General features: G+C 57.9%; 20 protein-coding genes across 44 annotated transcripts; 11 read left to right on the forward strand and 9 right to left on the reverse strand.

The window, feature by feature from the left end:
- Positions 1–3,946: 3,946 nt before the first annotated feature.
- TMEM59L (transmembrane protein 59 like) lies at positions 3,947–10,337 on the reverse strand. 2 transcript variants are annotated; one of them, XM_077788872.2, is made up of 8 exons: positions 10,112–10,337; positions 8,843–8,948; positions 8,575–8,672; positions 6,735–6,881; positions 6,538–6,643; positions 6,113–6,224; positions 5,875–5,992; positions 3,947–5,681 (listed from the first exon to the last, which is right to left on the reverse strand). In XM_077788872.2, the coding sequence occupies exons 1-8, from the start codon at positions 10,265–10,267 to the stop codon at positions 5,520–5,522; spliced, it is 1,005 nt and encodes a 334-aa protein (XP_077644998.1). In that variant the 5' UTR covers positions 10,268–10,337; the 3' UTR covers positions 3,947–5,519. The 2 variants fall into 2 exon arrangements, with proteins under 2 accessions (XP_077644998.1, XP_085418320.1); XM_085562194.1 differs by having other exon boundaries at positions 5,875–6,015; positions 6,112–6,224; positions 10,112–10,326.
- A 3,988-nt stretch (positions 10,338–14,325) lies between these two features.
- On the forward strand, positions 14,326–24,255 carry CRLF1 (cytokine receptor like factor 1). 2 transcript variants are annotated; one of them, XM_085562211.1, is made up of 8 exons: positions 14,326–14,505; positions 19,495–19,773; positions 21,908–22,037; positions 22,349–22,518; positions 22,736–22,893; positions 22,963–23,131; positions 23,363–23,541; positions 23,688–24,255. In XM_085562211.1, the coding sequence occupies exons 1-8, from the start codon at positions 14,424–14,426 to the stop codon at positions 23,709–23,711; spliced, it is 1,191 nt and encodes a 396-aa protein (XP_085418337.1). In that variant the 5' UTR covers positions 14,326–14,423; the 3' UTR covers positions 23,712–24,255. The 2 variants fall into 2 exon arrangements, with proteins under 2 accessions (XP_085418337.1, XP_085418338.1); XM_085562212.1 differs by having other exon boundaries at positions 23,363–23,545; positions 23,688–23,773.
- A 185-nt stretch (positions 24,256–24,440) lies between these two features.
- Positions 24,441–27,343, reverse strand: REX1BD (required for excision 1-B domain containing). Its single transcript, XM_077788852.2, has 5 exons — positions 27,173–27,343; positions 26,269–26,351; positions 25,551–25,755; positions 25,377–25,465; positions 24,441–24,974 (listed from the first exon to the last, which is right to left on the reverse strand). The coding sequence occupies exons 1-5, from the start codon at positions 27,341–27,343 to the stop codon at positions 24,902–24,904; spliced, it is 621 nt and encodes a 206-aa protein (XP_077644978.2). The 3' UTR covers positions 24,441–24,901.
- Positions 27,344–27,870: 527 nt separating this feature from the next.
- Positions 27,871–29,544, reverse strand: UBA52 (ubiquitin A-52 residue ribosomal protein fusion product 1). Of its 2 annotated transcripts, none has more exons than XM_021545121.4 (5): positions 29,517–29,544; positions 28,476–28,594; positions 28,310–28,396; positions 28,114–28,216; positions 27,871–28,012 (listed from the first exon to the last, which is right to left on the reverse strand). In XM_021545121.4, exons 2-5 carry the CDS (start codon positions 28,576–28,578, stop codon positions 27,919–27,921), a joined length of 387 nt encoding a protein of 128 aa, XP_021400796.1. In that variant the 5' UTR covers positions 28,579–28,594; positions 29,517–29,544; the 3' UTR covers positions 27,871–27,918. The 2 variants fall into 2 exon arrangements, with proteins under 2 accessions (XP_021400796.1, XP_021400797.1); XM_021545122.4 differs by having other exon boundaries at positions 29,508–29,544.
- Positions 29,545–30,851: 1,307 nt separating this feature from the next.
- Positions 30,852–33,660, reverse strand: KXD1 (KxDL motif containing 1). The gene is made up of 5 exons (XM_021545120.4): positions 33,578–33,660; positions 33,170–33,270; positions 32,933–33,085; positions 31,864–31,910; positions 30,852–31,331 (listed from the first exon to the last, which is right to left on the reverse strand). Exons 2-5 carry the CDS (start codon positions 33,262–33,264, stop codon positions 31,096–31,098), a joined length of 531 nt encoding a protein of 176 aa, XP_021400795.1. The 5' UTR covers positions 33,265–33,270; positions 33,578–33,660; the 3' UTR covers positions 30,852–31,095.
- On the forward strand, positions 33,645–39,334 carry FKBP8 (FKBP prolyl isomerase 8). 2 transcript variants are annotated; one of them, XM_021545123.4, is made up of 9 exons: positions 33,645–33,763; positions 34,266–34,553; positions 34,690–34,859; positions 35,101–35,189; positions 35,430–35,647; positions 35,721–35,893; positions 35,978–36,055; positions 37,973–38,110; positions 38,513–39,334. In XM_021545123.4, exons 2-9 carry the CDS (start codon positions 34,280–34,282, stop codon positions 38,597–38,599), a joined length of 1,227 nt encoding a protein of 408 aa, XP_021400798.1. In that variant the 5' UTR covers positions 33,645–33,763; positions 34,266–34,279; the 3' UTR covers positions 38,600–39,334. The 2 variants fall into 2 exon arrangements, with proteins under 2 accessions (XP_021400798.1, XP_085418328.1); XM_085562202.1 differs by lacking the exon at positions 33,645–33,763 and adding an exon at positions 33,826–33,961.
- Positions 39,335–40,573: 1,239 nt separating this feature from the next.
- Positions 40,574–93,639, forward strand: ELL (elongation factor for RNA polymerase II). 2 transcript variants are annotated; one of them, XR_014950251.1, is made up of 13 exons: positions 40,574–40,735; positions 65,028–65,075; positions 70,104–70,225; positions 70,549–70,712; positions 73,562–73,815; positions 76,858–76,982; positions 79,937–80,033; positions 83,290–83,782; positions 86,260–86,326; positions 88,621–88,792; positions 89,641–89,685; positions 90,681–91,207; positions 92,089–93,639. XR_014950251.1 is itself a non-coding variant. In XM_021545124.4 (12 exons), the coding sequence occupies exons 1-12, from the start codon at positions 40,601–40,603 to the stop codon at positions 90,783–90,785; spliced, it is 1,827 nt and encodes a 608-aa protein (XP_021400799.1). In that variant the 5' UTR covers positions 40,574–40,600; the 3' UTR covers positions 90,786–91,291. The 2 variants fall into 2 exon arrangements, 1 of the variants encoding a protein (XP_021400799.1); XM_021545124.4 differs by lacking the exon at positions 92,089–93,639 and having other exon boundaries at positions 90,681–91,291.
- Positions 93,640–97,677: 4,038 nt separating this feature from the next.
- Positions 97,678–104,123, forward strand: ISYNA1 (inositol-3-phosphate synthase 1). Of its 2 annotated transcripts, XM_085562192.1 has the most exons (12): positions 97,678–98,004; positions 98,917–99,041; positions 99,133–99,294; positions 100,203–100,332; positions 100,406–100,599; positions 101,214–101,363; positions 101,442–101,657; positions 101,728–101,892; positions 101,966–102,079; positions 102,349–102,566; positions 103,782–103,929; positions 104,009–104,123. In XM_085562192.1, exons 2-12 carry the CDS (start codon positions 98,928–98,930, stop codon positions 104,054–104,056), a joined length of 1,659 nt encoding a protein of 552 aa, XP_085418318.1. In that variant the 5' UTR covers positions 97,678–98,004; positions 98,917–98,927; the 3' UTR covers positions 104,057–104,123. The 2 variants fall into 2 exon arrangements, with proteins under 2 accessions (XP_085418318.1, XP_077644979.1); XM_077788853.2 differs by having other exon boundaries at positions 97,679–98,004; positions 103,782–104,123.
- A 732-nt stretch (positions 104,124–104,855) lies between these two features.
- SSBP4 (single stranded DNA binding protein 4) lies at positions 104,856–121,369 on the reverse strand. 4 transcript variants are annotated; one of them, XM_077788851.2, is made up of 17 exons: positions 121,281–121,369; positions 119,708–119,780; positions 119,528–119,589; positions 118,766–118,850; positions 115,297–115,386; positions 113,723–113,782; positions 113,577–113,646; positions 113,410–113,480; positions 111,855–111,922; positions 111,714–111,759; positions 111,585–111,620; positions 111,434–111,488; positions 110,902–110,972; positions 110,225–110,303; positions 109,261–109,289; positions 107,194–107,295; positions 104,856–106,702 (listed from the first exon to the last, which is right to left on the reverse strand). In XM_077788851.2, the coding sequence occupies exons 1-17, from the start codon at positions 121,334–121,336 to the stop codon at positions 106,673–106,675; spliced, it is 1,083 nt and encodes a 360-aa protein (XP_077644977.1). In that variant the 5' UTR covers positions 121,337–121,369; the 3' UTR covers positions 104,856–106,672. The 4 variants fall into 4 exon arrangements, with proteins under 4 accessions (XP_077644977.1, XP_085418340.1, XP_077644976.2 ...); XM_085562214.1 differs by lacking the exon at positions 115,297–115,386; XM_077788850.2 differs by having other exon boundaries at positions 111,434–111,620.
- A 245-nt stretch (positions 121,370–121,614) lies between these two features.
- LOC116184539 (uncharacterized) lies at positions 121,615–125,143 on the forward strand. The gene is made up of 3 exons (XM_031507178.3): positions 121,615–122,876; positions 123,061–123,922; positions 124,521–125,143. The coding sequence occupies exons 2-3, from the start codon at positions 123,084–123,086 to the stop codon at positions 124,642–124,644; spliced, it is 963 nt and encodes a 320-aa protein (XP_031363038.2). The 5' UTR covers positions 121,615–122,876; positions 123,061–123,083; the 3' UTR covers positions 124,645–125,143.
- Positions 125,144–126,492: 1,349 nt separating this feature from the next.
- Positions 126,493–129,687, reverse strand: GDF15 (growth differentiation factor 15). Its single transcript, XM_021545100.3, has 2 exons — positions 128,976–129,687; positions 126,493–128,258 (listed from the first exon to the last, which is right to left on the reverse strand). The coding sequence occupies exons 1-2, from the start codon at positions 129,331–129,333 to the stop codon at positions 127,471–127,473; spliced, it is 1,146 nt and encodes a 381-aa protein (XP_021400775.3). The 5' UTR covers positions 129,334–129,687; the 3' UTR covers positions 126,493–127,470.
- A 4,679-nt stretch (positions 129,688–134,366) lies between these two features.
- Positions 134,367–154,709, reverse strand: PGPEP1 (pyroglutamyl-peptidase I). Of its 5 annotated transcripts, none has more exons than XM_085562216.1 (8): positions 154,608–154,709; positions 151,833–151,885; positions 145,174–145,290; positions 143,688–143,920; positions 139,796–142,672; positions 139,514–139,655; positions 139,228–139,471; positions 134,367–139,025 (listed from the first exon to the last, which is right to left on the reverse strand). In XM_085562216.1, exons 1-5 carry the CDS (start codon positions 154,639–154,641, stop codon positions 142,480–142,482), a joined length of 630 nt encoding a protein of 209 aa, XP_085418342.1. In that variant the 5' UTR covers positions 154,642–154,709; the 3' UTR covers positions 134,367–139,025; positions 139,228–139,471; positions 139,514–139,655; positions 139,796–142,479. The 5 variants fall into 5 exon arrangements, with proteins under 5 accessions (XP_085418342.1, XP_085418343.1, XP_021400777.2 ...); XM_085562217.1 differs by having other exon boundaries at positions 134,367–138,799; positions 139,005–139,025; positions 139,368–139,655; XM_021545102.3 differs by having other exon boundaries at positions 139,228–139,655.
- Positions 154,710–154,742: 33 nt separating this feature from the next.
- LSM4 (LSM4 homolog, U6 small nuclear RNA and mRNA degradation associated) lies at positions 154,743–162,254 on the forward strand (the record flags this gene model as incomplete). The annotated part of the gene is made up of 5 exons (XM_085562165.1): positions 154,743–154,988; positions 155,432–155,473; positions 155,592–155,690; positions 158,620–158,803; positions 160,852–162,254. Coding segments are annotated over 5 exons (660 nt in total), but the record flags the coding sequence as incomplete, so codon positions are not given.
- A 4,124-nt stretch (positions 162,255–166,378) lies between these two features.
- On the forward strand, positions 166,379–167,996 carry JUND (JunD proto-oncogene, AP-1 transcription factor subunit). Its single transcript, XM_021545129.4, has one exon. It carries the CDS (start codon positions 166,534–166,536, stop codon positions 167,476–167,478), a length of 945 nt encoding a protein of 314 aa, XP_021400804.1. The 5' UTR covers positions 166,379–166,533; the 3' UTR covers positions 167,479–167,996.
- Positions 167,997–168,366: 370 nt separating this feature from the next.
- Positions 168,367–172,492, forward strand: LOC110478460 (uncharacterized). The gene is made up of 5 exons (XM_085562166.1): positions 168,367–169,655; positions 169,748–169,795; positions 170,757–171,266; positions 172,152–172,297; positions 172,397–172,492. The coding sequence occupies exons 1-4, from the start codon at positions 168,367–168,369 to the stop codon at positions 172,285–172,287; spliced, it is 1,983 nt and encodes a 660-aa protein (XP_085418292.1). The 3' UTR covers positions 172,288–172,297; positions 172,397–172,492.
- Positions 172,493–176,123: 3,631 nt separating this feature from the next.
- Positions 176,124–182,767, forward strand: PDE4C (phosphodiesterase 4C). Of its 3 annotated transcripts, none has more exons than XM_085562176.1 (15): positions 176,124–176,387; positions 177,991–178,179; positions 178,263–178,299; positions 178,403–178,467; positions 178,591–178,640; positions 179,165–179,277; positions 179,386–179,479; positions 179,905–180,083; positions 180,170–180,268; positions 180,343–180,507; positions 180,591–180,690; positions 180,773–180,927; positions 181,010–181,132; positions 181,307–181,480; positions 181,555–182,767. In XM_085562176.1, exons 1-15 carry the CDS (start codon positions 176,251–176,253, stop codon positions 182,074–182,076), a joined length of 2,202 nt encoding a protein of 733 aa, XP_085418302.1. In that variant the 5' UTR covers positions 176,124–176,250; the 3' UTR covers positions 182,077–182,767. The 3 variants fall into 3 exon arrangements, with proteins under 3 accessions (XP_085418302.1, XP_021400801.2, XP_085418303.1); XM_021545126.3 differs by having other exon boundaries at positions 176,126–176,387; positions 181,298–181,480; XM_085562177.1 differs by lacking the exon at positions 176,124–176,387 and adding an exon at positions 176,475–177,174 and having other exon boundaries at positions 181,298–181,480.
- A 1,573-nt stretch (positions 182,768–184,340) lies between these two features.
- On the forward strand, positions 184,341–189,043 carry RAB3A (RAB3A, member RAS oncogene family). Its single transcript, XM_077788844.2, has 5 exons — positions 184,341–184,496; positions 185,936–186,163; positions 187,074–187,192; positions 187,271–187,395; positions 187,715–189,043. The coding sequence occupies exons 1-5, from the start codon at positions 184,383–184,385 to the stop codon at positions 187,903–187,905; spliced, it is 777 nt and encodes a 258-aa protein (XP_077644970.1). The 5' UTR covers positions 184,341–184,382; the 3' UTR covers positions 187,906–189,043.
- Positions 189,044–189,488: 445 nt separating this feature from the next.
- MPV17L2 (MPV17 mitochondrial inner membrane protein like 2) lies at positions 189,489–198,050 on the reverse strand. Of its 3 annotated transcripts, XM_077788843.2 has the most exons (6): positions 197,295–197,344; positions 196,237–196,461; positions 193,781–193,942; positions 192,798–192,874; positions 192,217–192,345; positions 189,489–190,770 (listed from the first exon to the last, which is right to left on the reverse strand). In XM_077788843.2, exons 2-6 carry the CDS (start codon positions 196,391–196,393, stop codon positions 190,750–190,752), a joined length of 546 nt encoding a protein of 181 aa, XP_077644969.1. In that variant the 5' UTR covers positions 196,394–196,461; positions 197,295–197,344; the 3' UTR covers positions 189,489–190,749. The 3 variants fall into 3 exon arrangements, with proteins under 3 accessions (XP_077644969.1, XP_085418349.1, XP_085418350.1); XM_085562223.1 differs by lacking the exon at positions 189,489–190,770 and having other exon boundaries at positions 191,224–192,345; XM_085562224.1 differs by lacking the exons at positions 189,489–190,770; positions 192,217–192,345 and having other exon boundaries at positions 192,737–192,874; positions 193,792–193,942; positions 197,295–198,050.
- Positions 198,051–198,182: 132 nt separating this feature from the next.
- Positions 198,183–205,938, reverse strand: DUS3L (dihydrouridine synthase 3 like). 7 transcript variants are annotated; one of them, XR_014950248.1, is made up of 13 exons: positions 205,874–205,938; positions 204,935–205,217; positions 203,374–204,504; positions 202,970–203,011; positions 202,701–202,853; positions 202,503–202,619; positions 202,147–202,212; positions 201,965–202,075; positions 199,810–199,906; positions 199,289–199,364; positions 198,812–198,968; positions 198,598–198,726; positions 198,183–198,355 (listed from the first exon to the last, which is right to left on the reverse strand). XR_014950248.1 is itself a non-coding variant. In XM_077788829.2 (13 exons), the coding sequence occupies exons 1-13, from the start codon at positions 205,915–205,917 to the stop codon at positions 198,283–198,285; spliced, it is 2,511 nt and encodes an 836-aa protein (XP_077644955.1). In that variant the 5' UTR covers positions 205,918–205,938; the 3' UTR covers positions 198,183–198,282. The 7 variants fall into 7 exon arrangements, 4 of the variants coding, with proteins under 4 accessions (XP_077644955.1, XP_085418305.1, XP_085418306.1 ...); XR_014950247.1 differs by having other exon boundaries at positions 199,810–200,833; XM_077788829.2 differs by having other exon boundaries at positions 198,812–199,000.
- Positions 205,939–244,605: 38,667 nt separating this feature from the next.
- Positions 244,606–262,588, forward strand: NRTN (neurturin). 2 transcript variants are annotated; one of them, XM_085562226.1, is made up of 3 exons: positions 244,606–244,839; positions 260,332–260,611; positions 262,021–262,588. In XM_085562226.1, exons 2-3 carry the CDS (start codon positions 260,359–260,361, stop codon positions 262,467–262,469), a joined length of 702 nt encoding a protein of 233 aa, XP_085418352.1. In that variant the 5' UTR covers positions 244,606–244,839; positions 260,332–260,358; the 3' UTR covers positions 262,470–262,588. The 2 variants fall into 2 exon arrangements, with proteins under 2 accessions (XP_085418352.1, XP_021400794.2); XM_021545119.4 differs by lacking the exon at positions 244,606–244,839 and having other exon boundaries at positions 260,202–260,611.
- Positions 262,589–269,864: the final 7,276 nt, after the last annotated feature.

Consider the following 269,864-nt stretch of genomic DNA (forward strand, 5'->3'; position numbering starts at 1 on the left):
CCCCGGCCAGCCTGGCTGCGCTCCTCACCTGCCACGAGAGCAGAGGAAGGAGCAGGAGCGAAGCCGGCGTTCCAGGCACGGATGAAGGCCAGGGAATGGAAAATGCCTGTCCCTGGCTGGGCTCCGAGGGTGCTCCCCTTCCCCACGGCAGCGCCAGGGCCCAGCAGCTGCGCCAGGCCCGGCACCGCGCTCCACTCTGACATTTGAAGACGAGGAATAATTTGGCTTCATTATCCCCCCCGCCCCCCGAGGGGTCCCTCGAGCCGGGCTGGAATGTGCGTGGTAGGGACAGAACCAATCCCATTAGCACGAGGAGATTGTTTTTCCTTTGGTTTTGTTGTTGTTGAATCACCCGTGGCTCCAGCTCGGGGAGAGGAAACCCATGGATGTGTTTTCCCAGCCCTGGCATGGTCCTGCCCTGCTCAGTTCCAGCAGCTCCGTGGGGTTTCCATCCTTGAAGGCCTGATGGGCTTCGTGGTGGCTCCAGGCACGATTCAAAGGAGAATTTGTAAGGGAAAGGGCTCAGCTCCACATGAGGGCTCAGGAAGGTGCTTTGAGCCCTCGTCCAGCTCCCCATCTCACCTCCTCATCCTCGCTCCATCCCTGGATGGGGATTTATCTCCATTGGGGTTAAAAGTGAATTTACAGCTCTGAGTGTTGGTCAGGAATTCGGGATCGCAGTTTTGTGCTGACAGGAGCTAGGCCAGCAGGGAGAGGCAGCTGGAGCTGCTGGAAAATATCCTTTCCCATGTCAGAGAGGAGCCCGGGCTCTGCTTCCGTCACCTCCAGGAGCCCTGCAGCTCCAAACCTGCTGTTTCACCCGGGCTGGGGACTCTCATGGAAGAATGGGAATCATCACCTCCTTCCTCCTACAAGACAGGAATAAGAAACCTCCCCAGACCTCTTGGTGTCCTGCAGAATCTCCCTGGGATGAGAGTGGGATCCTTGGTCCCAAATCAGCAAAAGGGGGATTGGCACATGGACTTCTCCTCCCTGCTGACCCAGTCCTGGGATTTCTGCCCTCGAGGCATCCCAAGGACCCCAGCAGAGGAATCCTGGAGGAGCAGACCCAGAGCTCCGGGACAAGGAGATCCTGAGGGGAGCGGGGTGAGAACCAGGGACAAAGGCACGCTTGGAGCAGATGGGGAAGGAGGGGAGGGAAATCCGTGCCTGGCCCAGCTCCTCCAGGCATTGTGTGAGCCTGGTGGAGCCAGGCCAGCTCCCAGCAGCTGAGATTTTCTGGAGGGGACAACAGCAGCTCCATGCAGCCACCAAGAGCAGCCAGGGGGGCTGCTGACACTGATTGCAGCTGGTGAGACCCCCACAACCCTTGGCACCCGCTGCTGGCACGGAGACCGAGCCACAGCCACCGGGGGAGATGCCACAGGGGGCTGTGGTGGAAGTGGAGGGGGAAACTTGCTGGATTTTCCCACCTTCTGAGGGCAGTTCTTGCTGCAGACACAGCTGGGATTAATTGTGGAGCTGCGGCTGGACATGTGGACACACGGAGATGAGTGTGGACATGAGGGTGTGAGAGTGGACATGTGGACATAAAGGTGGGTGTGGGCACAAGGGCACCAGGGTGAGCATGAGGATGGGAGGATGGACACGAGGACATGGTGGTGGACATGAGGACATGGTGGTGGACACAAGGGCATGAGGATGGACACAAGGATATGGTGGTGGACATGAGGATATAGTGGTGAACATGAGGACATGGTGGTGGACACGAGGGCATGAGGATGGACACAAGGACGTGGTGGGCACGAGGGCATGAGGATGGACATGAGGACATGGTGGTGGACACAAGGACGTGAGAATGGACATGAGGACATGGTGGTGGACACGAGGGCATGAGGATGGACACGAGGACACGGTGATGGACACATGGATGTGAATGTGGGCACACAAATGCTCACCCCAAGGACGTGACCCACCCTGGGCTCAGGGTGTCCCCATGCCCTCACCACCACCATGGGCTGGAGGATGATTCCACCACAGCCTGGCTTGCCTACGGCCGATGGGGCCACACAGCACGAATTTCCCTTCCCCTGTGAAAAAATAAAAGTGGGAGTGAGAAGGAGAAGGCGTCGGGTGGAAAAGCCCCGGCTGCCTGCTGGGGGGAGTGGAACCAGCGAATTTCATGCGTCTCCTTCTTGTTAGAGTGGGGTCCCTCCTCACCTGCTCCTGGGCATGGTTTCCTGCACCCCGCGCCAGCAGTGAGGAATCTGACTCCAGTTTAAAGACGAGGAGCTTGTCCACGGTCTGCAGCCCGGCTCCCATCCCAGGAGGGGACGCGCCGGAGCCGCTGCCCGCGCTGGGCAGGGTTTGCCAGCTGTCTGCACCCATCTGGGGCCTTCCCACCTCCCCCGGCACAGCCCCGGTGAAAATTCGGCACAAAGGCACCTCCTGAGGTGTGCCCCTGCCCTCTGAGGGGCACTCGGTGGCCTGGGCCTGGCCTGGGGCTTCTTGTCCCCAAATTATCAGATTGTGCCCACCTCAAAAGCTGCTCCGTGCTGGGCTGCATCTCCCAGCCCTTCCCTCTTTTCCTGCCCTCTGCCCGCCCCGAGGCACTGCTGAGGACACCGTGCAAGCCCCCAGATCCCATCGTGGGCTGGGAAACGTGGCCATGGCTCCCACTCTGCCTCCCACGGCAGCCCCACAGGGCCAAGGCTGTGCGGAGCATCCTCCCGCACAGGCGGCGAGCTGGGAGCGCCATCCCCCTGCGCTCCATTTAGGGAAAACGCCCTCCTGTCCCCATCGTGCGAGCACTGAGCCCCGCTCCCTTCCCCTCCACGCCGGGGAGGGGGTGACATCGCACCCCCCGTGGAGGGACAGGCTGAGGACGTGCTCCGGCAGCGGGGGCTGCTGGCAGGTGTCACAGTGAGCTCATGGCACTCTGTTCCCCCTCCCCGGGACCCTGGGGCTCTGATCAGATAACCCTGGACCCTCCTTCCTCCCCTGACAGGGTTGGCACAGAGCCAGGGAAGCCCACCCTGCCCAAAGTCTGTACAGACCCCTGACATTTCCTGTTCGTGCTTTTACCCCGCTCTCCACATGGACACCACAGAATAAAGAGCTGAACCAACGTATTTTGGGGTAAGAGCCTCTTTTGGGAATCTTCGCCATCTCCTGATATTCCTCCCCTCACAGCCTCGGACCTCTGGGCTAGCCCGATATTCAGGGGGCTGTGCGAGGGGGGGAACGCCAGGCAGGGAGCAGCCCAGGCCTTTGGAGCTCCTTCTTTGGCTGTGCCTGCTGCCAAGCGCGCCGGCATCCACCGCCAGCACCTCCGCGTCCCTGGCTCCGCGTCCCGGCCCGGGGCGAGCGGGCAGCGCCGGGCGCGGCTGCTCGGGGGCCCCGCGCTGGCTCCGAGCACGGGGCCCCGCTGAGCTACCGAGGCCGCAGGCGAGGCTCCGGCCCCTCGCGTGAGCCGCCCCGCCGTGCCTGGCACGGGCACGGGCACGGGCACGGCGCCAGGACAAACGCGCCGGGGGAAAGGTGGGACACGGCAGCCCCCGGTGCTGCGTGCGACACCGGGGCGGGACAGCGCCGTGGCCCTGTTGGCACTTTTCCTCCTCGAAATGTGCGCACGGGAGGTTTTCGGTGGGAAAAGCTCTGGTTTCCCAGCCCTTCCCTGTGCGTGGAGCCCTCCCTGAACTGCATGCCGGCTTTCCCCTCGCAGGAGATGGCTTGGGGTGCTCGCCCCGCAGCATCTCCTCCCACACTTGATGCTGAATCTCTCAACCCGGCCAGCAGAGAGGAGCTTTGTTCCGTGTCCATGCCAAACAGCCCAGCAGGGATTTCTCCCTGCTTTGCCAGAGGTTTCATCCCGGCTGTTTCCAGAACGGGACCAGCCCCGTGCCCTCCTGCCGGCCCCATGTGGGGGATGAAACCCGCACCCACCCTGGGACCAGCGCCCCACGAAGCCACCGACGCCCCCAGCTCTGGTACAAACCTTTTATTCTATTCCCCTCCCATCTCAGGGCTGGGTTTGCCCTTCGGAGGCGAGGCCGGGAGGGCTCCGGGGCGGGAGGGCTCCGGGGCCGGGAGGGCTCCACGGCCGTGCTGTCCCCGGAGCTCCTGGCCGGGGCTGCGGGAGCTGCCGTGGCCAGAACATCACAGACTCCACCGAGCTTCACACGCGGCCGGAAAGCAACAACGAAAAGTGGACCCCAAAACAGACACGAGACCCCCCCCACGCCTCCCCCCAACCCGCTTCCCCAAACCCAGATATGTTGGATGGGTGACAGTGACACGGAGCAGCACAAAACCGGTGGGGACGGGGACGAGAGCTCCCGTCCCAACACACCACGGCCCCCGGGAGCCACCGGCACACGCTGAGAGCCCAAAAAGCCACGGGAGGGGGTCGGGGGTAATAAGTTAATCTGTACAGACATGTTAGGTGACACGGGGCTGGCGGGACCGACACCCTCCGGGCACAGGGGTGTCCCCGCGGGGCGCCGGGGGCCGAGGAGCCGCATGCCGCTGCAAATCAAACCACGGAACGATGCATGAAATCGAGTGGTGGAGAATGGGGGGAGATGGGGAGCGGGGAGACACCTCCATGCCCAGGGGCTGTGCCAGGGTGAGCCAAGGGGAGCCGTGCTTGGTCCCACTGCCCAATTTGAGGGCAGCAGCGTGAGCCCAGGGACACAGAGACCGCGTCCTGCCGTCAGCTACAGCCTCGCAGGCTGCTCCCAGCATGGGGCAGGGATGCCGAGCCCAGGATGGAGCCGTCCCTGCAGGATGCCGAGCCCAGGATGGAGCCGTCCCAGCAGCTCCCACCTCCTGTCCGAGCTTGAAGTCAGGGAAACGCCGACTCATCCCCTGCTTGGTCCCACCAGCGACTTGTTGGCACCGGGGCCAGCTCCCCAAGGGCATCACGGAGCTGGGAGGGGAAGGAGCCACCCCAGGGCCCCTCTACAGCTCCGGGAAGAGGCTGGCTGGGTGCTCGCGTGGGCACGGAGGCGGCGGCATCCGCTCCTGTCTCCGGCTGCCAACGCCAAATCCATTCGCCACGTTTCGGCTCCCCGAGGCAATCGGCTCCGGCCGGCGGAAGGGAGTTCCCAGGGCCGGCGCCGGCGCCTCGGAGGCTCAGGCCAAGGTGGGAGGCCGGGGATGTGCCGAGCCAAAGCTCAGAAGGCTGCAGACACTCTCCATCCCCCACCGCAGCCGGCTCCCTCCTGCCCAGCGCTGGACCCATGCCCGGAGGGCTGCGGGGCCCCGGCGGCTCCGGGCGGGAGGAGGCAGAGTCCCGCTCCGGGGACGGGCTCCCTGCGGCCTCCCCGCTCTGGCAGCTCCCCTCTCGGCTCTGCAGGCCGGGATCCCAGCTCACAGCACAGCCCCGGCGGAGGCAGAGCCGCTGCCCGGCTCCGGGAGCCTCCGCACGGCCGCCGTGCCCGGGGAGGAGAGCGGCACCCGGGCGGAGCCGGAGATGCCCCTCGGGGAGCTGGGGACGCGGGGTCGGGGGCGATGCCATGGGGACGGTGAGAGGGAGGTGGGAAGGGCCGGGAGAGCTACAGGATGGTCTTGTCCAGGTCGACTTTGAGGGGCAGCGGCCCCGCGTCCTCCCCGCCGGGCGCAGGGCACAGGGTGACGGCGATGACGGGCGGCAGCGGGAAGGTGCCGGGGCCGTCCAGGTCCTCCAGGTACTCCTTGTCCCCGTTGATGCTCAGAGGCTGCAAGAGAGGCAGAGGCACCCGTGCAGCCCCAGAGCGGGGTGCAGCTCACCCCCAGTTTGGGGGCACCGCGGGGCTGGCAGCGGATGCACCTCACACCCCGCACAGCGGCTGGGGCCGCAACCGGGGCACGGCGGTGCCCACCCAGCCGTGCCGGCTGTCCCTGGCACCCCGGGGCTGTGCCCAGCCCTACCTGGGTCTTGACGTGCTGCTCGGGGGCGGTCACCAGGCTGGCACAGCTGAGCCACAGCATCACCATGATGGAGAGGAAGAGGCAGGCGGCCAGGATCCAGCGAGGAAGGCCCGAGCGCCTGTAGCACCCCGCCACCCCCCGCCAAAGAGAAGGGACGAGTTTATGGCAGGGCACGGGCTGGGAATTGGGGCTGGGCAGGATCTGCTGTGCCACGTCCAGCAGGTCCCAGACCACCTACTTGGACATGCAGCCGAGGAAGTCGTGCTCCTGCTGCGGGGGGTCCGGGGGGTGCGCCTTGGCTTTGCCCCGCGGCTCCTTCACGGGGGGCTTGTCCCCCTTCGCCCGGGGGCCTGGGAGGGGAGAGGAGATGCGGATGGGCACCCAGGGCGATGCTGATGGGTGCCCATGTGGGCACACCCTCCCCTCTCCCATCCCTTTGCCAGCATGGGGGGTCCCCCTCTCCCCCGGGGACCCTCTGCCCACTAAGGGGGCACAGAGGATCCCAGCAGCTTCGTGGAGCAGGGCCCCTCTGGAGCCCCCTCAGCGTGGCTGTGGGAAGCTGATCAGACCCGAGAAGTGGGAAATTCTGTGGAGAGCACAGAAGGGAGCCAGGAGGGCTCGGGGGCTCCCAGCCCCCTCCCATCATCCCAGAGCCCCCCGCACCTGCGTGGGGCTGGGGGACAGCGGGGCTGGATCCCAGTCCCGACCCCGGCTGTGCTGGCTGGACCTCCAGGGCCTCGGGTGCTGGATCCTCCATCTCAGGCTGGGACTGGGCCGGCAGGGAGGGAGGGAGAAGGCGGTGAGGAAGGGGTCCCCACCCCTCTGGGCACCCCCAGAGAGGGTCCTGGGGACACCCCCACCTGGAACACCACGACTTTGCCATCGTCCGCCTGCAGGTAGAAGGTCCAGGTGGAGGAGATGAAGCTCTGGGCAGAGCTGACGATGTCGTTGCAGAAGGTGGAGACCAAATCCAACATGGAAAACGACGGCGCTTTCACCTCCAGGCTCTGCAAAGGAGCGGGGACATCACCTCACCTCCCCTCACCACCCACCCCGAGGCCGTGGTGCTCAACTCTGGGCTCCGCCTGCTTCTCCCAGCACAGAAAGGGATGTGCTCCAGTCCCAGGAGGGTCCCCAAGCCAGGGCTGGTCTCCTTGGGGTGACCACCCAGCTTTGGGGCCGTCACCCAGCGCCAGGAGAGTCCCCGTGGGGTGGGAGCAGCCTCCTCTGCCGGAGACAATGGGAGCGGAGCAGCCGCGGTGCCGAGGGCGTTCCTCTCCTGGCAGCCTCTCGGTGCCCTGGATTCTTGGCCGTCGCGGCAGTTTGTTATTTTTAAAGCATCCCTGCTGGAATCCGCTTGGCTGCTCCCTGCCACTGGCTCCGAACATTTTCCGACAGCCCCTTGCACGGTCAAAGCAGCAAACAGGAAATAAATAGGTCAGATTCTGTATCTAATTATTATGCTAAATCTGCTTTGCCTGCTCGTCTGGGAACCCGAGGAAAAATGCTTTGGGTGGGTGGAGGGGGTGAGGGACCTCCCTGTCACCCCCCAGTCACCCCCAGATCTCATCCCTGGCCTTGGAGAGGGGTTGGGAAACGGGATCAGGCACCGGGAAGGTCTGAAAACCGGGCTGCAAAGGAGGGGCGTTCAAAGGAGCTTTTCACTCTTTTTACGGTGTGGATTCATCTTTGCCTGCACGTGCACGAAGCCAAAAGCCTCTTCCTTGGGCCAAAGTCTAATTTAATTAATTGGGCAAAAGCTGAATTAATTAATTGTAGGAGGGGAAAGCGTTGCTGATTGCTGGGAAGGATAACGAACCAAAACTGGGGGAATCTGCCACGATCCCCAGTCAGATCCTCCTAGCCTGGGAATTCCCTGTGGCGTCCCTGCCTGGCCCGGGCTAAGCCCAGCCCAGGTAATTTGCTTTTTATACTGGTGACAAAGCAACCAGTGGTGCCTTGGATCCATGGATTGAGGGATGGATGGATGGATGGATGGATGGATGATGGATGGATGGATGGATGGATGGATGGATGGATGGATGATGGATGGATGGATGGATGGATGGATGGATGGATGGATGGATGATGGATGGATGGATGGATGGATGGATGGATGGATGATGGATGGATGATGGATGGATGGATGGATGGATGGATGGATGGATGGATGATGGATGGATGGATGATGGATGGATTCATGGATGGATGGATGATGGATGGATGGATGGATGGATGGATGGATGGATGATGGATGGATGGATGGATGGATGGATGGATGGATGATGGATGGATGGATGGATGATGGATGGATGGATGGATGATGGATGGATGGATGATGGATGGATGGATGGATGATGGATGGATTCATGGATGGATGGATGATGGATGATGGATGGAAGGAAGGATTGAAGGATGGATGGATCCATGGATGGATGGATGGATGGATGATGGATGGATGATGGATGATGGATGGATCCATGGATGGATGGATGGATGGATGATGGATGGATGATGGATGATGGATGGATCCATGGATGGATGGATGGATGGATGATGGACGGATGATGGATGATGGATGGATCCATGGATGGATGGATGGATGGATGGGTTGCACACGTGGGGTGTCCCCCATCCCGAGGGAGCGGAGGGCCGGTGCTGAGCTCCTGTTCAAGGAAGGATTTCCCCATCTCCCTTCACCTTCTCCTTCCTGCTCTCCTCCACCTCGGGCAGCTGCTTGCGGCACCCGGTCACGCACCCAAACTGCTCCTCGGCGTTGCCGTAGGCCTCGGCGCAGGCTGGGGGAGAGGAGGGCTCAGGGTTTGGGGGTGCTGAGTCCCGGGGACCCCCGCGCCCCTCCCCACGGCCGCAGGGTGCCGGTGTGGGTGCCACGCTGCTCCCGCCGGGGTGGGGACCCCCGGGACGGCTCCTGGGGCGCGGGGGCCGCTCGGCCACCGGCTCCTCTCACCTGCCTCGCACTCGGCCCTGGTGGTGTTGAGCTCGGCGCTCGCATCCACGAAGTGACAGATGGAGAACAGCCGGCAGCCCCGGTAACAGGCGTTGAGAACAGCATCCTGCGGCGGGGAGGAGGAGGAGGAGAGCGTGGAGCTGGCACCGGGCTCAGCCCGCTGGCTCAGCCGGGCACCCCCCACGCGGCCTCCCGCGCCCAGCTGGGGGGCACCGGGCAGTGCCGCCCCCGCCCAGGACCGCGCTGGGGGCTGGCACCCCAAACCTGGCGTTGCCAGGGCAGGGAGAGCCGCCCCCAGCCCCCGGGTGCACCCCACGCTCCTCGTGGAGGGCGTGGAGGGTCCCCCCGTCTCTTGATGCCAGCCAGGCCCTGGCATGGGCTGGCAGGAGGTGGGGGTGCACAGCTCTGGGGGAGGGGTACAGATCTGGGGGGCTGGGGGCACACTGGGGGGGTGTGGGGGGCACCCAGAGCCTACACGGGGGGCACCGGGAATGGGCAGGCTCAGGGTAAGAGGGTGACACTGCGGGCACCCCAATCCCGAGGGGATGCCCTCGCTGGGAGCACCCCAAAGCTGCTGAAGGAGACCATTGGGGGTGCCCCGGTGCCCCCCATGTTGGTCCCAGGGGGGGCCCCAGTGTGGGGCTGCGTTGGCAGAGATGCCTGTCAGGGGTGGCCCCAGTCCCCTCCAGTGCTCCCAGTGCCCCTGGTGTCCCCGCTGGTGCCCCTGCTGCTCCTGGCACTCCCAGTGTGCCAGGTGCTCCGGGTGGTCCCCATGCTCCTGGTGCTCCCCATGCCCCCCAGTGCCCCCAGTATTCCCAGTGCTCCCAGTCCTCCCAGTGCTCCCAGTGCCCCATGCCCCTGGTGCCCCCCAGTACCCCCAGTGCTCCCAGTGCCCCGATGCTCCTGGTGCTCCCCATGCCCCTGGTGCCCCCCAGTACCCCCAGTTCTCCCAGTCCTCCCAGTTCCCCGATGCTCCCCATTCCCCTGGTGCCCCCCCGCACTCCCAGTGCTCCCAGTGCTCCCAGTGCCCCCAGTGCTCCCAGTGCCCCCAGTGCCCCCAGTGCCCCGATGCTCCCAGTGCCCCCAGTGCCCCCAGTGCCCCATGCCCCTGGTGCCCCCCAGTACCCCCAGTGCTCCCAGTGCTCCCAGTACCCCCAGCACTCCCAGTGCTCCCAGTGCCCCGATGCTCCCGGTACCCCCAATGCTGTTGATGCTCCCCACGCCCCCGTTGCCCCCCCGGCCCCCGGTGTCCCGGTGCCCCGGACTCACGGCGGCGGCCCGGCGCTGCAGGCTGCGGCCGCACTGCCCGCGGCACCCGCCGGTGTCTCCCAGCTGCGGCGAGAAGGGGTCGGCGGCGGCGGCGGCGGCGAGAAGGGCCAGGCCGAGGGCGAGCAGGGCCCGGGGCCGGCGGGCCGGGGCCGCCATGGCGGGCGCGGAGCGGAGCGGAACGGAGCGGAGCCGAGCGCACCCACCGCCGCCGCCGCCGCCGCCGCCGGCCCCGCCGTGACGCGCTGTGCGCCGGGCGGGGGGAGCCGGGGGCGGGGGGAGCCGCCGCAGCCTGCCGCAGATCCACCGGCACCGGCACCGGCACCGGCACCGGCACCGGCACCGGCACCGGCACCGGCACGGGCGGGGATGGGTGATGAGAGAAGGGTGCGGGGTGCCCAGGCGGCGGGGGGAACCCCGGGGTGCAGGAGAAGGGGCCCAAGGAGCAGGGATGCGCGGGGATTGGGGGATGCCCGGACACCGGGGGGTGCAGGGGGACGAAGGGGGCGCGGGAAGCAGGAGATTTATGGGGAGCAGAGCGTGTAGGGGGAGCATGGGCTAAGGGAGGCTCTGGGGGATGCAGGAGGGTTCAGGGGGACCGGGGGATGTGCAGGGACACAAGAGGGACACAACGGCGCTTGGGGCCACAGAGGGACGGAAGAGAGCAGCGGGACTGAGGGGATGACCGGGAGCTGTGTCACACTGGCTCTGGTGTCACACAGAGGGACAGGGATGTGTCAATGCCACCCACAAGGACCACCAACCCCTCAGGAGGGTCTCCCGCCAGTGTGAGACCCCACTGTGCCACCCTCTGTGTCCCTCGAGGACTCCCCAGGTCACCTCCATGTCCTCAGAGCCCCTCGGCCGGTGCTGGGCTCCCGCTGACACCCCGAATTTACAGCTGTGATTTAAAGGACATCAAAGGCACCCCCCACGACCCCCCCCTCACCCCTGCCCTGCCCATTCCCTAATTTATGGCAGCACCCCAAAGTGGGCCCGGGGGGAGGAGGAGGGGGAGGGCTGGGGGCTCCGCTAACCTCCGGCCCTAATGGGGAACACATGGCAAGACCCCGGCGCGGGGAAGGGGGGGGGTCTCCCTGTCCCGCTCAGGACTGAGGGGTGCTCCGTGCCCTGGGGCTTGGACAGAGGGCTTGGGGGGCTGGGGGGCGCAGCCCGTGCCCCCCCACGGGAGCAGGGAGCGGGGCCTCTCCTCGCCCCGCCAGTTTATCCATCTCCTCCATCAAAGCAGGGCCGGCAGGGAAGGAGCGCGGCCGGGCCGGGACGCCGCGCTCCCCTTCCCCCTCCTGGAGCCCCGCCAGCCCCGGCCCCGGCCCGGCACCGCTGGCGGACGGCCGAGTCAACGGGGCAGGTTGGGGCTGCCACCGTAAATCACGGCAGCGCAGGTGGGGCTCCCAGCGGCGGCCGGGGCACAGCCCGGACCCCCGGGGGCACCGGGAGCCTCCGGGCGAGCAGCCGGCGGGCATCGCCCCGCCACACCTGCCCGCGCCGCATCGCTCACCTTTCCACGGGAAAAGAAAAGCCTTTCCCAGGCAAAAAACTCCAAGCTGGCAGGACTTGCTGCCCTCCCTCCTCCCCTCTCCAGAAACACTCGGTGCCTTTCCATTTATCACTACTGACCTACATTTTTTTCCCCGGAGCCTTTCGGGAAGCATCAGGCTCCCCCCGCGTTGCCTGGGGTGTCCCCACTGTCCCTTCCACGGGCAGGGCACCCTTCACTCCGCGTCCCAACCCTGCAGAGCCCATCCCTGGTGCTCAAGCACCCTCTTGACATTTTTTCCTCTGCTCTAGAGCTCCTCAGACTCCGTCACGGGACTGTTTGTGCTTCCCAAAGCAAACAGAGGCGGGAAGGTGCGGCCACCCTGAGGATGCTCCGGAGGGAAAGGGTGGGGGGGGGTCGGCAGGGAAGGGGTTAAGCGGGTTATAAATTACCCTTGGATGTGGAAATGTGACTGAGAGGAATAGAAAGCAAACTCTGCCTGCTGGATTCTTTGCATTTCTTGCCTCTTTATTTTTCCCCCAGGTCACTTTAAAAGGATGCAGGCAGTCGAGGCAGCTCGGCTGCGCCTCTCCTCCCGCTTTTCCCGGGGTTTGGGTTTTTTTCCTTGTTTGTTTTTTACACCCTGGCCCTTGAGCCAGATGCTGTCTGCGTCCAAGGATTTTATGGAGTGAGCTCTGGCTGGGAAATCAAGTAATTAGATTAATTCGGGGCCCTGGTGACACATGATGGAGGGAGGCGGGAAGGTGGCGGCCGATGGGAAGCTGGACCGAGGATGCTCAGAGCGGGTTTGGGGATGTCCCCAGGGTCACCCGCGTCCGTGAGGGGGGAGACACGTCCCGCCTGGCGGAGCAGAGAGTCCGTGGCAGGCAGCCGGGCCCCACGGGCAGATCCTGCACCCGGCGGGGCAGAGAGGCCCCGGGAACGGAGCCACGCCGGGGGGGCAGCCGAGACCCCCGAGAGCCCGGGCCGGGCTCCGGGCTGGGTCCGCCCCGGGCCGGTGCTGTGAGCCGGCGGCTCGTGGGCCGAGCGAGCAGCTCTAAAGGTCAGCGGCAAAGGGCAGCGCCGAGCGCAGCCGCCGCTGACTCAGAGCGCGGCCCCGCGGCTCGGTCACCTCCGGCTGCCCCCGGGCGGGTCCCGGCGCCACCCTGGCACTGCCCGGGGCTGGGGACACCGTCCCCTCACCCTGTCCCCGTGCCACAGGTGCCGCTGTGAGCTCCCTGTGGTGGCAGCCCGCGTGTCCCGGGTGACACCAGTGGGGACCGACGCTCCCCTCCTGGCGCCGCTGTCCCCCCGTCTTCCCCCTGCACAGCTTCCTGACGGTGCCTCTGCCACCCAGAGCCACCCACGTCCCCTGTGCCAGCGCTGGGGGGGGGTCACCCCCTCCCCGGGTCCCCACCCACGCCTGGCTCCCCCGAACCCCACGAATCGCGCGGGGGGAAGCGGAGGGGGAAGGTCCGGGCAGTGCAGGTGGGCAGCCGGGGTGGCCGCTGCTCCCGGCTCCGGCCCCGGCTCCAGAGGGGGAATTTCTCCTTTCCGCAGCACCCAGGGCTGGCTGCGGTCCCCGGGGGGCTTCCCGGGGGGCGCGGGCGGTGGGTCGGGATCGCGGGCGGCCGCCGGCCCCCGGGGCAGCCGTGATTCACTCGGCCAGACTGCGGCCGCTGGGGCTGAAGTTTCTCAGGCTGGGTGGCTCCCGGAGCCTGACATTTTTGGGAAATTTCAACAAAAACAGTTCAGAAGCTTCCAAAAAACAGGACGATGGGAAAAGGCATTGTTTGGGCTCCCTCCCCCTCTCGTTTTTTATTGTGTTTTCCAATCTCTGCAATCCCTGCCGGTGCCCAACACCTCGGAGCCCCACGCAGCGTCACCCCCCGACTCCCCCCGCCCCGGGCCACCCGGGTGTCCCCTGCCACCCTCCACCTCCCTTCCCGGCAGGGAGAGGTGTCCCCTCTCCTCACAGCCGGGCACACGCCACACGTGGGGACAGTGGCTTGGCCAGGACCTGCTGTCCCGGGGTCTCTGACCTGCCTGGGGGTCTGCAAAGCTCTCGGTGCCACCGAGACCCCGGGCGGGGGCACCAGGGGGACACTGGGGGATGCCCAAGGGGGGGTGGCTTTGTCCCGGTGCTGGTGGCACAACCGGACACGCCACCAGCCCTGGGGACAAAGGCAGCCCTGGTCTGGGGGGGACTTGAAGCCATTTGGGGTGGTTTGTCCACTTCTCCGGGGCTTTGAGGAGGAAAGCCCAGAGATGCTGGATTCGATAGAAAACATCGGGATTTATGGGATGATATTCCTGCTTTCGACCCAAAAATAAGTAATAACAGGGCTTTGGATCTTAAAGGCGCTTGGAGCGTGGGGAAGCCGCGGCGGGGGGGGGGCCCGTTCAGCGGCGAGAGCGGCCCCGGGGGCGCGGGAGGGTCCGCGCGTGAGTCACCCGTGGGCCGGCGGCCCCGGAGCGGCTCTTACTCACCTACCGGGGGGGTCGGGGGGAGCGGGACACCGGCCCCGGGGACGGCTGAGGGGGGGTCCAGCATCCCGCGGTGGCAGCGGGCACCGGGCGGGGGCCGGTCCCGGGGCCAGTCCTGGGGTCTGTCCCGGGGCCGGTACCGGAGCGGGACGGGGAGGGGGGGGGTAGCGGGGCCGGTGGCTTTCTGCCCCCCCGGGGGCGGTCCCGGGGCGGGGCCAGGGCGGCAGTTGGGGCTTTGGTAACCGGGGGTTGCTCAGACTTGCTCGGGACTTCCCCGGACGTGCCGGTGCGCTCCGCCGCCCCGGGCACCGACGGGCACCGGAGCAGGCCATGCCGCCGCCGCCGCTGCTCCCGATGCTCCCGCTGCTGCTCGCGCTCTGCCCGCGCCTGCCCCGCGCCGACCCGCTCTCCTGTGAGTACCGGCAGCACCGGGCGGCTCCCGCAAGGTGGGCGCGGGGCGGGCGGGGGTCCCGTCGGGGCCACGCGGGCGCTGCGCGGAGCCCCCCGGGGCTCTCCCGGCCGGCTCCGGCCCCGGCGTGCGGAGCCCCCCGAGGTTCCCCCGCTCTTTTCCGCGTGCCCCGTCCCCCCCGCGCCGGTGCCGGGATGCGGAGCCCCCCGGGGCTGTCCCGTTCCTCTCCGTGTGCCGCGTCCCCCCCGGCCCCGGGATGCGGAGCGGTCCCGGGCGCGGCGGGGGCACCGCCGGGCGCACCTCGGGGCTGCGCTTCTCCTGCTGCGGAGGAGGACGGGGACCCCCCTCGCGGAGGGTAGCCGGGACCCCCCATCGCCTCCGGACAGCCAGCCGGGACCCCCCATCCCCGTCCCCGCAGCCCAGCCGGGACCCCCCCGCCCCTTCCCCGCAGAGAACAATAGAGGAACCTTTTTTGTGCTGCCCCCCATCCCCGAGAGTAGCGAGGCGAGCCCCCCTCCCCCGGAGCAGCGAGTGCTCCCTCTCCCCACGGAGAACGGGGACCCCGAGAGGGGCCGGCCCCCCTTGTCCCCCCTCCCCGCCGTCCAGCCCCCCCTCCCGCGGAACAATGCGGCTCCATTCCCCACCCAGGACAATGGAAACCCCCGGCCTCCGCCCGGAGAACAATAGCGAACCCCTTCCCCACGCGACCCCCTCACACCTCCGGGAGCCACCGCCTCCCTCTGCGCCCCCCAAAGCCCCTGAGACCCCCCCTCCCCCTGCCGAGAGCAACGGGGTCCCCCCTTCCCCCCGGAGAGCCGCCCCCATCCCAGAGAACAATGAATCCCTTTTTCCCACCCAGAACAAAAAGCATCTCCCTCCCCGCCCCACGGAAAGAACGACCCCCCCCCAAAAAAAAAAAATCCCCCAGGGGGCCCCGCAGTGATGCCCAATTTGGGGGCCCCACCCGGCGGCGGCAGGTCCGGGAGGTGCCACCTGTGGAGCGGCCTCAGCCTCGCGGGGATGGGGGTCCCCGCGGCGATGGGGGGACGCACGGGGCAGGGGTCTCCCCTTCCCCACAGCGCCCGAAACCCGACGGACCCCCCGTGCCGGCCGCCGCCCCGCTGCCCCCGCCGCGGGCCGGGCCCGGCGAGGGCGAGATGCCGCTCCCCGCTCCCCCAGCAGGAAGTTCGGCTTCCTCCCTATGATGGGAATTTCTCAGCGCGATGGATGTTCTCCGCTCCGACGCGCGAACGGGACCCGCCAGGAACGGCTCCGCCGGCCCGGCGGCTCCCGCGCCCCCTCCCCGGCCCCGCCGCGGACCCCCGGCCCAAGCACGGCCTGAACGGGGGAGTCCCGAGCGCCTCCATCGGGGCAGGGATTCCCGGAGCAGCGGGCTGGGGAGGAGGAAAAACGCTCCAAAAATCCCTTTAGGGGCCGGCAGCGGGAGCGGCCGGGGCTCCCGGTGCCCACCCCGGTGCCCACCCCGGTGCCCACCCAGCGCCGGGAGGGGCTGATCCCACCGGGGACGAGGCCGGACCCGCGGGGGGCTGAGCCCGCACCGCTCTCCTCCCAGCGAGCCGGCTCCCCCCGGACCCCCATTTCCCCCTCCCCACGGGGGTCCGGGGCAGCGCTGCCCCCGCGGCCCTCGACGTGTGGCGCTGGCGAAGGCGAAGCCAAATCTCCTTTTAGAGAGCGAAAGTTTCCCCTCGGTGCAGCTCGGCCGCGCTGGAATGCCTGGGCTTTTTATAAATCCCTCCTCGAGCCCAGGGATGGGCACGAGAAATGCCACTCGGGGATGGGAAAGCGGGGAAAAAAAGACTGGAGAGCACGGTAGAAAAGAGGGATAAAGCGTTTTTGGGTACCGTGTCTGCCCGCAAACCCCGCTGCTCGAGTTTTAGAAGAGCTCAAACTACACATATATATTTAATTTTATTTTTCCTGCGGAATTCAGAGCTTCCCAAATTCCCCTTTTGTTCTTCAGGGCAATTATTTCTATTTTCCTTTAACCCCCTGCACAGCTCAATAAATCTTTTTTAACCGCGTGATCTCTGACACTTATCGAAGCTTTTTTTTTTTTTTTCCCTCCCCCCTTTTCTTTCCCAACCCCTTAAAACTCCGATCTAAAACTAAAATGAAATCCGGCCCTTCGGAAGAAAAGCATAAACGTTCCCGACACCTTGGAAATGTGGTTTTACTTTATAGCATTACTTAGCACCTGATCAGCATTTTTTTTTTTTTTTTTTTTTTGCGATAGAGAAGCCATAAAACCCCCGAGCAGGTATTTGCGTTGCAACTTGCACATTCCACAGCCTGCCTGCCTCTCTCCGGCCCTTTCCTCTCCGATCGGAAAACTTCACACTTTTCCCTTTTAAAACACATGTTCGGCGCTGCGGCCGTGCTGAAGGGGGAAAATAATTCCAGGGGGAAAAAAATAGAATATATATATGTATATAATTGGTCCCTCCAGAGGCTCCTGCTTGGAGGAGGGGGGAAAAAAACCCAAAATCCAGGGGAAAAAAATACAGAGAGAGAGAAATTTAGCCCTTCCAGAGGGTCGTGCTCGGAGGATGGGAAACGTGTCTGTTTTACGGTGCTCGTGTGAGTTTCCGGGGCTGTTTCCATGAAGATTTAGGAGAATCGGGCTCGGAGCAGCTCCGGGCTCGCCTGGTGGCGGGCTCGGAGCGGGGTGGGCTCGGTGGCCGAGAGGCGGATGAGATTTCCTGAGGCCTTGCTGGCCTCGGCAAGGGTTTGTTCAGGGGGCTGGGATGGATCCAGCACCAGCCGCGGATGCTCGGGGTGTCCCGGAGTACCCAGCCCCGTCCCGCCCATGTTCGGCGTGCCCGGCACCGGCCCACGGCCGCTCGGGGCACCGCGGGGTGCCCGGCACCGACCCCTGGGTATTTGGGGTGCCCCAGGCTGCTTTTCCCCGCTGGATTGTTCCTCCCCCTCGGCAGCATCCCCCAGGCACGGCCGCGGCTCCTAATTAAGGCTCCCCGGCGGAAGGAGGATTCGGAGCGCTAATTGCGGGTGGGGGGGTGGGGGGCGCGGAGCGGGCGGGGGGACCCCTCGGTAGGATTTTGGGAGCGGCGGGGACCCCTCGTTCGGATCTTGGGAGTGATGGGGACCCCGCTTTAGGATTTTGGGAGCGATGGGGACCCCGCTTTAGGATTTTGGGAGCGATGGGGACCCCTCGTTAGGATTTTGGGAGCGAAGAGGACCCCGCGTTAGGATTTTGGGAGCGATGGGGACCCCTCGGTAGGATTTGGGAGCGGCGGGGACCCCGCGTTCGGATTTTGGGAGCGATAGGGACCCCTCGGTAGGATTTTGGGAGCGGCGGGGACCCCTCGTTAGGATTCTGAGAGCGATGGGGACCCCTCGATAGGATTTTGGGAGCGAAGAGGACCCCGCGTTCGGATTTTGGGAGCGGCGGGGACCCCTCGGTAGGAATCTGGGAGCGAAGAGGACCCCTCGTTCGGATTTTGGGAGCAGCGGGGACCCCTCGTTAGGATTTTGGAGCGATGGGGACCCCTCGTTAGGATTTTGGGAGCAGCGGGGACCCCTCGTTAGGATTTTGGGAGCGGCGGGGACCCCTCGTTAGGATTCTGAGAGCGATGGGGACCCCTCGATAGGATTTTGGGAGCGAAGAGGACCCCGCGTTCGGATTTTGGGAGCGGCGGGGACCCCGCTTTAGGATTTTGGAGCGATGGGGACCCCTCGTTAGGAATCTGAGAGCGATGGGGACCCCTCGTTCGGATTTTGGGAGCGATGGGGACCCCTCGTTAGGATTTTGGGAGCGAAGAGGACCCCTCGTTCGGATTTTGGAGCGGCGGGAGGGAGCGCGGCGGGCGGCGGGCGCTGAAAGCCGATCGGGGCCGGGAGGTCGGAGGGGCGGGGAGGTCGCGGCACTTTCCGGGAGGTAATTTGGGATATTAGCCCGGCGCGTGCGGATGGAGCCGATAAGGGCTGACGGACACGGAACACCCCGGAGCGGGGAAGCCCGGCATGAACCGGGCCGGGAATCTCCCCTCGCCGAGAGGCGCTCCCAGCCCGCGGCACCCTCGGGATGTCGAGGGGCGAGCGAGGGGATTTGGGAGCACATGGAGGATGCGGCGGGAGCTCCTGGGCAGCGCTTCCCACCCTGGGGGAATTGCTGGACCCTGGCAGTGATGGGGAAGGGGGAAATCCCCTCGAATTGTCTTTTTTTTTTAAATCTTTTTTATCGCGGAAAAACTTCCGAAGCTGCAACACAGCCCCGCCCCAGCTCTCGGGGGGGGGGGGGGGGAAATAAGAAAAAAAAGTGGATATGAAAAGTACTTTAAGAGTTCTGCAATAGATGTAGATATAAAAATAGATATTAAATGTGTTTAGATGTAAAATATATGTAGATGTAAAAGTAGGTATAAAGCGTATTTAAATAGATAAAAATAGGTGTCTCTTGAGATATAGAATAGATACAAAATTATTTAAAGAGATATAAAAGACATAAAATGTCTTTATGAATAAAATGGACATAAAATGTGCAGAAGTAAAGAATAGATACGAAACGCATTTAACCCAATGTAAAATAGAGACCAGTGTTTTTAAATTGATGCAAAATAGAACCAGTGTGTCAAATTGATATAAAATAGATGCGTGATGATTTAAATCGATATAAAATTGATATGTGATTTAAATCAGTATAGGCTCGTGATGACTTAAATCGATGTAAAATAGCTAAACAGCGTATTTAAATTAACATAAAGCATATATGACGATTTAAAGTGACAGAGACGCGATGATTTAAATTGACATAAAAGAGCGAAACAATGCACTTAGATACAAAACGCATTAAAACGACTACAGAAGAGACACGGGAAGCTTAAATGAATGCAAAACAGATAGAAAACGGACTTAAACAGACACGAGGCATAACCCGAGCAGCTCTAAGCCGACCCTCCATCGCTGATTCACCGCTCCCCTGACTCCCCCCGCTCTGTGTCTCTCCGGCTGCAGACCCCGCCGTGATTTCCCCGCAGGACCCCACGCTGCTGATCGGCTCCTCGCTGCTGGCGACGTGCACGGTGAGCCCGGGCGTGCCGCTGCGGGCGCAGGACCTGTACTGGACGCTGAACGGGCGGCGCCTCCCGCCCGCATCCTACACCGCGCTCGGCCCCGCCACGCTCAGCGTGGCCCTGGCCCGCCTCAACGGCTCCCGCCAGCAGTCCGGGGACAACCTGGTGTGCCACAGCCGCGATGGAGGCATCCTGGCCGGCTCCTGCCTCTACGTTGGATGTACGTGCGGGCCGCGCCGGGGTCTGGTCATTGTGCGTTGGGGTGTGGTCACTGAGTTGGGGTCTGGTCATTGTGCATTGGGGTGTGGTCACTGAGTTGGGGTGTGGTCACTGTGCATTGGGTCTGGTCACTGTGCATTGGGTCTGGTCACTGTGCTGGGGTCTGGTCACTGAGCACTGGGATGTGGTCACTGAGTTGGGGTCTGGTCACTGTGCATTGGGGTGTGGTCACTGAGTTGGGGTCTGGTCACTGTGCATTGGGGTGTGGTCACTGAGTTGGGGTCTGGTCACTGTGCATTGGGGTGTGGTAACCGTGCATTGGGGTCTGGTCACTGTGCATAGGGTGTGGTCACTACATTGGGGTGTGGTCATTGTGCATTGGGTCTGGTCACTGTGCATTGGGTCTGGTCACTGTGCATTGAGATGTGGTCACTACATTGGGATGTGGTCACTGTGCTGGGGTCTGGTCACTGAGTTGGGGTCTGGTCACTGAGTTGGGGTCTGGTCACTGTGCATTGGGATGTGGTCACTACATTGGGGTGTGGTCACTGAGTTGGGGTCTAGTCACTGAGCTGGGGTCTGGTCACTGTGCATTGGGTCTGGTCACTGAGTTGGGGTCTGGTCACTGTGCATTGGGATGTGGTCACTACATTGGGGTGTGGTCACTGAGTTGGGGTCTAGTCACTGAGCTGGGGTCTGGTCACTGAGTTGGGGTCTGGTCACTGTGCATTGGGTCTGGTCACTGAGCTGGGGTCTGGTCACTGTGCATTGGGTCTGGTCACTGTGCTGGGGTCTGGTCACTGAGCACTGGGATGTGGTCACTGTGCTGGGGTCTGGTCACTGAGCACTGGGATGTGGTCACTGAGCTGGGGTCTGGTCACTGTGCATTGGGTCTGGTCACTGAGTTGGGGTTTGGTCACTGTGCATTGGGATGTGGTCACTGTGCATTGGGGTGTGGTCACTGTGCATTGGGTCTGGGCACTGTGCATTGGGATGTGGTCACTACATTGGGGTGTGGTCACTGAGTTGGGGTCTGGTCACTGTGCATTGGGGTGTGGTCACCGTGCATTGGGGTCTGGTCATTGTGCATTGGGATGTGGTCACCGTGCTGGGGTCTGGTCACTGAGTTGGGGTTTGGTCACTGAGTTGGGGTCTGGTCACTGTGCATTGGGGTGTGGTCACTGTGCATTGGGTCTGGTCACTGTGCATTGGGATGTGGTCACTACATTGGGGTGTGGTCACTGAGTTGGGGTCTGGTCATTCTGCATTGGGGTCTGGCCATTCTGCATTGGGGTCTGGTCACTGTGCATTGGGATGTGGTCACTCTGTATTGGGGTCTGGTCACTGTGTTGGGGTCTGGTCACTCTGCTGGGCTGTGGTCACTCTGCATTGGGGTGTGGTCACTGTGTTGGGGTCTGGTCACTCTGCTGGGTCTGGTCACTCTGTGCTGGGGTCTGGTCACTCTGCATTGGGGTCTGGTCACTGTGCTGGGCTGTGGTCACTGTGCTGGGGTCTGGTCACTGTGCTGGGGTGTGGTCACTCTGTGCCAGGGTCTGGTCACTGTGTTCGGGTCTGGTCACTGTGTGCTGGGCTGTGGTCACTGTGCTGGGGTGTGGTCATTCTGTATTGGGGTCTGGTCACTCTCCTGGGGTCTGGTCACTCTGCACTGGGGTCTGGCTGCTCCAGGCCAGGGTCCAGCTGGTGCTGGGGTCCAGCCACTCTGCACCGGGGTCTGGCCAGCCCCGGGATGCGCCTCCCCCGTGGGAGGGAAGCCAGGGATCCCCACGGAGGATTCAGCATCGTGGCTCTCACCAAAACGTGCCAGGAGCTGCTGTGGTGCAGCCCTGACCCGCGTGCAGCTGAGAGGCTGTTTCGGCAAAGCCTCGGTTAAAACGCGCTTGTCCGAACCAATAATCGTAAGATTTTATCTCGGGCTATTTTAAGGACGATGCCACGTCCCAGGAATACAGAATCGGAACGGGGAATGCAGCCTGGGTTTGTTTTTTGGGTCGCTACGCATTCCCGGGAATACAGAGGCTCAGCTGGGAATGCAGCTTGGATTTGGGGGTTGTGTCTCCGTGGCTGGAATAAAACAGCTCTGGAACCTCTTGTTCTTTGGCTTTTGTCTCTCCCAGTGCCCCCAGAAAAACCAGTCAACATCACTTGCTGGTCCAAAAACATGAAGGACCTGACCTGCAAGTGGGCACCAGGGACAGAAGGGGAGACCTTCCTGCACACCAACTACACCCTCAAGTACAAGCGCAGGTGGGTGCTCACCTTCATCCCCGTCACTGTTAAAAATGTTGGAGTGGGATTTAATGGGAAACAGGGAACAGACAGCTCGATGCCTCCTGGCTGGCCCCTGCTCGGGGGAGGTGCTGCTGGGATGAGTTTCCTCGTGGAGCTGGGGAGGGTCAGGAGAAGCTGCTGCGGGCCTGGTTGAGTTGGGAATCCCTGAGTGAAGCACGGGGCCGGTTCCCCAATTCTGGCGGTGTGGAACAGCCAAAAAAGCAACCCACGGGAGCACCCCGGGGGTGGGGGAGCGGTGCCGGTACCTCATCCATCACTGCCCGCAGGTGGTACGGCCAGGACAACACCTGCCAGGAGTACCACACGGCCGGAACCTACTCCTGCCACATCCCCAAGGACCTGGCCCTCTTCACGCCCTACGAGATCTGGGTGGAGGCGTCCAACCGCCTGGGGGTGGCCGTGTCCGACGTGGTCATGCTGGACATCCTGGACGTGGGTGAGCCACGCGGTGTCACCGCGCTGTCACCGTGCCAGCGCCGCGCCGGTGACCTGGCGGGGAGAGCCCGCGCCGGGCTGGGGCGGGGGGCAGCAGGAAATGGGCGATCTGTGAGCAGAATTGCTCCTAATCGAATTAGGCTGCTTGCTCCGAGCCGCTTTTCCATCCGCGGCTCCTTAACCCTCGCGGCCCCGCGGCGCTGCCGCTGTCCCCGCAGTCACCACGGACCCGCCGTCGGACGTGCACGTCAGCAGGGTGGGCGACCTGGAGGACCAGCTGAGCGTCCGCTGGAGCTCCCCGCCGGCCCTCAAGGATTTCCTCTTCCAAGCCAAGTACCAGATCCAATACCGGGTGGAGGACAGCTCCGAGTGGAAGGTGGGTGGGCACCGGGGCGCAGCGCGGGGTGCCCGAGGGTGCGGGCGCTGCCATCTCCTCCCTCCGCAGGTGGTGGATGATGTGGGCAACCAGACCTCCTGCCGCCTGGCCGGCCTGCGCCCCGGCACCGTCTACTTCGTCCAGGTGCGCTGCAACCCCTTCAGCATCTACGGCTCCAAGAAAGCCGGAATCTGGAGCGACTGGAGCAACCCCACGGCCGCCTCCACCCCGCGCAGCGGTGAGTGCGGCCGGCAGCGCCCGCCGGGGCCGCGCTCCCCTCCCCGCGCACCGGGGGATGCGCGGGACCCTTCCCCGCTCCCAGCACCCGGATTTCTCGCAAAGGGGCCAATTTGGAGCTCGGCTTTCCCCTTTCTCTCCTTTTGGGAGCCAAAACCTGCTCGTGTTGCCTCCTCGCTCACGGCACAGCAGCCACGGGGGGGTTGTGCCACTGACTCCCTTGTCCCCGCAGAGCGAGTGGCGGGGGGCTGCGACCCCAAGGGGGGCGAGCAGAACACGACGCTGCGGCGGGAGCTGAAGCAGTTTTTCGGGTGGGTGAAGAAACACGCCTACGGCTGCTCCAACCTCGGCATCAAACTCTACGACCAGTGGCGCGTGTGGCTGCAGAAATCGCACAAAACACGCAACCAGGTAGGTAAGGAGCCTTTCGCACTTCTTCTCCCCCGGCTGGGTGGGGACGGGGAGGGGGGGAGGGACGCGGGGTGACCCCCCACCCCAGGGATGCTGGGGGGTGACGCCGACCCCGGGGCGACGCGGGGCTCTGCTCCTCTCCGCAGGTTCTTCCCGGCGATAAGTTGTAGCCCGCGGGGGACCGAGCGCCGGCAGGATGGGACGGGGCGCCCGGCGCCCACCCGGGACCGCCCGCGCCCGCCCCGGCCCCGCCGCGGGGGCGCCGGGAGGCGGCCGGGGCGCAGCGCGGCCCCGCAGCCCTGGGGCACGGGGTGGGGAGAGGTTGGGGGGCCGGGCTGGCCCAGCCCCGGGGGCTCTGTGAGACCGCGGCCCTGCGGCAGCGAGGGGACCCCCCAGCCTTGCCCGGCCGGGGGAGGCACGGAGGCTTTGCTCCGCCAGCCCCTGGGATGAAAGGGGCGGCGGGGGCTTCCCGGGTGACCCCCACCCCTCGCCGCAGTTCTCCCCGGGAAGCGATTTTGGCCTTTTTCTCGCCAGGGTCCCACGTGCGAGTGCACGGAGGGGTCCGTCCCCAGGGAGCCACGCGGGCTGATTGGAGGCTGCTGGGGTTTGCCCAGTGCCTGCTCCAGTTTTGATTCAAACCAGCCTTATTTTGGTTCCATTTCAGTCAATTAGGAACAGATTTAAGCTTAATGCCAATAAACCTCTGAAACCCCACCGGGGTCTGCGTCAGCGGAGCGGCAGCGCTGCGCGGGGACGGGGATGCAGCGGGCAGCCAAATGGGGCCCGTGGCCCTTGTCACCCCATCCCGGGGCTCCCAGGGGACCCAGCCAAGCTGGAGGGGGTGGCACTGGAGCAACGGGGGCCACGCAAACCCTTGGGATCACACCACTCAGGCCAGCTCCGTGGGGACAGGTTTATTTGGGGTGACCCTAGAAAAAGCGTTTGTGGAGCACCGGAGCTGCAGTGGGGCTGGGGGCACAGCCAGTCTCCAAGATGTGGTTTTGGGGGGCTGCTGCCCATGGGACTCCAGCTGGCAGCAGGGATGGTGCCCAGCTCGATGGGGGCCAAGCACGGCAGCCCCGTGGCACTGCAGGGTGTGGTTTGCCTTTGGCACAGCCCTGGCACTGCCGGGGAGGGGAACCAGCCCCACGCCGGACCCCTCTGCTGAGGGATACTCAGGATTTAGGGGGAGCCCACTTGTCCCAGAGGGGGCTTCCCCACCCCTTCCAGCCTGTGCCCCAGAAAAGGGGCGCAGAGGACAATGCCCACCTTGCCAAGGTGCACCGGGAGTGGGTGGGGGATGAGCGGGGCCCCTGTTCCACCAGCCCGGCCCCTCCAGCCGTTCCCACGGGGACACCCATCACTCAACTTCTTCTGAATCGTACTTCAGGTCCTGGAGAATTTCGCTGATTGCCTCAATGGTTTTAATTAGCCTACGAGAGCGGATGGAAACTATAAATAAAGCCCATATGGAGCGTATTATGTGGGCCGCCTCGCCTTCCCCGCGCTGTTTATGAAACACTCAGCCTGGGGAGGCCGAGGGGACGCGGCCACGCAGCGCCGCCAGACCCCGAAGGCACCATCTGGGCCCCCCTGGGCCGCAGGGAGGGCGGGGAAAGGCAGGGAAAGGCAGGGAAAGGCAGGGAAGGGGCTCCTGGCCTGGGCTCCACGATCCGTGCGCGTCCCTTCCAACTCGGGACACTCCAGCATTGAGCGGGCTGGGGAGGAGGTGCCACCCCAAAACGAGGGGAGAAGGGGATGGCAATGGAGGTTCTAGCCTAGGGGGGTGCTGCCTTCCCAAAATGAGGGGGGACAGCAGCAAAGCCACCACCTACTTGTGCTTGAGCTCCTGCACCTCCTGCCGATGGGCGTCCACCTCGGGCTGGTCCTGTGCCTGCTGCTGGGCCAGCTGCAGCTGCGCCGTCTGCGGGGGGGACACCACGGGAGCTGAGACCCCCCGAAACCAGCCCCAGCACTGGCCCGGGGAGCCCCCCCAGCCCAGCACCCACCAGCTGCAGCTTCTCCTGCTCCCGCTCCTGGAGCCGGGCCAGGTGCTGGGCCAGCTCGGGGCGGCCGAGCTCGTCCCGCAGGCGCCCGGCGATGGCCAGCACCTCCCGGGAGATGCCGCTGAAGGCCACGGTGACCTCGTGCACCAGCTGCCGGTACCGCGGGAAGTCATAGCGGGGGCCACTGCTCAGGTATGCCCGGTGGCCCCTGCGGACGGGTCGGGGGGAGAAGCCACTGTCACTGTCACCACACACCTGGGAGCTCCCGGAGCTCAGCCCCCTTTGCCACCCGCCACGGGCAGCACCGGGAGGGTTCTCCTGCCTGCTCCTGCCTGGATTGGGCAGCATGAGCAGGCAGCCTCATCCCTCACACGGGACAGGGTTGGAAACTGATTTTTTTTGGGGGGGGGAAAGTTGGGGGTTTGGGTTTTTTTCATCCTTTACACTCTCAGCCCTGCATCCCAACAAGTCCATCATCTGCTGGATGCTAAAATAGGATTCAGGTGTCCAGCGCAGAGTCCCGCTGCCAGCTGGAGCTCATCAGCCCTCCCCGTGGCCCCGTCCCAACAGGATGCAAAATAATCGCGATGGGGAATCCGGTTCCCTGCTGGGGGTGCCCCGCTCCGGGAGGTGCCGCGTGTCCCGCCCGTCCCGGTGGGTGCCGCCCCCCGGGAGCCCGTCCCCGCCCGGTGCCGGTGCCGGTGCCGGTGCCGGTACTCACTCCTCGAAGAGCCGGTACGTCTCGACCCGCTCGCTCTGCAGCGCCCGCAGCCGCTGCAGCAGCTCCCGCACGGCCTCGCCCGTCTGCGGGACAGAAGGGGACGGGGCGGCACCGGTGAGCCGGTAACGGCCACCGGTGAGCCGGTAACGGGCACCGTGAGCCGGTAACGGGCTCCGGGCAGTGCCGGTGCCGCCCAGAGGGATCACCCCAGTGCCGGGGCAACGCGAACTCGCCCAGCACCTGGTCCTGGGGGTCCCGGTGGGTTCCGGCCGCGGTGCTTGAGCTGAGCCCAGCACCGGCACCGGGACCCGCCCGTCACGCACCGGGACCCCTCGTATCCCCGTGCCCACCCACCGGGCCCCCAGGCCGCTCATATAGGAACCGAACTAACACCGGGATCCCCCAGACACGTGTCCGCGATACCGACGGGCACCGGAACCCCCGTCCCGTCCATGTGCGCATCGGGACCCCCCTCTACCGGACCGGTACCGGCATCCCCGGCCATGCTCACACAACCCGCACGGGCACCGGGACCTCCCCGGCGCCGGGATGTCCCCAGCCCGCTGCAAACGCACCGGGAGCCCCCCGGCCACGTGTCCACGGAGCGGCACCGGGATCCCCGGTTCACACCGGACCCCGCACCGGGACCCCGCACCCACGAGCCTGCCGTGCCCACGCGCGCACCGACCCGCTCGGTCCCGGTGCCGCCCCTCCCGTTCCCGTCCCGTTCCCGGTGTCGCCCCTCCCGTTCCCGTCGCGCTCCCGGTGCCGCCCCTCCCGTTCCCGTCCCGTTCCCGGTGCCGCCCCTCCCGTTCCCGTCCCGTTCCCGGTGCCGCCCCTCCCGTTCCCGTCGCGCTCCCGGTGCCGCCCCTCCCGTTCCCGTCGCGCTCCCGGTGCCGCTCACCATGGCCCGGCCCGGCCCGGCCGCACGGCGCAGGCCCGGGGCCCGCGGGGCGGAGCGCGGTTCCGCCGCCACCTGCAGGCACCGACCGGCAGCGCCGCCAGCCCCGTCCCCGGTACCGGGGCCGCCCGTGCCGGGAGCGCGCGGCCGGGTCCCGGTGACGCCTAGCGGCATGCAGCGGGGGCTCCGCGAACAGGGGGTCCCGGTACCCGTCCCGGTACCCGTCCCGGTGCCCGTCCCTGGACACGCGGCCGGGGGCTCCCGGTGCGTTTGCAGCGTAACGGGGAGAGCCCAGGACCGAGCCGGTCCCATGCACGCCTGGCCGGGGGTCCCAGGGGTGGTTAGGGGGGTCCCAGGGGTGGTTAGGGGGGTCCCGGTGCCCGTGCAGACCCAGCTGTGGTGACCAGAGGCTCCCAGTGCACGGCAGGGGCGTGCAGGGGTGCTGGGGACAGTCACCCCCGTGGCTGGGGCTGCACGAACAGGGTCCAGTCCCCGGCCACGTCCCAGTGTCCATCTGCTGTGTGCACAGTGCCGGGGTCCCCACGGGTGGGCACGGGGGGTCCCAGTGCCGGCCCAGTCCGTGCACACACTGCCACCAGCACCACCACCTCCGTCCCTCCCCACCCTCTGTGCTGCTCCAGTACAGCCCCCGCTGTACTGAAAACCACGATTTGGGTAAAAAAACCACCAGAAAACGGGGCTGAGGATTGCAATTCTTTATTAGCCAGCGCAGGCAAGGGCTGGAGGCTCTACTTGACCTTCTTCTTGGGGCGCAGGTTGTTGGTGTGCCCGCACTTCTTCTTGCGGCAGTTGACGGCGCGGGGGTGCAGGCGGGCGTAGCACCTGGGGGGGACAGGTCAGCAGAGCCCTGGGGAGGGGCTCTGGGACCGCGGGGGGCTGCAGGAAGGGGCTGAGGGGACAGGGGAGGGGACACGGGGACGTACTTGCGGCAGATCATCTTGTCGCAGTTGTACTTCTGGGCCAGCTGGCGCAGGGAGGGTTCGATGATTCCCCCTCGCAGGCGCAGCACCAGGTGCAGGGTGGACTCTGCCAGGAGACATCGGCGTCACACCGGGGCAAAAGGAGAGGCTGGCACCTCAAAAACGCCCCCCCGAAAAAGCCCCGGGGTGCGGGGAGCACCTTTCTGGATGTTGTAGTCTGCGAGGGTGCGGCCGTCCTCCAGCTGCTTCCCCGCGAAGATCAGGCGCTGCTGGTCGGGGGGGATCCCTGCGGGACACGAGCACCGTGCTGGGGACACCGGGGGACCCCCGCGGGGCCACCCCGCTGCCGCCGGCCCCGCCACTACCTTCCTTGTCCTGGATCTTGGCTTTCACGTTCTCGATGGTGTCATTGGGCTCCACCTCGAGGGTGATGGTTTTGCCCGTCAGGGTCTTCACGAAGATCTGCATCTCGGCACCTTCTCACCTGCGGCAGCGGCGGCCGCGTCACCCCGGGCCGGCCCCGCCGCTCCCCGGCCGCTCCAACCCTCCCAAAGCCCCGTTCCCGAGCGCCCCATCCCGGGATCCAGCCCCGATCCCGGGATCCAGCCCCCATCCCGGGATTCAGCCCCCATCCCGGGATCTAACCCCCATCCCGGGATCTAACCCCCATCCCGGGATTCAGCCCCGCTATGCCCGGATCCGCCCCGCTGTGCCGGGATCCAGCCCCCATCCCGGGATCCAGCCCCCATCCCGGGATCGGCCCCGCTCTCCCGGGATCCGGCCCCCATCCCGGGATCCAGCCCCCCATCCCGGGATCGGCCCCGCTCTCCCGGGATCCGGCCCCCATCCCGGGATCCAGCCCCCATCCCGGGATCGGCCCCGCTCTCCCGGGATCGGCCCCGCTCTCCCGGGATCCGCCCCGCTCTCCCGGGATCCAGCCCCCATCCCGGGATCCAGCCCCCATCCCGGGATCCAGCCCCGCTCTCCCGGGATCGGCCCCGCTCTCCCGGGATCCAGCCCCCATCCCGGGATCCAGCCCCCATCCCCGGATCCAGCCCCGCTGTGCCCGGATCCGCCCCGCTCTCCCGGGATCCAGCCCCCCATCCCGGGATCCAGCCCCCCATCCCCGGATCCAGCCCCGCTGTGCCCGGATCCGCCCCGCTCTCCCGGGATCCAGCCCCCCATCCCGGGATCCAGCCCCCATCCCGGGATCCAGCCCCCATCCGGGGATCCAGCCCCCATCCCGGGTTTCGGGGCCCTCCCGCAGGATCCAGTCCCGTCCCCGGGGACCCAGGGCCCCTGCCGGGATCCAGCCCCCGCTCCCCGCTCCCGGATCCCGGTCCCCCTGCCGGGATCCCGGGCCCCAGCCGTGCCCCGGGCCCGCTCCGGTCCCGCACCGCGCGCACCCGCGGCCGCGCTGCTCAGGGAAAGGGAGGCGGGACCGGAACGGCGGCGGCGTCACCTCCGGCGGGGACACCGGTACCGCCCCGGGACCGCCCTGGTACCACCCCGGTACCGCCCCGGCACCTCCGGCGGGGACACCGGTACCGCCCCGGGACCGCCCCGGGACCGCCCCGGCACCTCCGGCGGGGACACCGGCACCGCCCCGGGACCGCCCTGGTACCACCCCGGTACCGCCCCGTCACCTCCGGCGGGGACACCGGCACCGCCCCGGGACCGCCCCGGGACACCTCTGTCACTGCCGGGGTGACACCGGCACCGCCCAGCCCCGGTACCGCCCCGGCACCTCCGGCGGGGACACCGGCACCGCCCCGGGACCGCCCCGGTACCGCCCCGGTACCACCCCGGTACCGCCCCGTCACCTCCGGCGGGGACACCGGCACCGCCCCGGGACCGCCCCGGCACCTCCGGCGGGGACACCGGCACCGCCCCGGGACCGCCCGGGACCGCCCTGGTACCACCCCGGTACCGCCCCGGCACCTCCGGCGGGGACACCGGCACCGCCCCGGGACAGCCCCGGTACCGTCCCGGGACGCCTCTGTCACTGCCGGGGTGACACCGGCACCGCGGGACGGGGCACCGGAGGTTCTGCACGGATCTGGGACCAGATCAACCCTGACCACATGGACCCAGGACTGACCCCCCTGGGACTGACCCCCAAATTTAACAGTGCCCACAGCCCCGGGGACTGACCCCCAAATTTAACACTGCCCACAGCCCTGGGGACTGACCCCCAAATTTAACAGTGCCCACAGCCCCGGGGACTGGCCCACACTGACCCCACGGATCCCAGACCGGCCCCACAGCCCCAGAACCATCCCATGCTGGCTCCACAACCCCATGGTGGCTCCCACAGCTGCAGCTCCAGGATCAGCTGCAAAACCCACTCCTGCAGCCCCCAACTCTTCCCTCATCCCCACCCAGGCCTTCAGGACCCCCAACCCCAGCAGTTCCTGCATCACACCGCAGTGCTGGTGGAAAAGAAAGATCTGGACAGCTCCTGTTCCTGGGAGGTGCCTGTGGAGCAACCAGCAGCACTGTGAGTTTGAGAAGCAAACGCGGCTCTGGCTCATCCCAGCAGTGGAGAACTCAGCCAGCACAAGTCCATCAGCAGCAGGGACAGGCCCCTGGCACAGCTGCTGGGCACACAGAGCCTCAGAGGCAGCATTTCCTACAAAACCTAAACACCTGTGCCCCAAAAACGGCTTTTCTGCACCAAAAAATCTATGCAGATGAAAGCGTAGCCGCTCTCCTGAGCGCAGGAACGAGGGAGGACAAGAGGCATTTCCAACCAGGATTTACTGATTCCCCTGAAGCCAGCGCTGGCTTTCCACCCCAGCCGCAGTTTCCAGGCAGAAGGGCAGCGCCTTCCTCCCTCAGCTTCTCCCAGTTTCGCTTCCCTCTTCCCGAGGAAAACCAAAAAAAAAAAAAAAAAAAATAACCAAAAGCAAAAAAGCAAACCCAAAAGAGCGACACACAGCTATAAATAGAGGATAGAAAGTTCTCCGGGGTGGGACGTGGCTCCTAGCCCAGGCCGCTGGCCGTGTCCTCGTCTGTCAGACTCTGTCCGTTCACGGCCGGGCCGTCGTAGTGGCCTTGGGATAAATCCTCAAAATCCTGGCTGGTGGCAGGGGAGATGACGTCGGGGCTGGTGTCACAGGACTCCGTGCTCTGCTCCGAGGTAGCGATGGTGGTCGTGGTGCTCTTGGGGACGGGGTCGAAGTCGTCGTCGTCCTCCAGGATGGGGGACTCGTGGATGTCTGAGAGGGGAGAGGGAGGTAAAGGTTGGTGGTGGGGAGAGCAGTTCTCCCATCGTGCTGGGAGCAGGGATTAAAAAATACCCGGAGAATCACCAGCACGTAAATTAGGGGTTGTTTGTGATTTCTTGCAGCTGGATTTAATGGAATTAAGGAGGGTTTTTTTGATTTTTAGGGAAGCAGCTACATGCCAGCACATGGACTTGTGACTCCTGAGAGATGTTCTTGGGAACAGAAACTGCTCCCACAGGAATAAAACAGAGAGTGGAGTTCCAGGACAAAGGGAATGGCTTCCCACTGCCAGAGGCAGGGATGGATGGGATTTTGGGATGGAATTCCTCCCTGGGAGGGTGGGCAGGCCCTGGCACAGCTGTGGCTGCCCCTGGATCCCTGAAGTGCCCAAGGCCAGGTTGGATGGGGCTTGGAGCAGCCTGGGGCAGGGGAAGGTGTCCCTGCCACGGCAGGGGTGGCACCAGACGGGCTTTGAGGTCCCTCCCAGCCCAACCCATGAATCTGCACGTCAGGAATCACTCACTGCTGAAAGCCTCTGGGTACTGCTTTGCCAACTTCCCTTTGAGCGCCCTGGGGAGGAGAGAACAATCCGAGTCCGTGGGGAGCGGAGGGAGCCGGAGCCGAGCTGCCCCACAGCTCCCAGCGCTGTGGGCAGTGCACACGAACCCCGAGGCTGAGGGATTCCCACCCCAAACCCCCAGAAGAGCCCATCCCACCCTTCCCAGCACACGGGCTGTTTCTGAATCCCACGTTCTGTGACCATCCCAAGCAGAGCCCATCCCATCCCATCCCAGCCCATCCCAGCCCATCCCACCCATGGCAGGGACACCTTCCAGTGTCCCAGGGTGCTCCAAACCCCCTTGGGCACTGCCAGGGATGGTCACAGCTTCTCTGGGAATTCCATCCCACCGTCAATCTTAAAGGTCCCAGAGGGAGGGACACCTTCCAGTGTCCCAGGGTGCTCCAGACCCCCTTGGGCACTTCCAGGAATGGTCACAGATTCTCTGGGAATTCCATCCCAGCCTGGAGGTGGGATATTCCTTCCCAATATCCCACCCAGATTCCCCTTCCCACTTTGAAGCCATTCCCTGTGCTGGGATTCCAGTCCTTGTCCCAAATCCCTCTCCAGCTCTCCTGGAGCCCCTTCAGGCTCTGGAAGTGGCTTCAAGGTGTCCCTGGAGCTTCCCTCCTCCAGCCCGACCTCCAGTTCCCACAGGGAACGATCCCTTCCCCATATCCCCCCATCCCCGTGTCCTGTTCCTCCATCCCTCATCCCCAGTCCCTCTCCAGCTCTCCTGGATCCCTCAGGGACCTCCTGGTGACATCTTCACACCATGGTGTCACCTCGTTCATGGAACCAGGGACTCCCAGAGTGCTTGGAAGGACCTTAAAGCCCATCCCACCCCAATCCCATCCCGAGCAGGATCATGGAAACCCAAAGCTCCAACCTCCACGTGTCACTCCATCGTGTATTTTCCCTTCCGCAGCAGATTTTTCTTCTCACAGCCCCCCAGACTCTGACCTGTGCCCCGCTGTAACGCCCCGCCAGCCCCCCCAGGCCACCTCCCGGGCCGGTATCCCCGGTTTCGCACCGGATCCTCCGGAAGATGCTGTCCAGGTCCTTCTTCATCTCCACCAGGGTCCGGGTGTGGTGCAGGAAGCGCTCGCTCATCTGCTGCATGCGCACGCTGGAAAGGTTGTTGAAGTTGAGCAGCATCTCGTTGGTCTTCTCAAACCGATCCAACCTGCGCGGGGGAGGCACCGGGAGCTCGGCAAAGCTCCCGGTGCCGGTACCGGCACTCCCACCGCCCGCTCCCCCCGGGACTCACATGTTTTTCTGGGCTAGGATGATGGCGTTGACGTCCTCGGCGTTCACCATGCCCAGCACCCTCCCGCAGAACACCTGCGAGGCCGTGGGCTCCATCGTGGCCTGCGGGACCGCGGGACCGGCTCAACCGGGGGCACCGGAGCCCCCCGCGCTCCCCGCACCGGTAACGGAGACCCCCCCCCTCCCCTTCCCCTCCGTGACAGCGGGACCCCCTCCGCCCTGCCGTGCACCCAGCAGCGGGCACCCCGCCGCCGTGCCGCCTCCCGGGGCGGCCCCGCTCGCCGGTAACGGGATCCGCTGGCCGCCCGCCGGTGCCGGTAGCGCCGCCAGCCCCGGGCTCCCTCGGGAACACGGGTGCCTGAGCTCCCACTGGTGTCCCCGGGGCCTCCTCCCGGCAGTGCCCGCGCACCTGCGGGAGCCCGTCCCGCCGCTTCACATGACGGGAGCGGTCCCGGTACCGGGGGCGGCAGCGCCGCTTCCGGGTGTGCAGTCACGTGGGGCGCGACCCCGCGCCGTCACCGCGCCGAGCCGGAAGTGCCGGAGAGCGGCCGGGCGGGAGGGACGCGACCCCCGCGGGCATCACGGAGCCTCTCCGGTACCGGTGCCGGTGCCGCGCCCTCGGCCCCGCCGCGCCGGGGCGGCCGCGCTGGTGGCGGCCCCTTTAAGGCGTCGGGGGGCGCCGCGGGCGCGTGGCTGACGGGCGTGCTCCCCGCCCAATGGCGTGGCGCGGTGGGCGGAGCCGGGCCAATAGGAGCGGGGGGGCGGGGCCTGCGCCCGCGCGTCCGCGGGCCAGGTGGGAGCGGCGGGGGGCGCGCGGCGGTCACGTGGGGCGGGCGGGGGGCGCGGGGCCGCCCCCCCCCACGGCACCGGGACCGCGACCCCCGGTCCCACCGGGACAGACCCCCCCACCACCGGGACAGACCCCATCCCACCGGGACAGCCCCCCGCCAGGCCCCATCCTTCCCCGCGCTCCGGAGTCTCCGCTGTCCCGTTGCGCATCCCCCGGCCCCGGAGGGTCCCGGTGCTGTCCGGAGCGGCGGAGCGGCTCTGCCGGTAAGAGCAGGCTCCATCCCTGTGCTCTCTCTCCCCCGCTCCAGGTCGCTCCGCCGCCATGGCGTCCAGCGGGGAAGAAGCGAGGAGCGGCTCCCCGGGCCGGGCGGGCACCGGCACCGAGCCGGCGGCGGACGCGGCTCAGCTGGACACGGCGGAGGATTTCGAGGTGCTGGAAGAGGAGGAGGAGGAGGAGGAGGAGGATGACCTGAGCGAGCTGCCGCCGCTGGAGGCCGTGGGGCGGCCGGCGGCCCCGCCGCGGGAGGACGCGCAGCCCCCGGAGCGGGGCGCGGGGGGCGCGGCCGGGGACCCCGAGGAGTGGCTCGATGTTCTGGGTGAGAGCGGACGCTGCTCGGTGCCGGGGCTCCCCCGGGGCTGCCGCCGCCGCCAGGGCCGGGCGGGAGGCGCAGGAGGGTGGGGGCCGCCGGGCTTTGCCCTCCCCGCGATGTGCTTCGCTCTCTCTGTGCGCAGGGAATGGTTTGCTCAAGAAGAAGACGCTGGTGCCGGGCCAGGGCGCGGACAGCCGTCCCCAAAAGGGCCAGGACGTGACAATCCGCCTGAAGGCCACGCTGGAGGATGGCACCGTGGTGGAAGAGGACCCTGCCCTCACCTTCACGCTGGGGGACTGCGACGTCCTGCAGGTGAGCACCTCACCTGGGAGCAGGACCTCACCTCGGGGGCCACAGGGAGGGTTGGGGTCGGTGACATCCCTTTGGTGGACATAAGCGGCCCTTCTGCCCTTTCTCATGCTCCTTCCCTGCGATGTTGGCTGAGTTAGAGGGGGTTTGGAGCCACCTGGTCTTGTGGAAGATGTAAAGGTCCAACCGTGACGGGAGGTTGGAACTGGAGAACCTTCACAGTCCCTTCTGTTGTCCCCTGCAGGCTCTGGACCTGTGCGTGCAGCTCCTGGAGATGGGCGAGACGGCTTTGATTGTGTCAGAAGCCAAGTACTGCTACGGAGCTCAGGGCAGGTGAGAGCTGGCAGGGCGCTCCCAAACCAGGGCTGGAGAAGCTGTCCCCTGCTCCCCTGGTGACAGCCCAGCTGTCCAACCTCTGCTTCCTCACGAGCAGCGTGTCCTCCCTGGAGCCGAACGATCCCCATCATTCCCTGCCCCAGGAACCTTCCCTGGCTCGGATTGCTGAGCCACGGTGCCGAATCCACCCAGCCCGGCACCTGAGAGAGGTGACAATGGCCCCGTGGCTTTGTGCAGGAGCCCTGACATCCCCCCCAACGCGTCGCTGAGGCTGGAGGTGGAGCTGCTGGCGGCTCGGGACGCGCCGGACCTGGAGCTGCTCAGCGGCAAGGAGAAGATCCAGCTGGCCAACCGCAAGCGGGAGCGTGGCAACTTCTTCTACCAGCAGGCAGACTATGTGCTGGCCATCAACTCCTACGACATCGCCCTCAGGATCGCGGGCTCCAGCTCCAAAGGTAGCTTGTCCCCACCAGGAGAGGGTCGCTGGGCTCCTGGCTCTGCTCTAACCCGGCCTCGGGGTGTGTGCAGTGGATTTCAGCCCGGACGAGGAGGCCGAGCTGCTGGACGTGAAGGTGAAGTGTCTCAACAACCTGGCGGCCTCGCAGCTGAAGTTGGACCATTTCAAGGCAGCTCTCAAGTCCTGTAACCTGGTGCTGGAGCACCAGCCGGGCAACATCAAGGCTCTGTTCCGGAAGGGGAAGGTGAGGAGGGGACCCTTGTGCGCGGCGTGGCGGGGGCTGAGGGGCGGCTCAGCCCTGCTCCTCCACCCGCGTGTCACCCTGCAGGTGCTGGCTCAGCAGGGGGAGTACAGAGAGGCCATTCCCATCCTGAAGGCAGCCTTGAAGCTGGAGCCTTCAAACAAGGTAGGCTGGAGGTGTGTGCTGCCCGTGATCCCCCTGAGCTGGGCATCTCCTGCATGCTGCTTCTCCATTGTCTGCGTCCCTACAAAATCAGCGTTGCCCCTGGGAGGCTGAGACTCCCTGGAGCTGTCCCCAGCTCCGTGGAGGGAGGCTGGGAATAGCCCCCAGAGCCTGGGGAGTGATGGAAGCATCACGTGGAGTGTGGCTGGGCTGGTCTCTAGCCTTATCTCCACGGTGAGAGGTTCCCCGTTGACCTTTGGTCCTGCTGGTGACAGGAATCCCTGCCAGCCCATCCGTGCTCCAGCCATGCCCCAGGGAGGGTCCAGGCTGCCCCAGGTGGCTCGGGCACTTTGTGCTGTGGCTGGGGGAAGTGGAGCAGAGCTGAGTCCCCACAAACTCGCTGAGCAGCCCCAAGAGTGAATCACTGGCTGCTGGGAGCAGCCAGAGCTCAGTCCAGCACCCGGGCAGGGCGAGCTCTGGGTCAGGAATTTCCTGTCAGTTAATGATCAGCTGCAGGACTGGAGCCTCGGGAGAAATCAAACACCAGTGCCAGGAAATGACCCCAGCAGGAGCGAGACTGGGAGGAGGCAGGGAGGTATTGCCTGCACAGGGTCATCCTGGGGGTCTTGGCTCTCCAGATGGGCTTTAATCCTCGCCTGGATCTCTTGTGTCCATTTCTTTCTTGGGAGGTCCACCAGACCATCAGGATACATGTCACAATCCAGTCCCTGAAGGTCACGGCTGAGATGTGGCACAAGCAGGTGCCTGGTGGCCCCACAGCACCTTCAGGGGCGGTCTGAGCACCCTTGGAAGGGCGAGCAGGACCCCAAACCCTTCCTTTGCCATCAAGGTCAGGGTGGAGAGGGAGCAGCACTGGGAACCATTCCCCTGGCACGTCCCTGGGCAGGGCGGCTGCTCCCCAGTTCCGATGGAGCTTCTAATTGGAGAGGGCTGGAAAATCCGAATGCCCGGCAGTGACGTGTCCAGCGAAACCACAAGGACAGCAAATTACTGCCCTCCCCGGCTGCTGCCCGGGCTCCAGGCAGGCGTGGGTGACTCAGGGGCCGCAGCTACCGGTGCTGAAAACACTCCAGCAACGCTGGGCTCCACCTGCCCTGCTGCGAGGCGCTCACAGACATCCCTTCTCCTGAGCCCTTGGAAGTGTTCTGGGGGTGCTGGTGGTTGTGTGAGGCTGATGTGACAGCCCCGGGGAGCTCTGAGCAGGAGCGTTCTGTCCTCCTGACACCCAGGTTTTCGTGTTGGAGGCAGCTTTTCCCGGCGTGGCACGGGCTGGCAGAGCCGGCGTGCTGGGGATGTGTCCCCCAGCAGAGGGCACAGCGTGGCTGTGCCACCAGGGCCACCACCACCACGTCCTTCTGCCACCCTGCCCTGCTCAGCTCCGAGGTGCTTCCTGCTGCTTTTGGGGAGCCTGTGGGCCCCACGCAGGACTGGGAGCCTTGTCCTGCCCCAGCAGGGCAGATGTGGACACGCTGCAGGTCCTGCTGCAATCCCACTTCACACCAGGCTGAGTTTTAAGCCCGCTTTCCCAGCCTGCTTCCAGACAGAAAGTGGGAGAGCTGGTGCATGTCTGTCCTCGAGGCAGACACTTTCCTGTCTCGATGAAAGGATAAAATCCCTTTCCTGATGTCTGGCATCAGCCCTGGGCTCTGCTCCCGGCTGCCAGGCAGGGAGTGGCTTGAGCAGCCAGAAAGGACAGAGGGTCACTGGACCCACAGGGTGTCCCCTGGTGCAGCCCCACGGCGTTGGGCATGGGGCAGGATGAGGCCCCGTCACCCCCTCAGCCCTTTCGGAGCTTTTCCTGCATATCCCAGGGGTGGTGGAACGTGCTGTTGGGGACAGGTCCCCTTCCTGGCAGGCAGGGATGCTGCAGGGCTGATAACAGCACGCTGTCCTCCCCAGACCATCCACGCCGAGCTCTCCAAGCTGGTGAAGAAGCACGCGGACCAGAGGAACGTGGAGACAGAGATGTACAGGAAGATGCTGGGGAACCCCAGCACCGCCGGCACCCCCGGGAAGTGCAAAGACAAACTGCCCTGGGTAAGGCTCTCGGGGGTGGGGGTCCACAGCGGGTGTGTGAGTGTCCCCCAGGCCCCGCAGGAGGGACACAGCCCTGCTGCTGAGCAGGATGTGGCCGGGCTGCCAGGACAGCGATCCCGCTGGGAGCAGGGGGCCGAGCTCCGGGAGCCGTGCCCGGAAAACATCCCTGATAACAGCCTGTGCTGCTGGCCGTGCCCGCCGGATCCCGGCCGTGCCAGCTGCGGGCTCTGGACTTCGCTCCCAGCTGCCCGTCCGTCGTCGGGAAGCGCCGTCAGCTGGCGGCACACGCCGTCCCCAGCGCTGCCTTTTTGGGACGTCCCGTCCAGCGGGCCGGCCGGGCGGGGTGGCACGTGTGCCCTGCCACGGGCACGGCCCCTCACGTCCCCGTGCTCTGCTCCGCAGTCCATCCCCTGGAAGTGGCTCTTCGGCGCGACGGCCATCGCGCTGGGCGGCGTGGCTTTGTCCGTGGTCATCGCGGCCAGGAACTGAGGGTGGCACCGGGGCGGCCCCTCGGCACAGGGCCGGTGCCAGCTCCTGCCTCTCCGTGCCCAGGGGCTGCCCCGAGGTTCTGCCACCCCTCGCCGCCCCAGGAGCTTTCTCTGCCGGCGGTGCCGGATCTCTCCCCGGCGTTCCCCACATCCCTCCTGGCACGGGCGGGTGCAGCTGTGGGCAGGGAGCTGCCAGCAGAGCGGGGACCCCCGGGCAGCTCCCTGCCATCAGGGGCTCAGCCCCCAGCCCCGAGGGTGTCGGGGGCACCGGTACGTCCTGCCCGTGCCCATCCCGTGCCCATCCCGGGTGTTGGTTGTGGTCCTGCTGCCAGGACGGGATGGGCAGGGGGAGGAGGCGCACGGAGAAGGAAGCTGTGGGAAGTGATGTGGATGTGCCCAGGGGAGACACAGCGACATTCCCGATCCCTGGGGGGCTGCCAGGGACCCAGCCCGCCTGGAGGCACCCGCTGCCCTCCTCTGCACATCCCCGGAGCGTGCAATGTCCAAAGGAAGCCAAAGAATCGCGTGGTGGGAGGGATGGAGAGGGGAGCGCTGCAGACCCCCTGTCCTGGCTGTCTTCCTGTGGGTCCAAGCCTGCCGGGGGTCCCTGCCTGCCCTGCAGCCCCCCCAGCGCCTGCCGCTGCCCAGCCTCAGCTCTGCTCACAGGGGGTTGTAGCACTGCCCTTGCACCCCAAACTGACTGTGAACTCCCCAAATAAAGGACAATTCCTTCACATTCAGGTCTGTTTATTGCCACGCATAGAGTGTGCGGTGGGGGGCAATGCTCAGGGGGGAGCCTGGGACACCAAAATCGGCCCTGGAGGAAGCCTGGGACCTTCAGGCTCTGCCTGGGGATCAGGGGATCCATGCCGGGGTGCTCATGACTGGGGAGGTCTGCAGGGCTGGGGGGTTCATACCTGGGGGATTCACACCTGGGGGAGTACAGGGGGTGCCCACCATGGAGAGTGATGCCCGGGGGGCTCATGGCTGGGGGGTCCAGAGGGTTCATGACTGGGGGGCTCATACTCGGGGTGTCCAGAGGGTTCATGGCTGGGGGGTCCAGAGGGTTCATGGCTGGGGGATTCACACCTGGGGGAGTACAGGGGGTGCCCACCACAGAGAGTCGTGCCTGGGGGGCTCACACCCTGAGATTTCATACCCGGGGGTCCAGAGGGTTCATGGCTGGGGGGCTCATACCTGGGGGGTCCAGAGGGTTCATGGCTGGGGGGCTCATACCCGGGGGTTCATGGCTGGGGGGCTCATACCTGGGGGTTCAGGGGGTTCATGGCTGGGGGGCTCACACCCGGGGGTCCAGAGGGTTCAATGCCTGGGGGGTTCACACCCGGGGGTTCATGGCTGGGGGGCTCATACCCGGGGGTTCATGGCTGGGGGGCTCATACCTGGGGGTTCAGGGGGTTCATGGCTGGGGGGCTCACACCCGGGGGTCCAGAGGGTTCAATGCCTGGGGGGTTCACACCCGGGGGTTCATGGCTGGGGGGCTCATACCCGGGGGTTCATGGCTGGGGGGCTCATACCTGGGGGTTCAGGGGGTTCATGGCTGGGGGGCTCACACCCGGGGGTCCAGAGGGTTCAATGCCTGGGGGGTTCACACCCGGAGATTTGATGCCAAGGGGCTGCAGGCAGTTCGCAGCCCGGGGTGGGTCAGGGGGTTAATTCCGGGGTTCATTCCGGGGTTCCCCCACCCGCCGCCCCCTCCCCACACTCCCGCAGCGCTCCCGGCTGCACCAGACCACCCTCCCCAGCATGCCCCGCGCCTATATTTACATATCCCCGCCTCCCCCTCCCTAACGACCAATCCGACGCGGCGCCTGGCATCACCCAGCCAATGGGCGCTCCCGCTGCCCACCTCCGTGCCCCAGCAACAGGCGCGCCGTGTGGGCGTGGCCGGCGGAGCGGCGCATCATGAATAATTCATAAGGAGGGGCGTGGCGGCAGCGGGCGGCCCCGGCGGCCCAGGCGCGGAGGGGGAGACGGTCCCAAGATGGCGGCGCTGCAGGCGGAGCGCGGGTACGGGCTGTCCTGCGGCCGCCTCGGCCGCGGCACCCGCGTCTCCGTCTTCCACGTCAAGCTCACGGAGAGCGCCCTGCGCGCCTTCGAGAGCTACCAGGCCTGTAAGGTACGGGGCTGGCGGGCGCGGGGCGGCGGGCACGGCCCCGCCGAGGGCCAGCGGGCGGCCGCCACGAGGCCCCCGGACGGAGCCCCGAGGGCGGCACCGGCGGGGATGTGAGGGGAGGTGAGAGGGGGGCAGCTCCTCGAGAAGTGGGTGTGCGGCCTGGGGCGGGGGGACACCCTGGTGGGGGGCTGAGAGGGTGCGGGGGCTCCCGGCCGCCCCCCCCGTCCGTGAGTGACCGGGGAACCGGGGATGGGGGGGGCGATCCTGGTGCCAGGCCCCCGAGGGACACCGGGGGGGACTCGCGGTGCCCCTCCCGGTAACGCCCCGGGGCAGCCCGGTGTGTCCCTGGTCCCCGGCAGCGTCTGCGTGGTCCCCCCGGGCCCCCCGGTGGGTGACCGGGGAGGGGTCGTGATCCTCCGCCAAGAGCCCGAGGGGCACCGGGCGGTGTCGGTGCTTCCCCTACCCGCCCCGGGGATTGCCGGGGGGACCCCCGGTGTGCCCACCGGGGTGGGTGAGCGGGGACCCCCGGTGTGCCCACCCCGGTGGGTGAGCCGGGGGACCCCCGGTGTGCCCACCCCGGTGTGCCCACCCCGGTGATTGCCGGGGGGACCCCCGGTGTGCCCACCCCGGTGGGTGAGCGGGGACCCCCGGTGTGCCCACCCCGGTGGGTGAACGGGGACCCCGGTGTGCCCACCCCGGTGTGCCCACCCCGGTGGGTGAGCGGGGACCCCCGGTGTGCCCACCCCGGTGGGTGAACGGGGACCCCGGTGTGCCCACCCCGGTGATTGCCGGGGGCACCCCCGGTGTGCCCACCCCGGTGGGTGAGCGGGGACCCCGGTGTGCCCACCCCGTTGTGCCGCCACCCCGGTGGGTGAGCCGGGGGGACCCCCGGTGTGCCCACCCCGGTGTGCCCACCCCGGTGGGTGCCAGGGGCCCCGCGGTCTCGGTGCGGGGGTGAGCGCTCGGTGCCCCCCCGGGAGGTGACGAGAAGCTGCCGTCAGTCCCCGTAAGTGTCTGGGGAGGGGGGCGAAGGGGCGTCGGTGCTCCTCCCGTTTCCCCGGTGAACGTGACGTGGGTTTCCAAAGCCGGGGCGGAGGGGGGGGCGGCGGGTCCAGCCCCGGTGCTGCCATCCCGGACCGGGGGGTTCCTCCGTCGCTGTCCCCTCCCCGGGACACCGGGTTGTTCATCCCCCGCTGGCTCGGTGCTCCCCTCCCGGGAGTCGGGGTGGGGGGGGGGGAGGCACGTTCAGACTGTATTTTGAAATTTCCAGATTGTCTTTTCCGTGCCGTTTCCTTGAAATGCATCCAGAGAGCTTATTAGTCATGTAAATAGAGAATAATGGCAAAGCTCGGCAGCTGGTGTTGGGATGGACCGGAGGGGGGTTCAAAACTGTCATTTTTTAGTGTAATTTTATTTTTATTTTATTTTTTTCTTTCCGCCTCTGATCCTGCGACGAGCATTTCTGTCTCCTCACCTTGCTGGGGGAAGCTGGGAGCCTAAACCCGTTTGTCATTAGGAGTGTCCTGCTGCCAGCTTCTGTAGGATAAACCATATGTTGTCACAACACTATTTTTAATTTAGGGTGTTGGTTACATCACATCACTGAATTGGGCAATCTCTGTGTGAGGACGAAGGTAATGACTGTACCAGGGTTTATCAACTTATATTTTAATGAGTGTTTATCAGCATTATGAGAAGTCAGGAGGAATAAGTGACTTGGGTAGTCTGAATTCTTAGCTTTTTTTCTCTCTGAAAAATGAAACAAATAATCCAAGTAATTCTTTCCTATATATTGGGAAAGCCTTTTATTTTGGGGGAGGGAGAGTGGGAAGACTACAGGCAGCTGCGTTAAATATTTTGGGAAGCTATTCCGAGTCCATGTCACACATGAATAGTGGTGTTTATTTTCTAAATGAAGTCTGGGCTCAGGATTGTTTGGTGGCCAACGGCCACTAATGAACTTTGCTTCCTTCACCGCCACCCAAAAGAGAAATAGTCAGAGGCTCCTGGTGATTAACTGGGCAGGAAGGGATAAGGGCAGAAGAGCTGCTTGTTTGTGTAGTGAATAACGCAACAATTAGTGGGCTATTAAACACATATGCTCGTTCTGCATGGGTTCTATAAACAGTTTCCCCAGCTTGTTGAATGTCTCTGCTTCCTCGGAAGCGCTGGGCCAGGAGCCACCTCCAACACACCTTTGCAGCTTCTGTTTGCCCAGTCCGGCTCCGCTTTCATTTTGGGCCGCAGTGGTGAAATGGAAAAAATTTGCTCAGGCTCCTTCTGCTGGGTTTGCTTTGAAACGTGGTGGAACTGACGGCAGCGTTGTGTAATATGGATAATGGCCTGGAATCCAATCCTGCTCTTTGTGTTACCTGGAGTCCAGCGTGTGCAGTCTGACCTGTTTGGGGCACCGGGGTAGCACGTCCGTGCCGTGCCTGCGACAAGGCTCTGTCCCTCTGCCAGAGCGGGCAGGGAAATGTCTTCAGTTCCTTGCTTGAGTTTGTTCTTGGTCTAATAATAATGTATTGGGATTACATAATCCAAAAATGATCACCCAGCCGGGCGAGCTGCCATTTGTTTGGAGTGTCCCTGGTGCCAGAGCAGTTGCAGGCTTGGTGTGGAGCTGTACCATGTGTGGATCAGGCAGCAGGGCTGTGGAGAAACAGATATTTGTCTTGTTGGGCCTCTGCTGAGCTGTGCTCTTGCGTTTCTGCTGAATTGTCTGCGTCCTAAGGAAGAAAACGGTCAGGGAGCAGCCTGGTCCAGTGGAAGGTGTCTCTACTCATGAAAGAGGTTGAAATAGGTTGAGCTTTAAGGTTCCTCCCAGCCCAAACCATTCTGTGATTCTGAGCTACTGCTCCCCAACTTTATGTTCCAGCAAGCTGTTCCTGTATTACCTACGAGGACATGGAGCTGCTGCTGAGGAGCTCCAGCTCACAGGGCTGCTGGCTTCTGATCCTGGGAAAGGTTTTGTCTGTAGCTCACCTGAAAGAAATAGGAGCCTTAAAAAGAGACTTAGCACTGGCTTCACAGGGGACACAGTGAGATGTCACCCAACTGCTCCTTGTGAAACTTGCTGCCCCTGAAACTGTTTCCCCACAGTTGTGAAACTGAGAGCTCTGACTGCTGAGCTTGGAGGGCTGAGCAGTGGGAAGTGTGTCCTGAGTTGGTTTGTCCACTGGTGAAATGGAGGCAGTCTGGTGTGCTCACCTAAAACAACTCTGGGTTCTCCAGGGGCTGTAATTCTAGAGCAGCTGCAGTTTGCTGCCTTCCTTTTGGGGGTGTGGATGTGGTTAGGCATTCCCACTCCCCCCAAAAAGGCAGGGCATGGCCGAGGCCAGGTTGGATGGGGCTTGGAGCAACCTGATCTGGTGGAAAGTGTGCCCTGCCCATGGCAAGGGGGTGGAGCCTGATGGTCCTCAAGGTCTTTCAACCCAAACCATTCTGAGATTAGATGATTCTATGACTTTTTCCCATCACTTTTTGTGTGCTCCCAACTTTGTTCCTTCCCCTGTCAAGGTACAAGGGAACTCCTCATGCCTGTGCCTTGCTTTCCTCCTTCATTCCTGTCCTTGGTGAGGAGGTATTTTACCATCCTCACCTAATACCCTTAGTTATCGTTCATCCTTTATTTTTCACATCTGGTTTTTTAGCAGCATCCTGGGTAAGTCCCCATCTTCCTGGCTGATTCAGATGCCACATGACAGACTGGATTGTCCCTTGGCAGTAGCTCTGTCTCCCTTGCAGTGAAGGTGCTGATGTTCACCTAAACAGTGTTAGGGCTGTTCCTGGAACCCTCACCTGGAAATTTCCCAACTTCCACGTATTTCTATAAACCTCTCTCTGTGGTTGAGGGCTGGTTGTTTGATTACAGCCAACGTGATGCAGTTGCACGCCTTTCCCTGTCACTTTGTGTTGACCTAACCATGGGTGAGCTCTGCTCCTGGTCCTGCCTTGCCTGGTGGTTTTAGGAGGGTTTAAAGACGGTTGTAGCATCCCTTGGTGATGGAGCTGAGCAGCACGTCCTGCTCCCGTTGTCCCTCTGTGCCCCTGCTACCCCAGAGTGTTTTGAACTGCAGCCACCGGTTGATTCACTGGTGAACTTTGGCAGATGCACAAATATTTATTGGGGACTAAGCTGAGATAACCAAAGCACGTTGTTCCCGTGCTCACCCAGCTGAATTTTGGAACTGTGGTCTGATAGATGTGGCTTCCCAAATCATCTTCCCTGTGCTGCTCTAAAACCAACCAGGAGAGAAACAATCCCTTGGAAATGAGGGTTAACCCGACCCCTTGGAGTTGCTATTTATTGAAATAACTTTCCAGCCTTGGCTTTTGGAGCAGGTTGTGGAGATTCCTTCATCTTGCTATGTTCAAAGCAGGAAACACAAAATGAAGGCTGTGCTGTCATTACAGGGTCTTTAGGGTAATGCGTATTCATGCTGACTTGAGAATTGAAAGCTGCTTGCAGGTGTCAGGAGGAGAAGAACAATCCGGCTTCCCAATCAAAATTCATTGAATTATCTCAAAGCTTTTTGCATCATTCCTCCTTCCCTGTAACCTGTTTTTTCCTGTCCTATTAATTCACTGATGCTGTAGTCCGTCAAAATTGAGGCTCTTACGACATCGGGAACATGAGTCGGTGACATGACTGAATGAATCAGAGGAGGCTGGAGAGGAAGCTCATCGCACACGTACGGCTCATCAGCAGAAATGGGACAGGATCTGCAGAACACCCTGAACTGCTCAGCTCCTGCTCAGTGTTCCTCACGTTGACCTGAATGTGGCACCTCCCTTTGGAAGGAAGGGGACAAAGAGACACTGAACATTGTGCACGGGGAATGTTTTGGCCCGTGGCAGTTTCCTTTCAATTATTTAGGGAAGCTTTTTCTCTCAACCATATAGCATTTGGATCTGCTCAAATTATAGATTCATCTCTATAGTTTTCGAAGGCATTGGAAGGAATTGTCTGTAATTTACATCTAAAGTGACATACAGTTGCTATGGGATTTGGTGGCACATTATAAACCAATTATGCTTTTTTTTTGTATTGGTGGTAGCAGACTAAAGAACTAGGTCTAATTGGTGATGTGCCAAGAGAAAATAGAAAGTTTGTGACAGAATCCTTGTGACTGATGGGCTGGGCTTTCTTTTTTTTTTTTTTTTTTTAATTTTAAAATCAAATATTGTCTGTTTTTTATCAGCAAAACATACTGTACCGTTAATTGGAGAGGTTGAATTTAAATTAATACTTTTTGATCTCTGGCAATACAGGGGAAGCAAGCTAGAAGATTAACCCTTTATGTTATTTATATGGGGCTAGGTTGTTCTTTTTATTAATTCAAGTAGGATATTTCATCAGTTGTATCAATGGCAGCTGCATGTGTTGATTGTGTGAATTACCCAGAAAAATGAAACCCTTTCTCTTTCTCAGCATATCCTGATTTCTTACTCCACTTCAACAGCAGAAAGGAAAGCTATTATAATATCTTTTTAACTTCTGTCTGAAGCATAGCCGTCTCTTCGGAACAATGCGTCTCCCAAGGACCCTGGAGTGGCTGCTGCTGGTCAGCTCAGAGTGCTCCTCCAGCATCAGGGCTTTTCTGAGCCCGTGTGAAGTGCTCTGTCCTGCTCAGTTGGTTTTTGTCCTGGTGCAGCTTGGCACAGGGCTGGTGGTGTTGAATCAGTTCCCCTGCGCCGTGCTGGGACAGCAGCAGCGCCTTTATCGCTGCCCAGGGAGGGGAGGTTGTGTTGGAAGGAGCATTTGAGGTCTCCTTGGTAAATGGAGGTGTTATCTCCCAAACTATTTGCACGTTTCAGACCATTTAAACTCTGCCTGTAACTTGTAAGCAGAAACTTGTGAAGCGTCTCCAAATCCCTGGTGTTTGTGCACGTTGAAAAATGGGAAGGGACAGACTGCATGCGTCACTCCCGTACTAATTTGTGCCAGCTAATCCATGGGAGAAGAATACATTTTGGCTGACTTAGTGGTTTTGCTGCTAATGCACAGGAGAATGCGTTTGAATGGATGGAGTGGCTGCGTGGCTTTAGGTAGACTTTGAGGGGATACCCCGTGTCTGGGATCCTGTGCTGGATACCCTCATTTGGGATCGCAGTTGTGTCATATCCTGGATTTGTTTGGATTTTGGGGAAGGAGAAGCTGGGAGGGAGGGGAATGGAGTTGTCATTCATTCAGCGTCATAACATCAGGAAGGTTGGGATCGAGTTACCTCTGAATAATTAAGGTTAATGCTGTTTCTGGAGGAGCCATTATCTGCAGTGAACTTAATGCTCATGAAAAGACATGCTGATAACCTGAACTATGCTAATATTTCCAGGGTGGGTACAAAGGAGCCATCACCAAAACTGGGCTTTGGTGTTCAATGTGCCTTAGGTTGACCTAGATGAATTATCCAGGAAAAGAGCTTGGATTTGGTGATAAGAGTTTTCGTAGTAGCTCATGTGTTACTTAGAAACATCCCATGTACATAAGGCAACTTTCGCACACCCTGGTAATCTGGTGTTGCCTTCTGACTGGGGATTTTTGTGGGTTTTGGGTTTTTTTCCAAGCACTTACCTATTAAAGAGAGTGCTAAACCCCTCAGCAGTCTGTTTGCTGAGTGGTGTGTGTATCCCTGCTGCACTGGGAGAGCAGACTTCCCAAAATCCAATCCTTTTTGCATTACAGTCTAGAAAAAACACAGCTCCGTGCACTTGGTCTCTCCTTTCTTTACATTGGACTAGTGCCTTTTGCTAATTTAAAGAAACCAGCATTTGTTTAACTCAAAAAGAGGTCAGCACTGGTGAGCAGTGCTTGACTGAGCTGCCCACCTCTACCCTCCTGGAGTCTTCCCTGGTCTGGTGCAGTCTGATCGTGGTTAACCCTCTGTGCAGGCTTTTATGCAGGAGAGAACACTTAAGTGCAAATTTTTGTGGAAAGCTGAGGCATTTTTCCTTTTGGGCTCCATTCTTTGCCATTGGGTTTAGAGATGCAGACTTTGTCCTTGAGGTTTGTGTCCACACGTGATGCAGTTCAGCAGGTACCACAAAACTTCCCGAGAACAGCCAATTGCCTCAGTCTTTGTAGTATTTAGATTTCATCAGCACAAACATCCTCCTGGCTGCTTGGCTCAGTATTTTGAGCATGTATTGGTTCAGCCATGCTTTGATAAAGGTAGCCATGTGGCAGCTGGGGCAGGTTCCTATGGGATCAGTGATGGGGAGACAGGAACAGCCCTGGAAATGTCCAAGGCCAACCTGGAGCAACCTGGCCTAGTGGAAGGTGTTCCTGCTTGTAGCATGGAATAAACTGGTTTTAGTGGTTTTTTTTCCTAATCCAAACCATTCTGTGATTCTGTGTGATGGTTTAAGCTGATTGTTGTTATTTAGCAAGAGCAGTTATGTGTTACTTAAAATCCTAACAAAAATCCCAGCAGGACGGAAGAAACTCCGTCTCAATCCATATCACTGTGCCCACAGGATCCATATTTTCTACAACTGAAGTGGAAGAACTAATTTAATCTTCCTTCTATATTCCTCCCCACTGAGGCCCGTTCTGCGATGGGCTGCAATCAGTGTGTTGTGTGCCAGTTGTGGTTATTTGAATCATATTTCCACATTTCAGTGTCTAGACTTTATGTTTGTGTGAGTTTTGTTGTACCTTTCCAGCTCCGGCGCTGATTTCAGTTGGTTTTGGCTCCTGGTTTCTATGAGAAAATCAAACGGGCTGTGTTTCTGCCTTTCCCAGTCCCCAAAAAAGAAGGCAACAAGGGAATGGGCAGAACTTGGTTTTATAAGCTCCTTTGCCACTGTTTTTCTGTCTTTTTTGAGAAAATCTGTGTGTGGATGAGCAGGGTTCTGCCATTTGGTGACCAGCAGGTGAGAGCAAGGACAAACCCCTGGTGGCTGCAGATAAATCTCTGCCTGCTTCTTGCACAGAGAGAAATCTGCTGTGAAAAAAGGGATGATCTTGATACAGGCCAGCAAGGCTGGGAAAAAAGTAACTGTGCAGACATTTTTCGTAAAAAACAACTTTATAATCTACAGAAGGAGAGCATTTATTGACAATTAAGCAGCTTTTTAATTGCCTGCGTGCATGGGGCTTTGTTTTTTGCCAGCACGTGTGGATATTGAGGATGATGGATGTGGCTGTGTTTGTTCAGTGAATAGGAGGGTTGTCTGTGATGCTCAGAGAAATTGATAATGGCACCAAACCTGGATAACATGGACCTCACTGTGACCAGGAGGTAGAGCTGGCTTCAGAATTGTTCATAGTAATACTGACTTGTGCAGGAAACAGTGTGGAACCCTGAGCCAAGGCTGTTTTCTGTGCTCCTGGTATATAATAAAGTGTGTTATGGCTAAATCAGTGAAAGGAAATAATGTTCCCAACTCCTTGTTAACCTGTGAAGCTTGCTGCCATCAAACGTGAAAGGCTTAAGTGCAGCTGAATAGCAGGAAAAATCAGAATTTTTCAGAGGGCATGCAGAGAACAAAAGCTGTGTCTCCAGCTTCTCTCTGCACCCCTCCTGCATGTCGGGCTCCCTCTGCTCCCCCGGTGTTTGAGGTGACCAGGGTGCTGCCAAAGCCGTGGCTTCCCCTCTTCCAGGGAGCTGAGCAGTGTAAATTCTTCCATTCCTTCCCCATCCAGGTTCAGTGGATGCTTTTGGGAGCCCGGCATGGGCGGAGTAGCGAGGAAGCAAATTTTTCCAGCCTGCCTGAGCTTGGGCAAGCAGGAATTGTGCCTTGGAAGCCATATAAGGCCAGCGAGGCGGCTCAGGCTGGGCTCACCTTGCCATGGGATGCTGGAGAAGGGAGCAGCCCTCGCTCCCAGGGAGAGTTCCAGGGCCTTTGAAGTGCTCCCTGTGCGTCTGCCACTTGCCAGAGGGACAGGGATGGTGTGGCCGCCCTGATTAGGTGACAGCAGCTCATTAACTCCCTGACTTTTGTGGGGCTCCAGCAGCCGGCCCCAAACGGAGGCGGAAATTCGTGATTCAGAGTGAAACTTCTGTAAAATGACGGAGCTGGGAAGGTCGGAGCCTCTGTCACAGGGTGTCTTCATTTCCTTCAGCAGCGTCTGAAGCAGATCCTGCTGACTGCAGACAGTGCTGAGCAGGACTTTGCTCTGAAACGAGAGTTCCTGCGGCATTAAAATAGATTTTTGAAAAGCCTGGCAGCACCTGTTCCCCCTTCCAGGGGTGTTCAGCCCTCAGAGCTGCTGGAGCCCCAATCGTGACCTCTGCTTCTGCTTCTCGCAGAATTAAGAACAACTTCTGCTCCCATAAATAGTCCCTTAAGAAGTGCGTAGGAGCTCTGTGACCAATTTCTTTTTGAAAAGTGCTTTCAGTGACACCTGTGGCTGTGACCTTGCTCGCTGTTCCCACCCCGTGTCCTTGCAGGGCAGCTGTGTTTTGATGGGAGCCTGGTGGTCCTGGCCACAAGCTCTGCTTCCTTCTCTCATTTAATCAGCACTAAAAAGAACCTTTGGTTATCTGTGTGTTCTGTGGGAAGCTGCTGCTGCTTTTCCTGCTGCAAATCCCAAATGCTTCCTGCCTCCTTGAGGTCTTCGTTCCCTAATGCCACTGAGGTGGCTAAGCATCTGAAAGCTCCCGTGTTCCTGACACATGTCACAGCTCCCAATCCTTGTTTTTATTCCAGAAATGAAGTGTGATTTTCCAGAGGAGAACGATGCAGCTGAGCGAGTGCATTGTCACAAACCAGTTCTCCCAGCCTGGAGTCGTGGAGAGTCCCAAAACACCCAGCTCTGCTCAGGAAGCGGCTCGGTGTTTAATCTTTGTCAATGTGGAAATGGGAAGAGGGAGCAGTAATGGATAAAGTAAAACATATTTAACCTTTAGGGACGTAAATGGGATATCTTGGATCTGTTTGGAGCAGGCGCTGGGGTTGATGTGGAACGTGGTGGTGATTAAAACCAACAGCAAACATTTTTCTGCTCATGAATTACGGACTTTGTTCTTAATGCATTAAAATCCAGAGCACTTTGGGGTTTCTTAACGTGAAGGGGGAGAAGAAATAGATTTATTACCTGGAAGGTTTGATGTTACAGTTCCAGGCATGTTTCCACAACCTTCCTGCAACCATTTGGAGCTGTACCTAATGTGGGTGCTGCTTGCATTGGGCTGTAAGTTTGAGCTCTCTCATACAATTAAAGCCATTTAACTGCATCTAAAGACCTTTTACTTGTCATTAAGCCTAAATTTACTGAGCTGACAGCAGGAAGAAACACATTTACCCTAACTCAGATGGGCTAAGAGAGCAAAACGTTCCAGCTAACTATGACTTGCCTGGTTTGTTAAATTTAGACCAAAAATTCTGGTCAGACAATTAAGTGCCGGCTCAGTGACCACACCACTTCTTTTGCATGTGTGAATTGGCTGAGCTGCCTCTGTCAGGCAAGAGAGATTCTCTGTCTGAATGTCTGAATTCTCTTGAGGGTTTTTGGGCTCAGACCTGGGGAGTCTTTTCGTGGCACTGTGGTTGCTCCCTGTTTGGTCAGCAGCCCTGGTATGTTTTTCCTCTTCTTATCTGAAAATTTTTCATGTTTATTTTTGGAATTCGTTGTAACCTGAACTTTCTCAGGTGTCCTTGCGGAGAGGGAAGAAACATCTGACTTATTTTTTAGGTAGATTTTTGCCAGTTGAGAAGAGTGTGTTCTTTCTTTTACTGTTTGTCGCTTTATTTTTGGAGCAGGTTTGTTACTGACCAGCCTGGCAGTGCAAATACAGAGGTAGCTGAAACAGTGCAGGTTCTGTGCTTCTTGCTGAAGTAAAGGCAGCACTTAATTTAACTTCTTCAGGCAGCTGCCTTCACTTTTCTCCTGGAGAAAGTATCCCTGGAAGCTGGAGGAGGCCGTTAGCAGAGGGTATGTAATACAAGGTTCTATCATGGCAGGAAATCTAGAGAGGTTCTCTTGCTCAGTATGTGCAGCTGGATTTTTCTTGGGCAGCTTCCCTCAGTGATAGGAAAAAACCTGGAATATCTGAGTGCTTTATTGCTTTCTCCCCTGTGGAGATGGTGGGAAGTTTGGGTGACACCCCTGCTGAATTCCGAGTGTCTGTCAGGTTGTGTTCCCACTGTCCTGGCTGGCACTGGAGCCCCTCTGTTTGCCTGGAGGCCAAAATAATCTGAGTCTGAGCATCTTGCTGTAGCTTTTGAGGTCGCTCTGGCTCGTGGGGTTTCTCTGGGGTTTCTCTGGGATTCCTTCAGGATCCAGGCTCTGACTTTGGTTTATCGCAGCCTCTTCCAGCAGTGAGGAACATCTGAAGATCATCAGCAGAACTTTCTCGGACTAGTAATTACTCTTCCCTCTGAGTGTCAATAGGGTATAGCTGGGCACAAGGAAAACAGAACTGGTCCAGGCTTGTTTTCCTGGGCTCAGCAGCGTGAGGCGAGATTTGTTCCGGGATGGTTGAACGGGTTCGTCAATCTGATCTCTCAATTGTCTTTCTATATTTTCTCTTGCAAGAAAAGGAGTAAAGCCCTGTGGAAGATAAGGATCGTTCTGATGTTTCAGCAGCTCGTTTAAGCCACCTTATGAGCACATAGTCAAGTGAATCAGCCCTGGTGTCTTAATATGTCCTAAAATAAATTACACTTTCGTAAGCAAATTTGGTGGGTTTGAACTGCTGTATTTTCATTAAAAGATTGCAGTGGAGAAAATGCTCTTTAAAATTCAGCCTCGGGGTTGTGTTGTTCATTAACTGATAGTCACTCCTGTTTACCTTGTGTGATAAGTCCCACGTTAAGAATGGCCAGCAGTGCTGATGCCGTCACAGTTGCCCTTCAGAGAGAATTGCTCTTTTTTTTTTATGGCTCGCTTTACTAACAGGTGGGAGTTTTTTTGGAACTCAAATAAATGCAAACAGCCAGGACGTACCTCTCCTAATCATGGAAAACCACTTGTTTGGTTTTTTTTTTTTTTGTCCCTCTGTTCTTAGCAGCTTGGTAACGCTGTTGTTGGTACAAAGGTCATTTAAAAATCTGACATGTCAGCCCAGCAACGTACTGCTCCTTAATGAGGCTTAAAACCAGCATGGAGCTGCCTGGTGGAAATAAATTTGGAGCTGCAGAATAGAGGGAGACATGTGAACAGCTTACTGGGATGGGATCACCTGGCTTTCCTTGCACCAGCCCCCCCTCCCTGATCTCTCCTGGGTACTTGCAGTTCTCTTGCATAAAGGGGTTTAATTTTTCCTCTTGTTATTCAAATGAGCCCAGGTGTTTGACAGCACATTTGTGTTCTCAGAAGAAAAGCAACGAAAATACCTCCTGAAATCCAGGCACGATGTTTTTTAAAATGATTCTTTCCTGTGGTTGAGGTTTTCTCTCCTCCTGCTGCCCCATTGAGGACGTCCTGCAGCACCTCTGACTTCATCCCCACCTGGCTGAAGCCCTCCTGTCCCTCCTGCTCCCCAGGATGTCACTTGCCACTGAACCCAAACTCTTGAACCTCCCTGTTCCTGACGCTCCCTCAGCCCTTTGAATGTCTGAAGGCTTTTCCTCTAATCCTGTTCCCCAGCACTACTGGAATTTCTGCACCTTCAGCCTCGCCTCAGTCTTTTCGGCTCTTTGACTGTTCTCCAGTGAAAACTAGGTCAGAAACAACCGTCAGCTTCTGATATTTCACTGCTCCTGTTTTATAAGTTGTAACCCAGTGTTGCTGTGTTTAATCGCTTGCTTTAATTTTCACGTATTAAGTGTCTCAGCTCGCTGTGCATGAGCAGCCTGACACAGTAAAACTGCTCCAAATAACATCTTGGCTGTAAAAGCCATGTTACCTCGATTGGGGCTGAAAAGGTGAATTACCTTTTTTTGCTACATATAATGCTGGAGATGCCAAACTGACAGATTTTTCCACCAGCTCTCTCTTAAGTGTACATTTGGTGGCAATTTTGGAACTTTGCTTAGCCAGCTTCTCTTTATGCATGTGTGGCTTTTTAACCTGATGGGTGAAAGAAAAACAGCTTATAAACAATAATAATAATTGGAAACTCACAGGTTGATGAAGATCACAGTAATGCAGGTATATTGGAAGGCATTTAAGAGATTTATTTTTAACTGAGTTGCAGCTGACTGGACCCATTCAGCGTTTTTATAAAACTATTCTTGGAATGGTGCTTGAATTCTGAGCTGAGGTGCCTCAGTGTTCAGTGAAACCCACCTGGTGTAATTCAGGAGTATCCTTCTTCCTTTCTCTTAGGCAGACTTGGAGCCAGCCAGTGTTAGAATACCTGGGCATTCCAGCATAAATGGGATTTAAATGAATCCTTACTTTTCAGTCTAACTTAAAGGTTGTGGTTTTAAAATTGTGCCTGAGCTGTTGTCTCTGAAAAGTTTTTTCCAAGTCGTTTATTAAGCTGTTCTTAATACACTTTAATTTTCTTCTTTCATGTGTCTCCTGCTGCTCTGTGGTTGTTTTCAAGGATCCCCATCCAGGCATGGGGGGAATTGTTGGGGTGTCTGTGCATGGCCAGGAGCTGGAGACTTTGATATTCCCTGTGAGGAATCCCCTCCAACTCAGGGTGTTCAGTGATTCCATGATTTTCCTGGGATTTGAGGTTCCCTGGTTTGCAGGTACCGGTTTGACCCAGCTTTTGCTTTTTACCTGTGTTTGACAGGTGGGGGAGTTTGAACTAGGGCTGAAATGTTTTATTTAAGGAAAACTTCTGGAGGGCCCAGTGGAACAAATCCCAGCCCTAAATGTGGCTCTGTAGTCACTTCCCATCACTTGTGTGGCCCTCAGCCTCAGATGGAGGAGCTTGGGTGTCTTAATCAGTTCTGGAAGCTTTATTTATCCATGATGGGGATGAGGGGGAGTTAAGATGTGTTATCGTGACACACTTTTCTGTATTAATTTGGGAAACATTTTCTTCTGGCAGTTGGGCGTTTTGTACAGTGCAGAAAGCAAAATACTTGTAGTAGATCCATTTGATAAAGCTGGTCCTGGAGAAGCTTTTAATTATTTTACCCTCTGAGCCCCAGAACTGTATTGCTGCACTGCTTCAGAAAGGCTAAAATCAGGGAAAAGTGCCATCTCCAAGAGGAGTGCAGCGAGCCAAGTGATTTCCATGATGGAAATCTGTTTTTCTTGTAACTTCCACGAGGTTTTTTGGGGTTGTTGCAGAGGTGGCTGCATCTCCAGCACCTCAAAATCAGCAAACCTCCCTCTTCTGCCAGAGGAAGCACAGAAGGCTTCACTCAAGGTATCTTGTTCGACAGGAATGACTCTTAAAATATTAATCTGAAAACATCTAACCCCCAGAATTCTTGGCTCGTAACGAGTGACTCCTCCAGGGAAAACCAGCACTGCTGGTCACCTTTAGCAGAGTTGGGAATTTTGGATGATTCAGTTTCCTTCTGCCAGTTCTGTTGTTGTGCTGTTGTTTTTTCTCCCCTCGGTCCTTTCCCAATTTAACAGGATCATCTGATAACTCCAATAAAATGCTGCTGCAAAAACAAGCAGTGTTGCATGCAAGAGATGATTACCCAGGGAATTTTGGGCATGGATGTCTTAATGGGATTTTTGCCAGACTGAGGTCTCTGAATGGTCTTGCAATGCAGATGCTGCAGATACTTGGACTTCTCTTAGAGGAATATTTAATATCATATTCAATATTATCAGTATTTCCAATACAGGGAGGCAGAACAGGAAGCTTCATTCTGCAATACTGTTTTTTGTTGCAAACAGTGCTTCAAAGCAAATCCATGTGTTTGAAAAACAAATCTAAGGGTTTGCTTTCCTTTGCCTGCACTTTAGAAATACCAATATTTACCTTCCTTTTTTCTACCCTGTCTTTAATTTACTGTAACTGCTCGAAGCCAGGCAGTGCTGCTCTGCAAGAGAGTGACAGACCTGGGCCATATGAGAAGACCTAAATTCAAAATTAATTTTACTTCAACCACTTCTTTCTTCCTGTATAAGCAACCTCCTGTAGATTTGCTACTTTTAATAAGGGATGAGCAGTGGGATTTGTTCATTTAACTCTTCCTCAAATTAGTTGCAAGTCATGAAACAATAGGACTTATTTCTAGGTTGGTACTTGATTTTTTTTTTTTTTTTTGCAATGAATTTGCCAGCACAGCATTATCTTTGGAGGAGAGCTTTGGGAAACGTTGTTGCAACTTGTTTTATGCTTTCCCACTTTTACCTTTTATTGCTTTTAGTCAAGAGTTAGAGGAGAAAAATCCCTTCAGGAAAAAGGGTGATAAAAAGAAGAGTTAGTGCAGAATTTTGCTGATTTCTGGTGTGCTCGTGGAAAAGGGAAAGGGATCCTTGAACCTCTGTCTCAAAGAGAACAGGACGAGACTGAAATAAAGGTAAAGGTGTTTGAATGGACAGTTTTGACTCAAGAATGCAACGCTGAGTAATGAAATTAAAAAGCTTTCAGGGCTGCTGGTTCTCAGTGTCAGGGAGGGTCTGGAACATCCTTCTGGAGTGAGTAACGGATGCAAAAATCCACTCACACAAAATGAAACTTCCTTTTCAGGGAGATGCAGTAATTGTATCAAAACTGGGAGGTTTTTTTACTTGCAGGAAGGAAACTCCTGGGTTATTACACTAAAAAATGGGCACCGTGTTCTGTGACTTAGTAATTCTTTCATTATAGACATTTTTAATTGATTTTGACTGCTTTGATCCGTTCTAAACGCTGGAAGCTGCACAGGGATGCTAGGGAGCTTTTTTCCTTCCAAAAGCCTTTCCTGCCTAAGCCTTTGGAAGTTGTGGGAGTTGGCTCCTGGTCTTCTGACAAAGCCTCCCTGAGCAGCCCCATCTTGTTAATAGTGGGATTGGTGGGAGTTTGTCATGATTAAACTGCAGATAATCATCATTACAGCCCTTGTGGCAGCCTGGTGATGAGACTTCATGATTATTGCTCTCCTTAATGAGCAGGTCTGCCTTAGCTCAGTGCAGAAGCAAAGAGGGAAAACATGAAGTTAAAAAAAGGAGAACTGTCCCGTTGGGAAATGTGCCCGGAGTCTCCCAAGCTGGATTCCCACAGGAGCCAACTCCTGCCTCTGCTGCTGAGATCTGGAGCTGTGGCTGAGTTAATTGGGAGCCCGTGGTGCCACAAACCCTCTTTGATCTTTTCCTCTTCCCTGCCATCCACCTTCCCCCTGACCTTGGACCACTCTGGTTTTGGGGTGGCTTTGAAGGCCTCTCGTTTTTGGGGCTGGATTTGGAGTTTCTTCTGCTTTTGGGGTGGTTTTCTTCTGCTTTCCATCTTCAGCCAGACAGAGCCCCCAGATGCCACCCAGCAGTGAAGCTGGGTGTCCAGCAAGCAGCAATGAATCTGACTGGTCATTCCAAAGGGAACTATGTTTGGAATTAAAATGTTGTAGCTCTTGAAATGAACCTGTGTCTTCCTGTCCTCTTGCAGTGTCTCTCCCCATGCTCTGGCAGGGGAGCCTTTCCCTGCAGACAGGTTAATTTAACTCTTCAGTGTTCTCTGCAAGTGCCAGCTGGGCATAAACGAGCTGGAATTTTCTTTGGAGACAGAGCATTTCCTCCTTGCAGCCATTTCAGCCCATCTGCATGTTGATATTTATTGCAGAGCAAATCCCTCTCCATGTCTGTGCTCATAAAAGAGTTGCTCAGTTCTTGTATCTGCACTGCCACAGAAATTTGGGAGCAGGGAGTGCAGGAAGGCATTTGGTGGTTCCTGCCCTGGGGAAGGGCTCAGCCCAGTGGATGGGGCTGCTCTGTTTGCCAGAGCTCTGCTCCAGCCAAACAAAGTCTCCTGCTCCACAGTGGGCTGAGTAAACTCCACACCAATTCACAATACTTTAATTATTTCTCCAAGGATTTGAGCCTCCTTTTAATTTTCTTCCTGAAAGGCATTGCCTAAATTGCCTCTGTGCCCAGCTTTCCTTCCTGGTGGAAAACTACTGCACCTTGTGCTGGCCAAACATCCTGGCTTGATGGTTGGGAGCAACGTGCTCCAGGGTTTTTTGGGATGTGTGGGCAGCTGGAGCTCCCATCCCAAACCCACCTTTCCCAAGGTTTGTGCTCTGGTGCTGAAGATGACCAGGATCAGACTGTGTCTGTTTTTTGGGCGTTTAAAGCTCTTCACTTAATGATGTGCCAAGAAGAAAAAGATTCCTTTGAAGCGCTGGAAAGTTTTACTTGGAGTTACCAAATTAAAACCAAAAAGTTTTGCTGGGCTTGTGCAACCTGGGATAGTGGCAGGAGATGGATTTGGGATGGGGTTTAAAGTCCCTGCCAACCCAAACCATTCCATTATTCCATGAAAAAACCAGTGGGAATCTGGCAAAAATCCCCATGTGCTACAGCCTATCACCAAGGCTGAAGAGGCTCCACCTCTATCCCTTGCCCTGAGTTTTTGGGATGGGTATCTGGGGAGCCATGGGGTTCGTGCATCCTAATTCCATCATCCCTCCCCAAATTCCTGGCTGAAGGAGCTCTGGCACTGCCAAGCAGGGAGCTGCAGGGATGGGGGTGCCTCACCCATGCCCAGCTTGGTTCAGTTTGAGTCCCCAACTAAATTCTGCAGCAGGGACCCAGCAAACACCCTGCCTTTTATTCAGGAGGAGCTCTTTAACCTGGATTAGCTGAGATCAGAAGCTCCAGGCATGCGAGAGAGAACAGGCTGCACGGCTGGCTCAGCTCTCCTCTCGTGCCTGTGGGGTGACATCTTGATGACAGTGGGGTTTAATTGCTCTCTGCTTTGCTGATACAGGCTATTGTCCATTTAGGGCCTGCCTTTCTGCTGTGCAGGGCAGGACAAAGCATTTCCATTAGGCTACAGTTTGGTTTTTAACTTAATCATGTGTCTTCCTCTCTAAACGTTACACAAAGGTTGAGTTTTTCTGCATTTCAAGTGGGACGAGAGCTGGGATGCTCAGTGTGTAGTGATGTCAAAGCCTGCTCGTGAAGCTTCCTGGTAAAATTGGTAATTCTGTTAGAATGGTGAAATTCTGTAACTCTGAGGAGCTGGGAGTGGTGAAACTCTGTAATTTTGGAGCTGGGAATGGTGAAATTCTGTAACTTTGGAGCTGGGAACGGTGAAATCCTGTAACTTTGGAGCTGGGAATGGTGAATGAAATTCTGTAAGTTTAAGGAGCTGGGAATGGTAAAATTCTTTAACATAATCATAAATTTCAGCAAATCAAATTGAGGATTTTTTTGAGCTGACACTTTAAACTCCTTTATTTTCTATCTTATAGAAAAACACTTGTTTTTTAACCCTGGAAAATTAAACTACTGAGGAAGCAACATTTGTGCTGTAACAGCCCACTTTAAATGATGCAATTATAACCAAAGGAGCCAGTGTGCCTTTTGCAGTTTAGCAATTAAAAACTTTCAAACATACAGCATAACATTTTGGCTGACATAAAAGCTTTTGAGCATTTTATTGCTGCTTGTACTTCTGGGCAGGATTTGTAGATGCTTTAATATTATGGTGATAATGTGTCCATTAATGCGTATTAGGCAAATGATAAATAATAAATACAAACTGCAGTTTAGAGTAATTGAGAGTCCAGCCCTTAAAACTTCATCAAAAGCACCTTTTTAATAATTATTTGTGTTAAAAGCTCGAGTGTTCGCTTCTGCCCAAAATAAATTCTTATAAATGTTGGGGAGAGGAAAATGGTGGGGGGGATGGATTGTGAGAGCACCAGGGTGATAAATGGGATTACCTTGGAGAGGAGGAGTGAGCAGAGGTGTCCGTGGGGTAATTTGGGGATTGCTGCCTGAGGAGCTCCTGTCACACCCTGCTCTGATCCCTGGGATTTGCAGGATCCCATCAGCATCCCTGGAAGGACGTGGGTGAATCCTGGCTCCTCCAGCAGCATGGCTCACCTGGGCAGCTGGCACCTCTCTTGAGTGGAAAGCCTCAAACAGTGGTGGATTTACATGGAATTTCCAAGGCTCTTTCCATGAGAATGTTGCATTTGAATAGCAAAACTGTAATTTTCGAGTCCTGGCAGACTCCATCCCATCTGTGCTCAACTTCAAACGGGATCCTTGAGAGGCCCCAAATTGCAGATGGAAATTGTGTTACAGGGAGACTGTGTTTTAATTCCATAAGTAATAGACGGGAGATGAAAAAAGGAATATTCAGGAGACTTTTCTGGCTGCTGAGTTTCTGGGAGGAGGTAAATACAAGCCTTGGAATAGTGGAGTGTCCTGGGAGCAGCCTCAGTGGCTCTCTCGTGGGCCAGCAAACCTCACACAGCCTCCCTTGGACTCTGGGTCCATTCCAGGGTGTTCCTTTCCCTTGGGATTTGTGGTGCTTGCTGCTAATGAACTCAGGACTCGGAGGTGTCTCCAGGGATGGGCTGGATCTGCTTTGCCTTTGGACTCTGGTTTGCTTTGCAAGCTCTCGAGGGGGGGGTTTTAAAACCAAAATATCAATGGAAAGTGAAATCCGGGTAGCTCTGCAGGAGCTTTTCCCAGCTCTCCAGGTGTTCTTAAACTGAGGATCCTCCTGGATTTGGGGCTTTTTATCCCACCCTTGGCCCACTTGTGCTGGGAAGGCAGAGGAGGGAGCCTTGCCTATATTTGGACCTTGCTGTGTGGGCTAAAGAAACATAAACCAGTTGTAACCAAAGAATTAAAGAGGAACTTGGAGTTTGGAGCATTGCAGAGTCTGAAATTTGTGCTTTTCAAGCAATTTCTTGTTGTTCCCATTTTTTTTAACTGCTTCCTGAGGTGCAGCAGCTTTACCTGGGCAACTGGTTTTAGCTGGAATTGCACATGATGGCTGGAAACATCCCACTAATGCCAGCCTTGGTTAGCAGGATTTTGTAGTTTCTCTGTGTATTTCTTGGAATTCTTGCTACTAATTTTAAGTGTTTGTAAGGAGCTTTAAATTCTGAAAATAATCCCCTTGTTCCAACACAAAAAGGGGTAAATTTTCAGTTGCATCTGAGCACTGGTGACTCTGAACATCCAACAAAACAGACAAACACCTCAATACTAAGTTTAGGCAAATATTTTCCATAGAACACAGCCTGCAGTATAAATTCCAGTAAATATATGACAGAACTTCCCAAAATCATGTCTTCTTTAATTATCTGTATTTCCCTGAAGAAACAGAGAGGTTTCCAGCTGGCTCCTTGACCTGAGTGTTTCCAGTGTCCTCTCTGATCCTGGGTAGGAACATCCCATCCAGCTTTTCCTCTACAGGTGTTGAAAACATTTTGCCAGCTTCAATCAGCCCTGATAAAATAATTAGTTTTCCTTTCAATTCTTCCATATTTTATGGACATTTTCTTGTTCTTCCTACTTTTTCCTCAGCTTCCATATGCCAGACCTGGAACATTTAAGTGCAAGGAGCTGTTTGTGTGTGGCCACCACCTCTGGGAGCTTTCAGAGCCTCTCCTTAGGGTTTCTTGCTCTCCTTTAGCCTGGGGAAACTGAGGGATGAGCATAATACTGTAATAATAAAAGCCAAAGATCCTGTGGGAGCTTTGGGGATGAGTTTTGGGGTTTTTCTGGTTTAATCTCATGACTTTTGAAATAATCTTACAGTGTGTGGAGGACTGACAAAAACCACTCGGGTCTGTGGGGTTTTATTCACGTTGGCATCCCAGGGCAGAGCTTTAAGGGCTTTATTTCTCCATCATTCCCAGGGAATGCAGCAGGAGCTGTGGGAAGCAGGGAACTGGGCATGGAGATGTGGAAGTTCTCTTTCCAGGTGGCAAATAAATGAAATTTTATGGAGTAGGTGCCAGGGTGTACCCGGGCTCTTTCTGAGGGTCTGTTCTCCAGACGGATGGAGAGGCTGAAGCTGGTAATTCCAGTTTGGGTAGATCTCAGAGGTGCAGCTGTGGTTTGGATGTTCCTTTGGGAGTTATTCCTGCACAGCTTTGGGGCTGCAGGATGGGCTCTGCTCTGGTGGCCCAGCAGCTCCTTTGCTGCTCCAGAGGAAGTTTGACACAGCTCCTTGTGGGACATGGCAACCTCTGGAGCTTTGGGAATGCTTTGCCAACCTTCCAGCTGGTCAGGAAGCGTTCAGCTGGAAAAATGGCATGGGCAAGAATGGAATTCCTGCATATGAGGTGTGTTTAAAGGGGTTTGCTGCCTCTGGAAAGTGCAGGTTCCCTGTGGTGTTCCCCACTGATCCCAGGAATTGTGCTCCTTCCTGTGTGATCCCACAGATCCCAGGAATTGTGCTCCTTGATCCCACAGATCCCAGGAATTGTGCTCCTTCCTGTGTGATCCCACAGATCCCAGGAATTGTGCTCCTTGATCCCACAAATCCCAGGAATTGTGCTTCTTCCTGTGTGCTCCTTGATCCCACAGATCCCAGGAATTGTGCTCCTTCCTGTGTGATCCCACAGATCCCAGGAATTGTGCTCCTTGATTCCACAGATCCCAGGAATTGTGCTCCTTGATCCCACAGATCCCAGGAACTGTGCTCCTTGATTCCACATTCTGCTCCTTCCTGTGTGATCCCTGATCCCACAGATCCCAGGAATTGTGTTCCCTGGCCCCACAGATCCCAGGAAGATCCCAGGAATTGTGCTCCTTCCACCCACCCTGGCGGATGAGCTGCAGGGATGAGTGTCTGGTACCTGGCAGCAGCAGAAAACCTGCTCACCTGACAGGTGGCTGCTGCAAAGTACCTGAACTGTGCTTTTCTTCCTTATTTTTATCTCTCATCACCTGCCAGCAGCTGCTTTGAATTCCAGCTGTATCCTGGAGGGATACAGCTGGAATTCTTTGCAAGGGGATGAGGCTGTGCCCCTTTGCTTGGACAAATCTGCCTTGTTTTCCTCTTGTTTGAGCACAAAGATGAGGTTTCATCAGCATCTTTGATTTGCCAAGGATTTACTGCATCCAGGGCTGAGGAGGTGACTTGGTTCAATTGGAAGGGCAGAGGCAAAGACCTTGTTCCCACTCAAAAGGGTGGAATGACATTTCTAGGAACTGTAACTTGGGAAAAGTTCACTCATGGCATCACTAGGGAAGAGGAATTAAGTGACTCTGAGGTGACTCTACAGAAAATGACAGAGGGGTTTTGGAAAGGGCAGCAGGAACTTTTGATAATCGAGGTTGTCCATCCGAAAACATCCAAGGAAGTTAATCCAGATGAAGATGTAAATGGAAATGTGGTTTTAATTTGGTTTCACGTCATTCATCTGTTCTGTTTTCTTCTGAATGAAGGTGTCCATGCATGAATTTAATTTCATCTAATAAAGGTATTAGAGTCACATCCTTAATTAGTTTAGGGTGTGCAGTGTGCTCTCCTCTTCCATGAGCATCCTGAAGGAGCTGTAGCCAAGGAATTGCACATCAGGGGAGGTTCAGGGATGGTGCTGCTGAGATGCCAAAAGTCCTTCCCTGCCTCAAAAGGAAACTGGGATTTGCAGTGTCCATCCAAATCCATCTGGTCCCTGTGATCCCCCTGGAGCCTGGGAGTTCCAGCCCTGATATTCTTCCCCTGGGATCCCAGACAGGCACAGACAGAAACACTGAATTTTGGGAAATGCATCTCAGCTTTCCCATTCAACTTACATAAAGCTGATATTACTCACTTAACTTCAGACCGGTTTATTTGTAGATTGTGGGATTTAGAAGTTCTGTAATTAAACCATGTCTGATTTGTGCATCAGGACTTTTGCTCCTGCCTCCTTATTCCACTTCCATCCTCCTTACATCCTTTTTATTCCCCTTAAACAACTTTCCAGACCAAAGAGCAGAACTTCCCAGATCTGTAATTTGCTGTACAAGAACCACATGGGTTTGATTTTTTTTTTTTTTTTTTTTGCCTTAAATCCAGATTTTTATCATGTTTCAAATGCTTGTTTGCTCAAGTATGTTCCTATGAATTTCTGGACACGGGGAACAAAAAGCTGGCCAGGCTGTCCATGAACAGTGTGCTGTGGAATGCAGTGTCGTGGCACTCGAGGAATTCAGTGATCTCTGTACCAAGAGCAAGATGTTGTTTATTGGTGCTTTTCTAAAGGCTGTTCTGGGTCTATAAAATTCTTTATCCAGCACTCGGGGAGTGCTGTCAGCCCTGAGCATGTTCCTGCTTTCCTCAGCATCATAAATGTCCTGTAATGATCCCGGGTGTGATGCAGATCTGGGAAATCCTACTGGAGGGGATCTTCAAAGACTCAGACTCTGTCTTGGGCTGGCTTGATCCATCCAGGTTTTGTTAGGTTTAGCTGGGCTAAAAGGATTTTTATTTTTCTGGTGAATTTATCCATTTTTTTGTTGATGTCGTGCCTGAAATTCTTCACTGCTGGGCTGGAAAAGTTTTACGAGGGGTGGTTAACTTCATGAATTTCAAGCTGTTTAACTCTCTTGCTGCTAAAATTTAAATATCCATTTTTCTAGTCCAATGGAAATTGGGTGACACAAACAGCACAATCCAACTCATATTTTGGGCTTGTTTTCCCAAATTCCTGGTGGTTTCCCATGGAAATGTGTCTCCCATACACATGACAGCATTTTCACTTATAAATGATACCTTAAACTTCTTTATAAATTCTTCTGTCCCTTTGGAAAGCTTCACAATGGGGTCCCAGGAGCCCCATGGAGCACAATTCCTGTCTTGGATGCTTTGTGTGATTTAGGAAAGAAAACTCCAGAGCCCCAGTTCTGCTGGAATTGGAGAGATCCAAACCCAGCGTGGCTTGGGTTGGGTCTGGTACTTTTTTCTTCAGTTGAAACCTCAGGTGAAACTTGGAATTGAAGTGTCTTTGTGATCTCTAAAGTGACAGCGAGGCAAAAAGGCTGAAATGGAGGAGTTTTAGAGTCACAGGAATACAAATTTTTAAATGTAAGCAGCTGAGCCTGGAGATTGTTGAAACAGGCAAAGTAAAAACAGGATTTTGCAACGGAGCTGCAGTTTGCTTTTCCAAAGGATTGCCAGCTTTCTCTTGGAAAAAATTCGCTTTGCGTCCTCTCAGGCCGAGAACTGGAATAAATTTTCCCCTCAAGTGTCCATTTTTTAATTCAAAACTTACATAAGCACCAAAGCTGGGCTGTTCTGTGCCCAAAATGTGGTGGAGGGGTCGGGAGGAACCAAGTGTCACCTCTGAGCTGCTCCTCTCCTGAGCTCAGGGTGACCTTAGCTTATCCTTTTTCTGGGTACAAATCACTGTTTCAGGATTTTTTGGTTTTGTTTTCTTACTTGAAATACACACTTTCCTGACCTTTCCCCTTGGAAAAAGAAAAAAAAAAAAGAGGGTAGTAAAAAATCCAGGTGAAAAATCAAGCTTGAGCGTGGCTTGGCGGCGAACGTTGGAGGTTAGAATTTCTCTGAGGTAATTTTTGTTTTTCCACTTGTTTTTGTAGGATGCTGTGACGTCAAAACCAGTCATCCAGTTTCAAGGAAGCCAAGGGGTAAGTTTGTCCCTGGAAAGTTCTTTTACATTTAATGGGATTGAGGAATTTGGGCGGTTCCAGCTCAAGGAATGATGCTGTGATTGCCGAGAGTGAGGTGGAGCTTCAGGGGTGCTCCAGGGAGGTGTTTGCTCATGGAGTCTCTCTCTCTAAAACCTTTATTTCCTAACTTTGCTAAATCCATGGGAAATTCAGATTTATGAGGCTGTGCTGTTGGGTAGAACAGGGAAAAGGAAAGGAAGCAGAAATCCATGGAATCCTCACCTGTATCCCAAGAAAACACCGTGCTAAACTCACTGCAAGAATTTTTGGGTCCCAATTCCTTCCAGCAGCAGAGTTTGGAGGCTGCTCTGAGAGTCCTGGAGGTTTATTTAATGTAACTGCAGTTCTGTGAGTACCAGAAGTTATTTTAGATTTAGGAGTTTTACTTCCCCAACTTCTGTTCCAATGACAGAACTCTGGGATATTTTTAGCCCCTTGAACCAGTCTGTCATGCCAGTTGCTGACAACGTTGAGATTTACGTGGTGGTGTTTCTGGTAAAGCAATGCAGCCCTTCAGTGAACTTGAAAAATGTCATTTAGATACGTTTTATTTCTATAAAAGCCTGTGTTTAACTTTAGTCCCTGCATAAAGAAGGGGAATTGAATTTTTAATTTTTTTTTTTTTCAAGAATCTGAATTCAGCTGCAACTTCTGATTGTTTTTTATGCACTGGCACATTAAGGCTTTCAAAAAGGCTTGGATTGAGTATACATTAAACCCAGCACATTGTCCTTGCCCACATCCTACTTTGTGATATTATTCTCACTAACAGCCCATAGAAAATGTAGCAGGAAAGACATGATTGTTATTGTAGGTTAAGAAGAAAAATACAAACCTTCTTGTTCTGGGAAATAAAGAAAGGAGCAATTTCCAGGTTTTTTACTTTGTTTAGAGTTAAACTTCCCCGAAACCTCAGCATGAAAGTTGAGATCAAAATCTGCCACTGAGGTTGGGCACAGTCAGAAGTGAGGAGGAAAACTGAAGGGTAGGTGATGTGTCTTTATATGATGAGCTTTGCTCATGGAATAAAGAAGCTAAAAGCACTGGGAATGCTTTCCTTTCCCTTTGGAAGCAGGATCTACACCTAAATTTTTCCTGTAAAGCTGTTTAAGTTTTGGAAATGCCTCCTCTGAATGTTTTTTCTTGAAGGAAACGTAGCAAAAGGGATCAAAAGAGCTTAAAATGCTCCTCTGCCCTGAGCCTTTGCTGGTGGTGGGTTCCACATGGATCTGATATGGACAGAGGCCAACAACAAATATTCATTTCTGGGGATAATTCAAACTATTTTCAAATATTTTGCTTCTAGGAATGAAAAATGTGAAAAGAGTTGATTCTGTCAGAGCCCTGAAGCCCCGGGGATGAGTGGTTGGTGGAAGAGCTGCCTGGCACCTGCGGTGTCACTGCTTGGAGAGGGGCAGGAGCCAGGAGGGCTGGGCTGGAGGGAGGATGTGGCAGCCAGGGCTGACCTCTGCCTGCTCCTCCTCGGTGCTAATTAATGGCACTGACGAGAGGGGCCAAAGGTAGAGCTTTGAAGAGAGCTGCAGCTCCATGGGAGCACACAGAAAGAGCTCTTTGTCCCTTTATTATTATTTTTCCTGGGTACGACAAGGAGCTGGCAGCTGGGGAACCATCTGCTTTTAAGGGTAGGACTCTGCACGTCAGGATTCTGCTGCTTTTTGAGGAGCTGAGCCTTGAAATGCTTTCGAGGGATCCTCCATCAGTTGGGCTGAAGAGATAATTCCAGGAATTTACCAGGCTCTCACATCCAGAGGATGGCATTAAAACATATCTGTTGAGCTGTTTTACTTTTAAAATAATTTCTTCCACTCTTCCTCAGTTCTCCAATTTGCTGCCTTCCTATTTTGCTTCCCAAAAAACCAAAGCAGTTATGGAGAATCCCGTTGACTTTTTGGGGTGGGAAGGTTGTGCTATGCACAACTGTCAGTGTGATTTAAAGCAGTGAGGTTTTATTAGTGGCAATTTTCAGTGCTAGTATTCCTCTCTCAAGAGGGAAAAGCTTCACTTGATGATTTAGGGAGGCAGGACATAAAATAAGAATTTAAACAAACTTCTGCTTCTTGAATTTAATTCTCTAGAAGCCTTTAAATTACTGTGTCCATGTGTTTTCAGCTATTCCAGTGTGACTCTAAAAGCTGTCAGGAATACTTTCAGTTTCTAATACACAGAAAAAGAAACTTCCATGTTTGAGACACTAATTAACCAGGGAAGGGAATTGTTGGGACTGAAACCCGGGGTCAGCAAGGTGGCAGCAGAAAGGAGGAAGTCAGTGGTTGCAGCCCAGAATAAAACAGCTGTTCCAGTGACAAGAGACAAAATCTCTCCTGCCTGGATCCTGGTGTGGATCAAATCTTACAGGAGCTGATAAAAGCTCCTGGGATTCTGCCTTGAGGCGTGTTTCTCTCTTGTGGTGCTGCTCTTGTTGATGGCTTTTATTCTGTGCAATAATCAGAATTGCAGTTGTAATAACCAGGTTGTTTTTACCAGTGTTCCTCTAAAGTGGGACCGTGGATGTTGTTTAAGAGCAGCACCTGGCTGTCAGTTTTTCCTCGTGGATTTTCTTGGAGAGATTCATAAGTTTTTATGGAGTTCAGAGTATTTTGCTCGTTTCAGTGTACAGGTAAATTAGAATTTAAGAGCTGGAGTACCACAGCATCACAATTTGTGTGCAGAACTGTGCCAGAATTACTGAAATTGTTTCTATTTTGGTGAAAAGACGTGCAGAATCGGAGTTTAGGCTGGCTGAAATTTGCAGGTGCTTGTGGGGTGCTGAGAGCAGGGGCAGAATTGAACTGAGTGGGGAAAAAAATACCCTTCAGGTGCCAAACCCACGTGTGTTGTGCAGCGTTTTTAGAATGACTGCTGGGAGCAAAACATCTTTGCTTTGTGATTGGAAAATACAGCATTTCCCCTGCTTCTTGGGATGAAGTTTGGGTATTAACAGAGGGAGGTGAAATCTCTCTTCAGAGCGAGTGTCCACAGATGAATGTTACTTGAAAGAAGAAAACAGAACTTACATCTGCACCGAGCTATTTTTAAGTGTCTCTGGTTACTGGTGCAGTACCCAGCACCAAAATTAGGGCTCCCTCAAAGCAGTCACCATGCTGATTTGGTGGCTTGAGAAACCTTCTGTTTTCAGCTAAAAATAATTCCTAGATAACGGCCGGCTTGCACATGAGACTTTTCAGTACTAAAGTGACTCTGCCTCTGAAAACGCTGCAAAAACCCTACAAAAATCCCAAACAGGGGCTTTTGGAGCAGCTGTTATTTTTTCCAGTGGGTAAAGCAGGAGCGAGGAGAAAGTTCTTTGACGTGTGGAGATGTGATTTGGTGACATCCTGCAGGTTTTATTTTTCCAGGCTCAGGTGCAGCACAGCTCAATCCCCTTGTTGGGTTTTCCTCTTCTTCCCATTCCCACCAGATTTCCAGCTGCAAAATCCCCCCCCAGAGCATGCTGCTTACATAACTCTGCCTTTCTGCCTCTTCTGGTAAAGCAGAAGGGAATTTTCTCTCCCTGCCTGGGTGGGGGCAGAGGATGCCAGGAAAGATTAAAAGGGCTCAAGGGCTGCGGCGCACGTTTGGCAGGGCAGATAATGGGGCTGCCCTGGGAGGGTCCAGCAGCACCCAAAAAATCTGCTCCCGGTATTTTCAGAGCTGGATCCTGGGGATATCTTGTCCTCCTGCATAAAGCAAGGCTCAAGTTTGGGTTTCTGGGCTCGTTTTTGGAAGAAGGGAGCTCTGTTTGAGGGCAGGGGAACGCCGTGCACGGGCTCGGCTCGAGAGCTTCTTGCTGCCTCTGAGAACATCCTGTGGTTTAGCAGAGGGACACAGATCTCTGGGTTTTCCAGGCTGCTGGAGACGTCTGAGGCCTGAAGGAAACCACCCAAAACCCCTCCTGTCCCAGCTCAGTCATGTGTGGATGCCACGGGCTGCCTGGCTGGGAGTGTGTATTTTCTGCGTAGATGTGGCAAGCTGGGTAAATATAAATCCATGTGGTAAAGCCTGGCCTAAAATAAGCTGGGGCTGGTGCTCCTTTCTGTCTCAGCTTCTGGGAGCCATCTTAATTATCAAATATTGATGTGATAGTAGAGCTCAGATGCTGACATTTACGTTGGAACCTGAATGCAGAGGGGAGAGTTTTCCCTTTTGAAAAATGAATGGCTGGTGGGGTGGACTGAAAAAAACAATGCAGGATGGCTGTGGAGTTGTCTGTGGAGCACACTTAATGCTTGATTAAATATTTAATTTAGCAGCAGCGTCACACTCTACTGTGAGCCATGAAATCTCGTTATGGAATTATAATTTCTTAAAAAAGAATAAGCATGCTACCTAGTGACCTGGCTTGTGCTATGTTTAGTGCTGGATCAGTAATTCTAAAGAAACGAGCCTCGAGTGTTTTACATTGAATATAAACAGTGGGAGCGAGTCTGTTTGGAGCCTGAATCAATAGAATTGGGTCAGATTCCTAGAACAGGGTGGTTGAGGTCTGTTTGAGGCAGCTGTGTTCTCTCACAGCCACATCCATCTTCAGCTGCTCTTTCCCTCAGTTACCTTTTCCTCCATGCACACGGTGGGGATTGTTTGAGTTCTTCTGGCAGCCTCTCTGTGCAGGAACCCAGGTGCTTTCCTTGTTGCTAAACACCTCGGGGAGCATGGTGGCTGCAGGAGAAGCGAGCTCTCCTGAGGCTGGGCTGACCCCAGTGACCATTGCTCTCTCTCCTTTCTCCCTTTTCCTCCCTTCTCCCTTCTCCCTTCTCCCTTCTCCCTTCTCCCTTCTCCCTTCTCCCTTCTCCCTTCTCCCTTCTCCCTTCTCCCTTCTCCCTTCTCCCTTCTCCCTTCTCCCTTCTCCCTTCTCCCTTCTCCCTTCTCCCTTCTCCCTTCTCCCTTCTCCCTTCTCCCTTCTCCCTTCTCCCTTCTCCCCTCTCCCTTCTCCCCTCTCCCTTCTCCCTTCTCCCTTCTCCCTCTCAGCACATCGCCATCCCGAGGCCCGATCGACCGGCAGAGGTTCGGACCTTCACCTTTTATCTCTCCAACATTGGCAAGGACAGCCCCCAGGGGAGCTTTGACTGCATCCAGCAGTATGTGTCCAGGTGAGTGGGACACCCAAGGAAAACCCAGCCTGTTTCTTTTTTTTTTTTGTTTGTTTTTTTTTTTACCCTTTCTTCTGGAGCATCTTTTCCCTAACAAAGCTTAATGCACGTTGTTCATTTTTAGAGTCATTCTGAGCTGTTTTGCTGTGGGTTTGTTTTTTTTTGTTTTTTTTTTTTTTTGGAAGCATCTGATTCCCTCTCAGATCCTCTGTGTGTCCTCCACTATTATTCAGATAACACCCCCCTCTCAGCTGTCCCCCAGTGCCAGCCTGATGTCCCTTTGCAGTGTCAGGAGTACCTTTTGCATTGCATTTCTCTTGCAGCAATGGCAATATCCATTTGGATTGCCTGGGAAGCATACAGGATAAAATCACCGTGTGTGCTACTGATGATTCCTACCAGAAGGCGAGGCAGAGCATGGCACAGGCAGAGGAGGAGACTCGCAGCCGGAGCGCCATAGTCATTAAACCTGGGGGGAGATATGTAGGTAAGCAGCCGCTCATTTTGGGGCTCTGCACCCCATCTGGGACTCAGCAGGCTCTGGAGGCAAATCCTGATGTTGTTGGTTTGATCGTGGCAGTCTGAAAAGCTCCTGCTAGTTCCTCGTGGCTGATTTAGGGGGCAGCCCCTCCTTGTGTTGTGTTGTCTTCACTTCATCATCACCCCAAAGGAGCTGTGGCTGCCCTGGAGGTGTCCAGGGTCAGGTTGGAGCAACCCAAAGGTGGCACTGGGTGATGTGGAGGTCCCAGCCAGCACTGAGGGTTGTCCACGTGCAGTGACATGGCTCTGGCCACGTTAGGTCACCTCTGTCACGTGGATCCCTGCTGAGCCCTCCCAGTGTCCCTGCTCCTGGCCAGCTCGGCTAAAAGTGCCACCAGCGTGTCACAGCTGTGCCCCACGGGGCCGCAGCGGGGAGGGCACAGGCAGCAGTGCCCTCTGCTAATCAACACGGGCACTAAAGCAGCCTGGCACAGCCCTTCTCACTGTGACAGCAGCAGCAAAGCCTTAGCAGAGGAAATAAAACCAGGCAAACAGCACAGGGAGCCTGCAGGGACCCAGGGCTCAGGGCCCTGCTTGACCTCAGCTCACAAATTTCGGGCACAAACAGTAACCAGAACGCAGTTTCAATATTTTTTTTTTTTTTTCCCTGAGGCAGCTGCTTTTCCTGCAGCCCATGTGATCTGCAGCCAGTCTCTTCTCAGAGGATCTGTGATGAGAAGGGTTGAGTTGCAAAATGTAGAGCTGACCCAGACTCATTGTCACAGCAGCCAAGTGCTCAGAGCTGAGACAGGAGATAGTAATCAGGAAGGAAATGCATTGATTTCCCGTAGGCCAGAAGATTATTTTGTTTAGCTCCTCTTTGAGAACATTACAGTAAGTGCCTGAAGTTAAAGCTTCTGAGGGAGAAGATTCTCAAAGCAATTTGCTTCCTGGAAAGATGGAGCAAAACTTTTTAAAATGAAAAATACTCCTGGCTAAAACCTTTTACTGCCCTGAAATGGAGACAGAGCCGTGTGAAAGCAGCAGGGGCAGAGCGTGTGCTCACGGTGCTCCTAGATAAGATGTCAGTGTTTGAGGAGGTCCAAGGAGGAAGGGCTTGGAAGGACAGACCTCATGTGGGATCTGCAGGTCCTGGTGTGCCAGCAGCATCAGCTGATTCCTGCAGGCTGGGCTGGAGGGACAGGGCTGGCTCTCACATTTCCAGGAGAACACGCAGCTCAGCACTTGAGTGCCAGTGGAGTCGTTCCAGGCAGCTCAGATGTGGAAAAATTTATAGGAAATGTTGAAACTGGAGAGCAGCAGAACTTACAGATGTGAGCTGACACTTGAATAAATAGATATGTAAATAGATAGCTGCAGGTAAAGCTGGAGGGGGTGTGTGCTTGTAGCCACACTAAATATGTGTGCATGCATCTACAGACGTGCACGTGTATAAATATTTGAAAATCCTTTGTGTCCTGGCTTAACTTGGGTTTTTCTTTTCCTATCACTGCACATTTTGGCTCCAGCCTTTAAATGGAAACCTCCCAACGTGATGTTTTTACTGTTCATGACCTGGCAAGAGTTAAGGCAGTTCTAGAAAGCTGACGAATCTTCTCTTGTCCCATTTCTGGAAACAAAATCCAGTTGACCTCTGGATTGTGGGATGTTTAACGTGCGAATTGGTGTTGTTCCCCCTCTCACCTCCCCTCAGCCCTGCTGAGGATGGGTCGTGCTTCCTCTGCCAGCACTGTGGTGTATAAGAAAAAGCCGGGAAATGGGGCCTGGGTTACGCAACGTGCAGCTCAGTAAAACAAACAGTGCAGACAATCCCCAGTATCTTCAGATGACTCAGTTGAAAACGTTGCTTCCTAGCAATGGAGCAGTGCCCTGCTGGAATAAACCTCCCAAACACTTGCAAATAAATGCTGGATGTTGTTTGTCCTAGCGAAGGTCACTTTCTCCAGCCCAAGCGATTATTGATTGGATCTCCAGGTTTCCAGACCTTGGAACCCACACATTTTGTTTTCAGCTTTGCTTGGTTTTGCCTTCGGTAGCAGGAACCAGCTCCTGTATTTGAAGCAGTCGTGATCCTTTGATTTGGGCTCTGCTAGGATGGTGCGAAGGTTTTTCTGTAGGAATGGGAAAAATGAATTGTTGGGTCGTGCTGTCAGCAGCCAAGCACGCAGTGGGGATGGAGCCGAGGTGCACTTCTGAGCCAGCTTGGTGGTGTCACTTCTCTGCAGTGGAGAAGGGGTTATTCCATCAGCACAGGCAGCACCCTCATGAATAGGCTGATGGCCCAGAGTCAGCCCCATTCATGGGGTGTTTGGAGGGGGAAGGGAGGTGACCCAGCCCCATAAAGTTCCTATTGTTCTAAAAGCAGAAACATCTGCTGGAGGAGCATTTTTGCTGAGCTCAGCAGCGGGGAGCTGCTCGTTGACCAGTTCTGGTCTTTCCACTCCGTATTTCCCACTCTTCTACATAATAATGCAGAATTTTCTTCTGGTAGGGAGGGCAGAAATGGTTTGGTTAACCGTGGGGATACGTGCACTTGGGATAAATGAAAAGCTGGCAAACAAAGGGAGCTTTATGTAAGCTGGTGGCCAATAATACTCAGGTTTCCAGAGCTTGGTGTTGCTGTTTACTCGTTCCAAGCTTGTCATGAACCATGAACCTCACGGGATGCTCGTTCCGGCGGCGCGTCGGGACGGAGGGGGTGCGCTGGCGGTGTTTGTCCTTCCTGGTCACCTCGTGGCACTTCCCAGGGCTGTGATGAACTCCAGATCGGTGTTGACAGCCCACTGGCCTTTGCGAGGTGAACTGCTGCACTTCACTATTCTCGTCTCATTTTAGGCAAAAAGGTTCAGGTGCGTAAACCTGCACCAGGAGCTTCCGATGCTGTTCCCTCCAGGAAGCGCCCAACGCCAGTCAACCTTGCCAGTGCAATAAAGAGAGGCAATAGTGCGATTTCCCAGAGACCCTTCAAAGATAGGGTTGTGCACTTACTGGCACTAAAGCCTTATAAGAAACCTGAACTTATTCTCAGATTGCAGAAGGATGGACTTTCTCAGCAGGACAAGGATTTGCTGGATAACCTTCTGCAACAGGTTTGTACTCTGATGAAGGCAACGATTTAGGTAAAGGGAAAAAAAAAAAAAATGTCTTCTCAGCCCCCCCGTCCTGTGGCAGTGGAACCTGTTATCTGCAGGCTGCAGCTGAATGTGACTCTAAAGGCTGTGGGGGACACAGCTCTGAGCTCCCAGTGCTGCTGCAGAGATAGCAGGAGCTTCCCGTGGCTACGCCTCAGCTCAGGGGCGTGCAACCAAGCTGGATGGTTTTGGCTCACCAGATCAGTCCCTTTTAGAGGGACACTTCTGCTTGGTCATGGGGAGGATTCTCTTAACGGAGGATCTACAAATTACTTGATTGTAACCTCTAAATCTATATTTTATTCTCATGGACATAAAGGAGAAATGCTCTGAATTGGTGCAAGTTTTGTGTATGAAGGAAAAGATGTCCCCAGGTTTTTTTGTGCTCCTCAGAGCCTTTCCTGCTTGGAAGTGCCAGTGGTCAGGTGTGAAGATCATGCAGCTCCTTGCCAAGCACATTATTTGTGTGTCAGGTGTGAAAGCTGTCTCCAAGCTGAATCAGTTCCTAGCACTTTGAGTCACGTTAAAGGTGCCATTTTAGGCCTCGCAGTAAAAACCTTCATTGCTTTATTAAACACATCATGGCTATTTATTTAAATGCTGCAGCTGCCTTCTTCTGTTTGGAATAGATTCTGGAAAAAAACTCTTTATTTTTTTTTCTTTTTTACTCCTTTCCATAAGGAGTGAGGCAGGAGTTCCCTTTGCCCAAGGGCACAGGGCAGGTCGTATTAAAAACAGACTCCCAGCTGGCACAACTCGTTCCTTCCTTAGACTTTAATCCCAGAGCCTTTAATTTCCCAGCAGCTTTTTGCAGCACTTTTTCAATTCTCTCCCCGGGTTTCAGAGCAGAAAATTCTCTTTCTGGTGATGCCTCTTGGAGGGATGCTGTGCCCCAGCCCGGGCAGGCGAGCGGCGCGTGCGGCGCCGGCCACGGGGCCGCCCTGGTCGGGCTGAAGGCTGATCTGGCTGTGAACGTGATGCTCGTAAAGTTAATCCCTCTCAACCCTCCCAGGGCTCCCGTCCACAGGCAGACACAGATAAGCTAAAAATTACAGGCTGTGTTAAAGCTACACGGCTAAATCTGTCTAGGTGTGGGTTTCATTGTGCTCTTGCATCTCTCGCAGGACTCCGTGTTCCTGGCGGCCTTTTTGCCTCATTTTGCAAGGTTTCTATTTTTGGGAGGGCTGGGGTGGAGCTTGCAGAGTCCCACACGAGCAAAACAAGGAGGTAGCAGCTCTCAGCCTCTGTGCACAGAAAAATCCAAGTTGTTCTTCTGGGCTCCAGGAACAGGCAGGAAACAGAGAAATTCTGGGAGAGTCGGTTTTGGGTTTGTTTTTTTTTCTTTTTTTTTTTTTTAAAGGAGAACCTGGATTGGCTTTTGTCTCCTGGGTGTGTTTACAGGGATACCTCGATGTAAAACACAGCTCAAATTCTTGTTGTATTTTGGCTCAGGATTTTTGGAAAGCTGACAGGACTGAAAGGAAAAACAAAGTGTTTGTCATGTAAACTGATAACTGGGCTTTCTATTTTTTGCTTATCAGGAGAGTTTGCCATGTTGGTTGTGCAGCCTTCTGCTCTGAAATACCTAGATTTTTAATATTTTTATATTAGGTTGCAGCCTCCCTAAAGCAAAAGCAGTGGAATCAGCAGCATCTTCAGTTCATTCAAGACTTCCCAGTCCTCTGCTTGTTTTTGAGGCATTTTCCTGCTGTGTGGATAATGGAAATCCCTGAGCACAGCCACGTCCTGAATGGAGAACAGTAATCCCTAAACAGATGCACAAGATCCCCATGCACTGAATAAAAGCATTTTCCACTTTGAAGGGTAGCAGTCCCCGAGCTGAGGGGCTCCAGCAGGGAATTTGGGCTGCAGCTGCTGGCTTTGCCTGGCTCTGGGCAGAGCATTTGGCACCTGGGCCTCCTTCTCCCCCTTCACAAACACATTGAAGGCTTTCTTTTCATTGGGAACTTGCAGAGCTCCGCAAGCTGAGGTTGCCCAGAGAAGCTGCCCCATCCCTGGGATTGTCCAAGGCCAGGTTGGAGCAGTCTGGGATAGTGGGAGGTGTCCCTGCCCCTGGAATTTGATGGAGCCAAACCATTGCATGACACTCTGGATCACCCAAGAGAGATTCACTTTCTGTGAGAGCCTCGCTGGGGCTCTTTGCTTTGTTCCAACTCTGAATTTTCAGGCGCGTACCAAAGCAAGAAGTTAAATTTTCAGTCAGGCTGTGGAAAGGCTGATCCAAGTGGGAGAACTCTTTTCCCAAGTTCTTTCCATTCTAATCCAGCTCTGCCCATTCCAGCAGCTTCACCCTCCACGCAGGGTTTTGTGGGGAAGCTCCACGGGGCAGGGTTGGATTAAATGTCAGGCAGCTGCTGGTGCGAGTGTGCTGAGCTCCCTGCAGTGCTCTGCTGGCTTGGAGCTGGAAATCCCAGCTTCTGTTCCTGCCCAGGAGAAGTTCTCCATAAAATCCAGGTGGTCCCAGGGCATTCTTCTCACAGCTCCCTGAGGAAGCAGCTCTCTGTGGCCTGGTTTGTTGGCTCCTCAGTGAGAAATTATCTCCTGGCAATTGTTAACCAAGTTATCGCCCCGAGAGTTCCACTTTGGCCACAAACTGCCCCATTTTGGCTGTGGGACAGGTGTGATAAGTGAACTGCCTGTTCCCATTAAGGCTTTATTTCCAGGTGTTTCCATCAAGTGCTGGTCCAGGCTCCCCAGGCTGAATAATCTCTTTTAGATATGACTTATTTCCCACTCAACTGGATGTGCTTTAGAAACTCATTATGAATTATTGCAGTGACGAGGCGAAAGGAAAGGCACAGTTTGATTAAATAATCTTAATAATAAGGAAATGAAATATTAAAGTCTCTCCTTGTTCTCTGACACTACTAACAGCTGCTAAGTCTGCTCAGATTTTTGCCTTCATCTTAGCTCTTGTTTGGTCGAGGAAGTGAGAAAATGAAGCCCTAATGATGGTTTTCCAAACTCCTTCTGTTCCAGGTGGCAAATCTGAGTGCCAAGGACAGCACTTTCACTCTGAAAGATTGTGTATACAAAGAAGTGCAGAAGGACTGGCCTGGCTACTCAGAAGGAGATCAGCAGTTGTTGAAAAGGATCCTCGTTAGGTAATTAATCCATTTTCTTCTCTGTGGTATCATCCAGGCAAGGTTCTGTAAATAAGGGTGACCAAGGTGTGTAAGTCGAGTGGGTGACTTATTTTGACATAATTTTAAGCTGTCCATCACCCAGGGACCTGTAAGAGTGGACTGAACTTGAATATCCAAGTGAATTCACTCTTCACACCATCCTGGGCTGTCTTTAAATCATTCAAGGCAAAGCCTGGGGGAGCTGCCAGGGAGCAGAGCTGGCAGAGTTAACAGAGCTGGTCTGAAATCCTGGGGGATGAGGTGATTAAATGTCTGCAGCTCAGCTCTCCTTTGAAACTCTCCTTCCTTTTTTCCACATCTTCCTGTGCAGGCTGAAGTGTTTCACCCCTAAATCAGAGATTTGGTTGGAAAAGCACGAGGTTGTTCTGTAGGGATAAATCCCTTCAAACTCTTGCTGCTTGTCCTGCTTGGAGTGTGATCTCTGTTCCCATCTTCCCTCCTGGAACAGCCCTTAACTGACTCAGTTCATCCTTTTGCTGAAATTTTTTTTCCCTCAAAAGATATTTTCCTTAGGTGAAGCCTCCAAGCTTGGAAGCTTCTGGCTGGCAGGGAAAGAAATCTCCCAGTTTTACACAGAATTCTGCTCTTGCTGTTGATATTTTTCAGTGCCTTGGTACAGATTTTGTCATGCAGGCAGAGCTTTTACTTGTGCTTTATTTTATTAAAGCACTTTTGGTTAAGCTGAAGCACAGCATGCTCTGTTTGAGCACTTCCCATGATGTAAAAGCACAATTGACTTGGGGATGAGACTTTTTAAACCAACAGAAAACTTGCACTCCGGATACTTTGACATGCTCAAGGAAAATTAAAACTCATTTAAATGGCCTTGATATGAAATTATAATTAAAAGGAAAAATACAACTGCCATGTAATCTTTATGGCTTAAAAAAAAAAAAAAACAAAACCCAAAGTGAATTTCTCCCTGTAGAAAAGCCATGTTTACTGCTTTTTGTTGAATTGTGGCATTCACTTGGGCGAGGGTCTAAAAATAGACCTTGGAAAGGATGTATTCAACTGTACAAACAAAGCCCTGCTCAGGCAGTGCAGGTAATGAGGCTCCAAAATGGGCAAAAAAACCATCTCGGGTGGAAGGCAGGAGAAAAACAGAAAAGGGCACAGGAGGCAGCAGGGTTTGCATCACCAACCCCTTGTTCCAGCTCCTCCTGGATTTCAGGGCCACTCAGTGCCTTAATTTACACATCTGCAGGTACCAAAGCTGGGTCTAACTGGGCTTGGCTTAAACCAGCTCAGTTTTTTCCTCCTTTTTCGTGTTTTCCATCCCTCTGTCACCCTGGAGGAGCCTGGTCTGTGGGAGGTGTCCCAGCCTGTGCCTGGATGAGCTTTCAGGTCCTTCCCACCCAAACCATTCCAGGATTCTCTGAAATCTTTCCCCCGCTGAACTCGCTGCTCCTTCAATCATTAAATCCTTAAATTCATGGCTCTTTAAATCCATAATTAACAATTAGAAGGTGTGACAGGCTTGCTCAACCAGCCCCCCAAAAGCCACTTTCACTGGGTGTTTGGGCAATATCAGTGTCCTCGTGATCACAATGCCCAGCTCCTTTCCCTGAGTGTATCTGTGGCTGTTGGGGTTGTTTTAAATAAAATTAAACAAAAGCAGGACAGTGGTGACGCTGCAGATGTCAAAATATTGCTGCAACACAGCCCAAGGTTCAAGCTGAGGTTAAAGCCAAATCTTGTCAAGTCCTGGGCGTTATCTCTGAGATAAATCTTCCCAATGTTTAAAGGATATGAGGGAGTTTTAATGCTGATTCCAGTTTCTTGTGGGAGAATTTAAAATTGGGTTATTCAGGCTCCACAGCTCCTGACAAAACTGACTGCAGAGCTGCTTTATTAAAACCTTTAACCCTGAATTCTATTTTTTTTTTCAGTTTGTCAGCTGCAACTTGATGCAAGAGTAGGGCTCTTTTTTTTTTTTTTCTTTTTGGATGATTAATTGAGGGGCTGCCTGGTGTCAGAATTGTTGGGCAAATTTGGTGGGCTGGGAAAATACTCTGAGATCTGCAGAGGAGCCGAGACCCAGCCTGGAGGGGAACTCAAGTGATTCTAATTGTACTTTTTGTTGCTACAAAAGGTTTTTTTTTTTATTTCTATTTGCCCAATACCACAAATACAGCCCAGAGCAGCTCTGTTTTGCATGGTGCAACTTTAAAGTATTATTGGGAAGCCCAAAATGTAAATCCTGGTGGACCAATAATACCTCAGCAGTTCCTGTTATAATGCTGCTTTTCCTGGACCCAGAGGAGCTCGCTGCTGAAAGGGCTCCTGTTGCCATAAAATGTTGTTTTAATGATGCTAATGAGTGGGAGAACTTATTCCTCAATATCTGAGCTTCAGTTTCAGCCCCTCTTCAGTGAGCTTTGCTTTCTGAGTTGTCTCAGAAAGCAAACACTCAGCAGAAATTCGTTTAATTAATGTCTCCCTGAGCTGTATTTCAATCAGCAGGAATAATATCTGATGTCCTTTGCACCTTACAATTCCATGCCACTTTCGCTGATGTCCATGTGAATTATGTTTCTGAGGCTGGAATTAATTTGTTTTAATTCTTACATCACCAGTTCAAGAGAAAAAAGGTAAAATCGTTGAAAAAGGAGTTCCATCCTCAACAGGGAATCCTGTGTCCAGGAGCTCAGCCTGTTGGTCCAAGGTGTTCCTTGCATTGCCAAAGAGCCACAAAAATGATGGGAAAGCAAGAAGGAGATGAGGAATCCCAGTTGATCACTGATATTTTCCCGCAGTAGTTTCTCCTTCCAGGCTTCTGTCAAGAGACCAGAACCTGGAGCTCCTTTGTGGCACCTCAAGCAGAGTTTTGAGCCCAGGACGAGCTCGAGGGGTGCAGTGCCAGCTGCCCCCTGGCACGGCTGTGAGCAGCCCCCGGTTGTGTTTTGCAGGAAGCTGTGCCAGCCCCAGAACAGCGGCGCTTTCCAGGGAGAAGCTCCTTCCCTGAGCCCTCCGAAGGACACCCTCAACTCCAGCTCTCCCCCCCAGGTGGGTGATCCCCTCCCAGCCCCTCCATCCCTGTGCTCCTGATGGATTTGGCTGCTGGGTCCAGGCTGAGCTGTGCCTGTCTGCACCCTGTAATCACCTGCTGCCGGGTCAGGAGGTCCTTGGGGTTTTATTTCTGTTTTATTGAGTTGCAGTCTCATTCTGGCTTTGCTCAGCATCTGTTTCTCCTCTGGACGTGGCTCAGAGAGAGCCTGTGGGGAGGATCTCTAACAGTGAGGCTCAGGTTTAGTTTTAAGGGCTAAATTCCTTTTGCAGTGCCTCCATCCCTCCTGGAGTTCCTGGGAGAACGAGCTTGTGTTTTCCTCATTACTAATAATTGAGTGGAACGAAGCTGTAATAAGCAGCTCCCAAACATGGCTGAGTTATGAAAACCCTTGACCTTTTGCAGCCTAATTGCCGTGGCAGATCAGGGGCAGGTTGGGCTGCTCCTGCCTGGGAGATGCCAGAGCAGGGAGCTGTGAAAAGAACATTTTGCCTGTTTTTTCCATGGCCATAAACCACACAGGAGCCACGTTTGACGCGTGTCAGGCAGAGCCTTGTCCCCACTTCTCCCAGTATCTCCCAGCACAGGCGTTGCTGGCGTTGTGAAATGCTCTGCCTTCCCTTCTCCCAGTGTGGGTCAGCCCAGACAAGTTGGGTATTTATTCTTCTCCTGCCAATGGAATGTGTAATGCCTGCTTGTCTGGACAGACGCACCGAGGATTAGTGGCAAAGAATATTAACAGGTAAAGAAATTATGTGCTCTCTGGCACTGAGAGAGAGGCAATTCTCTGCTTGAGAACAAGGACTGTGTAACTTGTTTGCCAGGTAGCTGATTCCAAATCCTCTCCTGCTCTGCTGTGGGCATGCTCCTGGTGAATGAAGAATGATCACCTTCAAGTTAGCTCGGAAAGATCCTGGTCTTGTGTCATTTTTTAAGGTTGAAAACTCATCTTGTTCCTCTGGCTGTCCGTATTTTAAAGATTCAAAGTGTTTAGGGTGAGGTTTTGATCTCTCAGAATGACCCAGCTGAAACTTTGGGTGGTTGGGTGGGTTGGATTTAGAGAAGCCTGGTGAAACAGGGACAGTCCAACGTGGAATATAAATGTTTCCAGCATGATTCTGTCGTGTCAGACAGCAAACCACAGCGTTGTGAGCTGTCACTCTTTTAATGCTCTCTGGCTGTAGTTTCTGTTTAGAGAAATGGTTTGTAATGGCTGCAGTGCCAGCAGAGGATTGGGATTTGGTAGGCTGGAATGCAGAATATTTTGGGAAGGTTCAGCTGTGCAATGAAGGTGAAGAAGATGGGTCTGGTAATTCTAGAAAACAGATGTATATAACCCTCCTAACCAGAGAGATGAGTTTGGAGCAGCTGGTATTTGTTGGTTTTAGGGACAAGGTTGTAAAATCTGGCAGATTTTTGAGCTGTGTCACCTGTTCAGAGCCCTGTGGACGGGGATGGCCCCTCCTGGGGGAGATGGACACCGGGAGCTCCGGGAGGTGATGTTGCCAAGCCGGTCGGACGTGCTGTCCTTGCCCCTTGAGCTCAGTGGCAGAACCAGCAGCTCTTCCTTAATTACCCTGACAGGTGGAAAGAATTCCTGGCATTGAGCAGTGGCCTCAAAGACCCCTGAGTTAGCAAAAAGAGAGAAAATCCCAGGGGAAAAAGAGGGAATTAGGGGCTGCTCCAGCCACCATCCAGCTGCATTTCAGCCACGGAACGACATTTCCATTCGCAAACACTTCGTGATCCTGCCTGAGACAGAAAGAAAATAATGGATTATCCAAAAGAAATACACAGAGCTATCACTTGTTTTCCTCTGGGCACGAAATAATCTTTGGCTCAGAGCTGTTGCAGCCCCAGAGCTGCCAGGTGGGCACACACTGAGGGCTCCTGAGGTGCTTTTGGCTGGGCTGAGCCTGATGGATGGGTTCTTCCACGGAGCAGCTTTTCCAGGCTGGAGGCAGCTGCCTCCGAGGTATGGGCACAGCTGGGAACCACTTCCTTCTCTCCCCTTGCTGAAAAAAGGGTTGCTCAGGTCGTGTTGCCCTGTGACGTGGCTTTCTAGATGTCCCCTTTCGCCTGAAATTCTGAGAAATGAGCACTTGGCACTTCCTCCCCTCTTCCGGGCAAGGCCTCGCTCTTGAGAAGAGGAAGGAGCGGGGAAGGGGCGAAGCTCTCGGCCACAGAGCTGGGAATAAAACGCAAAACTGGTGAATCCCTCCCTGCTCCAGAGGGCTGAGCACGTTTCTCCTTCACAGGGACTTTGGGGTGCTCAGGACAGATGTTTTTATCACGGAATTGTTTGGGTTGGAAGGGAGATTTAAGGATCATCCAGTGCCACCCCTGCCATGGGCAGGGACACCAGCATCCCACCTGCTCCAAGCCCTGTCCAGCCTGGCCTTGGGCACTGCCAGGGATATTTCCACTCTCTGAGGGGGAGAGGGGCTGCAGGGTTTGATTTCCAAAGGGCTGGGTTCGACAGAAGCTGCAGGGAGAGCGGGCTGGGGGCTGTGTGTGGATAATCATGGGGGAGGTCAGGAATTGCTGATGGGATTCTTCAAGCTGTCCCACCGAGGTGCGGGAAGCGGCTTGGGATGGATAAACTGCTTTTCCCGGGGATATTCCCTTCTCCCCTGTTCTTGCACCACCACCTAGTGGTAATGAAATGAACAGGGTCTATGCCTTTATTGGTGTTCAGCTCTTTATTAAAAGTCAGCAAGGTGTCCAGTCTGTATCTGAAGTCCTCTCTCCTTTCCTCCTGGCACACTGGTAGCCAAAGGCTAGGGGGATGTGCAGAGCCTGCTGCCGAGGTCCAGCAGCAGTTATCCCTCTCCTTTCCTCCTGCTAACAGCAGGAAGAGTGTCTGTTTTCCTTGTGCCTGCTTGCCACAGCCCAGTCCAATCTGGTCCTCTGCAGGTCATGGTGACAGGTCAAACACAGATAGGGATGGGTTCCCTTTTCCCCAACCAGCAACACCCATCTAGCCCCCTCCACTGTGCCCCTCTTTTTCATTTTGGGGTGTTTTTCATCCCCAAAACCCCCTCCCATGATTCCACTGGATTATTTTGCATCCCAGTCCTAGTTTGGGTGAGGGTGTAGGTGATTCCCAGGAGCAATTGTCTAATTAACATTTCAATGTCCGTACTTAGTTCAAGCCAAGTGTCCCAGCCAGGCTCTTTACAGTGACACCCAGCTCCACTTAGGCACCTTCGAGGCGATTTATTTCTCCTTTTTCTCCCCTCTCCTCCCTAACAGAAGCGACCCTTACCTGCGGAGTTCATCGACCCCCTGGCCAACAAAAAGCCCAGGATCTCGCATTTGGCTCACAGAACGCAGCCCACCCTGAACGGGAAGCTGAACTCCTCCAACGGGAAGGACAGCCTGGCCCCCCCTGCCCTGCCCCCGGCTCTGCCCGAGCCCTCCAGCTCCTCCCTGCCCGCCCTGGAGCTGCCCCGGCCGCACGATCCCCTCGCCGATGTCAGCAACGACCTGACCCACAACGGCAGAGACTGTGAGAGCACGGAGCCTCCCGAGAGACTGGGGCACCCCCTGCCCACAGACTGTGCCCAGAGCAGCAAACACAACTGCGGCTCCTACGTCAAATCCAAGAAAAAATCCAAAAAGCACAAAGACAAGGAGAAGGAGAGGAAGGAGAAGAAGAGCGAGGAGAAGTGCAAAGAGGAGAAGCAGAACTGTGAAGTAATAAAAAATGCTGACTTAGTTAGTGTTCCCCAGGAGCAGGTGCCAGGTGAGTGGGGGCCCGGAGGTGCTTTGGTGTTGGCTGGGTGTGGTGCCAGGATTGCCTGCAGGAATGGGCACATCCTGGGCCGTCCCAAATGCCAGCAGGGACCCAAATGCCAGCGCTGTCCTGCCCCCAAATCACCAGAGGTGCTTCCTCTCCACACAGGCTGTCAGGTTTTTCCTGTTTAACCTTTCGTGCTGTTTGGAACTGCTTCAGAGCGTGTCATGTTTCTCCTGGTTAAATTAAAAGCTGGGATAATCTGTGGGGATGAAAGGCTGGGAGCAGTGGGAAGAGCAGTGCAGCGCTTGTGTTGGCTGTTGTGATGACTGCTGTTTGGGTTTTTAATGAAAAGTTACTCACAAAAGCTTTTAAAATTGGCTACAAAAGAAATGATAGATAAACCTGGTGATAAATGCTGCTAAAGCAGTGGGGAACCAGCTCTTCCAGGCTGGAAAAGCTTCCTTACATCCCACTAGGGCTGGGGATTTATTTCTCCAAGGGCTGACACAGCAGTGAACCTCCACTGAGGTGGGGTGAAAACATTTTCCATCAAGCCACTATTTCAAAGTCAGGTCCGTGCACCCTTAGAAGCCAGAGCAGAGAATATTTCTTGGCTGATCCCATCCATTCCTTTTCCTGCTGTTTCCATGTTTTCTGCTGTTTGTTACAGCTCCCCAGGGCACTGGGACTTTCCCTGCAGCCTCTGGGAATATCTGTTATAAATATTCCTTTGTGCATTTGCCTTCACCCTGTTACTATTTTCTACATTCCCCTTCCTGCTTGGTGCATGAAAATGCTCCAGTTGTGCCTCCAAAAGGACAATATTTTGAAATGGAGACTGGTTTGCTGGATTCCTGGGAAGGGGGAGCTCCTCAGGGTGTTGGGATTGAGCTGGTCCCAGCCCTCCCCTGCCCCACAGGCTTTGCTGCAGTGACAAAATGCATTGTGATGGCTCAGCAGTGATTGCTGAGCACAGTCTGTGGGGCTGATGGCTGTGTGGCACTGCAGAGCTGAGAATTTTGTGTCAATCCCAGGTTTTTTTGGGTGAATGTTGTGTTTCTTCCACGTTGTTTCTCTTCCCCGTGAGCCCCTGGAGTGGTTCTGGAGAGACACTCACACATTCTCTCTTCTTGTCTTCAAAATACCCAAATTCCTGGGAAATTGCTGAGCCTTCTCCACCACCTTTTCTGCCTTTCTTTGCTGTTAAATTCCCGGATTTTTGTTCATTACTGGGAGTTGGGGTTTGTTCCTGCTGCTGTTTTGAGGTAACAAATGTGAGCTGGACTGGGAGCAATCATAAACAGGATGTGGTCAGTCCTGCTTGGATCCTGCACAGCCAGAACTGGGATGTTTTCCTTCTGTGGGTAGCACCAGCCTCATCCTGCTCCTTCCTCAAATTCCCCCTGGAGCTGTAGGGAAGCAGAGAATCACAAAAAGTTTGGCTTGGAAGGACCTTAAAGCTCATCTGGTTCCACCACCTGCCGTGGGCAGGGAACACCTCCTGCCAGAAGTGGGAGTTTCTCCCAGGAATTTTGTTCCAGAGGCTCTGGAGGGACCTTTGGGGTCTTTTCAGTCAGTAGATGGCACTCACAGGCAAAAGAAACCTCCCGTGTCCCCTCCCTGCCACCATCCTTGAGCCCTGTTCTGATCTTCCACGCTGTGGTGGGGAAAGGAGGGGAAGCAGGAGGAGCTGCGGCAGGAATTTGGGGTTGGGATGGCTTCAGCAGCACTGGGTTTGTGCCATCCTCCCATCCTGCTCAGGAAAGCTTTTCCCTGGAAATTCAGAGGAAATTCCATCTTTTTAAGGATGCACTCAGGGTACTGCTGACTTAGGTTGTGCAGCTGGATCTGGTGAGGGTTTGGAACGCAACACAAAATTTGTGGAAAATATCCCTTTCCAAGCGTGGATCCAGCTGCTTTCCTCCTCCACGTTTATCCTGCAGGATGAGTCTGCTTTAGGTTTATTCTGTTCTTCCTTCAATTTCTGAACGTTCTTTAATGCCTGGGTTTGTGTTTGGAGCTGCATTCCCCAAAATCCTCTCCGTGGTGCCCTGCAGGACTCTGGAGCATCAATTCAGGAATCTCAGCCTGGGTATTCCCAGGGGAATCTCTCAAGTGTAGAGGCAGGAGAACAGAAGGTTCCCCTTGCCCAGCTCAGCCCTCTGGGCCCAGGGCTGTGTTTTCCTCACTCCCAGTGCTGCTCTCGCTGTTATCCCACTGTTTATCCACCAACTAAATTCAGATTTTTTTCTCTGCTCGGTGCAAAACGCTGGTGGTGTTTTGCTGACAGACAAATACTGGAGGAGCCTTGAACTTTGAGCCACCTTGTTGTGGCTCCTCTGCCTCTGTCAGTTCCAAGCAAAACAGAAATCCTTTAGAATTCCATAAACTGTATATTGCAGGCAAGTTTTACGAGTTTGAAGCTGAATCGCAGAGAGCTTTGAAGTTTAGGAACATCTATAAACAAATCTTTATTTTTTCAGGTTTAAATGGAACATGCAATAATTCTAGTGTACCAACATCAACTTCAGAAATGCCAGATTATTTATTGTAAGTATGTTTATTAGTTGCTTCATCATTTTGGGATCATGTTTCAAGCTAAGAAATCACAACGTGCTGGGGATTTCTGTTGGACTTTTTGTGTTATTTGATAGAACTTGGTTAGGTGGGTGTAAGAAAAAGAGTAAACCCAGCTCTGCAGATTAATAGTTGAGACTAAACTTGATATCAAAGCTGGTTTTTACCTCCTTCAGGAGTTCAAGGTTACCTCCTATAAATTAAGTCCTTCAAGAAACATTTCATACCTTAGAGGGGTTTGTAAGGATTAAACATCTCCACGTTCCAGCTGGAAACTTTGAGAGGGAATAATCTGCTTTTGTGCTGGGGAGGGCAGGGCAGGGAAGGATTTGGGGTGGTTTGCTAATTCTTGCCCTCTTCAGAGCCAAGATCATCTCCATAGAGCAGTGAAATATTCTTTCCTGGGAGGCTCTAACCCCTGGGTTAGGATCTGAGTTGTTTCTTGTCTCTTTAATCAGATCCCCTCGAGGTTAATTAAACAACCAAAGCCCAAAAATCCCTGTGAAGGAAGCCCAGAATCTGCATAAACCCAAACCTGTTCTAAACAAAGCTTTGGGGTGGGGAAAAAGTTGTAGCTGGCGGGGGGAAAATTCCCTGTGCACGTCCCAGCCTTGGGGGTTGTTTCCATCAGAGGGAAGGGATGGAGGAGGAGGAGGAGGAAGCTCTAGGGCAGATAAAGGTTTCTGCTTTGGTTTCTGCTTTGCTGGGCTGGATCAGCCATACAAACAACCCCTTCAAGGTGACATTTTTAGAGTTATTCCAAAGAATTCGGGTGGCTGGGGTGTGGGTTTTTTTTCCCTTCACCCACGTGCTGATCCCCCCCCAAAGTAGAATATTGCAGCTCCAAAAAAAAACTGGGAGAGGTTTCTGAGCTCTGGGAGCTCTGTGGTCTCACCCAGTGTGATCTGAGTGGGTTGTGCCCAGCTCCTCAAATTCTAAGAGCTGTCACTGCTGTTTGATGCTTCTTTATCCTGGGTGGATGGTTCTTCATCCCAGCCCCCGGCAAGAAGTCAGTTCTAGAAGTTTAGAGCACTTAAAAAGTTAAAGCACTGGAAGTTCCCCCTTAATTTTAGGCCTAAATCAGCTTTTCCATGTTCAGGCACCACACTGGCCCTGCTGCAGCCAGAGCAGGGAGGCAAATTAGAGCCATCACCTACCCAAAAAATGAGTTTTACCTTCAGAGAGGGCTGTAAATATCAGCTTTAATGGCTTTTTGTTGAGCAGAATAACTTCTGAAAGGCCCCCAAAGGCACATCAGTTCAACCTGAGCCCAGGACACGCCGAGTGTCTCTAGAAGGTGCTGGAAATAGAGTTGCTGGTGGGAAAAAAAAAACAGAATAAAGCTCCTCACCGTGGTTTCTTGTGGTGCTCTTGCCACATAATCACCCTGCGAGCGTTTTGCAACGATGGCTCAATGCTTTTTGTGTTCCTTTAAAGACTCTTAACACTGGAAGCATCATATTCCTGCTGTTCCAATGCCTGGCACAGATGCAGAACTGCATGTTCTGCGGGCCAGCAGGAGTCAGAGGAGCTGTGGCAGCACTATCTGAGTGTCCTCCTCCACCCCCAGCTGCTCCAGGCTTGGCTGTACCTGCCCATCCCACCCTATCTGCCAGAGATAGGAAGTTTTGGGAGCAAACATTGTTTGTTTTACAGGAGGTCAAGGCAACAATCCCCGGTGGTTGCCTCCATAATTTGCTACTTTAATGCAAGTCAGGGTGAGAGGGAACGGCCTCAAGCTGCACCAGGGGAGATTTGGATGGGATTTCAAGGAGAAATTCTTCACTGGGACAGGGAATCGCCATCCCTGGAGGGATTTAATCCATGTGGATGTGACACTTGGGGATGTGGTTTAGTGGTGGCCTTGGCAGTGCTGGGATTTGATCTTGGAGGGCTTTTCCAGCTTGAATCCCAGGATGGTTTGGGTTGGAATGAGCTGAAGCCCATCCAGTCCCACCCCTGCCTCAGGCAGAGACACCTTCCACCATCCAGGGATGCTCCAAACGCCTCCAGCGATGAGGCAACCACAGCTTCTCTGGGAATTCCATCCAAGTGAAGAATTCCTTCCCCAAAATCCCATTTAGATGATCCTGTGATCCTAAGTTATCCACGATCCCATTTCCAGGCTCATTCCCCTGCGCTCGGCACCGCCGCAACCCGGAGAGAATCCCCCAAAACCGATTCCCCCCTGTCTAAAACCAATCCCCAATAAAACCAATCCCCCCAAAACCCAAACCCCACTGACCAAAACCTTTTTTCCCCTGCAGAAAATACGCAGCCATTTCCTCCTCGGAGCAGCGTCAGAGCTACAAGAACGACTTCAACGCGGAGTACAGCGAGTACCGGGACCTGCACGCCCGGATAGAGCGGATAACCCGACGGTTCACCCAGCTGGACGCCAAGCTGAAGCAGCTTCTGCAGGGCTCTGAGGAGTACAAGGTAAAAAAAAAAAACAAAATAGAGCTGGGAAAAGCTCCCCGTGCACGTGGCAGAGCTGCAGGTCTTTGATGTGTCCGAATTCCAGCCTCAGAACTGCTGGGGAACGTGCACACAGCTGACAGCTCCGGGGGATGCTCCTCACCCAGCTCTGTGCTGCTCCTTTTTCAGGCTGGAGCCACATCATGGGACTTGTTGACAAGGAAAGGCCTCAGTGAGACAATTGGTGTCCTTAGCCAAAAGCTGCTGGAAGCTATTAGTGTATCCCAGCCAGAAATCTCATATTTGCACATATGGGAGCGTATCAGGGCTGGAAGGGGAGTTAGCACGGGGTCATCTGTTCCTCTGCAATCTTTGATCTTAATAATGCAGCATTATTGGGCTTGTCAGAGTGATTTTTAAAGAGTTTTAGCTATTCATTAGCTTGAAAAAGTGAGTCTCGCCGAGGATAATAAACAGATTTTTACAGAGCACCTATTGTGCTAAGCACAGCTTCGTCCCTCAAACCTCCTGCCCCTTCTCCTTGCAAAATTCCTCACTGGATTGTTTTTAGATCTTGGTGTGGCAGGGGAAAAATATCAGCTGGGGCTTTGGAAATGTGAATTATCCTGGAATCCAGGTGCTTGTCACACAGGTGGGGAGTGGGGCTTTATCCTTCTGTGTCAGCTCCAGGATATCCATGGAATTCTTTGGATCTGCCCAGGGAAACCATGGAGGGAGCAGATTTTGGCTGGAATGTGGAGGAATTGTGTACATTGACCCATCAGTAGATACCTACAGCAGAACTGAAAATAATAAAATAATACCCTTTTTTTTTCCTCTCTCTCCTTTTTTTTTTTTTTTTTTTTTAGACCATCCACGATCAAATTTTACAGGAATATCGGAAAATTAAAAAGGTAAGGGAATGTCCTTGGCCACAGAAGGCTTTTGGGTGGTGCCCCTGGTGTGACTGAAAGAGATGGGCCCTTGCCAAGAGCAGAGCCAGGCTCTGAGGCAATTCCAGCAGATCTTTGTTCAGCTCCAGCCCGTCCCTCCAGCAGATCAGAGAGGTTTGGGGGGAGCTGGGAGTGCCCCGTGGATCCTGGGGATCGCTGAGCCGTGGCCGTGGCACCACGCCTGCGTTCACCCAGGCCTTTATCTCCCCGGGGAAGGAACAGTTTGTGTCTCAGATGCACAGGCTGAGGGATAACAGGATCCTCTGGGGGCTGCTGGGCCACAGATCCCAGCTGGGATCAGGCTCTGCAGCTCTGGCCCCAGATTTTTGGCGTTTGGGGCACGTAAAATGTCAGTATTTTTATGCAAAGCATCCCCACGCCGGTGGGGATTTGGGGTTTTTTCCTTTAAATAAGTGAACGTGGCCCTGAGCCTGTGGTCCTGGGGGATTTAGGAGCTCTTTGAAGAAATGCCCTGCATGTTGGAAGTTTATCTTTGTTCCAGAGCCTCTGAGGTGGGGCAGAGGGTGGGTGGTGATTGTTGGAAGCCCAGTTAGGCCAAGCCTAACTCAGATGTGCTCCTTCCCTGTGAGGAGGCTCCTGGAGCTGGAGAATGCTGCAAAGGGATTTCATCAGGACTATTTCAAAGAGGGATCTGAAGAAGCTTCTTTCCATGGTTTTAAGCTGAAAGAGGGGAGGTTTAGGTGGGATATTAGGAAATTCTTCCCTGGGAGGGAGTGAGATGGAATTCCCAGAGAAGTGAGGCTGCCCCTGGATCCCTGAAATTGTTGGATGGGGCTTGGGACAGTGGAAGGTGGGATGGGATGAGATGATCTTTGCATTCTCTCCAACCCAAACCATCCCATGATTGATTCCATGATCTGTTCTCAGCTTTGATTTGTCCAGAACCTTTCCCACCTCTGCACTTCCTTTTTTTTTTTGTTTGTTCTGTTTTACAGACAAACCCCAATTACAGCCAAGAGAAGAACCGCTGCGAATACCTCCACAACAAACTGGCCCACATCAAAAAACTGATAGCAGAGTATGACCAGCAGCAGTTTTAGCTGCCACTCACCCCTGGACTGGGTAGGGCAAACCAAAATCCAGTCACCCTGGACGTCACGTTCCCTTTTATACACCCAAAATCCCTTTCAGAGACGAGCATTAATTCCTCGTGGTTGAAGAACTTGGGGATGACTTTAAGATGCCAGATCTGTCATGTCCACGTCCAGCACGCTCCTCCCGAGTTTTTAAGCCTCTCTGAATGTTGGAATGTAACAAATGGATAACAAAAACAAACAAACAAAAAAAACAAACAAAAAAAAATTCTGCTTATTTGAAGCCAGCGTTTGACACTTAAGGGAAAACTTGCCTAAAGTGACCGAAGCTCCCAAAGGTTAAGAATCTGTAGTTTTCATGGATTAAAAGTTTGGCATGAAGTTGTAATTCCCCAGCTCCACGTGGGTTACAAATTGTCCTACGAATGGTGAGGAACTGGAATTGCTGCTAGGACTGTTTGGAATGAGAGCTGTCTGCTCCCGGCTCCGCGGAAATACACCACGTTCCCTGAGCTCTCCTTGTCTGGCCCTGCTTTGTCATTGTCCTCCTGGGGCTCGGGGGGTGGTGGTGGCAGCACAGGGGTCCCCCGGGGCTCAGCACCTTGGTCAGGGCACAGGTGGATCCCAAAAAAAAAACAAAAACCCCAAAACGCCCCCTTCTTTTTTTTTTTTTTTTTTTTTTTTTTAAATCTGCTTTGTGCATTTGGGTACAAACCTCCTGCCCAGTCTGCCCAGTTCACCCCCAGCTAGCAGCGCTGGGAAGATGAGACCTGTCTGGCTTTGACTTTTCTAATTTTCTACCAAGACAGCCAATTTTATTAATCGCTAATGAGACTATGGTCTATTTTTGTATCAAAGAAAAAAGCATCTTTTTTCTAAAACTGTGCCTCCCTTTTCCTTTTAGGCCAAGTGCTTGGGACCCTTTCCTTGCAGTATTACTAAAAGTGACCCAAGAGTCACCCAGAGGAGTGACTTCATCCCTTGATCCATGAGAGGAGGGGGTGGGGGGTGCTCTGCTTTCTCCTGGGATATTTCTCTGTGTGTCTTTGCAAGGCAGCAGCAAATCCTTGTGAGAGCAGCAAGGTGCTGCTTTCCCACGCGGATCCCTTCCACTGGTGTGCTCCATCTCAGCCAGCTTCTCCCTGCAGTCCTGCTTCCTGATTTTTTTATTTAATTCTTTTCCTTTGGATTGAAGGGAACGTTTCAGAGTATGGCCAGGGTGTGAGAAACACTCCAAAAAGCACAAAGGTGTCCTTTAACTCTGCTGGTCCTTTCTTTCTCTCCCCTCTCCCCTTTTTAATCCTGCCAGCCTGTGGGATTTGACTTCTTCCCGCTTCCGTTTATCTCGGAGTAAAGGATTCCTTCCCTGTGGAGTCTCCTTCCCTTGGAGGTTGCACTGAAGAGCCTTTCACCCTTTGAAGGAGAGGAATGGCAGAGTAAAGGAGGGAAACACTTCTTACAACAAGGAGTTATTTTGAAAGGGTTGGTTTTTTTTTTTTTTCCCCTTGCCCCAAACAAAACGTGGGTCCATCTGCTGTATGAAAAAATAGGAGATAAAATTGCTGATTCTTATTATATTATAATTTCATTGCTGTCACACGGCCGGGGCCACTGCTTTTGCTTTGTCACTTTATTCTGAGGTCTCTCCCTGTGCATCCAGCGCTCGGCAGGGCTTTGCCATCCCCTTCTCCGAGGGAAGGGTGACAGCCAGGGTGCCACGGTGGCCCTTGGAATGCCACCAGCCTTCCACTGTGGAAGAACTGGAGCGGGGAGAGGAGCACAGGGGAGCACCCCAGAACCCCCCAGGGCGTTAATTCCTGCTGGGAATCCGGGGGTCAGGAATGCTTTGCTCCCATCCCTTCTAACCCACAGCAGAGCTGCAGGTGGGGCAGCCCCACGCCCGCCCCTGCTGCTGCTGCAGGAAGGAGCTTGGGGCTGGGAATTTCGGTGAATTCCGCCCTGGGCTGGGATGGGGGATGAGGATTGAGGGGATGAGGGGGGTGGGCACGTCCCAAACCCTCGGCCCCGCTCTGGCGCTGGCACTGCACAGCCCCGCCGGGATTTTTGGGTGGAAAAAGGGGAATTTCCCCAGTGCTGGGGCGTGCTGGGGGCTTCGTTGGACTGCTGAGGAGGCGCAACTCGGGATGGCAGAAGAGGCAGCAGCTACAAACCCAGGATGAGTAAATTCTTCCATGGAAACACTTCTCCTGATCCTTAATATTTTGAAAGGAGGGGTTTTTTTTGTTGTTGTTGCTTGGGGAGGGGGGGGATAGAGATGGATCTCAATCTTTATACATCTGCTATAAGATATTTTTGCAAACAGAGTTGTATACAAAGATGTATTGTGTACATTTACATGTATATTCTGGAACTTCTAAAAAATTTGAATATTAAAAAAAAAACCTGAAAATATTTAATTAATTATCCAAACTGTGAGACCCAATTAGCATCCACCAACTTCCTGCTTCACTTTTCTTTTGGACTGTGTTAAAGAATTGTAGTCGAATCTGCCTTTCTTTTTTTTTTTTTTTTTCCTTTTTAGAGACGATGAAGCTTAGGCAAAATTTTGTGCTTTTTGGGTTAATAGAAACCAGTTCTAGGTGATTTAAGTATGATCTTAACTTATTGATACTGTGTTTTACTTTGTAATATTGTACTGTGGATAAAAACTATATTGAGCCATGGAGTTGGAGTTTACAAAAGAGCTTTTCACTTTGCCAAAATGTTACAATTTCAAGGCAGCATAGTCTTCAGCTTTCCTAATCTTTTTTTCTTAAGAGCTAGTGTCCTTTTTTTGTACACTAAAAAAGCTGAATGCTGATTTTGCAACATATAATAAATTCACTGTATTGGAAAACAAGCAGACAATAAGGTCGTGGATTTCTTTTCAGTGCTTCTCCCTGCAAGGAAACTCAAAAGGGAAAGGTGATAAATGGCTGGAGCTTGGAAGCAGGAAACGGGAAGGAACCGGGTCACTTGAGCGAGCTGCAGTGGCAGAGCAGGGAGTAGGTAAGAAAGGAGAGGGAAGAGGTGCTTGGAGCGGGCCTGGCATCAGCCTCCAGCCCTGGCACGAGCCGGGGGGTCCCACTGCAGCACCCCCGGGCATTTTGGGGGAAAAGCTGCTCGGAGGAGGTGCTGGATGCTGCTGGTGCCAGCCTGGAGCGGCAGGAGGCTCGGGGATGCTCGCAGGGCACCGAGGGGCTGCTGCAGCACTGAGCTCATCCCGGGCTGCTGCTGCAGCAGGAGGTGGGCATGAGCCTGGCACGGGCCCTGCTGCAGCTCCCACCTCTTCCCACCGGGCTCAGTCATCCCAAAAAAGCTCGGGATGCACCTGGGCTGTGCCAGGAGTGTCCCTTGCTGTCACCATGGGTTGCTCTGGCCCTGCCTTCAGCAGCATCCCCCAGGCTGGATGGAGGCAGCAAAATGAAATCCAGGATAAAACCACTCGGGAGCACGGTGGTCTTGGAATAGCTGCTGTGTTCCTCCTGCCTCCCTCCCGGAGCAGAGGCTGAGCAGCACAAACTCCGGGATGGAGGCCACAGGTGCCGGCCCTGCATTCCCTGTGTCCCCAACGCGTCCCTTGGCTTCAGTGCTGCATTCGGGATTGCCCTTCCAAAGCAGCAAAAAGAAGGTGACAATCCTCCAGGGGTCAAATGACGTTTTAACAGAGTCTTGGTTTATTTGTTAAAAGGTGTCCTCGTCCTTGCAGCACCCACACGAGGAGACACTGGTGGGACTCGGCCACGGAGCAAGAGCTGAGCCCAGGCTCTTGCAAACCCCCAAATCCTCCAGTTTTAGTTCCAGACGTGGCTTCTGAGCCCAGCTCCGCACGCCGGGCCCCCGTTACCCTCCGTGAGCTTCCCCGAGGCCGGCTGCTGCCCCGCGGGGCCGCTGGCGCAGGAAGGGTCCCCGTCCCCTCCCAGCTTTCCTGGGGAATTCCTCCCAACCGCTGGCAGCTCCGGCGCTGCCCGGGGTCACGCATTGAGCTCATTAACTCGGAGCTGCCCCAGTGGAAATTTACTGGCCGCCTTTGCTGTGCCAGAGCCGGCCGGGCTCCCGCCGCCGCCGCCGCCGCCTCCTTACCGGCCCCGCCGCACCGGGAGCATCCCCGCGTCCTCCCGGATGCAAACCCAGGCTCGGGAGGAGCCCTGCGCTCTGAGAGTTCGCTGGTAACTCCGGTCACGCTTGGGAAAAGTCACTTTTCTTGCACCACATCTTGCACAAACTGCCCCTAATTCGGGGTCACACAAGCGTGGGAAGACCCTGGCCAGGTTTTAGGGATGCTGGAAACCAATGGCAGCACTGTGTGTTTTTTGTTGGTTTTTTTTTTTCCCGTGTTTTTTTTTCCCCCCATGGGTATTTTTCCCCTGTGGATTTTTCCCTCGTGGGTTTTTTTTGCCTGGGCACCTTTCGCTGCTCGTGGCTCGTTTACCAGGAGGAAGCTCATTAGAATAATTTGTCCTCGCCACGGTCCGATGGCGTTGGTCCCTCTCCCAGAGCAGCTGCTGCACCTCCAGCGCTGGGCACGACCCCCAAAACCACCCCCGGCTCCCTCCCTTGCAGGCGTGGGCCCGACCTTGGGCACGCAGCGCCGGGAGGGCGATGGCACAGGGAGAGGGAGGAGGATGAGGAGCTGCCAGCAGGGATATAATGAAGGGCCAGGGCTTGGGATTGTGTTACACGAGGGGGAAAAAACCCAACTGTGGAGGAAGGAAAACGTGGCAAGGGAACGCTGAGGCTGCTGCAAGGCACAAATCCGGGGTTGGCGGGGTCGGCCTCGACCTGTCGGTGGTGGGGGGACAGAGGCAGGACCCCCCAAAGGAGCCCGGCCCGGCCCTCGCAGCATCGCCCTGAACCTGCTTAGAATGAAGCGCGGCGGAGCGCCGGGAGCTGCGCGGCCGGGATGCCCGAGCCGGGGCGGGAGCGGGGGGTCCGCGGGGAGCGGGGGGTGGGCTCCGTTGCTGGCGGAGCGGGGCCGGTCGCTATGGCTGCGCTGCGGCTCCGCTGGCCCCCGGCCAGCCCCCGGCAGCTGGGGAGCGAAGGCGCTGGGCGGCCGGCCCGGGCTCCCGGCCCATGGACGCGTTGGGCGAGCGGGAACAAGGGAGCCCCGCTCATGCGGTGCCGAGCGTGGGAGGAGTGGGAAGGGAGTGGGGGAAGGAACAATGGTGGGAGTTATGGGAGGGGGGCGAAAAAAAAAAAAAAGGAAAAAAAAAATAAGGGGAAAAGAAAAAAAAAAAAATAAAAAGAGGAAAGCAGTGGAAAAATACCAGTTCTGGGCCCCTGGCAGCGCTGCCCGGACCCTCCCCGCCCCAGGATTATTGTACAAAGAAATGTTATTTTTGTTTCAATAATTTGCTGAGGCACTGGCATTCCAGCGCGGGGCTCGTTTTGTCCTCCAGCCCGGCACCAAGGGATCATTGTTCCTCCATGGCCAAGGGGCCGGACGCGGCCCCCCGGCACCGCCGTGCCCTCCACCGCCGCCTCTCCCCGCGGCCGCCCGGCCGCAGGTGCCTTCCGGGCTCGGTCCCGGTGGGTCCCGTCCCGCTGCGTGCCGGAGGCTGGGTGGCGATGGCAGCGAGCCCCGAGGAGCGGGGTGGGTGGCGGAGGAGGGCAGAGCTGTCCTCGCCGTGTCTGCGGGGAGCGAGGGTGGGGAGGGGGCCGGGGCGTTGCTGCGGCTCCGGGGGCCCCTTTGAAGCGGGGCGGGCCATTGAAAGGCAGCGGGACCCCGGGGGCCGCCAGCGGGGGGGCGGCCACGACCCCTTTCTCTGCGCCGGCCCCGGGCGCTCCCCGCGCCCCCCGGGCCCGCACGGGGGTGCGGCCGCACACGGGGGTCGGTGCCCCCCGGCAGCGCCCGCGGGGAACCGGGTGGGCGGAGGGGGCGCCGCGGGGAGCCGGGCTGCCAGCGCTCCCCGGCTCCGCTCCAGGGGCTCCGTGACTTTTGGGGTGCCCACGCCCCGGGCTCCGGGATGCCGTGACCTCCGGGGTGCCGTGACCTCCGGGGTGCCCACGCCCCGGGCTCCGGGGTGCCGTGACCTCCGGGGTGCCGTGACCTCCGGGGTGCCGTGACCTCCGGGATGTCCACGCCCGGGCTCCGGGGTGCCGTGACCTCCGGGGTGCCGTGACCTCCGGGGTGCCCACGCCCGGGGCTCCGGGATGCCGTGACCTCCGGGATGCCCACGCCCCGGGCTCCGGGGTGCCGTGACCTCCGGGGTGCCGTGACCTCCGGGGTGCCCACGCCCGGGGCTCCGGGATGCCGTGACCTCCGGGGTGCCCACGCCCCGGGCTCCGGGATGCCGTGACCTCCGGGGTGCCCACGCCCGGGGCTCCGGGATGCCGTGACCTCCGGGGTGCCGTGACCTCCGGGGTGCCCACGCCCCGGGCTCCGGGGTGCCGTGACCTCCGGGGTGCCGTGACCTCCGGGATGCCCACGCCCCGGGCTCCGGGGTGCCGTGACCTCCGGGGTGCCGTGACCTTCGGGGTGCCCACGCCCCGGGCTCCGGGATGCCGTGACCTCCGGGGTGCCCACGCCCCGGGCTCCGGGGTGCCCACACCGGCGGCAGCAGCGGGTGACAGCGGCTGTGGGGTGCCGGTGCCGGTGCCGGGATGGCAGCCCCGTGGGAGCGGCGCCGTGGGAAGGCGCCCGCGGCTGCCGGGCGCAGGAAGCCGCCGGCCCGGGGCTGTCAATGGCCGGAAGGCGGCGGCGGGACCCCCGGTCCCGGCCCGGGACCGGCCCCGGCGACACTTCCCCTTCCCGGGTCAGCGGCCGCTTCCCCCTCCCGCCCGTCACCTCCCGCCGCCCCCCCCCCGGTACGAGCGGCCGGCGGTGCGGCGAGCCCCGCACGTGCCCCGGACCGGGGGTCGGGGGCCCGGTGGGTCCGGGGCTGCCGGTGCCGGTGGGCACGTGCGGGGGGCGGGGCCGGGCGGGGGCGGCGCCGGGGCGGGGCCGCGGAGCCGATTAAGCGGCGGGAGCCGGGGCGGCCGCAGCGCGATCGCATCGTCCCCGCGGGGCAGCACCGGACACGGGACACGGGACACCGACAGCGGGCACCGGGCATCGGGCGCTGAACACCGGACACCGGCTGTCGGCAGCGGGCACCGGGCACCGAGCACAGGGTACCGCCACCGGACAAGGGGCTCCGGGCACAACCACTGGCGGCGGGCACCGGCACCGATACAGACTCGGACACCGGCTCCGGCTCCTGCGCGCCCGGCGCGGCCCGGTCCGGTGAGTGCCCGCGGCGGGGCGGGACTGACCCCCGGAGCCGTTCGGGTTTGCGGATCCGTGTCCCCCCGTGCCCTCGGGGCGGTGTCCCCCGCCACCCCGGGGTGCTGGGACACCCGCTGTCCCCAAATGCCCTTTCCCCCGGAGAGGGACAGTTCCCACGTCCCCTGTGCCACCCCGGGTGCTGGGACAGCCTCTGTCCCCGTGTCCCCTCTGCCAGCCCCGGGAGCTGGACAGTCGTGGTCGCGACGTCCGCTGGGACAACTCTGCGAGTGGGAACAGCTCTGGTCCCCACGTCCCCTGCCCCATCTGTCACCCCAGGGCGTGGGGACCGCCCTTGTCACCAAATTCTCTGCATGCCTGGGAGCTGGGACAGCCTCTGTCCCCGTATCCCCTGCACGTTCTGACACCCTCAGGAGCAGGGACACCCCTGTGTCCCCTGTGCGCCACCTCAGGGTGCAGGGCTGTCCCCACGTCACCTGGAAGCGACCTCTGTCACCCGCAGGGATCGAGGGAAGACACAGCTCCCACGTCCCCGGCACCCAGGGACACCCCACGTCCCCTGGGAGCACCCCCGGTGCCCCACGCCTTGCTGTGCCACCCCAGCGAGGGGACAGCAGGGACACTCCCTGCCTGCCCTGAGCAGGACGGGGACCGTGCCCCCCGGGCTCTCTGGGCCCTCTGTGAGGTCCTGGGGTGAGGCTGTGCCCCCACAAACCCCCCCCGTGCCGCCACACGGGTGGGAAGGGGCCGCGGTGCCCGTCCCGGTGCCACCGCCACCCCGGGGAGGGCAGGGAGCCAAGGTCCCCACGGGCGGCACAGCCACGTCCCAGCAGGGCGGAGGGCCCGGGGAGGGCCGGGGGGGGCCCGGCGTGCCAGGCCAGCGGCGCTGACACCCATTTCCTGCCATTGCAGCTCCAGGAACAATGGCAGAGCCATTCCTCGTGGAGAGCCCCAACGTCACCTACAGCAAGGACTTCATCGAGGCCAAGTACACCTACAGCACCGTGCACGTCTGCAAGGAGAACGGCGTCACCAAGGTGGGCAGGGGGGCGCGGGGGGGCTCCGCTCGTCCCCGCCGTGCCCAGCCGTGCCCAGCCGTGCCCAGCCGTGCCCTCTCTCTGTCCCCAGGTGCGGCCGTGCTCCACCCGCTTCACCTTCCGCACGGGCCGGCAGGTGCCGCGCCTGGGGGTGATGCTGGTGGGCTGGGGGGGCAACAACGGCACCACGGTGACAGCGGCCGTGCTGGCCAACAGGCTGGGGCTGTCCTGGATGACCAAGACGGGCCGCAAGGTGGGTGTCCCCAGCGAGCTGGGGGTGTCCCCAGTGTGGCCTGAGTGAGGGGGGGTCACCCTTGCGAGGTGCGTGTCCGCGGTGTGACCCCTACAAGGGGGATGTCCCCAGAGAGATCCCAGCAGGGTGGGTGTCCCCAGTGTGACCTGAGGGGGTGTCCCCAGTGTCACTCCAGCAAGGTGGGTGTCCCCAGTGTGACCTGAGGGGGTGTCCCCAGTGTCACTCCAGCAAGGTGGGTGTCCCCAGTGTGACCTGAGGGGATGTCCCCAGTGTCACTCCAGCAGGGTGGGTGTCCCCAGTGTGGCCTGAGTGAGGGGGTGTCCCCAGTGTCACTCCGGCAGGGTGGGTGTCCCCAGTGTGACCTGAGTGAGGGGGTGTCCCCAGTGTCACTCCAGCAGGGTGGGTGTCCCCAGTGTCACCTGAGTGAGGGGGTGTCCCCAGTGTCACTCCAGCAGGGTGGGTGTCCCCAGTGTGGCCTGAGTGAGGGGGTGTCCCCAGTGTCACTCCAGCAGGGTGGGTGTCCCCAGTGTGGCCTGAGTGAGGGGGTGTCCCCAGTGTCACTCCAGCAGGGTGGGTGTCCCCAGAGATGCCCCAGCAAGGGGGGTGTCCCCAGTGTGACCCCAATTTAGAGGGTGTCCCCAGAGTGACCTCAGTGGCATGGGTGTCCTCAATGTGACCCCAGCGAGGTGGGTGTCCTCAGCGTGATCCCTGCAAGGCCCGTGTCCCTGGGGTGTCCCCAAAAGGATCCCTGGGACCTGGGGCCACCAAGCTCAGCTGCGCTGGTGTCCTGCACCCCAATCTCCTCTCTGCCCCTGCGGAGGAGCTCTGCAGCCCCAGCCCCCCACTCGGGGGGCGCTGGGACCCCTCCTCCCCCTGCCAGCGCCTCACCCCCGCCTGTCCCCCCCCAGACAGCCAACTACTACGGCTCCCTGCTCCAAGCCTCCACCGTGTGCCTGGGCACCGGCCCCTGCGGTGATGTCTACGTGCCCTTCCGGGACCTGCTGCCCATGGTGCACCCCAACGACATCGTCTTCGACGGTAGGTGGGACGCGGGGGGACCCCCCGGCGGCGCGGGGCACCCCGAGCGCTTGGGTCACCCCGTGTCCCCCAGGCTGGGACATCTCCTCGCTGAACCTGGCGGAGGCCATGAGGCGGGCGGAGGTGCTGGAGTGGCCGCTGCAGGAGCAGCTCTGGCCGCACATGGAGAAGATGAAGCCCCGACCTTCCATCTACATCCCCGAATTCATCGCCGCCAACCAGGAGGAGCGGGCGGACAACGTCCTGCGCGGCTCCATGGCCGAGCAGGTGCTGGCAGGGCGGGGCACGGGAGGGGACACCGGGCACGGGAGGGGACACAGCCCCGGGACACCGGGCACGGGAGGGGACACCGGGCACGGGACACCGGGCAGGGGAGGGGACACAGTCCCGGGGAACCGGGCAGGGAGGGGACACGGGCCCCGGGACACTGGGCAGGGGAGGGGACACGGGACACCGGGACACCGGGCAGGGAGGGGACACGGGCCCCGGGACACTGGGCAGGGGAGGGGACACCGGGCAGGGGAGGGGACACGGGACACCGGGACACCGGGCACGGGAGGGGACACGGCCCCGGGACACCGGGCAGGGGAAGGGACACGGGCTCCGGGGCGGTGGCACTGGGTAGAGGAGGGGACACGGGACACCGGGCAGGGGAGGGGACACAGTCCCGGGGAACCGGGCAGGGAGGGAACACGGGACACCGGGCAGGGCAGGGGAGGGGACACCGGGCACGGGAGGGGACACGGGACACGGGGCACCGGGCAGGGGAGGGGACACCGGGCAGGGCAGGGGACACGGGACACCGGGCAGGGGAGGGGACACGGCCCCCGGGACACCCCGGGGCGGTGGCACCGAGCCGACGCGTCCCGCCCGCGTCTCAGGTGGAGCAGATCCGCAGGGACATCCGCGACTTCAAGGAGAGCAGCGGCGTGGACAAAGTCATCGTCCTGTGGACGGCCAACACGGAGAGGTTCTGCGACATCGTGCCGGGGCTCAACGACACCGCCGACAACCTGCTGCGGGCCATCGAGGTCGGGGGGCGGCCGCGGGCAGCGGGAGGGCGGCGGCCCCGCGGCGGCGGCGGCGCTGAGCCGCCCGTGTCCCCGCAGCGAGGCCTGGAGGTGTCCCCGTCCACGCTCTTCGCCGTGGCCAGCGTGCTGGAGGGCTGCGCCTACATCAACGGCTCCCCGCAGAACACCTTCGTGCCGGGCGCGGTGGAATTGGCCGCCCAGCGCCGCGTCTTCATCGGCGGCGACGACTTCAAGTCGGGCCAGACCAAGCTGAAGTCGGTGCTGGTGGATTTTCTGGTGGGCGCCGGCCTCAAGGTACGCGGGGGCTTCAGGGGGGTGTCCCCAGCTGCAGGGGACGGGGGGTGACCCGCCCGTGTCCCCCAAGACCAAGTCCATCGTCAGCTACAACCACCTGGGGAACAACGACGGCAAGAACCTGTCGGCGCCGCAGCAGTTCCGCTCCAAGGAGATCTCCAAGAGCAACGTGGTGGACGACACGGTCCAGGCCAACCCCGTCCTCTACGGCCCCCAGGACAAGCCTGACCACTGCGTGAGTCGGGGGGCCCGGGGGGGTGCACAGGCACGGGGGTGACACGGGTGACACGGGGATGTGGCTCTGGCAGGTGGTGATCAAGTACGTGCCCTACGTGGGGGACAGCAAGCGGGCGCTGGACGAGTACACGTCCGAGATCATGATGGGTGGCACCAACACCATCGTCATCCACAACACCTGCGAGGTGCGTGCAGGGCCACCGGGCTGGCCCCGGGCCGTCCCCTCGGGGCAGGGCCACCGGGCTGGCCCCGGGCCGTCCCCTCGGGGCAGGGCCACCGGGCTGGCCCCGGGCCGTCCCCTCGGGGCAGGGCCACCGGGCTGGCCCCGGGCCGCCCCCTCGGGGCAGGGCCACCGGGCTGGCCCCGGGCCGTCCCCTCGGGGCAGGGCCACCGGGCTGGCCCCGGGCCGTCCCCTCGGGGCCACGCCGCCTGCTGAGCCCCTCGCTGCCCGCAGGACTCGCTGCTGGCCAGCCCCATCATCCTGGACCTGGCCATCCTGACCGAGCTGTGCCAGCGCATCACCTTCTGCACCGAGGCCGATCCCGAATTCCAGGGCTTCCACAGCGTCCTGTCCATCCTCGCCTTCCTCTGCAAGGCCCCGCTGGTGCCCGAGGGCACCCCCGTGGTCAACGCGCTCTTCCGCCAGCGCAGCTGCATCGAGAACATCCTGAGGTACCCGGGGGGGCCCCGTCCTCGTGGCCGCCCACGCCGGCACCCCACGGCTCGCAGGGGGGATACCCAGGGTGCCAGGGGGGTCCCAGTGCCCGCCGTGGGGTGCCCAAATCCGGGGGGTGGCCAGTGCTGGGAGGTGGGTCCCGGTGTCACCAGTGGGTTCCAGCACGTGCTGGTGATGGTCCCAGTGCCCAGAGGTCCTGGAGATGGCCAGGACCAGGGTCCCAGCACGGATGGGTCCCCGTTTCCCATCACGGGGTGCCCAAGGGGAGCAAGGTCCCAGTGCCCGGGGTGTCCCCACACACAGACCCTGGTACCCCGTGGGTGCCAGTACTGATGCCCGAGGGGGGGCCCAAAACAAATGGATCCCAGTGCCCAGCACCAGTGGCTCCCAGTAACCAACTGGGGCTCCCAAAGCTTGGGGTTCCCAAAGTTGGGGTTCCCAAAGTCTGGGGTTCCCAGTGCCTGGGGCTCCCAAAGTTTGGGGTTCCCAGTGCCTGGGGTGCCCCATTCCAGCTGCTCCCAGTGCCCAGCTCTTGGAGGTGCCACACTCCAGTGTCCCCCAGTTCCCAACACTCATCCCCAGCACATCCCAGTGCCCGGACCCCCATCCCACTCCCCCAGTGCCCAGACCCCCATCCCACTCCCCCAATGCCCGGACCCCCATCCCACTCCCCCAATGCCCAGACCCCCATCCCACTCCCCCGGTTCCAGGAACCTCATCCCTCCTTCCCACTTCCTGGACCCCCCATCCCACTCCCCCCATGCCCGGACCCCCATCCCAGGACCCCCATCCCACTCCCCCAGTGCCCAGACCCCCATCCCACTCCCCGGTGTCCAGACCTCCATCCCACTCCCCCCATCCCACTCTCCCATCCCACTCCCCCCCATCCCACTCCCCCCATGCCCGGACCCCCATCCCACCCCCCGGTGCCCAGACCCCCATCCCACTCCCCAGGACCCCCATCCCACTCCCCCCATCCCACTCCCCCCATCCCACTCCCCACTCCCCCCATCCCACTCCCCCCATCCCACTCCCCCCATCCCACTCCCCCCATCCCACTCCCCACTCCCCCCATCCCAGGACCCCCATCCCACTCCCCACTCCCCCCATCCCACCCCCCACGCCCATCTCTCCGTGCCCCCCACCCCCCAGTGCCCAGCACCCCCTCGCCTGTCCCGGGGGTGCCCCCCTGAGCCCCCCGTGTGCCCCAGGGCCTGCGTGGGGCTGCCCCCCCAGAACCACATGCTGCTGGAGCACAAGATGCAGCGGCCGGCGCCCGGCCCCCGGCGCGCCTGTCCCGGGGGGTCCGCCTGCCCCCTGCCCCCCAAGAAGAGCCCGGCCGCGCCCACCCACCTCAACGGGCACCCCCGCGCCCCCCGCGCCCCCCTGCACATCGACGGCGCCGACTGACCCCGTGCCAGCCTGGGGGGGGGGCGGGGGGCACGGGGGTGGGCTTGGGGGGTCCCTACCCCCCCCCGACCGCTGATGGAGACCCCAGACCCCGAACTGTGAACGGAGCTTCGTCCCCACCAATAAAGCCGAGCGCAGCCCCCGCCCCGCCCCGCTGCTTTTTGGGGTCCCTCGCTTGGTTCTTGGGGGTCTCATCTGCTCTTTGGGGTCCCCCTGGGGGGATCTTCACATGGTTTTGGGGTCCCTTCACTTGGTTTTGGGGTCCCCCTTTCACTTGGTTTTGTTTTTTCCACCTGGTTTTGGGGTCCCCCTTTCACTTGGTTTTATTTTTTCCACCTGGTTTTGGGGTCCCCCTTTCACTTGGTTTTGTTTTTTCCACCTGGTTTTGGGGTCCCCCTTTCACTTGGTTTTGTTTTTTCCACCTGGTTTTGGGGTCCCCCTTTCACTTGGTTTTGTTTTTTCCACCTGGTTTTGGGGTCCCTTCACTTGGATTTTGAGTTTTCTTCATCTGGTTTTGGGGTCCCTTTATTTGGTTTTGTGAGGTTTTTTCCCACCTGGTTTTGGGGTCCCCCTTTCACTTGGTTTTGTAAATTTTCTTCACCTGGTTTTGGGGTCCCTTTATTTGGTTTTGTGGGGTTTTCTCCACCTGGTTTTTGGTCCTTTTATTTGGTTCTTGGGGTCCCCCTCACCTCGTTCTTCTTCATGTGGTTTTGGGGTCCCTTTATTTGGTTTTTTGAGGTTTCTTCACCTGGTTTTGTGGTCCCTTTATTTGTTTTGGTCCCTTTATTTGGTTCTTGGGGTCCCCCTCACCTCATTCTTCTTCGTGTGGTTTTGGGGTCCCTCCCCACCCCCAGCAAGACCCAAATATTGCCGCCTTCTGAAAAAAAATCAAATTACATTTATTGATGCAGGGTAGGGGGGGGGCGTTGGGGAGGTCGTGGATATTTTTTTTTTGTCATTTTAGGGTTTTTCTTTTCTTTTTTTTTTTTTGCTTTTTTTGTATTTTCTCTTTTTTTTTTTTTTTTTGTGGGGGGGTGTTCCCCCATTTTTGTTTTGATAAGCAATGGGGGGGGGGAACTAGAAGTTTAGAAATGAGGGGGGGTCCCTACACAGAACGACTACACCTATGGGGGGGGTCACCCCAATGGGGGCTGGGGGCTGCCCCCCACTTTTTGGGGGGGGACATGAGGAGTGTGGGGCTGTACAGGGAGGGGGGGTCTGGGTGTGCCAGCGGCGTTTTGGGGGGGCTTTTGTGGGTGGGGGGGGTTAAGGAGGAGCTCTGAGGTCCTTTCTGGTATAAAAGAGGAAAAAAATCAGCACAAAAAAAACCCCCAAAAAAAAACAACAATAAAAAAAAAGGAAAAAAAAAATCAAAACCACACCCCAAAAAAAAAAAAAAAAAAAATTAAAAAATTCCTTCATATCAAAGTGGTCCCGGGGGGGGCCCCGGTCTGGTGCTCGGTGGGGGCCGGGGGTCACAGTGCTGGCTGAGCACGCAGACGGGGGGGGCTTTTGGGGCTTTTGGGGGCTTTTGGGGGGCTGCTCCACACTGGGACCTGCCCTGGGGGGGGGCTGCGCATGGGGGGGACCCCCCCACTCCTCCCCCAGCACAGCCTGGATTTTGGGGGGGGGGTGTCTGCACCCACATTGGGGGGCTCTGCTGGTCCTGCCCCCCCCAGGAGCCAGGGGGGCACTGGGGTCACCCCCTCCCAACCAGGGGGGGGGGGCACAGCTCAGGGAACCCCCCCCAGATGCCCCAAATTTGGGGAGGGGGCTGGGGGTTGGCAGCACCTGCCGTGGAGGGGAGCCCCCCAAAAATCCCCCTCCCCAGGCTCGGTGCCACCCCCGCGTAGGAGAGAAAAACACCCCAAAAATGCCCCCCCCGACCCCGCCCTGGGAATGTGGGGGGGGTCCCCAGTGCTGGGGGGGGCAACAAAGGGGTCCCAGCATTTTGGGGGGTCCCCAGTGCTGGGGGGGGGCAACAAAGGGGTCCCAGCATTTTGGGGGGTCCCCAGTGCTGGGGGGGGCAATAAAAGGGGTCCCAGCATTTTGGGGGGTCCCCAGTGCTGGGGGGGGCAATAAAAGGGGTCCCAGCATTTTGGGGGGTCCCCAGTGCTGGGGGGGGCAATAAAAGGGGTCCCAGCATTTTGGGGGGTCCCCAGTGCTGGGGGGGGGGGCAATAAAAGGGGTCCCAGCATTTTGGGGGGCCAATCCCAGTGCTGGGAGCATTCCCAGTTTGGGGGGGTGGGAAGGACTGGAAAAGGAGCTCCCAGTGCTGGAATTTGGGGAGGGGGGGAGGATGAGGGGGGGGTCCCAGTCCTGGAAAAGGGGGGAGGGCAGCAAATAAGTGACTTATTTCTAATTATCATCATAATTCCTTTTTTTTTTTTTTTTTCCTCCCGCGCTTTTTATTTTTTTTTTTCCCTCCTCGTTTTTAGTGTTCGTTTGGAAAAAAAAAAATAAAACCCTCAAAAAAAAAAAATTAAAAAAAAACAAAAAAAAATAAAAAGGAGGAGAGGGGCGGAACGGGGCGGGCGCTGAGTTGGGGGTGGGTGTGGGGTGAATTTGGGCGTGACGGGGCGGGGCTGATCATTAAAATTAATGAATTATTATCATTTTTTTGTGTGTTTTTTTGTTTTTTTTCGGTGGCTGGGTGAGGGCGTCTGGCTGTCGGCGGCCTCGGCGCGGGGGCTCACACGCTCATTGTCATGCTGGGCGAGTACTATAGAGAGAGCGGAGACACCGCGGCGTTAGCGGGGCTACCGGGGGTTACCGGGGGCTACCGGAGGCTACCGGGGGGTTACCGGGGGCTACCGGGGGTTACCGGGGGCTACCGGAGGCTACCGGGGGTTACCGGGGGTTACCGGGGGGCTACCGGGGGGCTACCGGGGGTTACCGGGGGCTACCGGGGGGCTACCGGGGGGCTACCGGGGGTTACCGGGGGGGCTACCGGGGGTTACCGGGGGGGCTCACACAGCGCTGCCCCCCCCCAGCTCCTCCTCACGCCTCGCCCGGCCAAGGCGACCCCCCCGCCGCCGCCGGTGATGCCGATGCCGCCGGTGATGCCGATGCGAGAATTCGGAATTTGGGCGGGGGTCGCCAGTGGGCTTTGCTCGCTGACCCCCCCCGAGCCCGGCCGCGCCCCCCCCGGGCCCCCCGCCCTCGCCGCCTGCCCCCCCGGGGGTCCGCGGGGGTCCCCGCCGGGTCCCTTACGCTGTCGCTTTGGAAGGGGTTTAGGAAATTGCTGCTCAGCTCGGCGTCGTCCCGAGGGGTCCCGGGGGGGTTGCTCAGGGCCCCCAAATTACTGGGGGAGCTCTGGAGGAAGGGAGGGGGGAGAGGAGTTAGTGGGGGTGGGGGGAATGGGGGTCCTGGGGGGGTCGGGGAGGGGGTTAATGGGGTGTGTGGGGAATAAATGGGGGTGAGATAAATGGGGGGGGGGTCACAGGATGTGTGGGGGGGGCGAAATAAATGGGGTTTCGATAAATGGGGGGGTCCCAGAATATGGGGGAACACAAATAAATGGGGTTTCGATAAATGGGGGGGGTCCCAGAATGTGGGGGAACACAAATAAATGGGGTTTCGATAAATGGGGTTGGTCCCAGAATGTGGGGGAACACAAATAAATGGGGTTTCAATAAATGGGGGGGGGGTCCCAGAATGTGGGGGAACACAAATAAATGGGGTTTCAATAAACTGGGGGGTCCCAGAATGTGGGGGGAAGGCCTAAATAAATGGGGATCCCAATAAATGGGGGGGGTCCCAGAATATGGGGGAGATCAAATAAATGGGGATCCCAATAAATGGGGGGGGGTCACAGAATGTGTGTGGGGGGCGAAATAAATGGGGGGGCCCCAAATTAATGGGGGGGGGTCCCAGAATGTGGGGGAACACAAATAAATGGGGTTTCAATAAATGGGAGGGGTCCCAAATTAATGGGGGGGGGGTCCCAGAATGTGGGGGAGCCTTAATAAATGGAGTACCAATAAATGGGAGGGGGGTTCCCAGTAAAAGAGGGAGCCCAAATAAATGGGGGGGGTCCCAGAATGTGTGGGGGGCAAAGTAAATGGGGTTTCAATAAATGGGGGTGTCCCAGTAAAAGAGGGAGCCCAAATAAATGGGATCCCAATAAATGGGGGGGGTCCCAGAATATGGAGGAGCTTCAATAAATGGAATACCAATAAATGGGGGGGGGGGGGTTCCCAGTAAAAGAGGGAACCCAAATAAATGGGAATCCCTATAAATGGAGAGGATCACAGAATGTGGGGGGGGCGAAATAAATGGGGTTTCAATAAACTGGGGGGTCCCAGAATGTGGGGGGAGGCCTAAATAAATGGGGATCCCAATAAATGGGGGGGTCCCAGAATGTGGGGGAAGACAAATAGATGGGGTTTCAATAAATGGGGGTGTCCCAAATAAATGGGGGGGGGGGTGTCCCAGAATATGGGGAAGCCCAAATAAATGGGGATCCCAATAAATAAATAAATGGGGAGGGGATCACAGAATGTGGGGGAGCTCAAATAAATGTGGTTTCAATAAATGGGGGGGGGGGTCTCAGAATATGGGGGGTGGCAAAATAAATGAGGTCTCAATAACTGGGGGGGGGTCCCAGAATGTGGAGAGCTCAAATAAATGGGGATCCCAATAAATGGGGGGGGTCCCAGAATGTGGAGAGCTCAAATAAATGGGGATCCCAATAAATGGGGGGGGGGTCCCAGAATGTGGGGGAACACAAAGAAATGGGGCCCCAATAGATGGGCAGGGGTCCCAGAATATTTGGGGAAACCCAAATAAATGAGGTCTCAGTAAATGGGATGGTCCCAGTAAATGGGGGAGCCTCAATAAATGGGGTCCCAGCACAAGGTGGGGAGAGAAGAAATGAGGTACCAATACATTGGGGGGTCCCCAGAATATTTGGAGAAACCCAAATAAATGGGGTCCCAATAAATGAGGGACCAGCACATGGGGGAGCCCCAGGAAATGGGGTCCCAGTACACGGTGGGGGGCAATAAATGGGTCCCAAAATATGGGAGAGCCCAAATAAATGGGATCCCAAAAAAATGGGGTGGTCCCAGAATATGGGGGATCCCAAAAAATGGGATCCCAATACATGTGGGGGGCTCCCAGTGCACGGGGGGGGGGTCCCAGTAACTGGGAGGGGTCCAGAGTATTGGGGGGGTCCCAGCACCCTGGAAACCCCCACTAAATGAAGGTCCCAGGACATGGGGGCACCCCAAAAATTGGGGTCCCAGCACCGTGGGGGTGCCGGGGTCCCCAGCTCACCTTTGGCAGCCCATCCATGTCCCCGGAGCCTGCCAGGATGACAGCGGGGTGTCAGTGACCCCCAATCCACGTGTGCCCCCCAATTTCTGTGTCCCTGACCCCCGGGTGTCCCCAAAACTGCGTCCCCTCCATCCTGCACCGTCCAGGTGGCCTTCCCTGTGTCCCCAAATTCCTGTGTGTGACCCCAAATCCCTGTGTCCCCAAATACCTGTATGTGTCCCTAAATACATGTGTGTGTGTCCCCAAATCCATGTGTGTGTCCCCAAATCCCTGTGTGTGTCCCCAAATCCATGTGTGACCCCAAATCCCTGTGTGTGTGTCCCCAAATCCATGTGTGTGTCCCCAAAATCCCTGTGTGTGTGTGTCCCCAAAATCCCTGTGTGTATCCCCAAATTCCTGTATGTGTGACTCCAAATCCCAATGTGTGATCCTAAATCCCTGTGTCCCCAAATCCCTGCGTGTCCCCAAATCCCTGCGTGTCCCCAAATCCTGATGTGTGATCCGAAATCCGTGTCCCCAGATCCGTGTGTCCCTAAATCCGTGTTTGTGTCCCCAAATCTGTGTGTGTGACTCCAAATCTGTGTGTGTGTCCCTAAATCAGTGTGTGTGTCCCCAAATCCTGATGTGTGATCTGAAATCCCTGTGTGTCCCCAAATCCGTGTGTGACCCCAATCAGTGTCTGTGTCCCCAAATCCGTGTCTGTGTCCCCAACTCCCTGAGCGTCCCCCAATCCGTGTCTGTGTCCCCAACTCCCTGAGCGTCCCCCAATCCGTGTCTGTGTCCCCAAATCCCTGAGCGTCCCCCAATCCGTGTCTGTGTCCCCTCAATCCGCTCCCCCCTCCCACCCTCGTGCCCCTCCCGCTGCTCGAGCCCATCCAGCCTCAGCTGGAGCTCACACCCCGCAGGATTTGGGATTTTTAGGGGGACACGAAGGACCCCCGCTGTCCCCAGGGCTGTCACCCACCTAAGGATCCGTTCATGTGGTGCGGCTCCATGGCGCCCATCCCACCCATGGGCCCCTCGGGGCCGGGCCCCATCGGGAACTGCAAGGGAACAGGGGGTGAGGAATGCTGGGGGACCCCAAAGCCTGTCCCCGTCCCCGTCCCTGTCCCCATCCCTGTCCCCATCCCTGTCCCCATCCCCGTTCCCGTCCCATCCCTGTCCCCGTCCCCGTCCCTGTCCCCATCCCTGTCCCCATCCCCGTTCCCGTCCCATCCCTGTCCCCGTCCCCGTCCCTGTCCCTGTTTCTGTCCCTGTCCCCCATCCCCGTCCCTGTCCCCAATCCCTGTCCCCCATCCCCATCCCTGTCCCCAATCCCTGTCCCCAATCCCTGTCCCCATCCCTGTCCCTGTACAAACCCTGTCCCTGTCCCCCATCCCCGTCCCCGTCCCCATCCCTGTTCTGTCCCTGTCCCCATCCCTGTCCCCAATCCCTGTCCCCAATCCCTGTCCCCAATCCCTGTCCCCCATCCCCATCCCTGTCCCCAATCCCTGTCCCCATCCTTGTCCCTGTCCCCAATCCCTGTCCCCCATCCCCATCCCTGTCCCATCCCTGTCCCCAATCCCTGTCCCATCCCTGTCCCTGTCCCCATCCCTGTCCCCCATCCCTGTCCCCACCCCTGTCCCCAATCCCGTCACTCACGTTGGGCCGGTTCCCCGCGGGTCCGATGGGGTTCATCATGGTGTACATGTTCTCACTGGAGTTGGTGGAGTCTGGGGGGGACACCACACATGTGTGGGGGGGTGAGTGTGGCCCCCCCAAATCCCACCTGTACCCCCAGATCCCACCTGTACCCCCAAATCCCACTCATACCCCCAAATCCCACTCTCATGCCCCAAACCCCACTCATACCCCACCAAATCCCACTTACACCACCCAAAATCCCACTCACACCCCCAAATCCCACTCACACACCCCTAAATCCCACTCACAACCCCCAAACTCCACTCACACCCCCAAATCCCACTTATACCCCCCAAAATCCACTCATACCCCCACCAAAACCCACTCACACCCCCAAATCCCATTTATACCCCCCAAAATCCACTCATACCCCCACCAAACCCCATTCACATCCTCAAATCCCACTCACACCCCCAAACCCCATCACTCATGCCCCATCCCATCCCATCCCATCCCATCCCATCCCATCCCATCCCATCCCCTCACTCACCTCCGGGGCTGGGCAGGATGGGGGTGCCGGGGGGGCCACCGCCCCCAGGAGGGCCCTGGAAGGGAAAAGGAAAAAGTGGGGGGTGGGTTTGGGGGGTCACAGGGTCACTGCAGCCCCACCCCCATCCCCAACAGCGCACCCCAATACTCACCACGTAATTCCCAGGGGATGAGGAGGAGTAGGCGATCTGGGGGGACACAGAGGGAGTCAGCATGGGGGGGGGGGGGACACAGGGCCAGCACCCCCACAGGACCCCCCCACCCCAAATCCCAAAACTTACGGAGTTGGCGTTGGGGTTGGGCCAGGGCCCGCGGCCACCGGGACCCCTGGGGAGGCAACGGGGACAGTGAGGGGGGGTCCTGCCGGTCCCGAGGCTCCCCCCACGCTGGGGGGGTTTTGGGGGGGGTTATGGGGGTCTTACATGTTCATGGTGGGCATCCCAGGGCCGGCCAGCGAGCTGGGGGGGGGGCGCATCCCGCTGCCGTAGCTCTGCCGGGACAGGGGGGTCAGCGGGGTGGGACACCCCTGGAATGTCCCCACCCTGCACCCCCGTCCCCGTATCCCCTTCCCCATCCCTGCTGTGACCTCCACCCCCGTCCCCAAAAGCCATCCCCATCCCTCCGTCCCCATCCCAGTCCCTGTCACCTCCATCCCTGTCCCCACCCACATCCTCGTCCCGGGGGAATTCCCTCAATTCCCATCCCTTCATCCCTGTCCCCACCCCTGTATCCCCATCCCTGTTCTTGTTCCCCTGTCCCCCCCGAATTCCCAATCCCATTCCTTTATCCCCGTACCCCACCCCTGTATCCTTCTACCCCCCTATCCCCATTCCTGCCCCGTTACCCATCCCCATTCCCATTCCCATTCCCATCCCCATTCCCATTCCCATATCGTCACCCTGTCCCTGTAACCACTTCCACCCCTGAATCCCTGACCCTGCCCTAGCCCAGTATCCCAGTATTCAATCATCCCAGTATCACAGTATCCCATCATCCCAGTATCCCATTATCCCAGTACCCCCTTATCCCAGTACCCCATTATCACCTTATCCCATTATCCCACCATCCCAGTATCCCAGCACCCCATTATCCCAGTATCCCATTACCTCTTTATCCCGTTACCCCCTTACCCCAGTACCCCCTTATCCCAGTATCCCATTATCCCAGTACCCCCTTATCCCATTATCCCATTACCCCACCATCCCAGTACCCCCTTATCCCAGTATCCCCTTATCCCAGTATCCCCTTATCCCAGTATCCCAGTATCCCAGTACCCCCTTATCCCAGTATCCCAGTATCCCCTTATCCCAGTATCCCAGTACCCCCTTATCCCAGTATCCCAGTATCCCAGTACCCCCTTATCCCAGTATCCCAGTACCCCCTTATCCCAGTATCCCAGTACCCCCTTATCCCCTTATCCCAGTATCCCATTATCCCAGTATCCCCTTATCCCAGTACCCCCTTATCCCAGTATCCCATTATCCCAGTATCCCAGTACCCCCTTATCCCAGTATCCCATTATCCCAGTACCCCCTTATCCCAGTACCCCCTTATCCCAGTATCCCATTATCCCAGTATCCCAGTATCCCAGTACCCCCTTATCCCCTTATCCCAGTACCCCCTTATCCCAGTACCCCCTTATCCCCTTATCCCATTATCCCAGTACCCCCTTATCCCAGTATCCCAGTACCCCCTTATCCCAGTACCCCCTTATCCCAGTATCCCAGTATCCCAGCACCCCGTTATCCCAGTATCCCATTATCCCAGTAACCCCTTATCCCAGTATCCCAGTACCCCCTTATCCCAGTATCCCAGTACCCCATTATCCCAGTATCCCAGTATCCCAGTACCCCCTTATCCCAGTATCCCAGTACCCCCTTATCCCAGTATCCCAGTACCCCATTATCCCAGTATCCCATTATCCCAGTATCCCAGTATCCCAGCACCCCAGCACCCCTCACCCCCCGCACCCCGTACCTGCGGCCCCATCCCGGCCATGCCCCGGGGGGGGTTCATGCGCTGCATCGGGCCCCCCATGCCAGGATGCCCTGCACAGACGGGGGAGGGGGAGGCGTGAGACCCCCCGAGCCCCCCCCGAACCCCCCAAAACCTCGGGGTCGGGGGGCTCAGGGACCCCCACTCACCCTGGGAGCGCGCGGCCGGGTCCATGGCGTTGGGCAGCAGCGGCTGGGAGCCTGGAACACCCACGGGGGGCTGCGGGGGGCAGAGGGGTCAGGGGGGGCTGCACCCCTGCTTTTGGGGAGGGGGGTCCCGGCAGCGACCGCCTCACCTGGCTGGGCATCCGGAGAGGGGGCCGGGGGCCGCCGGGGTAGCGGGGGGACATGAAAGGCTGCAAGAGAGGGGTTTGGGGGTCAGGGGGGGTTTGGGGGGTCATGGGGGGTTTGGGGGGTCAGGGGGGGTTTGGGGGGTCAGAGGGGTTTGGGGGTCAAAGGGGGTTTGGGGGGTCAGAGGGGGTTTGGGGGGTCAGGGGGGGTTTGGGAGGACAGGGGGGGTTTGGGGGGACATGAAAGGCTGCAAGAGAGGGGTTTGGGGGGTCAGAGGGGGTTTGGGGGGTCAGAGGGGTTTGGGGGGTCAGGGGGGGTTTGGGGTGTCAGGGGGGGTTTGGGGGTCAGAGGGGGTTTGGGAGGACAGGGGGGGTTTGGGGGGACATGAAAGGCTGCAAGAGAGGGGTTTGGGGGGTCAGAGGGGGTTTGGGGGGTCAGAGGGGGTTTGGGGGTCAGAGGGGGTTTGGGGGGTCAGAGGGGGTTTGGGGGTCAGGGGGGGTTTGGGGGTCAGAGGGGGTTTGGGGGGTCAAGGGGGTTTGGGGGGTCAGGGGGGTTTGGGGGGTCATGAAAGGCTGCAAGAGAGGGGTTTGGGGGGTCAGAGGGGGTTTGGGGGGTCAGAGGGGGTTTGGGGGGTCAGGGGGGGTTTGGGGGGTCAAAGGGGGTTTGGGGGGTCAGAGGGGGTTTGGGGTGTCAGGGGGGGTTTGGGGTGTCAGGGGGGGTTTGGGGGTCAGAGGGGGTTTGGGAGGACAGGGGGGGTTTGGGGGGACATGAAAGGCTGCAAGAGAGGGGTTTGGGGGGTCAGAGGGGTTTGGGGGGTCAGGGGGGGTTTGGGGGGTCAGAGGGGGTTTGGGGGGTCAGGGGGGGTTTGGGGGTCAGAGGGGGTTTGGGGGGGTCAGAGAGGGTTTGGGGGGTCAGGGGGGGTTTGGGGGTCAGAGGGGGTTTGGGGGGGTCAGAGAGGGTTTGGGGGGTCAGGGGGGGTTTGGGGGTCAGAGGGGGTTTGGGGGGGTCAGAGGGGTTTGGGGTGTCAGAGGGGGGTTTGGGGGGTCAGGGGGGTTTGGGGGGTCAGGGGGGGTTTGGGGGGTCAGAGGGGTTTGGGGGGTCAAAGGGGGTTTGGGGTGTCAGAGGGGGTTTGGGGGGTCAGCCGGGGTTTTGGGGGGTCAGAGGGGTTTTGGGGGGTCAGAGGGGGTTTGGCAGGTCAGCCGGGGTTTTGGGGGGTCAGAGGGGGTTTAGGGGGCCGGTGTCACCCTGCGGGGGTCGTGGGGGGGCCGGGGCCGTGCTGGGGGGGCTGTGCCCATCCTTTCCTGCCCGTGGGGCAGCGGGGGCACCCCGGGGATGGGGGGCAGGGGTGGGGGGGCACCCGCAGGAGCCTCGGAGAGAACCACGAGAGGTGATGGGTGGGGGGGTCTGGGGGGGCTGCGACCCCCGGGAGGGGCCCGGGGGGTTGTGGTGGTGGTGGGGGGGGGGTGGGCTGTGAGTCGGGGGGTGCCGGCGTGGTGGGGGCTGCAAACCACCTTAGCGACCCCCCCCCCCAAAAAACCACGTTAAAGGCAGGTGGGGTGTGGGTGGGGGGGCTGCGCACCTGGAAGAAGGCGGGGGGCACGGGACCCCCGGGCATGCCGTCCCCGGGGGGCAGGCTCCCCATCACCGGGCTGGGCGCCGCCGCCGCGCTCTGCGGGGACACGCGGCTCAGAACGGGGGTCCCCGGCGCCCCCAGCCCCCCCGGGGCCGGGGGGGGGCGCGGGCAGGGGGGCCCCGGCCCCGCTCGCCGCCGGCCGGGGAAGGAATGCGCCGCTTTTCCGGCTCGGCCCCGCCGCCACAACTGCTTCCAATTTGCTTCGGAGCGAGCAGGAAAAAGGGGGGGACCCCGCGCTGCCCCCTCCACCCCGGGGGGCCCTGCGCCCCCCAAGGCAGGGCGGGGATGGGGGTCCCGGTGGGCGCCGCCGCCGCCGCTGCTCCGGGGACAGCGATGCTGCCGGTGACACCCCCGGGCTTGGGGACGGCAAAATTTGGGGTCTGCCCCACGGCGGGGGTGGGGACCCACGGGGGTCCCAGGGCTGAGCCCAGGCGCCGTCCCCGTCCTGGGGACCCCCGCTGCTGCCCCGGAGGCAGAGGGAGGGCGGGGGTCGCTGCCGCCCCCTCCCAGAGCCGGGAGCCGGTTCTGCCCCCCGGAATTCGGGGATGCCGAGCGGAGTTGCCATGGCAGCAGGCTGGGGAGCTGCGGCTCCTCCTGCGGGATCCAGGGCGGCGGGGGGGAAATTTGGGGGTGGGGGGCACTTTGGGGGGCTGCTCACCCCAGGGGAGACCCCAGACCCCGCTGTGGGGCAGCTGCTCCCAATCCCCCCCCCACCCACCAACGCACAGGCTGGTCCCCCCAAAATTTATGGGGTCACCAGGATGCTCGCGGGGGTCCCGGCGTGCCTGGGGTGGGGGGCACCCAGGGGAACGTGCGGGGGCCCAGCTCCCCGCTGGCACCCCCAGTGCAGCCCAGCCGGGCACTGGGATGGGGCCAGGGGTGTGGGGGCACCCCGGGGGCTCGTGGGGGGTTTTGGGGGGCTCGGGGGGCTCCCCCCGGCTCTGCCAGGCTGCAGCGCCATGGCAACGTGGCCTGACCCGCGCCACGTCCCCGGCGTCGCCGTCCCCGCACCGGCGGCAGCCTCATTAATTCCGGCATGGAAATCATGGAAATCAGCTCTGCGCAGCGCCGGGGGGGCCGGGGGGGTCCTGCTGCAGCCCCCGCGGCAGCCACGGCACCCACGGGGGACACGGCACCCACGGGGGACACGGGGGACACAGCACCCACGGGGGACACGGGACACACGGGGGATACGGCACCCACGGGGGACACGGGGGATACGGCACCCACGGGGGACACGGGGGACACGGCACCCACGGGGGACACGGGACACACAGGGCCACGGAGGGTCCTGCAGCCCACGGCGTCCCCCCCGTGTCACCCCGGGGGACAGGGACCCCCCCCAGGGGACAGGGACCCCCCCCCAGCACCCCACAGCCCGTGGCTTTCTGCACCCCACGGGGGCATCCTACAGGGCACAGCACCCCACATCCTGTGGGGCTGTGGAGCCTGCAGCATCCCACAGCACCCCACGGAATTCCACAGCATCCCACAGCATCCTACAGCACCCCACGGAATTCCACAGCATCCCACAGCATCCTACAGCACCCCACGGAATTCCACAGCATCCCACAGCACCCCACGGAATTCCACAGCATCCCACAGCATCCTACAGCATCCCACGGAATTCCACAGCATCCCACAGCATCCTACAGCACCCCACGGAATTCCACAGCATCCCACAGCATCCCACAGCACCCCACGGAATTCCACAGCATCCCACAGCATCCTACAGCACCCCACGGAATTCCACAGCATCCCACAGCATCCTACAGCACCCCACGGAATTCCACAGCATCCCACAGTATCCTACAGCACCCCATGGAATTCCACAGCATCCCACAGCATCCCACAGCACCCCACGGAATTCCACAGCATCCCGCAGCATCCCACAGCACCCCACGGAATTCCACAGCATCCCACAGCACCCCACGGAATTCCACAGCATCCCACAGTATCCTACAGCATCCCACGGAATTCCACAGCATCCCACGGCCTCCTGCATCACCCCACGGAATTCCACAGCATCCCACAGCATCCTACAGCATCCCACGGAATTCCACAGCATCCCACGGCCTCCTGCATCACCCCACAGCATCCCACAGAATTCCACAGAATCCCACAGCATCCCACAGAATCCTATAGCAGCCTATAGCATCCTACAGCATCCCACGGCCTCCTGCATCACCCCACAGCATCCCACAGAATTCCACAGAATCCCACAGCATCCCACAGAATCCTATAGCATCCTACACCACCCCACGGCCTCCTGCATCCCGTGGCCTCCCCCACCCCAGAGCCCCGTGGGCTCCCCAGCATCTCACGTCCCACAGAGCAGCGGATCCCACGGAATCCTGCATCCCGTGGGGCTGTGCTCCCTGTGGCACCCCATAGCACCCCATAGCACCCTGCAGCACCCCACAGCATCCTGCATCAATCCACAGCATCCCACAGCACCCCACAGCACCCTGCAGCACCCCACAGCACCCCATAGCACCCTACAAGATCCTGCATCACCCCACAGCACCCTACATGATCCCACAGCACCCCACAGCACCCTGTGGGACACGGATCCTGCATCCCCCAGCCCTGTGAACCCTTCAGCATCCCGGGACCCCTCCCCACGGTGCCCCCGCAGCCCCCCGGCCCCAGCACCGCCCGTGCCCCTCCCCGTGCCTGCAGTCCTGGCAGGAGCAGGTACGGGAACACCGGGAACACCGGGAGCACCGGGAACACCGGGGACATTGGGGACACCGGGGACATGGGGACAGTGGGAACACCGGGGACACTGGGAACACCGGGGACATGGGGACAGTGGGAACACCGGGGACACCGAGAACACTGGGGACACTGGGAATACCGGGAGCACCGGGAACATAGGGACACCTGAACACCGGGAACACCGGGGACACTGGGAACACCAGGACACCGGGAGCACCGGGAATACCGGAACACTGGGGACATGGGGACAGTGGGAACACCGGGAACACCGGGAATACCGGGAATACCGGGGGCTGCTGACCCTGTGCCAGCGACTGAACCTCCAGAGCCGGCGCTGGAAGGAGCAGAGCCGTGCTGGGGGGGCTCCCCTCAGTTTGGGGGTCCTACTGAGCCCCAGACCCGCCGTGACCCCCAGGCTGGACCCGGCACTGCGGGACCGGGGGGAACGGGGGGTCCCCGGTCCCCTGGGGGGGTCCCGGTCCCCTGGGGGGGGATGGGCACACCGGGGTCCCCAAGGGGGGGCACCGGGCCGGGCCCCTGGGGATTAACCCAACCCCACCCGGGCACTGCCCCGTGAAATAGGTCACCCACAGATGGGGCTGGCAGCCCGTGGGGGGGGTCCCGGCAGGGCTGGGGAGGGGGCAGCAGGGCAGGGACCCCCCCAGGGACCCCCCCCACACGCCAAGGCACTCACATAGTCATGGAAGGCCTTGGCCTCGCTGGAATGCTCGCAGGTCTCGCGGCGGTCCGGGGCGGCGCAGTACAGATCCCAGAAAACGCTGGCGAGGGGAAGGGGCGGCGGGTGAGACCCCCCCCAAATCACACCCCGCACCCCCTCCCCACTTCGGAGGGGCGGGGGGCTGCGCCCTGTCCCCCCCTCGGCGGGGGCCTCCCGGCGCTGCCGCTGTTTTCCCTGGAAACGGTCGCCACGGCCGGAGCCCAAATTCCAAATTCCTGGGACTTTACATCAGGCTGCACATCCCGGGCCGGGATTGGGGGGGGGTCCCCTGCCCGCGCCCCCCACCCCGGCCGTGGGACAGCACCGGGGCCGTGGCTGCTCCTGGGAGCCCCCCAAGTTTGGGGGTGCTGGTTTAACCCCCCCTCGCTGTGTGTGTGTGTGTCCCCCCCCAAATCATTCACTGCCCACCCCCAAACCCCCCCAACAAGTGATGTGCCCCCCACACCCTCCTCGGGGGGCTCTGCTGGGCCCCCCAGTGCGGGGGTCCGGGGCTGGGAGCCCCCCCAGCTCCCCGCCCGGTGCCAAATTGGATCCATCTGGAGGAGCCGGGCGGGGGGGCCGGGCTGGGAAGGAAAGGGGGGGCCCCCAGCCCGGGGAAAAGCAGAGGGACGAGTTCACGGAATTGGGGGGGCTGCAGCTCCCACACCCCCTCCCAGCCCCTCCGCCAAGGGAATTGGGGGGGGTCCCCCCTTTCCAACCCCCCCAGACCCGGCTCACCACCACCAGGAGTGCAGGAAGCCGGGGGGCTCCCCCAGCGTGATGTTCTTCTCCCATCGGATCTGCGGAGAGGGACACGGGCAGGGGGGCTCAGCGACCCCCGCCGGGCACGGGTGGGGCTCCAGGACCCCCCGTGGGTGGGACGGGGGGTCCGGGGGTGCTGCCCTCCCCCCAATTTACCTCCGACAAGAAGGTCTGGGCGGATTTCTGGGCCCCCACGTGCAGCAGGTACTCGTAGACGTAGAGCGCCAGCCTGGGGGGGACAGGGACAGCGTCAGGGACCTGCCACCCCCACGGGTGACACCCCCGCCCCACGGACCCCGAGGGACGCGGGGAACGGCCGGGATGGAGCCCCCCACTCAATTAGCGCGGAATTAATGAAGGGGGAGGCTCGACTCCACCTCCCTGCGAGGGACCCCGGCGGCGACACCGAGTGACTCCCACCGGTGACACCGAACGCGGCCCGGGCAGCCCAGGACAGGCGACACAACCCGCGCAGGATGTGGCTCGGGGCCGAGTGCCACCCCGCGTGTCCCCGGTGGCACCCACGGAAACCCAGGGCCCGGTCCCCGGTGCTCCGTTCCCCGCCCCGGGAGCAGGAACGGGACCCGCGGCGGTTCCAGCCCCGGGGGCCACGGGGACACGGCAGGACAGGGACAGCCGGGAGCGGCGGGTCACGGCCCCGGGCACCGGCAGCGGAGCAGCGGCAGCCCCGGTGCCATCTCCGGTGCTGCCCCCGGGGATGGCACGGCCGGCGAGGGCTCCCGGTGCCCTGAGGGATGCTGCGGACCGGGCTGCCGGTAGTCCCGGTGCCCCGGGCGATGGCAATGCCCGGGGGGACCACCCCGGGTCCCGGTGCCCCGGAGGATGGCAGGGACCGGGGGCACGGCCCAGCTCAGGGCAGGCACGGTGCGCTCGCGGTACCCCGGCGGACGGCACGGTCCGGCGGGATCGTCCCGGGTCCCGGTGCCGCGGGGCACGGCACGGTCGGGGAAGGGGCATCCCGGCTGCCGGTGTCCCCGGGGATGCCGCAGACCGGGGAGATCATCCCGAGTCCCGGTGTTCCCGCAGCTCCCGGTGCCCCAAGATGTGGCAATACCCGGGGGGCACATCCCGGCTCCCGTTAGCCCCGGCGTGATCGCGGCTCCCGGTGCCCCGGGGGATGTCACGGACCCCGGCACATCGCAGCTCCCGGTGCCCCGGGGGATGTCACGAACCGAGGGCAATCATCCCGGCTCCCGGTGCCCCGGGAAGTCACGGACCGGGAGGATCATCCCGGTTGCCGGTACCCCGGGGAATGGCACAGATCGGGGGGAATCATACAGCTCCCGGTGCCCCCGCAGCTCCCGGTGCCCTGGGGGAGAGCACGGACCGGGGGGCTCATCCCGGCTCCCGGTGCCCCGGGGGATGCCGCAGACCGGGGGGCTCATCCCGGCTCCCGGTGCCCCGGGGGAGAGCACGGACCGGGGGGCTCATCCCGGCTCCCGGTGCCCCGGGGGATGCCGCGGACCGGGGGACTCATCCCGGCTCCCGGTGCCCCGCTGACCCCCGCCAGCTCCCGCTGCCCCGCGGCTGCCTGTGCTCCCCGGCGGGGCGGGGCCGGGGGGTCCGCCCGCCCCCCGATCTCCCCCCGCTTTTCCCGATCTCTCCCCCCACCTTCCTTCCCGCTCCGTCCCCGCTCCCCCGGCGCCCGCCCCGGCAAAAACTTCCGCGCCCCGGCCGTTCCCCCGCCGCCGCCCGGCGCCGCACTCACTTCTCGCGGGCCTGGCCGTCCGAGGGCACGCCGGAGCCCTTGCCCTTGGCGTACATGGCGCGGCGGCGGCTGTCAGCGGCCCCGGGCCCGGCCCCGCGCGGCCCCCGCCGCCCCCGCCGCCCCCGCCGCCATCCCGGCCCGGCCCGGCCCGGCCCCGCCGGCTGCGGCCGCGCGCCCGAGGGGGAGCTTGAAACCGCCGCGCCCCCCCCGCGCGGCTGTTCCGGCAGCGCCGCCACCACCCCCCCCGCGCCGCGCGCCGCGCTTAAAGGGGCGATGGCGGCGGGGGGAGGAGGTGGGGACCGCGCCGGGCACGGAGCGAGGGAGGGAGGGCGGGGAGGGGGGACGCGGACACGGGGGACGCGTGGAGGGTCACGGGCACCACCGGGGGGGCACAGGGGGCACAGGGGGACGCGGATGTGACGGGGGGACGCGGAGCCGAGGGGGTGGGCGCGGGGGACGCGGGGGACGCGGGGACACGGAGGGGAGGAGTGGGCACGGGACACGGGGGACGCACGCGAGGGGGTGGGCATGGAGGGGCAAGGACGCGAGCGGGGTGGGCATCCAGGGACGGGGACACGCGGGGGTCATGGGCACGAGGGGGTGAGTTAAAGGGGCAGTGGCACGAGGGGACGCGGTGGGCACGGAGGGACACGAGGGGGTGGGCACGGACACGGCGGGTGGGCGTGTGGCAGGGTGGGCACGGACGGAGGGACATGGACAAGAAAGGGTGGACACGGACACGAAGGGGTGGGCACGGGAGGGGGGACACGGGGGGACACGGATGTGACAGGCTGGACACGGACGCGATGGGGTGGACTTAAAGGGGCAGTGACACGAAGGGACGGGGACAGGGCGGTCACGGAGGGACACGGATTTGAGGGGATGGACACGGAGGGGCACCAAGGGGGTGGCCGCGGACACGCGACACAGAGGGACACGGATGTGACAGGTGGACACATGCAAGGGGTTGGGCGTACATGGACACGGACACGAGGGGGACACACGGACACGAGGAGGGGACACACGGACAGGAATGGGAGCAGGGAGTCACGAAGGGACTCGGACACCAGGGGGCGGGCACGGACACGGAGTGACACGAGGGGACACGGAGGGGACAAGGATGGACACAGGGGGGTGGACGTGGAGGGACGTGGACACCGGAGGGGGCTTGGACACGGCGAGTGGACACTCGGGACACTGGGCTGCAGACACCGGCATGGGGACACCCACCCTGCCAGGGGACACAGCCGCAGAATCCCCCCGCTCCCACCCGGCTTTGGGGTCCCCTCACACTCGGGGGGTCCCTGTGCTGCCGGGTGGGGGGGGGGGTCTGTGAGCACACCCGTGTGGGTGTCCCTGTGTGCCCACACGCGTGTCCCCCACCCTCGGGTCACCGGGGTCACCGGGACGCTCGGCCAGTGCCGGGGGGATGCTCGGCACGCCAAGAAAGGACCGGGGGTCTGGCAGGGGTCAGGGGGTGCTGACCTGGGGGTGCTGCCCCCCCCCCGGGACCGGCTACGCCCTGGCAGGGTGACACGGGACAGCCGGACCCGCCTGTTCCTCTTCCCCACACCAGGCAGAGCGGCCGGAGCGCAGGCGAGTCGGGCTGCTGTGGCTGGGAGGGGGAAGGGGGGCAGGAAATGCCCCGCTGGGACCCCCGGGAGCTGCCCAGCCCTGGAACAGCGGGAGCGGCGTGGGGACTAAACTGGGCTGCACTGGTTTGAACTGGGAGGGGGGACCCGCTGGGAATTGAGGGGTCCTGATTCCCGTTTCCCCCCAGGCTGCCGCTGCAGGGGAGGGACCATGGGGCTCCCCGCGGCCCCGCTGGTGCTGCTGCTGCTGCTGCTGCACCCCATGAGCTCCGTGCTCCTCTTGTCCCCCTGCTTCCCCTTGCTGCTGGACATTTCCGAGGAGCTGGACCTGAGCAACAGGAGCAGCGGCTGCGCCGAGCTGGACTGGAGCCCGTTCCACCGGCACCGCCGGCTGCTGCTGAGGCACAACGGCATCGAAGCCCTGAGCCCCTCGGCCCGCCTGGGGCCCGGCGTGGAGGAGCTGGACCTGGCGGACAACCGGCTGCGGGAGCTGCCCCGCGGCTTCTTCAGCAACGCCACGGCGCTGCGGAGCCTGCGGCTGGAGGGGAACCCGCTCCGCGCCCTGCCCCGCGCCGCCTTCCAGCCCGCGCTCAGCTCGCTGGCCGTGTCCTGCCGCTGCGACCTGCTGGCCACCGTGGTGGCCCCGTGTGCCCGCGGGGGGATCCGCTGCCTGTGCTTCACAGCCAGCCGCCATCCCTTCAACGCCACGGAATTCCACGCGCGGGAGTGCGGGCTCGGCGCGGGGCCCGTGGCCGGCGTGGCGGCGGCGGTGGCCGCGCTGGTGGCCCTGCCGGTGGCGGCCGCGGTTTGGTGGCGGCGGAGGAGAGCGGGGGCCGCGGTGGGCGGCGTGGGGAGGGGGAAGCAGGATCCCGGCGGAAACCTGCGGCAGCCGCGCTACATCAGCCGGGACGCCGGGAGCGGCCCCGCCGATGCCGCCGATGCCCCCGACTACGAGAACGTCTTCGTGAGTCCCGGCACGGCCCCGGTGGCTGCGCACGGGTGGGCACCGGCGCACGGGTGGGCACCGGCGTGGCAGGAGCCGCGCTACAGGTGAGGCTCCGGCCCAGGGATGGACGTTCCGGGAGTGTTCCATCCCCTCCCTGCTGTGCTGGGCCCTGATGTGGTACCCTGCCCCATCCTGCCTCATCCCACTCCATCCCGTGCTGAACCTGATATCCCACCCCATGGATCCCATCAACCCCATCCCATGGATCCCATCAACCCCATCCCGTGGATCCCATCAACACCATCAACCCCATCCCACCCATCCCATCAACCCCATCCCATCCCAGCACAGCCCAGCCCAGACTATCCCATCCCATCCCATCCCATCCCATCCATCCCATCAACCCCATCCCATCAACCCCATCCCATCCCAGCACAGCCCAGCCCAGCCCAGACTATCCCATCCCAGCACAGCCCAGCCCAGCCCAGACTATCCCATCCCATTCATCCCATCAACCCCATCCCATCCCATCCCATCCCATCCCATCCCATGGATCCCATCCCATGCCATGGATCCCATCCCATCCATCCCATCCCATCCCATCCCATCCCATCCCATCCCATCCCATCCCATCAATCCCACCCCATCCCATGCCATGGATCCCACCAAACCCACCCCGATTTCTCCTCCCGGATCCCCCAGCCCTCAGGTCCCTCTGGATGAGGATTATTTCCTGGAGCGCGCGGCCGAGCCCGGGGACCACCAGCCCATCTACGCCAACACTCTGGGCCCCACCGAGGACATCTACATCATCCCTGACCACTGAGGGGCCGGGGGGGCGCGGGGCGGGCCGGGGGTCCCCTCTGTCCCCGAGGGGACGGGGACATTCCCGGGGCCGCGCTGGCTCCCACGCGGGGGGATTTTTTCGGCAGCGCCCGTCCCCTCCTCGCCCCGGTTCCCGGGGGGGATGAGGCTGAGCTGCCTTCTCCTCCCGGGGCCGGGGCACGCGTGGGGTCCCGGGGCCGGCCGCAGCAGCTGGGGCTGACCACGGCCGTGGCTTCCTCTTCCCCTTCTGGGGCCCACGGAGGGCGTGGGGTGCGCCTCGCCTGGGGACGTGCTGGCGGTTGGGGACATCCGGTGCCACCTGCTCTCGCTCTTTCCTGCCGAGCCGGCCACCTCGGGTACCAAGAAAACGCTTTTTTAAATAATCCTCCTGGTGGCACCGCGAGCTGCTGGGTTCCACGGGGACCCGTGGCTTGGCTGGCTGTCCCCTCAGTCCCTGAGAGGCGTCTCTGTGCCCCATTAAATGGTTTAATTATCTCTAATTACCTGCATAGCCTGTGGTCTGTGGGCTGGGTTTTCCCTGGGGCTCCCAGAGTCTGTGTCCCCAAAGTGGGGGTCCCGAGGGTCCAGGACCCTCAGGGACAGGTCCCCAGAGTCTGTGTCCCCAAAGTGGGGGTCCCGAGGGACCAGGACATTCAGGGACAGGTCCCCAGAGCTCGTGTCCCCAAAGTGGGGGTCCAGAGGGACCAGGACCCTCAGGGACAGGTCCCCAGGGCTCGTGTCCCCAAAGTGGAGGTCCAGAGGGACCAGGACCCTCAGGGACAGGTCCCCAGAGTCTGTGTCCCCAAAGTGGGGGTCCCGAGGGTCCAGGACCCTCAGGGACAGGTCCCCAGAGTCTGTGTCCCCAAAGTGGGGGTCCCGAGGGTCCAGGACCCTCAGGGACAGGTCCCCAGAGTCTGTGTCCCCAAAGTGGGGGTCCCGAGGGTCCAGGACCCTCAGGGACAGGTCCCCAGAGTCTGTGTCCCCAAAGTGGGGGTCCCGAGGGACCAGGACCCTCAGGGACAGGTCCCCAGAGTCTGTGTCCCCAAAGTGGGGGTCCCGAGGGTCCAGGACCCTCAGGGACAGGTCCCCAGGGCTCGTGTCCCCAAAGTGGGGGTCCCGAGGGTCCAGGACCCTCAGGGACATGTCCCCAGAGTCTGTGTCCCCAAAGTGGAGGTCCCGAGGGTCCAGGACCCTCAGGGACAGGTCCCCAGATCTCGTGTCCCCAAAGTGGGGGTCCCGAGGGTCCAGGACCCTCAGGGACAGGTCCCCAGAGCTCGTGTCCCCAAAGTGGGGGTGCCAAGGTCCCAAAAGCCAGGTCTCTGCAGTCCCTGTCCCCAGAGAGGCCATCTGCACGGCTTGCATCCCCAAAATCCCCAACCCCAGAGCAGAGATGCCGTAGCCCACCTCCCCCAGGCCCAGGTCCCCAGCAGGAGCTGCTGAGGGACCGGGCACCCCCGGATCACGCTGGGACTGGGGACAGAAAGGACCTGTGAGCAGCAGAGCCACCCCAGCGAGCCACGGGGAGGCCTCGGGGACACGGAAAGCTCCGAGGGGGTTTTCCCCATCCCTGTGGTGCCCGCGGGCTGGAGGCAGCTGGAGATGGAGCAATGGTCACCTCCGGGCTGGGTGGCACCCCCAGGGGCCGGGGCTGTGCCCAGCGCCCTTCCCAAGGACACGAACATCTCAAAGGTCTCTGGGAGCAGTGCCCAGGCGTTACTCACGTGCTGGCACTGGGAGCCGTGAGGATTTAGCAGCAGATCCTTGTGGAGTCAGATCCCAGGGGAGCTGAGGGTCTGAGGAGCAGGGGGCCTGTCAAACCCCCCCCCAAAGGTGTGCAGGAGGAGCAGAATCCCTGTCACCATCACTTTATTCATTATTATTACATCCTTCTGGTTTTATAGAAATATATAAAATAGAAAAACATAAAACCCCCTCCCTCTTTCCCCCCCAAAAAAAGGATATTTTGCTATAAAATGCAATAAGTTAGAAATAAATAACTGGGTTGCATAAATAAGTCTCTGAGCACAGAAGAGGTTTGGAGTGGGATATGGACACCTGGGCACAGACCCACCCCAGCCCATGGGGGCGTCTCTTGGGTGGGAAGGATTCACCTGCTCAATAAAATATTTAAATTTTAAATTAGAGAAGAGACAGGGGTATAAGTTGTTTTGGGAGAGTTCACAACTGGAGATGCTGGGGCTGAGCTGGTGGCAGAGCTGGAGACCCCAGGGCCGAGGTGCACAGCAGAGGCAGGGCTGGTGAGGTGCTGCAGGATTTTGGGATACTGAAGACTCCATGGCTGGGCTCAGGTGGATCCAGGGCTGGTGTGGAATCACTTGGTGCCACAGGATTTTGGGATACTGAAGACTCCATGGCTGGGCTCAGGTGGATCCAGGGCTGGTGTGGAATCACTTGGTGCCACAGGATTTTGGGATGCTGAACACTGCATGGCTGGGCTCAGGTGGATCCAGAGTGGTGTGGAATCACTTGGTGCCACAGGATTTTGGGATGCTGATGCTGAACACGCTATGGCTGAGCTCAGGTGGATCCAAGGCTGGTGAGGTTCACTTGGTGCCACAGTATTTTGGGATGCTGATGCTGAACACGCTATGGCTGAGCTCAGGTGGATCCAGGGCTGGTGTGGAGTCACTTGGTGCCACAGGATTTTGGGATACTGAAGACTCCATGGCTGGGCTCAGGTGGATCCAGGGCTGGTGAGGTTCACTTTTTGCCGCAGGATTTTGGGACGCTGGCGCTGCCAGGAGCCGGGATGGCTTTGCCCCTCCTGGCCGGTGCCACGTCCCAGCTGGAGCTGCCAGCGCTGCCCTCAGGCACAGTGGCACCTGGTGACCAGCATGTCCTCGAAGAGGCTGGACACCAGCCTGCCCTCGCTGTCCAGGTGCATCAGCACCATGGGGTCGTAGCCTGCGGGGACGCAGCAGGGCGGAGGGGCGGCCTTGGACAGGGAGTGCACTCGGGATTTGATCTGGGCGTGCATGCTGGCCGGTTTGTAGTTGTGGGGGCAGGAGCCCTCGCAGAACCTCATGTAGTAGCTGTTGGGGGCGATGACCCAGTCCGACCAGCCGATGTCCTGGAAGGAGACCTTCAGCGACTTCAGGCAGCATCTCCCATCGCTCTTCCCGCACTCCTCCTCCAGCCCCCGAGCTCTCCTGGCCGCCCGGGCCGGCTTCTCCAGCGTTTCCACCTCCAGCACCGGCGTCTGCCCCGGGGACGTGGCCAGGGCGGCGGTGGAGTCCAGCTGCAGGCGCAGCGTGGGCTCGGGCCCGGCCAGCCAGGGCTGCATTGCTGCCGTCAGGTCCAGGCTGCGGGGATCCCCCCGCAGCTCCCGGCTCTGCAGGAGCCGCCGGCCGCCCTCGGCTCCCCGCAGGATGGAGATGCTGACCCGCGGTGGCTCCTCGGTGTCCCCGGGCGGCGACGGCGGCTGCTCGGAGAGTTTCAGCTCCGCCCGCACCACGCGGAGCTGCCGGTGGAAATCCGCGCTGCGGGACAGCAGGAGGTGGTAGCGGTAAGGAGCGCGGGGCTCCCGGTGGCCCTGCGCGTCCCGGTGGCCTTGAGAGTCCCGGTGGCCCTCGGGGGTGTCCAGCCAGCGCAGCACTGCGGGGACAGAGGTGACAGCTGATGTAAGAGCCAGCAAATTCCTCATCAGCCCGGGTTTGGGATCGGCTCCGGCCAGGCAGCCACGCTTTTGGTTCCAGGGAATCACCCACATCTTGAGGAATGCTGGAAATGCTTTGCTAAGCTCGTCCTCAGAGCCAGCATCTCCAGGGTCCCCCAGGCTGGAGGATCTCCGTTTTCCTGGTGCCGGAGAAGGCGTCCCAGGACCCACTGGAGCACCCCCACCCAGCCCCCGACTGTCCCCACCCAGCCCAAGGGGGATTATTTCAATTACTGAATCCAAATTTTAATATTAATTCACTTATTTAAATATTTAAATCCCCCCCCCCCATGCACATAATTCCCCAAACTGGAGCTCAAGCTGGGGATCGGGGGATGGCACCTCCTTTCCTCCTCCCGCTCGCCCCCAAATCCCTCGAGCCCCACTCCGAGCCCCCGAGCTGCCGCTGATCAAAGCTTATATCTCAACCCCCCCCTGATTTTTTGGTGGTTTTAAACCAAACGGCTCCAGCTGCGGCTCCTCCCCACTTCCAGGGCAAAGGAAGGAGCGGGATGAGGACGAGCGTGGCCACCGTGCTGCATGGCCGGTCATGTCCCCTGCAGCGGGGTGACATTCCCGAGGAAGGGACACGCCGCGACACACGCGTGTCCCGGGGGACGAGGCTCGGGGGGCGACACGGAGCCACGGCCACTCACAGGTGGGGGTCAGGCGGTGCAGCCGCCGGGTCCTGCTCACGGCTTCTTCCTCCTCCTCCTCCTCCTCCTCCTCCTCCTCCTCCTCCCGGCTCCGGTTCCCCGCCAGCTCCGCCACTTTCTGCTGGTAGAGGCGCTGCGCTCTCTGGATGCTCTCCTGGTCCAGCTGGCGCCGGAGAACGGGGGGAGCCGGCATTCCCAGCCGCTCCAGGAGCTCCTTTTTGACGGCTTCCAGCTGGAGCGTGTCCTGGCCCCACGCGCGGGGCCGGGAATCCACGGCCACGGGCAGCAGCAGGAGCTGCAGGCAGGTGAGGGCGGCCCCGAAGCCCCGCAGCGCTCTCGGCATCTCCCTCCTCAGCATCCTGCAGGAATCCGCCGGCTCCGGGGCAGGATTTGCTCCCAGATTTTCTGCAAAGGCTGGACGTGCTGCTGCCGGCGGTGCTGCCAGGGGAATGAATGAAGAGGACCTGACCTGACTTTATAGGAGCCGAACTTTGCCCGCCCTCCGTCCCCCCTCCCGAGGGTGACGCCGGACAGAACTCCCGGCAGGAATCTCTCCTCTCCGCTGGGATTTTCAACGGGAGCTCTGCTAGAGCTGGAGCCGGGTGATGTATAAACCGGTTCGCAGCTGCGGAGATAAAAAAAAAAAATACGGAATACTCCTTTTTCAGACACAAACACTTCCCTTCTGCCTCCCGTTTTCCCTTGGGGAATCCCCCTCACCCCCGGCGGCGGCGGAGCGGGGATGATGCGCGAGGAGGGAGCGCTGCAGGCAGCGGCATCCCGAGCACGGATCTCCCATCCTGGCATCCTCAGCCACCTCCTCTGCCCGTCACCTGGCGGCTCGGGTCGCTGTCACGGCACGGGGCTGATCCTCCCCTTCCCAAAATCCCGGCGGAGCGGGGATGGGGCGGGGAGGCGGCAGCTCCTGCCGGGTGCGCGGCCGGGGCAGGGGAAGGGTTTGCTCTGGATTTTGGCCCTGCGGGCAGGTGCTGCCGGGGGAATGGGCTCATCCCGAGCCTGGATCCTTCTTCTGAGGCAACCGTGGCCGGGGTTACGTCATCCCAAACGGAGGCAGCCGGGACGGAGCCGGGCACGCCGGTGGCACGGGTCCAGCGGGGCCTCGTGCGCCGGGCAGCGCCGTGCCAAGAGCGGGACCGGGCAGGGGGAAATCCACAGTGGGAACGACCCCCGGGGGCCAGCACAGCCCCGGCGCTCTCCCAGCTCCTCCTCAGGGATGCTCGGAGCAAAAACACGCGAGCAGAGGGATCAGGAGCAGGAAGGAGACGGGCAGGTCCCCCCCCGGGGCAGGCCAGGCCATTCCCGAATGTCCTGAAGTCGATCCAAGCGCCTGGGCTCCAGCTGTGCTCCCGCCGGGGTCGGTAATCCCGGTAATCCCGGTAATCCCGTGATTTACGGCTCTTTGTCCCCGCTCCTCCGGGGCTCCAGCCTTGCCCCGGCTTTTCTCGCCCAGTTGCTCAAGGGGTTGCCCGAGGCAAAGCCGAGACCGAGTTTTCACCCTAAAACACAGAAAAGGAGAAGTTCGCCAGGATGAGCAGGGTGATGTGGAGGGGATCGCCCCGGCCCTGGCTCCGCTGCCCTGCCCTGGCTCCGTCCTTGCAGCAGGATGGGTGAGGAGGAGCAGGAATTCCTCCCAGGCCCCCTCACTGCTTTTCCCTTCCCACAGCTCCGCCTTGGAAGGGAATCCCACGTGTGGCTCACAGGGAAACCTCAGGTTTATCTCCAGGGCTTCATCCCACATGGATTTGGGCACCATGAGTGGGACGTCACCCATCCCTCCGGCAGCTGGGCAGGGATGAATTTCCTTCCTGGAGCACCCCAGGGAATTCCCAGAGCCCCAAGCCTGCTGGGATCCTCTCGCAGGGATTTTATCAGCTTGAGGTGATCGCAAACCTCCAGCCCCTCAAATCCAGGGAAGAAAGGAGAGGGAGCATCACCCCAGGAGGACACAAGGGCAGAACCACCACGCCGTTCCCTCCCCTCCGGACATCTCCATGTCCACATCAGGCACCAGCCCAGCCAGCAGCCCCCTGCGCCATCCCCAGAGTGCCAAACGTGCTGATCCAGAGCCAAAACGGAGCCCTTGGCACGGCCGGGTGCAGGAAGAGGCCCCGACCTCTCCGGTGACATGGAGCAAGACCCGGCAGCAACCCCGAAATCCCAAAGTTCTGCTTTCGCAGTGGATTTTCTGCCAGCCCCGTGTCCAGGAGTGACGCACTCCAAGAGCATCAAAGGTTGCTGGAGCCGGATGTTTTCCCCCAAAGGCGCCAGCAGTGGAAGCCGGAGATTTACAGTCCAGCAAGGGCCATAAAAGAGGGATTTTGGGAGCAGTGGTTTGATCCTGAGCGAGAGATGATGAAACGTCCCGGCGTGTCCTCACCAGCCTGCAAGGAGGGATTGCGCAGCCTCTGCATCCCACGTTTCCTCAGCTCCTCCTGGACACGTTCAGAGGTGGAAGGTCAGGTTAGTCCGTGCCTTTTCCCAGCAGGATGAAGGTTCCTCTCCAGTTCATCCACCCCATGTGGGTCCCTCCTCTCGGCACAGCTCTCCTGGCACGGATCTGGAGCAGGGGATTGCTGCTCCCAGGGAAAAGCGGCTGGGATGGGCTGAGGGTGAGGAGGATCGAACTCTGGCACGTCCAGGAGAAGCTCCACTTGTGCACTGCTGAGCCTGGAAAGGTGTGGAAGTGCCCAAGGCCGGCTTGGATGGGGTTTGGAGCATCCTGGGACAGTGGAAGGTGTCCCTGGCCAAGGCAGGGGTGGGACTGGATGGGCTTTAAGGTCCCTTCCAACAAAATCGTTCCATGATTCCAAACAAATAATTTATTTAAACAAATAATTATTTAAACGAAGAATGCTTTTCCCTTCTCCAGATGCTGGTGGGGAACATGGCAAGGACACAGAGCAAGGGGCTCCAGAGGGCTTCAACTTCCCAAAACGCAGGAAATTCCCCCAGCTGCCCGAACTGGCAGAAACGTTGGGGTTTTTTGTAGAGTTCCTTATCACAAGTGGCGAGAGGGGAAGTGCTATCAGTTCCTCACAGCTGCTGAGCGAAGGATCCCCAAAAACGTGCTCTGGGAATTGGTGGCATCACCCTGGGACCGACAGAGCGGGACCAGGCCCTTCCCACATCCTACAGGACCTCGGTGCTCCCCAGAACCACTCAGGCTGAGCAGGTTGGCTGCTGCAGGGAGGAGATTCCCTGGAAAAAGCAGCAGCAGGATAAAGAAGGGAAGAGCAGCCTGGCTGCCGGCAGCCCGCGAAGCTCCGAGCGGCTCGTGGGGCTCGGCTTCGAGGGAATGATTTGGGATGAGAAAATCTCTTTGCGGGTCTCAAAGGGGCACAGAGGGATGGGAAGCACGGCTCTCCCTCTGCTGCCAGCGGGGGATCTTCGGGAAGCTGCATCCTGTGTTTTCCCAGCGCTGGCTGCTGTCCTGATGGATCAGCAGAGTGGACGCTGAGGCGACCTTTGGATGTTTCTAAATCAAACCCAACCACGACGGGTCAGAAAAAAAAGCAGCTTTTGCCCCCGGCACAGCGGGAATCGCGTTTTTTTTCTTCCCTTTGCTGCGAGTTTACGGCATCTCCCAAAAATGAGACTTCTGCTCCACTTGGACAAAGACATTCCCGCCCCGGCTGCACCCGCGGTCAACGATTAACTCGGGTTCCCAACCCCCCAGGCCGGGAAGGGCAGGAAATGCCTCTGGCCTGACCACCAAAAATGGAAATCTGCCTTGGGAGGTCCTCACTCACGCCACCATCACCTTCTTCCTGGATGCTCCAGCTTCCCAAGGAGCTTCTCCCCTGGATGGACTCTCCGGGCAGGGATTTCCAGGCAGGGTCTGTGCTCTGCCCAGGAGGATTTTCGGTTTGCAGATGTGAAATAGAATCCCTGAGAGCATCCTTGGGGTTGGGATTCCCTGATCCTCGTGGGTCCTTTCCAGTTTAGGATATTCAGGGTGAGGATGTTCAGGGAGCAAGCTCAGCCTGGGCAGGATTGATGCCATGGGTGTGGGGAAGAAGCTTTAAAAAGCAGATTTTCCATGGTGGGAGCATCTCCCTGCTCAATCCCAAAGTGCCAAAAGAGCCATTTTCATCCATTTTTGGTGCAGATCCAGGAGGAAATCCCAGGCCAAGCTTTCGGGAGCGTGGTGATCCCTTGGGACGCCGACGCTGAGCCCAGGGCAGCCAGGTCAGCTCTAAATCCTTCCTCCAAAAAAAGTTTTCCAGCACTGAGCAGGAGGGAAAAAACAGACGGAAAGAACCAAACCCAACCCGGGCACATCCCACAGCTGCATCCCCTGTATCAAGAAGAGAAAAACAACCCCAAAACCGCCTTAAAAACCCCAGGGTTGGAAGAGCCTGGATACTTTCTGAAGCATGAATTGCAGTTTTGGACGAGGAACGAGCACGGACGCTGCTGGAGAATTTGGGGGGGGTCTCTGGGTGTGTAAATGTTAGTATACAACGTGTAAATAAAATGGGTACATTTTAGTATACAGTGTGTAAATAAAGTGTGTACATTTTAGTAATTAATTTAAATTAAATTCACTTTTAAATTTAAAAAAAATAATTAATTTAATTAATTTAAAAATTTGAATTACATTTAAAATTTAGATTTTAAAATTAGGGGCAAAAGTGTGGATGTGGCACTTGGGGACACAATTTAGGGATAAAGGTGTGGATGTGGCACTTGGGGACACAATTCAGGGATAAAAGTGTGGATGTGGCACTTGGGGACACAATTTAGGGATAAAGGTGTTTATGTGATACTTGGGGACACGATTTTGGGGTAAAGGTGTGGATGTGGCACTTGGGGACACAATTTAGGGATAAAGGTGTTTATGTGATACTTGGGGACACAATTTAGGGATAAAGGTGTGGATGTGGCACTTGGGGATGGAATTTAGGGATAAAGGTGTGGATGTGGCACTTGGGGACACAATTCAGGGATAAAAGTGTGGATGTGGCACTTGGGGACACAATTTGTGGCACTTGGGGACACAATTTAGGGATAAAGGTGTTTATGTGATACTTGGGGACACAATTTAGGGATAAAGGTGTGGATGTGGCACTTGGGGATGGAATTTAGGGATAAAGGTGTGGATGTGGCACTTGGGGACACAATTTAGGGATAAAGGTGTGGATGTGGCACTTGGGGACACAATTTAGGGATAAAAGTGTGCATGTGGCACTTGGGGACACAATTTAGGGATAAAGGTGTGGATGTGGCACTTGGGGACACAATTTAGGGATAAAAGTGTGGACGTGGCACTCGGTGACACCATTTAGAGTGGCCAGAGCACTGCTGGGGAACAGGCTTACACCAACCACCACCTTCAAAGCCAAGAAAAGGCTGAGAGGACACCGGGAGTCAGAGTTAAACTCTTTTATTTCCTTTAAACAGGGCTCCAAATCCTCAGCTACAGTCCAGGCTAGCAGTACAAGCTGGGAGCGCGTCGCTGGTCCCCGAGCCCACAGCCCCTCCGGGATTTTTGGGATTTACAAGGCACTGCAAGAACACACGGACAACAGGAACCCCAAGGGGCTGGCCCCGGCGCTCCAAGAGTCCTGACAAGCACGAGGTGACACCTGAGGCGGTCACACAGACACCGGGTGGCTTCACGAGGGACACACGGAGGACCTGAGGGTGGGGAAGGGTCTGGACAAACACCTCGCTCCAAGAGGAGTCAGCAAAACCCTCAGGAACTGGGTTAACCCAACCAAAAGTGAGAATGGAACAGCAAAACTCTCAGGAATTGGGTTAACCCAACCCAAAGTGAGGATGGAACAGCAAAACCTCCAAGAATTGGGTTAATCCAGCCAAAAATGAGAATGGAACAGCAAAACCTCCAAGAATTGGGTTAACCCAACCCAAAGTGAGGATGGAACAGCAAAACCCTCAGGAACTGGGTTAACCCAACCAAAAGTGAGAATGGAACAACGAAACTCTCAGGAATTGGGTTAACCCAACCAAAAATGAGAGTGGAACTGCAAAACCTCCAAGAATTGGGTTAATCCAGCCAAAAATGAGAATGGAACAGCAAAACCTCCAAGAATTGGGTTAACCCAACCAAAAGTGAGGATGGAACAGCAAAACCCTCAGGAACTGGGTTAACCCAACCAAAAGTGAGAATGGAACAACGAAACTCTCAGGAATTGGGTTAACCCAACCAAAAATGAGAGTGGAACTGCAAAACCTCCAAGAATTGGGTTAACCCAACCAAAAGTGAGGATGGAACAGCAAAACCCTCAGGAATTGGGTTAATCCAACCAAAAGTGAGGATGGAACAGCAAAACCTCCAAGAACCGGGTTAACCCAACCCAAAGTGAGGATGGAACATCAAAACTCTCAAGAATTGGGTTAACCCAACCCAAAGTGAGGATGGAACATCAAAACCTCCAAGAACTGGGTTAACCCAACCCGAAGTGAGGATGGAACATCAAAACCTCCAAGAACTGGGTTAACCCAACCCAAAGTGAGGATGGAACAGCAAAACCTCCAAGAACCGGGTTAACCCAACCCGACGTGAGGATGGAACATCAAAACCTCCAAGAATTGGGTTAACCCAACCCAAAGTGAGGATGGCAGAGCAGATCCTGCTTGCTGCCCCTGCCAGGTCCCTGTGTGTGTGAGCACACCCGGGGAACTCGGTGCCCTCTCCGAGGAGCACCCCTGGATAATAACGGGAATTCCCACCAGCTCAGGGGTTTTTCCAGCCCCATTTTTCCACCCACCCACCCACGGGGGCAAACCCATCCCAACCGTGAGCCCAGCACAGGACAAGGCACTCCCTGATCATCAAAGTAAACATTTGTGATTGAAGAGGCTGGTGCAGTCGAAAACCCGACGGTGGATTTTGAAGTACCACGGGGTTTTCTCTAAGGGCAGGGATGGTTTCGTTTCCCATCATCAATTCCTATCTGTGGGGAGGCATTTCCTTCCCTGCTTTGTCTTCAAATAGACTGAGCAGAAGCAGGTCCCAGGTTTCAATGAACACCTCGAAGAATTAACAACGCCCTCAGCTCTGGAGTTTTGGCAGAATTTCCCTTTCAGCACATAAGACACTCATCAGACAGAAATACAAGATTATTATTTTTTTTTTTTTACGAAAAAGTGCACTTTATACTGCAAAAAAATTAGGGATTCTGGTGCAAAAATAAGGAATTCATCTAGATCAAGATGAGTATTTATGGTATCAACAAGGGGGGGGGGTTTCTCTCCAAGTCAATAAATTTAGAAAGAGCCTTTGCAACTCTGAAATTCCTAGCGTTAAAATAAAATTAAATTGTTAAAATATTATTGGATAAAGGATTAAAGGAAAAGGAGGTAAGAGGGAGGAAGTTACTTTGGGAAAGGATCTGTACAAACTCATTGCTGACAATTTCCTCTGCGCTGTGGGGTGAAATCTGAAAATCGGAATGAAGAAAAAAAAAACCACCAAAAAAAAAACTTTTTATGCCTAAAGATCCTGATTTTCACTCGGATTTCAGACACCACCACTCCCTCCTGCAGCAGCTCCAAGTCTGAGAGTGAAAAATCCGGGAGAAATGAAAAGGTTCAGGAATCACAAGGAATTACCCCACAACCCCCCCATGGCCAGAGCATCATCCCTGCTGCAGCTCCTGTGGGATTCACCAAATTCCCTCCTCCTCAGCCTCTGCCCAGTTTTGGTTTCAAGAAGCTCCACCTCCTCCTCCTCCTCCTGCAATTCCTAAAAGAAATAAAATTAAAAAAAAAAAAAATCCCTAAAAAAAAATAAAAATCCACCCAGCAGGGCAAGGAGTCAGAGAAGCCCAGGATGGGTTGGGTTGGAAGGGACCCTAAAGATCACCCAGCTCCAACTCAGCTCCAGGTTATTTGAGCATCAGAAGGAATTCTGTGGATTTTTAACTTTTTTTTTAGACTTTCTCATCAAAACCAACGACACTGTGAGCCTGTGCTGTCTGAGCAGGCTTGGCAACTCCTGGGTTTTTATTCCAGCAGCCTGGAATAATCCCCTTTTCCAGCTGCTGAGGCGCTGGAAGGTTCAATATTGCCTCTTTTGGGATACCTGGGGGGTTGGATGCTACATCTACACCTGGCCCCAGGTGAGTTCAGCCACAATTCACCTTTTTCCACACCCCAAATCCCATGGAGGTGAAAATTCCCACATCCCTGCCTCAAGGAACGTCCTCCTGCCGTGGGCATCGCCATCCCCACGGCTCCACGGATCCCAAATTTATCCCAAAGCAGAGCAAATTTTTTTTTTTTTTTTTGGGTTTTTTTTAGGATGTCTGGAAGCCTGCAGGGAAGGACTGGAACAACTCTGGGAGCTCAGGAGCTCCTGGCTGCAGCCTCGTGTCACAAGCACACCTCAAACCCTCTTCCTCACCTTCCCATCCTTTCCCACTCCTCGGGAGCCTGGGGGATGCTGCAGGGGAGGTGAACGGCTCTGCAGAGCTGCCAGACTCCCAAAAACCCCCAAAACCCCCCCAAAAACCCCCAAAACCCCCCCAAAAATCCTCCAATCACACCACAGAAACCCTCAGGCTGGGAGGGATCCCTAAGGATCATCAAATCCCACAGGGATCCTTGAGGCCGAGAGCCTCCCAAGCTCCTTTTTCCTGGGGTTTTAAAGGAGATTCCCAATTTTAATTCCCAATTTAATTCCCAATTTAATTCACCTCCCCACAGCAGCATCACCAAGCCGAGACATTGCTGAGTCTCTGGAGCTCCTCAAAAAATCCTCTGCAGGATTTAAACAACCTTGGGACAAAGAAATTGTCACCCCACTGCTCCAGGCAGATAAATGGCACCAGACCCCATCCAGCAGAACCTCCCTAAATTCACTTTTCCACACCCAAAATCCTCAGCCCCGTCTCCCCCCTGAGCCTTTATCCCCAGAGAGGATTTTGTACCTAACATTTCAGATTTTTAAAATATTTTTTTCCCACATTACAGGCACGGGAATGAATGCTCCACCTGAACTCCCTACGCTTTTATTCGCCAGCACAAAGTTTTTGGGCTTGGCAACAGGTCTCCCAGTCAGTGCAAATTAGCAAATTCTATTAATTGACGATTAATAGAAAGGAAAACAAATAGGGTTTAGCAAAACATCAGCTTTGTTTTGAAGTTCTGCATCAGTTTGATGTTCTATTCCCAAAGGAAATAGGGATCTGTAAGAAAAGATCCGTGAATTGGACAAAACAAACAAACAAACAGAAAACAAACAAAAAAACCAAAACCAAACAAAAAACCAACCAAACAAAAAAAACCAACCAACTTAAAAAAATCCCAAAACACCCCCAAAATATTTAATTTAGGTCACATTAAATAAAATCAGTTTAATGCCATTTTTCCCCAGTTGGGCTACAGGAAATTTCTCTACCACCAAGACACCTTTTATAAACACAACCTCAGGCTAATTTCCCAAACCCCCCACCTCTGCCAAAAATTAAAAAAAAAAAAAAAGAGTATAAAATAAATTAAATTTTCTAAGGAACTGAGCACGTGAAGCTTCCCCCCAAAAACAGATCGGGAGGAAAAGCAATGCCCAAAACATTCCCAAAAAATGGGATTTTTAACGTTGACCCACCCAAGGCCAAGCACTGCAGCCCTCAAATTCCAGCAGGCACGGAGGTGGCTCTGGATTTTCCCTTGGAGGAGCAGAGAGCAGCCAGAAAAAGGAATTCTTTTTAGGTGCTGAACAGGATTTAAGTCGCCAGGCTGAAGAAAGCCACGTGGCAAGATGCTGTGCCCACGGAACTGCTGCTGGCTGTGCTGCCTGCTGCTGGATGCTGGGGCACCAAAATGCCCAGGAGCACCTCCAGGACCACCCAGGGCACCTCCAGGACCACCCAGGGGCACCAAAATGCCCAGGGGCACCTCCAGGACCACCCAGGGGCACCAAAATGCCCAGGGGCACCTCCAGGACCACCTGGAGCACCTCCAGGACCACCCAGGGGCACCTCCAGCCACACCTGGGGCACCTCCAGGACCACCCAGGGGCACCAAAACACCCAGGGACACCTCCAGGACCACCAGGGGCACCTCCAGGACCACCATGGGGCATCAAAACACCCAGGGGCACCTCCAGGACCACCCAGGGGCACCTCCAGGACCACCATGGGGCATCAAAACACCCAGGGGCACCTCCAGGACCACCCAGGGGCACCAAAATGCCCAGGGGCACCTCCAGCCCCACCTGGGGCACCTCCAGGACCACCCAGGGCACCAAAACACCCAGGGACACCTCCAGGACCACCTGGGGCACCTCCAGGACCACCCAGGGCACCTCCAGCCTCACCCAGGGCACCAAAACACCCAGGGCACCTCCAGGACCACCATGGGCACCTCCAGGACCACCATGGGCACCAAAACACCCAGGGGCACCTCCAGGACCACCTGGGGCACCTCCAGGACCACCCAGGGGCACCAAAACACCCAGGGACACCTCCAGGACCACCTGGGGCACCTCCAGGACCACCCAGGGGCACCTCCAGCCACACCTGGGGCATCTCCAGGACCACCTGGAGCACCTCCAGGACCACCCAGGGGCACCTCCAGCCCCACCCAGGGCACCAAAACACCCAGGGGACCTCCAGGACCACCTGGGGCACCTCCAGGACCACCTGGAGCACCTCCAGGACCACCCAGGGGCACCAAAATGCCCAGGGGCACCTCCAGCCACACCTGGGGCATCTCCAGGACCACCTGGGGCACCTCCAGCCCCACCCAGGGCACCAAAACACCCAGGGGACCTCCAGGACCACCCAGGGCACCTCCAGGACCACCTGGGGCACCAAAATACCCACGGGCACCTCCAGCCCCACCCAAGGGCACTTCCAGCCCCACCCAGGGGTGCAGAGCCAGGGATGTCTCACGTGGAGATGCTGATCCCACCCAGGTCCTGCCCCAAACCCTCCTGTGGGTCCCTCCCGGCCCCTGCTGAGATTCCACCCCTGGGATTTCACCGTGGCCTCACCACTCCATTGATTTCCCTCTTCCATTTCACCCCGGGGGGAGAGCAAAGCAGTTTTCCTGGGAATTTCTCCATCACCAAACCTTGGGGGGATATATTCCTCTTCTCCAAATGGAGCAGCTAGGAAACAGCCAGGACAAAGAACTTCCCACCAACCAAGGAATAAATCCTATGGGGGTAAAGAACTCAACTAATCACAAAAAAAACCAACCAAAAAACACCTGTGTCAAAGCACGAAGATTTCAACAAGAAGATTTCAACAAGAAGATTTCAACAAAATATTAAATAAAATAAATTACTAATCAGAGAACCTGACAAGTGCTACCTTGGCAATGACAATATTTCGCTTGAGGGCAAATTCCTCTGAGCAGGAAGGGCTGGGTAGTGGAGAGAGAAGGAATTTCCTTGGGTCTATCCAAAAAAATCCTCGTGCTCAGGTGCCCCCAGCAGAGCCCCTGCAGCTGCAGAGTTTTTGTCCCCTCCCAAGGGTTCCAGGAGTAGTTTTGGCACCAGATTTCTCCTGGCGAGCTCAGGGCAGCTCTCACTGAGAGTTCCTACAGCAGAGCCAGCCAGCACCACAGAAATCCAAAGTCATGGGCTTTCAAACCTTTAAAATGTTGGGTTTTTTATCTATTTATATATCTAATTCTATCTTAGTTGTGAAAGCATCACAGATCCTTCATCCAAGCGGAGACCTCAGCTCCCAGTTCTGTGCCTGCTCCAAAGTCAGATGGGAATTTTTTTTGTTGTTTTTTTGCTGCAACCTCAAAACCTGGCAGCAAATCTCCACGGAGCACCAGCATCACCCACCTGCTGAGATCCTGCGCCCACCCTTCCCCAGAAGAATTCCTGGGGAATTCTTTGGAGCTGAACCACTTCTGAACAGCAGGAAAGAGCCTGGAATCCTCCCCGTGAGCAAAATCCCTTCATTTCAAATCACTGCCTCGGGCTCCCAGGCAGTGGGATGGGGTTGAAGAGCTGAATTTTGATTTTGCAGGGATTTTTTTAGGTTATTCCCATCTGCATTTTTATGCGTGCACTCGAGTCAGGGTGGAATTGGGATCCCAGTTAAACATTACTCTCCTCACCTGGAACATGAGGGGGAATTTGCAGCTAAGGAAGTTATAAATTACTCAACCTTCACCTTAAAAAGACCATGGAGCTCCAGGAGCCTGGGATAAAGATCTCCAGGGGGAAAAGTGGCTCTCAGCAAAGCTCTTTACCCACTAATGCTTGGTTTTAGACACATTGAACCGAGTGTTTGCTGCAGGAGGTCCTCGAGGAAGGGAGGTGGCCAAGAGAGAGGCAGGAAAAAGAGATTTGGAAAGATTTAGGATCAGGTTTCCCCAACAAAAAAACAAAACAAAAAAAAAATCCAGCTGGATTTGGGTTCCAAAAGGAACCCCAAACATCCCTTCTGCTGCAGCTAGAAATCTGGAGGAGGTGGAGTGAGGAATTGGTGCCCAAAATCATCTCCCATTCCAGCCAGGCCATTCCAGGCTCCTCATTCCCACCAAGCTCTGCTTTCCCAGCTCCAGCTCTGCTTCCACCTCACCAGCACCTGCCCCAGAGAGGGGGAAACACACCCAAAACCAACTGAAAGCAAACATTTCCACTCCACACTCAGCCAGCAGAGGGTGGTGAGCAATTCCCTGGCCCTGGAGGTGGAGTCCAGGTGAGGAACCTCCCACGGATCCAAGTGAGGACCCATTCCCTGGAAGCTCCCAGCACAAACCCTTCTGGAATTGGGAGAAACCCTTCTGGAATTGGGAGAAACCCTTCTGGAATCGGGAGAAACTCCTCAGGAATCAGAAGAAACCCTTCTGGAATCAGGGGAAACCCTTCTGGAATCAGGAGAAACCTTTCTGGAACCAGGAGAAACCCTTCTGGAATCAGGGGAAACCTTTCAGGAATCAGGAGAAACCTTTCAGGAATCAGGAGAAACCATCCAGGAATCACGAGAAACCCTTCAGGAATTGGGAGAAACCCTTCGGAATCAGGAGAAACCCTTCTGGAATCAGGAGAAACTCCTCAGGAATCAGGAGAAACCCTTCTGGAATCAGGAGAAACCCTCCAGGAATCAGGAGAAACCTTTCAGGAATCAGGAGAAACCCTCCAGGAATCAGGAGAAACCTTTCAGGAATCAGGAGAAACCCCTCAGGAATCAGGAGAAACCCCTCAGGAATCAGGAGAAACCTTTCAGGAATCAGGAGCTGCAGCTGCTTGAGAGAAGAGACTCTGAATCCTTTGTTGCTTAGGCTGAAACTCACAGATTCGACAAAAAAAAAAAAAAAAGTTCCTTTCTAAGCAGAATTTGTAGAATTTTCTTTTTCTTTTTTTTTTTTTTTTTTTGGTTTGTTTTTTTGAAGTCTCCAATTCTGGGTCCTGACCTGTTGTTTGTTCGTTTGTTTGTTTTTGTGTGTGGTTTTTCTTTTTTGTTGTTTTTTTCTCCTTCCCCCCAATACTTCAGCAGAGCAGGGGAATATTTTGGAAGTGCAATACTAGGAGAGCTCCTGGGCAGGCTCAGTGTTCATGCTGGCAGTTGATTTTGTCTTCGGAATGCTCCAAAAGCTCCAGCATTTCCTCTATGATGGCCTGCAGGGCCCGGCCCAGCTGTTCTGCAGAATAAGGTTTCCCCAGAGGAGGAACGTGGACAAACGCCGACCTCCCCCTGCTCTGGTACAAGGAGGTGTAGTAGGTGAAGTCACAGAGGTACCTGGAACACAAAAGCAGAGATTATTCCATGAAAATAAAAGGGATAAAAACAAATAAAACGAGCTGCAGGCTCATCGTCGTGAGGGCATCCTGGGGTTTAGGGGGATGTGAGGCAGGGATTGTGAGGCTGGGGTTGTTTTAATTCTATTTAGGACAAAACAATGTGAAAATCTCTCTTTTTTTTTTTTTTTCATGGAAAATCTCTGCTTTTGTGTTCCAGGTACCTCTGTGACTTGACAGGAAGGTGTCCCTGCCATGGGTGGGATGGGGTGGGATGGGATGGGATGGGATGGGATGGGATGGGATGGGATGGGATGGGATGGGATGGGATGGGATGGGATGGGATAGGATGGGATGGGATGGGGATGGGATGGGGATGGGATGGGATGGGTTTGAAGGTCCTTCCAAACTCTGGGAGTCCCTGGTTCCATGAACGAGGTGACACCATGGCGTGAAGATGTCACCTGAGGGATCAGGAGAGCTGGAGATGGATTTGGGACAAGGGATGGAATCCCAGCACAGGGAATGGCTTCAAAGTGGGAAGGGGAATCAGGGTGGGAGCTGGGAAGGAATATCCCACCCTCGGAGCTGGGATGGAATTCCCAGAGAAGCCGTGGCTGCCCCTGGAAGTGCCCAAGGGGGTTTGGAGCACCCTGGGACACTGGAAGGTGTCCCTGCCATGGGTGGGATGGGATCCATGGGATGGGGATGGGATAGGCTGGGATGGGGATGGGTTTGAAGGTCCTTCCAAACTCTGGGAGTCCCTGGTTCCATGAACAAGGTGACACCACGGTGTGAAGATGTCACCAGGAGAGCTGGAGACGGATTTGCGACAAGGGATGGAATATCCCACCCTCGGAGCTGGGATGGAATTCCCAAAGAAGCCATGGCCACCCCTGACCATGCCCAAGGCCAGGCTGAACACCGGGGCTGGCGGCAGCCTGGGACACGAGTGGAAAACCCTCCAGGAGCCTCCCAAGCCGAGGCAGCGTGGGGTTCCGGGGGTCAGCCCCTACCTGCCGGCGTCCTTGGAGATGGTGACGGTGACGTCCAGCCCCAGCGCCGACACGCGGCGGCACACGGCGTCCATGTCGATGATGGAGTCGATGCACTCGGGGCCTCCCTCCACGCAGCACTGCGAGCCCGGGCAGAAGCGGCAGTTGTCCAGCCCCTTGTAGCCCACGTTGTGGCCACACTTCTCCAGGGTGACCGTGGTGGCCATGCCCGACACGCCCACGTGAACCACCAGCTGCCAGGGAGAAGGGCACAAAAAGGGTTTTGAAATCATGGAGGTTTGGGGTTGCAAGGGAAATTAAGCTTAGTAGGCCCTGAAATGAAAATAAATACCCAGAGTACATGTTGGAACTCAAAATGTCCCTCAGACATTTTTGGAGGTTCCAGGCCTTGGTCAGAAGCATTTGAGACCCTGGCAGGCAGCTGGAGGCAGCTGTGATTTTGGGTTTGAACCATGGAATGAGTTACCAACTTTGGAGGTGGAACAAGAAGTCACTACAGTTTAGATATTATAGTGGAAGTAGTTAAAAAGTAGAGGGGAGAAATTTTTAGTATTGTACAGGGGGGTTTTAGCACCTGTGCAGGGGGGTTTTTACTTTGTACATGGGGGTCAGAAGTTCTAAGATGGAGGAAAGTGGGCTGATCCTGTTCTTCCTCCTTCTTCTTCCTCACCTCCATGTTCTTGGTGATGTTGGCACTCACAGATTGGTTTAGGGTAGAAAAGCACCATTTAATATAGGTAATAGGCATTGGGGGAAACTATAAACATGTAACACGTAATGTACCATAGAAAAGATAGAAAGGCAGCATTTAATATAGGTAATAGGCATTGGGGAAAAACTGTAAACATTTAAAATGTAATGTGCCATAGAAAAGAGAGCAGCAGCCCTGGGTGGGGAGAGAAGAAGAAGAAGAAGAAGAGGAAGAAGAAGAGGAGAAGGAGTCAGAGAGGATGTCAGGGTGTGTGTGTGCCTCTGCCTGAGCTGTGAGCAAACCACAGCAGCCTGAGAAGAAAATCTTTTAGATAACTCACAATAAACTGCCTTTAGTTCAAACCCAAACTCACAGCTGTTTCCAGCTGCCTGCCAGGGTCTAAAATGCTTCTGACCAAGGCCTGGAACCTCTAAAAATGTCTGAGGGACATTCTGAGTTCCAACACTTCTCCTCCCACCCCCTCCTGACCCAAAGTGGGATTTCAGCAGGGTGAAAAGGAGCCTTGGCACCCCCAGAGCTGCTGGAGGAGCCCAGGTGGCACAGGCAAACCACGAGCTGTCTAGACAGCCCTCTGCAGTGGCCCCTTCACACCCACTGCTCCTGGGAAGCAGAGCTGTAAAATCCTCCCAGCTCACACCTTCTCACCACTGAGGGGGAAAAAAATCCAGCCAGGGACTGCCAGGCTGGAGGAATACATGAAAAAAGAGATTTCACTGCAGGTTCCCACCCTTTGCTGGGTGATTTTTTTCCTCCTCCCTTCACTCACTCACTCACTTGGGGACTGTGCTTCTTCCACAGGGCAGGAATGAGTCTCTGCACGGTCTGGTACTCAACAGGGACCTCGTAGACGTGCAGATCCACGTCATCCCTCAGCCCCAGCTTCTCCAGCTCCTAAAAAACACCAGCAAGGCAAAACCAAGATGGTCAGACACGAGATGAGCAGAGGATTTACTCCTGGAAGGTTTCATGGCAGAGTGAGGGGCTACCAGCAGTTTACACCAGGTTGTATAAGCTCATAAACAGCACCTGCAGCGAGTTTGCAGCAACCACTGCAAAAAAAACCCAAACCCCCCCAGGGCAGCAACAACTCCACCTGTGTGAAGGGTTTCACCCACAGAACCGTTTGTGTGGCTCTGATGTGTGTGTGACAAAGAAATCAACATTTAACTGACAATACTCATCAGCAACACCCACGCTCCCAAGGAAATCTTGGCTCTGTTATTTACAGAGGGAGAGAGTCCCAATCCCCACTCTTCTCAAGGAGTGGCAGTGTGGAGAAGGTGGGACTGGAAGGATTTTATCCATCAGCCAAGGGCTGCTGGCCTGGTGAAAATAAATTTCATATTTATTTCCAGATAAAGAGCTCTCAGGGCTGGGTGACAGCACTGGTGATTCAACTAACCCAATAAATTATTTCTTCCTCTCCAGCATGAAAACATCCCAAATATCCTGGCAATAAACGGAGCCAATTGCCTTCAAACCTTTTAAAACACAAAGTGGCAGTTAAATACCTCGCAAAGGCTTTAAAAGCAGAGGAAAGGTTTATTTTTCTCCCCAGTGGTTGTGACTGGAAAGCACTGTTTGACCCCAAAACTGGGAGCTCCCCTGCTCACCGGTTCTGCCTTGCTCTCCCCAGTCCCACCAGTAAGGCTCCAGTTGGACCTCAAATTCCCAGAACTCAAGGAAACACCCACATGGCCTGAAGCCTCTGGAAAAAAAGGGTTTTTAAACAAAACCATCAGCTGAGCCATTTCCCAGTGGGAGAGGAGACCTTGGCCACCGTGTCCAAGGAATTCCTGCAGCATCCAACCCCAAACCAAATATCCAAAATAGCTGTTCCCACAGAGCTGAGGAAGGAACAGCCATCAAACCACCACAGGACATTTCAAAATATTCCTGGATTTATCTCTGCTCCAGGTTTGGATTGGGGGACCGGAGCCACGAGCTGCTCTTTGAAGCAATTCTCAGGTTTTATTTTCCTCCTTGCAAGTGCAGACCAGTTGTTTGCACTCTTGTATTCCCCCAGGTTAAAAATTAAAAATTAAAAGACACTTAAAAGGAGAAGACAAGTTGAGGTTTGAGGCCTCCCCCACGTAAACGTGAGCAGCGTCTTGCCATCGTTTTTCTGGGTTTTTATCAGCTCCAGTGGTGCTCTGCTGAGGGAAAAAAACCACCTTCCACACTTGTACAGCCAAACCACAGGGATGTAACGGGGTTGGAGAGAACTGAAACACCCAGAAAGGCCCAAGTGACACTTGCACAGAGCAGCAGATAAGAACAACGATGATAAATCACTGGCTCTGGCTCCCAGGGCAGGCTGATATTAAAGCCTGGCTGTATTGATTAGTGTCTGGCACACTCAGAGGTTCATTAGCAGGGATGGATGGAAGGGATGGCTCAGCACAGCTCCTCTGCACAAATCTGCCCCCAAAATCTCACCTGGAGCCTGCACAGAGCCAGGGAGTGCACAGAGGAGAGAGGTCAGACCAGCCAGCCCCTCCAGGAAGAGAATAATCACTCTGAGAGTGTTAATAGTGATGAGAAGTGATGCTCCTGAGGGTGAAGGGCTGGGAAGGAAAGAGATCCTGGGGATGGAAAGAGATCCTGGGGAAGGAAAGAGATCCTGGGGAAGGAAAGAGATCCTGGGGAAGGAAAGAGATCCTGGGGATGGAAAGAGATGCTGGGGAAGGAAAGAGATGCTGGGGATGGAAACAAATCCTGGGGAAGGAAACAGATCCTGGGGATGGAAAGAGATCCTGGGGATGGAAAGAGATCCTGGGGATGGAAAGAGATCCTGGGGAAGGAAACAGATCCTGGGGAAGGAAAGAGATCCTGGGGAAGGAAAGAGATCCTGGGGATGGAAAGAGATCCTGGGGAAGGAAACAGATCCTGGGGAAGGAAACAGATCCTGGGGAAGGAAAGAAATCCTGGGAATGGAAACAGATCCTGGGGAAGGAAAGAGATCCTGGGGATGGAAACAGATCCTGGGGATGGATTTGATGGGGGAATTGGGAAGGAAACAGATCCTGGGGATGGAAACAGATCCTGGGGATGGAAACAGATCCTGGGGAAGGACACAGATCCTGGGGAAGGATTTGGTGGGGGAATTGGGAAAGAAACAACTCTTGGGGATGGATTTGGTGGGGGAATTGGGAAGGAAACAGATCCTGGGGAAGGAAACAGATCCTGGGGATGGATTTGGTGGGGGAATTGGGAAGGAAAGAGCTCCTGGGGATGGATTTAATGGGGGGAAAGGAAACAGCTCCTGGGGATGGATTTGATGGGGGGATTGGGAAAGAAACAACTCCTGGGGATGGATTTGATGGCGGCAATTTTTGCTGGATGAAAAGAGAATCCTCCAGCCACTCAAACCTTAACTTTACCAAGCCACAACTTCTCTTTTAACCAAGCCCAGCGCTCCGTAATGAAGATGTTTGCAACCTTCCCCCCATCCCTGAACAACTTCTCCCCCCTCCCCAACCCTGTCCACCTGACAACCAGAGCACGCAGAACATGTGTGACCGATTCCCTGACCCCTCCACAATGCTGCTCTTTGTCAGCCTCTAATATCCTTATCAGGTCTGTCTAGACACCCTGACAGCAATTGTCCTTCCTGATGTCAGAATGCAGCCTGACCTCCCTCCTCCTCCTCCTCCTCCTCCTCAGCCAGAAGCACTTTGGGGGGGATGAAGGAGCCCGGCAGCTTCACAGCCCACAGGTCACACCTGTGCCCACACCTAAGCACAGCAGGGAGGGCAGAAAAGGAGCTGAGAAAAGTTCATTTTAAGTGATTTCTTCTTGGAAATCCCTCCCCGCCAAAAGTTGCACACGTGGAGAAAATAATCATCAGCTGAAACATTAAAATGGTGAAAGCTCAAAACAGCAAACCCAAATTAACGTGGAGTGGTTTTGCCGTAAAATAAGGCAGAAAGGAGTTTTTCTTCCTGCTGATTTTATAGGAAAGCTCTCTCCTGTGAGTAAAAACCCCCCCCAAAAAAACCCACTCAATGAAATGTTTGAGATGAAATTTTGAAACTTTTCGTTTCCACAGCATTATTAGATTGCTGCTGCCACTATTTAAGGTAGCCATGTGTAAAAATCAGTCAGCTTGCAAAACCAGACAGAAATTCACTGCACTTCCAGGGAAAAACCCACACCGTGTCCACGTTCTGCTGGAGAACCCAAACAAAACCAGGGGCAGAAAGAAAGGAAGAAAGAAAGAAAACGAAGTGAATTTTATCCTCGGCGACGCAGCATAATAAAAGACGTAATAAACCAGAACCGGCTCAGCCCTAGAGCTGAAGGAAATCCTAGGAAGGATTTGGAAAGATTGTTTAATTGATTTTTCTGCTATTAAGATGCAGATCACAGCGCCTGGGATTCGGGAGCTCAGACACGCCTTTGTGTCCACCCCGCTCCGTGAAGTCCCCGTCTGAAACCCGCACAATGCCCACCTCGGCCAGCCTCAAAGACATGCTGTTCCTTTTTTGTCTGGGCCTCTCGGGGCTGAGACGGGGGCAGGAAAGGCAAATCCTCCCCGCTGCCTCCGAGCCGATGTTTTCAGGCACAATAATCCCCCGGCCACGGGACGGGACCGGAGCCTCCGGCGCGGCCGAGGTTTGTACTCGAAACGGCACCAGCGCCGAGTTTGGACACTCAAAACATCCTCAACTCTGAGTTTGGATACTTAAAACATCACCAGCGCCGAGTTTGGACACTCAAAACATCCTCAACTCTGAGTTTGGACACTCAAAACATCACCAGCACTGAGTTTGGATACTCAAAACAGCACCAGCACTGAGTCTGGACCTCAAAATATCCCCAACACTGAGTTTGGATACTCAAAATATCCCCAACACTGAGTTTGGATACTTAAAACATCCTCAACTCTGAGTTTGATACTCAAAGCATCCCCAGTTCTGAGTTTAGTTACTCAAAACAGCACCAGCACTGAGTTTGGACACTCAAAACATCCTCAACTCTGAGTTTGGACACACAAAACGTCCCCAGTTCTGAGTTTAGCTACTCAAAGCATCCCAAATTCTGAGTTTGGACACTCAAAACAGCACCAGCACTGAGTTTGGACACTCAAAGTATTTCCAGTTCTGAGTTTGGACACTCAAAACATCCTCAACTCTGAGTTTGGGCACTCAAAATATCCTCAACTCTGAGTTTAGCCACTCAGAACATCACCAAGACTGAGTTTGGACACTCAAAACATCCCCAGTTCTGAGTTTAGCTACTCGAAACATCCCAAATTCTGAGTTTAGCCATTCAAACATCCCCAGTTCTGAGTTTGGACACTCAAAACATTCCCAGTTCTGAGTTTGGCCATTCAATATATCCCAGATTCTGAGTTTAGCCACTCAAAGCATCCCAAATTCTGAGTTTGGACACTCAAAACTTCCCCAGCTCTGATTTTAGGCACTCAAAACATCCCCAATTCTGAGTCTGGACACTCAAAACATCCCAAATTCTCAGTTTGGATACTCCAAACTTCCCCAGCTCTGATTTTAGGCACTCAAAACATCCCCAATTCTGAGTCTGGACACTCAAAACATCCCAAATTCTCAGTTTGGATACTCCAAACTTCCCCAGCTCTGATTTTAGGCACTCAAAACATCCCCAATTCTGACTTTAGCCATTCAAACATCCCCAATTCTGAGTTTGGACACTTAAAACATTCCCAGTTCTGAGTTTGGCCATTCAATACATCCCACATTCTGAGTTTAGCCACTCAAAGCTTCCCAAATTCTGAGTTTAGCCACTGAAAGCATCCCTAATTCTGCGTTTGGAAACTCAAAACATCCCAAATTCTGAGTTTGGACACTAAAAATACCCCCAGTTCTGAGTTTAGCTACTCAAAGCATCCCCAGTTGTGAGTTTGGACATTCAAAACATCCCCAATTCTGATTTTCGACACTCAAAACATCCCCAATTCTGATTTTCGACACTCAGAACGTCCCCAGTTCTGAGTTCATCCACCCAAAACACCCCCAACTCTGCATTTATCCACCCAAAACTCCCCCAATTCTGAGTTTTGTCACGCCCAAGCTCCTCAGAACAGATTTGGAGGGGATGACTTCATCCACCAGCCACACAGCTGAGCAGCCACCAGTGCCTCGAGCACTCCTCAGGTCTGTTGATTTTTTTCCAAGCAACATCACAACACCCACCACTCCTCCTGCTCCAAAAACACCCTTTTGTCTGTCTCCTCTAAAATAAATCAGCTATTTACAACAGCTGACACTCCACCAGCAAGAACAAACCAAAGCAGCGAGCCTCACTTCTGATTTTTAGCAGTGTCCTGTGTTTTTTTTCCCCCATCCACAACCTGCATATTCCTCCAAACTGACCCAAACTTAAATATATTCATCCCCAAAAAGCTCTTGGAGGCAAAGGTTTTGTCTTCCCCCACCAGCCAAGACATTAGGCAGCTGGACATTAGTTGGCTGTAATTGATTAGAGTTTTGTGATTTAATTTAAAAGCATTTGAAAGAAGAAATTAATCTCAGAGCTCTGAAGGGGAGAGAGGCGTGGTGGGGAGAAAAATAGATTTAATTCCCTGGGCAACTGTACTAAAAGGCACCATGGAATTCCCAGTAGCTTTGCCACAAACTCCATCCAGAATTGACAAAGAAGGAAGAAGTGGGATAATGTGGCAGCACCATCCCTGTAAAAAGTGCTTTTACAGCCAAAAAAACCCCACCTTAATTCCACCAAAAAGAGCTTAATTCATTCTTCTTGCCTCATCTGTGGGATGTCAGCCTCGCTCAGATGAACTCCAGGGCACGGGGTGGGGTTTTTGGGGTGCCCTGTGCATGGCCAGGAGCTGCACTGGATGACTCCCAGGATATTCCAGGATTTTAGGGATGTGCCCAGGCAGACACAGTGCTACAGGTGGCATAAAGCTGATTTTTCGGAGCGAGGCAGGAAAAGCATTTCCCCAGAAATTTTGGGGTGATCCAGGGGGAGAAAAGAGACAGCTCTGCCTCAAAATCAGGCTGCTGATGCTCACACCACGAAACCTCCAGCTGGAAGTGTCCTCTCAGGGATGAGGCTGGGTTTAAAGGTGAACCAACTGGCCCAGCTTCAAGTCAGAACTGGGAGAAAAACATCCAGATTCCTCTGGGCTGGTCAGCTGGTTTGTTTATTTGGAATTCTCCAGGGGCAGGGGAAGATTCCAAGCTCCCTGCCCCGTTTAAAAGCATCCAAAGCTGGGAATTCCTTCCTTGCCTCAGCTACATTAACTCAATCTCATTAAACTGCACCAGCTAAGGGATTGTTTTCTGAGCAGGGAATCAAACATTATCCAGCTGACCATCTGGAGATCTGCAGAGAAGTTGTAAGTGATAAAAAGGGCTGAAAACCCGAATTTGTAAGGGATTTGTCCTCTGTTTTGACACCTCCTAAGAGGAAAATTCAGGGGTTACCTGAACTGCAATCCAGCTGGCGTTCACAGCGTGTTCTCCAAACGGCCCAAACCCTGCAAGAGAAGAAAAATTCACTGATTTGACTCAACTTGAAGTTGCAAAGAGGTTTGGGTTTAGCTCTCCTGAAAAAAAAAACAAAAACAACAAAAAAAAACCCCAAAACCCAACCCCATTTCTACCTCTCAGTCCTTATTTCTTTACACCTGAGCATCAAACAAGACACCTGCACTGAACTATTTCAACTACAGCCTTGTACAGTGAAGAAAAACAATAACTTGCTTGAAAAGAAACTTGTTTTTTTTTTTTCTTGGGGGAAAGAATTTTCCTTCCTGCACAGGTTAGAAAAATTCGTTATTACCAGCTAACTCTCCCGATGCCACAGAATTAGAATCATGATTGGGTTTTCTATTCCTGATTGCTTCAGCCCACAGCAGATGCTTCAAATTTTCCTTCTCCGCTCAGGGTCTTCTCCAAGATCTTCGTTAGCATTAATTACACCTCACAAGGAAATAAACAGAGCTGTTGACAACCCACCCACAGCACAGCAAAGGCTACCAAGGCGTGATCAAAAATACTTCCTTCAGCACCTCTAAATTCCTAATGAATAACTTTGGACTTAACTGGTAATCCATAACATCTTTCTTTTTTTTTTTTTTTTTTTTTCCCCTGAGCAAGCACACAAAGGTTGGGCAATTTATCTGGGCGTACCATCGATATGCTTTCATTTCAAATGTCAGCGTTGCCCTCCGAGCCTCGTGCAATTAGGAGACATAAATTCTGCCCTGAAAGGATCCGAGAGGGACCACAAATATCAGCTGACACCTTAATGGAAATGTTGGATTTGCCCTCTCCCCAGGCAGGCTGAGGTGATGCTGCACAAGGAGGAATTTCCCAAGCGTGGGCTCCTCCACGCCCCTGGATCTCAACCCGGCGTTGCCGGCTCGCCGAAATAAATATTCCCAAAAAATCTAAAATGTTGGGGGTGTTTCCCTGCCAGCAGAACTGCAGGGGTGTGAGACAAACTATGACAGGGGAACGAGGTAAATTAATGCCTTCCCAGCTGTTTCTGCAAGTCCCACACGACTCTCTGGAAGCAAACACTGAGACCCGCTAAGCTGAATTCCTAAATAAAGCGTTGGCAATCCTATAAGAGAAACAAAATCCACATTTTAACAACTCAGCCACGGAAAGGCTGAAATTCTACAGGTGCCCAGGCACGGGGCAGGATTTCCTGGCTCCAAATCCAGCTGGCACAAACACAGCTGGGGTTATCCCTGCTCCGACTCATTCCCTGCCCAGACCCTGGTGTTATCCTTTCCCGGGAGCAGAGGGAATTTGTGGGCAGCATCCGACCCCACGGAGCACGGCACATCCACCAAGGCTCATTAGCAGCAAAACCAGCTGCGGGGACGGTGATGGGATTATCTCCTTAACGAGTTCTAAAAAAGAAATTGTGCACAAATAACGCTTATCCTCGGCCAGCACGGGCTGGGAACCCACTGGGAACACGACCCCATTCCCCAGTTTGAAAACGGAATTCCGCGCGACATCCACGACATTATGGAACAGGGGCAGGGCTGGCAAGGCAACCACTGCATTTTGCAACCAGATTTTCCTGAAATTAAAAAAAAAAAATAAAATAAAAAGGGGGAAAAAAAAAAAAAGGAGCGTGGAGGAGCCTTGCGAGCAGCAGAACGTTTCCTGACGCAAGTTTTCTGTTTAGTCACCGCCGCTCCACGCTGGATTTGGGGCTGGGGAAGGCAGGATTTGCCACCTGCTCCTTGGCTCCCCACAAGAATTCCCTGGAAAAGGCGATTCTGCCTGTGCCCCGCTATTCAAACCTCAGCCTCAGCTGCTGGGGGGAGACCTGAATAGTTTGGGCGAGTTCCCCATTTGTCACAGGACGGCCTCACCCACAAATCACCCCGAGCTGCCTTTGTACCCCGGGAAGAGCCTGACAGCGCCGGGGCCTCCGGCCGCCCGCGCTCAATTCTCCCCCGGCCGCTTCTCGGGGGAGTTTTGGGGAGCAGCCCCCACACTTGGGGAGCTCAGGGTGGGGTGGTCAGCGGGTGACCCCCACTCCCTGCGCCCCAATTTGGTTTTGCTGTTATTCCAGAGGCAAGATTCCCTTTTTTTGGTAGAGAAAAGCTTTTGGGATGGGGTCGCGCACGGAAAACGGGGAGCGCCCGCTGTTAGGAAAGCCGCTCGCCACGGTATCCCCCCAGCTCTGACCCACAGCAGCCCGGCCCCAAAGCCACCCGGACTCTGCCCTGCGCCCCATTTTTGGCCCTACACGGGGGACAGCCCCCCGAAACATCCCCCCGAGGGGACATCCCCCGCTCCCCATTCCCTCAGCCACCCCAATGGGACAGCAGACCCCCCTCTCACCTCAGGGAAGGGGTCCCCCCACTTATCCCCCCGCTGCCATCTCAGGGAACACATCCCCAGCTGCCCCCTCCGAGCCCCCAAAGCGAAGGGGTCCCCAAAATTACCCCTCTTCCCCAAATTCCTCACCAGCGAGCAGCAGCACCCTCCAAGCCCCCCATCACTTCGGGGAGGGGGTCTTACACCCACCCCGGCCACTTTAGCTCGGGAAAAGGACCCCCAAACCCGCTCCTCCCCCCGAGCAGGGGTCCCCCACCGACACCCCCAGACCCCTTCACCCCCCAACCTGCCCTCCCCGCACCTCGCGGAGGGGCTCCCCAAAATCCCCCCGCGGGGAAGGGGGTCCCGCATCCATCCCCCCACCCCAGTTCCCCTCTCGCCGCCCCGTACCCGTCACCACCACCGCCCGCCGCGGCTTCTCCATCGCGGCTCCGTCCCGCCCGTCCCGTCCCGTCCCGTCCGGTGCCGCCGCCGCCGCCGCCGCCCCGCACTGAGCGCGGCCCCGCCCCGCGCCGCCCGCCCCGCCCCGCGCCGCCCGGGCCCGCCGCTTCCGCCGCCGCGGCGGAAGTCCCGCAGCGGCACGGCCTGCAGCCCTTCTCCCGTTACCGGCCGCCGCCGCCCTCCGTGCGCGGCGCACCCCGAGGGGCTCGCCCGCCTCACCGCGGCACTCGTTGCGGGGGGGGATTGGTTAAACAAAACGCTCACCTTGAGCCTCCCGCGGGCTCCCTGGCTGGCTGTGGCGGAGCACGCAGCGCGGCCGCGGTACCGGAGGTGCGGAGCGCGTCCCGCCCCGTCCCGGCGCGCCCCGTCCCGGGCGGCGCCGCCGCAAAGGCGCGGACCGAGCGGCGCGGCGCGGCCGGGCCGCGATCCGCGCTCTGATTGGCTGCGGCCGGACCGCGCCGCGCTCTGATTGGCTGCGGCCGGACCGCGCCGCGCTCTGATTGGTCCCGCGCGGAGCCGGGGGCGGTTTGAGCGGCAGCGCCCGGCGCGGCGGCGGCTCCCGGTCCGGCACGATGGTGAGCGGCGGCACCGGGAACCGGGAACCGGGCAGCGGGCTCGGGAGGAGGCTGGAGGGGAGGGGAGGGCCTGGCTCGTCTCTTCTCCCCCGCCACGGATGGCGTGCCCGGTGCCCCGCTCGCTGCTCGGTCGGTGCCCCGTCCGGTGTCCCGTTGTCGGTCGGTGCCTAAGGCCTTTCTCCTCTCTTCCCCTCGTAGCTGCCCCTGTCCTTACTGAAGACGGCGCAGAACCACCCCATGGTGAGTACCGGCCGCGCGGCCCAGCCCCGCTCCCCTCGCCGGTGCCGTGCGGGTGACACCGGGCACGTCCCGGTACCGGCGCTGGGCCGGCGCCCCCGTGACTGCTGTTGTCCCGCAGCTGGTGGAGCTGAAGAACGGGGAGACGTACAACGGGCACCTGGTGAGCTGCGACAACTGGATGAACATCAACCTGCGGGAGGTCATCTGCACATCACGGGTGAGGCTGGAGCACCGGCGCCGGTACCGGGCAGGGGTCACCCACGGCAGTGTCCGCGGGGAGCACCCGGGAGCAGACAGGACTGTCACCCCAGAATCTGTCCCCAAAGGCTCCCCAGCCCTGTCCCTGCAGCCAGGCTGGCTCTGCTGTTGTTCACACCGCTCCTGTGGCGGCGTGAGCCCTGCCTGAAATGCAGATTTAATGTAATTATTGATAACGTCCATTTAGTTATTGATAACGCCCATCATGAAGGAGCAGCCTCGTGTATGTCTGTGGGTGACTGCACATCACAGGATGAGGGGCTGGGGTCCCTCTTCCCCCTGGGTGAGGATTGGGGGGCCACGTGCTGTGACACTGGTTCAGGTTTCCCAAAAAACAGAGCCTTTACCTGTCCCAGGCAGCCTCAAACACCACAAACTCTTTTATTCCCTCCAAAATCTTTTATTCCATCCAAACTCTTTTATTCCCTCCAAACTCTTTTATTCCCTTCAAACTCTTTTATTCCCTCCCCTCTCCACATCCAACCGAGTTCACCCCCCCTGAGGCTGTCTGGGACCTTTGCCCTTGGCCAAAGTTGCTCCAGGAGATTGGGATCTGTGTTCTGGGCTTTGACCTCCACCAGAAGTGTCTGGTCTCGTCCCTGTGGGAAGCACAGCTGGATGGAAATCCAGCTGCTGTTTTTGTGCTTTCCCAGCCCTGGAGTGCCAGATCCTTGTTCTTCCAAAATTCCCCCTGCAAATCCCCTGTTTGTAGTTCCCGTTGTCTCCACGACAGGAGTTTGGAGTGGTGTGACAGAGGGGATGCCCTGAGTGGGGTTTGCAGGGAGTTTTGGGGTGGAATTTTGGAATTTGAGGTTGGGTCATGGTGGGGCGAGGAACGACTGTTGAATTTAGCGGGAGGGCGGCTCAGAGGAGGTGACAGCAAAGCCTCACCCGTGCCCAGGACACAGGTGATGATTCCTTTTCCTTGGAAATTTGCTTCCAAAGGCTCAGTGCTCTGCCTGGGAAGAGCAGCAGCCCAGGTTTTACTGGGAGGGATCACCCAGGAGGACGTGGGGGTGTTGGAGCGAGTCCAGGATGATCAGAGGGATGGAGCAGCTCTCCTGTGGGAAAAGGCTGGGAGAACTGGGGTTGTGAGAAGCTCTGGGGTCACTTAATTGGACCCTGAAGGGGCTGACAAAACCACGGAGAGAAACTTTGGACAAGGGATGGAATGACAGGACGGAGCGAGGGCAGGGTTAGGTGGGATTTTGGGGAGGAAACTCCTCCCTGTGAAGGTGCTGAGGGTTTGGGATGAAATTCCCAGAGCAGCTGTGGCTGGACAGGGCTTGGAGCCACCTGAGCTGGTGGGAGGAGCGGAACTGGGACGATCTTTTCATCCCAACCCAAACCATTCCACCACTCCACCGCCCGGCACGCAGCGCAGCGGCCTCGGCTGCCTCCAAACCCACCAAAAAACGCCGGGCGAGGATGGAATCTGTGCCTTGGACCGGTGGCACTGGTGGCACTGGTGGACTGGCCGCTAGATGGCACGGGACAACGAGCCGGGAGCCGCCTGTTTACCCGGGAGAGGCCGGAACGAGGAAGCGCCTGCAGCTCCATCCCTTCCTGCATCCCGAGCCAAGGAGCAGCCGGGCGCATCCCAGGCAGGGTGGGGTTTGGGGTGTCTCCTGGGAGGGGAATTGCTGCTCCTCTGCCCCCGTCCTGGGCTTGCCCGTGCAGGCAGAGCTGCCCCAAATAACTGCTGGGGCGTGGGGAGGCGTCCCCGGAGAGCAGGGCTGGGGCGTGCTGGTTTCTCCTCCTCTCCTGGGATGCTGCAGGCGCCTGCTCCACGCGAGGATGGCTGGGCTGGAGCCATCCCAGCTGCAGCTGGAGCCGGCTCCCAGTCCCTCCTCCCACTTACATCATGGCCAGGCAGTTGTTGTTCAGCTCGGGGTTCTCATTCCCACAGCCACCCGCTGGGATGAGTCCTAGGGAAGCTCGTGGTACCCCAAAAAAATCCTTAAACTGCCTGAAAAGCAGCTCAGCGAGGTGGCTGCTCCGAAACTGGGCACCTGAAGGTTTTTATTTTTAATTTTTTTTAATAAATATATAATAAGCGAGCTCCTTATTCCCCTCAGCTGCTCACATCCCACAGCCAGCTGGCTCCAGAGCTGCCTCGCTGCTCCTTCCACACCCCAGAGGAGAGAAGGAGTGGGGTGGCTCCCAGCTGGACAAGAATCCTGGCCACAGCTGCAATTTTTTTTGGGTTTTTTTTTACCAGAATTGGTTGTTCACCACTGTTTTTAACTCGTGTCTCTTGTCCCACTTTCAATTCCCTCCTCGTGTGGGAAGGGCAGAAGGGCCTTGTTTCCTCCCCCTCTTCCTCTGACATTTTCTGCCAGTGTTTGAGGGAGCTGTGGGACAAATTGAAACTAAAAGTTGATTGTGGGGCTCTGTGTTTTGTGGAGTTGAACGAACATTTTTCACAGCTGGTTACAGATAATGCTCCCAGCAAGGACTGCTGCAGCTCTTGCCCTCTCCAGAAATGCTCAAAATCCCTCAGAGTGACCCAAAACCAGCAGGTTTTATTTGTGCCCTCACATGTGGCTCCCCAACAGGACGGGGACAAATTCAAAATCCCTAAAAGTGACCCAAAACCAGCAGGGTTTTTTTGTGCCCTCACGTGTGGCTCTCCAACAGGATGGGGACAAGTTCAAAATCCCCTAAAAGTGACCCAAAACCAGCAATTTTTGCTTGTGCCCTCACATATGGCTCCCCAAGAGGACGGGGACAAATTCAAAATCCCCTAAAAGTGACCCAAAACCATCAGTTTTTGCTTGTGCCCTCACGTGTTGCTCCCCAAGAAGATGGAGACAAGTTCAAAATCCCTCAAATTGACCCAAAACCATGAGTTTTTGCTCGTGGCCTCACGTGTGGCTCCCCAACAGGACGGGGACAAGTTCTGGAGGATGCCGGAGTGCTACATCCGTGGCAGCACCATCAAATACCTGCGGATCCCCGACGAAATCATCGACATGGTGAAGGAGGAGGTGGTGTCCAAGGGCAGAGGCCGTGGTGGGATGCAGCAGCAGAAGCAGCAGAAGGGCCGTGGGGTTGGAGGGGCTGGACGAGGTAAAAAAATCTTATTTATTTTTCCCCCTGTGTTTGGAGAGGGAGGGATCCCTGCCTTTAAAAATTCCCCTCTTGTGCAAGGAGCGGCTCCTGCTGCTCTGTTTTAAAGGCTGGGCTGTGTCTGGGAGAAGCTGGGGCAGTTCCTGAGCAGGATCCAGTCGAACGAGTGCCAAGGAACAGGGAGGATTCGTGCCAGGGATGGGCCTCCCTCGTTCCTGGGGTTGGGCAGCAGCTTAAGAGAGTCTGAACTTGACTATTTCAGCTCCTCCTGCCTCGTTCAGGAGCGTGGCCCTGCAGAACTGTAGCTTAGCAAGGCCCAAGGGGAAAACAAAAGGCAGTTCTGGGTGAAAATAGTGAAAATAAACCAGGCTTTGCCCATTGCGGTGAGAGAAAAAAAAAAAATCATCTTCTCCCCCTTTAAAATGGAGCTTTGGGTTTCTTGATTTGTTAATGTATTTATATTTAAAAAAAAAAAAAAAAAAAAAGGCAAAACTATGTGAGGGTTTGAGCTGCTCCTGAAAGATGAATAATTCATGTTTCTGATAAAGGGGAGGTTGCCACTTCAGAAGAAGTAGGTCACCAAAACAGCCCTTCCCATTCCATGGGGTTAGGGGATCCCAGGGCACTTCAGCTGGGGGACATGCTGCTCCTCTTTCCCCCAAATTACCCTGCTGGGAGCTGTTCCTCTGCTCTGCCCTAATGCCACATTTTTGGGATTTGTGGTCACCCCACAGCCCCGGGGCTGCTCTCGGCCCGGGCTTCCCCTGCAGTCAGAGCTTCGAAACCCCGAGTTAAATTTTTGGGGACAGGGATTTGTGAATCCTCCCTGGAGAGCTGCCCGAGCTCTGGCCGTGCCAGGAATCCTGGCAGGACCTGGGGCCATTCCCAGCAGCTCCTTCTCCCCAAATCCCCTGGAAACTCCCAGCAGGCAGAACTGACCTTTCCTTTTCCCTTTTATTTTTGTTCCCCTCCTCGCCTTTGCCTCGGCAGGGCGGTTTTTTAGGGTTTTTTGGGGGGGATAAACACCAAAACCAGGTTGTTTTCCCTGCTGTGGCAGTGCCCACCTCGTGGGGAGCTCCAAGGTGGAGCTCCTGCTGTTCCCACGTGCAGCCTCGGTTTGCTGATGGAATATTTTCAAGGGAAGCTTTGGCATTTGCTAATTAACTCAAAGGTTTGGCTCTCATTACCAAGACGAGAAGGGAGGAGGGAAAGGGATAAAAAAAAAAAAGAAAGAAAAAAAAAAAAAAAGGCAGGACAATTTTGTTGGGAGGCCAACGGGCAGGAGGGAAGCTGTAATTGTGCTCACAGTTGAAAGGATTATTGTTCCTGACACTCCTAATCCTCCTCCTTTGACTTCTTGCTTGCCAAACTCAAAGGTCCCCAGCCTTTGCTCCAGGAGGAGCATCCCAAGCACTGCAGGGTTGGGAATAATTTGTGTTTTGCCTCTGGTTGGGGCAGGTCTCCTCCTCTAGAGAAGCTCTTGTGCTTGGCTTGGGTCTCCTTTGGGCTCTGCCTTTTGGGAAGCAGGGCGGATCCACATCACTTTGTCCCTAGGATGAAATTTTTGGGGGGAAATCTGCGGGCTGGGCTCAGCAGCTCCCGTGGGTTTTTGGGTTTTTGGGTTTTTGGGATGCTCATCTCACTTTGCAGCCTCCCAAAATAAACCCCTGCTGTCCTGTGCCCAGAATCAGGGATTGCTCTGTCCACTTTTTGCGTTGCCCTCACAGCTCTCAGGGGACACCTTCCCACCTGGATTTTAAATTTGTGGCTTTTTTTTGGGGGGAGAAACTTCATTTTACCACGAGATTAACATTAATCATGAGACAGACACGGCAGGGAGACACTGCTGAACTTGCTGCTGATGGGGGGATGAGTTAATGCACCTCCTAAATAAAGCTCTGGGACTGGGAAAGGAGAAGTCAGAAAGTCACATTTCTGCTGCTAAGACTCAAAAATAAGCGAGTTTTTGGGTAAAACATGAATAACTGAAGCTGTAAGGCGTTGCTGGCCCACAGGGATGCTGATTCCTGTTCCTTTCTGCCCCACAGGTGTTTTTGGTGGCCGTGGCCGAGGAATTCCGGGCAGTGGAAGAGGCCAGCAGGAAAAAAAGCCAGGCAGGCAATCAGCCAAGCAGTGAGGGCCAGGGACAGTTTGGGTTTTGTCACCTCAGGGTTGTCCAAAAACGTTCCCTTTCCCTACTCTTCCATCAGAGAGCCCAAATCACCTTCCTTTGGAAGCCCCTCACGCTTTAATCTGGTGGAGTTTTCACTCCTTGTAGTCAGTAAATCATTGGAAATACTTTTTAAAAATTTTGTCCATGGTTAAGGACCGAGGGTCTGCCTTCTCCTGAGAGTGAATTTTTCAGGTTTACCGGGTTTAATTTAAAATATTTTCCTGTTTGGAGGTACCAGAATGAAGGCAAACACTTTCTGGATTGCTTGGATTTTTTTGGATTTTTTTTTAATACTTGAAACTTGGGAAACTTGTTTTGTTTGTAACAAATGTGTTTTGGTTTAAAAACACTGAACTTGAGGATGTTGTGTCTGTACGTGAATAGTCCTAAAGGTTTGGTTTTTTTTTTTTTTAACCAACAAACTTTTAAGCTATTGCTTTTCCTCTCCTGGCCAGTGAGTTCTGTTTCTCCAGTGGCTTAAGGGAGGGATGAACATTGGTCTTCAAGGCTTGTTCCCAAGAGAGCTTTGTGACAAATGAGCATTTCCCAATTAGTTCATTGCTAATTTGACTTCAGATTAGAAGTTTCCTTCACAGGAACAGGGTTTTTTTTTTTTTCTTTTTTTTTTGCATGAGGCTGGTGCGCCCCTTGTTCCTCATGGGAGATTTTGAAATTTTTTTTTTTTTTAAACAGCAACCTGAGTTGATTTACAGGGATTTATTTCCCCCCCCTGCTTTGCAAACTCTCTCCCTTCTGCTGTGACACCGAGTCCTGAACTCTGATGATATTTCCCAACCTAATTTCTCCCAGCACCTGGTGATTGACCTCACTGGCTGTACCTGTCACTTCCTTCCCCAGCCACCAATTATCTTCCCTCGGGGACTCAGGCCAGCGTGTGAACGTGTCCCTCCTGTAGGTTCAGAGAACTCCTGGGAATTCCCAGGTCAGGTTACTCCAGTCTTCCATCCCATGAGCAAAACACACCCTCGGAATATCCTGGCTGATCCCAGCTGAGCACACGGGGGGAAGAAACAGCTCTGGGTGTGCCTCAATTCTCCCCCCTGGATGGATGAAACAGCTGCATTTTGGGGGGGAAAACTGATTTTGTGACTTGTTTTGAGCAGGTTTGGGGTTTGTACAACTGGTTCTCATGGTGGAGCCTCTGCCATCGCCACTGTACTGAAATGGAGTGAAGAACATGCTTTTATAGACTTATTTTTTTAATGTTTCTAGAACTGGGTGCAGTGGTGAGTGAGAATAAATCTCCAGCCTCTTCCAGCCGCCTCCCTCTGTGTGTCTGTGATGCTGCCGGGCCCTGCCCGACCCGGAGCCCTTCCCTGAGCCCTGGGATCAGGGAAAAAACCCTGAACATTCCATTTCCAGCACCGGCCACGTCTTCTCCGTGGGGCTGCTCATCCCAGGGAGCCAATTCCAGGGGATGGGGTGATGTGTCCTCCCTCCTGGAAAACTCCTGTGGCATTTTAACAAAGCCCAGGCTGTGTCAGACTTTCCCTTCCCGACCTGCTCCCTCCCTTGGGATCCCTCCAGCCACAGAGGCTCCGTGTGCTGTGGCTTCCCTGCTGGAAAGGGAAACAGCTCCAGCCCTGCTGGGATTTAAGGTCTTTTCTGGCAGGAGAAATCCCGACTGCAACAATGGGACCTTTGGCTCCAGCTCGGGGTAGAGTCCTCCAAGTGCTCCTTATCTCCTGGGGTCAGGTGATGGAGCTCGTTAAGTTCTGCATTTGTTTAATTACACCACGGGCTTTAGCAGCATTCCCTGCCTGCTTCCCCCTTTTCCTTTTTCCACCTCTGCAGGGATATTTTTGTCCCCCCGCAAAGGGCAGCTGGGTGGCAGGTGGCTCCGTGGAAGGGCGCTGATGTGACGCTCAGCTGTCACTTCGGGCTTTTCTGCCCCAAAAATGAACATCTGGGGCTGTCACTGCCCTGTGGCAGCGCAGGCAGGCTAAAAACAACAACGAAAAAAAAAAAATATTAGAACAGGGAGGAGCGAGATAAAAGCAACAAGCAGAGAGGAGGAAGAAAAGTCTGAGCCTGGCTGCCGGCGTGGGTGGGCGCAGAGCCTGGGCATGGAAAGACCCAGCAAAGGCCGCCCTGGAAACCCTTCCCAGGATATTTTGGTGGCAGTGGAGCTGGTGGCAGCCCCGGGTTTGTGTCTCTGACCGCCCCACGGTGACTCAGAACTTCTGAGCCTCGCCGAGGAGGCAGCACAGGAATAGTTACACACCAGCGACGCGGAGGGAGTGGCTGCCGAAATACTTCAGGGCTGTGCTAAGCAACTAAAAATACACGTCAAACCCTCCTCCTCCTCCTCCTTTTTCCTTTTTAAATCTGTTTTCTTTCTCTCTTTATTTCTTTTTTTTTTTTTTTTTTTTTTTAATTCTTGTTTTTGCCTGTCGGGGGCCCCTGGGAGTTCCTCGGGGACAGGGGCAGGTTTGGGGACAGGCACTGGCAGCTGTGACTTCTTGTTTTCCCAGCTCGGTTCCTCTCTCCCTGCCTGTGGCAGTGACTAAGAGGCAGCTTCCCCTGCGTGCCCGGCGAATCTCGGGGTGCAAACCCTGCTGCTTCCCTTTTCCACGAGGAGCTTGGCACGTGGATGCACCCCACGGGCACCTTGTGTCCAGCCCACGTTCTCGGTGTCCGGAGGATCAGCCACTGGTGTCGCGGAGCTGGTGGCACTCAGGGGACAGCCCTGGTGGCACCGCTGGGGACATCAGGAGCCCTGAGGATGCTCTGGTGGCCATGGCCTCGCTCGAGGCTCGTCGTGGCGCCTCGCCCGTGGCACGGGCTCATCCCAAATCCTCGCCGCCCGCTCCGGGATAAATCCAGCCCGGTGGCAGGACACCGTGACTCAGTGGGGCTGAGCCGGGAACGGCGGCTTTGGCCACCCCGCCGTGGGGACGGTGGCACTGCCACCCGTGACCTCCCCACGGCGGAAGGGGTCACTGATTCACGCCCCTCATTAAAAGCTCATTAAGGAGACGAAGCCGCTGGCTCGCCGCAGGCGTGGGGTTCTTGCTTTGGGGACCAAGGGACGCGCAGGATGAGCAGCAGTGGTGGCAGGCTGGCAGAGCGGGTGGGGGGACGCAGCGGGACGAGCCCCGGGGTGCTGCCACGCCGTGCCGGTGGCTCGTGGGTCACATCCCTGCCCGCTGGCCAGCCGTTCTTCCCGGGATGCCCGGGAAGACCGGCTGGCTGCTCCTTGGGACGACCAAAAGCACCGCCAGCCAAGGATTCTGCTCGCCCATGTGGGTACCCCCGTGCCCATGTGGGTACCCCCGTGCCCATGTGGGTACCCCGGTGCCCATGGGGTGCCCCCGAGCCGGGCTGGGACCGGGGGGAAGGGGAGGTTTTTTACCTCCCTGTCCCTCGCCCGCCGGGTTTGGTCGGGATGGAAAGTCTGAACCTGCCGGTCCGGCCGCGGCCGCGCCCCTAATGAGGGGTTTGGAACGGAAACGCGGACGGCGGCGGCTTCACCGGGGAGCCCCCGGGACACCGGGCCTGGCACCTGCGTCGGGACAGGGGGGGACGCGGAGCTGTGTCCGCGCTGCTCCAGCTGAGGATTAATAAACCGCGTTGATTCGGGCTTTAATTAACAGTGATGGCAGTCGTGCCTCAGTTTCCCCGGTGCCAGCGCTGTGTGGAGCGCTGCCGCAGCCCCGTCCTGGCTGTCACCCGTGTCCCTGTACCGTGCCGTGCCGTGCCGTGCCCACGGGACGGACACACCGGGGCGGGAGCTCGTGGCACCGGGAGAACCGGGGGTGGGGGACGGGACTGACACCGCGGATTTATCGCTCTCGTTAGGCGGGCGAGCATCTGGCCGCAATCAGCGCCGGCTCAACGTCAGCCGCCCCGGTGTCCCGGTGTCCCGGGCGGCGCGGGGGCCGCATCCTGCCCGGTGTGGGGGGTTATCGGCGGCCACCGGCGCTGCCTCCCCCCGCGCCGGTGATGACGCCAAGCGCTGACGCCGATCCGCCCCCTCAGCCGCCCGCGGGCTTGGCCGGCCGTGACGTCTGCCGCCGCCACCGCCGTTAACTCCTTCCCCGGTGCCGCCCGGTGTGACCGTGCCGGGACGGTGTAACCCCCGCCCCGGTGAGCCGCGGCTGGCCGTAGGAGCGGCTGTTCCCCGGGGAAACCCCGGTGCCACCGTGACAAACGGCGCGGCGGTGGCACGGCACGGAGGACACGCGGTGGCACGGGGGACACGCGGTGGCACGGGGGACACGCGGGACCGGCGGCTGTGTCCACTGCCCTGTCCCGGTGTGACCCTCACCGGTGGTGGCCCGGCTGTCCCCAGGGGTTCCCGTGCGGCCCCGTGCCGGTGCCTGGCCCCGTGCGTTTATTTATTTATTTATTTATTTATTTATTTCTGTGTCGTGCCCTTTGTACAGCCGGGGCCCAGCTCGGTGCCAGTGCCCGGTGGCCGGTTCCCGTGCCCGCTCCCAGTCCCGATTCTCAGTAGCCAATTTCCATGCCCGGTTCCCATTCCCATTCCCGGTGCCTGGTTCCCGGTGCCCAGTTCCCAGGTGCCCTGTGCTGTTCCCGCGCCCGGCTCCCGGTGTCCCATGCCCGGTGTCCCGTGCCCTGTGCCCAGTCCCCGTGCCCGGTTCCCGGTGTCCCGTGCCCTGTGCCTGGTCCCCGTGCCCGGTTCCCGGTCCCCGGTGTCCCATGCCCAGTTCCTGGTGCCCTGTGTCCCGTGCCCGGTTCCCGTGTCCCGAGCCCGGTTCCCGGTGTCCCATACCCGGTTCCCGTGTCCCATACCCGGTGTCCCGTGCCCGGTTCCCGTGCCCGGTTCCCGGTGTCCCATGCCCAGTTCCCATGTCCGGTTCCCGGTGTCCCGTGCCCGGTTCCCATGCCCGGTTCCCGTGTCCCGTTCCCGTGCCCCGTTCCCATGCCCGGTTCCCGGTGTCCCGTGCCCAGTTCCCGTCCCCGTGCCCGGTGTCCCGTGTCCCGTTCCCGTGCCCCGTTCCCATGCCCTGTTCCCGTGTCCCGTGCCCGGTGTCCCGTGCCCAGTTCCCGTCCCCTGTTCCCGTGTCCCGTGCCCGGTGTCCCATGCCCGGTTCCCGGTTCCCGGTTCCCGCCCCTCCCTTTGTGCCCATCAGCCCCGGCGGGGCGCGCGCCGCGGGGGCCACGTGCCCGCCCCTCCCCCGCGCTGACGTCATCCCAGGGCCCCGCGCGCTGTTGTCCCGTTTACCGCCGGTCGCCGCGGCGACGGCCGAGGGGGCGTGGCCGGGAACGGGGCGTGGCCTCCCCGCCCCGCGGAGGCGGTGCCACGCCCCGTATGCAAACGAGGGCGGGCGAGGACGTCATCTGCAGCCAATGGGGGCTCGGCGCGGTGAGGTCACCGCGGCGGGGCCGCCTATTTAAGGCGGCGCGGGGCGCGCGGCGGCGGCAGAGCCGTGTGCGCGCGCGCAGCAGCGGGGCCGCGGCCGGTGCGCACCGGGCGCCTCCCCCGCCCCCCCCTCCCGCCCCGCGCTCGCCCCGGTCCTTCCCCCCCCGCCCCGGCGCCGTTTCCCCCGCAGCCGGGCGGGGGAGGAGGATGGAAACACCCTTCTACCATGATGATGTGTTGAGCGGCCTCGGCAGCGGCTTCGCCCCGTCCTCCGGCAGCAGCGGGCTCCTCCTGCCTTTCCCCGGCGGCAGCATGATGAAGAAGGACGCGCTCGGGATGGCCTTACCGGAACAGGTGGCGGCGGCGCTGAAAGCCCCCGGCGCGGCCAGCGGCGAGGCGGCGGGGCTGCTGGGCTCGGCCGAGCTGGGGCTGCTGAAGCTGGCGTCGCCGGAGCTGGAGCGGCTCATCATCCAGTCCAACGGGCTGGTCACCACCACCCCGACCAGCGGCCAGTTCCTCTACCCGAAAGCGGCCGCCTCCGAGGAGCAGGAGTTCGCCGAGGGTTTCGTCAAGGCGCTGGAGGACTTGCACAAGCAGAACCAGCTGGGCGGCGGCGCGGCGGGGAGCGGCGGCGGCGCGGGCGGCGGCGGCGGGGGAGGAAGCGGCGGCGCGGGCGAGCTGCCCGCCGCCGGGATGGCCCCGGAGCCGCCGGTGTACGCCAACCTCAGCACCTACCCGGCCGTCAGCTACGCCGCCGATCCCGGCCCGTTCGCCGCGCCGCCGCCGCGGCTGCCTCCGCCGCCGCCCCCGCCGCCGCTGAAGGACGAGCCGCAGATCGTGCCGGAGGTGCCGAGCTTCGGGGAGAGCCCCCCGCTGTCCCCCATCGACATGGACACGCAGGAGCGCATCAAGGCGGAACGGAAGCGGCTGAGGAACCGCATCGCCGCCTCCAAGTGCCGCAAGAGGAAGCTGGAGCGGATCTCCCGGCTGGAGGAGAAGGTGAAGAGCCTCAAGAGCCAGAACACGGAGCTCGCCTCCACCGCCAGCCTGCTCCGCGAGCAGGTCGCCCAGCTCAAGCAGAAGGTGCTGAGCCACGTCAACAGCGGCTGCCAGCTCCTGCCCCAGCACCAGCACCAGGTGCCGGCGTACTGACCCCGGGCGGGCCCGAGCCCGGGCACGGACCGAGGGGTCCCGGGCAAGGAGCCGGGGGAGCGCCCGCCCTGCCCCGGGCGTGGACCGAGGGGAACGGGGGGGAGCGCTCACCTCGCCCCGGGAACGGACCGAGGGGTCCCGGGCACGGACTGAGCGGAGCGGGGGAGAAGCGCCCGCCCTGCCCCGGGCATGGACCGAGGGTCCCGGGCACGGAGCGGGGGAAGCGCCCGCCTTGCCCCGGGCATGGACCGAGGGTCCCGGACTGCGGGGTCCCGAGGGGAGGAAGAAGAGCGATGATCGCCCCCCTCCTCCATCTCCCCGGACACGGACTGAGGGGTCTGAGGGGAGGACCGGCACCGGACCGCGGGCACCGAGCGCTCCCCGCGGACGGAGCGGCGGCGGGTGGGGGGGGTTCCCCGCCGCGCACGGACTGAGAGGGGCCCGGGCCGCCCCCCCCGGGCCCCTCCGCGCCCCACACATTCCAGTGAGGTCCCAGTAAAACCCCGCGACACGGAGAATTGGCCTCTCGCTGTTTGCTGCGCCCGGGAGGGACGGGAAGGGAAGGGGCGGCGCGGGCAGGAAGCGGCGCGGCCGGGTGCCATTTTGGGGTGGGGGGGGGAACGGCGACCGGGGGGGTTTGGGGAGTTTTGGGGGGCGATGGGGAGGGGGGGTGAGGACCCTCCATGGCTGGCAAAGAGGCTCTGGGAGTCCCTGGAGAGGGTGGAGGGCGAGGGGGTCCACGGGGTTGTGGTTAGTGGGGAGGGGGATGTTGTGGGGAGGGGGCGGTGAAAGGTTGGGGTGTCGCGGGGGCTGTGGGGTTATTTGGGCTCTCTTGGGGGGGGGGGAATATGGGCATATTTGGGCTCCCCTGGGGCTGAGGGGGTCCCCATGGGTGAGGAGGTGGGCGAGGGGACCCCAGGGCTGGTCCTGGCTGTGGCTCTGCCCTGCCAGACCCTCTCCGTTTTTTTTTTGGGGGGGGAGGTCACCACCACCCCCCCTGTCCTGGCCCCCAGGGTCACCCCCATGCACCCAGCGAGGCCGGGCCTCCGCTGCTCCTCCCGGACTTGGGCAACAGCCTCGGGCTTCCCGGCACCGCACCGGCTCCTCCTTGGTGTGACCCACCCTGTGTCCCGGGGGACCGACCCTGTGTCCCCGGGGGCGTTTGGGGACGCTGCTGGCCGCAGCTCCAGCCCGTTCCAGCAGCAGGATCGCCGAGCTGGCGGCGAGCCGGCCGTGCGAGAGCGTGGGGAGCCCGGGCGCCCTGCCCGGCGTGGCTCCCCGGGGACCCCACGCTCGGTGCCGTGCCGTGCCGTGCCGTGGGTGGCTCCCCGGGGACCCCACGCTCGGCTCCGCGCCGTGCCGTGGGTGGCTCCCCGGGGACCCCACGCTCGGCTCCGTGCTGTGGGTGGCTCCCCGGGGACCCCACGCTCGGTGCCGTGCTGTGGGTGGCTCCTTGGGGACCCCACGCTCCGTGCCGTGCCGTGGGTGCCTCCCCGGGGACCCCACGCTCCGTGCCGTGGGTGGCTCCCCGGGGACCCCACGCTCGGTGCCGTGCCGTGGGTGCCTCCCCGGGCTCGCCGTGCCAACCGGCTGCGGTTTGCCGGAGGAAGCGCCGTCCCCGCCGCGCGGAAGCGGCGCCGTCCCGGCGCGGTTGAGCTGCGCCCCGGATGTGCCGCTCGGGGAGGACGGAGACGGGGCAGGCACCTGTCCGTCCCCGTGGCCTCAGTGTCCCCGAGTCCCCGCACGCTCGTGTCCCCAGGTCCCATTGTCCCTGCATCTTGGTGGCCCCAGGCTCCTTTGTCCCCACATCCCCAGGGTCCCGGTGTCTCCGCTTTCCCCGGTCCCTTTGTCCCAAGCCCCCACGTTCCCCGATCCCTTTGTCCGCACTTCCCGGTGTCCCCACGTGTCCGCGGAGATCGCGGCAGGACCGGCTCCCGGTACCGGGGCTCTCCCGGTCCCGTGGTGGGAGGTGGGCGGGGAGAACAGGGCCGGGGTTGGGGGGCGTCCCCCCGGTGCCCGCGGGGTCCCGGCGCTGCGGTGCCGCCCGGTACCGACAGGGGGCGCCCCGCCTCCCCCGGGGCGGATAAAGGCGGCGGCACCGGCACCGGCACCGGGCGGGATGGCCCGGGGCGCGCTCCGCCTGCTCTGCTGCGCCGCTGCCCTGCTCGCTGCCGCAGGTACCGGGCACCGGGGGGGTCCACGGGGTCCCGGGGGGCTGGGTGCTTCCCGGTACCAGCGGTGGGTGTGTCTGTGGCCTCTCCCTGCCCAGCTCCACGTACCGGGAGAAGCGTCCGGGGCACCGGGGAAGCTCGCGGAGGTGAGCACGTGTTGCCTCGCCGTCTGCACTGGCGGCCCGGTGGGGCACTGGGGGGGTCCCGTGTCCCTCCCGGGGCTGGGGTCACCGGGGGGCTGCACCAGCTCCCCGGGCGTGCCGGACCGGAGCACGGTGCGGCGCCGGGGCTGCCAAACCGGCTGGTCCTGGCACGGGTACCCTGGCACCTCATCAGCACTCCCGGGGCAAAGGTTTTTCCCGGTATCCCGCGCCTCTGTGGGCCCCCCGTTTCCAGCCTGGGCCCCCCGCACCCTCCCTGCACCCATCCTGGCACACTGGGTGCTGGGTGCCACGCCATCCTGGCAAAGGTGCCAGCTGGGTGGGGACAGCCCATCCCGGTGGGCCTGGCACCACGCTGTGCCCCTGGGTGCTGCCCGGTGTCCCCCTGGGGCCAGCCTGGACTTGCTCCTCCTCTTGTGCAAACAGGATTTGGGCAGATAAGGGGCACTGCCAGGCAAACCTGCTCCGTCCCCACCACGCCCGGCCCTGAGGGTGCCACAAGGGCTGGGTCGGCGCGTGTCCCCGTGCCTTGGCACTGCCCGCTGCTGCCAGGCTGCTCTGCTTGTGCCCAGCGGTGCTGCGCCCGTGCCGCAACAGCTCGGGAAAGCTCTTTGTGATTCTGGATTTCTGGGATTTGGTACTGGCTAAATCCCGGGTTTCTGTGTGATAAAAACCACCTGGGAAATGATCCCTGGGAGGTGGGGCAGGTGCTGCTGCCCTGCCAGGACCTTGCCAGGGTCCTGCCAGGGTCCTGCCGTGTGATTGCTCAGCAGCTCTCTCCTCCGCGGTGTGGGGCCAGGACCTGCCACCAGAGTGTCTCGGGACAGCTCAGGGACAGCCGTGTCACCGTCTCCATCCCGTTCAGCCAGAGCCACCAGCCAGGGGACTCAGGGTGTGAGTCTGTCTGGCTGTGACCTGGGAGCACTCAATGCATCTCTATCCACAGCAACAACTCCATCCAGTACCTCAGGATCAGCAACACCTCCATCATCTCCATCCAGCACCACCACCACCACAACAACTCCATCCAGTACCTCAGGATCAGCAACACCTCCATCATCTCCATCCAGCACCACCACAACAACTTCATCCAGTACCTCGAGATCAACAACATCTCCATCATCTCCATCCAGCATCACCACAGCTCCATCCAATACCTCGGGATCAACATCTTTATCCAGCACCACCACCACAGCTCCATCCAATACCTCGAGATCAACACCACCTCCATCATCTCCATCCAACACCACCACAGCTCCATCTTCAGCCAGGACACCTTTGCCACCCTCATCCAATGCCACCACCACGGCACCGACTCCATCCCCCACGAGCGTGTCCAGATCCACAGAGCATCCACCCAACTCCACCACACCGCCAGCCCCATCCTCGGCCAGGCCCTCTGGGCCTGCTTCTCCCACCGTGACCCCCAGAGCCACAGCAGCCCCTGGCAGCTCCGGTGAGAGCCGGGCTGGGGGGCACCGGGCAGATGGGGGACCTGGGGATGGGCACGGGTCCCCCTGGAACCCCCACTTGGGGCTGCACTCACAGGTGGGCTCAGGGGTGCAGGTCCCAGGGTGAGCCCAGAGCCCCCCGGCTGCTCCCCTCTCCTTGGGGGGGTTGTTGAGGGCTCCCCTTTCCCCCCTGGTCTCTGCCAGGGGTCACAGAGTGCCACAGGAGCTGGGTGCCAGTCTGTGATGGAGGGGTGGCACTCGGGGGGCTGGAGCGGGTCTCGAGCCACCTCTTTCTCCGGGGTGCTTGGAGGCTGGGCATGAGCTTCAGTGGGGGGATAACGGGGTGCTGGGGGGAATAACGGGGTGGTGGGAGGGATAACGGGGTGCTGGGGGGATAACGGGGTGCCAAGGGGGATAATGGGGTGCCAGGAGCAATAATGGGGTGTCAGGGGGGGTAACAGGGTGCCAGGGGCGATAGGGTGCTGGGTGGGATAACGGGGTGCTGGGGGCAATAATGGGTTGCCGAGGGGGATAACGGGGTGCTGAGGGGGATAACAGGGTGGTGGGAGGGATAACATGGTGCCGAGGAGAATAATGGGGTGCCAGGAGCAATAACGGGGTGCTGAGGGGGTAACAGGGTGCCAGGGGTGATGGGGTGCCCGGGGGGGATAACGGGGTGCCGGGGGGGATAACAGGGTGCTGAGAGGAATAACGGGGTGCCGGGGTGATAACGGGGTGCCGGGGTGATAACGGGGTGCCAAGGGGAATAACGGGGTACCGGGGGGGATAATGGGGTGCTGGGGGGATAACGGGGTTCCGGGGTGATAACGGGGTGCCAAGGGGAATAACGGGGTGCCGGGGGATAACGGGGTGCCCTTCTCGCCCCACAGATCGGCCCCCCACGGAGCTGAGCCCCGCTGCGGTGGCGCTGATCTCGCTGGCCGTGTGCCTGCTGGTGGCGGGGGTGGCCGTGCTGCTGGTGCGGCGCTCCCGGCGCGGGACCCCCCCCTTCCAGCACCTGGATGAGGTGCCCATGGTGCGTGGGGGGGACCGGGGGGTGCCGAGGGGGGATTTGTGGGGGGCAGCAGGTCCAGGATGCAGGCGCTCACCCCGCTCCCTTTCTCTTCTTCCCCAGAGCAAAGTGATGGAGGGGTCCCCCGTCACCCCCCCGACCCCCAGCTGATCCCCCCGCCGGGCTCCCCACGCTGCCGAATAAAGAAGCCGCTGCCCTGCCTCCGGTTTCCCGTCTGCCATGTGCTCTGCAGCCTGCCCGGGGAAAACCCCCGCTCCCGGGGGAGGCCCCGGCCGCTTTCGGGGTGCCCCGGCCCGGCCCGGCGGCCCCGGGGTGCTCCCGGGCCGGCGGGGGAGGCGCCGGTCGGGGGCGGCGGGGCCGCGCAGCCCCCGCGGCGAGGTGCGATGGGAGGGAGCGAGCGGCCAGGCACGCACGTCGCCTTCCTTCTGCTCCGCTGCACTCGGCCGGGGCCGCGCCAGCCGCGAGGACCGGGCACCGGTGAGGGGCTGCGGGCGGGCCCGGGGGGCTGCCGGCGGCGGGGACCCCCGTGCCGGGCCCCGGTACTTCCTGGGATTGGGATGAGGCCGCTGCCGGTGCTGGCAAATCCCGGGGGGCTCGGTGCTGGCGGCTCCGCGGGTGCGCCCCGGTGCGCCCCGGTTCCCGGTGGCCGGGGTGGATCGTTAACGCGGCACCGGTGCGTTCGCGACTTGGCGGGTGCTGCCGTGGCCTCGGAGCCGTGTCCCTGTCCCCACCCAGCCCACGGGAGCACCGGGAGTGGGGCGGGGGGGCCCCGGAACCCGAGGTGAAGGGGCTGAGCCGGGCCGAGAGCCGGTGGCCGTAAATCACGGTGGGGAGGAGCCCGCGTGTCCCGTACCGGGGTGTCCCCGGGGTGTCCCCAGCCGCGGGAGGGGGGTCCCTGCCCGGCCGCGGCTCCCGGAGCTCCCCCCGCAGGGACGGCGATGAGACGGAGCCGGACAGCGCTGCCCTTCCTCGGCGCGGAGGTAAGGCCGGTACCGGGAGCCACCGGGAGGCACCGGGAGGGCGAGGGGTGTCCCGAGGGGCGAGGGGGTGTCCCCGGTATGAGCGTCCCAGCGCCGGGCCCCCGGGCAGCAATAACCGGGCTGGCGGCGCTGAGCGGGAGTTAATTATCCCCTTAATGGGCGGTTAATTATTATTCACCTCTCTGCGTAATTGCGCGCCGGCTCCGGGGGTTTTTCCGGCGGGGTCCCGGGGGAAGTCAGGGGGGTCCTCTCCGGTGGCGGCGGGAGGAGGAGGCGGAGGAGGACGGGGGTGCTCCCGGTGCTCGGTGCGCTGCGGGCGGAGCCGCTCCCGGTGCAGCGGCCGTGCCTTTCCCCGTGCCTTCCCCCGTGCCCCCCGTGCCCCGGTAGCGCCCCGGTACCGCGGCTGCAGCGCCGCACCGTGTCCGGCAGGGGGCGCCGGCGCGCTACCGGCGCTCGGTACCGGCGGGGCGGGCCGGGGGCGCTGCCCGGGCGGGACCCTCGGGCCGGGATCCGCAGGGAGCCCCCGGCGCCGCTCCCCGCGCCCCTCACCGCCGCTCCGCTTCCCGGCAGCGCTGCCGCGACCCCGCCGAGGCCGCCCCGTCGTGCCCGGGCCCGGCAGCGGCGGTGGGCGCCGTGCGCCGCCGTTTCTCCGGGACCCCGCTGCTGCCGCCGCTGGGCTGCCGGTTGGCGGAGGCGGCCCGCGGCCCCGAGCCCCCCGAGGCCGCCCGGGTGGTGTTCACCATCGAGGAGAGCGGCCCGAGCAGCGGCGATGAGTCCGAGCCCCCCCGGTAAGGGCGGGACGGGGAGCGGGGAGGTGATGCCCCGGTGGCACCGGGAACGGGTTCCCGGGCAGGGCACGGCTGGCGGGGACGCTCCAGGCTTCAGCACCGGCGGCCGGACAGCGGCACCGGGGCAGAGCAGCCGGTGGGTTGGGGACAAACTCGTCTGTCACCGACCCCGCTGTGCCAGCCCCGGGATGTTCATTGTGATCACCGTCTGTCCCTGTCACCCCCCAACTCTCCGGTCCCCCACTGTCCCCATAACGCCGTCCCTGTCACCCCCACCCCTGTCCTCTCCCTCCTCACCCCTCCTTGTCCCCGTCCCGTGGCCCAGCCAGAGCCACCACAGGGCTGGCCCGGCCCTGCCGGAGGTGACCTCGGTCCCTCCCGCGGTGGCTCGGGCCCAGCTGTGCTGCTGCAGGGCTATTTTTGGGCCATTCCCCCTGTCCCGTGCCTCTCCCAGCCCGGCTTGTGGGGACAGCAAGGAGCTGGCACAGCCGAGGGACATGGCTCTGGTGTCACTTGTCCTCCAGGCCTCACAGACACGTGGGGACAGTGACACTCCGATAAGGACTGGCTGTCCTGAGCCCAGCCCTCGCTGCCAGCCAGCGCAGGGGGCTCTTCCCCCTGTGCCACGTCCCCTGCTGTCCCTGTGTCCCACCATCCCTCCACCCTGATGTCCCCACGGTCACGCTTGCAGTCCCTTGAAAGCCAAGGTGACCCTTCCAGGACCCCCTTTGGTGGGTTTTGGGGTCCCTGATGGGGCTGTCGTGGCATGGGGGGGGGCTCTGTTGCTGTCCCTCCTGCTGGATATTTTTGTGGCCCTCAGGAACAGCAGGGAGCTGCATCAGGCTGGGCAGGTGCCAGCTCCCACGGCCACCCCACAGTGTCACTGTCACTGATCCTGCTGCTCCCTGCTCTGCTCCGGAGTGAATCCAGGAGGGGACAGCACCAGGGACGGGCTGGGGCTCGGTGTGGGGCGGGTTTGGCTCTCCCAGGTCCCTCGGTGGCAGCATGGCATGTCCACAGTGCCTGTCCAGGGTGCTCCAGACCGAATTCTGTCCCTCAGTGGCACCGTGGCACAGCTCCATGCTCAGCTGTGTCCCTTGGTGGCACCATGGCACATCCACACCGCCTGTCCAGGGTGCTCCAGACCGAATTCTGTCCCTCAGTGGCACCATGGCACAGCCACACCGCCTGTCCAGGGTGCTCCAGACCGAATTCTGTCCCTCAGTGGCACCTTGGCACAGTCACACCGCGTGTCCAGGGTGCTCCAGACCGAATTCTGTCCCTCAGTGGCACCGTGGCACAGCCACACCGCCTGTCCAGGGTGCTCCAGACTCAGTTCTGTCCCTCAGTGGCACCATGGCACATCCACACCGCCTGTCCAGGGTGCTCCAGACCGAATTCTGTCCCTCAGTGGCACCATGGCACAGCCACACCGCCTGTCTGGGATGCTCCAAGCTCAGCTGTGTCCCTTGGTGGCACCTTGGCACAGTCACACCGCGTGTCCAGGGTGCTCCAGACTGAATTCTGTCCCTCAGTGGCACCGTGGCACATCCACACCGCCTGTCCAGGGTGCTCCAGACTCAATTCTGAACCTCAGTGGCACCGTGGCACAGCTCCGTGCTCAGCTGTGTCCCTTGGTGGCACCATGGCACATCCACACCGCCTGTCCAGCATGCTCCAGACTCAATTCTGTCCCTCGGTGGCACCTTGGCACATCCACACCGCGTGTCCAGGGTGCTCCAGACTCAATTCTGTCCCTCAGTGGCACCGTGGCACATCCACACCGCGTGTCCGGGATGCTCCGTGCTCAGCCGCGTCCCTCCGTGGCACTGTGGCACGTCCGCTCCGTACGCCTAGCCCCCCGGGGGATTTTCGTGGGCCATTTTTCCGTGCCTCCGGGCGGAGCACCCCTGCCCTTTCGGGAGCAGCTGCCGCCGCGGGGACAGCAGGGTGCCCGGTGGCACCGGGCCAGCGAGGGGCCACGTGCCCGGCCCGCCAGCACACCGGGGGGGGACCGGCTCCCTGCGCGGCTGCCGGAGCCAGACAGTTGTTTAATTTCCCAGGCGCAGGGCGGGAGGGGGATGGAAAGTTTCCCGGGGCCGCCGGGGCCGGGACGGCCGCACGCTTCCTGCTCCGCACCGGGGGCGGCGGAGCCTCGCCACCGGCCCGGGGCTCCCTGAGCCGGGCCATGCTGCCCACCGCGCACTGCTCGCCGGGGGCTTCTCCGGCCACGTCCCCCCGCAATTCTCCCGTCCTCTTCAGGAAGCTCCTGATGAGCCAGAGCATCCGCCTGCAGCGGCGCTTCACCGTGGCGCATCCCCTCTGGTAAGGGGGGGACGCTGCGGGTCCCCGCGGGCCGGTGGCACCGCCCGTGCTGCCGGCCGGGGGACAGCGGCTCTCCCCGGACTTGTGGCACGTCCTCGGGGGGACGACGAGGAGGGGACAGCGGTGTCCCCACGCGCTCAGGGGGAGCCGCCGGACGAGCGGGGCTGAGCACGGACGCGCTCACGGTGTGGCAGCGGTGGCCAGGCAGGGACCCCGGTGGGGACGGAGGGGGACTCTGCCCTCCGAATCAAGGCACCGAGCCTCGCACCGCGGCTCCTCCGTGCCCTCCCCACCCCGCCTCGGAGCTCCGTGGGGTTGGTTTTGGGGTGCCGGCCCCACTTGCTGTGGGGCTCAGCGCATCCCTCCTCTGCAGCGACAGCATCTATTTATAGCGGCCCCGGTCCCCCCCCCGGCACGGACAGCGCTCGGAGGTCATTAGCGCCGAAACGAGGGGGGCTAATTGGGCACCCACCCCGTGGCAGGGGCTCGTGTCCCCCGGGGCTGTCCCCTGCGGTGGCAGCGAGGTCAGGGGTGGTGGCACGGGGCCGGGAACAGGCGCGGGCATCACCCCGCGGGGCCGTCGGAGGGACAAAGCGGCTTTGTGCGGCCGGTACCATCGGGGATGGGAAGCCGAGGCTGGAAAACAAGGGGCTGCGGGGTGGCATGACGCGGTGCCGGCTGGCACCGCCACTGCCGCTGCCGGGGACAGCCACAGCCACCGGCGCCGCCGGAGCGGGACGATGCTGCCGGGCAGCCGGTGCCCGTCCCGGAGGCACTCCTGCATCGGGTAAGCTGCTGGGATCCCGCTGGGGACGCGGTGGCACCAGTGGCATCTGCGCTTCCCCGCTGCTCTGGGGTGGCTCGTCGCCGTCCCCACGGCGGTGGCGGCTGCGGGAGGAGGGGACGGGCGCTGCCGGGTGGCCCTCGCCGTGTCCCCGTTGCGTGCGGCCTTTCCCACGACCAGCAGTGCAGCAGGGTGGGCGAGGCGGCCGCGGGCAGCTTGGGGACACTGCAGGGTCACCATCCCTGCCCCCCGTCCCCCCTGGGTGCACACGGCTGCCAGGTGACTCCGGCTGGGGTGCCCCTGGGCCGCCGCCAGCGTGTCCCCAAAGGCCAGGGCTTGGCTTCTGCGTCGGGTTCTGTCCTTCGATGTCCCCTGGCTCTGTGCCGTGGCTGGATGTTGTCCCCTCCATGGGACACGGCACCTCGAGACGGGGCTGATGGAGGATTTGGAGGACTTGGGACCGTGGTGCTGGTGACAGGTAGGGGGAGGGACAGGCAGGAGCCAGCCCCTCCTGAGGTCCCTGGAGCTGGCAGCTTCAGGGCAGTGGGTCCTGTCCCACCCGGGTGACACGGGACAGCCTGGCTCTGCTACTCAGTGTCCCAGAGCCCGCTGTGCCAGCAGGAGCTGAGAGGGTCTGCACCGAGCTCTGCCCATTCGAGCCAGACCGGGCACCGGTGTCACCACAGGGTCACCGAGCCAGGGTGTGCTGGACAGAGCGAGATGGTGGCACACAGACCCCGACAAACCCGGCGGCATCCCCTGGGCTGAGGTCCCTGTGCCACTCACCCCGCGCCAGCCTTGTCCCCTCTCCCCTCACAGCTTTGACCTGGAGAATGGCCCCCCCGGCCGGGGCAGCCTGGACCCCCAGGCCAGCCCGGGCGCGGGGCTGGTCCTGCAGGGCACCTTCTCGCACGGCCAGCGCCGCGAGTCCTTCCTGTACCGCTCCGACAGCGACTACGACCTGTCCCCAAAAGCCATGTCCCGCAACTCCTCCATCGCCAGCGACCTGTGAGTGTCCCCCCAGCCCGCACCCCGCATCCCCCGGGACAACCCTCCCCTCCCCGAGCCTCACGCTCCCTGTGCTCCCGCAGGCATGGAGAAGACATGATCGTCACCCCCTTTGCCCAGGTAGGTGCCACGGGGGACGCAGGAGGGGACACGGCCTGCGGCCAGCAGCGGGGCGGGTGGCCCGGGGGGCTCCGCCCGACCCCAGCCCCCTGTCACCCCCCAGGTCCTGGCCAGCCTCCGCACCGTCCGCAGCAACCTCAGCCACCTCCAGGAGCGCGCTGGCATCAAGTGAGCGGGCTGGGCGGGAGGGCGAGGATGTCACCCGAGTGGGGACCCCGGCCCACGGTGACCGGGGCTGGTGGGGGGCACCGCTGTGGGGGTCGCGGGCACTGAGCCCCCCGTGTTTCCCAGGCGGGGATCGAGCAGCAGCCTGCCCTCGGCGAGCAAGGCCGGCCTCTCCGGTGAGTGCGGGCGGGGGGGCAGATTTTGGGACGAGCTGTCCCCGCGTCCCCGGGCTGTGTCCTGCCGTGCCCTGGGGGCGCAGCATCCTCCGCCCCGCCGCCAGCCAAGGCAGAGCCGCGGCTTTGCCCTTTGGGGATCCGTGTCTGGTTTTCGGCAGCTCCTCCCGCCCGGCCGCCCTTCGCGGCGGTGGAAAAGCTCCCGTTGACGTCAAACCTTCCATTAATAAAAGCCCGGCGGTGAGCGGGGCCCCGCGGGAGCGCGGCTGCCCCCGGGGCTGGCTGCCACCCCACGGGACAGCGTGGCACGCCGCGTGCCGGGGCCGCCACGCCACGGGGACAGCGTGCCCGGGCCGAGCCCACCGCCCCGGGATGCCTGACCCCGACCCCCGCGTCCCCCCGTGTCCCCCGTGCCCCGCTCGGGGGATGCTGCGAGCCCCCCGGCTTCGCTGCGGCACCGGGTCCCCCGTGCCCGGTGGCCGCGCTGCTGGCAGGTCCCTTGCCAAGCTGGCGGGTGCCCCCAGCAGAAGATGCCCACCAGAAGCTCTCGAGGGAGACCCTGGAGGAGCTGGATTGGTGCTTGGAGCAGCTGGAGACGCTGCAGACCAGGCACTCGGTCAGCGAGATGGCCTCCAACAAGGTAAGGGACCTTGCCACGGTCAGCCTGGCGGGCGCGGGGACCCCAGAGCCCCCCGGGGTGGGGGTCCTGGCAGCCCCCCACGCCGCTGACCCTGCCAACCACCCGCAGTTCAAGCGGATGCTGAACCGGGAGCTGACGCACCTCTCGGAGACCAGCCGCTCCGGGAACCAGGTGTCCGAGTACATCTCCAGCACCTTCCTGGGTGAGCACCCCCCGCCCCGGGGTCACCTCCCCGCTGGCACCGGCGTGGCCTTTGTGTCCCCAGAGAGCTGGGCTGCCCGTGGGGGTGATGCCAGCGGAGGGTCCCGCTTGCTTCTTGTGGAGGGTTGGAGTGGGGGGGACCAGGGGGCTTGTCCCAGGTGTCCCAGTGGGATTTGTCCCACAGATGCCACAGCACGTGTCCCAGCTGGGAGTGCTGGCTCATACTGGTGTATACTGGTGTATACTGGTGCACTGGGGCTGTTGGGGCACCCCTGAAGGAGCGTCCAGGGGTCCCCTGGCAGATGTGTGGGCTGTGGATGGGGTAAAGTGCCGCAGCCCCCCAAATTGTCACGGCGTGACCCGGGGAGACGCCGGCGGTGACGTTCGGGCTCCTGCCCTGCTCACGGCCACCCCGTGTCACCCCAGACAAGCAGCACGAGGTGGAGATCCCCTCGGCCCTGGCGAAGGACAAGGAGAAGGAGCGGAGGAAGCGCCCCATGTCGCAGATCAGCGGCGTCAGGAAGCTCAAGCACGGCTCCAGCCTGGCCGCCGCCGGCATCCCCCGCTTCGGGGTGCGCACGGACCACGAGGCGCTGCTGGCCAAGGTGGGTCCTGGCAGGGGTGACCCCCACCCCGACCGCGGGGTCCCCAGCACCAGCCCCCCATGGATCTCTGTCCCTCTGCTCCCCAGGAGCTGGAGGACACCAACAAGTGGGGTCTGGACGTGTTCAAAGTCGCCGAGTACTCGGGGAACCGCCCGCTGACCGTCATCATGTACAGCATCTTCCAGGTGAGCGTCCCACCGCGGTGTCCCCGGCCCTGGTGTGGCCGGACGGGGACGAGCCACCTCCTGCCTGCCCGCAGGAGCGTGACCTGATGAAGACCTTCCGCATCCCCGTCAACACCTTCATCACCTACATGCTGACGCTGGAGGACCACTACCACGCCGACGTGGCCTACCACAACAGCCTGCACGCCGCCGACGTGGCGCAGTCCACGCACGTCCTGCTCTCCACGCCCGCGCTGGAGGTGATTCCTGCTCACCCCAGGCCACCCGGGCGTGCCTGGCGGGGCCGTAACGTGTCCCCAACGCCTCTTCCCGCCGTTCCTAGGCTGTCTTCACGGACCTGGAGATCATGGCTGCCATCTTTGCCAGCGCCATCCATGATGTCGACCACCCCGGGGTCTCCAACCAGTTCCTCATCAACACCAGTGAGACGGGGCGCAGGGATGGACCTGGGGGATATTGGGGGACCCCAGGAGTCACCCCGGGGTGACCAGTGCCGTCTCACAGACTCGGAACTGGCCCTGATGTACAACGACGCCTCGGTGCTGGAGAACCACCACCTGGCCGTGGGCTTTAAGCTCCTCCAGGAGGAGAACTGCGACATCTTCCAGAACCTGAGCAGGAAGCAGAGGCAGACGCTCCGGAAAATGGTCATCGACATGGTATGGGGGGGCCAGAGCACCCCAGGGTGGGGTCTGCGCTGGGGGGTCAGGCTGAGACCCGTTCCCACCTCTCCCTGCCCAGGTGTTGGCCACGGACATGTCCAAGCACATGAACCTGCTGGCGGATCTGAAGACCATGGTGGAGACCAAGAAGGTGACCAGCCTGGGGGTGCTGCTGCTGGACAACTACTCTGACCGGATCCAGGTGGGGACGCGCCTGGGGAATCCTTCCCAGCGCCGCAGGTGTCCATCCTCGCTCTGGCCTGCTGGGATTTGGTGCCACCGCCACCCCAAACCCAACCGGCGGGGCCAAGCGAGCTCGTGGCATGGTGTGGGTGGCCCTGGGGGACAGAGGACACGGCGTCCGCAGGTCCTGCAGAACATGGTGCACTGCGCCGACCTCAGCAACCCCACCAAGCCCCTGGAGCTGTACCGGCAGTGGACTGACCGCATCATGGTGGAGTTCTTCCACCAAGGAGACCGGGAGCGGGAGAAGGGCATGGAGATCAGCCCCATGTGTGACAAGCACACCGCCTCCGTGGAGAAGTCCCAGGTGGGGCGGCAGCCTGGGGGACGGGGCAGGGGGACGCAGGGCCGGGCGGGGGGCTCAGCTCTGCGTCCCCCCAGGTGGGATTCATCGACTTCATCGCCCACCCGCTGTGGGAGACGTGGGCCGACCTGGTGCACCCCGACGCCCAGGAGCTGCTGGACACGCTGGAGGACAACCGGCAGTGGTACCAGAGCATGATCCCGCGCAGCCCCTCACCTCCACCCGAGCCGCCCGCGCCGTCCCCTGCCAGCACCGACAAGTTCCAGGTCGAGCTGACGCTGGAGGAGGAGGAGGAGGAGGAGGGTGAGTCGGACACGGAGCTGGAGGGCGCCGAGAGCCCCTTGGATGAGGACAACAGCGGCTCCAAGACACCGGGCACGGATGACTCGGAGCCTGCCCACGCCAAGCGCCTGTCCCCCGGCCCCGGCGACCGGGACTCGCCTGTCCCCCGCCCCAGGGACGTGGACAACCGGCAGGCGCTGCAGGGGACGCTGCCCAAGGACGGTGGCAGCGGGTGCTCGGTGCCAGGGCCCGCGGGCAGCCAGGGGCTGTGCCTGGACACAGAGGGCAACGTCACATTCCTGTCCCTGGGCACGTAGCGCCACCGGCCCGGGGGTCCCCTGGCTGCCGGGGGGACGTGGGACTGGGCACGGCCCTGGGGACAGCGGGGAGCTGGCACTGGGCAGCACTGGCACTGCAGGAGCTCGGTTTACCTGGGACGCTTCCCCATTCAGGACCTGCACAGGTCCTGGCAGGTAGGAGGACGCTGCTGGTCTCCCCGGGCAAGGGCCCTGTCCCCTTCAGCCGGGGCGTGGGGACACCCCAGCCCTGGGGACATCACGGCCCAGGGGCTGCAGCAAGGAGCATTCCAGCGCCTTTCCGGGTGTCCCCTTGCAGGAGGGCAGCCCCGTGGTGGGACGAGGTGGGCAGAGGGTGCTGGCGACACCCCCAGCACCAGGCACCGGCGCACGGCACGGGCACGGCTCAGAGCTTTATTTATTTGGGGATGGGTTCACTTTTTAAAGCCTTTTGTAGCTCACTTTTTACTACGGGCCTCCCCGAGGCACGCACGCATTTTTTGGGGGGCGGAAAGATGCAATTTTTTCGGGGAGGAAACTTGCATTTCTGCTCTGCGATCGCTCCAAATGCCATTTGCATTTCACATTTGGGACCTTGGCGGGCGCTGTCACCAACCCCCTCACCTCCATCTCCGCTGTCCTGCCTGGGGCAGGGTCCTTTGGGATTCTTCTTCACCTCCCAGAGATTAAACCCGGTTTGTTCCACCCTAAACACGAGCCTCGTAAGCGCCTCTTTGTGTCACGGGAGCCGCAGCCGATGTCCCCAGGGAGCGCAGCGGTGGTTGGTGGCACCGGGCAGGGCCAGGCTCGGTGCTGGAACAAAATCCAGCTCCTCCCTGGAAACGCCGATCCATCACCGGCAAACACGACCTGCTAAGGTAAATATTTAATCGCCGGCTTGGCGCGGTGCGGAGCCCGTTCCCGGCTCTTCCGCGTTGCTCCCCACGCTGATTTATCTCCACAAACACGTCCCCACCCACGGCGCTGCCCTGGCACCTGGGGCCCTCGCCCCCTGCCCGCCCTGGCAGCAGCGGGGCCTCGGGAGCTGCCGGTTCTTCCCCAGCCCAAACCTCCTGCAGGGCCCTGCACGGCGTGGCCGTGGCTCCGGGCCAGCCCTGCTGGGTGCTGGGGTCCCCTTGTCTCTCCAGAGGCTCTCCAATTCCCCGAATCCAGAGCCAGCCCGGACTCTGCCAGGCTGGAGCGGGGCAGCTGGAAAAAGCCCTTTTTTCCCCCATTTCTGGCTGAGGGGCTGTTGGCTGGGGAAGGTGATGGAAAATGGCCACAGCAGCCTGGCTCCATCCCTAATTCTGGAACCATCCCTAATTCTGGATCCATCCCTGAGCCTGGATCCATCCCTGAGACTGGATCCATCCCTGAGCCTGGATCCATCCCTAATTCTGGCTCCATCCCACAGCTGGCTCCATCCCACAGCTGGATCCATCCCTAATTCTGGATCTGTCCTATAGCTGGACCCATCCCTAATTCTGGCTCCATCCTACAGCTGGTTCTATCCCTAATTCTGGCTCCATCCTACAGCTGGATCCACCACTAATACTGGATCCATCCCTAATTCTGGATCTGTCCTAAAGCTGGACCCTCCCCAATTCTGGATCCATCCCTGAGTCTGGATCCATCCCTAATTCTGGATCCATCCCTGATTCTGGCTGCATCCTACAGCTGGCTCCATCCCCAATTCTGGCTCCATCCCTGATTCTGGCTCCATCCCCGTGTCCAGCTCGGTGCCCCCGGGGCCGGGGGTGTGGGATGAGCCGGGGCAGGAGGCAGGAGCGGCAGCGGGAGGGAAGGCACGGGGCCGGGCCGGGCCGGGCGGAGCCGTGCGGTGCCCGGAGGCTCCGGGCAGGACCGGGAGGCTCCGGGCCGGGCCGGGCGGTGCCGTGCCCCGGGGCCGCCATATGCTGCCGGCCCTAATCCCGCCGGAGCCTCAGGGCGGCGGAGGACATGGCCGCCCACCTGCGCACCGGCCCCGCCTCAGTGCCAGCCGCCCCGCCACGGCACGGATCGGCCTGCCCGCCACCGCCGGCCTCGGGGAAGGCGTCGCGATAGGCGCCATGTCGCGACAGGGAGGCTGTCAAAACTCGCCCCCCCCCTTTTGGGCGGGAATGGTTCGCCCCGCACCCCCGCCGGCGCAGGGGTGGTTCATCCCGCGGCCCGCGCAGCGCGGCCGGACCGCACCACTGCGCGCTGCCGGAGGGGGGGGGCGGCGCCCACCACCGCGCCGGGAGGGGGGGGTCTCCTCCCCCGCGTCCGCCCGCCGTCCATCAAAGCGCGCCGCCGAGCCAATCAGCGCCTCCCTCAGGGGCGCGCCCATGACGTGCGAGCTGATTTACATAAGAGGGCCCCGCCCCTCTGCCGACGTCACCCGCGCTCCGCATCTGCTGCAGTCGCTGCGGGGAGGAGGCGGCGGCGCGAGCGCGGCAGAGGTGAGACCCCCCCCCCCCACCCCCAACCGGGACCCCACCCCACCACCCCTCAAACCGGGACCCCCCCCCCCCGAGACCCCCCCGAGCCCCCTCCGTGACCCCCCGGTACGGGCGGGGAGGGGCGGCTGCAGTGGAGGAGGGGGGGGTGATGATGATGATGATGATGATGATGATGGTGGATGCGGCGCGGGGGGGGGCTGCGCAGGGCCTGGGGGGGGGTCTCGGTGCGGCGGGGACCGAGTGGGTGCAGCGGGATCGGGCCTGCGGGGAGGAGCAGGGGGTGACCCCCCCCTCCCCATCAGCCCCGTGTGAACGTCGTGTCAGCACCCTGAGCCCCGCTGTGAGCACCCTGACCCCCCCATCAGCACCCTGACCCCCCTTATTAGCACCTCGACCCCCCTTATCAGCACCCTGACCCCCGCTATGAGCACCCTGACCCCCGCTATGAGCATCCTGACCCCCCTTATCAGCACCTCGACCCTCCCTTATCAGCACCCTGACCCCCCCTGTGAGCACCCTAGCCCCGCTATGAGCACCAGGACCCCCCCATCAGCACCCTGACCCCCCCTTATCAACACCTTGACCCCCCTTATCAGCACCCTAGCCCCCCTCCTTGCAGTACTCTGCCCCCCCACCCCTCAATCAGCACCCTGTGCACCCCCCATCACCATCCTGAACCCCTCCCTTGCATCACTGCACCCCCTCCCAAAACATCAGCACCCCAAAACCCCCATCAGCACCCCAAAGCCCTCATCAGCACCACGCGCACCCCGCATCCCCTCTGCCCAGCATCCCTGTGCTCCACCCTGGGCAAGCCGGGCTCTGTGCCCCCTTGCCTGGCATCGCCCTCCCCACGGTGCCCGGTGCCACCCCCGGCTCCTGGTGCCACCCCCGGTGCCCGGTGCCACCCCCGGTGCCCGGTGCCACCCCCGGCTCGCAACCGCGCTGGCCACGCCGTGCGGGGGCTCCGCCGCCGGTGCCATTTTGTCACCGGGAAGATGCGGGAGAGGCTGCGGCGCCCCGGCCGCACCCGCAACGCCACGGCAACATCACGGCAGATCCCAGGAGCCGCGGCAGATCCCAGGAACTGCAGCAGATCCTGGTGGCCGTGGCAGATCCCAGCAGCCGTGGCAAATTCCCGGCAGCCGCGGCAGATCCCGGCAGCCGTGGCAGATCCCGGCAGCCGTGGCAGATCCTGGAATCCACAGCAGATCTCTGGGGCCGTGGCAAACCCCGCGGGCCGCGTGCCCCACATCTGCTGTGGACACGCCGCGGTTCCTGCTCAGGGGGTGACGGTGACGGGAGGTGACCTCTGCCAGCCCCTCGGGGCCGAGTGACCCGTCGCTGGCCACGCCGTCGCCCATCCCGAACCAAAATCTCCCCGAAGCGATGCCTGGCACCGCCGCCGGCGCCGTCACGGCCTCTCCTCCACCTTGCAGATGGCGTCCGCTACCGACTCCCGCTACGGGCAGAAGGAATCCTCGGACCAGAACTTCGATTACATGTTCAAGATCCTGATCATCGGCAACAGCAGCGTGGGGAAAACCTCCTTCCTGTTCCGGTACGCCGACGACTCCTTCACGCCCGCCTTCGTCAGCACCGTCGGCATCGACTTCAAGGTCAAGACCATCTACCGGAACGACAAACGCATCAAGCTGCAGATCTGGGTGAGGGGAGAGCCTGGGCGTGCCCCTGGAGCCCTGGGGTGGGGTGGGGTGGTGGATGGTGGGGGTGGTGGTCAGTGTGGGGTGTGGTCAGTGTGGGGTGGTGGTCAGTGAGGGTGGTGGTGTGGGGACTGACGGTCACTGTGGGCTGACGGTCACTCTGGGATTATAGTGACAGTCACTTTGGGGTGATGGTCACGGTCACTGTGGGGTGATGGTCACTCTGGGGTGGTGGTCACAGTCACTCTGGGCTGATGGTCACTGTGGGGTGATGGTCACTGTGAGGTGATGGTCACAGTCATTCTGGGCTGATGGTCACTCTGGGGTGACGGTCACGGTCATTCTGGGCTGATGGTCACTCTGGGCTGACAGTCACCCTGGGCTGATGGTCACTCCGGGGTGATGCTTGCCTGGGTGATGATGGTCACTGTGCTGATGGTCACTCTGGGGTGACGGTCACTCCGGGGTGATGGTCACGGTCACCCTGGGCTGATGGTCACCCTGGGCTGATAGTCACCCTGGGCTGATGGTCACTCTGGGCTGATGGTCACTCTGGGCTGACGGTCACCCTGGGCTGACGGTCACCCTGGGCTGATGATCACTCTGGGCTGATGGTCACCCTGGGCTGATGGTCACCCTGGGCTGATGGTCACCCTGGGCTGATGATCACTCTGGGCTGATGGTCACCCTGGGCTGACGGTCACCCTGGGCTGATGGTCACCCTGGGCTGATGGTCACCCTGGGCTGACGGTCACCCTGGGCTGATGCTCGCCTGGGTGATGATGGTCACTGTGGAGCTGCCCCACCAGGGCGATTCCAGGGTGGGTTTGGATCTGCCCCCATGGAGCCGCTGGCCCAGGGGGTGTCCCCACAGCGCGGGGGTGACGCTCTGCTGTCCCCTGTGCCCGGGCAGGACACGGCCGGGCAGGAGCGGTACCGCACCATCACCACCGCCTACTACCGCGGCGCCATGGGCTTCATCCTCATGTACGACATCACCAACGAGGAGTCCTTCAACGCCGTGCAGGACTGGTGAGCACGGGGGGCTCTGGGCACCCCCGGCCGCCCCCTCCCCACGCCCCTGACCCACCTCGCCCTCCCTCCCCCAAGGTCCACCCAGATCAAGACCTACTCCTGGGACAACGCCCAGGTCCTGCTGGTGGGGAACAAGTGTGACATGGAGGATGAACGCGTGGTCTCCTCGGAGAAGGGCCGCCAGCTCGCCGAGCACCTGGGTGAGCTGGGGAGGGGGAACCTCCCACCGTGGCTGCCAGGCTTGCAATTAATTTAATTAAGGGCTTAATTCCCTTCGTGTAACCGCTGCGCTCCGACATCGGCGGTGAGAAACCACGGGGTCGCTGCACGCCTTGGACGCTCCGCCAGATGCTGGGGGGAGGATTTGGGGGGGTTCTTTGGGTGGGAAAAACGGGATTTTGTGGCTGGCGGGTCGCAAACCTTTTGAATATTGAAGGAGGAGGAGCAGCAGCCGCGCGGAGCCGGAGCTTTGATGCGTGTCCCTTGTCCCTCTGTCCCTCCCGCCCACCCCAAATCCAGGCTTTGAGTTTTTCGAGGCCAGCGCCAAGGACAACATCAACGTGAAGCAGACCTTCGAGCGGCTGGTGGACATCATCTGCGAGAAGATGTCGGAGTCGCTGGACACGGCCGACCCCGCCGTCACCGGCGCCAAGCAGGGCCCCCAGCTCACGGACCAGCAGGCCCCCCCCCACCAGGACTGTGCCTGCTAGGGGCCAGCCCCCCAAAAACCCCCCCAAAAAACCGGTCAGTGCACCCCAAACCCCACCCCGGCCCCGCCCCGAGCTCCTCCTCTTGGGGGTCCCGCGGGGGCTTTTGCTGCTGATACCTCCGAAAGGGCTGCGGCCCCTCTAGGAGCCCCCCACCCCAATTCATTAGGCTATGCCCCCCCCCACCCCTTAATTTATTTTTAAGCCTGGGCTGGTAGAAAACTCCCCCCCTGCCCCACCTCATTCTGCTTTGAATCACTGTCGAGAAACCATCACCCCCAGCCCCATCTCCCCTGGAGACCCCCACCCTGTCCTGGCACCCCCTGTCCTGGAGACCCCCCTGTCCTGGGACCCCTGTCCTGGGACCCCTGTCCGGGGACCCCCACCCCTTTTCCTGCTCTGGAACCCCCTGTCCTGGGGATCCCCCTGCCCTGGGCCCCTGTCCTGAGACCCCTGCCCTGGAGACCCCCCCCACCCCTTTTTCTGCTCTGGAATCCCCTGTCTTGGGACCCCCACCCCTTTTTCCTGGGCTGGGGTTTCCCCTGCCCTGGTCCCCCCCCTGCTCTGGAACCCACTGTCCTGGGGACCCCCCTACCCTTTTTCCAGCCCTGGGACCCCCTGTCCTGTTATTCCTGTCCTAGGACCCCCCCACCCCTTTTCCTGGTCTGGGACCCCTGTCCTGGGACCCCCCACCCCTTTTTCCTGTCCTGGGACCCCCTGCTCTGGTCCCCCCCATCTCTGGAACCCCCTGTCCTGGGGATCCCCCTACCCTGGGACCCCTGTCCTGAGACCCCCCCCCCACTTCTTTCCTGCTCTGAAACCCCTGTCCTGGGACCCCCACCCCTTTTCCTGCTCTGTCCTGGGACCCCCCACCCTTTTCCTGCTCTGGAACCCTTATCCTGGGACCCCCCACCCCTTTTTCCTGCTCTGGAACCCCCTGTCCTGGGGATCCCCCTACCCTGGGACCCCCTTCCCAGTGTGTGGGTGCTGTGACAGGACCCCCCCAAATCCCCCCAGCCTTTTCCCCGAGAGCTCCTGGAGCAGGGGGCTCTCTGTGCCCGGCTTCCCTGCCCCTCCAGCTGGATGGATATTTCCTGACTCTTGTTTATTTGTATAAATAGATGCTAATTTATGCTCCCGCCGTCTTCCTCCTTGTACATACAGAAATTCCTTGTAAATAGGCGTAGGAAGTGACGCTGTGCGCGTGACCTGCTGTGCTGTGGCCGTGGTGGTGCATTTATATACATATATATATATATATATTCTGATTTTTTTTTTTTTGGTTTCTCAGTGTGGTAACCTTGCTTGTGAATATCACATTAAAAAAAAAAAAAACACCATAAAAAACCCACCCCCACCCCCACAACCAAACGACAACGAAGCTGTTATTATTTAAATAAGATTTAAAATTAAAAATTGATTCGATCCATCAGCCAGGCCGAGCCAACTGGAGCCAATGGGCCCCGGGGTGGGCTCGGGGGGGTGAGCAGGGTTAGGACCGTGGCTGCTTTGCTCCAGGGATTTGGGATCTCGTGTTCCTGTAGTTCTGTGCTTCTGTGGAGACTGTGAATAAGTGGATATTCCCGTAGCCATGACAGAGCTGCCCTTTTATTTCTTTTTCCTGGAGCGCTGTGTCTTTATTTTACAGATTTCCCTTTATTTCCTCCCCTCCCAACCGTGATTCCATCTCCTTCCCTCCCCTTTTCCCCCACCTCCTTCTCTTTTTTGTGAAGTTTACTTATGGAAGAGTTACACTGTACTGTACAAATGTCAAAAGTGTCAAAAAAAAAAAAAAAAAAGAGTACAATTTCCTAAAAATCACTGTATTAAAAGAAATGTTGTGAAGAAATAAACCAGTGCTGATCAGAAGTTCCTCGGGGTCCCTGAGTTGCCAGACAGGAGCAAAATTAATTGGAATTTATAAATTATCATCCCCCAAGTGGCTCTGTGCTGCTGCCCCGGGTGTGTGGCAGCAGGGACCAGGGCACAGCATTAAGGCACAGCTTTAAAAATCAAAGGGAAAAAACATTAAAAAAATCCCATTCAGGCAATTTTCCTTGACACTGGCAATAATTCACTTACGTGGCTTATGCAGGGAGCATCCAGCTTGCCCAGGGCTGGGAGCAGAGGGATGTGATGGTCCAAACTCTGCCAAAATTTGGCTCCAACCCCCCCCCCGCTGCCGCAGAGCCGGCGGGCGCAATCTCATCCCTATTTATAGAGGATCCAGGTGGCTGCAGCCCCCGCCCGCAGCCGGGGGAGCTGAGGCAGCTCGGGGGAAAATGATTTTATCCCTGAGCTGGAGGAGAAGAAGCAGCAGGGGAAGGAGTGAGGAGCTGCAGGGGGAGCAGAGGGGCAGCCAGAGCGGAGCATGGAGCAGGTTTGGGTTGGAATGACCTCGAATCCCATCCCACCCCACCCCTGCCAGGGCAGGGACACCTTCAACTGCCCCTGGATGCTCCCAGGGAGTTCCATTCCAGGGCCTCCCCACCCTCACGGGGAAGAATTCCTTCCCAAAATCTACGTGCTGGGGATGCAGGTGAACGGAAGGTCCTCAAGGGACTGGTTTGCTCTGGAGAGGGAACAAATCCAGCCAGGACCTTTCCCAGGGGCTGCAGCAGCTCCTCCTCAGCAAGAAATCACTTCAGAGGTTCCTCCTGCAACAAGAGATTGTTACGACCCCAGCTCATCTGTAATTAGCAGATGAGTTAATCAGCAGCAGGCGCTGGCTCCGGCTGGGGCGCTCCAGGATGCCCAGAAAGCCTCGATGCCCAGAAATCCTTGATGCCCAGAAATCCAGGATGCCCAGAACCCATCTGGCAGGATCCTCTGGAGCCCCATTCCTCTCTAGGCACCGGCGCTGCGTGGCTGCAAAACACCGAGAGAGCCCGGGATGAGCCTGGCACTGCTGCAGGAGCAGGGATCACCCACCCTGGGCATCCTGCAGGAGCAGGGATCACCCACCCTGGGCATCTGCAGGAGCAGGGATCACCCACCCTGGGCATCCTGCAGGAGCAGGGATCACCCACCCTGGGCATCTGCAGGAGCAGGGATCACCCTGGGCATCTGCAGGAGCAGGGATCACCCATCCTGGGCATCCTGCAGGAACAGGGATCACCCTGGGCATCTGCAGGAGCAGGGATCACCCATCCTGGGCACTCCTGCAGGAGCAGGGATCATCCACAGGGATCACCCACCCTGGGCACTCCTGCAGGAGCAGGGATCATCCACAGGGATCACCCACCCTGGGCATCCACCCTGGGCATCCTGCAGGAGCAGGGATCACCCACCCTGGGCACTCCTGCAGGAGCAGGGATCATCCACAGGGATCACCCACCCTGGGCATCCACCCTGGGCATCCTGCAGGAGCAGGGATCACCCCGAGGCCACTCCTCGAGGGCTGTGCCCACTGCTGGCCCCGCAGTTTGGGAAGGACACGGGGCTGGGAACACCAAAACCCTGCCAGGAGCCCCCGAGCGAGCTGGGGGTGCTCAGCCTGGAGAAAAGGAGACTCAGAAGTGACCTCGACACTGCCCACAGCTCCTGGAAGGTGGCTGAGCTCAGGTGGGGCTGGGCTCTTTCTCCAGGAACCGACAGAGCCAGAGGACACAGCCTCAGCTGCCCCAAGGGAAATTCAGGTTGGATGTCAGGGAAAGGTGAGAAAGTTCTGGAATGGTTTTCCTGGGGAGGTGGTGGAGTCCCCACCCCTGGGTGTGTTTGACAAAGTCTGGATGTGGCTCTGGGTGCCAGGGTTGAGCTGAGGGGTTGGGGCTGGGTTGGACTCGATGGGCCTGAAGGTGTCTTCCAACCTGGTGGTTCTGTGATTGTGGGAATTGTGTGATTTCTGTGATTGTGGGAATTCCGTGATTGTGGGAATTCTGTGATTGTGTGAATTGTGGAAATTCTGTGATTGTGTGAATCATGGGAATTCTGTCATTTCTGTGATTCTGTGAATTGTTTGGATTCTGTAAATTGTGTGATTCTGTCATTTGTGTGAACTGTGTGGATTCTGTGATTCTATGGATTCTGTGACTGGGTGGATTCTGTGAATTCTGTGATTCCGTGAATTCTGTGATTCCCTGATTGTGTGAATTGTGTGGATTCTGTGGTTCCGTAATTGTGTGAATTGTGTGATTCACGTGAATTCTGTGATTGTGTGAATTCTGTGATTGTGTGAATTGTGTGATTCACGTGAATTCTGTGACTCTGTGATTCCGGGATTGTGTAATTGTGTGGATTCTGTGAATTCTGTGACTGTGGATTCCATGGATTCCGTGGATTCCCGGGGCGGGCGGGGCTCGGGGCGGGGCTCACCCGGTGTTTGAGGTAGGACAGGTAGGTGTCCCAGCCCAGGGTCACCACGTTGACGTAAACCACGCGGTAGGCGGGCGGCACGAAGAGGAAATTGAGGATCTGCGCCGCCGGCCACACGCTCCAGTCGGCCTGGGGAGGAACGGGGGCACCTGGGGCTCACCTTGTACAGATCCCAAAATTCCTCCTTTGCTGGGGCTTTCCTCCTCCCAGGAAAGCCCAGAGGGGCTCACCTTGTACAGATCCCAAAATTCCTCCTTCGCTGGGGCTTCCCTCCTCCCAGGAAAACCCAGAGGGGCTCACCTTGTACAGATCCCAAAAATTTCTCCTTCAGTGGAGCTTCCCCACTCCCAGGGCACTCCATAGGGGCTCACCTTGTACAGATCCCAAAATTCCTCCTTTGCTGGGGCTTTCCTCCTCCCAGGAAAGCCCAGAGGGGCTCACCTTGTACAAATCCCAAAATTCCTCCTTCGCTGGGGCTTCCCTCCTCCCAGGAAAACCCAGAGGGGCTCACCTTGTACAGATCCCAAAATTCCTCCTTCACTGGAGCTTCCCCACTCCCTGGAAAACCCAGAGGGGCTCACCTTGTACAATTCCCAAAATTTCTCCTTCAGCTCGTCCCAGCTCTCCTGCAGAGACTGGCCCTCCAGGGTGCCGATGGCTGTGGGGACAGGAGGGGTCAGTGGGGATCGTTCCAGGCTGGGAATTGGGGTGGGAATTGTCGGGAAAGGTCCCAAACCCCTCCCAGAGGGATGGAGTTCTGGGAAATGGGAAGGAAAGTGAAAGGGAAGGTCTGGGGAACGGCTGGGGCTGTGCCAGGGAGTGGGATGGAGATCAGGGACAGGTTCTGGGATTGGGGATGGAGATCAGGGAAAGGCTCAGGGATTTGGGATGGAGATCAGGGACAGGTTCTGGGATTGGGGATGGAGCTCAGGGAAAGGTTCTGGGATTTGGGATGGAGATTAGGGAAAGGTCCTGGGGTTTGGGATGGAGATCAGGGAAAGGTTCTGTGATTGGGGATGGAGATGAGGGAAAGGTTTTGGGATTGGGGATGGAGATCAGGGATTTGGGATGGAGATCAGGGAAAGGTTCTGGGATTTGGGATGGAGATCAGGGAAAGGTTCTGGGATTGGGGATGGAGATCAGAGAAATGTTCTGGGATTTGGGATGGAGATCAGGGAAAGGTTCAGGGATTTGGGATGGAGATCAGGGAAAGGTTCTGGGATTTGGGATGGAGATGAGGAAAGGCTCAGGGATTTGGGATGGAGCTCAGGGAAAGGTTCAGGGATAGGGGATGGAGATGAGGGAAAGGCTCAGGGATCTGGGATGGAGACCAGGAAAATGTTCCTCCCCCAGAGGGTGCTGGGCACTGAATCCCCCATGGAACAGCCCAGCCCTGCCAGAGCTGTGCCGATGTTTTTTGCCCCATTAACCCTGAGGAGAACCTTCCACCGCTTCCCACCAGGCCCAGAGCGACGCCCCGACCCTGCCCAGAACCTGGATGGACACCAACCCCAAACCCCCCGGCACCAGCAGCAGCTCTGGGCTGGGCCGTGGTGCCACGTACCCACGAAGTACCAGGCTCCCAGGCTGGGCGAGGCCACCAGCTGGTCCAGCAGCACCTTCTTCAGCACGGTGCCGAGGCGGCGCGCGGGGAACGCCGAGTCCAGCCACAGGTACCAGAAATGCATCGGCGGCCCCAGGCTGCAGCCCACGGCGAACATCCGCCCTGCAATGGCACCGCACGGCCCTGGCGCCACCGGAACGCTGCGCCGGGAGCGCCGCGCCGGGAACCGGGAACGCTGCGCCGGGAACATTGCACCGGGAACGCTGCCCCGGGAACCGGGAATGCTGCCCTGGGAACCGGGAATGCTGCGCTGGGAACTGGGAATGCTGCACTGGGAACCGGGAACGCTGCCCCAGGAACACTGCACCGGGAACACTGCCCCGGGAACCGGGAACGCTGCGCCGGGAGCGCCGCGACGGGAACCGGGAACGCTGTGCCGGGAACTGGGAATGCTGTCCCGGGAACGCTGCGCCGGGAACCGGGAACGCTGGCCCGGGAATACTGCACCGGGAACACTGCCCCGGGAACACTGCCCCGGGAACCGGGAACGCTGCGCTGGGAACTGGGAACGCTGGCCCGGGAATGCTGCACCGGGAACCAGGAATGCTGCCCCGGGAACCGGGAACGCTGCACCAGGTGCGCTGTACTGGGAATGCCGCGACGGGAACGCTGCGCCGGGAACTGGGAACGCTGTGCCGGGAACCGGGAATGCTGCCCCGGGAACGCTGCACCGGGAACACCGCACCGGGAACACCGCACCGGGAACTGGGAACGCTGCGCCGGGAACCGGGAATGCTGCCCCGGGAACGCTGCACCGGGAACACCGCGCCGGGAACTGGGAACGCTGCGCCGGGAACACTGCCCTAGGAACTGGGAACACTGCACCCGGAGCGCTGCGCTGGGAACCGGGAATGCTGCCCTGGGAACATTGCACCGGGAACACTGCCCCGGGAACCAGGAATGCTGCCCCGGGAATGCTGCGCAGGGAACGCTGCGCCAGGAACCGGGAGCGCTGCCCCGGGAACCAGGAATGCTGCCCCGGGAACCAGGAATGCTGCCCCGGGAACGCTGCGCAGGGAACGCTGCGCCAGGAACCGGGAACGCTGCACCGGGAGCCGGGAATACTGCCTCGGGAACGCTGCACCGGGAACACTGCGCCGGGAACCGGGAACGCTGCACTGGGAACTGGGAATGCTGCCCTGGGAACCGGGAACGCTGCGCCGGGAACGCTGCACTGGGAACTGGGAATGCTGCCCCGGGAACGCTGCACTGGGAACGCTGCACCGGGAACGCCGCGCCGGGAATGCCACTCTGGGAATGCTGGACTGGGAACTGGGAACGCCGCACTGGGAATGCTGCAGCGGGCATGCTGCGCCAGGAATGCTGTGCTGGGAATGCACTAGGAACGCTGCACTGGGAACGCTGCAGCGGGAATGCCGCGCCAGGAATGCCACTCTGGGAATGCTGCACTGGGAACTGGGAACGCCGCACTGGGAATGCTGCAGCGGGAAGGCTGCAGCGGGAAGGCTGTGCTGGGAACGCTGCACCGGGAACGCTGCACGGGGGTTCTGCAGGGAATTCCTCCCTTCCAGGCCGGGGATGGAGCTCCCGCGGCCGCTGGGGCTGCCCAAGGCCGGCCTGGGTGGCGTCACCCTGATTATTTTATAAAATCTGGCTGCCCTGATTTTTAAAATTTGTTTCTTTTTATCATTATTTAAAAAGTTTTAAGTTCTTTTAGAAGTTTTCTATGCCTTCCGATGCATATGTATTTCTACTGGAGCTCTCAGTCAAACGAGATATAAATAGTGTAGATAAATATTTTTTTACCCTGGGGTGTCCTTGGGGTTTGGGTGCTGCAGGGTGTCCCAGGGGTGCCCCAGCCCCAGGCTGTGGGTGCTGCAGGGTGTGGGTGCTGCAGGGTGTCCCATGGGCTGTGGGTGCTGCAGGGTGTCCCTGTCCCTGGGGTGTGGGTGCTGCAGGGTGTCCCGGGGGTGCCCCAGCCCGGGTGTGGGTGCTGCAGGGTGTCCCAGGGCTGTGGGTGCTGCAGGGTGTCCCTGTCCCTGGGGTTTGGGTGCCGCAGGGCTGTGGGTGCTGCAGGGTGTCCCGGGGGTGCCCCAACCCGGGTGTGGGTGCTGCAGGGTGTCCCATGGGCTGTGGGTGCTGCAGGGTGTCCCTGTACCTAGGGTGTGGGTGCTGCAGGGTGTCCCAGGTGGGGTCCCGGGGGGTTTGGGTGCCGCAGGGTGTCCCAGGGCTGTGGGTGCTGCAGGGTGTCCCTGTCCCTGGGGTTTGGGTGCTGCAGGGTGTCCCGGGGGTGCCCCAGCCCGGGTGTGGGTGCTGCAGGGTGTCCCTGTCCCTGGGGTTTGGGTGCCGCAGGGTGTCCCAGGGCTGTGGGTGCTGCAGGGTGTCCCTGTCCCTGGGGTGTGGGTGCCGCAGGGTGTCCCGTGGGGTTTGCTCACCGGTGCGCGCCGGCTGCGCGGGGCTCTCGGGGTGCCGGTGCCGGTGCCAGCACTGCTGCAGGCTGTCCCCCGCCGCCAGCAGCCCCCCGCAGCTCAGCGTGTTGGTGAGGAGCAGCAGCCGGCCCGAGAACAGCGAGCGCCACGAGCGCGGCAGCATCCTGCGGCACGGCACGGTACCGGTACGGCACCGGCACCGGGACAGAACGGCTCGGCACGGCACCGGTACTGGCACGGGGACAGAACGGCAATGTTACTGGCACGGCACGGCACCGGGACAGCACGGCCAGGCACAGCATGGCACGGTACCGGCACGGCACTGGGACAGAACAGCATGGTACCGGTGGGTCACTGTGGGGCCACGGTTGGGACAGGGCCCCCCAGTTACCCCAGTGCCCCCCAGTTCAGTTCCAGTCACTGCAGGGACAGGGCTCCCAGTGCTCCCAGTTACCCCAGGACCCCCCAGTGCCCCCCAGTTCAGTTCAGTCACTCCAGGGACAGTGCCCCCAGTTACCCCAGTGCCCCCCAGTTCAGTTCCAGTCACTCCAGGGACAGGGCTGGGACAGGGCCCCCAGTACCTCCCCAGTTACCCCAGTTCCCCCCAGTTATCCCAGTTCCAGTCACTGCAGGGACAGGGCTCCCAGTGCTCCCAGTTACCCCAGTTCCAGTCACTGCAGGGACAGGGCTCCCAGTACCTCCCCAGTTACCCCAGTGCCCCCCAGTTATCCCAGTTTAGTCACTACAGGGACAGGGCTCCCAGTGCCCCCCAATTATCCCAGTGCCCCCCTGTTCCAGTCACTGCAGGGACAGGGGTCCCAGTGCCCCCCAGTGCTCCCCAGTTACCCCAGTTTAGTCACTGCAGGGACAGGGGTCCCAGTGCTCCCAGTTACCCCAGTACCCCCCAGTGCCTCCCAGTTCCCCCCAGTGCCCCTGCGCGCCCCCCGTTATCTCTGTGCCCCTCCACTTCCCCCGCTGGGTCCCCAGCGCCCCTTCCCGGTCACCACCCGGTTCCCGGCGCCTCCGGTGCCCCCCAGTTCCTCCCAGTTCCCCCCCGCCCCTACCGGGCGCTACCGCCGCCCGCCCGCGGAACCGGCGAGGGCCACGTGACAACAGCAACTTCCGCTTCCGGCGCCGCCATGACACCTACAGGGGCCGCCATGACACCTACAGGGACCGCCATGACACCTACAGGGGCACGGGGGCCGCCATGACACCTACAGGGTCACAGGGCGCCGCCATGACACCTACAGGGTCACAGGGGCCACCATGTCACCTACAGGAGCACACGAGGCTTCCATGATACCTACAGGGGCCACCATGTCACCTACAGGAGCACAGGAGGCTTCCATGATACCTACAGGGGCCGCCATGACACCTACAGGAGCACAGGAGGCTTCCATGTCACCTCCAGGGGCAGCAGCTGGCCCAGGGGCTTGTTGGGGGCCAGCTGGGCACGGCCCAGGGGATGCCCGCGGTGCCCCAGCCCTGCCCTGTGCCTGACACCCCGGTCTGGGGGCAGCAGAGGGGCTGGGGAGCCCTGGGTGCTGGGATATCCCCGTGGAGGTGGCCATGGCGGGCGGCAGCAGCGCCGTCGGGGCTGGCACCGCCGCTCTCCCCACTCTGCTGCTGCCATTGGGGTGCCCCAGGTGTGGGGAGACCCTCCAGGCTGTGCCCAGAGCCTTCGGGATTCCTTGAGAGGCTTCTCTTCGGAGCTGGAACGTCGACCCCGCATCACCTCGGTCGTGGGGGGCAGCGGAAGGGCCGGGGGGACGCTGCTGCTGCTGCTGCTCGGAGTTTGTCACTCCTGAGGACATCCTGCAGGGAACTGAGGCTTCTTCCTCAGCCACGTGGGGCAGATCTGGCTGGGACCTGCAGGCAGAGATCCCCTCACCCACAGCTGCTTGTCTGCCAGGATTGGTGGGGGGCAGGAAGGCACAAAACTCGGCAGGTTCTAAAAACATCAGCTTTATTCCCTCTGCCAGGAGCCCCGCTCCTCCTCAGAGCCCATCCGGACCCCTCCTGACGCCGGGGGACAGCGCCAGGCCAGCTCTACCTGTAGGAATTGGCCTTGTGCTTTGGCAGGAAGGTGAAGCCGGGCGGGACGGGGCCCAGGAGCAGCTCACTGGGAGAAAGAACCGATCCTAGAATTAATCCAGAGGCCTCAAATCCCCGCCAGTGCCACCCCAGCCGTGGGCAGGGACACTCCCCACTAACCCAAGCTGCTCCCAGCCCTGTCCGGGCACTTCCAGGGAGGAGAAACAACAAAACCAAGCCCAAGGAGGGGTCAGTGTTCAATCCCCAATGGCCCTGTGGGCCTACAGGGGCTCTGCCATGTCCCTTTTTAGCAATTTGATGCTTCACTACCTTATTTTGATCCAATCATCCACGTTTTGGCTGGCCATGAGTGTCTCCAGGTAATCCCTCCCCAGGTAATAGGGTGGGCGCTCGTTGATTTTCTGAGGTAGATGCTCCAATAACCCCACTGGAATGTACCTGGAACAAAATGAAATGCAAGAGCAGTGAGGGCTAGGGGTTCATTGATGACTGTTCACAGATGCTCCTGGCCGGGCAGGGTTACCTGCACAGGAAGGAGAGCCATTCCAGCAGGAATTTCCTGGTTTTCTCCACTCCCTGAGTGTCTGACCCCCAGTGCTCGAGGCCGTAGTTGGTGAAGTCCTTGAGGATCTCAAATCTCTCGCTGGAGGAGATATCCCAGTGTCTCTGCTCCTTGATTTCTGTGAAAAGCCAGGGTTTGATGAGCGCCCCTCTGCAGCCAAAACACAAAAAAAAGGGATTGTTATTCCCGTCACTGATGCTCCTGAAGATTTGAGACACTTTCCAGCACTGATTTCCCAGCTAATTCTGCTTTAAATCTTCTTTTCCATTCCAACAAGAACTTCCGACTGATACAAGTTGATTTTACCAATTGTCAGAGTGGTTTCACCGAGAGGAAATTCCATGCTTTGGGGTTTGTTTAGGGATTTTTTAATCCTATTTTTTTTTCCTCCTCTTGAACCAGCAGAGCTCAGGAGTGAAGGGAAACACAGGCACTTGCCTTGCAATCATGATTCCAGAAACTCCCATCTGCATGGCTTGATTTGCATCTTCATAGGACAAAATATCCCCGTTTCCTGCCCGGAAAGGAGGGAGAAGCCAGAGGTCAAAGAGATCCGTGAGGACAAGTCAAAGTGAGCTAATCCAGGCATGGGATAAAATTCAAAATGGACACAACGTCCAAGAGCCAGATGGTCCAAAGAGGCTCCTGGTTTGGATTCCCAGGGATGTTTCTGATGGATGTTCCCTTACAAGGAAAAAAGGAGCCTTCTCCTCTTTTCTCCTTTGCTCTCAGCTCGTTTCCTTGAAGGTTTTGGGATTTTGTGCCACAAAGTGCAAGAAAACCCCTTTAAAATGGGGTTTAATCACCCCAAGCGATTTGTGTCCCTTCCCTCAGCAGCATCAGGGATGCTCCAGCCTTTCCCCCAGGCTAAGCACCCTTGGGAACGTTGGGAACACGTTCTTTCCCCCCATTTTGGGAGGACCCGAAGCAGAAGGAGCACCAGAGGGAGCCCCACATACCGAAGAGAGGCATGGGGCTGGCAAGGCGGGCGCACTCGGCGATGTAGAGCCAGTCTGCACTGCGGGTGTAGCGCTGCTCCCGCGAGCGCCCGTGCAGCTGCGGAGAGAGGCAGGGACGGCGGCTGCACCGGGGAGGGACAGGGACACAGGGACAGGGACAGAGGGACAGGGACAGGGACAGAGGGACAGGGATGGGGACAGGGACGGCGGCTGCACTGGGGAGGGACAGGGACACAGGGACAGGGATGGGACAGAGGGACAGGGACAGGGACAGAGGGACAGGGACACATCCAGGGACGGCGGCTACACCGGGGAGGGACAGGGACAGAGGGACAGGGACAGAGGGACAGGGACGGGGACACATCCAGGGACGGCAGCTGCACCGGGGAGGGACAGGGACAGACGGACAGGGACAGAGGGACAGGGACAGAGGGACAGGGATGGGGACACATCCAGGGACGGCGGCTGCACCGGGGAGGGACAGGGACACAGGGACAGAGGGACAGGGACAGAGGGACACAGCCAGGGACGGCGGCTGTACCGGGGAGGGACAGGGACACAGGGACAGGTATGGGACAGAGGGACAGGGACAGAGGGACAGGGACAGAAGGACAGGGACGGGGACACATCCAGGGACAGCGGCTGCACCGGGGAGGGACAGGGACAGAGGGACAGGGATGGGACAGAGGGACAGGGACAGGGACAGAGGGACAGGGATAGGACAGAGGGACAGGGACAGGGACAGAGGGACAGGGATAGGACAGAGGGACAGGGATGGGGACACATCCAGGGACGGCGGCTGCACCGGGGAGGGACAGGGACACAGGGACAGGGATGGGACAGAGGGACAGGGACAGAGGGACAGGGATGGGACAGAGGACAGGGACAGGGACAGAGGGACAGGGATGGGACAGAGGGACAGGGACAGGGACAGAGGGACAGGGATAGGACAGAGGGACAGGGACAGGGACAGAGGGACAGGGACAGGGACAGAGGGACAGGGACAGAGGGACAGGGACGGCGGCTGCACCGGGGAGGGACAGGGACACAGGGACAGGGACAGAGGGACAGGGACAGAGACAGAGGGACAGGGACACAGGGACAGAGGGACAGGGACAGAGGGACAGGGACACGGACAGGGACACCTCACTGCACAGCCAGGGAGGGACAGAGCCAGGGGGACACCCCGCTGCCCAGGAAGGGAGGGACAGGGGCCAGGGACACGAGGGTGGGGAAGGGAGCCCTGGGATTGGCCTTGGGATCGACCTCGGGATCTGTGGGTGCTGACGGAGCAGAGCTGGGTAAGGGATCCCTTGGGATTTACCGCTGGGTTTACAGAATTCACAGAACCACCAGGTTGGAAGAGACCTTAAAAGTCATTGAGTCCAAGCCAGCCCAAACCCCTCAACTCAACTTTGGCACCCAGAGCCACATCCAGACTTTTCAAACACACCCAGGGGTGGGGATTCCACCACCTCCCCAGGAAAACCATTCCAATACTTTCTCACTATTTCCACAAAAAACTTTTGCCTGACATCCAACCTAAATTTCCCTTGGGGCAGCTCGAGGCTGTGTCCTCTGGTTCTGTCGGTTCCTGGAGAAAGAGCCCAACCCCTTCCCAAACTGAGGGGCCCAGCACTGCACAGAAGAACTGGATTTAGAGCCAGGGGCACTGGCAGCAGGCTGAGGGAGGGCTGAGCAGAGCTGAAAGGGCTGGAGGCTTTGGGGGTGATATTTGGGCTATTTGTGAGCCAGAGGAAGAAGTGGCTCTCTGTAGGGAATGCACCGTGGGCCAGGACTAATCCCCACACAAAGAGCTGCTCCCACATTCCCCACTCCTGCCTGGGGGAAACTCCTGCTCCAGAGCTCTGCAGGAATTCCCCCATCCCTGGAATTGTCCAAGGACAGGCTGGACAGGGCTTGGAGCAGCCTGGGATAGTGGAAAGGGATGGGATCAACTTTAAGGTCCTTTCCCAAACCATCCTGGGATTCCATGATCACGGACCCAAGGCTCGGGAGCGGGGAGGAAAACACCCTCTGCACCTGGATTTTCCTCTTTTATTGGCAGAGGACACGGAAAGGCAGGGGAAGCTCACCCCAAACTCATCTCCAGGCACAACTCCCAGCCACCAACCCCACACATTCGGCCCCATACCGTGACCATGGACGCGCCCCATTCCCGGATCCTGGGGATGAGTTTGTGAGCCACGTTGACCTTTTCCTGCACCCCAGTCCGGATCTTCACTGTCACGGGGACATCCAGCACCTGCAGAGGTGGGAAGGTGAGGCCAGGCTGGACTGGGCTCCACCAGCTCAGCCCCAGGTGCTCCGACTCACCGAGTTCATCCCACGGACAATCTGCTCGAACTTGTTGGAGCGAGTCATGAGAGCACAGCCTCCACCCTGGGGACAAAACATGGACCTCAGCGCCTTCCTCGCAGAGTGGAGCGTCCTTGCAGCATCTCCAAGTTTGGAGAAAGCAGATCCTTCAAGCAAAAATTCTCCACAGAGTGCATTTCCCTCCCAAATCCCACCAGGCAGGGACAGCCATTCCCTGCTCCTTATTCCCCTTCTCACTGAGATCATAAATGAACTGGGAGCTGTGGATCACACTGGAAAGAACAATCAGGCAGCAGAGGATGTGGGTGAAGACAAGGATTCATGGAAGGAAAATGCACCACAGAACTCCTCACCTTCTTGTAGACCAGGTCAATGGGACACCCGACGTTGATGTCAACAAAGTCCACATCAATGGTCCTGTTCAGGAGCTCTGCACACTTGGTCATGGTGTCTGGAAAGGCTCCCTCCAGCTGCCAAAAAAGAGCTTCCCTGAGCTGCCCTTGTCCCCTGGGAAGTGAGTTTCTGGAGGGTTGTGGGGTGCCAAGGCTCACCTGCACCCCGAAGATGTCCTCAGTGTGGTGGCGTTTGAGCAGAGCCCACTCGGAGGACTGGCCCTGGAGCAGGTTGGTGCACACAGCCATCTCCCCACAGGTGACATCTGCTCCAAAACGTTTGCAGATCCGTCGGAAAGGGAGGTTTCCACACTGCCAGGGACAGCAGGGACAGCAGGGACAGCAGGGACAGCGATTATCACGAGATCTGCTCTGTTCCAACCCTGCCCACAGCGAGCTTTGGCACAGGGATGGAGCTCCTGACCTACCGTGGTCAGTGGAGCCAGGTAGAGCTTGCCTTGGATTTCCAGCTGGAAAACAGGGATGGAGCAGCAGGTCAGCAGAGCTGCAATGGTTTTTATGGGATCACAGAATCGTTTGGCTTGGAAAGGACCTTAAGGATCATCCAATTCCATTCCCTGGCCATGGGCAGTGACCCTTCCACTATCCCAGGGTGCTTCAAGCCCCGTCCAGCCTGGCCTTGGACACTTCCAGGGATGAGGCAGCCACAGCTGCTCTGGGAATTCCATCCCCACCCTCACAGGGAGGAGTTCCTTCCATATATAAGAAATGCTCTGCCTGCCTCCTCCAGCTGAAGGCTCTCCAAGGGGTTTCTCTTCCATCTTTCCATGCACAACCTCCACCACGGGACCGGGACACAAGGGACTCTCACCTTCTTCTTCTCGCACGGCCGCAGCTTCGTCACGTCTTCATCTGTCAGCGGGCCCAGGGTTGGGATGGAGGGAGCACCTTCAGCTCCTTGGGAGTTCTGCAGGACCTCAGGGTTGGGAGCACCCTCAGCCCTTTGGGAGTTCTGCAAGGTTTCAACTTTGGGAGCATCCTCAGCTCCTTGGGAGTTCTGCAGGACCTCAGGGCTGGAAGCACCCTCAGCCTTTGGGGAGCTGTTCAGGACCTCAGCTTTGGGATCACCCTCAGCCCTCTGGGAGCTGTTGTGGACCTCAGCTTTGGGAGCACCCTCAGCTCTTTGGGAGTTCTGCAGGACCTCAGCTTTGGGATCACCCTCAGCCCCTTGGGAGTTCTGCAGGACCTCAGCTTTGGGATCACCCTCAGCTCTTTGGGAGTTCTGCAGGACCTCAGGTTTGGGATCACCCTCAGCCCTCTGGGAGCTGTTGTGGACCTCAGCTTTGGGAGCACCCTCAGCTCTTCGGGAGTTCTGCAGGACCTCGGCTTTGGGATCACCCTCAGCCCCTTGGGAGCTTTGCAGGACCTCAGGGTTGGGAGCACCCTCAGCCCTTTGGGAGTTCTGTAGGGTTTCAGCTTTGGGAGCATCCTCAGCCCTTTGGGAGCTCTGCAGGGCCTCAGGTCTGGGAGCACCCTCAGCCCCTTGGGAGCTCTGCAGGGTCTCTGGTTTGGAATCTTCACCCTGCTCCTGCAGCACAGGGCTGTCTCCCAAGCCCTCCTGGGGAGCAGAGCAATCAGCCACCTCCACACAGCCCCCCGTGGCTTTGCCTCCCTTCCCGGCACGGAGCCCACGGAGAAACTCCTCGGCCTTCTGGAAGCTGAACCTCCTCTTGCGCAGCTGCTGCTGGAGCTCCTTGGAGAGGCCGTTCCTCACCGGCAGCTTCCCTTCCCACTGCTGGGCCAGGGTGGCATTGAGCAGGTTCTGGTGGCCGTCGCCGAGGTGGGCGCGGCCGAAGCGGCAGGTGATGCCGTAGGGGCAGCGGCCGAAGGTGTCGAAGAGGACGCAGCGCCCGCCCAGGTCGGCCGGTTTGGCCGCCAGGTACTCGGACACGTCGTGCAGGAAGCGGCAGCGCGGCCCGAAGCGGCACTGCCCACCACGGCCCTGGGGACAGCAGGGAGCAGGGCACAGTGGGCACGGTGGGCACGGTGGGCACAGGGGCAGTGCGGCCCTGAGCTGCTCCGAGCCTCAGCTGAGATGCCCAGCTGAGGAGGGAATGCCCCCAGGAGGGAGGGATGGGCACAGCCCAGGGAAGGTGACGCTTGTGACACTCAGTTCATCCCTCATCCCGCTCTCCCAGTTGGTTTTTATGGAATTCCAGACTGGTTTGGGTTGGAAAGGACTACAAATCCCATCCAGTCCCACCCGAAGGGACACCTCCCACTGTCCCAAGCTGCTCCAAGCCCTGTCCAGCCTCACCTTGGGCACTGCCAGGGATCCAGGGGCAGCCAGAGCTGCTGTGGGCACCCTGTGCCAGAGGAGTTCCTTCCCAAAATCCCACCTGACCCAGCCTGGGCAGGGCCCTGTGTCCCACCTGTGTCACCGAGGGGCACAGCCTGCTCTGCTCGTAGCTCTTGGGTTTCATGCACGGGCGGCTCTTGTTCTGCCCCCGGGCTCTCTTCCTCTCCGGGCGCTCCTCCTCCTCCTCCTCTCCAGCATCCCCTCGGCTTTCCCCATCCTGGCCGGGCTCCTCTGCCTTCACCCTCTTGGCTGGGGGTTCGCTGACCTCCTCTTCCTCCTTCTTCTCCTTTTCGTCCCCTCCCTCTTTGCCCCCTGCCCGCAGGTAGGCGTGGAACTGCTCCTTGGAGGTGAGGAACCTGCGGGGAAAGGGGGTGTCCGTGGAAAAGGGGATCAGGAGGGGGAATATGGGGGGTGCTGGGGGTTGGAGGGGCTGGGGATGGGCTGGGGGGTCATGGAGAGGTTGGGAATATACTGAGGGGGGTCGTGGAGGAGCTGGGAATGGACTGGGAGGATTTTGGAGGGACCAGGCAGATACTGGGGGGGTCATGGAGGAGCTGGGAATGGGCTGGGCGGGTCATGGAGGAGCTGGGAATGGACTGGGAGGATTCTGGAGGGGTCAGACATGTACTGGGGGGGTCATGGAGGAGCTGGGAATGGGCTGGGGGGCTCCTGGAGGAGCTGGGAATGGACTGGGAGGATTCTGGAGGGGTCAGACATGTACTGGGGGGGTCATGGAGGAGCTGGGAATGGACTGGGGGGGTCATGGAGGAACTGGGAATGGGCTGGGAGAGGTCATGGAGGAGCTGGGAATGGACTGGGGGGGTCATGGAGGAGCTGGGAATAGACTGGGGGGGTCCTGGCGGGGTCAGTAATGTACCGGGGGGTTCATGAAGGGACCGGACACACACCGGAGAAGGCCATGAGGGGCCAGAGCCCACTCGGGGGAGGTTACGGAGGGGTGGGGCAGGTCCCGGCGGGTCCGGGGGGGCCGGGGCCGCCATCCCGCACTCACCGGGCTCGAACCGGCGCCACGCCGGGCGCGACTGCAGCCGCCATGCTGCCGCGCGCGGCGATGACGTCAGCGGCGGGGCGGGGCGGGCACGTGACCGGGCGCGCGCGGTATAAAAGCGGCCGCCGGCGGAGCAGCCCCCTCAGAGCGGCGGAGCCGTGGTCGAGCGCGGTGCGTGCGCTGAGGTGTTTGTGCGCTCTCCGAGGCTGGTTCGGGCGCTGCCCACAGCCCCTCACGAGCGTCAGGGTTGCCCAAGCACGGAGAGAAGGCCGTCGTGCAGCCCTCGTAGCGGGCAGAGGTGTTGTCCCCTGTGGCAGCTCCTTCAGGCTTCCCTTTGGAGTGCCCAAAGCCACTCTTTGGGCAGCTCCTTTGGCTTCTCTTTGGGTGTGAGGGGGTCGCAGCTGCTGCTGTGGTGTGGCCCCTGAGGGTGGCCATGGCTGGGAGGACCCCTGAGTTCAATTTAGAACTGACACACAAAGTGCTGCTCTGTCTTTCTTTCAATTCCTGTTTTTGGGGGTGTCTGGCTCTCCCACTGCTATCGGGGAGAGGATGGAGCTCTACAGCGATGTGGGGGTGCTTGGGATGGTTTTTTTTTCATTTTAGGGTTATTTTTAGGGTTATTTTAAGCTCTACAGCAATGTGGGGGTGCTTGGAATGGTTTTTTGTCATTTTAGAGTTATTTTTAGGCAGTGAAGGCAAGGACTGCCTGCGCAGTGCCAAGGGCTGAGCCAGCTCTCACTCCTGAGCTGCCTTGGCCTTTGGTCCGTGGGTGGAAATTTGGGCTGAAAACCAAACGAACTCATCAAAGACACCAGAGTTTGACCTTTCCTTGCTCCCCTGCAGCTGCCACGGCTGCCCCGTGTTTTGTGCCTCTCTTTGCACCTCTCCTGCTCCCCAGCCCCTCCGAGCCCGGCGAGCGCCAGGAAGATGCTGCAGCGAGGGGGCTGATGTCTCATGGGTGAAGATTTGGAGCCCTCCTGGATGGATTTCCTTTCCAGCTCCGTCATCTCCGCAGCCCCGTTGGACTCAACGCTTGGCTCGGCTGCTGAGAAGATGAGAAAAGGCTGCGAAATCCAAGTGTAGCAAGACATGGGCTCTGTCTTTCCCGTCCCACGCCTTGCATTGAATTAAAACAGAATTTTTAGCTGGGTTCAAGCTGTCCATGAGGCTGGACACGGGGTCAGCCCTGCTCCGTGGAGGCACCAACATGGAGACAGCTTAACTCGTGGGTTTTGTCCTAATTTAGGAGCTGCTGGAAGCTCTGGAAGTGCTCGTGGTGTTGGGGGATTACCACAACACTGGGCACTGCAGACTCCTGTGTGCACGTGGGGTGGAGGTGAAAGTGCACGTGGGGCTTGAATTCTGGAATTGTTGAATTGCTTGAATTGAACAATTCTTGAATTATTTTCCTGTTTTAGCTCGGTTCTTTCCAGATATTCCAGAAGTGGCTCTTGGGAGGAGCTGGGAGCCCTGTGGGTGCTCCTGCTGCTGCCAAGGGTGGGCAGGTTGCACCATGAGGCCAGGCTGCTGTGAGGCTGATTGAGTGTTAATTAGTTCTGGAGTGAAATATGAGGAATGCAAAATACTATTTTAAGCTTCAGCTTGGCCGGGGGAAGGAAGGAAGGAAGGAAACGAGGCTCTGGGGACGAATGAAGTGATTTCACTGCCGGTTTTTTGGGGCAATAAGCCTGAAGTCAGAGCTCTTTGCACTGGCTGCACCCAGCTGAGGTCAGACTTCTGCATCTAATCCCTGCTCAGGGCTCTGGCTCGGCAGCTTTATGAGGCTGAGCCTTGGATGAGCTTCCCAAAAAAGCCTTTCCCAGGCTGGACAGGGCTTGGAGCAACCTGGTCTAGTGGAAGATGTCCTTGGCCATTCAGGGCTGAGCTCTGAGGTCTCTTCCAACCCAAACCATTCCATGCTAGGTTTGGAGAGGTGCTGGGTCTTGTCTCCTTCATTTTTACGGCCGTTCAGGTTGGAAGAGGAGCCAGGGGAACGAGGAGCTGGATAAACGTGGGGTGAACACTGAGCTTGGAAGGCCAGAGCTGTCACTCCCACATCCTCCAGCAGCTCCAGAGAAAACCAATCCCCACCAACCCACTGGGAAAGGCCAAGGCAGGAAAAAGGGAAAGGCTGATTACAGGAAAGTGGGATATGGATACAGCGAGAGCTAAGTCAGGAAAAGTTCAGCTCCTTCAGGGTCCAAGTTAAACACGGATTAATGAACCTGCCCCTTCCACAGGCTCCCACACAAAAGTCGGATGTGTCAAGCCCCGGGGTCTGAATTAGGAATTAGCCAAAAAAACGAGGCTCTGCAGCAGCCCCACGAGCAGCTGCTGTGGGGAGAGAGCTTTGGGCTGGCCACGCTGGTCCGGAGCTGTGCTGAATGTTGTGCCAGCTCTGCTGGTCACAGTGCCAGGGGGGCTGGCTGGGAAGCTGTGGGGGCACCTCCGGCTCCTGTCTTCTGCTCGGAGCAAACCCATCCCTCGTGTGTTGTCTCCCCTTTTATCCGGTCTCCTTTCAGCAGCACAGCTTCCAGCCTTCTGCAAGGAGGCTGCTCCCATTGCTCATAAATCTCCTATCAGGAAGCTGTTTCCAAGATTAAAGCTCGAAACGTTTCCCCTCTCTGGTTTCATGGCCCAGCTCCCAATTCCCTCCCTGCTGCAATCAGCAGCTCCATCCCCTCCACCTGGGCACGCCGGGGTCTCTGCTCACGCCAGGCTCCATCTGCTCTGAGGAAAAACCTGTGCTGGGATGGTTTGGGATTGGGGTGTGCACCCCCAAAGCTTGGAATCGGGGTGTGCACCCCCAAAGGTTGGAATCGGGGTGTGCACCCCCAAAGGTTGCAATCGGCCGCTCCAGGCTCCGGGTCAGGGAGTTTGGGAAGCTCTTCCAGCTGCGGGTCCCTCCTGGCTGGCTGCAGAGCTGACTTTGTGTTTGGAGGAGCTGGAGGTCGTGGTCTGGGCAAGGCCCCGGGTTTGGGATGAGCTCGGAGCGGGCTGGAGCTCGGGGCCTGCTGCGGGTGTCGCATCACCGGGAGCCTTCCCGGAGCTGGGAGAATTATCCGTGCTGATGAGGCCTTGGATTGGCGGTGTGTGGGCAGGGAAAGGCAGGAGGGAGCTGGGAAAAAGGGAAAGGCAGGAGGGAGCTGGGAAAGGCAAGGAAAGGCAGGAGAGAGAGGGGAAAAAGGAAGCAGGGAGCAGGGAAAGGCAGGAGGGAGCTGGGAAAGGCAGGAGGGAGCTGGGAAAAAGGGAAAGGCAGGAGGGAGCTGGGAAAGGCAGGAGAGAGAGGGGAAAAAGGCAGGAGGGAGCAAGGAAAGGCAGAAAAAAGCAGGAGGGGGCAGAGAAAAGCAGGGAAAGGAAGGAAAAGGCAGGGAAAGGCAAGAAGGAGTAGGGAAAGGCAGAGAAAAGCAGGAGGGAGCTGGGGAAGGGACGGAGCAGGGGAAGGGACCGGACATCTGGGCTCACGCGGGAGCGCTGGGGGATCCCGGGGCTCTTGGCTGTGGCACTCAGCCCTTTGTTGGGAAAGCTTGGAGGAGACCCCAGACCTTTTCATCACACCCTAAAATTAGAGGCAGCCCGAGGCCCCAGCGCTGGGAGAGGCGGAGCCCTTGGCAGGGGCTGCTGTGCTGATGGAAGAGGAGGTGGCTGTCCCCAGTGCCCCGGGCACGGCAGCAGGGGAAGGTCCTGGTTCTGGGGGCTCCAGGAGGCACCTCTCACCAGCCTTGGACCCTCTCAGCCTTCAGCACCATCCACCCTGTGGGAACTCAAAATGTCCCTCAGACATTTTTGGAGGTTCCAGGCCTTGGTCAGAAGCATTTGAGACCCTGGCAGGCAGCTGCAAACAGCTGTGATTTTGGGTTTGAGCCATGGAATGAGTTACCAACCTTGGAGGTGGAAGAAGCAGTCACAAAAGGTTAGATAGGATAGTAAAAGTAGTTACAAAACAGAGGGGAAATTTTTTTAGTATTGTACAGAGAGGTTTTAGCACCTGTCCAGGAGGGTTTTTACTTTGTACATGGGGGTCAGAAGTTCTAAGATGGAGGAAAGTGGGCTGATCCTGTTCTTCCTCCTTCTTCTTCCTCACCTCCATGTTCTTGGTGATGTTGGCACTCACAGATTGGTTTAGAGTAGAAAAGCACTTGGTAATACAGGTAGTGGGTATTGGGGGAAAACTGTAACCATGTAACACGTAACATACCATATAAAAGATAGAAAGGCAGTATTTAATATAGGTAATAGGCATTGGGGAAAACTATAAACATGTAATATGTAATATATCATATAAAAGAGAGCAGCATCCCTGGGCAGGGGGAGAGAAGAAGACACAGTCAGAGAGGATGTCAGGGTGTGTGTGTGCCTCTGCCTGAGCTGTGAGCAAACACAGCAGCCCCAGGAGAAAATCTTTTAGATAAATCACAATAAACTGCAGAGCCTGAGCAGTTTTTCTTTGGAATCACGGCTCGGAGGAGAAATTTCACCAGCACACAGGAGCTCAGAGCAAGGCTGGGGTTCTCACAAACCCGCTGTTCCCAGGGGTGTTGTGGGCAAATTCCGTGGGTGGCTCCCAAAAGGAATCTTCTCCTGTGGCTCTGCTGTCACCTGAGGTCACCAGGCCCCTTTCCCTGCAGGTCTCCTAATCCCTGGTGGCTCAGTCTGTTGGGAATTAGGGGAGCTGAGGATCTGGACAGGAAAGGTGCTTGCCTTCAGCCCTTTATCTGGCCTCTTCTAATGCCCTGTGTGCCACCAGATAAAATCTTGTGTGCGTTTTTCATTTTTAGCTTTGCGCCAGAAAGCGACGCTGAAGTTTCCTCCTGACATTTAACGCAGTCAGCCAGTGACAAACCGAATAAACATTCCTGTTTCGCCGGGACAAAGGCTCCAAGATCCTGCTGGGACTAAAATGTTTCATCATTTCCGAAATAAAATGTTTCAGTTAAAGAAAAATAAAATAAGAACAACAGCTAAAAATGACACGTTTCAATGTTTTTCTAATTATTTTCTCCACTTTGGCTGGAACTATTTGTCAAATCTGGCCTGGCTTCTCAAGTAGCTTCGGAACCTTCCAAAACTGCTATTTTGGGCACTTTTGCTGTTATTGATGAATAAGTTTGATCCCTGCCCTGTGTTCCTGTTCATTCCAGGTGTTTTCTGCGGTGTCTTACAGGTGGATGGAGCCTTGGTGCCATGGGCAGGGACACCTCCCACCATCCCAGGGAGGAATCCCATCCCAGTATCCCATCCCAGTATCCCACCCCAATCCCTGTCCCCCACCCCAGTATCCCATCCCAACACCCCATCCCAGTATCCCACCCTGTTATCCCACCCCAGTATCCCACCCCAGTATCCCACCCCAATCTCCCATCCCAACATCCCACCCGGTATCCCACCCCAATCTCCCATCCCAACATCCCACCCCATCCTCGGGCAGCGGAAGCCGTTCCCCGTGTCCTGTCCCTTCATCCCCTGTCCAAATTCTCTCTCCACGTTTCTCGTGGCTCCTTCAGGCACTGGGAAGTCACAGTTAGGTGGCTCTGGAGGTTTTCCAGGCTGGACAATCCCAGTTTTCCCAGCCTTTCCTCCCAGCAGAGCTGCTCCATCCCTCTGATCACGCTGGTGTCCCCTCTGTCCCCGGATCCCTTCTCAGCAGGGTCTGATGCCCTTGCTCTCGAGGCTGGACTAATTCTGCCACCAGATGACATCTGTGTGTGTGGGTGCTGAGCTCCCTCCCCCTGCTGAGTCCCAGCTCCTTCCAGCAGCGTTTGACAGGCAGGAAATGTCTCAAACCCACGGAGTTCCTGCAGAATTCCTGGGGGCGCTGACTGGATTGAGGACCCAGATTTGTGGGGGGGGTCTTGGGAAGGAGCTGTGATCACGTTTCTGCATTTATCACAGTCTGTGTGAGGATGTGGGAGCTGTAGCTCGTCATCCCCTAGGGGATTCCCTGCTCCCAGCAGGACACATCCCATATCCCAGATTGTCCTGTCACTGCAGGTCCTTGCCCAAAGTCGATTTCCATGGTTTTTGTTGTTCCCTTCAGCTGCTGGAAGGCCACTGTGGGGTCACCCCAGAGCTTCTCCAGGCTGAGCAATCCCAACTCCCCCAGCCTTTCCTCGCAGGAGCCGTGCTCCATCCTGCTAATCCTCCTCTGGATTTGCTCCAACAGGCTCCGTGTCCCCAAAAAACCACCCTGAGCTGGGTCAGGGAAGGGCAGCCCGAGCTGTCTGTGCTCCTTGTCATCTGCAAGGGTGGCAACACAGCCCTACCAGAGCTCCAGGAGCCTTTGGACAGCACTCCCAGGCAATGTCCCCTGTGGACAATCCCCCCAGGAGGGGATTTTTGGGCTCTGTGCAGAGGCAGGAGCTGCTCCCCGTGGCTCCTTTCCCACTCAGGACATGCCACGATGGATCCATGCAGGGCTGTAAAATTAAAATTGCTGCTCCACAGAACCACGGAGTTCTAAAAACCGACGACAGCTTTCCCAGAGCTTTCCCTTAAAATCCGGGCTGCCCTTTCCTGGTGGAACGTGGGATCCTGGTCTACCTGAGCAAGACTGAACAGCCTGACCTGTTTTGCCCCACAAAACCTCCCTGTTCCCTCTCGTTCCCCTGGCCCAGAGGTTTCTGCACGAGGCAGCATTTGCTGGACTCGGAGAGTTTCTCCTCAGAGCTGCTTCTGCTGCTGCCCCTTTACAGATCATCAATATCCATGTTCTTCATCAGCTTCATCTGTTGGAAATGCAGGTGAAGCCGGTGGGCAGAAATGTCTGACTCCACTTCAAAAATCTGAATGATTTCTTCATTATAACTATGCTGTAATACATTAATATCCTATTTAAAGGAGATACTAAAACTACAAACCTACTTTTCTAACTCCCAAATCTGACCAACTCCCAACTCGTGCCCCTCTCTGAGCCCAGCCCCAGGTGGGTTGGATTGGCCACCAGGCTCCAACAATCCTCACCAGAACCCAACCAAGCATCACCCCAGGGAAACAATTCTCCAAGCACATTCCACATGGGAAAAACAAGGAGCAGAAATAGAAATTGTTTTCTCTTTCTTCCCTCTGTGCTCCTCTATGAAAAATCCTGAGAGGGAGGAGAATGTTCCTGCCACCTTCACCTTGGTCTGGAAAGCTCCGGGAATCCAGAGCGGGATCAGCCTCTGGAAAATCCTTTCCTGTGGGGTCCGGGAGGCGAGTGTTTGCCACGAGAGGGGGGTGTGAGCCCGCCGGGCCGGCTCGGGGCGCTCGTCCCGTTTTCCCGGGATGCTCCGTCCCGTTTTCCCAGGGATGCTCCATCCCGCTGTCCCGGGGATGCTCCGTCCCGTTTTCCCGGGGATTCTCCATCCCGTTTTCCAGGGGATGCTCCATCCCGTTTTCCCGGGGATTCTCCATCCCGTTTTCCCGGGGATTCTCCATCCCGTTTTCCAGGGGATGCTCCATCCCGTTTTCCCGGGGATTCTCCATCCCGTTTTCCCGGGGATGCTCCATCCCGTTTTCCCGGGGATTCTCCATCCCGTTTTCCCGGGGATTCTCCATCCCGTTTTCCCGGGGATTCTCCATCCCGTTTTCCAGGGGATTCTCCATCCCGTTTTCCCGGGGATTCTCCATCCCGTTTTCCCGGGGATCTGGCTGCGATCTGGGCAAGGATCGCTGTGCACAGCCCCGCTCCTCCCTGGGCTGCTTAAAAACATCATTTTCCTTGGATAGATCTGTGGTTTCTGCATTTATCTGTATTTTCTGCATTTATCTGTATTTTCTGCATGTATCTGTGTTTGTTTTCTGCATATATCTGTATTTTCAGCAAGTATCTGTATTTTCTTCATGTGTTTGTATTTTCTGCATTTATCTGTATTTTCTGCATTTATCTGTATTTTCTGCATAGATCTGTATTTGTTTTCTGAATATATCTGTATTTTCAGCATGTATCTGTATTTTCTGCATGTGTCTGTATTTTCTTCATGTGTTTGTATTTTCTGCATTTATCTGTATTTTCTGCATTTATCTGTATTTTCTGCATAGATCTGTATTTGTTTTCTGAATATATCTGTATTTTCAGCATGTATCTGTATTTTCTGCATGTGTCTGTATCTTCTGCATGTATCTGTGTTTGTTTTCTGCATATATCTGTATTTTCTGCATGTACCTGTGTTTGTTTTCAGCATGTATCTGTATTTTCTGTGTATATCTGTATTTTCTGCATTTATCTGTATGTTCTGTGTATATCTGTATTTTCTGTGTATATCTATATTTTCTGTATATATCTCTATTTTCTGTATATATCTCTATTTTCTGTGTATATCTGTATTTTCTGTATATATCTCTATTTTCTGTGTATATCTCTATTTTCTGCATTTATCTGTATGTTCTGTGTATATCTGTATTTTCTGCATTTATCTGTATGTTCTGTGTATATCTGTATTTTCTGTGTATATCTATATTTTCTGTATATATCTCTATTTCCTGTATATATCTCTATTTTCTGTATATATCTCTATTTTCAGCATTTATCTGTATTTTCAGCATTTATCTGTATTTTCCGCATTTATCTGTGTTTTCAGCATGTATCTGTGTTTTCCCCTGAGCTGCCCCCACTGCCCCACATTCTCCCTTTGCGCTGATGCAACTCTCGGTGCTTGTGGTTGCAGAAAACCGGTTGGAGGAGCCGATCTGGCTCATCCCAATTGTTTTTTCTCCCCCTTGCCCAGGTCAGGGACGTTTCTTTCCCAGGTCTTGCTTCAGCATGTTGTGTCCTGGACTCGGAATTATCCCAGCTCTTCCCTTGTACTTGCTGGGACATCAAAAACCCAAATTTCGGGGCGATCTCCAGGTCATCAAGGCAGATCCGTGCACAGAAAACTTGGAGAAATGGTTTGATTTCATCCTCAGCTCAGAGTGGGAACGGAGAGATCTGAAGTTTTTTTCTGGTTTATGTGTTTTCTCTGTTGATTTCCTCCATTATTTTGCAGCCCACTAAAATGCACAAGGAAAGGCTTGGATGTTCAAATATCCTCTGGTGTGGAATATTCCCTCTCACATCAGAGAAAGAAAAACAGAAAAATAAATAATCTTTTTTTTTTGAGGAGGAGGAAAATCCTTAACACTCACTGTAATTTAAATTTTGAACTCAATTTTGTGACTGGGGCCCTTTATAAACCCAAATATTTTTATCCACCAAACCATCTCCTAGCGAGGCTGACTCCAGGGAGGGACTGTCCACGGGATCCAAATCCAGCTTTCCTCATTTTGTGCCTTTTTCCTGGGGATTTGAAACCTTGGGAGCAGCTTGTGGGTCTGTGGAGCCCAGGCCGTGCACGTGCTGTGCAGTTGAATTCTTGTGTGAAATTTCCTTTCTGCTCTGGCTGCTGCGGGGAGATTAGGAATAATCCCCACTCCCCATCCATCAAACTTAATTAGGGCCATTTCCTAACGAGCCTTTGGGAAGCTGGAGAACACCGAGCACCTTGTCATCACTTCCAGGAGGGAGAAGGACCCACAACCTCCTGCCAGGGCTGGAAAATCCCAACAAACATCAGGGGTCCAAACAAGAAAAAACCCAAAATCTGCTCAAAAAGCAGAAAATGCCTGGATTTAGGGGAAGCCAGGTACTCGGTGCTACCGTGCTCAGTGCTCTGCCCTTGACCTGGTTTCCTGCCTCTGCCTCCTGGAAATTGGGAGATCCTGGACACTTTTTCCTGTGTTTTTCTCGGAAGTGGCCGTGGTTTGTTTTTCCTGAGAAAGGCTTTGTTTTTTTGAGAAGATGTCAATCGAAACCGAATCTGAATCTGTTCCAGGGAGGGTGTTGGTTGGATGAGCGTCTGGATTTATTTATTTTGTTAGTATTTGTTAGTTCTTACGTTGTTTATGCATCCCTGAGGTCCCATCCCAAGGAAAACACGGAGGGGATGGATTAAGCTAAAGCCACTTTTGAAATGTCCTTTAATCTCCATTTATACGAGGGAATTTTTTTCCAGGGGTCACAATCAAAACGTGTCCCAGTTATCCTGACGAGTTGTTCCTCACTCTCTGGTTTAGCACCTTGACAAAATGTCCCGGATTTGAGTTTTCCCTGTGATTCGGGGTTTCCTGGCTGGGTTTGGGGTTTCATAGGAGAGACCTGGGGAAGCCAGTGGGGACCTGGCTGACCCCAGGGCAGGGAGGGGGGATTCTGCCCTGTCCAGGTGAGACCCCACCTGCAGAGCTCCTCCAGCTCCGGGACAGCTGCAGAAGGAGCTGGAGCTGCTGGAGAGAGTCCAGAGGAGGGCCTGGAGCCCCTCTGGAGAGGAGAAGCTCCAGGCAGAGCTCAGAGCCCTTCCAGGGCCTGAAGAGACACCAGGAGAGGGATTTGGGACAAGGGATGGAGGGACAGGACCCAGGGAATGGCTCCCACTGCCAGCGGGCAGGGATAGCCACTGGTCATACTGGTTTAGGCTGTACTGGCATTGATTTGAGCACTTTGTGCCACCTCTGTCCCCAAACAGCCCCTCAATGCCACACTTGGCAAATTATCCAAAATGTCCTGCTCCTCCAGGTGGTGCTTTTTTTAAAATTAATTAATTAATTTATTTTTTTCTCAGGATATATTTGAGTGACCCTGACTTTCCTCCCTTGGCTTTGCTGGGCTGGGACTCCCGGCTGGCAGAGCCCTAATTACCCAGGGCTGGGATTTGTAATTCCTGGCACGGAAAACAGCATTTAATGGATTTCTTCGGTCCCTTTTTATCAACCTTTCCAGCCTGCCTCTTATCTCAGCGCGCTGGGGAGGGCTGAGATGGGATTAGGAGGAGTGAGGGCTGATAAGGGAGGCAGAGCCCCGGAGCTGGGGTGGATCCATGGAGCTCCAGCAGCAGAGCTGGCAGGGATGAGGCATGGATGGACCCGGCCTGGGGGGAAGGAGGCAGCCCTGGAATGGCAGCTCAGGGCCTGGGAATGCCTCGGCACCTCCTGGAACCTGTTGGGCACATTATTACTCATATCAAACCCTCAGAGCTGGTAATTCACCCTGTAAGATGGGAAACTCTTTTCCATGGGCAGTGTCTCTGGGGGCTCTGTCCAGGGGGGTCCTGAGCCCTACCAGGGTCCCAGGGCAGCCAGAGGGAAGCTCTGCATTCACACACCTTCCCAGTAAAAACCTGGGAAGAACTTTCTCTTCGCCTGGCACTGGGCACAGATCTCTGCTCATTCTCTCCTCACTTCTGTCTTTCCCTTCCCCTAATTCCCTCCTTTAATTTGCCTTTGCTTATTTTGAATACGAAGCTCCTCCGTGGCAGTGTTTACAGTTCACAAAGCCTCGGGCCCTTTGCTTATTCTCCTTTTTCTCTCCCTCCTTAAGCGCCCTGGCTCGCTGTGCCCTTTCCCTGCTTCCAGAGCACCCAGGATGGATCTCAGTCCCTGTCCCCAGCTGCCCGCAGAGCTCCCAAATCCCAGGAATCCTCTTCCCAGACACCGCAGTGCCTCCCTCCCAAATCCTTCCCTTTCTCCTCCCTTCCAAATTCCTCTCCCCTCTCACCAGCCTGCCGAGCTCTCCCAGGTCCCTGTCACCTGCAGGACGCCCTGGATATCCCCGGGGTGGGCATCCCGGTGCTCTGGGAGCTGTGGAGGTGCTGGTGGCACCTCCTGGGTTTATCTGCCTGGCACAAGCGAAATGCCACCAGCTCTCTGCTCCGTATCAGCCCTGGTCACCGTTTCCCTTCGGCTCTTCCCAAAATAGGTCCAAAGCACAAATGCCCCGATTCCATCTCGCCAGGGGCGTGGTGAGGAGCAAGTGCTGGCTGCATCCCAGCTCTGCTCCCCCTTCCAGGAGCTCCTGGACCCAGGGTGGGGCTTTTTTGGTAGAATTTTCTTTCGGTTGTTTTTCCTGAGCTGAATTTTCGAGTCGCATTTTTGTGTGAGTGAAGCGGCGCGGTGGAGCGGTGACTGAAGACGTTGGAGGGCAGAAACGGCGAGCAGAAAACAATGTGGGAAGCTTTGGGCTGAGACAGAGCAAATTTTGTCCCGTGGTGGTGTGGGGACAGACCCAGAGCTCTGGGTGAGAAGAGCTCTGCCGCTGAGCCGGGGCGTGGGCAGGGTGAGCTCAGGCCCTGTGGAGAGGAACACCCAGAGTTTCATTTTCCTCGGCTGAAATTCCCTCCCTGCTGCACTTTTGCTGCCCGTGGCTCAGTCCCTTCCACACAGGGAAGTGTTATAAATGAAAATTTGTCCAGCCAAATTAATATGGAAAAAATAAAGTATTTCTTTTGCAATCCAATTCTATCTAGCCAGCCACAAGGAAAGAACAGTGCCAAGCCTGGGGCTGGCACCAGGAGTCAGCCTCAGCAGAGGTTCCCTCTGTGCCCACCCCTCCATCCTGGCACGAGCGGTTTTTATAGGGAAAATAGGCCAAGATTTCAGCAATCAGTCTTTTCTTCCATTCAGAGTCCATAGGTTAATGAGATTTTCTTTTTTTTGGTGATGAAGAAGAACAATTCAGTGTCAGGACTTGGTGAATCTCTTGATGAAATTTATGGGAATTCAGGAACGCTGCAATCACATGGATCTGCCTGAGGATTTCCATGATATCCATCCCAGGTCCATGATATCCATCCCAGGTCCATGATATCCATCCCAGGTCCATGAGATCCATCTCAGGTCCATGATATCCATGTCAGGTCCATGATATCCATCCCAGGTCCATGATATCCATGTCAGGTCCATGATATCCATGTCAGGTCCATGAGATCCATGCCGGGTCCATGATATCCATCTCAGGTCCATGATATCCATCTCGGGTCCATGATATCCATCCCGGGTCCATGATATCCATCTCGGGTCCATGATATCCATCTCGGGTCCATGATATCCATCTCGGGTCCATGATATCCATCTCAGGTCCATGATATCCATCTCGGGTCCATGGTATCCATCTCAGGTCCATGAGATCCATCTCAGGTCCATGATATCCATCTCAGGTCCATGAGATCCATCTCAGGTCCATGATATCCATCTCGGGTCCATGATATCCATCTCAGGTCCATGAGATCCATCCCAGGTCGTTCAGGCAATGATCAGCTCCTGGGATTCCCGTATCTCCCCAGACATGTCCCATCTCCTGGCCGAGCTGTACCTCTTTATTTGTAAATCAGTTTCCAACATACACCCGGTCTCACCTGCGAGGGTGGGGGGGAATCCTAATACAAACGTGTACACTCCAACAAATATTCACTATCACATAAATCATACTAGAAATGGAGTGAATTCTCTCTCCTGCACATAACAGAAGTGTCGGGCAGGAGCAGCGAGCCAGGCCAGCTAAAAATCGCTTTACTTGTCAGATTTTCCAGGAGACCTCGGGGACTCCTTATCTCCCTGCTGCTGTTCTGGCACGGGAGGAGCTGCAGATGGAGCAGGAGCAGCCTCCAGGAGCAGCTCCAAGGTTTCCTGTGGCCCGTTGTCCTGTTGTCACTGTGGGCTTCCAGCAGCCTCTGGTTTAGCAGCAATATTTGGGGGGACCGAAACCTGCCTGATATCGTGGGGTGAGAGGCCTGGATTTGGTGGGAGCAGGGATTTTGAAGCTGTTGGAAAGGTAACGGGGTTTTTGGACCTCTGGGATACCTGCCCTGCTCCCAGCAACGCAAAAGTCAGCAGGAATGTCCCAAGCTATCAGTGAGGTCTGTGATTTTCTGTGAAAATAAATCAATTCCTGCTCGGAAGCAAACAGAGCTGCTGCTTTGCTCGCTGGGCAGCTGCTCCTGAGCCCTCACCGTGAATTTGGGGATCCCTTCCCTGCTCAGGTGTCACCAGGCTGAGGCCCCGGGGCAGCTTTGGCAGCGTGACCTCCACAAGTGCTTTCCTGACCCTGGAAGAATTTTCTTGTGGCCTTAATGAGCCATCTGGGGGCAATTAGTTCTCGGTTTTATGACATCCTGGCTTTTCTCATGGAACGTGGCACGGCTGGGCTGTGCCGGGTCTGCAGCCACATCTGGGAAGGAGGGAGGGGAGAGTCCAGCTTTGCATCCACCCTTCTCATTTTATTTTTTGAGGAGGAAAATCGTTAACATTCACTGGACTTTACATTTTGAACTCAGTTTTGTGACTGGGGCCCGTTATGTACCTTTATAAACCCAAATATTTTTATCCACCAAACCATCTCCTAGCAAGGCTGACTCCAGGGAGGGACTGTCCACGGGATCCAAATCCAGCTTTCCTCATTTTGTGCCTTTTCCCTGGGGATTTGACACCTTGGGAGCAGGTTGTGGGTCTGTGGAGCCCAGGTGTGACCCTGCAGGAGCTCGATCCCATCCCTGGAGGATCCATCCTGCTGGAACCTGCAGCTCTCCAGCATTTCTCAGGTCGAGCCAGCTTCCTGAAGTTTCCTGGAGTGAGGGATTACAGCACGGATTAGATCTAAAGCTCTGCTGCTGCAGTAAATCACATTTTTCAGCGCCGCCGGCCTTTCCCAGCAGCGCTGCTGACCCCAATTATTTCGGGGTGCTAAACCCCCGCCTGTCCCTGCTCTGCCATAAACTGCTCCACTGCCTGCAAAACCCACCAGCCCAAAGAGGAAACAGCAAACTGCCTTTCCCACGGGCTCTTCCCTAAGCTCCTGGCGTTTTGGGGTGATGTTAGGAAGGTTTTTCTCTGACCCCGAGAGGTGTGAAATCCCTTTGGAGCGGAGGTCCCTAAAATTGGAGCAGCTAAAGACACCTTCCATCACTCAGATGATGCTTGGGACAGAGCTGTCATGGTTTTATCTTACAGAGGAGGAAGCTGAGGCACAAAATGTGTTCCCCACCACTGCAAGTGAGGATTTCTGGCATTTCGGGGATGTTTGGCCCAGAAGATCTCACTGCCTGTGCTGGACAGGATGCTGATCCCAATCCTGGTGCTAGGAAGAACCAAAAGGAGAAGCTGCTGCTGGGAAGCTCCTTAAGATGAGGTTCATTAAAATTAAATTCTGATGGTCTGTAATTTAACAGCCCATGTGCAGCAAACACTCCAAGAAATCCATAAAAAATCCTGCATGGAAGAAAAGGCCATGGAGCTGTTCCACTGGGAATGGCAGGGCTTTGTTGTCTTTTATTTTCCCCTTCTAGTCCCCTCCATCAGCTAATGGCTTTTGCTGACAGGTATTTATCAGCCTGAACATGCTTTCCCTAGACTTGGAAAAATAGAAATCTTTACTCCTGGCTCCAATAAAGAAATCAGCCCAATATCCCTGAAGGAACCAGTGTGGATATCAATCCTTCTCCTGCCATCCCAGCTCTGGGAGTCGTTAAGAGGAGAATGGCAAAAGCAGAAAGTGAAGCCACCCAGGGTTAGGAACAAGCCCTGAATTATTATTTTTAATTTTTTTTTTTTTTTTTTTTAGCCAGAAATGTCATGTTCCTAATGAGCTGCGGGGCAGAGCGTGCTCACAGCTCTCCCCGGGGCTGGGAAACATCGTGTGAAACATCCCAGTCCTGGCGTGGGAGAGGATTTTTGGGGAGGGCAGGGGGGTGTCCCCACCAGGTGCCCCCAGGCCTGGCTCTGGCACCCCTCGATCCCGCTCGCACCAGGGGGAAGGAGGAGGGCTCAGCACCCTGGTGCAGCCTCTGGAAACTTAAATCTCCTCTCCTGCACACCCCGAGCTGGTTTCCTGCTTCCCTACACCCCTCTAGGAGGCTGAAATCTGCTCCTGTTCAAATCTGTGGTATTGATGATATTGAGGTTGTAAAAGTCTCTGTCTTTTTGCCCCACTGCCAAAAAAGTCATAATTGGTCTGTGCTGTTTCCAGGTTGTTTATTCTGTTGATCTCTCACATGTTCTGCTGCCCTGCCCAGCTCTGTCCTGCAGGGCAGCGTGTGGGGCTCTGCCCTCAGTGGGATGTTACAAACATTCAATACCAGAAACTCCCTGGGCTGCATTTACAATATAAATTGTAAATTTATTTTAAATTGTAACATCCCTCAGTGGGATGTGACAAACATTAAATACCAGAAACTCCCTGGGCTGCATTTACAAGAACGTGCCAATATCTGTCACCTACGTTGGACAGTGTGTCCCCAGCCTGAACCAACAGAAAAATGCCAACACCACAGTGAGACATGGAGGGCATGAAGGAGGAGAAAAAGGACAAGGCACACCCAATTTCCTCCATCTTGTCCCCTTTGGACCCCTCATCTAGAATCCTAAAATTTTACTTTTGCACCCATGCCACACTTAATTATTACTGATATCAAACTTGTAATTCATCCTGTAAGATGGAAAACTCTTCCATGGCCAGAGATCACAGCCAGTGTCTCTGGGGGCTCTGTCCAGGGGGGTTCCAGGGAATTTCTGTGTTCCCACATGCTCCCAGCCCGTTCTGCAGCAAGTGAAATCCTCTCTGCTTGGATTAACCCAGTCTGGCCTTGCAAAACCCTCTGCTGAGCACGGCTCAGGAGCACCGAGCAGCCCGAAAAGGGAGGCTGGTGCTGACAGATTTATGGCTGAGGAAACAGCTCGGAACTTGGGAGATGCTGCTCCCCACCAGAAATGCACTCGGGACATTTTTTCCAGCACTAATTAGGATGAGGATTGATGTCCTCGCCCCTTCTCTCCACCAGGGGATTCCCTTTGGAGCTTCTTGAAGCTCTAAATATTGCTGAAGTGAGATTTTTATTTTTTCTTTTTCCTATGAATTCCTGCTGTCCTGGTGACTTTTGGACATCTAAAGAGTCTGAGCAGGTTTGTAGAAGCTCTCGTGCTCTCCGTGTATATGTGTGACTACATCTGTATATTTACATTTTATGTATATGTGAACATATGTGTAGAGACTAAAAGGAAATTAACTCCTATTCCATTGCTCAGGGCTGGGATCTGCACATTCTCTTTGGAGTATTCCATGCCAGACATGAGCTCTGACTTATATTTTGAATTTTTTTTAAAAAAAATTTAATTAAATTGGTGTTTGTGAGCTGCTGCAGGGTGGGGGTGGCTTTGGCCACTCTCTTGCTCAGGAAATAAAATGATGTCACCGGTGAGAGCTGCAGGGTGACAGGCACCAGCTTCCACCCCAAAGTTCTGGGGTGCCACTTTCCAGCAGGGATCACCATGGGGATGCCCAAAATGGGGCACGGAGCACCTCAGGGACCCCTCCAGCAACACTGAGAGACTTCCACCTTGCCCTGCTGGTTCAGTTCATGGGAGAAAAACATTTTGTACAGAGCCCCAGAGCAGCGGGAGGGATTTTTTTTTAATGGATCATATAATCCAAAAGGTAATTCAGAGGGTGACAAAGCCAACAGATCTGTTTTCAGCCAGCCCAGAGGTGTTTTCCTGGGTGCTGGGCTGAGTTTGAGCAGTACAGGGTCTCTGAGCGTGCCCGTGCAGAAATCTCTGCTCCCCTTTGTGCATTCCCGTTGCCTTTTTCCTGAAAATCCTGCACAATTCCCACATTTCCCTCCAGGCACTTCCTCCAGATTTGAGGGAAGATTCCTCCTGGCTGATGGGCAGAAGTGGGAAAAGCATGGACCTGGGGACAGGCAGGAATGGCTGGGAGCAGCGAGGATTTCCCTGCAGGGTTAGATGGGATATTAGGAAAACTCCTTCAGGGGAAAAGCTTTGGAGTCACCATCCCTGGAAGCGTTAAAAAAATAAGTGAATTTGGCACTTGGGGAACGAGTTAAGGGTGGCCTTGGCAGGGCTGGGTTAATTGGAGCTGATGATCTCTCAGGGATTTTCCATGAATAATTCCAGGATTCCAAGTGGGCTCCACCTGCTGAGGGTCTCAGCTGCTGTCCTGGGAAGGGATAAAAGTGCTGGAGCCCCTTCCAGCCCTGCTCTGCAGGGATTCCAGCCCGCCCCTAAATCAGAAACAGCCCCAGTGCTTCCCTCTCATGGATCCCTCTGCCTTTCGCACTGGCTTGGGAATGTTCTGGACTGGGAAACCTTCAGGGATTCATTATCCAAACCACGCTGGCTTTCACTGCAGAGCTCCAATTGTGGTTTTACGGGGCTGGGCTGAGATGATTGCATTTAAATTCAAGGCAGATCTCCTCTGCTCCTGGGGAATGGATGTCAGATCCCAGCCCTGCTGGGAAATCCCAGTTCTGCAGGTGTGGGAATCCAGAAATTCCCTCTGGCTGCCCTGGGACCCTGGCAGGGGTCAGGAACCCCCCTGGACAGAGCCCCCAGAGACACTGGCTGTGATCTCTGGCCATGGAAAAGGGTTTTCAATCTTACAGGATCAATTACCAGCTCTGAGTGTTTGATATCAGCAATAATTAAGTGTGGCACGGGTGCAAAAGTAAAATTTTAGGATTCTAGATGAGGGGTCCAAAGGGAACAAGATGGAGGAAATTGGGTGTGCCTTGTCCTTTCTCTCCTTCTTCATGCCCTCCATGTCTCACTGTGGTGTTGGCATTTTTCTGTTGGTTCAGGCTGGGGACACACTGTCCAACGTAGGTGACAGATATTGGCACGTTCTTGTAAATCCAGCCCAGGGAGTTTCTGGTATTTAATGTTTGTCACATCCCACTGAGGGCAGAGCCCCACACGCTGCCCTGCAGGACAGAGCTGGGCAGGGCAGCAGAACATGTGAGAGATAAACAGAATAAACAACCTGGAAACAGCACAGACCAATTCTGGCTTCTGCTTTGAAAGACAGAGACTTTTACAATCTCAGAATCATCAATACCATGGATTCTGACATGCAGGGAGCTCTGACTCCAGCTCACCTGGGCTGCTGCGTGCTCCAGAACCCTGCTGAGGTGTGGAGCTGTTGGGTTCCGGTGGCTTCTGGAGAAGGGCAGAAGGATTGGTGAGGGAGGGCAGAGCTAAGGAAAGGGACTTTGGACAAGAGAAACGGCTTCCCACTGCCAGAGACAGGGATGGGTGGGATATTGGGATGGAATTCCTCCCTGGTTTGGAATTCCCAGAGCAGCTGTGGCTGCCCCTGGATCCCTGGAAGTGCCCAAGGCCAGGTTGGAGCCACCTGGGACAGTGGAAGTTGTTCCTGCCCATAACTGAGGAGGAACTGGGTGAATTTTATGCTTCCTTCCAACCCAAACCAGTCTGGAATTCCACGAAGTAGCCCCTGATTTTGGCTGGGTAGCAAAGCCCTCAGTGGAGAGAGCCAGCACAGCTTTGCTGCCTGTCCCTGCCCACGAGCAGCACGAGGTTCTGGGTGGAAAACCCCCAAAATCGGTGCAGCCCCACCCTGCCCTTGGTTTGCTGTTTCGTGTCTGCAGCCTCGACGTTTGCCAGGGGCTGACAAGGCTCAGATCTTGTTTCAGCTGAAACAGGAACCTCCGTGCAGCAGCCATCCACAGCAGATGGCCTCAGCTGGGTCCGGGTCCAAGAGGACGGGGAAAAATTGTGTAAAATCTGTCCTGGAGACGTGGCCTGAGAGTCTCCTCCAGGGAGAAAGGGAACATCCGTGTTTGAACCGCTCAGCAACGGCCTGGGCGAAGTGTTCGGGGTGGAATCCCCATGGGGGATGTTGGAATCTGTGGTATTGATGATTTTGGGATTGTAAAAGTCTCTGTCTTTCAAAGAAGAAGCCATAATTGGTCTGTGCTGGTTCCAAGGTTGTTTATTCTGTTTATCTCTCACATGTTCTGCTGCCCTGCCCAGCTCTGTCCTGCAGGGCAGCGTGTGGGGCTCTGCCCTCAGTGGGATGTTACAAACATTAAATACCAGAAACTCCCTGGGCTGCATTTACAAGAACGTGCCAATATCTGTCACCTACGTTGGACAGTGTGTCCCCAGCCTGAGCCAACAGAAAAATGCCAACACCACAGTGAGACATGGAGGGCATGAAGAAGGAGAAAAAGGACAAGGCACACCCAATTTCCTCCATCTTGTCCCCTTTGGACCCCTCATCTAGAATCCTAAAATTTTACTTTTGCACCCGTGCCACACTTAATTATTACTGATATCAAACCCTCAGAGCTGGTAATTCATCCTGCAAGACTGAAAACTCTTTTCCATGGACAGAGATCACAGCCAGTGTCTCTTGGGGCTCTGTCCAGGGGGTTCCTGACCCCTGCCAGGGTCCCAGGGCAGCCAGAGGGAATTTCTGGATTCCCACAGCGGGGTCGTGTGGGGCACTTCTCACGCCGTGGCTCCGGCTCTGCTGGGACCATCCTGCCATGGAACGGGAGCAGAGCCTGGGCAGGAGTGGGCACAGGTGATGTGGGACTCAGATTCAGCCAAAGGAAGAAACTGAGAGTTTCTAGCCAGGCAGGAGCCTGGGAAAGAGCTGGGAAAGAATGTAAATAATTCTTTATCTCTCTTGTTGTTCACATTTTTTATAGTTAAGTTCTGTCACTCTGCACCAATGCTGTGGGTTGTTTTCACTTCAGGACCAATGGAGTTGGTCCTCACGAAGCTCTGTATAAAAGAGCAGTGTATTTTGAATAAATCAGAGTTTTACTCTCACAGCCTTCTGGTCAGAGTCTCTTCAAGGCAGGAGCAGGGGAACAGCCCCAGAGGTCCTGGCAGGTGATTCTGTTATGAACAAACCAGCCTGGCTGGGACACTTGGCTTGAGCCAAGTACTGACACTGAAATGTTAATTAGCCGAGCGAGGATGTGGCTGTGCCTTGTCCAAACAGGGTTTTTGCAAAGGAAGGTGTTGTGGGTAGTAAATATAATTCACACCATTGCTTCTATGAAATATGGAATATTGGATACTTGTTAGATTATGCCCGTTGTATTAGTTCCTCCCCGCTTTGCAGGTGAGACTGGGTGTATGTTGGAATCACCTACTCGGGGCACTGAATTATTCCTCCTCATCACCAAAAAAAAGAAAATCTTATTAACCTGTTATGTGTAGTAAATATAATTCGCGCCATTGCTTGTATGAAATATGGAATATTGGATATTTATTAGATTATGCCCGTTTGTATTAGTTCCCCTTTGCAGGCGAGACTGGGTGTATATTGAAAACTGATTTACAAATAAAGGATGTGGCTGGGCCAGGAGATGGGGATGGGCCATGGCTGGACTCCAGGTGCTGACCATGGGGTGCTGATCATCCCATATATGACTCAAGATGGATCCATGGAAATCCTCAGACAGATCCATGTGAGTGCAGCCTTCCCATAAATCTCATCAGGGATTCACCTACTCCGGACACTGAATTATTCCTCCTCATCACCAAACAAAAAAAAAAATCTTATTAACCTATAGACTCTGAATAAAAGAAAAGACTGATTGCTGAAATCTTGGCCTCAGGTGGAATTTTCCCTATAAAAATTGAATTTTCCCTATAAAAACTGAATTTTCCCTATAAAAAACGAATTTTCCCTATAAAAACTGCTTGTGCCAGGATGGAGGTGTGTGGGCATAGGGGAAACCTCTGCTGAGGCTGACTCCTTGTTGCACACCCAGGGTTGATTCCCGCGCTCAGCTCTGTTCTTTCCTTGTGGCTGGCTAGATAAAATTTGATTGCAAAAGAAATATTTTATTTTTTCCTATTAATTTGGCTGGACAAATTCTCATTTATAACACCAGCGATCCTTTCCCAGTATCTCTACCCTGTGAGTGTGTTTTCTCTGCCTTTCCCCGGCCAGGGCAGAGAGTTCCCCTTGGATTTTTCAAGTTTTCCAGCCGCAGAGGCAGCAAATGCTGAGGCTGCACCGAGAGGGCTCCGACGGTGGGGTCAGGGAGCTGCTGCACGGTAGCTCCAGAGAAGGGTCTGGGGATTAAATTTCCAGGAACTGCTGGGGCCCGACTGGGATTTGAGAGCCACCCGATTAAAAATAAACAAAATAAGAGCTCTAAGATGGACCCCAGCTGATTCCTATCAGGCCTGGCTGGGCCTTGGGATGGAAAGAGTGCCGGGCTGGAGTCGCTCTGGATCCCCAATCTCGGGAGGATTTGGGAAGCAGAAAGTTCGAGCTGGGGCCTCTGTGACATTCTGGCTGCTCCGGGATTTTCCCACATTTTCATTCGACCTGCAGCTCATTGGAGTGTTTTTTGGGGGTTTTTTTGTTTGGTTTTTTTTTTCCTAGAGGTTTTAAGGGCTGCAAAGCTCCCTGTGTCTGTCCGGTGATTCCTGGTTTCTCTGGGAGCTGTGCACTGTGTCCCTGCAGGGTTAAAGCTTGGGGGAAAAGTTTTTTTTTTTCTCCCAGTTTGGAAGGTGCAGGAGCCAGCAGAAAGAGCCGGGAGGATGGACGCTGCCTCAGGGTGCTTTTTAGCCAAGGTTTTCCACGAGTGCAGCCACAGCCACGAGGGAATGAGACCCTCGCCAGGGCTGGGAGCAGCAGGGGGATGATCACACAGGGCTGGCTCCTCTCTGCGATGGAAATTTCTCCTCTGGCCAGAGGCAGGGATCTTGGCTGGCATCCCTGGCACCTTCCAGGGCTCACTTTGTTCACAAAGAGCCTCAGATAAGCTCTTGGCAGGGCTCAGGGCAGGGGGGGGTTGGTTTTAACCCCTTGTACCCATCAGAAGCTGCAGCTCAGACACACAGCCCGGGCTGGGGCAGCACTCGAGGCTCTGCATGGGTGGGAAGCACCGGCATCACTGCCAGGGTGGCATCAAGGAGGGCACAGAGGTGTCCCCAGCTGGAAAGGACCCGCAGGGATCACGGATCCAGACCCTGCACAGACCCCAACGCCACCACCCAGTCCCAGAGCATTGTCCTGGAGCTCTGGCAGGGTTGGGAATGTGCCCATTCCCTGGGGAGCCTGGGCAGTGCCCAGCACCCTCGGGGGCAGAACCTTCCCTGAGGTCCAGGCTGATCCTCCCAGGGCAGCTCCAGCTGTCCCCTGCTGCTGTCCCTGTCACTGGGAGTTCCTCTGCACTTCCCATCACCAGGAATTGTGGATTGCCACGAGATCTTCTCTCAGCGTCCTCTTCTCCAGGATGAGTCGGACTAGGAGCTTCCCCAGCACTGAGTGTCTGTGCCAGTCTGAGAAACCCCTTTAACCCCAAACTTTAACCCCAAACTCCTTAACCCCAAACCCCTTTAACCCCAAACTCCTTAACCCCAAACCCCTTTAACCCCAAACTTTAACCCCAAACCCCTTTAACCCCAAACTCCTTTAACCCCAAACTCCTTAACCCCAAACCCCTTTAACCCCAAACTTTAACCCCAAACCCCTTAACCCCAAACTCCTTAACCCCAAACCCCTTTAACCCCAAACTTTAACCCCAAACCCCTTAACCCCAAACCCCTTTAACCCCAAACTTTAACCCCAAACTTCTTTAACCCCAAATTCTTTAACCCCAAACTCTTTAACCCCAAACTCCTTAACCCCAAACCCCTTTAACCCCGAACTATTTAACCCCAAACCCCTTTAGCCCCAAACTCTTTAACCTCAAACTCTTTAACCTCAAACTCCTTTAACTCCAAACCCCTTTAACTCCAAACCCCTTTAACCCCAAACTCTTTAACCCAAACTCTTTAACCCCAAACTCTTTAACCCCAAACTGTGGCAGGAACATTCTCCTCTCTCTCAGGAGTTTTCATAGAGGTGCACAGAGAGAATAATAATAATAATAATAATAATAATAATAATAATATAATTAGCCCAAATAATAATTAGTCCATGTGCTTCTGACTTTCACAGATCTGCCAGAAAAAAATCAGATTAGTTTTTTATCTAAAGGGCAAGAAATGACTTGGATGAGGCTGTGCAGTGAAAACCCTCCAGGTGCAGCTGCTTTTCTCCCCAAATGCTTCTCAAAGCACCTGATTTTAAAAACAAATTTTTTTTTTTTATTTACTTCCTGGCCTCATTTCACCTATTGAATTTTGGAAAGGCTCAATCGACTTTTGTTTTGTTTTGATCCCCCCTAAAATGGCAGAGAAGCTGCTTTCCCAAATGAAAACCTTCTTTTTTAACCAAACCTTGAAAACACCGAGGAAGAAAATGTAAATATTTTCATCCCAGTTATTTTCTGGATGAAAAGTGGTTTTTTTTTTCCCCTTGCTGCTGCCTTCAGCCGCCCTGCAGTGCACTTACTCAAAAACCTGGGTCTTATTTAAAAGCTCAGATGGGAATTGTTTAGAAAATCAACCTGATACTTAGAGCTTTTCCTTGGATTTCTCCGGAGCGAAGCCAAGCCAGGCTGCTGCAGGGAGGGAAAGAAATTCGGGATTCTCCGGTGCCCCCGCGCTGGTTCTGAACCCGTCCTTACCCAGCACCTCCAGAAGCTGCAACAGCTCCCAAAACTGAGCCTGGACCCTGCCCAAATCCCGATCCTGATCCTGCACAAAGGGCCTTGACCCTGCCCAAATCCTGATCCCGATCCTGATCCCGCACAAATGAGCCTTGACCCTGCCCAAATCCCGATCCCGATCCTGCACAAACGAGCCTTGACCCTGCCCAAATCCCGATCCTGATCCTGCACAAAGGGCCTTGACCCTGCCCAAATCCCGATCCCGATCCCGAACAAATGGGCCTGAACCTGCCCAACTCCCGATCCTGATCCCGCACAAACGAGCCTTGACCCTGCCCAAATCCCAATCCCGATCCCGATCCCGCACAAAGGGCCTTGACCCTGCCCAAATCCCGATCCCAATCCTGATCCTGTACAAATGGGCCTGAACCTGCCCAAATCCCGATCCCGATCCCGCACAAACACGGCCGGGATTGGAAGGCAGCAAGGAGGAACCACGAGATTCCCACAGCACAAACCCATTCATTGCTGGGATGGCGCTGCAGCCTCTTAATTGCCAATTAAAAGGAGCAGTGTGCCCGTCCCTTCTCCTTAACATGGCAGCATCCCAAACCCACATCCATCCCAAACCCGCATCCATCCCAAACCCGCATCCATCCCAAACCCGCATCCATCCCCAAACCCGCATCCATCCCAAACCCGCACCCATCCCAAACCCGCATCCATCCCAAACCCACCTCCATCCCAAATCCACCTCCATCCCAAACCCACATCCATCCCAAACCCACACCCATCCCCAAATCCGCATCCATCCCAAACCCACATCCATCCCAAACCCACACCCATCCCCAAATCCGCATCCATCCCAAACCCACATCCATCCCAAACCCACATCCATCCCAAAACCACACCCATCCCCAAATCCACATCCATCCCAAACCCACATCCATCCCAAAACCACATCCATCCCAAACCCGCACCCATCCCAAACCCGCACCCATCCCCAAATCCACATCCATCCCAAATCCGCATCCATCCCAAATCCACATCCATCCCAAATCCACATCCATCCCAAACCCACATCCATCCCAAATCCTCATCCATCCCAAACCTGCACCCATCCCCAAATCTGCATCCATCCCAAACCCACATCCATCCCAAACCCGCATCCATCCCAAACCTGCACCCATCCCAAACCCGCACCCATCCCAAACCTGCACCCATCCCCAAATCTGCATCCATCCCAAACCCACATCCATCCCAAACCCGCACCCACCCCAAACCCGCCCCCAGCCTTTCCCCGCCGGGCATTCGGCACCAGCCGGGTTTTCTCTCCCGTTTTCGGGGTTTTTTGCGCTCCCGAGTTTTTGCCTCGCTTCCCGAGGTTTGTCTTGGCTCGTGGCAGGCGGCGCGGGGGCGCCCAGAAGCGAAGCGATTCTTTCTGTAACCCCGCGCTGATTGTAATTACGCTGCTCTAATTGCTGCTAAGCAAATAAACAAGGAAGGGCAGCAGCATGCCCGGGGCACGCAGGGATTATGAAACCTCTGCGGAGCCCCTGGGAACGCATCCCGAGCGTCCCCCCGGGCTCTGGGGGATGGGACACGCTTGGAAAATGCTGGATTTTCCCCTGTCCCGCCCTGGGACACGGCCAGGAGAAGGGAATTGGGATCTCTGTGGGTATTCTGCACTCGGAGAAAAAAAAAAAAATCCTCTTTGCTCCCTTTTTTTTGGGGTGTTTGGATGCAAGTGGATCTGCTGAGAGGGAGTTTTGTGGAAGAGCAGGGAGGCTGGAGTGGTGTGGGTGGGAAGGGACACGAGGGGACATCCAGTGGGCAGGGACGGCTCCCACTGGCCCAGGTGGCTCCAGCTGGCACTGCCAGGGATCCTGAGCTGCTCATCCATGGAGCGGCCGAGCCACGGTTCTCCTCCTCCCTGGGGTTCCTTGGCATGATCCTGCTGCTGGACAGGGCATGAGAGGATCTAGACCTGAGCCTGGAGGACCAGCCCAGCCTGGAGGCCACCCAAGCCTCACTGGGACATCCTTTATCCACTTATTCCCTTCATTTTAATTAACCACCTCACCCCCAACATTACGTCTGCTCGTGCGCTTCACCCCTGCTTTTATTGGTGTACCTGAAATTCGGGCAGCACCCGGCAAAGCCAGATTTTGGGAGTGCCTGGAACTCCCTCTCCCAGAGACAACCTCCCCCACGAGGCTCCTTGCTGCAATCCCCCAAATCCAGGTGGGATTTTTGGACCTGGCTGTGGGCATAGGAGACCTGGGGGGAGCAGGGACAGAGCTGTCCCCAGGCTGGGATTTGTGGAGGCAGGGAGGGAATGGGAAGGGCTCCATCCACCTCCTCACTCCTTGCTGGTTTCCAGGCTAAAACCCCAACCCATTCTTCACTTGCTTCCCGTTTGCTCTCCCTCCATCCCATCCCAGATTTTTCCTTGTTTTTCTTGACCACTGCTGCTCCCCTGAGCCTCCCCAGGCTCAGCCCCAGCTCTCCTGGAGCTCTTTTCTCCCTGAGCCAGCCCAAACCTGCCAGAGCAGCAATCCTTCCGGCACGCCTGTCCCCTCTGGCATGCGGGGCACGGAGCTGCCAGCTGGGAACACCTGGGAACATCTGGGAACAACATCTGGGAACAACAAACATCTGGGAACGTCCCACTGCCCCCAGCTGACAGCTCAGCGCTCCCCTCACTGCCCGCTCCCAGCCCTGGGAGGTTCCATCCCAGCTGCTGGCTGGAAAATTGTCCGAATCTGTGGTATTGATGATTTTGGGATTGTAAAATCTCTGTCTTTGTGCCCCGCTGCCAAATCAAAGCCAGAATTGGTCTATGCTGGTTTCCAGGTTGTTTATTCTGTTGATCTCTCACATGTTCTGCTGCCCTGCCCAGCTCTGTCCTGCAGGGCAGCGTGTGGGGCTCTGCCCTCAGTGGGATGTGACAAACATTAAATACCAGAAACTCCCTGGGCTGCATTTACAATATAAATTGTAAATTTATTTTAAATTGTAACATCCCTCAGTGGGATGTTACAAACATTAAATACCAGAAACTCCCTGGGCTGGATTTACAAGAACGTGCCAATATCTGTCACCTACGTTGGACAGTGTGTCCCCAGCCTGAACCAACAGAAAAATGCCAACACCACAGTGAGACATGGAGGGCATGAAGAAGGAGAAAAAGGACAAGGCACACCCAATTTCCTCCAGCTTGTCCCCTTTGCACCCCTCATCTAGAATCCTAAAATTTTACTTTTGCACCCGTGCCACAATTAATTATTACTGATATCAAACACTCAGAGCTTGTAATTCATCCTGTAAGATTGAAAACTCTTTTCCATGGCCAGAGATCACAGCCAGTGCCTCTGGGGGCTCTGTCCAGGGGGGTTCCTGACCCCTGCCAGGGCAGCCAGAGGGAATTTCTGGATTCCCACAGGAAATCAGGATTTTCCCCCCTCTCCTGGGTTGCTGTGAATGCAGCACATCCCACTGAAAATCCAGCGAGCTGTGGGGGGTGGAATCAGTTGTTTTTTTTTGTTTTTTTTTTTTCTCTCACCAGGCTCTGCTCTGCTTTGTTCCACACGCCTCGGCTGCAATAAAATAAATAAAATAAAATAAAAATCAGCTTTGTGGCGCTGACAAAGCTTCTGCTGCTTCCCGGAGTGCTGCGGGGGCACCGACTCCTGGTTCCACCCTCCCAAAACCCCTGCCACCATCCCAGAGCTTTTCCCGGTGCCTTCCTCACGTGCGTAGCCCCGGAGCAGGAGGAGATTTGATGGCAGGAAGGGAGAAAAGGGGACGAACATCCTCGGGGAGCGAACATCTCCTCCATCCCCTGTCCCCAGCGGCCTTTCCGCGCTGCCGGGGCTCCCTGCTCCTCTCCGGGGTCCCCCCGCTGCGGAGCGGTGAGAGGATTAATTATTAATTAAGCTGCCTGTCAGGCCCTGGCAGGCGGCAGCTCCGCCACGCCAGCGCTAATTAATCCCAACCAAACCTGCCTTAATCTCCGCAGCCTGGGATGGGGCAGGAGGGCACCGCCAGCTGAGTTCAGCGTGCCCGAGAGCCTGGCACCCACGCCCGGGCACCGAGCGGGGTTGGGAATGTGGATCCCAGCCCTGCAAGGAAGGTCTGGGGACGGGAAGGGCTTGGGGGGGTTCTGGCACCAGTGGTGGCAGCAGATCCGGGGGGCTGGCAGCTCGCAGGCAGAGTTGGTGCTGAGCATCCCCCCAGTGAGGAGGGATGGGGGATGAAGTGGGAATTCCTCCCAGGGTGGAGGGATCAGGGATGAAGTGGGAATTCATCCCAGTGTGGAGGGATCAGGGATGAAGTGGGAATTCCTCCCAGTGAGGAGGGATTTGGGATGAAGTGGGAATTCATCCCAGTGTGGAGGGATCAGGGATGAAGTGGGAATTCATCCCAGTGTGGAGGGATCAGGGATGAAGTGGGAATTCCTCCCAGTGAGGAGGGATTTGGGATGAAGTGGGAATTCATCCCAGTATGGAGGGATCAGGGATGAAGTGGGAATTCCTCCCAGGGGGATGAACTGGGAATTCTTCCCAGTGTGGAGGGATCGGGGATGAACTGGGAATTCCTCCCAGGGTGGAGGGATCACGGATGAACTGGGAATTCCTCCCAGTGTGGAGGGATCAGGGATGAAGTGGGAATTCATCCCAGTGTGGAGGGATCAGGGATGAAGTGGGAATTCTTCCCAGTGTGGAGAGATCAGGGATGAACTGGGAATTCCTCCCAGGGTGGAGGGATCAGGGATGAAGTGGGAATTCCTCCCAGTGTGGAAGGATCAGGGATGAACTGGGAATTCCTCCCAGTGTGGAAGGATCAGGGATGAACTGGGAATTCCTCCCAGGGTGGAGGGATCGGGGATGAAGTGGGAATTCCTCCCAGTGAGGAGGGATTTGGGACGAAGTGGGAATTCCTCCCAGTATGGAGAGATTGGGGATGAAGTGGGAATTCATCCCAGTATGGAGGGATCAGGGATGAAGTGGGAATTCCTCCCAGTGTGGAGGGATCAGGGATGAAGTGGGAATTCCTCCCAGGGGGATGAACTGGGAATTCCTCCCAGTGAGGAGGGATCAGGAATGAAGTGGGAATTCCCCCCTTGCCCCTATTTTATGCCCAAAAATGGATTTTCCCGACCTCACAGCAAACCCTTGGGTTGGCTCTGGCCACCCCAGCCATGCGAGGGTCCTGGATGAAACCCGGCACCTGCTGATGCTCCAGACACCTGCAAAGCCCCACTGCGAGCAGGAAGGGATGTAAAAAACCCCTCAGAGAGGAGAGAGCCCCCGGGAGGGCGCGGATGGGGAGCTGGCACTGCTGCGTGCCGCCGTGCCCCGCGGTGCCAGCCCTGCCGTGCCCAGGCTGGGCTGCAGGCAGCTGCTCCCCTGGCAGAGCGGGGCTGAGCTGCGTGGCTGAGCGAGGCTGATAAGAGCATTATCTGGAGGTGCAGGCAGGATGGAGCTGCTGGAGGCAAAATCCTTCTCCTCCTGCTACTAAAGAAGGGGAAAGGCCAGGCCGGGCCGGGCTGGTGTTGCACAAATCCATCCCCACGTGGATGCAGCTGGCATTTTACCTGGGTGAGGATCACTGCAGCACACAGCGATGGCCCTGTGACAGCCCTGTCCTTCCAGAGTTCATTTTCCAGCTGCATCACTTGGAGAACTTTAATTGCCCCATGATTAAGTGACTTTTGATTTCCCTCTCATCAAAGGTAATCTCATTTGCTCCTTCTCCTCTCCCTTTCTTTCTTTCTCTTCCCCCACCTCTCCTGGAAATTGAATTAACATTCCATCTAATTACTCAGCCACTTCTCTAATTGCTGAAGGGACTGCTGGTTGTTGTGCTCATTTAATTAATTGAGACCTGCAATGTTTAATGAGGAAGAGGATTTATTGGCTGGGGTGTTGGTGTGCAGGAGAGGGAGGTGGATGCCAGCCCAGTGGGGTAGAAAAGGCTGGATCTTAAATCTTAAATCCTTTTTTTTTTTTTTTTTTTTTTTTGAGGTATAAATATGGAGAAAACCACTTTCCCTGCTGGTTTCGTTGCCATTCTGGGTGGATCCTTTTTAATGCGAATGTATGGATTAAAATTTCAGGTCCAGAGGGAGAATCCCCTCCAAAAGTGACCCTTGGGCTGCTCACCTGTCCCTGCAGCGTTCCCAGCGCTGCAGCCCCTCTCCAAAACCCCAAAACCCCAAACCCCCGGGGCAGGAGCCTGCTGCTGACCCTCTCCAAAACCCCAAAACCCCAAACCCCCAAACCCCCAAAACCCCAAACCCCCGGGGGCAGGAGCCCGCTGCTGACCCTCTCCAAAACCCCAAACCCCCAAAACCCCGGGGCAGGAGCCCGCTGCTGATCCTCTCCAAAACCCCAAAACCCCAAAACCCCAAAACCCCAAAACCCCGGGGCAGGAGCCCGCTGCTGATCCTCTCCAAAACCCCAAAACCCCAAAACCCCAAAACCCCAAAACCCCGGGGCAGGAGCCCGCTGCTGCCCCTCTCCAAAACCCCAAAACCCCAAAACCCCCAAACTCCAAACCCCAAACCCCAAACCCCAAACCCCAAACCCCGGGGCAGGAGCCCGCTGCTGACCCTCTCCAAAACCCCAAACCCCCAAACCCCAAACCCCCAAACCCCAAACCCCAAACCCCAAACCCCAAACCCCAAACCCCCAAACCCCCAAACCCCAAAACCCCAATACCCCAAACCCCAAAACCCCAAACCCCCAAACCCCCAAACCCCAAACCCCCAAACTCCCAAACCCCAAACCCCCAAACCCCAAAACCCCAAACCCCAAACCCCAAACCCCCAAACCCCAAACCCCCAAACCCCCAAACCCCCAAACCCCCAAACCCGCAAACCCCCAAACCCCAAACCCCAAACCCCAAACCCCAAATCCCAAACCCCAAACCCCAGGGCAGGAGCGGGTGGGCTCCGGTGCCAGCCGGGGAAGGGTTGGCGCCCTGAACAGAGGCGCATTCAGAGGGAGAGAGCAGCTCCTGCTGCCTGCCCTGGGGGCAGGTGGCTTTGGCTGCTCTCCCGCGGGGGATTTAAGGGATTCTCTTGTGGTTTGGATTTCTTGGACTGGCAGCAGCCCGTTCCTGTGTTCCTGTGCCTCCAAGGGCAGAGGAGCCAAAGGTTGGATGTGAGGAAGGAGCTTGGCACAGAGGCCTCGGCGCACGGCGCCCAGAGAAGCTGTCCCATCCCTGGAAGTGTCCGAGGCCGGGTTGGAGGGGCTTGGAGCACCCCGGGGTGGTGGAAGATATCCCTGATTCCTCTATCCTGATTTCCTCTCTCCAGCTCCTTCCCATCCCTCTGGTGCAGAACCTGCCCCTGCGCCCGGCGCTGCTCTGATGCTTCCATATGCTCCCACCATTCCCAGACTTCCCTCACACCCCCAGCCAGCCAGACGACCCAGATGTTTTCTCTGCAGCCTTGCCAGGCATCTGGAAGTTGCAGGCATCCCCATTTCCGTGGCAGAGCCTTTTAGAAAAGCTTTGAAGTGAAGGCCCGGCCGCTCTCCCGGCACTGGCGGCGCTCGGGAGCCGGGCTGGGCCGGCAGCTCCAGCTGCAAACCTTCAGCTGGAGGCCCAGGACGGCCCCACAATGTGGGGTGGTCCCGCTCAGAGCCCGGCTTTTGGAAGGATTTTACCCGGCTGGAATGTGATGGGGAGGGAGGAATGAGCAGAGCCCCCCCGGGGCAGGTGGCTGTTCCCATTCTGCCTTGCCAGGAGCAAGGACATCAATTCCCGAGGGTGTTCCCTGAAGTTCTTCTCCCCTGGATGTGGTCACAGATCCATCCTGTGCCTCTTGCAGCACAGGGATGAAGCTGGAGGAGCAGATCCTGGCGTTCCCCGTGGCTGGGGGTGGCAGAACAAGGATTATTCCTGGTGGGAACTTTCCAGAAGGGGCCCACGTGCAGCTGGGACGTTTCTGGTGGAATGAGAGAGCTCAGATGAGCCTCTGAGCATCCCTGCTGTGCCAGGATGGGCAGTGGATCGTATTTGGAATGGTGTGAATTATATCTACTACATAACTCTACTTTCTCTGACTCTTTCTCTGACTCTGACTCGTGCCCCTCTCTGAGCCCAGCCCAGGTGGGTTGGATTGGCCACCAGGCTCAAACAATCCTCACCAGAACCCAACCAAGCATCACCCCAGGGAAACAATTCTCCAAGCACATTCCACCTGGGAAAAACAAGGAGCAGAAATAGAAATTGTTTTCTCTTTCATTTCTCTCTGTGCTCCTCTATGAAAAATCCTGAGAGGGAGAGAGAAATGTTCTTGCCACTCTTTTCCCCCTAAAATCTCTGTATCCCCATCCTTCCCAAACATCCCATCAGGGAGAAGGTGCAGGACACCATGATCCTGGAAATCCCATCTGTTCCTCTGCCTCAGCTTTGCTTTTGGGGACTCCGTTTATTAGAGCTTGAACTTCTCATCTGTTCCCAAGGCAGCCGGTGGCTCCAAGGAAGGAGATGGATCTGGGAAAAGGCAGAGCCAGCGCCCTCCTGCATCCCAGAGCGTGCCCAGGGCTGAGGGAAAGGGAATTGCCAATGCGACTTTGTGGGCTGGTTTCTTCAGAGCTCGGTTTCATTGACACGGGGCACCAGCTGTGAGTTCGTGGGTTTTAAGTTGGCCAAATCCCTGGCAGGAGAAACTTTCTTGGAGTAGTTTTGTGTTAGGGATGAGAGATGTGTTGGGCTTCTTTGGTCTTCAGCTTCTGTTTATGGTTATCTGATTAAAATTTTAGTGCGCTGTCTGTATGAGACTTTACGTGTAGACTTTGGAAAACCAGTATATAAACAGTATAAAAACAGTATAAAAATGGCTAACAATTTTTTGTTACGAGGCTTTTTAAGTCTAATTGAAAACTAAGCTACCCAATTAAAAACTGACATTCAAATGATTTTCATTTCTAACCTAATAACTGATCCTTAAAGACTCGCAATGTGGATTTTTCTACTCAATTACAAGATGCCACCTAAACCTAAGAAGAAAGAGGAAGAAAAAGGAAGGAGCTTAAGACAACACCCTGTATCTTCTCTCTTGAACTCATCTAGGATGCAATAAAAATCCTAAAACTCCAATTTCTCACCCACGTGACATGCTCCACTACAATCTATTTCACACTTTTGTGGTTTCTGGTTTACCTCGAGGCTTTGGAAGTTTTCTCCATGATTGAGGGTCAAGGTCAGTGCTGAGAAATATCCCCAGCGCTTTGGGTTCCCACCTGAAGCGAGGGCGAGGTTGCCTCAGTCCCAGGCGCTCGTAACTCACGGTGACAGAGGAGGGGTCGCCGTGCTCAGACCCCACGGCAGGAGCCACTTTTCAATTAGCAATTGTTTTTTGGCAGGTTCCCAATTTCACGTCCAACTCTTCCTTTGAGCTGGGCCGGCCTCATATGTGTAATTGAGTCCCTGCTGGGCGGCGAGGCGGGAGGGTTGTCTTTGCTGGGAGGAAGGTGGAGGATTGTTCCCCACAGGAGAATTTCCCATCCAGCAGAAAGCTGCCTCCGAGACGAATTTTTCCATTATCAAAAGGAAAAAAAAAAAGAAAAAAGTTTTTTGATACCAGTGGATTTGGGTTGAAAATAAAATTATTTTTTCAAGAGGTAGCCCAAACAAAAAAATCGGATTAATCCAAGGTGTCTCTCTCCCAACCCATCCAGGCTGGATTCCAAGATCCAGCTGCTTTTGGCTGGTGCAGAGTGGGTGAGGCAGCCCAAGGGCAGGGAATGGGCCATCCATGGATTTGTGTTGTCCCGGATATCCGTGCCCCGCTCCTGCTCCCGCAGGCTGCGATGTGGCTGAGCTGGAGCAGGGTCTCCCCTCAGCTCCACTGAAAAAAATGTTAAATCCTTTTTTTATGGCCGGCCCCGGAGCCTCCCCCATCCCCCGGGGGATTTTGAGGAGAAAGTCGTTCTTTAGCTGATTTTTGTTGACGCTCTGTGTAAGAGTTGCCATGGCTCTGGCCCGGCACACCTCTCCTGGCTGGAAAATCGGGGTTTGGCATGGGGAAAGCGAGGCAGGGCTGCTGCTGTCACCTGCCAGAGCCAGGAGGGGACACGGGACAACCCGGGGTCACTGCCCTGCCTCACCCTCTCTTGGCTCCGTCGCTATTTCCCACCATTTTGGCTCAATCCCTGCATTTTGATTATTATTATTTTTATTTCCCAGACAGGGCTCCGGGTGTCCCGAGCTTTCACGGCCCATCAGGATGAGGGAATGACGTCCCCACGGCCGGGTCGCCGCTGGGGAGTGAATGATGAGCAGCCTGGGCCGGGCTGCAGCTTGCAGCGAGGCTGGGACGGCTCGGGATGCAGCATTCCTGCAGATTTTGGGATGCTGGGACCCCACCCCTGCCGAGCTGGGGTTGGGCTCTGCTGCTCTCAGGGGATTTTTCTCCTCGTACACGGGCAGCCCCTAAACCCCCCTCAGCCCCTGGCACCGCTCAGCCCCCTCCTTAATTAATTTTGCAGACTCCACAGCCGGATTTGATGAAAAACATCCCACGAAAAGCCAACGAACAAGTCACCGAGCAACGCTGCGGCCTCTTCTAATGATATTTTCTTTGTGGTTTTGGTTTGGAATATCTTCCTCTGAACTGAAGGAAGCCGCCTGCCTCTTGGACTGCAACGATTTGACTTTATCCCTTCACTTTCTCTCCTTCCTAAACGCTCAGTTCCGGCACTTGGGACTCAGCAGGAGACTGAAATTGGCCGCGGCACTGGACGATGTCGACCCCTTTCCTTCCTCTCCCTCCTTCCTGCCCGCTCTTGCACCATCCTTCTTTGTGCCACCGCTGATGCGCCCACGTCCCAAATTCCTTGGGGTGTCACAAAGCCCAGCTCATCCCGCTGCTGTCACCGAGAAGGATTTGTCCCCATGTCCAGCAGCACTTTCAGCAGGTGCCACCTCACAGCTGCATCCTCTGGGAAAGGTCTTTTATCCAAAGGGATGTGTGGGAGCCACCCCAGGCGTGCTCCTTCCCTGGACCATTCCAGCTCCCTCCAGTATGGTTGTATTTTATCTGTGGAGCTCCGCGAGGATTTTGTTCCGTCATCCTGGAATTTTTATGACTCCTTTGTGTGTATATAATGCGATTGCCCTGGAACGGAGGGAAATTAATCATAGTTCCTTTGTTAGTTTTCAGGAATTTTTAATGTCTATGTTTTTGTTCATCTGTCATGTCCGAATGTGGGGTCCATGGGCTATTTGACGTTTCAAATGACTTAATTGCTTAGATTTTTTCCCCCTCGGTGTTTCCAGACACTTGTTCCTCGTGGGTTTTGCGTGTGACATTCCGCACCGCGGATTTTCCGCCTCGTTGCCATTTCTCGCTCCATCCCAGCGGTTCCCAACCTCCCCTCTGGATCCCGTGTCCCACCCCCCTCACTGGGGTCCCACCAGCCTGCAGCACTTCCTTCCCTGTGCAGGAATCCGGGGCTGCTCGGGGTTTTTCAGGATGCTGCACAAGGAACGTGCCCGAGATGTCCCTGCAAGCGCGGGGAGAGCGAAGGGGAATCTCCAGGATCAGCCTCCAAACATCCATCCCGGAGACGTTCAAATCCCAGTGGATCCAGGGTGGCTTGACTGGTCAAGGAGAGGCAGCCAAGCCAAACAGGAGCGGCTCCCAAACCTCCTCCAGGAGCCAGAGACTCCCAGTCACACTCTGGATTTTGGGATTTCGGTGCTGATACCAACCCAGTTAGACGCAGCAGGGTGAGGGGATGGTGGAATATTCCCCAAATCCCACAGGGATCATCGAGCCAGGACAATCCCAACAATCCCCCCCGTGACAAGCGAGGCAGGCTGACATTTTGGGCTCTGAGCAAACACCGGGGGATAGATGGAAGCTGCCTATCGCCAGCCGTGTTACACACGTCATTAGCAAAACGTTAATTAAAACAAAAGTTGCAAATTGTACCAGGCTGTGCTGCCTTTGCTGCGGCTCCGTAATGGCTTCGACACTTCCTTGGGCACGTTTTGCTCCTTCTCCACCGAGGCTGCTTTGCATTAAGCTGTTTGTTTAGCAGCTACCGGGTTTTTTGGCAGGACAAGCGCTGCCTCCCGAGGCTCGTGGAGCAGCGGGGGGGTCCTGCAGTGCTGCCCCAGAGCAGCTGGACACGTCCAGGTGAACCCTCCTCGTTGCCAGAGAGAAGAACCGCAGCGCCAGCGCTGCTGCCCACCACACCAGCAGCACCCTGCAGCTCGGGCCAGGGGGTTTGGGGTCCTGCCAGAGGTTTGGGGAGCTGGGGCAGCCGTGGCTCAGGCTCCTCGGAGCACTCCTGGGAAGGTGTCCTGATGGGCCAAGGTCACCCGGATCCCAGAGCCCTCGGTGAACCCCTCCAGCCCCGCCACGTGCGAAAGGAAACGGTCCCAGCATATCAATACTTGCAAAAACAAACACCGGGGAGATGGGAGAAGGAAGGAGCCAGGCATTTAGGGAGCGTTAAGTCTCTCTAAACTCTGATCCCTCTGTTTCCTACAGCCATTGACTCCCTGAGCATCCCCGTGCCAGGAGCAGCCTCTGGAAATGTGCCCCAGCAGGTCTGGCCCAGCCCGGCTTCATCCCAAGGGGCACCTGCACACCTCTCAAAGCCGAATTTGCCTTTTTTGGGAGGGTCTCTTCAGCATCTCCAGCACTCACATTGCAAAGCAACATCCTGATTTCCAGACGGGAGAGCGAGGAGAGGAGCCAAACCCGCGGGAGATGCGGCATGGCCACGGGAGGTGCTGCAGGATCAGCAGCTCCATGAACCTCCAGGTCTCCTGCCTCTCCTCAGCACTGCTCATGGAATCCTGGAACGGTTTGACTTGGAAGGCTGGGTTGGAAGGGACCTTAAAGGCCAAATTTCTTTGCTGGAAGGCTTGTCCATGGTGGAGTCACCATGGAGGGATGTAAGGGATGTGCAGAAGAGCCCCTTGGGGACAGGGGTGGAGGAATGGCTGAACCTGACGATCTGAGAGGGCTTTTCCAACTCAGGCAACTCAATGATCTCATGGATCCAACCAAGCAATTTGGTTCTCACACAGAAAGTACCAAATCCCTGCTCATCTCCCAGGCCTTCATCGGCCTGTCCTGGCTGGCATCGACCTCCAGCCTGCCCCGTTCCTGCCCCGTTCCTGCCCCGTTCCTGCCCCGTTCCTGCCCCGTTCCTGCCCCGTTCCTGTCCCGTTCCTGCCCCGTTCCTGCCCCGTTCCTGCCCCGTTCCTGCCGCGCTCCTGCCCCGTTCCTGTCCCGTTCCTGCCCCGTTCCTGCCGCGCTCCTGCCCTGCTCCTGCCCCGTTCCTGCCCCGCTCCTGCCCCGTTCCTGCCCTGCTCCTGCCCCGTTCCTGCCCCGTTCCTGCCCTGCTCCTGCCCCGTTCCTGCCCCGCTCCTGCCCTGCTCCTGCCCCGCTCCTGCCCTGTTCCTGCCCCTCTCCTGCCCCGTTCCTGCCCCGTTCCTGCCCTGCTCCTGCCCTGCTCCTGCCCTGCTCCTGCCCTGCTCCTGACCCGCTCCTGCCCCTCTCCTGCCCCGTTCCTGCCCCTCTCCTGCCCCGTTCCTGCCCCGTTCCTGCCCCGTTCCTGCCCTGCTCCTGCCCCGTTCCTGCCCCGTTCCTGCCCTGCTCCTGCCCCGTTCCTGCCCCGCTCCTGCCCTGCTCCTGCCCCGCTCCTGCCCTGTTCCTGCCCCTCTCCTGCCCCGTTCCTGCCCCGCTCCTGCCCTGTTCCTGCCCCGCTCCTGCTCTTCTCCTGCCGCGCTCCTGCCCCGTTCCTGTCCCGTTCCTGCCCCATTCCTGCTCTTCTCCTGCCGCGCTCCTGCCCTGTTCCTGCCCCGCTCCTGCCCCGTTCCTGCCCCGTTCCTGTCCCGTTCCTGCTCTTCTCCTGCCGCGCTCCTGCCCCTCTCCTGCCCCGTTCCTGCCCCGTTCCTGCCCCTCTCCTGCCCCATTCCTGCTCTTCTCCTGCCGCGCTCCTGCCCCTCTCCTGCCCCGTTCCTGTCCCGTTCCTGCTCTTCTCCTGCCGCGCTCCTGCCCCTCTCCTGCCCCGTTCCTGCCCCGTTCCTGCCCCTCTCCTGCCCCATTCCTGCTCTTCTCCTGCCGCGCTCCTGCCCCGTTCCTGCCCCGTTCCTGCCCCGCTCCTGCCCCGCTCCTGCCGCGCTCCCGGTGCCCACAGTCTGTGAAACGCGGGTGGGGAAAGCCCCGGTGGAAGCCCAGAGGTGCCCGTAAAGCTGCCGAGGGCCCCGCCGTGCCCCGCTCAGACCGGCCTCCCAATGCCCGCGGCGAACGCGGGAGGGACGCGCCCATGGCCGGGGGCGCTGGGTCCCGCGGCGAGGGGAGATTTGGGCACCGGGCCCGGGCTGCTCCGTGCCCGCGGCGGGCACCGGCTCCAGCGGCAGCGCCGAGGGGTCCGAGGGTGGCAGAGCGGGGGAACGGGGCGATGCCGCGGGCAGAACCGGGGCTCGGGGCTGGTAGCACCGGGGCAGCGGCGGAGCGCCTGGCTGAGCCCCGGCGGGGCGGGATTGGCACCGGGAGGGACCGGGGCGGCACCGGGAGGGACCGGGGCGGGGCCGGGCGGCCCCGTCGGCTCTGCTGCGAGAAGCAGCCGGTGCCTCCTCCGGGGGAGCCGCGGACTCGTCTGGCTGCGGGGTGCGGGCGGCAGCGGCACCGGCACCGGGGCGAGACGGGCACCGGCAGCGGCACCGGAGCGCGGCCCGGCTCGGGACCGGGCGGGGCGGGGGAACCGGCCGGCTCCAATCCCGCCCCCCGGCGCGGGAGGAGGCGGTGGCCGAGCCAGCCCCGCGCCGCTCGCCCATGGCGACCCCCGGCCCCACGCGTGCCCCGGCCCCGGCGCGGAGCCGCCGCTGAGCGCCGCGCACCGGCACCGGCCCGGCGTCCAGGTAAGCGCCGCGGGCGGCCCCGGCTCGGCAGCGCCGGCCCCGGCTCGGCAGCGCCGGCCCCGGCTCGGCAGCACCGGCCCCGGGCACCTGCCCGGCCGCGGCCGCTCCCGCCCCGCCGCACCGGGAGCGGCGCCGGGGGTCCCGGCGGAGCCGCTTTCCGCCGCGCTCAGCCCCGGCGCTTGGCCGCTGTTTATTCCCCGGCGGGTCGGATGCTGCCGCCGCCGGACGGGGCAGAAGCGGAGCCCTGGGGGTGCCCCGGGGATGGGGAGCGGGGTGCCCGGCGCCGTGCCGGGGTCAGCGCGGCCGCCGCGGGGCTTCGGTTCGCACTTGGAGCCCGTCCCGGCACGCAGGAACACAAACACGGCTCGGGACGGCTCCGGGCCGCGGCAGGGAGGAGATGGCTCCTGTCTAAATATTAGTTTAAGGAACGGAAGGATCTCCAGGCGGCATCTCCAGCCCCGTCACCTTCTCGCAGCCCCGGCCGCGGCGCGGTGCTGACCTTGGCCAGAGCTCAGCTGGGGCTGGGGGTGAATTTTCCCCCATCCTCCAGCGAGGGAATTTCCCCCTCTCGCCGCGGTCTCTCCGAAGGCTTTAACAAAACAAGGCAGACCTCGGGTGTCTTTATTGCACATATATGGTAGCTTGTAGCCAGCACTGATTTAAATCCCGTCCTCGCTCCGGGAGCCGCTCCGCGATCAGGCGCTGCCTGAAGGACACGCTTTATCCCAGCGGGAGAAGGGGCTGGATGTGTGCTGAGATCCCAGCAGGATCCCAGTGGATCCCAAATTCTGCTCCTGGCTTCAGCGGCAGGAGCCTCTGCCTGGCACAGGGCAGGGAAACCGAGCGGGGAAGGAAGGGGCGTCTCTGTGCCGAATTGGAGGGGGTGTGAGCGCTTTCACCCTTTGGTTCCCACCCGAACCTGCCCGCTGTGGCAGCCGCACTCGGATTTGCTCCGCGCTGTGCCCCGGTGTCAACGCCCTCGGTGTCAGCACCGGGCCCCGGGCTCGTCCTGCGCAGCTCCGGGGGCTGCGGGGAGGATGAGACGTTCCCGGTGCCCCATCCCGGGATCGGGAGCAGCGCTGGGTGTCGGGGGCCGGTCCAGCTCGGTGCTGCCCGGAGGAAGGAGCGCGGGAGGTGCGGCGAGTCCCGGGGACACCGGGCTGGCCCCGCAGCCCTGCCCGGGGCTGCGGCACCTCAGGGCAGCGTGTGGCACCGGGGCCGGGCTCCTCCGGGCTTCCCGGCACCTTCCGGGCCTCGTGCTTGCGCTGGAAATGAAAAGAGCGGCTCCGCTTTGCCGTGGCACAGCCCGGGGGACGCGCAGGCACGGCGGATGGGCACCCCCGGTGACCGTGCCGGTGCTGGCCCGGCTGTGGTGGCACTGGGTGGCATTGCCATAACTCACATGGCACTCGGCCACCTCCCTCCTGCAGCCCCCTCGGGCCGTGGGGGCTCCAGGATGTGCTTTGAGGGTTGAGTCGCACCTTTGGGGGTCTGCAGGGATGGGTGTAAGATTTGCAAAATCCTCTTTTTGAGGTCAGGGTACCCCCCACGAGCCCTAAACACAGCCAGCCCATCCCAGAGCAGGTGGCACCTTGGCAGCACAGGGGGGGTGGCATTCAGAGCCCTGGCGTGCTGAGCCAGGCCTTGCCCTCACTGGGGTGGGTTTGGGGGGCACAAAGAGCTGGCAGCTGCCTCTCGATGCCACCCCTGCCCACGGAGCAGCTCGTGGCACCCAGCAGGGTGAGGGAGATGCTGAGGGGAGGGGAGAAGGCCCTGTGTGGGCTGGCATCAGGAGCTGAGGTAGTGCAGGGCTGGGGAGGGCTTTACTGGTGTGGGTTTGTTTTACTGGTGTGGGTCTGTGTTACTGGTGTGGGTCTGTTCTACTGGTGTGGGTCTGTTCTACTGGTGTGGGTTTGTGTTACTGGTGTGGGTTTATTTTACTGGTGTGTGTCTGTGTTACTGGTGTGGGTTTGTGTTACTGGTGTGGGTCTGTGTTACTGGTGTGGGTTTATTTTACTGGTGTGGGTCTGTGTTACTGGTGTGGGTCTGTGTTACTGGTGTGGGTTTGTGTTACTGGTGTGGGTCTGTGTTACTGGTGTGGGTTTGTGTTACTGGTGTGGGTTCGTGTTACTGGTGTGGGTCTGTTTTACTGGTGTGGGTTTATTTTACTGGTGTGTGTCTGTGTTACTGGTGTGGGTCTGTTCTACTGGTGTGGGTCTGTTCTACTGGTGTGGGTCTGTGTTACTGGTGTGGGTCTGTGTTACTGGTGTGGGTTTGTGTTACTGGTGTGGGTTTGTGTTACTGGTGTGAGTTTGTGTTACTGGTGTGTGTCTGTGTTACTGGTGTGGGTTTGTTTTACTGGCATCACTTGGCATCCCATGAGCACAGCCATGGGGTGGTCCAGTCTCCTGGTCAAGGTCAGCCACCTTCTCCAGCACCTCCATCAGTGGCTTGGACTGGAGGAATCCTCCCCAGCTGGGATTTTTCTGGGATTTGGGCCGTTTGGAGCAGCGTTTCCCTGCGAATCTTGGGGAAGAGGAAGAGGAGCTCCCTCCTGGCACATCGGAGCGAAGCCGTGGGAAGGGAAATGCCACGAGTGGCTCCGTTCCCATCTCTTCTCCCTCACAAAACCCAAACCAGGCTCGCTTTGTAGCCAGCATCCCGGAGCTAAATTGAAACAGCCTCTTTGCCACGGCGGTGTTCTTCAGAAAGCGTTTCCTGCTGCTGTGGCAGCCCCTCGCAGCGATGCCACTCCGGCAGCGCCGCTTTCGGGGCTGTTTCCATTCGGATGGAGCCACATTTCATTTCTTTTCCCGCAGCACAGGCTCCCTTTGAGCGGCTCCAGGCGCGCTGTCGGAGGGGAGGGAGCCAGGGCAGCTCCGAGGGGTCGGCGGCCCCGCAGCAGGAGACATCCCAGGAGGGGAAGTTCCTCCTCCAGCATCGCTCCCAGGCTGCAATAATCCAAAGCAGGAGTTGCGTTTTTCTCTGTTTCAGCAGCTTTTTTTGCGGCACGGGGAGCAGTGGTGCTTGGGCAGGGTGATGAATCCCATCCCGGAGCTCTGAGGATGGAGCTGATTCGGGAGCAGGGTCCTGCTTTTGTGGCTCCGGGCTTTAGGGAGACCCTTAATTAAATCTGGCCTGGTTTAGAGCTGGTTGCAAGCCCAGCCCTGGTCCTTCCCAGTGAGAAAACCGACTTTGCTCCATGGCTGCCATGTCTGGGTCTTGCTGGCGATGGCAGCGATGCAGAACTGACCAAACCCCACGGCTTGTGGGGGCCTTTTTGCCTTTAATAATGTTGATTTTGGCTGAAGGAGCTGCTTGGGAGCCCGGGGTGTATTTATTGCTGCTGTTGTCACTCCCACCAGGGCTGTGGGATTTGCTGGTGGCATCTGGTGGCGGACGGCACGGTGACACAGGGTAGAACCCCCAGTCCTGCTGCCCTGGAGCAGAGCAGGGCCTGCAAACCAAAATCCCAAATCCTTGCAGGGTCCATCCCAGTGGTTGTGCTCCCCAAGCTGTGCTGAGAGGAAAAGGCTGGGAATGCTCCCAGCAAGGTGCTGGAGCGGCTTTTTGGTTTTTCCCCTGGGTTTTTCCCTCTCTGCTGTGTCCTCGTGCAGCTTTGGGGACACCAAAGCCAGCCCAGACCTCGGGAGCGAACCGAAGCACCTTCACCCAGCTGGGAACATCCATCCCGTGCTCCCCGCAGGAAGGGCTGGCCTCTGATTGAACAGGGCAGCTGCTGTCTTCGTTAAGTGGTGTTGGCTTATTAAAAGCACATTTTTGAGGCTTAGCAGCTCCTTGGATCCGTCTGGAGGGACGGTGCCAGCGCTGGGGAGGATGCGGGAGGAGCAAAGCTCCGCTGAGCCGGGCTGGGCACCGACAGCATCACCCTGAACCGGGGCAAAACCCCCCCTGTTTGGTGTCCAAGAGAAGTTTAGGGAGGGAAAAGGAGAGGTTGGAAGGGTCCAGGCAGGATTTGGGTGGTGTGAACCCTCTGAGCACGGACAGAGCTGTGTCCCCGAGCATCGCTTGTGGTGGCATCTCCCGGACAGAGAAGGGATGGGGAGGAGGGGGGTCTGGCCCTCACCTGTCTCCAGGAGCAAGCCATGGAATCTTGGAATGGTTTGGGTTGGAAAGGACATTGGGCACGGACACGTCCCACTCTCCCAGGCTGTTCCAAGCCCTGGTTTGGACACTTCCAGGGATGGGGCAGCCCCAGCTGCTCTGGGCCATGAATCTGAGGATGGTCGGTGTTTTCTGTGCCTGACAGGACAGGACCAGCTGCCACCCCATTCCCACAGGCAGTGACAGAGAAATGCCCCAATCCATGTTTTCCTGGCGTTCTTTGGCCGTGCCGTTTTCTTCCAACAGCGCTTCCCCGAATTTCTTGTCGCTCTGAGCAGCCTCTGCTCTGGGAAAGGTGGAACACGGTCATGCAAAGGTGCAGATTGTCCCTGTCGGTGTCACCCGCCCCTCCCCTCGCTGCTGGTGGCAGCTCCTCTGCAGGAGTGTGGGCAGGGTTTGGGTGGCTGTGTTCCAGTTGTAATTGGTGTTTTTATGGCGGCAGGAGAAACGCTGCCAACCTTTCACCCACAGCTCAGCTGGGTCCGAGCTGGAGCCTCGGGAGAGGCCAGCGGGGTGGGAAGGGCAGAGTGGCCTCAGCTCTCCCCCCACACCGATATCCGGGCTGGGAGCAGAGGGAAAACTTTGCTTTTTAGGAAACCGTGTGGCTCTTCCCAGTGGGAAGGAGAGATCCCAGCAGGTTTTTCCTGCAGGGACAGGAGAGCTCAGGCATATGTCCACCCTCCTGGTATCACCACCTCCACATCCAAAGATCCAGCTGCCCTTCGGAGACCCTCCAGCTCTCCCCATCACCTCCAGCCCCCTTTCCCCCAAGCATCTCCCAGTTGTGAGATCGCTCTGGCTGCAATCCCCGTTCCCAGCCCGGAATTCCTCATCTGCTCTCTCTGCAGCAGCTCTAAGTGCTTCAATGTGTTGGCAGTCACCGCTGGAGTCGGCCGGTAAATCCTAATGGGATCCCAGTCCCTGCTCCAGCCAAAACCCACGGCGAGGGTTTAGCGCAAATTGGATTTGCGAAGCTCGCTGGGGTCTCGGTGCCCTCAGCAAAGCTCCCTAAATCCCCCGCGGGCGCCGGGAGGAGCCGGCTCCTCCTGTGCGGGATCGGTGCGGGGACGAGAGTGGGAAGAGCGGGGAGGAATTCCCAGCTCGGCGTGGGTATCCGCCGTGCTGCCTGCGGAGGATGTGCGTGGATGCTCATCCCGCGGGGATGCTCCCCCGGCCCAGCGCCCCTCCCCGCCCGCCCCGCATCCCGCAGGATGCTGGCTCGGGGCAGGATCTGTTTCCCGAGGGGTGAGAATGGGAATGATTCAGGTGTGGATAAGGTGAAACGCCGCGAAAAATCAGGAATTAATACCTGGAGTCATTCAAGGTGTTTTTCCAAGGGGGAAACTGAGGCACCCTGCGGCACAGGGAACCCCCCAAGGGATTTGGGGAATCCACAAGGGAGGAAACGCTACAAAACAGGGAGGTGGCCAAGCTGTGCTGTGGGAGGTGACCCCGTGGTGGCAGCCCTCCTGCCTCTGGCCTATTTCTCCCTCCCTGATCCCACCGAGGCCTTTTCCTTTCTTGGGAAAAAGGAGATTTTGCCCCCAGCGCAGCTCTCAGATACCAGCGGTGTCGAAACGGGCCCAGAGCGAAGCACATCTGGGGCCTGGGCTCCGTCTCGCTGCCAAAATTTAAGCTTTTAACCCTCTTTCCCGAGGCCCTGGGATTGTTCAAACAAGCCACAGTAATTAGTTTCCTCTGACAAACCACCCCTTTTTGGCATCGGGAGGTTTATTAATTCCGGGGGGGGGCGGGAGCGTCGCTCCGGATCCAAAAATAATTGACATTCAGAATCCAGGTTTTGGCAGGAGAGGGAAAATTTGGGCTGGAAAAGCAGCATCAGGCGTGCAGGAGGTTGGCACGGCAGCACCCAAAGGCTCCCAGCAGTGGGTGGGGGGTCCTTGGCTGGTGTTATCCCCGATTTCCTCCGTGGCCACATAAACCATTCTGGTTTTGGTGGGATTTCAAGCGATATAATTTGATTTTCTCTGCCCTTCAGCAAACGGGATCTGTCTGCCGGGAGTTTTCCTGCAGACATCCCCACCTCATTCCCAGTTTTGGCGTCACTCACCTCGAGCCACTGCTCTGCGGCCCCTGGGCAATACCCTGAGGAATTTTATCAGCAATTAATCTCTAATTACTCACCTCTTTCCGTGAAGGGCGGCTCTTGCTGCTGCTTAGACCTGACGGAATCGGCTTAGGGAGGGTTTTGGGTTGCTGCAGCCCTGGTGACCTTGGCGGGGCTGTCACACCTTGCGGGGTCAGCGGGGACACTGGGCTGGGAGCACAGACTGGGAGCACAAACTGGGAGCACAGACTGGGAGCACAGACTGGGAGCACAGACTGGGAGCACAAACTGGGAGCACAGACTGGGAGCACAGACTGGGAGCACAGACTGGGAGCATAAACTGGGAGCACAGACTGGGAGCACAGACTGGGAGCACAGACTGGGAGCACAGACTGGGAGCACAGACTGGGAGCATAAACTGGGAGCACAGACTGGGAGCACAGACTGGGAGCACAGACTGGGAGCATAAACTGGGAGCACAGACTGGGAGCACAAATTGGGAGCATAAACTGGGAGCACAGACTGGGAGCACAGACTGGGAGCACAGACTGGGAGCATAAACTGGGAGCACAGACTGGGAGCACAGACTGGGAACACAGACTGGGAACACAAACTGGGAGCATAAACTGGGAGCATAAACTGGGAGCACAAACTGGGAGCACAGACTGGGAGCACAGACTGGGAGCATAAACTGGGAGCACAGACTGGGAGCACAGGCTGGGAGCACAAACTGGGAGCATAAACTGGGAGCACAGACTGGGAGCACAGACTGGGAACACAGACTGGGAACACAAACTGGGAGCATAAACTGGGAGCACAGACTGGGAACACAAATTGGGAGCACAGACTGGGAGCACAGACTGGGAGCACAAACTGGGAGCACAAACTGGGAGCACAGACTGGGAGCACAGACTGGGAGCAAAAACTGGGATCATAAACTGGGAGCACAAACTGGGAGCTCACACCACACCGCCCATGCCCACCCCACGAGGACTTTTCAATGCTGTGGCTGCTTTTTTAGCTGGCAAGGGAATAAATATCCGCCAAGTGCGCGGGTTTGGCGCTGTTCGTCAGGGCTGGGGGGTGTCGGGGGGCAGATCTCGGCCAGGTGTCCCCCCAGGCTCTGCACAGCCACCCCCAGGTGTCCCCGAGCCGGGCTGGGGGACACTGCAGGGAGCCGTGCTGCATCAAGCCACGCTTTTATTTCCTGCTGATTTATATTGCAGCTGCATTCCCAGCCTCCGGCGTGTCCCGGCGAGTGCCGGGGACGGGGATGGGGAGGAACCGAGGGAAGCCGAGGCTGGAGGGCAAAGCAGCATCGTTGTCTGCCCTTGCAGGGATGAGCCGAGCCCAGCTGGGCTGGACTGGGACTGAACTGGGACTAACTGGGACTGAACTGGTCCCAGCACGGGGACAGAAATCCCCGCTCGGCTCCGCATCCAGAGGGATTCCTCCCGCCGGGCGCCCGCTGCGGATCCCGTTAATTAATGAGATGAAAGCCCACGCGAGACCTCCGGGGAAGGAATCAAAGGCTCCGCCGCAGCTTCCCGGGGCACGGATTTATCCCTGCGGGCCGGCAGCTTCCCCGCATCCCAGCGCCGAGCAGGATGGAGGGAACGGGGTGAGACGGGTCAGCACCGCCCCGAGGCTTCCCCGCACAAAGCCAGCCCCAAAATGGGTCTGGGGGCAGCTCCTGGGGGTGGGGGGACACGGGGGGTCGCGGCCGCGGGGTCTCTGGGTTGGGGGCACCGGAGCTGTGTTCATGCCAGGATTTCCATCCCCGGCTCGGCTCGGGCACGGGATGGTGGCCCTGCCATGCAGGGGTGGCTCAAGGTGCCCCTCGGCCCTGGCACACTTTGGGATTTTCCTCCCCTGTGTGCGCCTTTCCCTCCTGGAAGGGCTCCCGGACCCCTCCCTGGCAGGATTTGTTCTGTTCCTGTAGGTACCGTGGGATTTGGGAATTTGGGAATTTGGGAATTTGGGACAGGGCATCTCCTCCCCTGTGTGGGGTCTGGCTGTGCTGGGGGCTCTGGGGGTCCTGTGCCTGCTCATTCCCAGTGATGCCCTTTGGTGTCTGGGATGTTGGATATGGGTGGGTCAGTGTCCCCAAATCCCTGCCTGGTCCTGGTGCCTCCTCCTTTGGGCTGCTTTGGCTCAGACAAATCCAAAGTGAGGGAAAATTCCAAACGGTTGGGCGGGATTTGGAACAGCCTGGGATAGTGGAAGGTGTGGAAGGCGTGGAAGGTCTGGAAGATATGGAATGTGTGGAAGGTCTTGAAGGTCTGGAAGATGTGGAAGGTGTGGAAGGTGTGGAAGGTGTGGAAAATGTGGAAGGTGTGGAAGGTGTAGAAGATGTGGAAGTGTGGAAGGTGTGGAAGGTGTGGAAGAAGGTCTGGAAGGTCTGGAAGGTGTGGAAGATGTGGAAGTGTGGAAGGTGTGGAAGGTCTGGAAGATGTGGAAGGTGTGGAAGGTGTCGAAGGTGTAGAAGGTATAGAAGATGTGGAAGTGTGGAAGGTGTGGAAGGTGTGGAAGAAGGTCTGGAAGGTCTGGAAGGTGTGGAAGGTGTGGAAGGTGTGGAAGAAGGTCTGGAAGGTCTGGAAGGTGTGGAAGGTGTGGAAGGTGTGGAAGAAGGTCTGGAAGGTCTGGAAGGTGTGGAAGGTGTGGAAGGTGTAGAAGATGTGGAAGTGTGGAAGGTGTGGAAGGTGTCGAAGGTGTAGAAGGTATAGAAGATGTGGAAGTGTGGAAGGTGTGGAAGGTGTAGAAGATGTGGAAGTGTGGAAGGTGTGGAAGGTGTGGAAGGTGTGGAAGGTGCCCCTGCCCATGGCAGGGGTGCCATGGATGGGCTTTAAAGTCCCTTGCAACCCAAACCAATCTGTGATTCTCTGGGATGGTGGGAATTTGAATGTGGTCACAACAAGAGCTGCTCCATTGGGTGGAAACTTCTCAGGCTTCCTTCTCCAAGCACAACTTGGCGTGGCCACCACCCCTGGCATGGTCCCCAGCACCACGGGGTGCCCTTGGCCGATCCATCCCCATCCCACCGGCTCCGTGGGGAGCCTTTTCCTTCTGATTTCCGCCGTGTTGAGGGCGTTGGGGTGGGTTTGTTGCTCTCCAGCTGTTGGGGGAGATGAAAACCAAACCCGCCGTAATTCAGCCCGAACGTAAATGTCATGGCAGCGTGGGAACGAGGGCGTTTGGCGTGCTCGGCCCGCGGGCTTTGGGAACGCTGGAGCTCCTCCTGCCCCACACATCCCACCTCCCTCTCCTCCATCCCACCTCCCTCTCCTCCATCCCTCTTCCCTCTCCTCCATCCCACCTCCCTCTCCTCCATCCCACCTCCCTCTCCTCCATCCCACCTCCCGCTCTTCCATCCCACCTCCCTCTCCTCCATCCCTCCTCCCTCTCCTCCATCCCACCTCCCTCTGAACCATTCCATCTCTGTCTCCATCCTCCCATTTCCCTCTCCCCACCCCATTTCCCTCTCCCACCCCATTTCCCTCTCCCCACCCCATTTCCCTCTCCCCCACCCCATTTCCCTCTCTCACCCCATTTCCCTCTCCCACCCCATTTCCCTCTCCCCATCCCATTTCCCTCTCCCACCCCATTTCCCTCTCCCCCACCCCATCTCCCTCTCCCACCCCATTTCCCTCTCCCCACCCCATTTCCCTCTCCCCCACCCCATTTCCCTCTCTCACCCCATTTCCCTCTCCCACCCCATTTCCCTCTCCCCCACCCCATTTCCCTCTCTCACCCCATTTCCCTCTCCCACCCCATCTCCCTCTCCCCACCCCATTTCCCTCTCCCCCACCCCATTTCCCTCTCTCACCCCATTTCCCTCTCCCACCCCATTTCCCTCTCCCACCCCATCTCCCTCTCCCGTGGCTCCGGGCCCAGCTCCAGCTCCCTCTCCGGGGTCACCCCTCACCCAGGGGTGCCCCAAACCCCTCCCAGCGGAGCAGGGCCGCACCCCAGGGCCGGGGCTGTGCCTGTTTGTGGTCGGCCCTTTTGGGGGGGCCTGGGGGAAGCTGGGGAGGAGCTCTGGAGCTGCTGGGCTGGATTGCACCGAGGCAAAGCAGAACCATGTGTCCCACACAGCTCTGCTTCTGCTTAGGGGGAGTGGGAAGGGCTGGAGGGGAGGAGGAGGAGCAGGGATGAGCTGAGGGTGCCCCGTGGCCTCTGCTGGGGTTGGCATTCAGAGCTCGAGGCCGTGCCAGTGCCAGGCTGCCAGTGCTGCCGGCGGGGATGAGGTGCCCCTCGTCCCCAGAGCAGAGCTGGAGATGGAATCAGGGACATTTCCCCCTCCTTTGTGCACCCACTTGCTGTCAAAAGGGCAGGAAAATCCAACAGGTCCACCTGGATCAGGGTTTGGGGCTTTTTATCCTCTCAATGCTCCCAGATTTGGGGACATTTTGGCATTTTGTGACCAGTTTGACACAGGGGCACTGCAGGTTCCAGTCCTCCCAGCGCAGCACCTGCCCTGGCCGGCACTGCTGGGCACACCGATGCTGTTTGGGAAGGTTCAATCCCCAAGGAAGCATTTTGGGAGCTGGTGATAAATTTTGGGGAAGGTCTGATGCGATTTTGGGAAGGTCTGAAGAAGTTTTGGGGGAAAATTCTAGGGACAATATGAGGGAGTTTTTGGGAAAATCTGAAGGATTTTTGGGCACAGTCTGAGGACATTTTTAGGGAAAATCTGAGGGAGTTTTTCATATGGTCTGAGGCAGTTTTGGGGAAGATCTGAGGCAGCCTTGGGAACAATCTGCCTCTCCACCACCCTCACCCTCTCCAGGACAGCCCAGCCCCATCCTGCGAGCAGGACCCGGCGTTGAGCCGGAGCTGCTGCTGGAGGAGCAGCCTCCGGAGCTGCTGCCCATGGAAATTGTTTAATTCCTGCGGGATGAGTCACGAGGAGCCGGGATTTCAAAGCAGCTTGGCTCCCATGTAAGGCACTCAAATAAACAGTGTGTGGCAGGTGGAAGCTCTCTCTGATGTCCCGTCAAGGCCTCCGACTTTCCAAGTGTTTTGCATTGCCAAAAATCCTTCGGCCACACCGTGGCTTCATCCATTCTTGAGGCTGGGCTCTGGAAAATAATGAATCAATGCCCGGAAACATGAATCGACGGAAAATTTATGGCACACTTAGAATATAATGTCTTTTGGGTCCTCTGCTTTGAAGCATCAGCGCTGGAAGTTTTGGCATCTCCTTCTTTCAATCCTTCAACGAGGAGGATTTAGGGAAAAAAAAATTATAAATTCACTTTTCGCCCTCATGACTCTGTGAGCTTTAAGGAGCCCGTGGATGTCGGAAACAAATCCCAAGAGTCTGCTGGAAAAACGGGGAGTGGGGTTGAAAAACAAGAGCACTGGGGAAAAATGAGAGTGTGAAAAGTGAAGGATGCCAGAGAACCCCAAACTCTTCACTTTCTGCGGGCAAAAAAATGTCTGCGGGGATGGAGCTGCTGGATTTTGATTTATCAGGAAAAACAAGTGGAAACACCGTCATCGCTGGAAGCGTCCAAGGCCAGGTTGGACAGGGCTGGTCTGGGGCTTTTTAGAGCAAAAGAAACCAAGAGCAAAGCCCGGAATAACTTTGTTGTTATTGTTTTGCACATTGGAGCTGGGATTTGAGTCTTTCGAAAGGTCACAGGCGAGTGGGTGGGGGCCAGGATTTCTGGCTGCCGGAACGGGAGGTTTTTTTATGGGACGTGCAGCGAGGCTGCAACCGCTCTCCTAAAATTTTATGGGCCTGCAAGAAGCCAGAGGCCCTTTCTCAGGTGGTGGGATCGAGTGTCACAGCCCTGCTCCAGCCCAGCCTTTTCCTCCCCGGAGCAGGACAAAGGGGGCTGAGCCCCCCTGGGTGCTGGAGGTTCAGCTCAGGGCTTGGTGTGATCCCACTGCTGGTGGTTCACCGTGGAATTCACCTCCCAGAGTACCCGACATCAGCTGTTAAAAGCTGTTTGTTCTCCAGGAGAGCAGAACAAAGTGTCCTTCTCCCCCCCAAACCCTCCCCTGGGGCTGCTGGTTCTTCACAAATCCTTCACTTGCAACGATTTTGTCCAGGAACAAACTGGGCTTCTCTTGGTCCTGCACCACTGAGCACCAATCCTGCTGGGAAGGGTTTGGATGCCAGGGAATTTCTCTTCCCTGCTCCTGCTTTTATTTCCAGGGTGAAATCTGAGCTGAAGGCACCTGATTATCGTGGAATTCCAGACTGGGAACTTAAATATCCAGTCTCACCCCCTGCCATGGGCAGGGACATCTTCCACTGTCCCAGGCTGCTCTAAGCCCCATCCAGCCTGGCCTTGGACACTTCCAGGGATCCAGGAGCAGCCACAGCTTCTCTGGGAAATTCATTCCGGGGCCTCACCACCCTCCCAGCCAGGAGTTTCATCCCAATATCCCACCTATCCCTGCCCTCTGGCAGTGGGAGCCGCTCCCCGTGTCCCATCACCATTGTCACTATGTCCTGTCAGGATGATGAACGTGGAGGTGAACACACCTGGCATTCTCCATCCTCCCCCATCCTCTGGCATCATCTTCCATCATCCTCCATCCTTCTCCATCCTCTGCCATCATCTTCCATCATCCTCCATCCTCCCCCATCTTCTTCCATCCTCTGCCATCATCTTCCATCTTTCTCCATCCTCCTCCAACCTCCTCCATCTTCTTCCGTCCTCCCCCATCCTGTCATCATCTTCCATCATCTTCCATCATCCTCTATCCTCCTCCATCCTCCATCCTCCATTCTCCATCCTCCCCCATCATCTTCCATAATTTTCAATCCTCCTCCATCCTCTTCCATCCTCCTCCATCCCCCATCACTCTCCTGCAGGATGGGGAGCCCGGGATGAATCCTGGGAGCAGACAGGGCTGGCACCACCCCCGTCCAGTTCTCCCAGTTCTCCCAGTGCTCCCAGTTCTCCCAGTGCTCCCAGTTCTCCCAGTGCTCCCAGTTCTCCCAGTTCTCCCAGTGCTCCCAGTTCTCCCAGTTCTCCCAGTGTTCCCAGTTCTCCCAGTTCTCCCAGTGCTCCCAGTTCTCCCAGCAGCCTCTCCCAGCTCCCATTCCCGGTGTCCAGGCCAGCGCCGCCGCTCCAGACCCGCTGGGATTCCATCCTCTTCCCTCCTTATAAGGCCAAACGATTCTTTTTCTATCTTGGCGTTGTTTATGCCCCGTTGCAAATATTCCGACTCTGGCTGCAATGGTCCTGTAACCTCCAGGGGATCTCGTTCCTGTTGGTGCATCCCAGAAAATCCCATAAAATCAGGGGATGTGCTGCTGAGGGGGTGGTCACAGCCCTTCGTGGTGTTTTCTACAATAAAAATAAAAGCAAGCCTGTCAAATCCCAGTTTAAACCAAACATTTCCCCCCAGTAAATTCTATCTGGTAAATACTATAAAGCTGGGATTGGGTTTTTTTTTCCTTTTCTCCATTTTTTTCCCCCTTTTTTTTTTGTTTTGTTTTGGTTTTTGGTGGTTTTTTTTTTTTTTTTTAATGCCCCACCAGAAAATTTATTTAAAAAGCAAAAATATTTGGAGTTTTCAGGGAGCTGAAATAAATATAGGAGCCAGGAGGTGGAAGGACAGGGACATCAAACCCATCAGAGCCAGGGGCTCCTCCTGCTGCTCTCTGCTTCCCAAGGGAACGTGCCAGGGAAGAGGCGTCCCAGGTGTCCCCAGGTGTCCCCAGGTGTCCCCAGGTGTCCCTGGGGTGACAGGAGTGTCCCTGTCCTCAGCCACTGCGAGGAAACCTGGATGGAGGCAGGGGCAGCGGGATCCCACCGGGCAGGGCAGCTCTGTGTGTTGGGAAGGGGTGGGATGAGGCCACCAGCTTGTCCCCAGCGGTGTCACCTCATCCTCATTGGTGCCACTATGTCCCCATTGCTGCCACCTCATGTCCACTGGTGTCACCTCATCCCCAGTGGTGTCACCTTGTCCCCATTGGTGCCACCTCATTCCTATTGGTGCCATCTCATCCCCATTGGTGTCACCTTGTCCCCATTGCTGCCACCTCATGTCCACTGGTGTCACCTCATCCCCAGTGGTGTCCCCTCACCCCCAGTGGTGTCACTTCATCCCCACTGGTGTCACCTCATTCCCATTGGTGTCACCTTGTCCCCATTGGTGCCACCTCATTCCTATTGGTGTCCTCTTATCCCCATTGGTGTCACCTTGTCCCCATTGCTGCCATCTCATCCCCACTGGTGTCACCTTGTCCCCATTGCTGCCATCTCATCCCCAGTGGTGTCACCTCATCCCCAGTGATGCCACCTCATCCCCAGTGGTGTCACCTCATCCCCATTGGTGTCACCTTGTCCCCATTGGTGCCACCTCATTCCTATTGGTGTCCTCTTATCCCCATTGGTGTCACCTTGTCCCCATTGGTGTCACCTTGTCCCCATTGCTGCCATCTCATCCCCAGTGGTGTCACTTCATCCCCAGTGATGCCACCTCATCCCCACTGGTGTCACCTCATCCCCACTGGTGTCACCTCATTCCTATTGGTGTCCTCTTATCCCCATTGGTGTCACCTTGTCCCCATTGCTGCCATCTCATCCCCACTGGTGTCACCTCACCCCCACTGGTGTCCCCTTATCCCCACTGGTGCCACCTCATTCCCATTGGTGTCACCTTGTCCCCATTGCTGCCATCTCATCCCCACTGGTGTCACCTCACCCCCACTGGTGTCCCCTTATCCCCATTGGTGCCACCTCATCCCCATTGCCACCACCAGCCCCAAGCCGCCTTTCCCACCCATCAGCACATCCCTGGGCTGCCCCTCGTGCCTCAGTTTCCCATCTCAGCACGGTGCCGGTGTTGGGAAGGGAGGAGCTGGAGCCGAGGGGATCCCACAGGGAGAATCCCACAGGGAGGATCCCACAGGGGGGATCCCACAGTGAAGATCCCACAGGGGGGATCCCACAGGGAGGATCCCACAGGGAGGATCCCACATGGAGGATCCCACATGGAGGATCCCACAGGGAGGATCCCAGATCCCACAGGGAGGATCCCACAGGGAGGATCCCACAGGGGGGATCCCACAGGGAGGATCCCACAGGGAGGATCCCACAGGGAGGATCCCAGATCCCACAGGGAGGATCCCAGATCCAACAGGGAGGATCCAACAGGGCGGATCCCACAGGGAGGATCCCAGATCCCACAGGGAGGATCCCAGATCCCACAGGGGGGATCCCCGAGGGGGGATCCCCCATCCCAAGGCACAGGGAGGGAGGGAGGAGGGAGGAAGGGGCTCCGGGGGCTTGGGGCACGCATTAAGGATGTTTGTTTTGCCTGTTTTGCAGAGTTTCAATGTTCTGACTTGCTCTAAGATGAAGGTATGGAAGTTTGCAGCCATTGCATCGATGCTCCTCAGTTCCATGTTATCCATTTTAGTTTGTAGAGACATGTTCAGCGGAAGCCGGGAATTCAGCCCCTTGCCTTCCTCGCCGTCTTCCTCACGGGATTCCTCCTCCTCCTCCTCCTCTTCTTCCTCCTCCTCCTCCTCCTCCTCCTCCTCGCTGCTGGCGGCTCCGCGGAGATCCCCACGGGCCCTGCAACGCCACGGCTCTCTGCTGGCCCAGTGTAAGCTCCTGCTCCCCCATCCCGGGGTCATTGTCCCCCCCGGCCCCAAAGATCCCCCAAATCCCTCTGGGGTCATTCCCTGCCCTCTCCTGCATCCGAACATCCCCTTTGGCAGGGTTTAAACAAGAACTTGGGGCGAGCAGGGGGCACTGGGCACCAAACTTTGGTGTGAACACAGCAGCTCTCCACAGAGGGAAACTCAAACAGTTTGAGCAAAGAAAGCTGCTTTTATTCCCTTCCAAATGGCTCTTTTTTGATAATTTTTTTTTTTTTTTTTTGTTCCGTGCTATTTTTTACAAATGGAAAATGTCAAACGGGAGCTGAAGATGAGGGCACGGCAGCAGCTCCCCCTGCTCACCCCTCGGTGCTCCCTGAGGGCTGGAAATCCCCACGTGTTTGTTTTGATTCCAAACCAGAGGAACTGCTTTTTTTTGGGTGGAAATTTGGAAATCGTTGACAAGCTGTCAAATCATGCTTTCCTCTGTCTTTCCTGTGCCTCCTGCGGAGCTGAGCTGGAATAACCCTGGATTTCGGGTTGGGACAAAGGGATGTGGGTGGTGCCAGCACTTTCTGTTGGCTGCTGGCCCTGGGGACTCAGGGGCAGCCCTTGGGGTCTTGGGGCTCCCAGACCACAGTGAAACAGTGCAAAAAGGAAATTTATTTGGGCTTCTCCCCAAATCCACCCGCCCCAAGGGACCTCCATCCTCAGGGATGTTCACCCAGCCAAGGGAATTTTTGTTCCGGAATTTTCCTCCACCTTAAGGCACCTGGAGGTTCCTCATCCATGGAGGATCTCCCATCTCAGGTGGCCTCCATCCAGGTGGATGTTAACCCACCCTGGGAATCTCCATCCTTGGAGTCATGCACCCCAAGGAACTTTCTTCCTGGAGGATGTTTACCCACCCCAGGGAATCTCCATCCTGGGGAATGTCCACCCACCCCAGGGAATCTCCATCCTGGGGAATGTCCACCCACCCCACGGAATTTCCATCCCAAGGTTATCCACCCACCCCAGGGAATCTCCATCCTGGGGGATGTCCACCCACCCCAGGGAATCCCCATCCTGGGGGATGTTCACCCACTCCAGGGAATCTCCATCCTGGGGGATGTTCATGGGGGATGTTCACCCACTCCAGGTAATCTCCATCCTGACGTTATCCACCCACTCCAGGGAATCTCCATCTTGGGGGATGTTCACGCACCCCAGACAATCTCCATCCTGGGGAATGTCCACCCACTCCAGGGAATCTCCATCCCGAGGCTACCCACCCACCCCAAGTCACCTCCATCCCGGAGGACCCCGAGACCCTCACCCATGGAGGATCTCCCATCTCAGGCCACCTCCACCCACCCCATCAACCCCCACCCGCCCTGGGGACACCCGCTAACGGCGTCCCCTCCTCTTGCAGACGGCGCCTTGCTGGAGAGCTACACGGAGGGCGAGATCCGCCAGCTGATCTCGGCGCTGGTGGAGCGCTACCGCCAGGCCATGAACTCGGGCGGGCACGAGCTGCCGCTGTTCCCTCGCGCCGGCAGCCGCAGGAAACGCGCCCGCGCCCGCCACAAACCCTGCGAGCTGCGCGAGCTGGAGGTCAGCGTCAGCGAGCTGGGCCTGGGCTACGAGTCGGACGAGACGGTTCTGTTCCGCTACTGCAGCGGCACCTGCGAGGCCGCCGTGCGCAGCTACGACCTCTCCCTCAAGAGCATGAGGAGCCGCAGAAAGATCCGGAAGGAGAAGATCCGGGCCCGGCCATGCTGCAGGCCGCTGGCCTACGACGACGACGTGTCCTTCCTGGACGCCTACAACCGCTACTACACCGTCAACGAGCTGTCGGCCAAGGAGTGCGGCTGCGTGTGACGGGGCCACCCGGGCACGGGGACCGGGATGGAGGCTGGAGCGGCCGGAGGAGGAGAGACTGAGCCGCCGGCGTGTCCCTCGGTGCTGCCGGCGTGTCCATCGGTGCTGCCGGCGTGTCCCTCGGTGCCGCCGGCGTGTCCCTCGGTGCCACCGGCATGTCCCTCGGTGCCGCCGGCGTGTCCCTCGGTGCCGCCGGCGTGTCCCTCGGTGCCGCCGGCGTGTCCCTCGGTGCTGCCGGCGTGTCCCTCGGTGCAGCCGGCGTGTCCCTCGGTGCCGCCACCACGCCGGCCGCGTGGGACTAGAGACGCGGCCGCGGCGGAGGCGGCTGGAGCGGTGACGGCGGCTTGAGGCTGTTGTCCCCTCTGCGGGTGGCCCGGCGGTCCCTGCTGAGGTGACAGTGGGTGTGCAACGTGCGCGGGGCGTGCCCAGCCCTCGGCGCGCGCGGCCCGCACGGCGTCACGCCTGTCACGCGTGTCACGCGTGTCACAGGCCAGGTTACCTGCACAGGGGGACCCGCATGTGTCAGGGTGTGGCACAGGGGTGTGGCACAGGGGTGTGACACAGGGGTGTGGCACAGGGGTGTGGAAGGCGCAGGGGGTGTTGTGAGCAGTGCCGGTGCTGTGTGGTACTGGACAGGGTGTGGTGCACTGTTTTGGGGTGTGCTGCACAATCCAGGTGTGTTTTGGGGTGTGCTGCCCATTCAGGGTGTGTTTTGGGGTGTGCTGCACACTTGGGGTGTTTTTTGGGGTGTGTTGCACACTCGGTATGTGTTTTGAGGTGTGCTGCACATTCAGGGTGTGTTTTGGGGTGTGCTGCACACTCGGGATGTGTTTTGGGGTGTGCTGCACATTCAGGGTGTGTTTTGGGGTGTGCTGCACACTCGGGGTGTGTTTTGGGGTGTGCTGCACATTCAGGGTGTGTTTTGGGGTGTGCTGCACACTCGGGATGTGTTTTGGGGTGTGCTGCACATTCAGGGTGTGTTTTGGGATGTGCTGCACACTCGGGGTGTGTTTTGGGGTGTGCTGCACATTCAGGGTGTGTTTTGGGGTGTGCTGCACACTTGGGATGTGTTTTGGGGTGTGCTGCACACTCGGGATGTGTTTTGGGGTGTGCTGCACATTCAGGGTGTGTTTTGGGGTGTGCTGCACATTCAGGGTGTGTTTTGGGGTGTGCTGCACACTTGGGATGTGTTTTGGGGTGTGCTGCACACTCGGGATGTGTTTTGGGGTGTGCTGCACATTCAGGGTGTGTTTTGGGGTGTGCTGCACACTCGGGATGTGTTTTGGGGTGTGCTGCACATTCAGGATGTGTTTTGGGGTGTGCTGCACACTCGGGATGTGTTTTGGGGTGTGCTGCACATTCAGGGTGTGTTTTGGGGTGTGCTGCACACTCCTGGTGTGTTTTGGGGTGTGCTGCACACTCAGGGTGTGTTTTGGGGTGTGCTGCACACTCGGGATGTGTTTTGGGGTGTGCTGCACACTCCTGGTGTGTTTTGGGGTGTGCTGCACACTCGGGGTGTGTTTTGGGGTGTGCTGCACACTCGGGGTGTGTTTTGGGGTGCATTACAGGTTCAGGGTGTGTTTTGCCCTGTGCTGGCCCAGGGTGGGAGTTGAGTCCTTCTCGCTGTACCTTTGGGGTTGTGTGACCACCCTGAGCTGCTGGGGAGGTCCGACCACCCCAGATCCCGGTGTCTGGGGACACAGAAACGCCGCCAGTGGTTTGTGCGTGCCTCTGACTCCCTCTGCCTTGTGCCCCTTTTGCCATCGTCTCATTCCTGCAGCCCTGGGGCTTTTCTTCTTTACACTCGGGATAATCTGAAGTAACTGGATTAACCTGCTGTGCCCTCGCCACGGGCAGCTGGGCCGGAGCCCGGCCACCTCCAGGGAGGTGACAGAACCTCCCCAGGGCCACCAGCAGAGCTGCAGCGCGTGGCGGTGTGGGCAGGAGCACCCCTGGTTTGGCGTCTCCCAAAAATCCCCCCGGCTCTCCCGGGAGTATCCCCCATCCTCTGCTCAGGGCTGGGAGAGGGGACTCAGTCCTGGGCTTGGCTCCGCTCGCATTTACAGCAGTGTCACTGCTGTTTACTCTGCGGGGATATAAATGAGCCCGCAGACTTTCACATTCCCTGGGCAGGCTCGATTTGTTGCCTGGGATTGATGGGTTTTCTCCCCTTGGCTCCCTTCCCAGAAAAAGCAAATCATAAACAGAAGGAGAATATTGGTGTCATGTCCTGGGCATTAACCGACGGGAGGGAAAACACTCCGTGTGCCACCCCCCCATCCCCGGCGTCCTGGCTCCTCTCTCCAGACAAACAGGGGGAAAAAATCCCTGGTGCCTTCATCCCGAGGAGGAGGAGGAGGGCTGCTGGTGGTGATCCCAGCTGGTGATGGGGCTGCAGGATTTGGGGCATCCCTTGGGATGGGATGGGATGGGATGGGATGGGGTGGGATGGGATGGGATGGGATGGGATGGGATGGGATGGGATGGGATGGGATGGGATGGGATGGGATGAGGTGGGGGGCAGCATCTCCAGGGTCGGACCAGCCACATTCCCGACCTCCACACAGGCCCGGGCTGGTGGGGATTTTTTTTTCCCCTTTCCTTTTTATCCAAACGCAGCTCTTGGCTGAGCGGAGCCAGGATGTAGTGGAGGAATATAAACACCATCCTTCAGCAGGGCTGGCGGCCCGGGAAGGCAGCCTGGACTCTGTAACTCGGAGTTTTCCCTGGATTTTGGGAAAGGCAGGAGGCAGCCGTGGGTGTGGGGGTGTGAAACCCGCACTTGGGAAATGGGAAGTGAGAGTGGATAAACTCCACGCTCCAGGTGCAGCTCCCGAACCAAGGTGTGAGTTTGCAGGCCTGGAAATGGGAAAAGTGGCCCAAAATAATCGGCTGGAGGATGGGAATGGCAGATGGGCAGCAGGAGCTGCGCCGGGCTCCCAGTGGATAAGCGGCTCACTCGAGTTTAAGGAAAAAAAAAGCACCCAAATCTAATAATAATAATGATAATAATAACAACAATAACTGTCCTCTCAAGGGCTTGGGTGCTTTCCAGGCCTCGCTGCTGATAAAACTAAAATTGGTTTTGTTGCAGTAAAATAAAAAGGAATGCAAGCAGAGCAGGAAAGGCAGGGAAGGTGGTGTGGGGGCAGCGCAGGACCTGGTGCTGCAGAGGAGGGTTTGGAGCAGGAGCTGCCTCTGCTCGCTGTTTGCACCCTGGTTTGGGACAGTTTTTTGGCAGAATCCAGGGATTTAGGGTGCCGTGATGGTGGGTGCCCAGCCCGAGGGACCCTCCTCTCTCCAGGGAGGAGCAGCTCCTGCTGGGACATCTCCCAGCTTCCAAAATCCCCCATTCCCAGGGCAAATCCAGCTTGGAGCCCCCAAAAGCGGGAGGAAAACCTGACTCAATGCAATGGTGTGTTAAACCCGGCAGGCATAGCTCCAATCCATCATTTTCCCCCCTTTTTTTTTTAATTTTATTATTATTTTTATTTCCCCCTGCTGGCAGTGGAGCTCCGGCCCGTGCGGAGGGGATGCTCCCCATCTGCCTGACGCTGCTCCTGCTGGGGAATTTTGGGAACAGCTGGAATTTGCAGCCGCAAAAACTCCCCGATGGGGCGAGCTGGGGTATCGTGGTGTGGCCAAAAGGATGGACTCTGCTTCCATGGCTTTTTCAGGGCTCCTCCTCCTCCTCATGGAATTCCTCCAGCTGTCCTGGTGCCATCCCGCTGCCAGCCGGCCCTGGAAATGTGGTTCCAATCCAAAGGCTGAGGTTTCCCTCATGTTTTCCATTTCTCCAGCCCCCTCTGCTGTAATAGGAGCTGGAACTGTCCGGAAGAATGACTACAATGCAAAAAAAAAAAACAAACCAAAGTGGAAAATTCCCTCCTCAAAGGCACATCAGAATCTCATCTGGCTCTTCCCTCAGCATCCCATGTGCTGTGGTTAATATTAATATTATTATTATTATTATTATTAGTAATAATAATAATAACCAGTGTGCAACAGCTGTTGAGGGGATTTTTGGGTCGGGTTTTTGTTTGTCTGGGCCTGCAGCTCCTCGTGAGAGAGGAGGGGTTGGAAGAGCAGGAGGTTTGGGGACACGAGGAGATGTTTAAAACGGATTAATGTGGTTGTGACAGTGCAAAAATCCCAGGCTTGCGCTCTGCCAGCCCTGCCCCGGCGAGTTCTGGGATTTCCAGAGGTTTTTCCATCAGGACACGCTGTGCCTGGGGCAGGATCCAGCTCCAGCTCGGGATCAGAGCCACACATCCCACAGATCCCTCGGGATCCCGTTTGCTCCCGGGGTCTCGCTCCCAATTTGGGATCCACGGGTGGGAAATCGGCTCCGACGTCGTCGTTGCCACGCGATGAAAGCGCTCGCAGAGAGAATATTCTGGATTTAAACAGCTCCAGCATCCTGCTGGGGAGAAAGGATTTTCCCAATTTATCAAGAGAAAGGATATTTTAGTGGGATTCGGTTGTTTCTGCCCCTTGGGAATTGGGAATGGGGCTGCCACGTGTTTTCCTTCTGGGCTGAGCAAAGCCCGGCCTCGAAGGGAGGCCCGAGAGAAAGGAAATAAAAGGGAATAAAAGAAAAAGGAAGGAAAAGAGGGGAAGAAAAAAGGAAAAAAAGGGGAAAGGAAAAAAGGGAAAAAAGGGGGAAGGAAAAAAGGAAAAAAGGGGAAAGGAAAAAAGGAAAAAAGGGGAAAGAAAAAAGGAAAAAAAGGGGGAAGGAAAAAAGGAAAAAAGGGGAAAGGAAAAAAGGAAAAAAGGGGGAAGGAAAAAAGGAAAAAAAGGGGGAAAGGAAAAAAGGAAAAAAAGGGGGAAGGAAAAAAGGGGGGAAAAAGAAAAAAAGAGGGAAAAGATACAGTAGGAAAAAAGGGAAAAGGGGAAAAAGATAAAAAAGGGAGGGAAGGGAAAAAAACAATTTAAATGAAAAGTTGCAAATGGGGGAAAGAAGAACAGGTAAAAAGAGAAAGAGGAAAAAAGAGGAAAAGGACAAAAAGGAGAAATAAGAAAGGGGGAAAAGGAAAATAGGAAATAAAAAGAAAAGGAGGGGAAAGAGGCGAAAGAGAAAAGGGATAAAAGGGAAAAGGGGGAAAAAGAAAAAAGGGGGGAAAGGAGAAAAAAGAAAATAAACGAGGGGAAAAGGAAAAAAGGGAAAGAGAAAAAAAGAAAAAAGGGAAAAAGGAAAAAAGGGGAAAAAGAATAAAAAAAGGTAGAAAAGGGAGAAAAGGGGAAAAGGGATTCTTGTTCCAGCGCCGCCGGCACCATCCGGATTTTCCCCTCCGGAATCGCCGGGCCCGTGCCCGGCTGCAGAAGTGGATGCAATGCATCTGTATTTTGGATACTGCTATTTATTGGAAATAAATTATGTTATTTATTCAGATCCCAAAGCGCCGCCTCCCAAACGCCTCCCGCGCTCGCTCCCTTTTTTATGTTATTTATTGACCCCGACGGTGCCAAGTGCAGTTTACATTTATTACATTTGTACCATTTATCCTGAACCTTTGTGGGGGGAAGAATAAAATAAGATAAAATAAAATGAAATAAAAAGCTGTTTGATATTATTATTTTTTTTTAAACGAACCTGAACTCGGGTGTGATCTGTTTCATCCTCGTGGTGAAAGTGGGAATGAAAAGAAGGATTTTTATGGATTTGTCCTTTACCGTGGGTTTTTTGGGGGAAAGACTCAGAAATAATCAACTTTGGCCCTTCTGGGAAAGGAGATTCCAACTGGTTTGGCTCAAAAATATGGAAATTCTGAGGAAATCATGGGAAATGGGAAAGGAAATGGGAAGGGGAAAGGGAAAGGGAAAGGAAAAGGAAAAGGAAAAGGAAAAGGAAAAGGAAAAGGAAAAGGAAAAGGAAAAGGAAAAGGAAAAGGAAAAGGAAAAGGAAAAGGAAAAGGAAAAGGAAAAGGAAAAGGAAAAGGAAAAGGAAAAGGGGAAATCTGTCCTTTAACACCACCAGTCCCAGCCCAGTCTGTCCAGAAAAACAGAATTTATTTTGATTTTCATTCCAAAATAGGCTCAAACCTGGCACCGGAAAACGGAGAACAATAGGAGGGGGGGAAATTAAAGAAGGATAAAAGGTTTATAGGATTTTTTTGGGAATGGAAAAAAAGGTCTGTTTATATTCCCCCCTCATGCCACCCAGAGGCCTGACAGCCACGGCCGAGTCAAACATTCCCGCTCCGAGCTCCACTTTGTAAATATTTTAGGAAGAATCTTTGGAGAGCCATAAATCTCCCCCCATGCACGTGCACAGCGTGTAAAAAAAAGGAAAGCCAAGGAAAACCCAAATCCCGCTGCCAGCCCATCCAGAATCAAATAAATAAATATGAAAAAATGGAGAAATTAAAGTTTAATGATCCAGTGGGAGAGAGCTGATTGGAAAATCTGACTCCTCCAAAAGCACAAAAAAAAAAAAAAAAAAAAAAAATTTAGGATGAAAACAGCGGTCGCAGGGAAAAAATGTGAATTTGGGAAGTGTTGGGATCAGGGATGGTTTTGGGTGTAATTCATGGGAAATGAGGTGTGTGTTGTCAACTTCCATAGTGTAAGTGGCAAATTTTTGTTGCTTTAAGTAAAGCAGTTTCATTTCATTTAAGGCCTGGTTTAGAATTCCCAGCTCCCAGATGATGTTTAGTATTCCTTTGGTCATTTTGCAATGGAAAAAAGGAACGAGGCAGGAAATGGGATGGTCAGTGCTGAGCCCCAGTGTTGGAGCTTCCCAAAATTATTTCCTAGTGTGAAAAATCCCTCGGAGCTTCTCAAAATTAACTCCCCGTGAGCAAAATCTCCATTTGGCTTGTGCTGATACACAGGCAGAGGGAAAAATGAAGATGGCAAAGGGTAGTGATGGAAAAAAAGGGATTTTTGATCCTACAGATCACAAAAGTTCCTACAGAAGGATCGCAGGAGGAAGAGCAGCTGGAATTCCTGGGAATGTTTGTGGAACGCTGCTGATGGAGAGAACAATTGCCGCCCTGTGTGCAGCGCTGGGCTGGGAGCTGATTTCCCTCCTGGAAAAGCCCCGGAGTCAGGAGTGACCTTTGGAGGGCTCGGGGGTCAGGAGATGGGACAGCAGAGTCCAGGGGATGGCTGCGGTGGGGAGAAGGTCCTGAGGGAGCACCCAAAGGTGGCCCTGGAGAGCCCAGGGCTGAGCAAGGGCAGGGTGGGGCTGCAGGACTGGGAGAGAGGAACTGGGAGAGAGGAGAGGGACTGGGAGAGAGGGACTGGGAGAGAGGAACTGGGAGAGAGGAGAGGGACTGGGAGAGAGGAGAGGGACTGGGAGAGAGGGACTGGGAGAGAGGAACTGGGAGAGAGGAGAGGGACTGGGAGAGAGGAGAGGGACTGGGAGAGAGGGACTGGGAGAGGAATGGGACT

Source organism: Lonchura striata, chromosome 28 (genome assembly GCF_050655825.1).
Source record: "Lonchura striata isolate lonStrDom1 chromosome 28, ASM5065582v1, whole genome shotgun sequence".
In the NCBI taxonomy this organism is placed as follows: Eukaryota; Metazoa; Chordata; class Aves; order Passeriformes; family Estrildidae; genus Lonchura; species Lonchura striata.

Coding starts and splice junctions, on each gene's coding strand:
- CRLF1 (XM_085562211.1), top strand. CDS start 14,424: ATGCCGCCGCCGCCGCTGCTCCCGATGCTCCCGCTGCTGCTCGCGCTC. Junction 14,506..19,494: donor CCGCGCCGACCCGCTCTCCT/GTGAGTACCGGC, acceptor CTCCGGCTGCAG/ACCCCGCCGTGATTTCCCCG. Junction 22,894..22,962: donor AGGACAGCTCCGAGTGGAAG/GTGGGTGGGCAC, acceptor CTCCCTCCGCAG/GTGGTGGATGATGTGGGCAA.
- GDF15 (XM_021545100.3), bottom strand. CDS start 129,333: ATGCTGAGGAGGGAGATGCCGAGAGCGCTGCGGGGCTTCGGGGCCGCC. Junction 128,259..128,975: donor GCACCGCCTGACCCCCACCT/GTGAGTGGCCGT, acceptor CTGTCCCCGCAG/TGCTGCGCTGGCTGGACACC.
- ELL (XM_021545124.4), top strand. CDS start 40,601: ATGGCGGCGCTGCAGGCGGAGCGCGGGTACGGGCTGTCCTGCGGCCGC. Junction 80,034..83,289: donor ACTCCAGCTCTCCCCCCCAG/GTGGGTGATCCC, acceptor CCTCCCTAACAG/AAGCGACCCTTACCTGCGGA. Junction 86,327..88,620: donor GAAATGCCAGATTATTTATT/GTAAGTATGTTT, acceptor TTTCCCCTGCAG/AAAATACGCAGCCATTTCCT.
- DUS3L (XM_085562179.1), bottom strand. CDS start 205,917: ATGGCGGCTGCAGTCGCGCCCGGCGTGGCGCCGGTTCGAGCCCG. Junction 204,505..204,934: donor TGTGCCCCTCGGTGACACAG/GTGGGACACAGG, acceptor TGCTGTCCCCAG/GGCCGTGGTGGGCAGTGCCG. Junction 199,365..199,809: donor CAGCCCCATGCCTCTCTTCG/GTATGTGGGGCT, acceptor CTTTCCGGGCAG/GAAACGGGGATATTTTGTCC.
- TMEM59L (XM_085562194.1), bottom strand. CDS start 10,267: ATGGCGGCCCCGGCCCGCCGGCCCCGGGCCCTGCTCGCCCTCGGCCTG. Junction 6,882..8,574: donor AGGAGAGCAGGAAGGAGAAG/GTGAAGGGAGAT, acceptor GCTCCTTTGCAG/AGCCTGGAGGTGAAAGCGCC. Junction 6,225..6,537: donor TGTCCCCCAGCCCCACGCAG/GTGCGGGGGGCT, acceptor CTCCCCTCCCAG/GCCCCCGGGCGAAGGGGGAC.
- RAB3A (XM_077788844.2), top strand. CDS start 184,383: ATGACGTGCGAGCTGATTTACATAAGAGGGCCCCGCCCCTCTGCCGAC. Junction 187,193..187,270: donor TTCAACGCCGTGCAGGACTG/GTGAGCACGGGG, acceptor CCCTCCCCCAAG/GTCCACCCAGATCAAGACCT. Junction 187,396..187,714: donor CCAGCTCGCCGAGCACCTGG/GTGAGCTGGGGA, acceptor CCCCAAATCCAG/GCTTTGAGTTTTTCGAGGCC.
- KXD1 (XM_021545120.4), bottom strand. CDS start 33,264: ATGGAGCCCACGGCCTCGCAGGTGTTCTGCGGGAGGGTGCTGGGCATG. Junction 33,086..33,169: donor ATCCTAGCCCAGAAAAACAT/GTGAGTCCCGGG, acceptor TCCCCCGCGCAG/GTTGGATCGGTTTGAGAAGA. Junction 31,911..32,932: donor AGCATCTTCCGGAGGATCCG/GTGCGAAACCGG, acceptor TCTCCTCCCCAG/GGCGCTCAAAGGGAAGTTGG.
- LOC116184539 (XM_031507178.3), top strand. CDS start 123,084: ATGGGGCTCCCCGCGGCCCCGCTGGTGCTGCTGCTGCTGCTGCTGCAC. Junction 123,923..124,520: donor TGGCAGGAGCCGCGCTACAG/GTGAGGCTCCGG, acceptor CGGATCCCCCAG/CCCTCAGGTCCCTCTGGATG.
- NRTN (XM_021545119.4), top strand. CDS start 260,308: ATGTTTGTTTTGCCTGTTTTGCAGAGTTTCAATGTTCTGACTTGCTCT. Junction 260,612..262,020: donor CGGCTCTCTGCTGGCCCAGT/GTAAGCTCCTGC, acceptor CTCCTCTTGCAG/ACGGCGCCTTGCTGGAGAGC.
- FKBP8 (XM_021545123.4), top strand. CDS start 34,280: ATGGCGTCCAGCGGGGAAGAAGCGAGGAGCGGCTCCCCGGGCCGGGCG. Junction 35,190..35,429: donor TGCTACGGAGCTCAGGGCAG/GTGAGAGCTGGC, acceptor GGCTTTGTGCAG/GAGCCCTGACATCCCCCCCA. Junction 36,056..37,972: donor AGCTGGAGCCTTCAAACAAG/GTAGGCTGGAGG, acceptor TGTCCTCCCCAG/ACCATCCACGCCGAGCTCTC.
- PDE4C (XM_021545126.3), top strand. CDS start 176,251: ATGCTGCCCACCGCGCACTGCTCGCCGGGGGCTTCTCCGGCCACGTCC. Junction 178,641..179,164: donor GAGCAAGGCCGGCCTCTCCG/GTGAGTGCGGGC, acceptor TGCCCCCAGCAG/AAGATGCCCACCAGAAGCTC. Junction 179,480..179,904: donor CATCTCCAGCACCTTCCTGG/GTGAGCACCCCC, acceptor GTGTCACCCCAG/ACAAGCAGCACGAGGTGGAG.
- LOC110478460 (XM_085562166.1), top strand. CDS start 168,367: ATGGGTGAGGAGGTGGGCGAGGGGACCCCAGGGCTGGTCCTGGCTGTG. Junction 169,656..169,747: donor TGCCCTGCTCGCTGCCGCAG/GTACCGGGCACC, acceptor CTCCCTGCCCAG/CTCCACGTACCGGGAGAAGC. Junction 169,796..170,756: donor CACCGGGGAAGCTCGCGGAG/GTGAGCACGTGT, acceptor CTCTATCCACAG/CAACAACTCCATCCAGTACC.
- ISYNA1 (XM_077788853.2), top strand. CDS start 98,928: ATGGCAGAGCCATTCCTCGTGGAGAGCCCCAACGTCACCTACAGCAAG. Junction 100,600..101,213: donor GCGGCTCCATGGCCGAGCAG/GTGCTGGCAGGG, acceptor CCCGCGTCTCAG/GTGGAGCAGATCCGCAGGGA. Junction 102,567..103,781: donor TGCATCGAGAACATCCTGAG/GTACCCGGGGGG, acceptor CGTGTGCCCCAG/GGCCTGCGTGGGGCTGCCCC.
- UBA52 (XM_021545121.4), bottom strand. CDS start 28,578: ATGCAGATCTTCGTGAAGACCCTGACGGGCAAAACCATCACCCTCGAG. Junction 28,397..28,475: donor CAAGATCCAGGACAAGGAAG/GTAGTGGCGGGG, acceptor CGTGTCCCGCAG/GGATCCCCCCCGACCAGCAG. Junction 28,217..28,309: donor AGACTACAACATCCAGAAAG/GTGCTCCCCGCA, acceptor GTCTCCTGGCAG/AGTCCACCCTGCACCTGGTG.
- SSBP4 (XM_077788850.2), bottom strand. CDS start 121,336: ATGTACGCCAAGGGCAAGGGCTCCGGCGTGCCCTCGGACGGCCAGGCC. Junction 115,387..118,765: donor CCAAGGCCTTCCATGACTAT/GTGAGTGCCTTG, acceptor GTGTCCCCGCAG/AGCGCGGCGGCGGCGCCCAG. Junction 111,621..111,713: donor CCAACCCCAACGCCAACTCC/GTAAGTTTTGGG, acceptor GTGTCCCCCCAG/ATCGCCTACTCCTCCTCATC.
- MPV17L2 (XM_085562223.1), bottom strand. CDS start 196,393: ATGCTGCCGCGCTCGTGGCGCTCGCTGTTCTCGGGCCGGCTGCTGCTC. Junction 193,943..196,236: donor CGCGCAGCCGGCGCGCACCG/GTGAGCAAACCC, acceptor GTGCCATTGCAG/GGCGGATGTTCGCCGTGGGC. Junction 192,346..192,797: donor AATTTTGGGAATTGTACAAG/GTGAGCCCCTCT, acceptor GTTCCTCCCCAG/GCCGACTGGAGCGTGTGGCC.
- JUND (XM_021545129.4), top strand. CDS start 166,534: ATGGAAACACCCTTCTACCATGATGATGTGTTGAGCGGCCTCGGCAGC.
- PGPEP1 (XM_085562215.1), bottom strand. CDS start 139,984: ATGGAAGAGGGAAATCAATGGAGTGGTGAGGCCACGGTGAAATCCCAG. Junction 139,656..139,795: donor GCCCTTGGGTGGGGCTGGAG/GTGCCCGTGGGT, acceptor GTGTGGCTGGAG/GTGCCCCTGGGCATTTTGGT. Junction 139,026..139,367: donor TGCCCCAGGTGGTCCTGGAG/GTGCCCCTGGGT, acceptor GTGGTCCTGGAG/GTGCCCCTGGTGGTCCTGGA.
- REX1BD (XM_077788852.2), bottom strand. CDS start 27,343: ATGCCGCTAGGCGTCACCGGGACCCGGCCGCGCGCTCCCGGCACGGGC. Junction 25,466..25,550: donor AGCAGGAGAAGCTGCAGCTG/GTGGGTGCTGGG, acceptor TCCCCCCCGCAG/ACGGCGCAGCTGCAGCTGGC. Junction 24,975..25,376: donor GTGCAGGAGCTCAAGCACAA/GTAGGTGGTGGC, acceptor CCGCTCTCGTAG/GCTAATTAAAACCATTGAGG.